This window comes from Oryx dammah, unplaced genomic scaffold (genome assembly GCF_014754425.2).
Source record: "Oryx dammah isolate SB20612 unplaced genomic scaffold, SCBI_Odam_1.1 HiC_scaffold_24, whole genome shotgun sequence".
Taxonomy (NCBI): domain Eukaryota; kingdom Metazoa; phylum Chordata; class Mammalia; order Artiodactyla; family Bovidae; genus Oryx; species Oryx dammah.
Window position 1 is genome coordinate 50,537,720 of NW_024070208.1, and position 288,358 is coordinate 50,826,077.

A 288,358-nucleotide genomic window follows, 5' to 3' on the forward strand; every position below is an offset into this window, starting at 1 on the left:
ACGATACCCTCAAGACACCACTAACAAAGCTGTGTATCCAACTTTGCTGAAGGTCTCCACACTTCAGAAGAGAATTAGAATATAAAAATGTTCACCACTGCCTTAAACGTATACTTTGAATACAACTATTTCTGGAACCTAAACACTTCTGGAAGTTAAACACTTTATAGGTTTATTCAGCTTCCCAGCCTTTCTGCCTTACCTCAAAGTCCACCCTGTTCTCATTTGTTGGAGAAATACTTTTCATAAATGTTAATATTTCCCAAGGCCAAATTCATGCCAGCTTAAGAATATTCCACTATTATTACCTATGGGTATTATTAGAATATTCCACTCATTATCTATGGGAGTTGGTTTCTCACTAGGACTCACTAGACATCCCTAGACACCAGAAGACACACAGAAATACATCTTCTAAGGTTTGGTTTATAGTGAAAGTAGTTGGGGTGGTGATAAATATTTAACAGAGCAATACAGGATGGCTGTTGGCATAACAAATTCTGTTTCTACTGAGGTTTCTGGGCCAGTAGGAAGTAAGCTAACTCCTCCTGATGTTTTTTTGATCTCCTTTCAGTCCCTTTTGGGTAAAACACACACTCACGCAAGATCTCTCAAGTTTGAACAATTATTCTCACAGATGAGACCATTTAAGTGCATATTTTAGAAAAGAAATACATCTCTAAAGCCATTACTTTGCTGACAAATGTCCATCTAGTCAAAGCTATGGTTTTTCCAGTAGTCATGTATGGATGTGAGAGTTGGACTATAAAGAAAGACGCATGCTGAAGAATTGATGCTTTTGAACTGAGGTGTTGCAGAAGACTCTTGAGAGTCTCTTGGACTGCAAGGAGATCAAACCAGTCCATCCTAAAGCAGATCAGTCCTGGGTATTCATTGGAAGGACTGATGTTAAAGCTGGAGCTTCAATACTTTGGCCACCTGATATGAAGAACTGACTCATTGGAGAAGACCCTGATGCTGGGAGGGATTGATGGCAGGAGGAGAAGGGGATGACAGAGGATGAGATGGTTGGATGGCATCACTGACTCAATGGACATGAGTTTGAGCAAGCTCAGGGAAGTCTGGCATGCTGCTGTCCATGGGGTTGCAAAGAGCTGGACACGACTGAGCGACTGAACTGAACTGAACTGAAAGCCAATACATCTCACGAAGAATTCTTCCTGATGGTAGAAACCAGCTTTCTACATTTTACACAGCAAAGTTGCAGAGACTTTCCCCCCCTATTTTTCTTACCTAGATCATGACCAGAGGTCTATCTCTGAAAAAATAAAATGGCACCTATTATAATACTTTTTCAAAAAACAGAGCCATAGACTCCTGATCACTATCTCTATTTATTCAAAGATCCAACAGTAGATATCTGATGTGTGTAATCTACGGGGATATGTGTGTGTCTGTGTTTGTGTGTGTATATATGTAAAGTTCTGTGTGTGCTAGGTGGCTCAGACTGTAGCCACCAGGCTCCTCTGTCCATGGGATTTCCCAGGCAAGAATACTGGAACGGGTTGCCATTTCCTCCTCCAGAGGATCTTTCCGTCCAGGGATGGAACCCACATCTCTTGTGTCTCCTGTACTGGCAGGCGGATTCTTTACCACTAGCACCACTTGGAAAGCCCATGTAAAGTCTTGTCTTCGTGTTTCCTGCCGCAGTACCCTCTACCCACCAATTATTGGTCTAAGCAGAAATGGAGCAGTGGATAGGTGACTTCTTTCCCTGTTTCTGGAAAACCCCAGTGTTATGGATATATGTATCTGTGTGTGTGTATATATATATATATGAAAGCTTCAATTACATAGGACTGAAATAGTTTGGCCTGACTGGTATATTTCTGTCCACAAGTGTCCATGGTAGAGTCATGGATGGACCATTCTTAATCCAAGAACTCCCGGTAGACTGACGATTTAACTCAGAGACCCTTGTAAGCATTCTAAATTGATGTCTACATTCAAATCCCTTTGCCTTCTTTCACAAAGGACCTTCTGAAGGAGCTGAGTCAAGGCTGGCCTCTTCCATGGCTATTTCCAGCCCTTGAGGGAACACCTGACTCTCCTCTGTGTAGACTGAGATTTCATGGCTGTGCTGGAACTCTGAAGAATAGCCAATGGCTTCCTTTTATAGCTGTTTATAACATCTCTTCACTCTGCATGGAGGTGAGAATGAGGTGTGCTGGAGATCATCTTTCTCCCCCCACTGACTCTCTGATGACTACTAAGGGAGAATCTGGGAGCACAACTTGGGTCTCTTGTTCCCCAGGCCAGTCTATTTTATACTTTTGGAATCCTTTCTTTCGTGAAGCTAACATATCCGTTGATATCTATGCACTATTCACAGAAATAGGAAGAATGAAAAATTTGGGGGCACTTCCCTGGTGGTACTGTGGGTGAGAATCTGCTTGCCAGTGTAGGGTACCTGGGTTGGATCACTGGTCCATGAACATTCCACATGCCACAGAGCAACTGAGCCCAAGCACCACAACTACTGAGCCCATGCTCTAGAGCCTGTGCTCTGGAACTAGAGAATCCACTGCAATGAGAAGCCCACACACTGCAATGAATAGCATCCCCCACTCACTGCAGCTAAAGACTGTCCATATGCAGCAACAAAGACCCAGTGCAGACGAAATAAACGTAAAAAAGACTTCTAAACATTTTTAAACAATTAAAGACACTTTTAAAAATAGAGTTTGAATTTTTATCAGTTTCCTATAATAGAGGGCTGTTCCCTCCCTGCAAAGATAAAATGAAATATTTTATATTTCAAAATATAAATGCAAATAGTTATTATAATTCTAAGTTAATAGTACAGTAAATGTCATGCTTAATTTTTTCCTGCTTTTTAGCAGAACAAGCTGAACAAACAAAAAGGCTGTTCCTCTGATCAAGTAAACTTAATGAGAGGTCAGGTAGAACTTTCGTACCAAAACATAAAAACAAAAAGGCAAAAAAATGTTTTCGAGAAAACAGGGCTTGACTATTTTTAACTTTGACTATCACTACTAAATATATCCCTTTAGGGAAAAACACAGAGTTCATTTCACTCATTCCACTAGGTTGCAGGAAAAGAAGTTTAGTAAACAGGCATTCTCTTCTTTTTTCCCAGAAGCCCCAATAGTTTATTTTAAAGCTAATTCTAGGGTAAGTCCTTTTGATCTTACTGCTATCACTTAGAGAATTATAGTGCAGTTTTGCAAATCTGGCTAGAATGCAGGACCTTAACAACAACAAAAAAAGAAGTCTTAGATTCTATGTTAAATACTTTGAGTTCAATGATAGGAAACTTTTGTAGATGCTGGAAAACAAAACAAAACAAAACAGAAAACCCCAAAGCCTTAAGATCTTTACAGTAGGAAGAAAATAACCAGCTACTTTTCAAATTATGGGGTTGGCCCCATGTTTTGAAAGCTACCATCTCTGCTGGTCTCCTAATGAGCTGTCTGTGCACACAGGGGAAAGTCAATAAGTACCAAGGGCTTCTCTCTGGTCTGTCCATCTCATCTAGCAGATTCAAAAGACATGTTTAGGGCCCCTGCCTTCATCTACTGGGCAGAAGACTCATCATCATCAACATCTTATGTGACGAGGGTCCAGCTCAGTCACCTTGATGACCTACAGGGGTAGGATGGAGGGGTGGGGGAGACTTAAGAGGGAGGAGATATATATATATTTACATAGAGCTGATTCACTTTGTTCTATAGTAGAAACTAACACAGCATTGTAAAACAATTACACTCCAATTAAAATAAAAACTGTACTCAAGCCTTCCTCAATGTTCGTCTGCCTTTTGGAGGAGTGATATGAGATTCACCTAGGGTTTTTTCCCTTTCTGCTGCCTGCACATCTATATTGCTTCCTCTTACCTTCATTTCTTAAACATTGTCTGTAGCACCGTGTCTACTTTTTTCTCACTGGCTCCCATTTCCAAATATAGAATGAAACCTACCTTCTGAATACTATTATGGAAGTACTGACATCTGTAATCCTTTAATTACTGACACTGAAAGATGTATTTTTATAGGTAAAGATGGGATACTTTATCATTGTATATGTATATTTTTTCTCTTTATGTGAACTTAATTTTTCCCAGGTTTAATGAGATATAATTGACATATAACATTGTATAAGCTTAAGGTGTACAACATAACGATATGATACACATGTAATCATGAAATGATTACCACCATAAGGTTAGTTAACACTTCCATCACTTTATGTAATTACCATTTCTTCCTTTTTTGTGGTTACAACACTTAAGTTATATCTTCGTAACATTCAAGCATATAATATTGCTAACTATAGTCACCATATGAAAGTATTACTTGCTCAGTCATGTCCGACTTTTTGCAGCCCCATGGGTTGTAGCCCACCTGACTCCTCTGTCTAGGGAATTCTCCAGGCAAGAATGCTGGAGTGGGTAGCCATTTCCTTCTCCAGGGGATCTTCCCGACCCAGGGATTGAATCTTGCATTGTAGGCAGATTCTTTACGGTCTGAACCACCAGGGAAGCCCCAGGCTGTACTTCAAATCCCCAGAACTCATTCATCTTAAATCTGGAAGTCTTTATCCTTTGACCAGTATCTGTCCATTTCCATCAGCCTCTACCCTGGCAGTCACCATTCTAGTCTCTATTTCTATGAGTTTGGCTTTTTAAGATTATATGTATATTTTTTCTTCACCCACTTAACCGCCAATAGACACTTCAGTTGTTTCCATGTCTTGGCTATTGGGAATGATGCTGCCAGGAACATGGGGTTACTCTTCAAAAGAATGATTTCATTTCCTGAAAATACACATTCAGAAGTGGAATTACTGGACTGTATGGTAGTTCTGTTTTGAATTTTTTGAGGAACCACCATACTATTTCCCACATGTAGCTGTATCAATTTACATTCCCGCCAACAGTGTACAGGGCTCCCTTTCCCCACATTCTTGCCAACACTTGTCTCGTCTTTTTGATAATGGCCATTTTAACAGGTGTAATGTCACTGTGATTTTGATATGCATTTCCTGAAGGTTAGTGATTATGAGTATCTTTTGTGTGTCTGTTGGCCATTTGTCTTCTTCAGAAAACTGTTTTTTCTTTAAATCAGATTTTTGTGTGTGTGCTGTATGAATTCCTTATATATTTTGGATAGTAACCCCTGATCAAATAGATGGTTTGTCACTATTTTCCCTATTCTGTAGCTTAACTTTTAATTTTGCTGATGGTTTCCTTTGCTGTGCCGAAGCTTTTTAGTTTGATGTAGTCCCACTTGCTTATTTTCGCTTTTGTTGCTTGTACTTCTGGTGTCATTCAAAAATCATTGCCAAGACCAATGTCAGGCAGCTTTCTCTCTATTTATTCTTCTAGGCATTTTATGGCTTCTGGTATTAAAATTCATTTATTTCCTGTTAATTTTTGTGAATAGTATAGAATAAGGGTCCGATTTCATTCTTTAACATGTGAATATCTAGTTTTTCTGACACAGTTTATTGAAGTGAGCCTACCTTCCCAATGAGTATTCTTGGCTCCCTTGTCAAATATTACTTGACTATATATTTATGAGTTTATTTCAGGGCTATTGATTCTCTTCCATTGGCCTATGTGTCTGTTTCTATGCTAGTATCATTCTATTTTAATGACTATAGCTTTGAAATAAAATTTGAAATCAGGAAGTGTGATACCTCCAGCTTTGCTCTTCTTTCTTGAGACTGCTTTGAGTATGAAGGATCTTTTGTGGTTCTGTAAATCCTGAAAGATGATGCTGTGAAAGTGCTGCACTCACTATGCCAGCAAATTTGGAAAACTCAGCAGTGGCCACTGGACTGGACAAGGTCAGTTTTCATTCCAATTCCGAAGAAAGGCAATGCCAAAGAATGTTCAAACTACCGCACAATTGCACTCATCTCACATGCTAGTAAAGTAATGCTCAAAATTCTCCAAGCCAGGCTTCAGCAATACGTGAACCGTGAACTCCCTGACGTTCAAGCTGGTTTTAGAAAAGGCAGAGGAACCAGAGATCAAATTACCAACATCCACTGGATCATGGAAAAAGCAAGAGAGTTCCAGAAAAACATCTATTTCTGCTTTATTGACTATGCCAAAGCCTTTGACTGTGTGGATCACAAGAAACTGTGGAAAACTCTGAAAGAGATGGGAATACCAGAGCACCTGACCTGCCTCTTGAGAAATCTGTATGCAGGTCTGGAAGCAACAGTTAGAACTGGACATGGAACAACAGACTGGTTCCAAATAGGAAAAGGAGTACATCAAGGCTGTATATTGTCACCCTGCTTATTTAACTTATATGCAGAGTACATCCTGAGAAACGCTGGACTGGAAGAAACACAAGCTGGAATCAAGATTGCCGGGAGAAATCTCAATAACCTCAGATATGCAGATGACACCACCCTTATGGCAGAAAGTGAAGAGGAGAGCGAAAAAGTTGGCCTAAAGCTCAACATTCAGAAAACAAAGTCTGATCTGGTCCCATCACTTCATAGCAAATAGATGGGGAAACAGTGGAAACAGTGTTAGACTTTATTTTTTTTTGGCTCCAGAATCACTGCTGATGGTGACTGTAGCCATGAAGTTAAAAGACACTTCCTCCTTGGAAGAAAAGTTATGAGCAACCTAGATAGCATATTCAAAAGCAGAGACATTACTTTGCTGACTAAGGTCCGTCTAGTCAAGGCTATGGTTTTTCCTGTGGTCATGTATGGATGTGAGAGTTGGACTGTGAAGAAGGCTGAGCGCCGAAGAATTGATGCTTTTGAACTGTGGTGTTGGAGAAGACTCTTGAGAGTCCGTTGGACTGCAAGGAGATCCAACCAGTCCATTCTGAAGGAGATCAACCCTGGGATTTCTTTGGAAGGAATGATGCTGAAGCTGAAACTCCAGTACTTTGGCCACCTCCTGAGAAGAGTTGACTCATTGGAAAAAAACCCTGATGCTGGGAGGGATTAGGGGAAGGAGGAGAAGGGGACGACAGAGGATGAGATGGCTGGATGGCATCACGGACTCGATGGACATGAGTCTGAGTGAACTCTGGGAGATGGTGATGAACAGGGAGGCCTGGCGTGCTATGATTCATGGGGTCGCAAAGAGTCGGACACGACTGAGCGACTGAACTAAACTAACAAATTTTAGGATTATTTTTTCTATTGCTGTGGAAAATGCCATTGGGATTTTAATAGGGATTGCACTGAATCTATATAGGTCACTTTGAGTAGTATTAACATTCAACAATATTAATTCTCTAATCCATGAGAAAGGCTATCCACTCCAATATTCTGGCCTAGAGAATTCCATGGACTGCATAGTCCATGGGGTTGCAAAGAGTCGGACATGACTGAGAGACTTTCACTTCAATCCATGATCACTGGATATCTTTTCATTTAGAATTTGTGTCTTCTCTAATTTCTTTCATCAGTCTCTTATAAATTTCAGTACAGAGATATTTTACCTCCTTGGCTAAATCTAAGTATTTTATTGTTTTATAAATAGGATTGTTTTCTTTCTTTTTCAGATAGTTGGTGGTTAGTGTATAGAAATGCAAATGATTTTTATATGTTGATTTTGTATCCAGCTTTACTGAATCATTTTATTAGGCCTGGCGTACTGTGATTCATGGGGTCGCAAAGAGTTGGCCACGACTGAGTGACTGAACTGAACTGAAGCTTTTTAGTGGATTTTTTAGAATTGTCTCTATGTAAGAACGTATCATCTGCAAACAGAGAAGATTTCATCATATTTAATATGTTTTTTTCATCTACCTTCCAGGACGGATTCTTCCTGTTAATAAAAGTGTTTTATAAGCATGAGAAATATACTTGAAATTCAGATGTTGGCTATCTGAACCTGTAAGGGCTGACATCTTTATGAACCTTATCCAACCAGGATACAAAGCTCAGTTATTTTATATGTGTTTCCACTGTACCTGTCTCTTCTTGCAATAATTTCCAGCCACAAGGTCCCTTCATTTTTATGATCTTTGCCCCAGGCATTGTTCAGTCCAGTGCTCCCCTGCCTCTTTTTCTTCCATAGTACAGAGTAACTCCCTTTTCTCCAGTTCATCTAAATCCTCTCTACTCTACCCCATCCACTTACTTCAAAACACTTGGATCTGAGTTACCCATCTACTGAACCAAAGCATTAACTGACAAAGTCATTCTCTCCCTGAGGAGCTGTGGTTCTCAGCTGGTGGTGGTTTCTCCCCAGGAGACATTTGACAATGTCTGGAGATGTTTTTGATGGTCACATCTATAGAGGCACTACTAGCACCTAGGGGGTGGAGGCCAGGGACGCTGCTAATATACTATCATACACAAGACAATCCCTTATGACAAAGAATTATCCAGCCCAGATTCTCAGTAGTACACCTGTTGAGAAATCCTACTGAAAAAAAAAAACTTAGATAAGCTTTAGTAATCATTGGTATTTTCTACTCTGCTCCTATTAATGTTTGATTACTTCTGTGCATTAAGAATTATATCTTTTATATGCCTCCCTCCAACACACACACCAGTCAATAAACAATTGTTGAAAACCAGATACATGTCAGGCAGGGTCAGGCACTCCTAAGTTACTCATGGTTCTATGAGGAAAACAGGTGACATTTTTATGAAACATACCCAGCTGGAATACAAAGCTCAGTTATTTTGTTAGAAGAGTTTCCACTGTACCTGTCTCTTCTTGCAAGAATTTCCAACCACAGAGTCCCTTCATTCTTACAATCTTTGCCCCAGGCATTGTTCAGCCCAGTGCTCTCCTGCTCCTCCCTTTTTCATAACACAGAGTTACTGTTCAACCTTGTGATTGAAGGGGGCTATGATGACGTAAAGAAGATGTACCTAATGTAGCCCAGGATGATCTGCAAGGATTTTTGGAAGGATTCTCAGAAGGAAGAGGTCTGAATTGAGCCTGGAAGAATACGTAGGAGAAAGGCAGGAAAAGGAAGGGAGAAAGGCACATTTCTCACAAAGAGAAAAACATGGGTCAGGACACATGGATAGAAAAGAGGGCAGTGGCAAGTCCTGAATGATGTTGACGTGATAGCAACCATCAAGATGGCCCCTAAGCTGGCAACTGGGAGTCCTAGAAGGAGGAGTTAATTGGGTGGCATGATAAGATTGACTTTTAGAAAAGTCATACAATTCCTGAAAGCTAGCTGAGAGCTAATGAACTAAAGTGGAAATGAGAATGGGGAAGAGGGGCCAAATGGAGTGATATTGAGGAGACAGCAAGGACGGGAATGGGGATGGGGCAGACATGGAGGTGAGAGGTGAGGAAGTCCAGCATGATCTCCAGATTTCAGATGTGGTACCAGTTATAAGTCAGGGAAAGCAAGGGGAAGCCTGTGGGATGAGACAGAAAATCAATTTTGGAAAATCTTTGTGTCAGACAAATGTTTTTGTTTATAAAAGTAGTTTACACGTCTCTGCTGCTGAAGAATTGATGCTTTTGAACTGTGGTGTTGGAGAAGGCTCTTGAGAGTTCCTTGGGCTGCAAGGAGATCTAACCAGTCAATCCTGAAGGAAATCAGTCCTGAATATTCATTGGAAGGACTAATGCTGAAGCTGAAGCTCCAATACTTTGGATGTGAAGAGTCGATTCATTAGGAAAGACCCTGATGAAGGCAGGAGGAGAAGGGGACAACAGAGTATAAGACGGTTGGATGGCATCACCAACGCAATGGACATGAGTTTGAGCAAGCTTCAGGAGCTGGTTAAGGACAGGGATGCCTGGTGTGCTGCAGTCCATGGGGTCACAAAGAGTCGGATATGACCGAGTGAGTGAGCAACAACATACATGAAGTGAAGTGAAGTGAGCTTGCTCAGTCGTGTCCGACTCTTTGCGACCCCATGGACTCTAGCCCACCAGGCTCTTCCATCCATGGGATTCTCCAGGCAAGGATACTGGAGTGGCTTGCTGGATCTCAGTTCACTGACCAAGGATTGAACCTGGGTCACATCACTGAAAGCTGGCAATCCTAACCACTAGGCCATCAGGAAACTCCTATTTTTTCGGGGGTGAGGTTTCTTCCAAATTGTTCTGTGTGGAAAAATTGCACACAGAATGCAATCACATAAGACAACAGAAAATCACAAAAGAAAATGCAATCACATAAGAAAACAGACTCTTATGTGAGTCATCTACAGGTATGATTTCACTACCTTCAGACCATGAAATTTTTGCACCTGGTCTTAATCCCTGGATATGTTCCGTTGTCTACTAGTTTACAGTGTATGGGAGCTTGAATAGAATTTGTACCCTACTGTTCTGAGTAAATTGTATTAATCTTGTGTGTTAGTCATTTAGTTGTATCCAACTCTTTGCGACCCTGTGGATTGTAGCTCACCAGGCTCCTCTGTCCATGGAATTCTTCAGGTAAGAATACTGGAGTGGGTTGCCATTTCCTTCTGCTGGGGATCTTCCCAACTCAGGGATCGAACCCGGGTCTCTTGCATTGCAGGCAGATTCTTTTAATTATATTGAATTAGTTCATAATGCTTTTCAGGTCTGCTATATCCTTCTACTTTTCTGTGTATTCATTCTAATATGTTTTGAGAGTTTGATAATGAAACTCCAACTAAAATTCTTAATTTCTCTACTTAAAAAATTGAAATTTATAGTGGAACTATATGTAATTTTCTTCTGTATTTTCCGAGTCTCCTATAAATGTGTTATCATATTTTCATAATTTAAAAAATAAAAAAGAGAAAAAAGAAAAATACAATCACAAATTTGACTACTTTATAGATGACTTTCCCCCCACTTTGTAATATATATATATTTCATAAGCATGTATTTCTTTTTTACTATTTATTTTATGCTGGAGTATAGCCAATTAACAATATTGTGATAGTTCCAGATGTACAGCAAAGTGACCCAGTCATACATATACATGTATCCTTTGTAATATATTTTTAAACATCTCTCTGTGTCATGGACTATCCTTTTACATTTTCACTGATTGCACAATATCTCATTCTATGGAAAAACCATAATTTATTCCACCATCCCTATTGTTTAGATTGCTTTGAGGATCTCATTTCTAACAAATCATGCATAATGCCATCACAGGTTGAGTCCTCCAGAGACGGACAGAAATGCCATTTGAAGCATAAGATAGTTATCAGGGACTGACGCCAGGGAAGTGAAGAGGGAAGGAACAGGAATGGGTGAGGGAGAAGTTGAACTCTGACACAGGCTGACAGCCTCAACAGACCTCACTTATATTGAAAGGGCCCATTAGAGTTGTCCCGAATTGGGTGGAAATGACCGGACTTTTTATAACTTCAAGTCCTGGGGCCACTTTCACTGGGCATGGCCTCAAGTAAGGCTGTGCTCTGCAGCCGAGGTGGACTTCTAGAGAGAGATTTGGCTAGTGCCTCTATGTGTCCCCTGAGGATGCTCCTTTTATGCATATATCTTCACCCATATCCTTAGTATAAATTCTCAGAAGTAGAATTGCTGCAGTAGAGCAAGGGCATTTAAAAACTTTTAATATTTATTGCCAAATTACTTTCCAAAAGGATGGTCACTTTCTCCTATCAACAGTTCATTTCACCACTAATATATAAGAAATGACAATTGTACTGTTTCATGTTTTTAAATATTAAAAGGTACTTCAAATTCTTTTGGAAAATAAATAATATTTATGATGTTTTGTCATTATGAATTTTAAGTCCTTTCTCTCTGCTGCTGCTAAGTCGCTTCAGTCGTGTCTGACTCTGTGCGACCCCATAGACAGCAAAGACTTGGATTTGACTGAGTTGCAAATTTGCAACACTAAAGAGACAGAAATGGCTGGTGCCTGAGCTGACTTGAAACAGAATTTGCAATACGCTATAGCTCTTTCCATGTGAGTATTTGAGCAAACAAATGAAATTCCCACTTATTAGGAAAAATTCATATTTGACACACTACTGATAGAGATGAATGGGAAATAATCATCATTTACTAAGTGCCTGCTTGATGCCAAGCAATGCCCTGGGATTTTACATATAACATCATAATTTTAATTCTCACAAGAAACATTTGAAGTAGTTATTCTCATCACATTTTTCAGGTGAGCAAATTGAAGCTCAGAGAATTTGGTTACTTGGTAACCTTAGTCATCCAGATTCCCAAGCCTCTGCACTTCTTGCCATCCTGGGCTGCTTCCCCCATCGCTGAAAGTCAACTGACATAGCAGTAGCTTTAAATGGCATTTTATATATATATATATATATATATATATATATATATACACACACACATATATGTATAATAACTGTAGTAATAGTAATTCTCATGAAGATTGCAGAATGTCTGCCTTTCTATTGGTTTAGAAGTCCACAGCATTCACCTTCTAAAATTTTTGTATCACTTATGATAAACAACACATTGCATATATAAGGTGCTTACTAAATATTTAATATTGGGTTGGCTAAAAGGTTCATTTGGGTTTTCCCATAAGATATTATGAAAAGCCCAAATGAAATTTTTGGTTAAGGTCTTAAGTAGATAGAAAGACATTTCTTCCTAGTTTCTTTAATCCTTTCATCTTCATTGGGTTTGTTCTGATCATGGTGTCCTCAGGAGGCAAGGGGATGATCCAGCCAACGGTTTTTCACTTTTGCAGAAACAACTGGTGAGGTCTTCTAAACAGATCCACTGATTACAGACAATGCCAGTGAAAAAAAAGGTTGGATGAAAATAAACATAAAAAACAAACCCCATCCTTTCGAAGTCACCTAAATCTGGAAGGATGCTGGTGAAATCTTTAGTCAGAAGAGTAAATGAGTTTAATCCTAGCTTTAGGTCTAATGTCTAGGTAACAGGAAATACTGAGGGAAGAGAAATATTGTGAAGACACCCGAAAAAGAGCCATCAGACAAAGCTAGAAGGCTGACTGGTTTCCTTAAGGCAATGTCCTTCTAAAACAGGGGGTGGATGGTGGAGTCGGAGAGAAGTAGAAAGCTATTCTAGGCTAAAAAAAAATAAAGAGGTAACCAAAGGCAATATGTGGTTATTGTTTGGGTTCTGGTCTAAGTCAGCGGTAAAAAGACATTTTGGAATCCATTGGAGGAATTTGAGTCTGGACTGCGTATAGATTAATACTAAGTGACTATGGTTAGCTTTAGTTAAGTGTGAAAATGATAATATGCAGAAAAGTATTCTTTAAAGAACGAGATGTCTATTATGCTATCTATGGGTGAAATATAGTTCTCTCTTTAAGTAGGAAATATATCTTCAGTAGAAAAGGTGATGAATAAGGCAAAAATAGATCCTAGTTATTCATTAAGCTAGTCTCTTTGCTCTTTGACGTCATTTTTCATCATATAGAGTAAACGATCCACCAGGAAGAAAAATAAAAGGATTGCTTCCTCTACTGGAGTAAGAACTCGATCGTCTTCCAACCGTGACACCATCAGTGTGTGGCCGGGATAGGGCAAGAGCTTGAAGCGAGGTTCCAGGGAGCCTAGACAGATAAGCAGGTTCCTTTCCGGAGATCTGATTTGAGTATGAAAAGAATCCACACACGCCAGCCTTTGAGCCTCCTATCTCCAGACCTACGCACCTAACCAGGGCCCCTGCGGATGGTGAATGACGCATCACCTTACTGCTCCGGGCATGTTTCCAAACCACGCAGGATGGCGGGTTTGACCTCAGGGTGGGGGCTGACTTTCTTTCTCCTCGGACCCTTATCGGAGGGCCGGGACTGGAGTGGCAGGTACCTTCCTCCTTGCCCACCTGGAAGCCGAGCGGAGCGGGGCGGGCCCGGGGGGGGGGTGCAATGGGCCGCACGTGCCTAGGGCCAGTACCCTCACCTGCCGCCAGGAGGGCCCGGGCCACGAAAGGGGGCGGAGACCTGGGAGAGGGGCTGTCGGCACTTGGCGGCGGGGCGGGGGCGCCGCGGGCTTGGCCGGAGCGGGAGCAGGTGAGGGCGGCTGGCCGGGCCGAGCTCCATCGCGGGGGACGTTCTTGGCCGGGGAAAGGTGCAATTGTGTGCAGCTATTCCTGGTATGTCAGGCGGGCCGGGCGGCCGCGAGCGGTGGGGGCTCCGCTTCCCGGGGCCCCGGGAGAGGGAAGGCGGCCAGGCGGACGGAGGCGACAAGGATGCGGACAGGATGCGGGCGCGGGGGCGCCTCCCCTCCGGGGAGAGGATGGGGGCCCGCGGTCCGGCGGGCGGCGCGGGAGCGGGAGCGTGGCCCGGGCCACGGCCTCTGGGAGGACGGTGGCATCCCCTAGCCCAGACGGGCCGACCACAAAGGCGGCTGCGGCCGGGAGCCCCGGGGCGCCGTGGGGGTTGGGGAGCGGAGGGGGTACGGAAGCGGCGACTGGGCGGCCGCGGGGTGGGCCTGGGCGGGGCATTCCGGGAGGGCGGCGGCCGCGCTGCGACTTTTGAAGTCGAAACAGCCCTCGGGTCTGGTGCCGCGCGCCTCCTCCGGTCGCCCTCCTCCGGTCCCCGCGGCGTTTTCGGGAGTTTGGAGAAAGCCACGTCTTCTAGTTCTTGTGGTTCGAAACTTTGCCGAAGTTTCAACAACTTCGCAACAAAGGGAAAGAGACAACGTGCCCCGGCGTCTTGTAGCCGGAGAGAGGCCGGGGCATCTGGCCCGTCGTGCGCGGCACTGCCGCCTTTCTGCGCACCCACCACCTCTCTCTCCCCCTAGTTCTGGAAGGGATGGAGGAGGCGGAGGCCGATTGCGCCCTGGCGTTCGCCGAGGCCCAGCGATGGGTGGAGGTGAGTGCCTTTTCTCCTCTCCTTCCCGCAAGAGTTGGCCGCTCTTGCCACTGAACTTTCAGCCGTCTCCCCGGACCTTCGCGGGCGCGGCGCGTCAGGCTGGTTCGCGCTGTAGTTCGGGGGACTTTCCGAGGTCCGTGTCTCACCATTTAATGTCCAGCGAAGCTTAGCGCTGCGCTCCCCGCAGCCGTTTCCCTGAGTTTCCCCGGAGCGCCTCTGCCAGGGCCCCGCGGGGTTTTGGGACCGCGCATCCCTGCGGACCATCCCACGTCCGCGCCAGGACGCCGGGGATGTCTCTGCAGGGCGGAGAAGGCTCAGGGTCTTCGGGTGCCTTTTTCTGGCGGTGGCTAGAAATGGAAAACACCCGCTTGGGCAGTACTGTGTGTCGGATGGGAGGGCGGATGGAGGACCGTAAGACACCTGTGGCGCCCCTGGAGCGATGCTTTCTCCGAGGTAGCTTCCGGGGCCCAGGTTGTGTAACTTAGGGCGCGTAGGCTTTCCTAAGTCGGCATTGCTAGACTAAGATCTCCTGAAATCACTCCCTCAAGGGTGGTTATTTACCCAGCTATGCCTCAAGGAGATCTTCCACTCCAGTCTTTGCCTTTAAAAGGAGACGGTCTCCTGGAATATCCAGGATCAGCGCCTTAGGGTTACTTCTGTCTGTGAAAAGTTAATACTAGGACTTCTAGCCGTTATCTTTTTGGATGTCAAAGATGACTTTTATAATGATGCTGAAGAACTTTTCCGAGCAGATGTAAATCAGGAACCACTGTTTGTTAGAGAAGTGTAGTCTTTACCAGTTTGGCAGTTATTTAGGGGTTATTGAACCCAGGTGCTGAGCTATTCAACGTATTTAAATATTCAAATTAGGATTAAAGATTTTTCCATGGGAAAGACAGCATATTCAAGAATCCCAAAGCAAACAGTACCTTAATTTAGTTCTTCCTAAAGAATTAAGTGTATGTGGGAAAAAAAAGAATAAGCTTTAAATGCTATGGTTTTCACACTAAAGGAAAGTGAAGGTCTCACTACCACCTAGCCAGTCTGTGGAGGACATCTAAGAAATTAGCTTTGCCATCATTTTGTACTGAAACTTTGAGCTGGTTTGAAGGTGACCTAAAGGTGTGAGGCGAGGGCATGGGGAGGTTGGTAGAAGAATAAACACTGTATTCTGAATTGAAATGAGAGTGGAAAAATTCCAGCAATGTAGTTAAGAGAAATAACTTGCCCCATTCATAAACCTTGACAAGTCAAGCCTTTCAAAGGTAATTTTCCATTAGCAGTATGTGTACTGCATAATTTTAGAAGTTAAACTTGCCCTTCTGTGTTTGAGTGTTAGGGGTGTAGAGAGGGAGAAGGGAAGAAATATGGGATCCATTTTTGGCCAGACAGGGCTCCAGTGCGGAGGTTGCACCTGCAAGTTCAGTGTTTGCTTAAGTGTGATTATTGATGATTTGACATCCTTTCCTTTTTTAGTGTACAGATTTCCAGATCTCAACATTCCTGTTTTGGTGATAACTTGCTTGTAATTGGATAAGATTTCTGGGAGAAATTTGTAATAAACTTTGGGGTGATGTGTTGTGATAGAAGGTATCTCAGGTACATGGTGAATGTGCTCATCTCCCCAACCCCCATCCCACTCCCCCAAAAGTGTTTGTCAGGAATGATTTGGTAACTTGGTAAAGTGTTTTGTGCCTCGTTAGCAGAAAACTGAATGTTTCTAAAGGCTTTGCCTTATAATTTGAATGTGGTTAACTCTTATGAAATTAAAATCGACTTCTTTTTCTAGGGCCCCACAAGCAAGGCAGTACAGTACATTCACTGAAGATAAGTGAATAATTTGAAGATATGAAGATAGGTGAATAATTTACATATTCACCTATACTTTTGGTATACTTGGGACATTGAAGTGACAGCTTAGTGTTCACTGCTAGGTTTATGTTATTTCTTCGGTTAGTGTCTGAATGTATCCCTCCTCTTAGCTTTGTCATTACAACCAGGGTACATATTTTAAAATATTGCTCTTGCCAAAAGAAGCAGGATGAATGACTGTCTCATTGCCATAACATCTTAACTCTGAGAACCCCTAATTTGAAAATAAAATATTGATTGCAAAGTATATAAAGTATTGTGGAAAGCGTGGACTTTTATAGTGTAAATCTTTTTCCTGCTGACTAATATTCTTGCTCCATTTTTCCATTTATGTTATACTTTACATACACTGAAGCATAAGTGTTTCATTCATATATATGCATGTTTATGTATATATTCATAATGCACATATATGAACATATGTATTATATTATGTAAATCATGTCATATATGTGCATTTATGAATAGTGAAGTGAAGTCGCTCAGTTGTATTGGACTCTTAGCGACCCCATGGACTGCAGCCTACCAGGCTCCTCCATCCATGGGATTTTCCAGGCAAGAGTACAGGAGTGGGGTATGTACATATAAAACACAAATAAATATATCCTTGATATATGCTATCATATATTGGGCTTCCCTGGTGGCTCCGTGGTAAAGAATCTGCTGGTGGTGCAGGAGACATGGGTTTGATCCTCTGGAGAAGGAAATGGCAACCCACTCCAGTATTCTTGCCTGGAGAATCCCATGGACAGAGGAGCCTGGCGGACTGCAGTCCATGGGAAGCAGACAAAAGAAGAGTCAGAAGCAGAGTAGAAGCAGAAGAGTCAGACATGACTTAGCAACTAAACAGCAACAACAGTACTATAATATACATATTATATGTACTGTACGTAATATGACCTAATCAGTTACCTTTATTTTCAGCTGCAGCTTTGACTAGCCCAAGGTCAAAAGACTCCAATAACCTTGTAAATCTTTGAAAGATAACCGGAGTCCATGCTGGTATGTCCTTGCCATTTCCATGCTCCATCAGCAATTTTAAATAACTAATGTATTACTCCCGCAACCAAAATTAAAATTGGTTTTTGTTTTGGGAGGAAGAAGAGAAAGGGTTAGGTGAGGACTAGTGCTTCTTATTCTGCCAGTTATTGTCATTTTATGACTCTTTATTTCAAATTGTTCTTTACTATTTAAAAGTGTATATATACTTCTGTTTAGTTTCATATTTGAAATAAAAACAAATGTAGGAACATAACCTTCTAAGATAATTCAGCATCATGATATTGGATTATTATCTGGTTGAAAATGCAGTTTGGAATATTAATAATGTAGCGAGCTAGTTTATGATTAAACAGTCATTGAAAGCCAAATAATGTAATGGTTTGGAGGTGATGGCAAAGGGGAAGCTTGATTCTAGCACAGTCATGGAGTGGGAGAGGAAGTGGCAGAAAACGCACTCCAGATCCTCTGATTTTAGTCCTTTTTTGCAGCACCTTTTAAATTTCTGTACCAAATAGTTGCCTCTGTCTTTCTGTTTAGGGGGGAGCATTACAAACCCTGTAATAAACAGACAAAATACCAATGAGATTGAAAACTGAACATTATTGCTCACTGCATTGGTTGGTTACCCATTTCCAGTATGTGACTCTCATGTTCCTATCTAGGTTGAGGTTTAAACACAGTAGTAATTTTTATGACTGGAGCAGAACAGGCTAGTTTAATTCCACACCTTCCCGCTCCCCTGCCAGTCCTGTTATCTCTAGGTTTGATATTTTCAGTATCACTGTCACCCTGTAGAAGGACCAAAGAGATGCCAATTGAGCTCATTGTCACGCCTGGCACCAGAATATGAATCCTTCCCCAGTTACTTCCAGCTGGTCTGTTTCTCCACCTGCCCATTTCTGTCCTTTAGGGATCGTGTGCTGGTCATCACTTTTGTTTGCATTTAGTGCTAAATTTTTAAAGACTGGCGCTCTGTGGGTCTCCCACTGATAGTTACATAATTCGCCTAAGTGATTTCCCTCTTTTTCTCTGTAAGCTGTTTCCCTTCTATTGGTGGTTTCCCGCCTGTAGTCTGGTGTGAAAGGATTTGCTGAGTGCACTTGAGTGAGTAGTAGTGTTGTCTGCAGACAAAACAAAGGTTCTCATGATTTGTACTGTTGCTTTTCAGATGGATGTAAAGTGATGTAAACATGCATTTGAAAATCTTAGCTGAATTCATAGAAGCATTTCTGGTAATAGTATATGGTTTCAATGGACAGATATTAAACTTGAAAAGACTCTGATGATAAAAATTTGTTTAAAATTTTAAATGTTAGAAAGCAGTTCTTATTGTAGCTGTTGAAACTGGAATTGGTTTTTCAGAACATAACTTGATTTTGATTTTTGTTTTCTGCAGAGGCATGAAAAGATTTTAAAGTCTGCATATGCATTAAGCTGTGAAATGTAGCTTCCACAGCCCTTTACAGTCTGGTCTGTGGCTTTATGTCTTTGTTTTTGCTCATTTTGTACGTTACTATTTATATAACCGCCAGATAGCATAGAGATTAAAAGCACAGATTTATACGTTTATCCCCAGAACTTATTTACCTCACAACTAGAAGTTTGTAACTTTTGACCGCTTTCATCCAATTCAGGATAACTATAATTAACATTGCTGTATAGCATATTTGAAAGTTGCTAAGAGAGAAAATCTTAATGTTTTTATCACAAGGAAAAGCTTTTCTGTAACTATTTGAAGAGATGGATGTTGACTAAGTTTACGGTGGTATTCATCTCACAATATATGTCAAATTGTTCGGGGATCCACCTTTCACCTATACAAAGCTGTATGTCAATTAAATCTCAATTGAAAAAAGAAAAAAAGCACGATTTTGAAATTAAATCTTTAAGTCGTGGCTCAGCTTCTCAAATCCTGTAGGCCTCGGTTTTCTTCTTTGAGCCTTCAGTGGTGATTATGCTAGCTGAATGAGGTGCTGACTGTATAGAAGTTGTGTGTTAGTTGTTCAGTCATGTCTGACTCTTTGTGACCCCGTGGACCATAGCCCCCAGGCTCCTCTCTTCATGGGATATTCCATGCAAGAATACTGAAGTGCGTAGCCTTTCCCTTTTCCAGGGGATTTTACTGGCCCAGGGATTGAACCTGGGTCTCCTTCCTGCATTGTAGGCAGATTCTTTACCATCTGAGCCAATAGGGAAGCCCATTAAAAGTGTTCCCTAATCCTTGATTGTGTTTCCCCTTGCTCAGGGTGCTGTTTTCCCACCTTCAGACTGCTGTGATTGGAGTACTCAGTACACTTCTTTAATCTCCCACACTTGAGGTCTACGGTTGACCTTTGTGGTAGGCCTTTTCTGGGTTACCAAGCCTCCACCCCACTCCGTTCTTCCTCATCTCTATTGCTCTATTGTATAGACATCTCTTTCTGTACTCTGTGGTATAATTACATCCATTTTTCCATGTTAGACTATATGTTAACTGAAGGCAGGAAAGATTGAAGATTTGGCTCAGTGCTGCATAAATGTTTGTTGAGTGAAAGTGCAGTCTTACGGCTGTGGCTTTAAATGTTTTTTTCTTTTTTTTGCCACTTTGCATGGCATGTGGAATCTTAGTTCCCTGACCAGGGATTGAACCTGTGCCCCCTGCCTTGGAAGTGCAGAATCTTAACCATTGGACTACCAGGGAATTCCCAAGGCTGTGGCTTTAACAAAACCTATGGACCAGACTTTATTGACTATGCCAAAGTCCACTATGTGGATCACAATAAACTGTGGAAAATTCTGAGAGAGATGGGAATACCAGAGCACCTGACCTGCCTCTTGAGAAACCTGTATGCAGGTCAGGAAGCAACAGTTAGAACTGGACATGGAACAACACATTGGTTCCAAATTGGGAAAGGAGTACGTCAAGGCTGTATATTGTCACCCTGCTTATTTAACTTCTATGCAGAGTATATCATGTGAAATGCCAGACTGGATGAAGCACAAGCTGGAATCAAGATTGCTGGGAGAAATATCAATAACCTCAGATATGCAGATGACACCACCTTTATGGCAGAAAGTGAAGAGGAACTAAACAGTCTCTTGATGAAAGTGAAAGAGGAGAGTGGAAAAGCTGGCTTAAAACTCAACATTCAGAAAACTAAGATCATGCATCTGGTCCCATCACTTCACTGCAAATAGATGGGGAAACAATGGAAACTGTGACTGTCTTTGTTTTCTTGGGCTCCAAAATCACTGCAGATGGTGATTGCAGTCATGAAATTAAAAGACGCTTGCTCCTTGGAAGAAAAGCTATGACCAACCTAGACAGTATATTACTTTGCCAACAAAGGTCCATCTAGTCAAAGCTATGGTTTTTCCATTACCCAAGTATGGATGTGAGAGTTGGACCATAAAGAAAGCTGAGCACCGAAGAATTGATGCTTTTTAGCTGTAGTGTTGGAGAACACTTTTGAGAGTCCCTTGGACTTCAAGGAGATCAAACCAGTCAATCCTAAAGGGAATCAACCCTGAATATTCATTGGAAGAACTGATGCTGAAGCTACAATACTTTGGTCACTTGATGCAAAGAACTGACTCATTGGAAAAGACCTTGATACTGAGAATATGGAAGGCAGGAGGAGAAGGGGATGACAGAGGATGATATAGTTGGATGGCATCACTAATTCAATGGACATGAGTTTGAGCAAGCTCCAGAAGTTGGTGATGGACAGGGAAGCCTGGTGTGCTGCAGTCCATGGAGTTGCAAAGAGTCGGACACAACTGAGCAACTGGACTGAGCTGAACTGAAGGACCGGGATGCTTCCTTCTCCCAGTGTCTGAAGCTGAGCTCTTTGCTTTGGCAGTTGGTTGGGCGCAGTTACACGATGTGCCTTCCTCTGGGTGCCAGGGTGTGCTTGCCTGTTTACTCACTATTTCCTTTTCTGCCCCAACCCTGTTCCTGAGTGAGGTCACTCTACTCCTGCCTTCTAGTTAATGGTTTCCCTCATGGGGACTTACATTCAGTCATTTTGTTATCCAAAAATACCCTTGATGTGCCTACTTTGTACCAGGTATTTGCTGGGCTGTGTATGTGTGTGCTACTCACTCAGTCGTGTCTGACTCTTTTCAAGCCTGGGAATGTAGCTTGCCACCAGGCCACCAGGCTCCTCTATCCTCTGGAATTCTCCAGGCAAGAGTACTGGAGTGGGTTGCCGTGCCCTCCTCCAAAGTCTTCTGCATTGCATGGCAGTCTCTTTACCACTAGCACCGCCTGGGAAGCCCAGAGTTGCAGAGTCTACCTTTGGTCAAACATATAGCTCCATGCCCAGCAACCTAATAATGTTATCAAGTATTTTTGTAGCTCAGGAAGGTTTCCTTGCAGAAGGGCTTTATCATTCCACTCTTCTGATTTCTAGCATCATCAGGGCAGTTGTGAGCAGCCAAGAGGTGTCTTGATGTCAATTTGTTTTTTTATTCTTTATGCAGCATTTTACTGTTTCTTGAACACACACCTTTATTTAGCAAATAAGGAGGAGTCTTAGGGCAGGAGGGGTGGAAGAGATGAGGGTGTTCACAAAATTCTCTTGGGAAGGAACTGATTCACACAAATAGGAACCAGGGTAGAGATGCTGTTAGAATCGCTTGATTCTGGAAAGTGTAAACACATATGACAAGGTATTTCCTGAGGAACTGGGAGGATTCTAGCAGTGTCAGTCATCCTGATTCCTTTCAAGGTACCGGTATACTGAAAACTAGAAATGGACCTCTTCTTAAAGTGGGGAAAAATACCAGGAACTTGCACCTTTCATAAAAAGAGTGCTCTTGAGCCAGCTAGAGAAATGAACTCGCTGGGCCAAAGGCAATGAATGATTTTTTGATTCTTGATAATGTGGGAGCCCTGGGTTTAATCCCTGGGTCAGGAAGATCCCTTGGAGAAGGGAATGGCAGTCCACTCCAGTATTCTTGCCTGGAAAATTCCATGGATAGAGGAGCCTGGTGGCCTATAGTCCACAGGGTCGCAAAGAGATGGACACGACCCTCTGAAAGCTTTGTGCTAATTTGCAGCCATGAGCAGGGGTAGGGGGCCCCAAACTCTCATTATTCTGACCAGAATTGAAGTGGTCATTTGCATTTTCTGTCTAAGTAAATAGATGAAAGATGTATGTTCTGCTTTTTCTCAGATCACTAATGATATTTATCTAACCAGTAATGAAAAAGTGAAGGCGTTAGTCACTCAGTCGTGTCCGACTCTTTTGTGACCCTATGGACTGTAGCCCACCAGGCTCCTCTGTCCATGGAATTCTCCAGGCAAGAATACTGAAGCGGGTTGCCATTCCCTTCTCCAGGGAAGCTTCCTGACCCAGGGATTGAACCCTGGTCTCCTGCATTGCATACAGATTTTTTTACCATCTAAGCTGCTAGGGAAGCCCCATCTAACAGATAACTCACTGGGTTTCTTCCAGTGAGGAAGGGTGAAGCTGAAGCAAGGAGGGTTCTGTCTTCTCTAAAGGTCACAAGAGGCTCATAGGGCCCCTGGCCTCCTGAGGTGAGTCTCTAGGGTCATGGGCATGGTAGGGCCATCGAGGAAGTATCTCCTGATGGTCGCACTTTGCTTTTGGTTGTTTGGAGAGACCTTTTGAGTTCTCCATCTCATCTCCAGTTATGAGATGAAAATTGGAACAGTTTGTCATTATGAGGAAGCAGGGCACCTTAATGTTGCTTCAGCCATTTGCAAAGCACAGAAACTCTTAAAGCTTCTCTGAGAATGAGAGAGGAGAATGTCCGGAGTGTGTGGCAGGGAGTATGCGATTCATTCAACTCACCGGGGCAGCACTCGCCCACTCGCTCTCTGGATGCCAGGGGTGCTTCGGGTGGTCAAGGGTTTCTCTTGAGACTAATTGATTCCTTTTACTGCCTCCTTCCTTGTAAAATCTCTCCTCATGTGGCAGCCTGGATGGGAGGGGAGAAAGGATACATAAGGATACATGTATATGTATGGCTGAGTCCCTTTGCTGTCCACTTGGAACTGTCACAACATTGTTAATCAGCTATACTCCAATACAAAATAAAAAGTGTTTTGTTTTTTTTTTTAAATCACTTCTCAACAGCATGTGAGTTTTAGAAAAGCACTGTTTTTGAGAATGTTAGTTAAGAAAAACCAAGCAACATCAACACAATTACCTTTTAGTTAGACTGTTTTAGTTCAGAGAAAATAGAGTGTAGGTTAACTATTTCATCTGTTACTGTCTGCAGACTGAATTTCCTGTATCGTTCCCATGGCCTCCACTCCCGGACAGAAAGCTCTCAAGTGCTTGTTGAACAAATGAAATTTTGCATCCAATCAAAGGGTTGACTGATTTAATTGATGTCTGGAGATCTCCTTAAACCTGTTAACTGTCAGTAATGTATTTGAGCTGAAGGAAATGATAAATTGTGTGTGTTTACTCTTGCTGAAGGTAATTGTTGGGTATGTTTCTTTAAAAACACTCTCGATGTACGCAAAGCTCTAAGGATAATAGCTGTCATCTCTGCACAGCTTTGAAACAGAGGTTGAGCACACTCACTCTGCCACTTACAGATGAATTGCCACATGGCCCCATTAACAGCTTTTTCAGAAAGTATAAAATCCTCCCCAGTTGGCTTCTCAAAACCTGGTTCTAATTCCTTCACCAGGGAATCTTCCCAACCCAGGGATCGAACTCAGGTCTCCTGCGTTGTAGGCAGATGCTTTACCGTCTGAGCTACCAGGGAAGCAAGTCCTGAGTACGGGATGCTCAATTTGATGCTTATGTGCGTTTAGATGGTGGTGCACAGCCATAGACATCACATCTGTCTCTAAGCACGTGGAGGATTGTCTTAAGGCGAGAGATTAGGAAAGTTTTCTCTGGGCTCAGAGGGCCAGGTGGTGCAATGGTAAAGAATCCGCCTGCCACTGAAAGAGACACAAGAGACGTGAGTTCAATCCCTGGGTTGGGAAGATCCTTTGGAGTAGGAAATGGCAACCCACTCCAGTATTTTTGCCCAGAAAATCCACTGGACGGAGGAGCCTGGTGGGCTACAGTCATGGGGTCGCAAAGAGTTGGATATGACTGAGCATGCACACAGAGGGCAGAACTGGTAATAACTAATTGGGCACAGTGACACTTTGAGTGCAAGTGTTTTGAAGACCTTCTATAAATAAAGAGCAGTCCTACACCAGAATGGACTGAACTGAATGGTGGGTTGCCTCCTAGTGAAGGTTTTACAAGAGTAGGTGAGTAACTGACCATTGAAGCAACCGCTATTTTTTCTTCTTTCTTTAATCTTGTGAAAGACTTGTGGCTAGAGCATTATACTTACATGGTCTTATAATGAAGGACTGTTATTTCCCAAAGGTGTGTGTGTGTTTTCAGATGAGGAGAAAGAAGGATGAAAGGTAAAATAATTTGCTCAAGGAAACATTAGAATTAGTAAATGGTGACTGGGGATTTGAAACCAGGCAGTCTGACTCTTAATCAGTATACAGTACTGTTCACGAGGCCACCGGTCAGTAAATCGTGGTGAAGGATTTAGAAATCAGGAAGGGAATGGGCTGTTGGTCTTCATTCCATCTAAAGCTGTGAGATTAGCTGCTTTCTGTTTCTGACAAGTCCTGCACACGCAGCAGGTTCTGTCTTGTGATGTCAGTGCCTGGAAAACTCATGATCAAATATTATTTAAGCCACAGCATTGCTGATAGACACTCTTGAGTAATTGCAGACTTTAGATTTGTATGTTCTAGTGTATGTTATTTTTTGTTCAATATTGTCCAACTCTTGCAATCCCATGAACTATAGCCTACCAGACTTCTCTGTCCATGGGATTTCCAGACAAGAACACTGGAGTGGGTTGCCATTTCCCTCTCCAGGGAATCTTCCTGGACCAGGGATTGAACCTGTGTCTCTTGTGTTGGCAGGTAGATTCTTTACCCCTGAGCCACCAGGGAAGCCCTCTGGTATATATAGATGCGTCATAAGCCCTTTAAAGTGTTAAAAAGGGATTTTTATGTCATGACATGAAGTTATACTTTAAATTAAAGTAGGAGATAAATGATCTCTAACTAGTTTCTTCTCTAAACAATTTACAAAAGTCTCAATTTTTTCTTTTATAATACCTGATTTTAAGTAGCCCATGGTATAGCAACAATTTTTCAGTTTAGTCGCTCAGTCACGTCTGACTCGTTGCGACCCCAGGAATCGCAGCACGCCAGGCCTCCCTGTCCATCACCAACTCCCCGAGTTCACTCAAACTCACGTCCATCGAGTCGGTGATGCCATCCAGCCATCTCATCCTCTGTTGTCCCCTTCTCCTCCTGCCCCCAATCCCTCCCAGCGTCAGAGTCTTTTCCAATGAGTCAACTCTTTGCATGAGATCGCCAAAGTACTGGAATTTCAGCTTTAGCATCATTCCTTCCAAAGAAATCCCAGAGCTGATCTCCTTCAGAATGGACTGGTTGGATCTGCTTGCAGTCCAAGGGACTCTCAAGAGTCTTCTCCAACACCACAGTTCAAAAGCATCAATTCTTCGGCACTCAGCCGTCTTCACAGTCCAACTCTCACATCCATACATGACCATTAGAAAAACCATAGCCTTGACTAGATGGACCTTAGTTGGCAAAGTAACGTCTCTGCTTTTGAATATGCTATCTAGGTTGGGCATAACTTTTCTTCCAAGGAGTAAGCGTCTTTTAATTTCATGGCTGCAGTCACCATCTGCAGTGATTTTGGAGCCCCCCAAAATCAAGTCTGACACTGTTTCCACTGTTTCCCTATCTATTTTCCATGAAGTGATGGGACTGGATGCCATGATCTTCGTTTTCTGAATGTTGAGCTTTAAGCCAACTTTTTCACTCTCCTCTTTCACTTTCATCAAGAGGCTTTTTAGTTCCTCTTCACTTTCTGCCATAAGGGTGGTGTCATCTGCATATCTGAGGTTACTGATACAGACTGTTACTATATAGTACTTTGAGATATATGTCATGGTTTTTGATGAGCATGTGTGTGTGCGTGCTCACTTGCTTCAGTTGTGTCTGACTCCTTGCGCTTCGAGGGACAGTAGCCCACCAGCCTCCTCTGTTCCTGGGATTCTTCAGGTAAGAATACTGAGTGGGTTGCTGTGCCCTCCTCCAGGGGCTCTTTCTGACCCAGGGATCAAACCTGTGTCTCCTGTGTCTGCTTCATTGCGGGCAGATTCTTGACCCACTGAGCTACCTGGGAAGCCCTTTGATGAGGGCACTTTCTAGTTAATGTTTTAGCCTTGTAAGGACTGAAGCACAGATCATGATAAAAAATTCCACATTTTTGACTAGATTTAAATTTGACTTAGGTGTCTGAGCTGGGAAGGGAATACCTGATTTATTTTATTAAAACACCATTTCATAATATTGAAAGGAAGGGCAGTTGTTACCAACCTTGTAACAAAGTTTGATTCTGGAATAATTCTTCGTTTTAAAGTCTCTCATTCTACCTGAGGAAGGAGAAAATAAGCATTTTTGCCTTTACTTCTTGAGTGCTGTTTTTTGATCAACTTGGAATTTTACCCTGTTGCCTGTAAAGATATCATCCATCTATCAGTAACATCAGACATAGTTGACCACACCTTGCTTCTTGCAACATTTTCTGCAATTGCCCTCTGGGTTTTTCTCCCATTTTACTTGATATTTCTGGTTTTCCTTTGTAGACTCCTAATTCGTCGAGTAAATATTAGACTATCCTGGGGTTCATTCATCTTTCCATGTCATCTCTTCTTTGTCTACAACCTCTCCTTTGCGGGTGTTATCGGATCCATAGCTTTGTACACCTTCTGTGTGCTGATAGCCTCCACATATATATTCTTGACCCTGACATTGTCTCTAACACCCATCTCATACATGTATGTGTATATATATACACACACACACACACACACTCAAGATTTCCAGTTTTAGGTCAAATAGGCACATCACGCTTGGTTCAAAACAAAATTCTCAATTTATCTCCCTCCCAACCACTGCCTTCTCATCCCCCCAGTGTTTCCCATTTTAGTAAATGACACCACTGCTCACCCACTTGCTAGGTTCCCAACTTCAGAGTCATTGTTGATGCTCATTTTGATCACACCCCATATCCAGGCTGACAAGAAATCCAAGTGGCTCATATCCTCAAATACACCCAGAGTCTGCCCACCTATTACTGTATCCATCATTCCCTGCTTTTTTTCCAAAGTAACAGCCAGGTTCCTCCTGAAAAATGTGAACCAGCGATTTCTTTTTTATTCAGCTCTTCCCTCTCTGCCCTCCATAGTGAATATTGTTATGTTGAGAACAAAATCTGAATTTTTAACCCGTGTTCTCCGGGGCCCCACAAGACCTATTCCCTTTGTGCCTATCTCATCTCTGCTCTCACTCTCCATCTTGCTTGCCATGCTCCAATCATCCTGGCTTTCCTGCTATTCCTCAGATGTGCAGAGGTTTTTTATTATAGGACATTTGCATTGCTGTTCTTTCTGCATGAGTATATTTCCCTCACCTAAATCTCAGTTTAAATGACACCGCCTCCTCCTTGTCTCCCTCTCTCTACAGTACACACTTGTGACTACATACTCTTGTACTTCATAGCACTTGTCATCACTTGCTGTTATATGATATGTATTTTTGACTTGACTGTTACTCCTATAAGAATATGAGTATTTTATTTAGTAGGCAGTCAATAAATGGAAAAATAAATGGATGAATGAACAAGTGTCTTAATTCCTTATGTATGATATTTTCTAACTCTGATATAACTGGCTTTCTGGCAGTTCTTCACTCAGTAAGACAGGTTGATTTTATATTAAGGTTGTTTTGGTTTTGTTTTTCTTTTTTAAGTTCAGTTCTGGATTGAGCAAGTTCAAAGCATCTTTTTAAAATGCAAGTTTCAACCATGAGAAATTGAGTTTGCTCAACCAATTGTAAAGATGCCCGAAGGTAAGCAAGTATCATAAGGTAATAAACATCCTAGAAAATTGTCAGGTGAGCCTCCTCAGCTGAATATCCTGCCCTGGGGACCATGCATCATCATGAAACTGTAGGTATTGGTCATGAAAAAGTCTTACAATTCCCTGACTGGTGTCCTCTCTCCTGGGCATGGACTGTCTGCAGGAACGAACTGGAGACAGGCTGAAAATAGCTTTACCTTGTTTGGAAACAAGGGAAAATAATTACAAATTTGAGAATGAGAACACTTCTCCTTTCGGCCCAGTTTCAAACGTCAATCTACTTCATACTTCCCAAGCGCTGCACTTAATACCAGTTTTTTAGGGATCACTCTGCAATGGCACATAAAGCTGAGGAGTGCAGGCTTCCAAAGAACTGCATTCAGACATGAGGGCAAAAGGGAAGCTGAAACTTTCTGTCTGTTGGATGCAAACTGACTTTCTCTTAATGTATTTAAAAAAATTATTCCTCCTAGGTGTCATGTGAATTCAATGATAGTGCTTTATTTTATAAATATGATTTTGATAATTGTTTCAAGTGGACAGCATAATAATTTGACCTTTGTATACACTACGATGAGATCACCACCACAAGTCTAGTGACCAGCTGTTAAATATAATTTTTTTTTTCAGATGAGAAAAGAGTGGCTCAAAGAAGTTTCTTTCCCAGCACGTCTGGCACTGATAGAACCAGTATTTGAAGTTAGATTTTTCTAACAGAAAAACCTAAGTGTTTCATTCATCTTCCTCTGTTTCTCTCCCTCTTTTGTAGTTGGACTTAATGTTATGGCATGTACATGCTGTTGTACTGTTCTGTATGTCTGCCTCTGTCTCGTGTTTTTCTTATTTCACAATTAAAAAGCCTAAGAAAGTGCTCAGACTTAATATAAATGCAGTGTGAATTAACACTAAGATGTGAATATGTACTGTTGAGTAACTTCCTGTGTTGAGATGAGATGGGCTTAGAGACAGTGTGTATGCATGCGCCTGTATGCATTGAGGAAGCGGGGTATGGGGCACTGACTTTAGTGGTACTTCTTGGAGCTCATCCTGGCTGGTAAGAGACAGTTCCAGGGCAGCCTGGAGATAAATGCCTGTGTGTTGTATAGCGTCTCTCTGGGGAGATGGGAGAACAATTTGGAAGCTCTTAGAGAATGTCCTTGAGTTAGGCCAGAGAGATGATGGGAGGAACATGGTGTACAGGGGAGTTAAGTTAGATTGCAGTGGCTCTGGAGAAGGCAATGGCACCCCACTCCAGTCCTCTTGCCTGGAGGATCCCATGGACGGGGGAGCCTGGTGGGCTGCAGTTCATGGGGTCGCACAGAGTTGGACACGACTGAAACGACTTAGCGGCAGCAGTGGCTCTGGCATGGGCAAGGTCCCCTTGGATTGTTCTGTTGGCAGGACAGTGAAGCTTCTAGTCTGCTTAGCGTGGAAGCTTATTTGAAGGTAGTGACAATGTCAAGCCCAAACTGTGGATAAAGAATTAACATTTTGTAATATAAATGCCACAGAATTGAATATAAATTCTGTCCCTTGGGTTCCAAATGATGTTGGAACCCAGGGGACAGAATGGGACCAGAAGAGGGAATGACCATATCACCTAGAAGATCAAGGTGTGTATCCTGGCAGTAAATGTCTTCTGTCCAGAGGAAAGGAAGAGGAAAGAGAGGTTGTGCTCAAAATGCTGGGCAGAAAACCAGGAGTGTGTTAGGCATCCTAAGGGAAGTGCGTTCCATGAAAGACAGAAGAGAATTAGCAGCAGGGTTCAGGACTAAAAGAAGTGATCAAGGGAAAAGAAAATGGAACAAGGCTGTTGAATTTGGCAAGAGAAATCTCTCACTTGTTGAAAATAGAGCTTCGGCGTGTTAGTGTGGGAGCCAAATGAAGCTTCAGGAAATCTTTCTGGAAAGTCTTGGTATGGGGGCAGGCATGCCTGGAAGCAGAGATAGGAAGAGCTATCCAGGAAATCTATATTCTCTTCATTCGTGTTAACAAAATTGTTCCCTACCCCCAGCTTACGTATACCAGAGGTACAAACCGTTCACACTTAAGGGAGTACACTGTAGGACAGCAGGTCGGAAGGCATCATCATGGTCTCCTCATAAAGTACCAAAGTTGAAGGACACAGCTGTCTTTTAGAAGTCTGTGCCCTTGATGTGCTGGAGATCATCTGGAAGCCATTTTAATCTTCTTCTGAATTTATTTCCTCTTTCCTAAACAGGGAAAGTATCTCTCTTCTCCCTCGGGTTTTGAGCTGATATTAATTTGGTGAAGATACTTTGTTTATAGTATTTAGAATAAATATATCTTAATAGTTTTGATTTAGTGACTCTAAGAAGTGATATTAATCAGAAACAGATGGTAGTAAAAGAAATAAAGCTTCTTTAAGCTTTTGGAGATGCACATTGTTGCCATGAAGGTGTACATTTGCGGCATGTTGGGTTTGTTCCTTTGTTGCGTTTAGCGTGCTGTAGTGAGTGGCGAGAGGGGCAGAGTGTGCGATAATACTGCCCAGGCACAGCTCATATGTGGCAGGTCCAGATAAAATGTGTGACCACGGACAGGATGCGTAGCATCCCTAGGGCTAAGTTCTCACTACTATAAAATGAGGATTGCAAGGTGGCATAAGATTTAGAAAAAAAAGGAAACAAAGATATGTAGGTACTCAACAGATAATAAGTGTCCTTGTTCTTATTTTTCTGAAACAATGGTAAAGAATCTGCCTGCTGATGCAGGAGACACAGGTTTGATCCTTGGGTTGGGAAGATCCCCTGGAGAAGGGAATGGCTACTTCCTCCAGTATTCTTGCTTGGAGAATTCCATGGACAGAGGAGCCTGGTGGGTTACAGTCCACGGAGTCACAAAGAGTCAGATGCAACTGAGTGGTTGTGCACACATACATGCGCATCTGTATATAGTTAAAAATTAGGTGATTAATTGATATCTTTTGTTGTTGTTTCCTAGAATGGCTAATTTTTACAGATATGTGTGTGTACCTGAGCACATGGATGCCTGTGTGTGTGAATCCCACAATGCATCTAGATAACTTGCTGTGTATTCTGACCTTTGATTCTCAAATTTGAGTCTTTATTAAGTCCCTTCTGTAGTGTTCTTAAGCTGTGATAAAAATCCTTTCGTTTATAAGGACTTGAAGTTAGAATGAACAAATGCCTTACAAGTAATGAGTTGTGTTTTTGTTTGTTTGTTTTACCTTTTATTTTGGGCTGTGCCGCTCAGCTTGTGGGATCCCAGTTCCTCACCCAGGGATTGAACCCAGGCCCTTGGTGGTGAAAGTGCAGAGTCCCAGCCACTGGACCACAGGGAATTTTCTAAATTCTGTTTCTTGATGATACTCTGTCATCTTTTTCTTTCTAGGGACTCTGTACATTTTAGCACTTGTTTGCTTCTGATTCTTTCCTGTCAGTGGACTTAGAGTATAAATCTAAGGCTAATCAACTTGCTTGAGACCTTTCAAGTTTAAGAAGAGATTCTATATTAATTGTGCTGTTGAAGACACTGCCCTGTGTTCTGTTCTCATTACTGTTTTCTGTTCAGCTTTTAGTTTCAGATCATAGAGTAGGTTATGTAGATTACTTGCATTAAGCTTCTTTTCATATAAATTATTTTTTCAAGTCTCTATACATTAAGTGGGAGTGGGGCAGGGGCCAGTGCATACTCACTTATGCCCGACTCTGTGACCCCATAGACTGTAGCGCTCCAGGCTCCTCTGTGCATGGAATTGTCCAGCCAAGGATACTGCAATGGTTGCTATTTCCTACTCCAAGGAATCTTCCCAACCCAAGAATAGAATGCATTTCTCTTGCATCTCCTTTATCATTGGCACCACCTCTATACGTCACTGTTATTTCAATTATTCTTTGTTCTTCATGCATCTTTTTAATCCTTCAAGTTACTTTTTACGTTTTGTGTTTGTGTCTTTGAGTCATGTCATTAATTTTTCTTTTCTGTTGTATTCAATTGTAAGATCCTTTCAATAAAGACATTTCTTTTGATGTCTTCCTAAAAAGGAGCCTAATGAGCTATTTTAGAAAAGAGAAGCTTTTATAGTTTCCATGAAGAAAGGAAATGCATTTTAGGTGTTATATTCAAATGATAACTTTATGCAACTAATTGTTTTTAAGCCAATTTGCGAACATTTTTAGACTTGGAAAATGCTTATAAGTCCTGAAAGGTATCACTTGCCAAATAGCTGATACTTTTGAAATTTGGCCTTAGTTCTGGTAAAAGAATGTGGTTGACAACCACACTGTAATTTACAGTAATCCTTTTTGTGTAAGGAAATGAATCTTCTTGGCTTAATAAACTCCAGATGAGTTTCTGGCTTCTTGATTATTACCAAGTCATTTAAAATTAAGGTTTTATGATTCACTTTAGGTACAGCCACCCTCTCTGTGCTTGTAATGGCTGATGTGATGTTAAATCCTTTGTGCAACTAGAGCATTTGGGGGAAAAATTACATTTGGGTGGGTCATTTTGGAGCACAAGTTTATGATGTGCCTTAAGGAGATCATGTGGATACCCATAGGAAGTTCTGCTAGTGTCATAAAACAGAATTTTCTTGGAAGGTCACCTAAATATTTCTACTTTTTATTAGTTACCTTTATCTGTTCAGTTCAGTTCAGTTGCTTAGTTGTGTCCGACTATTTGCGACCCCATGAATCACAGCACGCCAGGCCTCCCTGTCCATCACCAACTCCCTGAGTTCACTCAAACTCACGTCTATCGAGTTGGTGATGCCATCCAGCCATCTCATCCTCTGTCGTCCCCTTTTCCTCCTGCCCCCAACCCCGCCCAGCATCAGGGTCTTTTCCAATGAGTCAACTTTTCGCATGAGGTGGCCAAAGTACTGGAGTTTCAGCTTTAGCATCAGTCCTTTCAAAGAAATCCCAGGGCTGATCTCCTTTAGAATGGACTGGTTGGATCTCCTTGCAGTCCAAGGGACTCTCAAGAGTCGTCTCCAATACCACAGTTCAAAAGCATCAATTCTTCAGCGCTTAGCTTTCTTCACAGTCCAACTCTCACATCCATACATGACCATTAGAAAAACCATGGCCTTGACTAGACGGACCTTTGTTGGCAAAGTAATGTCTCTGCTTTTCAATATACTATCTAGGTTGGTCATAACTTTTCTTCCAAGGAGTAAGCGTCTTTTAATTTCATGGCTGCAGTCACCATCTGCAGTGATTTTGGAGCCCCCCAAAATAAAGTCTGACACGGTTTCCACTGTTTCCCCATCTATTTCCCATGAAGTGATGGGACCAGCTGTCTAACCTTTATCTGTAGAAGAGTCTAAAAATGTAGATGGACACATAACTGTTTCCAGCAGCTTGGGGGTTTCATTACTAAGGAAGAAGAGACTGACAGTGAAATCTCTGTCACATTTATTTTCTGATTGTTCCTTTCTTGTATTGTTTTGCTTTATTAATGACTGCAGTCTAGTGTCCTGAAGATGCTATATCATAGTTTTATTTCCCCTTACTCCCTGCATTATCTGTTTCTTGCAGTTTTGTGCTCAGATGCTCAGTCGTGTCTGACTCTGCGACCACATGGACTGTAACCTATCAGAATCCCAGTGTTCTTAAGGGATTCTCTTAGCAAGAATACTGGCGTGGGTTACCATTTCCTCCTCCAGGGGATCTTACCAACTCAGGGATCCAACCTGAGTCTCTTAAGTCTCCTGCATTGGGGATTCTTTAGCATTAGCACCTCCTTTGATCTCCTTTAAATTGAAAGTTTCTCACTGTCTAACTGCTGCCTAGATTTTCTGTCAATTTCTGTATGTGGACCCTCCCTACGCAAAGGACCTATTGCCTGCAGACTCTGAGTCTTTTTCTGGAGGAACTTGACTGCTTTGATTCTGCACTATGACCTTTGCATGTCCTGTAGTTGGAATCTCCTCCATTCTGTTTGGTCGATTTCGGCCCTTCCTACTTTCCATGTCCAAATGTTGATTCAAAGTTTCCCTCTGCTGTTGCCTCTTTTTGAATTCCCTTTGTTTTTGTGGGTTAATGCCTTATATTTCTCTGCTGTCATTTTGGTGAGGTTTTGGGAGCCAATGGAGAGAAATGTGTAACCACTTCACTGTGTTCAAGCAGAAGCTGTGTGCGTGTGTGTATCATAGAATAAAAAAGTAGAAAAACATGGATTGAATGAAGATTGCAATGATTGCCTAGGTGAATTTCCTCCATTCTTTTTCTGAGATCCTAGATCATCTTCACTATCACTATTCTGAATTCTTTTTTCTGGAAGATTTTCTGTCTCCACTTCATTTGCTAATTTTTTTTTCTGGGGTTTTATCTTGTCCCTTCATCTGGGGCAAAATCCTCTGCTTTTTCATCCTGGTTAACTTTTTGTGATGTGGTTTTGGTTCTAGCCTCTGAGATTGTGGCGGCTCTTGCTTCTTCTCTCTGCCCTCTGGTGGATGAGGCTGAGAAGCTTGTAAATAAGCTTCCTGATGGGAGGCACTGGTGGTGGGAAAAACTAGGTCTTGCTCTGGTGGGCAGGGCCATGCTCAGTAAAACTTTAATCCAATCCTCTGCTGTTGGATGGGGTTGCACTCCCTTCCTTAAATTGTTTGAAATGAGGGGACCCAGCCCTGGGGACTGTGGGCTCTATGGTAGGGTTGATGGTGATCTCCAAGTGGACTTGTGCCAAGTGGCCCCTTCCGGGACTGCTGCCGCCAGTGCCATCCTCCCCACGGTGAGCCACTGTTGACCCATACCTCCACAGGAGATCCTCCAACAGGCAAGTAGGTCTGGTTCAGTCTCCTGTAGGATCACTGCTCCTTCCCCCTGGGTCTTGGTATACACAAGGTTCTGTTTGAGCCCAGAGTGGAGTCTCTGTTTTCCCCAGTCCTATGGAAGTCCTGTAATCAAATCCCACTGACCTTCAAAGTCACATTCTCTGGGGATCCCCAGTTCTTTTGCTGAATCCCCAAGCTAGGAAGCCTGATATGAGGTTCAGAACCTTCACAACAGTGGGAGAACTTCTTTGGTATTATTATTCTCCAGATTTTGGGTTGCCCACCTGGTGGGTATGGGATTTGATTTTATCACGATTGCACCCCTCCTAACATCTCCTTGCAGCTTCTTCTTTGTCTTTGGACATGGGGTTTCTTTTTTTTGGTGGATTCCAGTGGGGATTCCCTTGTAGCTCAGTTGGTAAAGGATCTGCCTGCAGTGCAGGAGACCTGGGTTTGATCCCTGGGTTGGGAAGATCCCCTGGAGAAGGAAATGGTGACCCATTCCAGTATCCTTGCCTGGAAAATCTCATGGACAGAGGAGCCTAGTGGGCTGCAGTCCATGGGGTCGCAAAGAGTCAGACCCAACTGAGTGACTAACACTTACACTAGTGTCCTTCTGCTGATAGTTGTTCAACAGCTAGTTGTGAGTTTGATGTTCTTGCAGGAGGAGATGAACACATGTCCTTCTACACAACCATCCTGAATCGGAAACCTGCCTAGATGAATTTCATACCAGTAAAATAGATGTCACTTTACACTTTATATAAATTAAAAAAAAACTCTATACATACACTGTGATGAGACAAAATTTAAATCACAATTAAAGGGGTAGTGAATGTGGGGCAAGCAGAAAATGAGCGTAAGAAGGATAAACTAAAGCCACAGATGAGTTGCAGTTTCTGCTGTGTGTTCCATTATCTGCAGTAATAATAGTTTATAAGCTTCATCTTTCTAGCAGTCAGTTCAGAGACAGAATCATGGCCCCATCTGTGCCTTCCACAGCCCTAGCTTTTATGCACACTCTTTCATTCACCTCTGAAAAACTTTGGCCCTTCGAGGGAAAAAAAGGAAGTTGACATATATTGAGTACTAGATTCCAGTCACTTCAAACAACTGCATCCTACAAATAAGAGAACTGAAGATCAGAGAGCCCGAGTAACGTGCCCCGGGAGGAGCAAGGTTTCCTGGCTTCTGTCCTCCTGTCTGCAACATCACAATTTCTTCCAGTGACACCCATCATGTGAAGGTTTCCCAGAATGAGAACAGCCCTTCACTTGTTATGATTATTTGTCTGTCTTTGCTGCAAGCTAATATAGATTGAATATTTATTTTATTTTCCCCAGATTTATTGAGGTATAATTACCATAACTTTGTATTAAAGTATACAATGCAACAATTTTATATATGGGTATTTTATGAAATGATCAACACAGTAAGTTTAGTGAACATCCATCACCTCACATAGGTACAGATATTTTTTCTTGTGAGGAGAACTTTTAAGATCTACTCATTTAGGGATTTATTTCCCAGGCGGCAGAGTGGTTGGATAAGACTTCACCTTCCAGTGCAGGGGGTGTGGGTTTGATCCCTGGTCTGGGAGCTAAAATCCTACGTGCTTTGCGGCCAAAAAACCAAAATATAAAACAGAAGCAATATTGTAACAGATTCAATAAGGACTTTAAACACGGTCCTTGTAAAAAAAAATCTTTTTTAGAAAATCTACTCTGTTAGCAGCTTTCAAATATACAACACAGTGTCATTAATTATGGCCTCCATGCTGTGCACCATGGGGTAAGCTCTTGAGGAGTTGCCAAACCACGTAGGACCAAGCACAGTGGTTGGACCTATAATGATGGCTCAGTAGAATTTTTTTGAAAGAAGAAAATGTTGAACAAATTGAGTGTTTTACACACAATACTGTACTATAAATTCTTACTGAACGAGACCTGAGACTTGGCGACTTAGCCGGGTAACTTCTGGAGGAAAAAATGCTGAGTAAGAGCAGGAAAGCCATCAGTACAACTGGAAACAGTGTGTAATGGTGCTGGTATTTTGTGGTTAAAGGGAGTGTACTTCAAGTCTCTAATGACAGAGTCCAGTAAATAGTTTTCTGTTATTTCAGTGAATCTAGACCTGTAATTCTGGCATCATTAGTCAATAAATAATTCACAAGTTGACATTAGGAATGTTAGAGATGTTTATATTTTACTCAAATGTAAACTTTAGGTTAGATTTTACTAATCATATAATGCAGAATGATCTTAGTATGCATTTGTGCTTAAGTTGCTTCAGTCGTGTCCGACTCTTTGCCGCCCCATGGACTGTAGCCTGCCAGGCTCCTCTTATGGGATTCTCCAGCAAGAATACTGGAGTGGGTTGCTGTGCCCTTCTGCAGAGGATCTTTTCAACCCAGGGACTGAACCCTAGTCTCTTAAATCTCCTGAATTTGCAGATGGGTTCTTTACTACTAGTGTGACCTGAGAAGCCTTCTTAAAATGAGCAAATCATTAAAATTCATTTTGTACTTTTCCTTTTCTTTGCAACCATAGTGTTCTCTTTATGGTGAATGTAATGGAATCATAACACAACATTGGCTCTCGGGTTTTTTTTTAATATGAAAAATACCCCTTTCTTATTTTCATCATTGGTACACTATCCTACCCTTTCTCCAAATAAGAAATTTGGAATGTATATCAGGATTCTAGTAGGAAACAGATTACAATTCCCATGATTCAAATGAAGAGCTTTTAAAGTAGGCAAGTTCTTACAAATGTGTAGGAAGAGGTAGGGGAACCAATTAAAGATGTCAAGGAACAGAAGGTAGCAAAGGTGGATGAAAAGGTTAGAGAAGGAAATATTGCTGCTAGAAATCACTAAAACAAATCTGGGGCCATTGAGGAGGGAAGGCATGTTTGCATTTTAGTTGTGAAGCTTCTTGAGAGGCTGTAGGAGGGAATAGGGAAAAAAATAACCCTGATCTTTCTGTTATCATTTGTCTCCTTCATCTGATAATTCCATTGGACAAATGCAATCAGACCAGTTGGCTCAGTAGCCAAGATGATGCAGTTCTTGGGGACAGGAGGCAGATGTAATCAGACTGGGGGAAGCAGGAGAATAGATTGGGGTGGGAGTGAGAGCAAACAAACTAACCAGCATAGATTTCATTTACCCCCTCGTCCTCTGTCGTCCCCTTCTCTTCCTGCTTTCAGGCTTTCCCAGCATCAGTGTCTTTTCTAACTGAGTCAGCTGTTCGAATCAGGAGACCATAGTATTGGAGCTTCAGCTTCAGCATGAGTCCTTCCAGTGAATATTCAAGATTAATTTCCTTTAGGATTGACTGGTTTGACCTACCTGCAGGCCATGGGACTTTCAAGAGTCTTCTCCAGCAGCACAGTTTGAAAGCGTCAATTCTTGTATGGAAGCTGATTATATTTTTTTCTAGTAATATTTGATCAGAGAATATCATATTTTATTCACCTCAGTGAAACTTTATTCCTTATGTTTAATTATCACACTTATCTCTATGTATTTGATACGCTACCACCTCCACTCTATTTAAAACTGTCTTAGGCTTTCTGTAGATGCATTATTAATATTTATCAGGTTTTGGCCATCTATTAAGCAATTCCAAGCAGTTATTCCTCTGCACAGTAGGTTTAAAAGTTTTTAAACTTCAGCATTTTTCAGTGCATAAAGATGTTTTTGCATTTCAAAATCTGGACTGTAACATTTTCTCTCAAATTATGACTTTGGATTAAATGCAGGCAGATTTCATATACTAAGTGGTTGTCATAGTTATGGTTTCAGAGATGCCATGTTTAGCTTGCGGTTAGTAGACTATAGGACATTTATAATCAGTGGAGAGAAATCCTAGCCAACAGTTTTCATTTGGTTGTAAAATATGTGGCTCTTGGAAAGGTTACCTCAATTCTTTTGGCTGTGGGACAGCTTAGTTCAGGTCTGGCACACTGGCAGAATAAGGACTACCGTATGAAGAAGATTAGACTTCAGGATCCTTCTCTTTTTTTTCCCTTCTTGAGTCAATATTCCAAGGAGTCAGGCATCCCTCTTTAATATTACACTACTCTGTGTTGACTTGGGACCAGAATGATAATCCCATTCTTCCAGAGTTACTGATTTTCAGCTGGGGGGTGATTTTGCCCACAAGGTGACATTTGGGCATGTCTGGAGACAGTTTTGGCTGTCACTGGGGTGGGGATGCTACTGACTTCTAATGGGCTGAGGATAGATGCTGTTAAACATCCTTATTCCACAAGTCAGCCCCCACACCAGATGCTAGCAGTATGGGCGTCAAGAAATCCTGTTCTAGAGTATAGTCTCCCTCCCTCCCCCGCCAATGTTTTTTGTCATTGTGTAAGTTTTAAAACCTGTAATTACACTTAGTCCTTAAAAATTTATGCTTAGCTGTTATTTTTCTTATTTCTTTCCCTACAGAGAGCTGTGTATGGAAGTTAGAGTTGGGATAGTGTTATCGCAAATTGAGCAGCACATACTGCAAGCAGCTTGATGTTCTGGGCGCTGTTGGGGGAACAGAGTGAGGAGGGTATAGTCTATTTCAAAGGCAATACAGTGTGTCTGGTAGTATAATTACCTAGAAATATTCTCCAAGAGTCAAAGGAAAGAGTGAGACTGGCTCACATTTGAAATCCTGCTTGATTCCCTAGCCTTATCTTATTGTATAAACCAACTCCCTATTGATGACCCAGCATCTCTTTTTTTTTTTTTTTTGGTGTAAAGTATATTTGCATTCGACATTTTAATGATTTTTTTGGAAATTAAGCCACAGGAAACCAATGCTCCAAGTCTTGTCTTCAACCACCAAGTAGGGTAAACAGGGTAAATATTTTAGGCTTTGCAAACCATACAATCTCTGTCACAACTACTCAACTCAGATTGCAGAAACAGCTGTAAACGATATATATGTTTATAAATTGTATAAACATGTTTGTTGTAAACATTATATATGTTATGAAACAAATGTATGAGTATGACTGTGTTCCAATAAACCCTTACTTATGCACATGAAATTTTGAATTTTATATTATTTTTAAGTGGCATGAAGTATTCTTCTTTTGCTTTCTTCTCTTTTGTTTTTTGTAATTAATTTATTTTAATTAGAGGATAATTTCTTTACAGTATTGTGGTTTTTGCCATATATTGACATGAATCACCCATGGATGACCCAGCATCTCTATGGTGAGGTTAAGTGTATTATCAGGAGAGGGAAATGCATTAATTGATGATATGCATATTACACCAAAGAAATATATTAGGGAAATTTGATGTATTGTATCAAATACCTCTTCTATCACCTTTTGTGAGAAAAATAAACTTGTCCTCTGATGATTTAAAATAGTATTGGTAGGCAGGTATAATTACACACACACACACATAAAATTTAAAAAGAATTTTATATTTTAAGAAAAAGTAAAATTAACATCCAGTTCATAGGAGCTCATCATTGTTTGGGGATAGAAATTATTACTAAAGTTTTTGTCACCCACAGGTAACCTTGATTAGTGTTGTTTAAAAATAAGCTTTAGTGTGTTTCAATTTTGTCTTAAATTTTTCATGGTCATTATATTTTGTTCCTTTAATGCATTTTTCTGTCCTATTTTGGACCATTTAAGAAACAGTACATTTCAGGGAGGAACTGATTAAAAATCCATTTCTTGTATTTTATTTGGCATTTCATAAGATTTCAGGAAACTTATCAATTCTCTTTAGATTTTCACATTGTAATTAAGTTTCCAATTTATAATACTCATTAAAAAACTTTGTGTATTCCCTGAAAAAAAAAAAGTTTATTGAGCACTGACTATATTCCATCTGATATAATTAATGGGAAATAGCAACAAGCAGGTTGCTAGTCGTAAAGAACCTGTCTGACAGTACAGGAGACGCAAGAGACGCAGGTTTGATTCCTGGGGTCAGGAAGATCCTCTAGAGGAGGGCATGGCAACCCACTCCAGTATTCTTGCCTGGGGAATCCCATGGACAAAGGAACCTGGTGGGCTATAGTCGATAGAGTCTCAAAGAGTTGGATGTGACTGAAGTGACTTAGCATGCTTGGATGCACAGGAGTGTGAATGTGAATTCAGTTTATTCTTTTCAGCTTTCCTTATGGCTCAGTCAGTAAAGAATTTGCCTGCAATGCAGGAGACCATTTGCAATGCAGGAGACTAGAGTTTGATCCCTGGGTTGGGAAGATCCCCTGGAGAAGGAAATGGCAACCCACTCCAATGTTCTTGCCTGGAAAAGTCCATGGACATAGGAGCCTGGCAGGCTACAGTCCATTGAGTCCCAAGAGTCAGACACAACTTAGCGACTAAACCATCATAGCGACAAAAAAGTAGGTGTAAGTCATGAGCCCGTGGGGCTTACTGACATTTTGGTGGGGAGAGGTAAAAAGTGAACAAGCTGACATTATATTAGAATTTTGTTTATCGCTCCACTTTAGTCTATCTTTTGGTTATTGTAGTTTATCTTTTTAAAATAAAATGAAATATTCCACCACACTATCCAGTGGTATGTGTATCCTATTGGTCATTTCCAAGAACCAATTTTGGTTTTATTTACTTCTATTTTTGGTATGCTTGCAGGGGATAGGATTTCCATTTCATTGTTTCTGCCCTTCTCTTTAATAGCAGTCTTACTTCTTGTTTCTTGGCTTGTACTCTTGCTTTTCCCAACTTCTTAAATTGCCAGCTCTTGGGGCGCGGTGCCTTCAGTTGTTGCCCTGGGAGACTCGGTGTCTCTTGCTCCTTCTCTAGTCACTACTTTTGCTTTTATTCGGAGACCTTCGCTTGCCAGGGAAGGAGGGGCACTTGGGTCTTTGGAGGTTGTCGAACTGGCCACGTGCCATGAGGAGAAGGTACCTTGGTTTCCTAAATACTGTTCCATTAGTTTGTAATGACTTCCACCTTTAGAAACCCATTCCCTGGAGTTTTTGAGATTTTGTCTCCCTCCTGAGTGGTAAGAAGACATGCCTTGTCAGGAGTTGGAGGTGAGGAGCAAGGTCCGCTGATAACAGGTACTTTGTCAATGGAATTTAGAATGTCAGTAAGGGCGTGTGGTGTCCCCACCAGTGGAGTCAGGGTTGCAAACTTGTATTTCAACGTTTAATCTTCTTTTTCCTTCCGATTCCTTATTCTAAGAAGTATTGATTTTTTTTTTTCCAGCAGTAATTCTTCCTCCTACATGTTATTCTCCTGTGTGCCTGCTCCATTGGATTTCAGATTCTTTTCCCTTATAGTTTATTACAAAATGTTGAGTATAGTTCCCTGTGCTATAGCATGTCCTCCTTGGTTATCTCTTTTATATATAGTAGTGTGCATGTGTGCCAAGTCACTTCAGTCGTGTCTGACTCTGCAACCCCATAGACTGTAGCCCACCGGGCTCCTCTGTCCATGGGATTCTCCAGGCACGAATACTGGAATGGGTTGCCATATCCTCTTGCAGGGAATCTTTCCCACCCCAAAATCGAACCCACATCATCTCTTATGTCTCCTGCGTGATCTCAGTTTTTTGAATGTTGAGTTTGAAGCCAGCTTTTCCTCTCCCCTCTTTCATCCTCATCAAGAGGCTCTTTAGTTCCTCTTCACTTTCTGCAGTTAGGGGGATGTTATCTGCATATCTCAGGTTGTTGATATTTCTCTGTGCAGTCTTGATTCCAGCTTGTAATTCATCCAGCCCAGCATTTCACGTGATGTACTCTGCACATAAATAAACAGGGTGATGATATACAACCTTGTCTTACTCCTTTTCCAATTTTGAACCAATCTGTTGTTCCATGCATGTACGGTTCTAACTGTTGCTTCCTGACTTGCATACAGGTTTTTCAGGAGACAAGTAAAGTGGCCTGGTAGTCCCATCTCTTTAAGAATTTTCCACAGTTGTTGTGATCCACACAGTAAAAGGGTTCCATGTAGTCAATGAAACAAAAGTAGATGTTTCTTTGGAATTCCACTGCTTTTTCTATGATTCAATGAATGTTGGCAATTTGGTCTCTGGTTCCTCTACCTTTCTTGAACCCAGTTTGTACATCTGGAAGTTCTTTGTACATAAACTGCTGAAGCCTAGCTTGAAGGATTTTGAGCATAACCATACTAGCATGTGAAATGAGTGCAATTGTATTGTAATTTGAGCATTCTTTGGCATTGCTCTTCCTTGGGATTGAAAAGAAAACTGAACTCTCTCTTCTGTGGCCACTGAGTTTAACAAGTTTAGTGATGTATTAAGTGCAGCACTTTAACTGCATCATCTTTTAGGATTTTAAATAGCTCAACTGGAACCTCATCACTTCTACTAACTTTGTTTATAGTAAACTTCCTATGGTCCACTTGACCTCACAGTCCAGGATGCCTGGCTCTAGGTGAGTGACCACACCATCGTGATTATCTGGGTCATTCTCTTTTAAAATAGTGATTTTTGCTTGACTTCCACTCCCATCCTAATGTGGGAACTTGAAGGGCTGAGACCCTGGTTTTTCACCTTTGTATTTCCCATAGTACTGTATATATATATATGATATGTACCAAAAAAGTTTGAGATATTAAATATTGTGCTATGCTTAGTTGTGTCTGACTCTTTGCGACCCCATGGACTGTAGCCTGTCAGGCTCCTCTGTCCCTGGAATTCTCCAGGCAAGAATACTGGAGTGGGTTGCTATTTCCTCCTTCAGGGGATCTTCTCAACCCAGGGATTGAACCCAGGTCTTGTGCATTGCAGGCGGATTCTTTACCAGCTGAGCTACCAGGGAAGCCCTATTAAATATTGTCACATACTAATGTTAGACAAAAAAAGGTAGCTTCCTGACAGTGGATGGCCAAGAATAAAATTCACATGTATGAACTTTACATGTGCTTTAAAACTGCTTAAGTGAGACCATGAGAAAGTTACTGAACGTTGGGCTTTAGTTTTCTTGTAAAACAGTAGTCAGACCTGCTTCATAGGGTTTGGAGGATGAAATGATCCAAGCAGAGAGCTATTTCAACTGTAGTTTCTATGGAATGCGGAAGATGTGGACACTAGAAGTAAGGAAAAGGGCGAAATTCCAGAAAGGGTAACTATAGACGCTATAGTGAGTGACAGTGAAGTCACTCAGTCGTGTCCGACTCTTTGCGACCCTGTGGACTGTAGCCTACCAGGCTTCTCTGTCCATGGGATTCTCCAGGCAAGAATACTGGAGTGGGTTACCATTTCCTTCTCCAGGGGATCTTCCCCACCCAGGGATCGAACCCGGGTCTCCCGCATTGGAGGCAGACGCTTTAACCTCTGAGCCACCAGGGAAGCAGCACACAAATGGATAAGCAGTAACTCGGAACCTGGGCCGACTTCCAGTCACCACTTCCGGTCTCTCTTTTGTCTTCTTGTTTCGAAACTCAGGAGGCATAAAAGTTGCTATGCCAGGATGTCATGTTCAGAGTGCATCTGTGCCCTGTCTCTTTCTATGCTTTGCTCTATTTTATATATATTTTAGCAACTTTTATATGAGGTTTTAATTTTATATCCCATAAAATCCTGTGCTTTATTAAAGATTCTTAAGCATCCCCCCTACACTGTGAAATTGTCATAATTACATAGGGTTATACCTTACAGCTGAACAATCTTTCTTTTTTGACTGGGTGTGCTTTACTACTAGAAATTGTAAATTACAGACGTTCTGTATATGGAATTTATAGCCTCAGATTCTTATTTACCTGGCAGTTTAAGTTTTCTTCTTTGGGCTTTCAGCTTCTTTTTATGTGACAAGTGACGCTTGGAACTGAATGGCTACTTAAGCCCAACCTTGGCTCACCTTTAATCATGTGTTAAACTAAATTTCTTAATGTTCCCAGCATTCTTCTCTGTAGTACTAATGGTATTTTTAGAAACTGATCATTTCACAAGGACTGTAATTTTCGGCTGCTTTTTGTCTTTCTCATTTACCTTTACATTCTTCAAGTATTAGATAGTTTTTTTACAGTTACCCTGAGGAGATAATGATTAACTCCTAAAAGATGATGGTGAGAGCAAAAGTGTTGATTTAAGTGTCCCAGGCCCACATGTCTCATATTGATGCTAGTGCTCTGAAGCTTACCAGTCCTTATCTGATCCATCTGATCCTTTTAATCCTTCTGATCCTCATCTGATCCCTTTCTGTTAGGACTGGCAGATGAAGTTCCCATTTTACAGGTGAGGACACTGAAGCTCGCTTAAGAATTTATACATAGCTTCTGAAGGGTGGAGCTGAGGGCCTCTGACTTTAATCCTAATATCATTTATGGATTGAGAATATTTTCCTACGGGTTATTCTAGTCATTAATTAAAAGTTGAAGTAAAGTCAGTGAGTATTATTGATTTCCTGATGTGTACCTGGAAAAAAGAAGACATATATATATCCCTGTGAGGAAAGGCTCTGGCTTCAGGGACTAAAACCAAGCCCAGTTCATGAAGGAGAGGACCTCTTTTTAATTCCTTTTAATTATCCCTCTAATCTCCCCTCCTCCCCGATTTGGACATTTTTTTACTTTGTTTAATGCTGAGAGTTTAAAGGAGCACTTGTAGCATCCTTTAACTAAATAATGTCTTTCAGGGGACCAACACACGAGTTTTTCATTTGCTAATACTGATGATAGATGACTTGTTTTGTAGGGAGCAAGAGTGTTGACGATTGCTAATGAGCTTTTGAGATGTCCTTCATGACCCTGTATACAGGTTACCTGACCATAGCAAAGGCCTTAAACTGTCTTAATTGCTAAGCATTAGACTTCTGTATCTAAGGAGTTTCTCTGCAATATCCATCAGGGAAGCCCATCTATGGATTTTCTCTGAGGTATCTATATTTTAAATTTAGATTTATACAAAATATTTATTCATAATTTTTTCAAAATTCAGGCATAATTTTTATTCCTTTTCATATTACATGCTTCTTTAATCCAACATGATTTAGAATAGAGTTTTGAATTAAGATTTTGAAATTTTAATGTTTTAAACTATCAGCTTAAGAAATATGCATTTAAAATAGTATACATAATAATACTGAAGTTACTAAAATAAAGTGCCAATATTTTTTTATTTCCCTCTCTTGGTTAATGTTTTGGTAGAGCTAGTCCTACTAGTTTTAGCTCATTTGGGGTCAAATGCTAATTGTAAGCTCTGATAGGTTTAGATTTACCTTTAATTGTCTTTCAGCTAATTATTTACAAATTATTATGGTGAGGAACACAGAATAAGGACATTGTATTCTGTTGAAAGGTAAAAGCTACAACAAAACCTCTTCTTCTTGGCTGCTGCTACTGCTAAGTCGCTTCAGTCATGTCTGACTCTGTGCGACCCCATAGCCAGCAGCCCACCAGGCACCCCTGTCCCTGGGATTCTCTAGGCAAGAACACTGGAGTGGGTTGCCATTTCCTTCTCCAATGCACGAAAGTGAAAAGTGAAAGTGAATCCGATCAGTCGTGTCTGACTCTTAGTGACCCCATGGACTGCAGCCCACCAGGCTCCTCCGTCCATTGGATTTCCCAGGCAAGAGGACTGGAGTGGGGTACCACTGCCTTCTCTACTTCTTCTCTTCTTCTTGGAGTGTAATGCAAAAAAGTGACATAAAATTCAATGTACTACAGTTGTAACTATTGCTTTTGTCTTTAAGAATCAGAACAGGACTTACAAATGTTTAAGTAAAAACTTCTAAAGTTTCAAAATCAGCACTAATGGTGAATACTGGTATACTTTAGTTTGGGGATCATTTTTGGTTTTTATATCAAACGTTTAAGATCAAAATACTTATGTATCACTTCTCATAAAATTGGAAACATTTACATGAATTTTTTTACATCAAATCAAGTAATATAACTCAGAAATAATATCTTTTTCTTCATGTATTCAGTCTTGAACTTAACAGTTACCAAATGAAAAGCAAGGTACATGTGGAATCCAATGACAAGGTTGATTTTCACTTAGATAACTTCTGGTCCTTTAAAATATTTCTAAATATCTTTGGAAGGTAACAATAGATATATGTGTTTCTACTGATAGTGTTTTGGGAAAAATTTATGTTTCATGATTGAAATTGATAGCTGAAAAATATTGGTTTCAATAGAAGAACATTTATTTACCTGGTTTTAGTTATTATAAAAATCTGAAAGTAATTTATGACTTAATTCTTATTGAATTAGACACAACTAATTAGAGTAAAATGTGATTTATTTACTCTGAAAATATTTATTTTGGGGGGTTGACAATTCTCTACACATTTTTAGAGTTCTTTTTTTAACTTTTCATTTTGTATTGGGGTACAGCTGATGAACCATGTTGTGGTAGTTTCTGATAAACAGCAAGGAGGCCGAGCCATACACATATATGTGTCCATTTTCCCCCAAAGTCTCCTCCCATCCAGGCTGCCATAGAACACTGAGCAGAGTTCCATCTGCTATACAGTAGGTCCTTGTTGGTTATCCACTGTAAATATAGTGGTGTGTACACTTCCGTTCCAAATTCCCTAACTTTCCCTTCTCCACATCCTTCCCCCTGGGGAACCTTAAGTTTGTTCTCGGAGAGTCTCTTTCCGTTTTGTAAGTGAGTTCATTTGTATCATTTCTTTTAAGATTCCACATATAAAGGATGTCATATGACATTTTCCTTCTCTGTCTGACTGACTTCACTCAGTATGACCACCTCTGGGTCCATCCATGTTGCTACAAAGAGTATTATTCCATTCTTTTTTAATGGCTGAGTAATTGTCCATTGTATATATGTACCACATCTTAGAGATGTCGTATGACCCTGCAGTCTCACTCCTGGGCGTGTACCTGGAGGAAAACATGATGCAGAAGGATACGTGCACCCTAATGTTCATTGCAGCACTGTTTGCAGTAGCCAGGACATACAAGCAACCAGGATGTCCATCGACAGAAGAATGGATGAAAGCATGTAATATTGTTGATCACCTGGAATGGTGTTGATCACCTGGAATGGAATGGTTGCTGCATCCCTGGGGCCTCACTGTGTTCCTAAGATCACCCAGCCTTCCACAGGGATGGAGAGGCAGTGCACTGGTTCTTTCATTCTCTCCTCATATTCACGTCTATTCAGTTACGAATAGAAATTACTGAACAGTCCTAGGCTGTTAAGAGAGGACTCATATATAGGTCATTTAATTTACCAGGCCTGGGAACTGCACCCCTCTGCATCTGCCCTCCTTGACAAGCAAGGGTGTGTTACAGATTGGTTTTACTCCCTGCCCAAACCCTGGGTTTCTCCCCATCTACCACCGCACCTGCCCTTGCCCAAATCCACACACGCTTAAATGACTTGTGTAAAGTCTCCTGGTACAGTCCACCCTTCATGTTCTTGGGTTCCTTATCAGTGGATAAGGAGGACTGGCTATACTTGTAACTCTGTTGCTGGTCCCTCTCATATTTTCTTCCCTCTTCAACATTTCTCATTGTTTATTTTGTAAACTTTATGTGAAGAACATAGAGTGCTTTTTTATTTCTTTGTGACAGCTAGACTATCTTAGCTCTTCATCTGTCATCTTAGAATTTTTTCCTGGTGACCCAGTGTGATTAACTTGGCATTTTGAGGGTTGTTCCTCCACCATCAGAAATGATTCCTGTTACCCATCACATTTCTCCCCAAATTCTGAGGTATTGAAATATCAGTAACCTCAGATATGCAGGTGACATCACCCTTATGGCAGAAAGTGAAGAGGAACTAAAAAGCCTCTTGATGAAAGTGAAAGAGAAGAGTGAAAAAGTTGGCTTAAAACTCAACATTCAAAAAAATAATCAAACTGTAGGGGAGAGATTAGGAAATGCTTTAGAAACAGGCTGTACTTAATCCCAGTCCATGGGTAGGTGTTAGCTGGGAAATGTGGAACTCAAAGCCTTTTCTTCTAAGGAGAGGGAACAGGGTGAGCAGAACATGAGAGAGTGGTGTACTCAGGGAATACCTGGAAGGTTGGTTTAGCTGGAGCGTTCAGGGACATCTGGACACCAGAGGGAACCCTTTGGAGCAGCAGTTCTCAAGGTGTGAATTGAGACCCCCCTGCAGGTCCCTGAGACTCTCTTGTGGAGAATTTACAAGTACAAAACTATTAAAACATGAACTGTAAAAAATAAGCATAAACTATAAAACAGTAGTAAGATTTTATTTGCCCCTTTCACCCTAATTCTCTCAAGAGTATGCTAAGAATTTTCTAGATGCTACCCAGTGCAGGAGATGTAAGAGACATGGGTTTGATCCCTGGGTTGGGAAGATCCTCTGCAGGAGGGCATGGCAACCCACTCAGTACTCTTGCCTGGAAAACCCCATGGACGGAGGAGCCTGGTGGGCTGCAGTCCATGGGGTCGGGAATCGGACACGACTGGGCGACTTCACTTTCACTTTTCACTTTCATGCACTGGAGAAGGAAATGGCAACCCACTCCAGTGTTCTTGCCTAGAGAATCCCAGGGGCGGGGGTGCCTGATGGGCTGCCGTCTACGGGGTCACACAGAGTCGGACGTGACTGAAGCAGCTTAGCAGCAGCAGCAGCAAAGGAGGTAGAATCAGTGGTCCTGAGAGGGTTTGGGGATGAGGAAGAAAGTCCAGCTCATTCCTGGGTTTCTGATGTGGGGTGCTGGCAGCCAGGGATATTATTATCTGAGTGGACAGGCTTAAAAAATTTTTTTTTCTTCTTTCAGCATTCTATAGATCTGTTTCACTGTTTTCTGGCTTCTGTTGCCGTTGATGAGAAGTAAACTGTAATTCGAATCATTGTAGTCCTGGAAGCACTGTCTCACTTCTCTCAGCTTGGTTTTAGGATTTTCTAATTATACTTAGGTTTCAGCAGTTTGTTTCTGATGTGCCAAGGTATTGTGTTATTTGTATTTATCCTGCTTGGTATCTGCTTATCTTCTTGAATCACCAAACTTATTTCTTCATTTTTGAGGAAATTTTGGCCTTTTACCAGATATATATTTTTTCCTTGTTCCATTCGTTCTCTTTTTCTGGAGCATAGACTAATAATGCTCCTTAGGTTCCTAGAATCACTTTTTTCCAACCTTTTATCTTTCTGTTCTTCAGATTGAATCATTTACATTGCTTTGTCTTCAGCATATCTTCAGTAGGTTCACTGACTCTTCTGTCATCTTGCTTCTGCTCTTGATCTCCTCCAGTGAAGTTTTTCCTTCAGAAATTGTATTTTTCATTTCAATTTCTCTTTAATTGTCATGATTATTTGATTATATAGATTGTTGTTCATTATTATTAGCATTTTCCCTCTCTATTCCTGAGGATTGGCCCTAAAATATTTGCTTGCTCTTTAGCATATCTGAAGCATCTTAGAATCTCGCATGATTGTCTTTTCCTTTGGGAATGAGAGCCTCTTTCCTGGTGCTTTTCTTTTTTTAAATATTTATTTTTGGCTGTGCTGGGTCTTTGTTGCTGGGCAGGTTTTCTCTAGTTGCAGGTAGCGGGAGCTGCTCTCTCACTGCAGTACCTGGGCTTTTCACTGTGGTGGCTTCTTTTGTTGTAGAGCGTGGGCTCTAGGGTGTGCCGGCTTTGGTGTTTGTGGCTCCCAGGCTCTAGATCAAAGGCTTGGTATTTGTAGTGCACAGGCTTAGTTTCTCTGGGGCACTTGGGATGCTCCCGGACCAGGGATCGAACCCACGTCCCCTGCGTTGGCAGGTGGACTCCCCACCGCTGAGCCACCGGAGAAGCCCTCTTGGTGCTTTTCAGTCAACTAATTTGGATGGTATCCTGGATGTTATAAGTGATAAGCTGAGGGAATTCACAGTTCTCTGACATGTTTTCCAAGAAATGGTATTTTTATTTTATTCTATTCTACTTTTATGCTTAAAGCAGGTACTTCATTGGTCTTCCAGGTGGCTCAGTGGTAAAGAATCTGCCTGTCAATGCAGATGAAACAGGAGACTCGGGTTTTGATCCCTGGCTTGGGAAGAGCTCTTGGAATGGGAAATGGCAACACACTCCAGTATTCTTGCTTGGTAAACCCTATAGACAGAGGAGCCTGGTGGGTTACAGTCCATGGCGTTGCAAAGAGTCAGACATGACTAAGCATGAGCAAGCACTCAGGTGCTTCACTGGCCTGGACTCAGACTCTAAATTCTGTTTTACTTATGGTGGTGGAAACTTAAGTCTCAGTTTAGCTCTTTTCCCCTTAGTCTGTATGCTTGGGCTCTCCCTGCACATCTGTGGTTCAGGGTCCTCCAGGGCTTTGGGGGGTGGTATTTATGCTTCCTTTCTCTAGCTCTCCATGGCATGGAATTTTCCTCTCATCTTCTAGGGACTGCGGTTGTTCTGGGCTGTGTCCTCTATTCTGAAGCCCAGTGAGACTGTGGATTTTCTACCGGAATTTACGCGCTTGCATGGCACTTGGGCCTCTCCCCATCCAGTGTAGTTCATTCATTCTTTCACGTGTCAACTCACTGCCAGTAATTGCTTGTTTTCATTTCTTCTCCAGAACATTTAAAAAAATGTATCCGTCCTAGGTTTATAGTTCTTTTCTCTGGGAGAGTCGATCTGATAGGAGCTCCTGGGCTGTTTCAGAAATGGAATTGTGATAATGTATTGGTATTATTTACTGAGAAAGAGATTATAGAAAGACAGCCTAATTAAGTGGGAGGTGGGGAAGTGAGGGGAGGATGGTGAATTTGATTCTGGTCACACTGAGTCTGATGTTAACCAGAGGAGAGTTATTTACCAAGTGGTAGTTATGGAAATGTGACTCTTAGAGGAGTGGCTTGGGCTGGAGATACAGGTGTAGGACTTCTAAAGATGCCAGTGATGACTGAGATCGAGAGAGTGATTGAACAAGTAGGAGTGTTCTGAATGAGAAGATTGACCATAATTCATAACTCTGGGAAATAATCAGAAGATTCAAAGTGTAAGTGGAATACAGTGGACCCTTGAATGACCTGGGTTTGAATTGCACGGGTTCACTTATAAATGAATTTTTTCATTAAATTTTCACTAGACTACTAGATGACCCATGAGCCATTGGTTGCATCTGTGAATGTGGAACTGTGGATACAGAGGGTCAACTATAAAGTTACACTCAGATTTTCAGCGGCTGAGTTGTTCAAAAGTCAACTGTAATGTGTAAGGAAAAGTTGTTACAGAAACCAAGCTAGTGGTCACATGTTCTTAACCTGGGATCTCTTGACCCATTTGGTCCAAGATTAAGTTTTAGGTTGTTTCTGAACTCTCTGCAGTGTGTGTATGTGTAGGATTTTTCTGGGAAGAGGGGTCATAGCATTCATCAGATTTCCAGGAAGGTGTGTGACCTGCAAGTAGTAAAATGTTGAAATGAACAATATCAAAGCAAACAACTCAATCAGAAAAGGGGGAGAAGACCTAAAGAGACCCTTCTTCAAAGAAGATTTACAGGCGGCCAATAGGCATATGAAAGGATGCTCAACATCAGTAATTATTAGAGAAACGCAAATCAAAACTACAATGAGGTACCACCTCATACTGGTCAGAATGGCCATCATCAAAAAGTCTAAACAATAAGGGCTGGAGAGGGTGTGGAGAAAAGGGGACTGTTGGTGGGAGTTGGTAAGTTGGTGCAACTGCTATGGCAAACAGTATGGGGGTTCCAGAAAACTAAAATAGAATTACCATGTGATCCATCAGTCTCACTCCTGGGCATATATCCAGACAAGGCTATAATTCAAAAAGATACCTGCACCCCTATGTTCATAGCAGCACTGTCACAATAGCCAAGACATGGAGACAACCTCAATGTCCATTGACAGATGAATGGGTAAAGAAGGTGTGGTGCATAAATACAATGGAATGCTATTCAGCCATGAAAAGGATGACATAATGCCACTTGCAGCAACATGGATGGACCTAGAGATTATCATACTCAGTGAAGGAACTCAGAAAGAGAAAGCAAATACCACAATATCACCTGTACGTGGAATCTAAAATATATGACACAAATGGGCTTATCTATGAAGCAAACAGTCTCACAGACGTAGAGAAGAGTCTTGTGGTTGCCAGGGAGGAGGAGAGGTGGGGGAAGGATGGGCTGGGAGGTTGAGGTGAGTTGATGAAAACTATTACATATAGAATGGATAAAAACACAGTCCTGCTGATAGCACAGGCAACTATATTCAGTGTCCTGAGATAAACCGTAATAGGAAAGAATATAAAAATGAATGTGTATATGTACAACAGTGTCACCTTGCTGTGCAGCAGAAATGAACACAGCATTGTACATTAACTGTAGTTCAATAAAAGAGGAAGCAGTGTCAAATTAAAGTTCAGGGAAATGACTGAAGAATGTCTATTTAATCTACAAATTTGGAGCTCACTAGGATTTAGAGTGATTTCAGAGTGCAGGTGGAAGACACATCGGAGTTCACTGAGAAGTGAATCCGAGATGGAGAGGCAGAAGTAAGGATGGGAGTATAGAATTCTCTTGCTGGAAATCTTGATGATAAGGTGAGGAGAGATTGCCTGACAGAGGGGAGCAAGGTTAAGAAAAGCATAGCAATGCCCCACCTGGCCTCATCTGTTGCAGGCCCCTTGCCACACTATCCTCTGTGCTTATGTCCTGAGATTTTTCAGTTTGTAACAGCTGCTCTGCTGTCCAGCCTTTAAGACTGCTTGTGTGGGCTGGCATACATACGTTCATAGCTTTTGATCCCAAAGAGATTATGGGCTCCATGACAACCAGGATTTCCTTTTCTCTTTAGTTTGGTGTTCTTTCCCTGTCACCCCTTTTATTATGCTCTGCATATAGTTAATGGCACTGGCATCGATTTCAGGATATGGGATAGGACCACGATCCAGTGGAAACAGTGGTCAAATTGCCAAGGGTGTCGAGAGCATCTCTGCGCCCGGTTTCCCTTACAGCTCTCCTTGGATGCTCTCAGGTCCCTAGGGGGATTCCAGGTTGCTTGGTACCATAGGCTTGGCTTCCTAAGGTTTTCCCCTTTGTAAGCCCCTAGAATAGGGAAAGGCCCTCAAAAAATCTGTCCAGGAGAAAAACAGAAGTATGGAATAGATGCCCGCTGCCCACGCTCCCCTCCTCCCACTTTTGGGCTTCTTTTCTTAATCGGACAGAAGATTGATTAGATGGGAGGGACACCAGGCTGAACTCCTGTGGGAATCAGAAAAGTCAGCTGGGACTTCCCTGGTGGCCCAGTGGTTAAGAAACCCCCTACCAATGCCGGGGACACCGGTCCCATCCCTGGTCTGGGAAGATCCCACATGCCGCAGGGCAACTGAGCCTGGGTGATGCAACTGCGGAGCCTGCGCTCTAGAGCCCCTGTGCCGCAACAAGAGAAACCACTGCTGGCCGCATCTAGAGAAAGCCCTCACACGGCAACAAAGACCCGGTGTAACCAGTAATAAAGAAAGAAAGAAAGAGGTCAGCTGAAGTGTGGAAGTTAAGATTTTGCAGCCTTGTGAATTCATCTGGATAGCCTTCAATTAAAGGAAACCTGCAAAGTAGCTTTTGTGGTTCATTCCTACAGCTTCTTTTAATGTTCTGCCCTGAGAAGTAGAATATTTTCCTGCCTCCCAGGGTGCCCTCCTCACCCAGGACAGCTACCTTCACATGAATTCTTCCTGTTCCCTCCAGCCCTAATGAAGTCATCCAGTGTCAATGTACTTCTAATATCAGATAAGAGTGAAAAGAGTTGATCAAAGATTAAATGCGAGTTAATTCTCCGCCAGGGAAGCCCAGTGGGCTGCAGTCCATGGGGTCACCAAGAGTCAGACACGAATGAGCGACTGAACAACAAATTCTCCACCAATAATCAATTCTTATTAGAACATTTAATTCTTAACTAGAAACTTGTTAAGAAATGAATCTGCAGTTGGTTAAGTTTGGAGTAACAACATTTTGGACCCTTCCCTTCCCAGACTCTTTTAGCCAAGGAGTAACATAAATCAGCTTAGAAGCTTCAGGTCCAGAGCCAGCCCACCACCTTCCTCACCTCTGTGGAAACTGCATATCACCTTGAGTGGTCACTGCCTGGTGAGAAAGTGGAAAAAATATTCACATGACTTCTGAGAAGCCTGAATGTTTTGGATAATCTCTGTACATGCTTCATTCCTACAAGTTAAATGGAAGCATAGTATAAACAGACTTTGTTCCATGATTTTGGTGCTTAACGGAGTAGCCTGACTGCTCTTACATATTGGAACCTGTACATGTGTATGCTCGGTGGCTCATTTCTGTCCAACTCTTTGCCTCAACATGGACTGTAGTCTGCCAGACTCCTCTGTCCATGGGGTTTCCCAGGCAAGAATACTGGAGTGGGTTACCATGCCCTCCTCCAGGGGACCTTCCCGACCCAGGCATCCAACTTGCATCCCCTGCACTGGCAGGCAGATTTTTTTACTGCTGCGCCATTTGGGGAAGCCCATATTGGCACATAAAGGGCTTTAAAAACTTTTTTTTGATAGTTGCAAAATCTGATATTTTTAATTATAGTATTTTATTGACCAGAGGACTATTTATTTTCGTCTCCTTTTGATAGATACTTTTTTCCTGATTTTTTTATAATTATAAGCAGGGCCTCTGTGAATGATATTGGGCATATGTCACTTTGCATGTATGTGGTTATAACAGTAGGATGTTCCCAGCCATGAATTGTTGGTTTTCCTCTCTGGACGGGGCTGCCAATTTACACTTCCACCAGTCAGGCAGGAGAGGGTCAGTTTCCACTATTCTTATTCTTGTTAGTTAGAAAGATGAAGATGGTATCTTGCAGTTTTGATTTTGCATTAATCTGATGAGACCGACCATCTCTTCATATTAAGAGCAATTTGTAGCTTTTTAATTAAGTCTTTATAGTCCTTTTTGTAAGAACTCTTTATTCAGGAAATTGGCTCTCTGTAGGATGAGTTGCAGGTGTTTTTATTGTGTGTATGTGTGTATGCGCTCAGGCTGGCTTGTGTTTGGACTGTTTTTCTATGAATAAACTAAATCTGTACATAGTTGAGTTTATTAATCTTTTTTGGTTTTGTATCATAGGCACTTTTCTCATTCCTAGAGTACAAAAATCTCCTAGTTTCTTTAGGTTATTTTGTAGATCTTTTAGACTTTACAATCATTGATCTAGGCCTGAGCTAACTTTCTTTTTCCCTCAGATAGCTACCTAGGTGAATTCACTTTTTAAAATGTGATCTACCTATGGCAAATATTACAAGTTGTCTATCTGATATCCTTTCTTCTCTTGTCACCCTTTGAACGGTGGTATTTGTGAGAATGTTAGTAAATCCAGATGAAAGAGTGTCCATGTGTCACAGGTGACTTTAGGGTGGAGCAGGAGAGCTATGCCCTTGGAGGTAAAGAAGGACAGGCCGATAAACTAACCTTTTGGTTTTACTATTTCCCTCATTTCCTGCCTGGGTGAGGGTATAAAGTGCAGGTGTCCAGCATTTGTAGGCCATCAGGGAAATGATTGTGGATTATACTTTGAGGATGGATACTGTGGGTTGCCATTGCCTTCTCCGACTATGAACTTTACAGAGAAATACAACTGAAAGAAAACACTTGTTGAAAAAATTCCTATCTCTGGTAGCAGAGGTCAGAGTGCCTCTGTGTATGTTGGCAACCTTAAAGCAGAGCGTGAAATACAATGGAAGAAGGCAACTAAACAGAAGGGCTGAATTCTTAGTTTTTATTCCTAATATATTGGCCTTCCCCAAATTGGACATGGCAGTTGGGTATTCACAGATCTACACTGAAATATGAAGTCATCTCAAATCAATATTAATATGTCCATTTTCTCGCTAGGTTGTACCCTGGGTTTTGAAAGGCAGAGAAAATCCCCTCGAAGGATTGATCTATTTGGTTTCAGCTGACAAACAATATCCTGATTAGAGTAATGAAATAAGTAGTAGCCCATATTTAAAAAATAAATGTTGAATTATTAAGAAAATGCAAGTAATCATTTACCAAAATTACTGGATTGAATCTGCCAGCAGCAGCAAATAGTCGTGGTGAATATATGGTTTCAACTCCCTTTCTCTGCTGTTTATAATTTTATCTTCAGGTTAGATTATAACAGAAGAATGTTCAAACCTATTTGTGGACTTCCCTGGTGGCGCAGTGGATAGGAATCTACCTGCCAATGCAGGGAACACAGGATCGATCCCTGGTCTGGGAAGATTCTACATGTTATGGGGCAACTAAGCCCATGCCCCGCAACTACTGACCCTGCATTCTAGAGCCTGTGCTCTACACCAAGAGAAACCCAAGCATGGCAGCTAAGAGTAGCCCCCACTCACTACAACTAGAGAAAAGCCCAGTCGGCCAGCAAGGAAGACTCAGTGCAACCAAAAGTAAATACATAAGTAAAATTTTAAAAATCTGTATCCTGTGTTTTCTTTCAGTTAAAGTCTTTTGTAAACTGGTTTACCTTAGGTCCCATGGTTATAAAACACATGCTTTCATATAGCAATATTTAAATCAACTTGTTTATGAAATCAGGCCTTTTTTTACGTTAATATATCCTTTCCCCTCTCCTAATCTTAGCATTCATTTTAGTTCCAAAGATAAACACACTCTGGAATATATTCTCTCCTCTGTGGTATTGATGGAAGTCTGAACCAATGGGACAAATCCGAAGACATCTTTGTTGCTAGAGGCAAACTCAGGAGGTGGTGGGTGAGCTTTCTAAGAGAGAGAGCTCTGTGTCTAAATGTTACCCAACCATTCATTGCTGGAATGCTATTCTTCAAACAAAGAATGACTTATTTACTTAGTTGAAGAAAGCGGTCAATGAGACATGAGGCTTGTAACAGAAAATGGAAGAACATTTTATAAATTGGCCTCTCTATTCATCAATTTCTCCTTCTTGTGAAACACACACACACGGATGTCATTTATACCGTTTTTCTTGGAAGAAGCAAAGTAATAAACAAAATGCAGGGGAAAATTTAGGAAGTTTCCCCTAAAACTGCACATATTTTTCTCTCTGTTCACTTGTTCAGTTGTGTCTGACTCTTTGCAATCCCTTGGACTGTAGCCTACCAGGCTTCTCTGTCCATGGGATCTTTCAGACCAGAATGCCGGAGTGAGTTGCCATTTCCTCCTCTGGGGGTTCTTCTCAGCCCAGGGCTTGACTATGCATCTCTTGTGTCCCCTGCATTGGCAGGTGAATTCTTTTACCCTCTGAGCCATGGGGAAGTCCCCCCTCCACATGGTTTTAGAAGGTCGCATGTATAGAGTGTAGTCACATTTTTGTTAAAAGCATCCTACCTGGAACAGAGAAGACCATCTGTAAATATTAATGGAATGGATGAGTAATATTATGTTGTCAAGTACAGCATATTAATTTTTAAGTATGTGACTTACTCGAGACTGAATATTTGACTGACTAGGTGGAACAGTGATTGTTGCTAGTCATTGATCTCTCTGATGGCGAATGGAATTATAGTTAACAGAAATAGATTTTTCAGCACTTGCCCTGCTCTCTCTGAGTTTTACACAGAGGAGCCAAGCACTGGAAGCTGGTTTCCTTACATTAATATGGATACCTTCTCTGCATCTTTGACTGCAGGGGGAGAGTGTAGCAGGTAATGTAACACCAGGTCAGGGAGCAAGAATTTGTGAGGTGTTGATTCTCCTGAATTCCGTGAATGGCGCTCCCTTTTTATCAATCCACACCTGAAGATTAGGTTTTTCTCCTCTGGATAAAACATTCCTTATTTAATGCATTCCACAGCAGCTACCCACTGAATGTGAAACTTAAACCATGTTTCCCTAGCTAACAAAGATGAGAAGACTTTGCATTATTAAAGCTTTTAGCCGCCAAGAGGGGTGTTAGGTACAGAGGTTGAGGACAGCTCCTCCCCCACTATTGTTTTTAAAACAAAAAACAACTATTCAGGAGTAATAGTTTTTTGTAATAAGGTGGCCATTCTTTGTGATTACCCACAGGCCTTTTTCAAGGGCTTTTAACCTATTAGATGGCTAACACTGTAAATTGGACTTACTACCAATTGAAGATTTTGATATGCAAGCTATAAAGTTTTGCTTTTGGATCAAATCCTGGTTGTTCAGTATTTATTTTGTGTCCAAGATAAAAGCAACTTATCTTTCTTTTTAGAAAAGGCTTTTAAGGCCTTGTCTATGGTATAGAATGAACCCACCTGTTTTTTTTTCCTGGATTGTTTTCTGTGATTTTGTTTAATTCAGAAGTGACATGGCTAGTCACATATACCTTAAACACTAATAAAGACTTGTATGTTTGGAGTAATGGCATGGCCACTAGTGGGAGGTACAGACCTCAGAAAGTCCTTTCTACAAAAATCTACTCTAATACTTTTGGTTAATTAGAGATTCATTTAGTAAATGTTTCTTTAAAACTGAAGTTATATTCTGGGAGGATTAACCATTATCATTCAGTTTAAATCTGCAATTAAATTTTGACTACACTGGGGATATGGTTTGTATTGATATTTATAAGCTGCTTTTTGTTTAAACATTCAGTAAGTAGAAGTACCTACTATGGGCTAGTGACCTTTGTAGGTGCTTGGGATATGTTAGTGAATAAACCAAACAAACATACAGAATAACTGTAAATATTAAGTTTATTACTTAATGATATTAATACTTAATATTATCTGCTTACCTTATAATATTTATCAGTATTATCTCCTCCTATCTGTTTACACTTAATATTATTCAGCCAAATTTACTGAATTTGCTGAAACGCTTAAGTAGAAGTTACCTAGATTTGTGTGTCCTAATAGAAGTCCTAATTCCTTATTTTTTAAGGAATATTTTCTTTTTTCATATAAACTTATTTAATTTTGGCTGTGCTGGGTTTTATGGCTTTGTCATTTTGAGAATATCTCATAAATGGAATCATACTTCTCTCACTTAGCACAATGCATCGGAGACTCATTCATGTTGTTTGTATCAGTATTTCATTTCTTTTCATGGCTGAGTGGTTTTCCTGGGACACATGTACTGCAGTTTATCGATTCCCATTTGAAGGATATTTGGGTTGTTTCTAGTTTTTGGCAGTTATAAAACCATGGTGAACATTCATGACAGGCTTTTTGTTTTCCTTGAGTAAATGCTGAGGCATGGGATTGATGGGTCCTCTTGTAACTGTATGTTAACGTTATCAGAAATTGACAAACTGTTTTCCACAGTGACTCTTTCTCTTTATTACATTGATGATGTTGAGCATTTTTTGTGTGCTTAGTTGCCATCGATACATAACAAACACTTTGATAGGGTGTTCAGACTTGCCCATCTTTTAAATTGGGTTTGTCGGGGGAGTGTGTAATTTCCTCAGTTCTGTCCTGCTGCAGCAAAAATTTGAAGCAATGTATGGACCAGTGTTACAGCTTAGTGTTAAAGCTCAGTTTTGTTTGGCAAGCAAAGGAAAATACATCTTCGAGGCATGAGAGTGGGTTGACCCAAAAGAAGCGAAGAGAAGAGAAGAGAAGCAAGAGGCTCAATTTTGGCTCCTCTTTCACCTGAGGTTCCCACTCTAGTCCTTGGACCTTCCTTTGTTCTATTTTCTTGGGCTTTTTCCTTTCTTTATCTTTTAGCTGCTGCTATTTTGTACTCCTTTTTCCTATTCAAACTACGTAATAGATTGATTTCTAGCATTTTATAATCTGGGCTTCCCAGGTGGTACTAGTGGTAAAGAATCCTCCTGCCAATGCAGGAGATGCAAGCAACTCAGGTTCGATCCCTGGGTCAGGAAGATCCCCTGGAACAGGAAATGGCACCCCACTTTAGTATACTTGCCTGGAAAATTCCATGGGCAGAGGAGCCTGGCAGGCTGCTGTCTGTGGGGCTGCAAAGAGTTGGACATGACTGTGCATACATGCATTCTATATTTTAGATATAATTCCTTTATCAGTTGTGTCTTGTAAAAATTCTCCCAGTGATTTGATTTTTGGGGTGGGGGGGTATGTTTCCAAGAGTAGAATTTGTGTCACAACACTAATTATCGTCATCCTTTTATTTAATGTGATCATGTACTTCTATTTTTCTTAATAGATTCCTGTTCATCTATTCCATTCTTTTCCAGTTCTTTTAAATCCACTAATGTATCAAATATATCTATTAGTACTATGGAGTAGTGGAAAAGAATATTTTCTAGGTATCCAAATTTAGTCGCATTGAAAATTTGTAGTTATTTTTTTTTCTTTAAAAAATTTATACCATTGAAGGCAGAAAGTCTTATAGGAAGGATAGGAGTTGGCCATCCTTCTTATGAAAATTTGGTTCAGTAAGAGAAAAAATAGAGACTTATCTATTCCATAATTTAGCTAGAGAGTGGCAGAACCTGAATGGGACAACGGGCGTCTGACTGAAAGCCTGTGCTTATTACTATATACTGTCCATTCTTCACTAACCATTTTGCTTTTCTTTATCTCTTTCAGTGAAGAGCCTTAGTTTTATCCTCAAATATAGAGTGATTTATAATTTACAAAGAGCTTTGGTTGTCAGTTATTAGGAAATCTTAGCCACTCCTTCAAGGTTTGATCATCTGTGACATTGTGATTTATTGGATCAATTCTAGTAAATTCTACTTGTCTCAGCTATTTGTAAGTTATTGTGTAAAAGTAGTGATAATTGGAAAATTTAAGTGCACTTTGTGTAACTTTCCAATCTGTTATTCCACAGGTAATTTTCCTAGAATTTGTTAGATTACAGGAAAGATTTTTGCCTCTGAGTACCCTTTGGTTTAGATTTTCCAAGGAATTTGCCTCCATTTCATTTTTCATAGACTTAGTGAACATCCTATAAAGGCAAATTTGAACTTGGAGTAACCTGGGTATGCAGTTTCTGTGAACCCTGTTGGCCCCTGGGAACCAGGCTGTCACACCACAGATCTGAGTATTCTTATCCCTTCTGGCCAGGTGGCTCAGTGGTAAAAACCCAGCTACCAAGGCAGGAGATGGGAGTTCAGGAGGATTTGATCCCTGAGTTGGGAAGATCCCCTGGAGGAGGAAATGGCAACCCATTCCAGTATTCTTGCCTCGAAAATCTGATAGAGGAGCCTGGGAGGCTACAGTCTATGGGGTCCTGAAGAGTTGGTCGTGATTTAGCAACTAAGCTAGCAGGCACGCAGCCCTTATGGCTGTAGTTAACTCGTGTTTGTGTAAAGAGGAAGGAAACTAAAGCCTCATCCCACACTAGTGTCTTCCAAAAGCAAGGCAGAGAAAGAGACCAATTAAAAGATGAAAGCCTGGCAGTGCATTTTGATCTTCTTGTCTGCCCACTCTGAGCAGCCTCCAGGCCCTGTCAAGGACAGGAAGCAGCAGAGCCTTGGAATACTTACTGGATTTGTCCTGTGGAAACTCACTCAGAACTCAGCTGTTCATGGTTTGCACCAGAATGGCTCATGAAGCACATGTTGAAATGAAAGCCATGCTTTCTGGCTCACCTTTGAGCGCATAACTCTCTGTGGCCTGTGGTGGTAGCTGACAGACCCAAATGTTCAACAGCGAGAGAAATTGGAGGAAGCTTTTAATAGCCTGGATATAGAGGAGAAGTGTCTGTGAGTTGTGACAAATGACAATTTAGTATCAAGTTTGATATCTTTATTCAAGGGAAGGTAATCCATGGATTGGGGGAGTACAAGGCCCCACAAGGAGTAGAGCGCCGTTCCTGAGGCATTTGGGCAAGAGTTCCTGGTGGCTCAGACAGTAAAGAGTCTGCTTGCAAGGCAGGAGACCCGGGTTCAACCCGTGGGTCGGGAAGATCGCCTGGAGAGGAAATGGCAACTCACTCCAGTATTCCTGCCTGGAAAGTGCATTGGCAGAGGAGCCTGGCGGACTATAGTCTGTGGGGTTGCAAAGAGTCAGACATGACTGAGCGACTAACAGTTGCTGAGAACCTTACAGGCAGCAGCTTGGAGCGTGAGTGACCGGGTGGCCAGGGGTTTCCTGGGAAGGCTAACAGGTCCTGTTCTCCAGGGTGAGGTGAACCAACCGAGCCGAACTGGAGGATTGTGACTGGTGCATGTTAGGTGTCTCGGCAGTTTTCTGTAAGTGCAATCTGACTTGGATCTAGGTTTGTGATGTGCGTTGGGCCACTGGAGTGGCCTCCATTTTTTTTTAATCAGCTGTAATTATGTATATGAAATAAGGGGTAATAAATTGGAAGAGAGAGTGGCTACTCAGGTGTATTAATTCACTGAGAAAGGAGGCTCCAGCAGATCAAGATCTCCCTCATACTTGTTTTTTTTTTCCTTACACCCCTGGTGAGAGGTAAAATGCCTTGATATATTTTATATTTCATAGGACAGACAGACTAATGGAATGTGTACAGAAGGATCTAGGCAAAATTTGTGGACCTGAAAGTAAATTCTCACAGGGAAAGAACCAGAGGAATATTTAGGAGAAAGCAGGTTATGTGTGCAATTGATCAGCCCCTGAGGAATGAGGGACAGTCTACAGGTCCTGTCCTCATGAAGGCTCTTCTTCTCGTTCTGGACTTACTGTCAGTGACTTTCCAGGATATGTTTCTGTGAAGTGAATACTGGTTATAGGAGAGGGCTAAAACTTGGCTGTATTAGGATTTGTTTTGTCAAACATTAGGCTGTCATATGAGATTGAAATCTTAAGTGACTGGAATAAAGGATTTATAACTTTTGAAGGAAGAGAACTTGGAAATTTTTAGAACACAGTATTATAAAATTTGAGTAATTTGGGAGAAAGCGCTGATAGGGGATAGCACTTTTGGGCCACCAGAGGGCAGTATTTATTCAACAACTCTTTATTGAAGCCCTTATTATTATTTCTGATCAAGTTTTTTGATCAGAAGACTTTTGAATCATCTTTTCATTCCATATCATAGATTTAAATAGGAAAGTTTCTTCAATAGGAATATAGTCTAGTAAATTCTTCCTGAAAAATATAGCCTATAAATCATTTTTTGTATTACAACTCTATAAAATACAAAATTTTCAAAAAAATATAGTTATTCCAAACTATAAAACCCTACAAAGAGGTTGTTCTAGTAACAATGCCTAAGAAAAATGTTTACCTTGCAGAAAATAAAATGATTTTACAGGACAAAAAAAAAAAAGAAAATAAGGCTCAGACTGTAAAGAATCCACCTACAAGGCAGGAGACCTGGGTTCTACCCTGAGTTGGGAAGATCCCTTGGAGAAGGGAATGGCTACCCACTCCAGTATTCTGGCCTGGATGGACAGAGGAGCCTGGTGGGCTACAGTCCATGGGGTGACAAAGAGTTGGACTAGCACTTTCACTTTCATATTTTCAGATACTATCACTGAGGACTGTATGAAAGGGGAGTGGCCTCTGGAGTGAAGAAACAGTACTGCTTTATACTCGTCCCACTCTCTACCTTTTCTCTACCTGAATAGCTTCAACAAAATGTCATTTTTTGTCTCTCTGTTTTTTCCTTTCTCCCCAAGTGGAGTTATTCCAGTTTTTAGCACACATGTATATGTAGCGCTTATTATATTTTTATTTTTTTACTGAAATATTTTATTTGAAGGAACATGAAAATTAACTGCTTTTTACCATGTGATTGAAATATTAACTACACCTTTCCAATAAAAATTTGTTACTTTTTTTAACATTAATTAGTCATTTACAAAGACAGTATCAACTGAGATTCATCCAATTATGACTAATCCATTATAAACAAATGACAATACAGAATTTCAGAATAAGTACTATTAAACTGAGTTAGAGTATGGGAAGCTCATTGACTATGCCATAATAAATGGATGAAAACTAAAATGGATTTTACACTCTAGGGATATATAAGTGTATCATTTTCCCATATGTCTGCTTAAGTTTCTTAACAGCTTCATTTCATTCATTTCGTTTTTGTAAACTCCTTAGGGGAAAAATTGAAAAGATTCCATGATTAGGTCCCAAATTTTATGGTGGTTATTTTCCTACTTCAGTCAATTTCCTGACACATTTAATGCAAGCAGTGAAATCTTTTCAGTAAATTGAGCACATGGAGCTCACACATGTAGAGAAGGATGCGGGCCAAGTGACATATGTTTCATATTGTTTTAGTTTCCGCACCTCCCCATACAAGTTTATTCTTTAAAAAAAATTAAACATATTTTTTTTGACTCTGCTGGGTTTTTGTTGCTGCATGGGCTTTCTCTGGTTGTGGCGAGCGGCAGCTGCTTTCTAGTTGTGGCACACAGTCCTTTCATTGTGGTAACTTTTCCGGTTGCGGAGCGTGGGCTCTAGGTGCGGGGACTTCAGTAGTTGGCGCACATGAATTCAGTAGTTGCGGCTCTTGGGCTCTAGAGCACAGGCTCAGTAGTTGTGCCTCACGGTTTAGCTGCTTTGCGGCATGTGGGATCCTTCTGGACCAGAAATCAAACCTGTGTCTCCTGCACTGGCAGGAGGACTCTACCCCTGAGCCACCAGGGAAACCCCTACCAGTTTATTCTTTTTTCAAACAACCTGTGAATTTGCAGCATCGTTTTTGACTTTTACAGAATTATGCCTGACGTTGGCTCTGACAGTTTCACACTAAGCTCTCCTCTAGTTGTTTGGTTGCTGGAGTCTCAGCTTTTTCCATAGTCCAGTCATCCACAACCTGCTCATTGTTTTTGAAGGCCTTACTTATTATCATTTTTTTTTCTTGTCTTCAAACCTATCACTGTCTACAAAATGCTGAATGTGTTCCTTCCATTGGGTTTTATTTCAAGATGGTTCCCAACAAGATGCCTCTTCATTCTTCAGTTTATCTTTTCTGGAGAGTTTCTGTCTACTCCATCTTCTTCTTCCCAATCTTGAGGTTTGGGTTTTATGTTTGGAATGTTATTTATGCAATTCTTGAACTTTATTCCACCTATTAAAGAAAATTCCAAGAAGGCACACTTTGTGTGCATTTTTATGGAGCTCTGTTTCAGTTTTTGGTCCCTCTGAAGGAAAAATCTGAATTTGTTTTTCTAATTATCTGATCTTTCTCTTCCTGTGAGTTCAGGTTTCGTCTTTAGGGTCCAATAGAGCATCACTTAACTTGGGTCAGGAGGAAGCAGTCTTTAAGAGAGTAACTCTTGGAACAGACACACTTGCTGGCTGCTGCTGCTGCTGCTGCTGCTAAGTCGCTTCAGTTGTGTCCGACTCTGTGCGACCCCATAGATGGCAGCCCACCAGGCTCCACCATCCCTGGGACTTCAGGCAAGAACACTGGAGTGGGTTGCCATTTCCTTCTCCATCTCTTGCTGGCTGCATACCCAGAAGTCTGCAAGCTCTGGGGCAGAGCTTCCATCTCTTCCCAATATGGGAAGACTCCCTGCTGGGCACAGCTCTCAGTGGCCAGGTTCTCCAAGGATTTCTAGACTGTTGACATTTCCATGAACTGTTTTTTCCAGGGTTCACTGATTATAGATGTAGTCCATTTTCCCAGTGGGAACATCCTTACCTGCTCACTTGGGTGGGACAGAAAAACCCTTTCCTTAGAAGCTGCCTCTTCTAAGGACAGTATGGGCCTGGCTGGGGTCTTCTCTGGCCTAATCCACCCACGCTGGGCCTCCTGGCAGGCCCTCTGGAACTGTTACCAGGAGCCCAAGCTCATATTTAATTTCCTGTTAGGCTTCATGGGTAATAGAGTAACAGGTCTCTGTTAGGACTACTTGATTCTCTCTGCCCACCATAGTGAGAAATCTCATTGCAGTCAATTGAGGTTTGTGTTCTGTGTTCTAATAAAACTTTATTTATAAAAACAGTTGACAGCCTTGCGGTTGGCCCACAGACCCTAGTTTGTCCACCTCTGGTTTAAGGGTTTCCCTGGCTGCTTAGTTGGTAACGAATCCACCTGCAATGCAGGAGACCCCAGTTCGATTCCTGGGTCAGGAAGACCCACTGGAGAAGGGATAGGCTACCCATTCCAGTATTCTTGGGCTTCCCTTGTGGCTCAGTTGGTAAAGAAATCCACCTGCAGCGTGGGAGACCTGGCAACCCCTGGAGAAGAGAAAGACTGCCCACTCCAGTATTCTGGCCTGGAGAATTTCATAGTCCCATGGGGTCACAAAGAGTCAGACACAACTGAATGACTTTCTGGTGGCTCAGATGGTAAAGAATCTGTAATGGAGATGAACCCAGGTTCAATCCTTGGGTTGGGAAGATCCCCTGGAAAAGGGAATGGCTACCCACTCCAGTATTTTTGTCTGGAGAATTCCATGGGCAAGCAGTCTGGCAGGCTACAATCCAGGATTGCAAGAGTTGGACATGACTGAGCAGCTAACACTTTCACTTTTCAGTAAATTAAGTTAATAAGTTATCTTATCTCTCATGTTGTTTTAACATAGTACTAAGTAGATTCATAAAGTACATTGATTTTGTTGAATGTACTTTAAATGTTCTTTGTTCAGTGATGAACAGTTATTTCTAGTGGCTGAATAATAATTATAGCTAGTTTTTCTGATAATGCTTCAATGAAGTTCTCAGAATTTGTGAAGGATCATCTATATGTTGTATTTATAAATATTTAAAGTTAAAAACTGGAGATTTGATTTTAATAAATGAAAAGTTTTGACAAGTCCATTTGGAGTGTACATGTTAAAGAAAACTGGAAGGTTTTTCTAAACCAAACTGTGACTGAGAAGAATGTTTTTAAAAACCTTTAAAAAATTAGTTTTGCTTCAGGTAATGTGAATATAGCCAAAATAGCTCTCTGTTTATAGACCAGTGACTTCATGTTTGAAATATTATTCATCCCATCAATCTTCTGGGTGTGTGTTAAATAGAGGATGTTTGTTCAGTGTAGTTTCAAAATGCAGGATGGTTTATCATAAGAAAAAATTGCAGGATCTGTATGATCCTGGCCTGACTTAGTGTCACGAGTTACTTACTCTTAAATGTAACACGGGAATGTTTAGCATCACACTGAGGTCTTCCCTACAGCCAACTAAGCTCACGTGTCTTTCCTCAGCCTTCGTACGACCAAGATGAAGGGGCTTCGGTCATGGCACCCAACGCTTGTCTTCTTGGTCCAGTGCCCTGCTCCCTCCCAGACTTTTCCACTCTGTCCCCTGGAGCAATTTTATGGCAAACCTGCCAATGTTTACCCCACCCCTAAACCCTCCCTTTACCTCTGTACCATTAGAGGAACCCAGGCCTCTCTTTTTCAGTAGCTTTTCTCAGTGGAGTTTGCCATCTCTCCCACACCTCAGGGCTGGAAGAGGTGGCCACTTTCAGATGGTTAGGCTGAAATGCTCACATGAAATATCTGTACCTTAGACTGTCCCGTATCTTTCCTGCTCATTACTGGTTGACCTCTGACCTTTCACTTGCTCCTTTTTATTCAGTGGAGACTTGAGCACCTGACTCATGCTTCCCTCCTGTCCTGACCTGCCATCATGCTGGGTAAAACAATGTAGACTGGGAGGGCCCATCAGGTTCTCTCACTTGCCCAGCCCATGACTTCGATTTCTACTCCAGCCACTTTCTTTGATGTCCTCACCCTGGATCTCGTTATTTCCTGGGAGGGCTGCACTTTCGTGTTATTACATCCCCACATCTTACTCTACAGCTTGTCCAACATCTTGCCTTACAGCTGCAACTAAACCTGTTGATTTGAAAACAGGTTTTCAACTTCAAACCCCTTTCTTCCTTCTTACCAACTGCCTGTCTCTGCTTTCCTCCCCTGCTTAGTGTAGTTTGCATGGGAGATTGTCTTCAGACTTGCTTTCTTGTCCTCTCACATCTACATGGGAAAACCACAGCCTGCTCAAATAGTCTTGACCTGGACACACACCAGGTTGCCCAGCTAGTTTCTGAATCATTAGTTCTGTTAGTGTCTCTTTCTCTCTCTCTCTCTGCATGGCATGTGGGATCTTAGTTTCCTGACCAGGGGTCGAACCTGAATTGGAAGCACCGAGTCTTAACCACTGGACCCCCAGGGAAGTGCATTACTCAGTATCTCTTAATTAGAGGTTATTTACCCAGGACCTGCAGGAGGGTTGATTTTCCCTCAATTCTTTTCCAGTTACCTCTGGATCTTGCACACATGTATACCTACTCAGTGTTCCTTCTGGGTTTTCCAGTCAAGTTTTAGGTCTTTCAACCTGGAACATCACTTCACACCAGTTATCACACGGCTGTGCCTTTTTCCACAATGTCTTCCCAGAAAAAAACCTCTCCAGATTTAACTAACTTCATCAAGGCTTTTATCGACAGCAGGCAAGACCAGTGACCTCCAGCCTTATTTTGACTTTAGACTTTGACTGGATCCAATTCCGAAGCATCTTGCCTTGCTTAGACAAGCTAGACTTTGTCAGGCATTGTGCATACTCTTGTACGTTGGTCTGCTCACGTTGAGGATTCAGGTATGTCTTTACAGAAGCTGTAGCTTGGCTTGATTTCTCAGGTTGAGATGCTAGAAAGTGGCGTGGAGGAGTATGTGTGCTGTGCTATCTCTTCATTTGCATCCAACTCTTTGTGACCCCATGGACTGTAGGCCACTAGGTTCCTCTGTCCTTGGGATTCTCCAGGCAAGAATACTAGAGTGGGTTTCCATGCCCTCCTCCAGGGGATTGTCTCGACCCAGGGATCCAAGCCACATCTTTTACGTCTCCTGAATTGGCAGGAGGGTTCTTTACCACTAGCGCCAGCTGGGAAGCCCATGGGAGAGTATGGTTCTCCCTGATCCATGACTCTGGCTCTCATTTTGGGTTAAGTGAGTGGGTAGCTCTACGACTTTGTCTTTTGTGGTCATACAATCATCACAGTGGCCTGGAGCATCAGCTTAGGCTTCAAAAAAGAAGCAGGATTTGTGTCATAAGCAGTGACCATTCTCATATGTGAAAGCACTTATTAAACAACCACATTTTGAAAAATGTCCAAACATAGATGAGTAAATAATGCAGGCGATTTTAGTCTTTTTGTTCCATTCTGACATTTGTTTTATTCTTAGCCTCTTTATGGAATATGGGCTTTCGTGGTGTGGCCATGAAGGAATTCATCAAAATTTCATGCGGCCTGCGTGGGTCTCCATTGTCCTTGGCTGCCATCTGGCTCAGCCTCGGGCTGGGGTGATCATTATTTCATGCGCTCTCACGCCCCCGTCCCTGCCGACACTGAATCTGTTTTCCTTCTGCTCCAGCTTTTCCATCTTCCGATTCCGTTCTCTGTTCCAAGATGTATGATGACTGTCATTATTCTCTGTTAGGGGAGGAAGATCTTAGTGAACACTGGCTTTTGGCTTTTCCATTTCCCCTCCAGACATTAGGCTCTCGTGTGCTGCCAGAAGCTCTCAGGTGTTTTTCCCCAGTGTAGGTACCATCTGTCTGAACTGGGACTCTGGTTTCTGGATCATGGCCTGAGAGGCAGGGAGGCTCATCAGCTCTCCCGTCTCCTCCCACTTTCCACGGCTGCCGGGTAGTGAGTGCCCTCATCTTTCTCTCATCACACCTACTTTTTAAAATTTTTCCCAGAAAGTTAGAATCATTTTTGGCTGAGCTGTGATCTCTGAATCTGAACTAAACGTTCTCTGTGTACCTCACGCAGCAGTTTCTCTTTACTTTTCTCCTTTTGGCCCTTTGTTGTTGTGGTGGTTGTTTAGTCGCTCACTCGTGTCTGACTCTTCGAGACCCAGTGGACTGCAGCATGCCAGGCCTCCCTGTCCTTCACTATCTTCCAGAGTTTGCTTAGATTCATGTCCATTGAGTCAGTGATGCTATCTAACCATCTCATCCTCTGCCACTTCCTTCTCTTTTTGCCTTCAATCTTTCCCAGCATCAGGGTCTTTTCCGGTAAATTGGCTCTTCTTATCAGGTGGCCAAAGTGTTGGAGCTTCAGCATCTAGCCTTCCAACGAATATTCAGTTTGGACCTTTACAGAAATGAATTGAGATTTTTTTTTTTCTGTTGTGCACGTCACACAGTGCGGTCAGGCAGGAGAAGATGTGTAACCTGGATGGAGGTTCTTGACCTCCATAAAGTTTCAGTCTATGGCAGAAGAGCAGATGACCACGTGATGGTGACATGAGGCAGAACGGGGTAACTCCTGAATTAGTGGCTCAGATAATCGATCTCCCAGAAGAGTAGAGAGAAGGAAAATTTCTGGTGTAGTGGTGTTTGGAGAAGACAGTGGAGGAGCATGCTCTGAGTTGTTGAGATGGAGGGATGGAAGTATTAAAGGATGCTGATTGCTTGCATTTACATAGAATCAAGGATCAAACCAGTCAATCCTAAAGGAAATCAATCCTGAATATTCATTGAAATGATTGATGCTGAAGCTGAAACTCCAATACTTTGGCCACCTGATGCAAAGAGCTGACTCATTAGAAAAGACCCTGATGCTGGGAAAGATTGAGGGCAGGAGAAGGGGATGACAGAGGAAGAGATGGTTGGATGGCATCACCGACTCAATGGACATGAATTTGAGCATGCTCCATGGAGAAGGCAATGGCACCCCACTCCAGTACTCTTGCCTGGCAAATCCCATGGATGGAAGAGCCTGGTGGGCTGCAGTCCATGGGGTTGCTGAGGGTTGGACACGTCTGAGCGACTTCACTTTCACTTTTCACTTTCATGCATTGGAGAAAGAAATGGCAACCCACTCCAGTGTTCTTGCCTGGAGAATCCCAGGGACAGGGGAGCCTAGTGGGCTGCCGTCTATGGGGTTGCACAGAGTCAGACACGACTGAAGCGACTTAGCAGCAGCAGCAGGAGATGATGAAGGACAGGGAGGCCTGGCCTGCTGCAGTCCATGGAGTTGCAAAGAGTCAGACACGACTGAGTGAGTGAACAACAACAGAATCAAGGAATCGTGTGTGAGAATCCAGGGCTGAAAGACCTGGAGGGAGACAGGGTGGACTTAGTCTACAGGTCAAATGGACCTTTGGAAGATTCTGAGCAGTGGTTTTTTGGGTGATGAAGCCCTTTTTCATTTTTAAGGAATGATAGACAGGTAGCCTTTGAAGTACAGAGTAGAGAAGGGGCAGATTAAGTCAGGGTGATCAGTCGGTTGTTGAAATGCTACATCTGCCAGAGGAGAAGCCCAGAACTGGGGTGGAGAGAATGATGTGGGTTTGAGGGACAGGAAGGTTCATGCGAAGAGTTGACTCATTGGAAAAGACTCTGATGCTGGGAGAGATTGGGGGCAGGAGGAAGAGGGGATGACAGAGACTGAGATGGCTGGATGGCATCACTGACTCGATGGACGTGAGTTTGAGTGAACTCCAGGAGATGGTGATGGAAAGGGAGGCCTGGCGTGCTGCGATTCCTGGGGTCGCAAATAGTCGGACATGACTGAGCAACTGAACTGAACTGAAGGTTCATGCTCGTGTTTTGAGTCTGGGCATCCTGGTATCAGGATTCCAGTAGAAGTGGGGTGTGGCTGTTTAGTCCTGGGTGAAAGGGAGGTCTGCTTTCCACTCAGGCTGTGTGGTGGTGTGAGTAAGGGCTCTCAGGAGGAAAGGCACGGGAGATGTGAAAGTGAGGCTGGAGGTGTGCTTGGGGGAAGGACAGGGCTGCCTGCTTGGTGTTTGTAATTGAATGAGCAGAATTTAGGGGGTGGAGGAAGAACACTGAGCCGGTGACCTGAAGAATTTGGAGGGAGTGGTTGGCAGATCAGGCCTCACAGTTTCGAGGAGGTGAAGTAATCACGATGGAGAAGTTTTCCAGATTAATCGTCTCACATCCCACACATTCTGTCACACCCAGCTGCCCTCTGCCAGGAACCCTGCATGGTTTTGTCTAAACATTCAGGCATTTGGTTTTGCTTGAACATTCAAACATTTGGTTTTGCGTGAGCATTCAGGCACATCTTCAATTTGTTATGCCTGCTTTTTAAATGAGCAGGGTGACAATATATGGCCTTGGCATACTCCTTTCCCAGTTTTGAACCAGTCCTTTGTTTCATGTCCAGTTCTTGTTGCTTCTTGACCTGCACACAGGTTTCTCAGACATATTGAAGTACAATTGACAAATAAGATTGTGAGATATTTATCTTTTTTTGTTTTCACCAAATGTAGCTTGGTGTTATATTTTTAAGCTATTTTGTTGAATTTCTTTAAAAAATGTACCTGGATCTAGCCATTAAAAATAGAAAACGAATCCCCTAAGTGCAGTTTTGGAGAAGGAAATGGCAACCCACTCCAGTATTCTTGCCTGGAAAATCCCATGGACGGAGGAGCCTGGTGGGCTGCAAGAGACACCACTGAGAGACTTCACTTCTCAAGTGGTTTATGCCTCTGCAGTACCAGAAACTCGCCAGCAGGTGGTAGAAGAGAACAGGAACGGATTTTCCTGGTTGGTTTCCAAATTCTTTAAGCAAATCAAGACTCACAAGAACTCGAGATACCTAACGCTAAGAGGTATTTATTAGAGAGCATTCTTAGCAAGACTTAGTTATGGTGCTTCTGAAAGAGTTGGGCTGCTGGATGTCTGTCCAGACTGTTTGAATCAGGATCCCTGATGGCTGAATTGGTAAAGAATCTGACTGCAGTGCAGAAGACTGCCTGCAATGAAGGAAACTGTCTGCTATACAAGAGACCTGAGTTCGATCCCTGGGTCAGGAAGTTCCCCTGGAGAAGGAAATGGCTACCCACTCCAGTATTCTTGCCTGGAAAATTCCATGGGCAGAGGAGCTTGGTGGACTGCAGCCCATACAGTCCCAAAGAGTGGGACATCACCGAGCGACTGAACCATCACCCCTTAGAGAAAGTCCTAAGACCCCTATTGTTTTTCAGGCTGCAAGTGATTCTTCTACACACCAAATTGAGTCAGCAAATGAGAGTCCTTCCTACAGGGCAGGAGTTATGCTGGGCCTTGAGGACACAATGAATAAGCAAGCTCCATATATTTTCAAACTGACATGCCTGCGGGGCCAGCCAGGTGGTGAGTGGAGCGAGGAAGGGTGGGCATAACAGATGGGAGGGTAGGGGCTGTGGCTGTCTGCAGGGTGTTCCCTCCCAGGCTGCCTATCATTAATTCAGAGCAGCTAGCTGTGGCTATGAGTTAATGCATGCCCCGTGGGGCCAGATCATTTCTTTTTAGAGAGAAGCTGGTAAGGCAGATCTTTGCTTCCTGTTTCCCAACTTCAACATTCTGCGTGGGCCAAACAAAACACATGTTCAGGTTGGAGTCAGCCTTTCGGCTGTCATATCTGCTATAGGGACTTAGGCCAGTAGGGGAGGCACAAAGGCAAATACGCACTTGCTTGCAGTGGTGGGAACGTCATGGGCAGCCAGGAGGACAAGGTGAGGTGGGGAAAGGGGGAGTCTTCAGCACGGTGTGAGGGGGTCAGGCATGCTTCCTGACACTGAGCTCTCAATGTCAGACATATAGTTTTTGAGAAAGACAATCTTGTTCATTGGTGCAGGCAGAGTCTCTGTTATCCTATCTGGGGACATTCATATCAGTCTTCTTACATGTCATTAATACCAGAATACAGTTGTCCTTTGGTAACTGCGGGGGATTGGTTCTTGGATCCCTTGATGATACCGAAATACAGGGATGCTCAAGTCCCACATATATTGATAAAACGCCCTAGTACAGCCGGCCCTTTGTATTCGTACATTCCACATTCCCAACCCATGGTGCAGAGGGCCAGCTGTTGCCATTCGGTCGCTAAGTCATGTCAGACTCTGCGACCCCATGAATTGCAGCATGCCAGCCTTCCCTGTCCTTCACTGTCTCCCAGGGTTTCCTGGGCCAATTGTAGTGTTAAAGAAGTTATTCTCAGTGCTTCAATTTTTGTAGTCTTGAATGATTCCAATAAAAAATTAAAGTTATTACTCAGCCACGGATATGTTAAACTTATCATTAGACATGTTACAGAACCCTGAGCAATATCTAGTTTTGAGATAATCTGGGAGCTTTACTGGTATATTAGGGCCCTAAAGAGAATGCAAGAGAAGCTTTGTTCCTACCAGTTGTTTAAAGAAAACTGATTTCTTACCCATTCTGTTGTGGGGAGGGAGTAATTAATTCACAACAGGAGCCAGTATGGAGGTGCTGTGGCCCTCTTTGTCACACCTTACATATATTTTCTGTTTTGAAATCATTTAAGTAAAGTGAACTATATATATAAAAAAAGGCCATAAATGCACTTAAGAAAACTTAGTGTTGTGAAATTGTTTAGCGATACTGCAAAGATGACACATTTAAAAATAGAAAGGTGCAGATATATAAAATGAAATACCATAGTTAAAACATTTCTGTATGTGAGGTAGTAAGATGAAAATTTCCCTTTGCAAATTTACACCTATTCCTATGAAATTACGTATAACTATTTTTTAAGGTGGGTAAACATTTAGGAAGGTAGTAAACAATTTAATAGTTAACTTAGATTGAACTTTCTTTGTGTATGTGGTGTGAGATGGTGTTGAAGGCCTTTTAAAAAGCCATCTTTATTAAACTTCAATAAAATGCACTAATTTTTAAGTGTACAGTTCATTGTGCTTTTTAAGAACATGTTTATTGAGATATAATTCATGTACCATACAGTTCACTCTCTTGAAGTATACAGTTAATTGTTTTTTAATGTATTCAAGGAATTGTGCAACCCTCACCACTGCCTAATTTTAGAACATTTTCATCACCCCCTCCAAGGACACCCTATACCCGTTAGCACTCACCCCTATCCTTCCCTTCGCTTAATCCCTGGTAACCACTAATGTACTCTGTGTTTCCGTGGACTTGCCTACCCTGGACATGTCATGTAAATGGAATCTAACAATATGTGGTCTTTTGTGTCTGGTTTCTTTCAGTGAGCTTCATATGTTTTCCAGGTTTGTCCATGGTGCAGATATATCAGTTCTTCATTCTGTTTCATGGCTGAATGATATTTTATTGTATGGTTTATACCACGTTTCTGTTTATACATGCATCAATTAATGAACTGGGTTATTTTCATTTTGGGGGCTAACACGAATAATTCTGCTATGAACATTTATATACAAGTTCCTTGTGTGGACATGTGTTTTTATTTTCTCTCAGGTATGTATCTAAGAATTGGATTGTAATTATCTCTTTCCTCTTAGAAATTCATTGTTAAGTGGAAGGAAGGCTGACGATTGGGTACCAGAAGGCTGACGTTGTTAGCTTGCAGTAGGAATCCATTGAGAATCATCTAGACACTTCCTGTGTCACAGTCACCTCAAGCTCATCCCTTCATGCCAAACTTACACTGGAGAGTAAAGCATATCCTGGGTCCCAGGGGTGTAACTACCCATTTGAAGTTCATGTAAAATAAGCAGTGACTCTTACCTGTAATACAGACACACGGTTTCCCAGAATGAATGTTTCCCACAGTCATGACTCTCATAATAATTCACCAGGAGATAAGCAGGTAATTGTTGAGACTTGCTAATGTGTGTGAGACATTTCTACACAAAACAATGATGTCTCTTGACTCTTGAGAACCCATGATTATATTAAGCATTTGAACTCTTCTTAAAATATCCTGATAGTGGATATTCACATTTCCATGTATCTTGTGTGCTACTTATTCAAAAACTCCTTGATCTAGGAGAAAAAAATAATTCATGCCCCAGACTAGGCTTTTGGTTAACTTTCTTTCTCTTGCAGTATTTTCCCTATTGTTTGCCACAGCATAAATTTGGAGTATGAGCTGGTATTTATAGACAAAATGTACTTTATTCTCTAGAAGTAGTTTTTGTGATTGTTAACAGAACAAAGTATAGCTGTAAAACTTGAGCACATTTTTCTGTGTAAGGTTTTTGGTGACTTTAACTAGCTGCTAATAGGGCTCAGATTGTCTTGGATTTTGTATCTAGATGAAACCTGGCTCATAAATTGTCAGCCCTGGAGCAAACTTTCTTCCCTTGGTTTTATTTAGTTCTTTCCAGTTGTTTTCCGTTTGTGGTTTATTAATACTTCTGGCTTAGCAAAAATATTTGGAGACTGTAAGCTGTAAGTTGGTAATGGTATTGGTAAGTGGCCACTTCTCCTGGACCAGAAATTATGGTTAAACTCATTCTTTTTTTTTTGCCTTCCCCCCCAGAATCTGAGTGTAGTTGGCATTTGGCCTAATGATGATTGAGTGAGAATTTGGATTGTTTATGAAGATGGTTGGCTTTTAATTATCCAGGATCACACCAGGAGCTGTGTACTTGCTGTTCATCTTCCCTTTCTGACTGCTTGAAGACTTGGGGAGCTTCCCAGGAGAAGTGGGGTGGAGAGGTATAATTTATAGTAGCTGCTGAGACTGAGGGCTTACTGTGGGCAGTGGGGCAGAAAATGTTTAGATGTTTAGATTTTCTACCACTATGAGCCTTTTGGGTTCCATTTAGAATTCTGTGATCTGTGCAGTTCTCATACCAGTACCTTGGAAGATGGTGAGCTGGCTTTGGTTTTGCTATCAAGTAATATTAGCATTAGTAAAGAAGAGTCCTAGTATATGTCAGGATACTGTGTAGAACAATGCCAGATCTTAAGAGAGGCCAGTGACTTGTGAATTATGTCACTTAAAGCAATGCTGAATATACAGTATAAGCTAACCAAGAACTTGCTGTAATTCAAAGGGTTAACCACATTTTAGAGAGATGCCTAGGCTTAAAATACCACTTTCACCACATATTTCAAAACAGGGTTAGACTTTTAAAGAGGAATTTCCAAGAATTGCTTTATCTGTTTATATACCCAGTGCCAAGCACCAGGCCAGGTACGTGCATAGCCATGGTCATTACATGGTTTTTGAATGAGTGACTAACCAAATGCTTTCTTAGCATTTTAGTTAAAATTAAGAAAGATTACTTAAATGGAAAGCTGAATTCTAATGTACTCTTCAGTCTGGAAAAATTTTATGTAGCAAATCAGTGGTGAACAGCTCTCAACACTGAGGTTTTCATTTAAGAATATTCCTTTTTAAAAACGTGCATCACTAGTGATACGCTTCTAAAGACTCTTGCATGTGTTTGTTTGTTCTTGAGCTACTGCTGAAACTAGGGTGAGTGATTGTGGGAACTGAGGCAAGTTCTTCTAAAACACAGCCATTCCCTACCCCTCTACCCCGCAGACACTTGTTTAACCATCAGTTATACCTTTTGGGGAGTCTTGTTCTTCCTTGCCTAAAATATTTGTAGTGCGAATATTCACTGCAAGAGTAATTAGATTTAACATAAGTAACTAGTATGTGTAAGCTGTATTTCAACCAATGAGAAGTTGAAAGACAGTCCTACCCTTAAGAGTGTGCAGAGTAGGCTGGGTGGGCCTGGTAGGTTCCTAATTACATTGTGAAGTTCACTCAGTGCTTCCATAGACACTCAAAGGATGCTCCCTGCCTGTTAAGTAAGGACCAGCCTAGGTCCCAGCGTAAGCATTCGTGCTGTGTGCGTGATCGGTTGTGTCTAACTCTTCGCATCCCCACAAATTGTAGCCCGCCAGGCTCCTGTGTCCGTGGGATTTCCAGGCAAAGACACTGGAGTGGATTGCCGTTTCCTTCTCCAGGGGGTTTTCCAGACCCAGGGATCAAACCCGAGTCTTTTGCATGGGCAAGCAGACTGTTTACCACTAGAGCCACCTGGGAAGTCCCTACCGTAGTGTAACTCAACATATTCATGTCACGATGGGGTAAAAGCATTCACCACGTTGGGTTGCTGTGGAGACTAAGGGAGATTGTGCACAAAGTAAACAGAGTAAATGTTGACTGTTGTAATCCTAGCACCTGTTTGTAGCTGGGAAGACTGAGGCCTGAGGAAATTGGGAGACTTTATTTATTTACGTGCAGAGTCTGACTACCATCTCAGCTTCTCTGACTTCAAATTTTTATTCAGTCAGTTCAGTCGCTAAGTCATGTCCAATTCTTTGCAACCCCACGGACTGTAGCACGCTAGGCTTCCCTGTCCTTCACTATCTCCTGGAGTTTGCTCAAATTCACTTCCACTGAGTTGGTGATGCCATCCAACATCTCATCCTCTGTCGTGCCCCTTCTCCTCCTGCCTTCAATGTTTCCCAGCATCAGGGTCTTTTCCAATGAGTCGGCTCTTCTCATCACGTGGCCAAAGTATTGGAGCTTCAGCATCAGTCCTTCCAGTGAATATTCAGGGTTGATTTCCTTTAGGATTGACTGGTTTGGTCTTCTTGCAGTCCAAGGGCCTCTCAAGAGTCTTCTCCAACACCACAGTTTGAAGTCAGCTTCTCGGACTTCAAATTTTTATTAGGGTAGTTTAAAAAGGGCACAGCCCAGACTCACAAATACTGAAAACGAGTTTATGGTTACCAAAGGGGAAATGTGTGGCAGGGTAAGGGATAAAATTAGGAGTGTGGGATGAGCATACACATACTACTATATATAAAACAGGTAACCAACAAGGACCTACTGTATAGCACAGGAATCTCTACTCAATATTCTGTAGTAACCTGTATGGGAAAAATGTCTGAAAAAGAATGAATATATGCATGTGTATAACTGAATCACGCTGTACACTTGAATCAAACTAACATTGTAAGTCAGCTATACTCCAATAAAATAAAAAGAATAAAAAGGACAGAGCCCATTCTTTTGGGAAGAATTGGCTTCTCTAAAATTGTGAATAACCTGTTCAATAATTTTACTCTGGGCAAGGAAAGAGCTGGGAGGTAGACACTTTTATCTATTTAAATTATGTTTAGTTTTTTCCTAATATTTTCAACTGTGTGCCATAATCCTTGCACTTATAGGTTTTTAGCATGACAGTGAGGTTTGTCAAAGTTATTGAGTCATAAGTAATATGTACGTCTCATGGAATTCGTTGTAAAAATTGGACCTGTTTTGTGATGTCATGGGGATTATATAATGATTATATTATATTATGAATGACGTTTGATGGAAAAAGGAGGGAAGGGTGTTTTTATCTCTTTGGCAGCTTCTCAGACTGAAAACAGCAGCTTCCTGATGTGTGCTGGCCTGGGGTGTGTCTCTGGAAACCACACCCTGTAAGGGCGCTCTCACTGGAAGATAGATGCTAGATTCTGTCCCTAAACGCAACAATTAAGGCAGACCCATTGTTTGTGAACTGTTCCATAATGTGGTTCCTGTGATCCACAGTGGCTTCTGATGCTGTGTTCCTTGGGTTGTTGTTGTTGTTGTTTGTTTTTTGGCATGACTTACATGAATATGATTGGCTGATGATGATCATATGTGTATCTTAAATCTCTTGATCTAATAGATGACCAATTAATTAGTAAGTAACTTACCTTGGAATCAACTGTGAGCCCAGGTGAAGCTCATCAGCTAGTTTTTGTCAGCAAACATCCTTTCCCTTCTTTTAAAACAACCTCCAGTGGGCACTGTGTTTTTGCACTGTGATTCACACAAAAACGTGGTCTAGAGTGCTTTGGGGATTCTAAACATCTTTTAAATGGCTACTTAAAAGGAACTGAAAAATTTAAAAGAGGCGAGTGCCTGCTGAGTTGTGTTAATGGGTATTTTGCTGATAACCAATCTGGTATGAAGTAGTCTTTTAGGAGTTCCCAGAATGTTTGGGATTTAAGACATCTGGATTTCATGGCCAGAACCAGAACTGAGAAGTGAAGCTGTAGAGAAACTTGGTGCTTATATATTGGTGGGCAATCTCATCCAGCAAGAAGATTAAAATAAAGCCCCAAACAAAACAGTAAAGGGTATGAAGATCATTCTCATTGGTTTATCAAATATATTTCATAGCAAAAGAAATGGCTTTTTTGACATTTTCCAACTCGACACTTAGTGAGGATGTATTTGGTTGGTAGGTATTTTCTTCCACAACATATGCCCTTTAAAAATTTCCTATCAGGACTTCCCCTGGTGGCCCACTGGTTAAGAATCTTCCTTCCAATGCAAGGGACGCAGGTTTGATCTCTGGTCAGAGAACTAAGATCCCATGTGCCGTGACCAAGACCAATGCAGTCAAATAAATAAATACCTAAAAAACAAAAAGACTTCCTATCAAGGGTTTCTTTGGAGGCTACAGGTGGTAGGACAGGTTTGGCTGTGGTGTTTGTGCAGAGTGAGCTTTCTGCCACACTGTTCTGCCCTTAACATGCCCAGGGGGAGTAATTATAACTTCACAGGAAGCATCTCACCCGAGAACCTCAGACTTGGCCCTGTCACTTCTCAGCTTCTTTCCAGCAGGTTGGCCATTCAGCACACAGGGACACATGGCTCCAAGATGCACTGGCCTCGACTATAGTGTGTAGTCCTTTTTCTCCCCCTTTTCTTTTTGAAGGGGTCAAATATTTTCGCATATCATTTGTAGGCTCTAAAATAGGTATGGCAAATACATCTTTCCGTTTGAAAATTACAGGACTGAGCAATAACTTATTAGAAGTGTGTGGTGTGAGATGGATCCAGGATTGAACCTTAGATGAAATCTGCTATATGTTTTCACTTATTTCAAGTGGTAATGATTTTGTTTTAACTTCTTTAGGAAAATATGGAAAGGGACAAGGAAGAGGGAAGAAAACAAGTTTTTATAGAAGAGAAGGTGTGGCCGTTTGGTGACATAGTGATTACTCCTGTTTGTGTTGACTTTTGATAGCTCATTGGGAAACAGGTGGTCTCTATTTAGTCCTATGAATCACAGCCTTGTTACGTAAAATGTATCACACCTCAAATAGCTTGCTAATGAGTGTGGTTCAAAATTATTGAAAAACACAATGAGTAATTGTTGGATTAGAACTACCAGTTTCTCTTTCAAGGTTTTGTAACTGCCTTTAGCATACTGAATTCTTCAAATATAGATGGGTTCACATTTTTAAAGTATGATTTCAGTTTTTTTTGGGGGGGGGACCCAAAAACTGCCTTGACTCTATTTTGAGGTCCTTTCTAGATCTCTGTATTTTAGTTTCCAGGATATAGAAGGTAGTCTAGTGGAGGTTTATAATGCGGTAAGTCAGTTTCGTACTTTTAAGTAAAAGATGTTACTTCTGGCAACATGGACTTTTTCTTTGTTTGCTATGATGAAACTTTTTATCTTCATTCTACAGATGCATTGTAATAGCTAATTGTACTAACATTGGTGAATGCTCTTCCTGAATTGGGCAAGCGCTGAGGGCTGCATAACAGTAATCATAACAGTAATCCATTTAATTCTCTGTGCAACCCTGTGACCTAGGTACTTTGTACTGCATCTGTGAGAAAACAAAGAGGTTAAGCACCCTGATCCAGGGTTACAAGTAGGAAGTGGTGGTGGTGGGGCTTCACAAGCTCCAGGGCTCCACCCTGGCCTTAACCTGGCCAAGGTAGGGGCCTCTCTGTGTGTTTCTTAAGAAGCATGATCCAGGCAGCTGCTGTAGACGGAAAGTCCCTTCTATGAGTTTCTCTTTTCAGTTTAAAGCTCTTGGAAGAACATTTTGTTTTAATTTCGTAATTTCTTGATGTGTTTATATGGATATGTAAACTGCTAATGAAAAGTTTTACTTTACAGCATTCAGATATTTTTCATTGTTGAGGCTGAGGTAGATGATATGTACAGTATGAGCATTTTATCATGTTCATGAAAATGTCAGGAGAAATGCTGAAGCCATTTGCAGATAACTTTTCATTTTATTAACATGTAGAGTACATTTTCTCTCTCTCCCATACACGCATGCATGCACACACAAACATATGCACAATCGTTATGTGTTCAGACACAAGTCTCTTATTTTCAGGAACATTGAAAAAATTAATTCAACATTTTTTGTTTACTAAGTTAATTTTTTCATACCCTTAACAGTGGGGGATTATTTTTGAAGTCACACAGATGGAAGACAACTTAATTTGTTTTGGTTTAGGAATACTCTGTGTCTGATGCAGTTGAGACATTCTCTTACTGAGCACTTGTAAAATACTGTTGGTTTTTGGTGCCTGTTCCATGTGGATGATTCTGTAACTTTCTAGAAAGTTAAACTTTCTGAACCTCAACCTTCTTACTAGTGAAAGGGGAATGGTAAGGATTATTAAACTTCCAGATTGTATGCATTTCATAGATAATGAGAAAAATTACCTACCTGAAAGCTGGTGTCCTTTTCTTTATCCTTAAAATGTAGGAGACACAAGAAATGGACCTAAACCTGATGGAATCTGATTTCTTATGAATGTCATAAAAATTTAATTTGTGTATCTATTGCATAAGAAACACTGTGGTTACTACAGAATCAGTTCAGTTCAGTTCAGTCGCTCAGTCGTGTCTGACTCTTTGCGACTCCATGAATCGAAGCACGCCAGGCCCCCCTGTCCATCACCAACTCCTGGAGCTTACCCAAACTCATGTCCATCAAGTTGGTGATGCCATCCAGCCATCTCATCCTCTGTCGTCCCCTTCTCCTCCTGTCCTCGATCCCTACTAGCATCAGGGTCTTTTCCAATGAGCCGACTTTTCGCATGAGGTGGCCAAAGTATTGGAATTTCAGCTTCAACATCAGTCCTTCCAACGAACACCCAGGACTGATCTCCTTTAGGATGGACTGGTTGGATCTCCTTGCAGTCCAAGGGACTCTCAAGAGTCTTCTTCAACACCACACTTCAAAAGCATCAATTCTTTGGCGCTCAGCTTTCTTCATAGTCCAACTCTCACATCCATACATGACCACTGGAAAAACCATAGCCTTGACTAGAAGGACCTTTGTTGACAAAGTAATGTCTCTGCTTTTTAATACGCTATCTAGGTTGGTCATATATACATAAGCAAAAAAATACTATAATTAGCTATAATTCTACAACTTAGAAATCATTGCTATTAATATTTTCATTCTATATTTATTTATATAATGTATACATATTTACATAATGCATAGAATTATAGAAATTAGGATCATACTCTGTACTTTTTCACAAATTGCCATATAATTAATATGTTACGTATTCTTTTTTTTGTTTGTTTTCTGAATGTTGAGCTTTTTTTTTTTTTTTAATTTTATTTTTACTTTATTTTACTTTACAATACTGTATTGGTTTTGCCATACATTGACATGAATCCGCCACGGGTGTACACGAGCTCCCAATCCTGAATCCCCCTCCCACCTCGAACCCCATATCATCTCTCTGGATCATCCCCGTGCACCAGCCCCAAGCATCCTGTATCTTGTATCGAACATAGACTGGCACTTCGTTTCTTACATGATAGTATACATGTTTCAATGCCATTCTCCCAAGCCATCCCACCCTCTACCTCTCCCTCACAGTCCAAAAGTCCATTCTATACATCTGTGTCTCTCTTGCTGTCTCGCATACAGGGTCATCATTACCATCTTTCTAAATTCTATGTATATGTGTCAGTATACTGTATTGGTGTTTTTCTTTCTGGCTTAATTTCACTCTCTATAATCGGCTCCAGTTTCATCCATCTCATTAGAACTGATTCAAATTTATTCTTTTTAATGGCTGAGTAATGCTCCATTGTGTATATGTACCATAGCTTTCTTATCCATTCATCTGCTGATGGACATCTAGGTTGTTTCCATGTCCTGGCTATTATAAACAGTGCTGCGATGAACATTGGGGTACGTGTGTCTCTTTCAATTCTGGTTTCCTCAGTGTGTATGCCCAGCAGTGGGATTGCTGGGTCATAAGGCAGTTCTGTTTGCAATTTTTTAAGGAATCTCCACACTGTTTTCCCTAGTGGCTGTACTAGTTTGCATTCCCACCAACAGTGTAAGAGGGTTCCCTTTTTTTCACAAATTGCCTTATAATTAATATGTTATGTATTCTTTATAAGTGATAAATATACTTTTCTGACATGAGTTTAAGTTTCATGCAGTTTTGTTTTATGTTTATATTACAGTTTATCCAATTTCTTTTTATTGGGCATTCAGAGTGTTTTTAGTTGTTGCTATTATACAAAATGCTGTGAAGCAGTTCTGCAGATGTCTCTGAGTTCTTGTCCTTACCTGTCCTTACCTGTCTTAGTATAAATTCCTAGATCTGCACATAGTGTGCCCCAAAGTAGCCATGTTTAAGATGTCAGATACATTTCATACATTGCCTTTTAGAATAGTGGTGTCATTTTATATTATGTTCAGTAGTGTATAGAACATGCCAAATTCCCATGTCCTCAAAATATAAACTTTTAAGAATCTATTTAGTTTTGTAAATATAGTGTAAATGGAATCAGGTCTTATATCATTATTTAGATTTTGATTAAGTATCTATAAATGAGTGGGCTTCTGGAGTGGGACAGTGGTAAAGAACCCACCTGCAGAATGCAGAAAACGAAAGAAACATGGGTTCAATCCCTGGGTCGGGAAGATCCCCTGAAGTAGGAAATTGCAACCCACTCCAGTATTCTTGCCTGGAAAATTCCATAGACAGAGGAGCCTGGTGGACTATTGTCCACGGGTGGCGAAGAGTCTGACATAATTGAGCATGCATGCACATGTGCATGTAGAAAGAGGAGTACATTCATGTTTTGACATATGGAGGCAGATGCTCTTAAATCTGCTACATACTATGATTTTGCCTTTCTGTTGTCTTTTTGGAGAAACTTACTCTGATAGTTGGGTTTTCTGAATATCTCTGTATCCTATTATTTCTACTTTGTTAATATTCTGAATCTAACTCAGTGTTGTCTGTACAGTACAGAGGTATTCTTTTGAGGGTTAATTATTGCAGTGTGTTGCTGGGTGTTACTTGAAGGTTGATGCATGTAATGAGGTTAAGCATATACCACTGTGAGCCACCCTTAGGTACTTGATTGCACAGCATCTTGGCCATTATTAACAAATAGGTGATATTTATCCAGTTTCAGATGAGCAGATTAGGGTTCATGGAGGTGATTCAATTTGCTTAAGATCACACAGCTACACGATAATGAAAGTGGGATTTGAATATGCTTTTGTCTGGCTTGAGCCCTTTCTCTTTCCATTTCGTTACTCACTACACTGCCTCTCGACTGGCCCATCCAGTGCTGTTGACTGTCACTCTGCTCTCTGTGTGTCTGTGGGGTGCAACACTTTTCCCTTCTCCCTCACTGCCTTTAATCTACCTTGACTTAGGAACATAACCTACAGATAGTTTCAGTGGTGGATAATTAAGAATTTGTAGCTCTGAGGGGCTTTCCTGTGACTGACTAGAGAGAATGGACTTTGACATTGGCTTTGGTTATTCCTGGGATTTTTTTCATGTTTTTTAGCTTTGAGTAGGAGTTCCCAGGGCTTCACAGGTGGTGCTAATGGTAAAGAACCCAGCTGCTAATGCAGGAGATATAAGAGGCTGTGGGTTTGGTCCCTGGGTTAGGAAGATCCCCTGGAGGAGGGTATGGAAACCCACTCCAGTGTTCTTGCCTGGAGAATCCCATGGACAGAGGAGCCTGGCAGGACATAATCTATAGGGTCACAAAGAGTCGGACACGACTGAAGCGACTTAGCATGCACCCAGGAGTTCCCAGATAAATGAGATGTTACTGTGTTTTTACTAGCTGTGATCAGTACTCACTTAGAGTTTTTTGGATCTTTTTTGGGAAATTCAGAAGAGTTTGTGCCTCACAGGTTAGCTGGGATAGCCCATGAGACATTCAAGGTTACTCCTGAAGGAATATACCATTCCATTTGGATATGTTTTAATGCACTTTTAAACTCTGTGTTTTATTTCTGTGGCTGTGAGCTCCTTGCATTGTTTTTAAGGTCTCTACCCACTATCCAGGTAAGTGCATCTAACAGAGACACTCAGCAAATGTTTAATTCATGCAGCGATGTATCCCTTCTTAGAGAATGCCCTTTGTAGCAAAGGATCTGTTACTTCCTGCAGCTGAATGCATCACCTTCTGACCCAGGCTCCTGTCCTTATTTATAGAACCAGCTTATGAGAAACTACTGTTAATGTTAGACAGAACCATTGTTTTGTCAGTTACCCATTGTTATGAGTAGTGATGGCACTCCTGGGTGTTGTGGAAAAGATACAGAAGATATACAAGGACTAGAGGTAGACTGTAAAGCTGTCAGTGGTGAGTAAGGACAGCAGGAGCTTTATGGTTCACTGAGGGCTTAAGTGAGGAGAAGGGTATGGCAACCCACTCCAGTGTTCTTGCCTGGAGAATCTCATGGACAGAGGAGCCTCCAATCAGGCTTCAGAGATTGGGTTTCTTCCTGAAGTGGTGGTAGAGCAAGGCCTCTGCTTGTGGGTGGCGGGTCCATCTGTAGGGCCGCTGCTGTCCTAGCTGCTGGGGTGCATCTGCCAAAACCCTTCACTGGGGTCCCAGTCCTCGGAGGTCCTTGGAGCAGCCCTCCCTGGATGGCTTCCATTTTCTCTTCCATTTTCTCTTGCCTTGAGAATCCCATGGACAGAGGAGCCTGGCTGGCTGCAGTCCACAGGGTTGCAAAGAGTTGGACACTATTGAAGTGACTTAGCACGCACAGACTGATGATGAAGCTCCAATGCTTTAATCACCTGATGCCAAGACCTGACTCAGGGAAAAGACCCTGATGTTGGGAAAGATTGAAGGCAAAAGGGAAAAGGGCAGCAGAGAATGAAATGGTTAGATAGCACTGACTCTATGAACATGAATCTGAGCAAACTCCAGGAGATAGCGAAGGACAGGGAAGCCTGGCATGCTGCATCCATGGAGTCTCAAGAGTCAGACATGACTTAGCAACTGAACATTCTCTCTATGGGATCCCCTTTCCTCCCAACCACTCACCCTCAAAAGACAGAGGAAGATAGAATTGGTAGACGTTTTCTCAGCAGTTTTACTAGGAACATTGTTGGTAACCATAGGCATGGCCTGCTCATATATAAAAGCCCTAAGTGTGGACTTGTCTGTTTAAAGTATATACCATATTCCCTCTCTCTTTTGTCTGTCAGTGTCAGGATTTAATGATTTTCTTCTTAGGATATTATAGTAAATAGCTCTTTACACAAATCAGGGACATTTTATGAGGATGTTTAAGGATAGTCTTGCCCTCTGCTATACAGCTTTGTAATGAAACTTGAGGGATTTCAGAGTGGAATTGAAATTAATGATGTGTGTGTATAGTTGATATTTCAAGGTTATACCTTAATTTGGTTTTATTTACCCTTAGTAGAGTAGGTTGCTTTTAGGCTTTTTAAAAACAGAAAATATGCTGGAAATAAAGCTTCTAAGTTTTGTTTATTCTGCATAAAATGATAGTATTATAAAGAACACTTGCTGTGGTTTTTTCTGTTTATAATTGTTCATACTAAAGTGGTTAACCACTCTCTTTGTAACACAGAAATGCACGTACAATTTCCTATGTGGAACAACTTTTGATGATATCTGCACATTCTTTAAGTATGACTTTGGATGCCTATTAATCTGATACTGAGTTTGACTTGTGTATTATTCCTGATTAAGAGAAAATTAATCCCCAAATCTGTCTTTCAGGCAGTAACAGAGAAGAATTTTGAAACAAAGGATTTTCGAGCCTCTCTAGAGAATGGTGTTCTGTTGTGTGAGTAAGTATTTAAAGCATTTAAAAAATAATTCAAAAGCAAAGGTGTGTGTGTGTGTGTGCACATGTATGTTATCAGGTGTCTTATCCCCTGCTCCGTGGACACTATAGTCACTGACATGTTTTACTGGTAACAGATGAGATTTGATCCCTGCAAATTGACACCCTCACAGTACCAGGCAGTAGGAGGGGGTTATCGGTCTCTGTATCTAAAGATAGCATTAGTGAAATATATATTATTTTAAATTAGTAAACAAGAAAGATTCTATTATTGCTTGATGGGCCAGTAGTGGTGGGTGGTTGAGGAGAAAGCCTGATCACGTAGCACCAGCTCTCACTTGCTGTGAGTATTCTAATACATGGAGTTGCCTGGTTTAGAAGTTAATATGTAACTTGTTTCCATCAGTACATAGTGATGATTATAGAACAAATTTAGGCTGTAGCAGATTTCTTCTTTGAACTTTTAAGTGGAGTCATTACATTACCACAATCAATTTGAGTTATGGGCCAGCCATTCATTCAATTAATATGATATTATTAAGAATCACATCTGAAGCTTTGGTTATCCTAAGAGGCTTGTGCCATGATTGATGGTATGGAGCCTAAAGTATATGTTTAATGTAATATTTTGTTCCCCCGTGGAGGCAGAGCACAATTTGCCAGGTGGTGACCTTTGAGAGTGAGGGGCAGGCAGGCTGTGGAATGGAAGGACGAACTCCTGGGTGAGGGTGCAGATTGCAGATGTGAGCAAATAAAGTATAAGAATGTACTTAAAGTATGTACTCACATTTTTGAAAGCACTTAAGTATTCCAATCCAGACACTTATGACATAAGTATTTATGGAATCTGTCCACAAGCATGTACTGGGAGTGTATGTGCTCAGACTTAGATGATTTTGTTTATCCTTTTACAGGAAGGTTGTTTACAGCAAGGATCAGGAGTTACGTGGCCTAGGTTTGATTCCTTGCTTCATACTTTCAGACATTTGAGCAAGTGACAATATCTGAGCCTTATTTTCTTGTCTATAAAGTGGAGATCAGAGCATCTGATCTGCCTAATTCAAGTGACAATATCTGAGCCTTATTTTCTTATCTATAAAGTGGAGATCAGAGCATCTGATCTGCCTAATTCACAAAGTTCCCATAATATTGGGTTTGCCAAAATGTTTGTTTGGGTTTTCCATAACATCTTACAGAAAATCCAAACAAACTTTTAGGCCAACCCAATACATATATCAAGGTTTCTATAAACTATCAAACTTTATGTACATACAAGTTATTACTAGGTAGATGGCCATGAAGATAAAAGTCTCTCTGTCGTCTGCTGTGTTGGTAGGTGTTCAAACTTCATTGTCTTAGAGCAGTGTTGTGAAGTTGAACCTTATTAAGTGTTGATATTCAACCATCAATGCCCTACAGAAAATATCCATTTCATGTAATTCTACATAATAGAGAGTAGGACAGTTACATGAACAAGGGCCACAGGGAAAGCTTAAGGGAGGTTTCTTGTCCTTTTCTGATGCCACATTTAGAGTTGTTGTAGCCAGATAGTGTTTAATCTTGGTAGGCTATGTGATCAGCTCAGTTGATCATTCAAAGGAAATTACTTTATCTTGGTTTGAAAATTATATATATTTTAATGTGTTCAGAAGATGGAGGGGAAAAAATGACTGTTAGACACATGTGATCTGAAACCTTAGCTATGAGTATACACTATTTAGAAGCTTGCTGCAGCAATAACTTTGATGTCAATTGTAAGCCCTGTAAGACAGGATTGGTGTAGTTGGGTTTATGTAGGAGGCAGACCTAGGAGAAGGCAATGGCACCCCACTCCAGTACTCTTGCCTGGAAAATCCTATGGACAGAGGAGCCTGGTAGGCTGAAGTCCATGGGGTCGCTAAGAGTCGGACACGACTGAGCGACTTCACTTTCACCTTTCACTTAAGGAAATGGCAACCCACTCCAGTGTTCTTGCCTGGAGAATCCCAGGGACGGGGGAGCCTTGTGGGCTGCTGTCTATGGGGTTGCACAGGGTCAGACACGACTGAAGTGACTTAGCTTAGCAGGAGGCAGACCTATGGAGCACAGAGGTGATTTTAGACTTAGGAGTGCACGTCTAACAACCCAAATAGGTGATCTTTTCAAAGAGGTCACTTTGTGGTTTTATAGTTCCAGTGATGAGTTATTACTCAAACCTTTAAGGGATCTCCCTTTTGGGGGCATCACTTTCCAGAAGTAGGTCATTAAACATACTTGTAGTGACACTTGGGTGACACAAAATGCAATTTGTGTACCAGCCTGGGCTCTGATTTACTTAAGGTGATTTCCAGGGAATATATTCAATTTAAGTAGATTGTCACCAGTGAGGATATTCAAAGTTGATTTAAAGAAAAAAACAAATGTTTTGATGACAAGCAGCATTGTTAGGTTAAATACATAGTTCTATCTTCATGGCCACAGCAAACATTTAGATGCATGTTTAGAGACAGATAGATACATTGGTTTTTAAAAATGTCATTTAAATTCACAGCCTCCAGAAGCTCATTCTTTGTTTCCTAATTGAAGTAACATCATTTTTGGGTTTTGTACATTACCAAATAAGTAGTCAATCTGTTTAGGAGAAGGAAATGACAGCCCACTCCAGTATTCTTGCCTGGAAAATCCCATGGACGGTGGAACCTGGTAGGCTACAGTCCATGTGGTTGCAAAGAGTCGGACATGCCTGAATGACTTCACTCACTTCACTATTCCTTAAATGAATATTCCTAAAAGTAGTGTAAGTAAATATTTAACTGTGGTAATCAGAAATTTTAGTTTAAGATGAGATCCCAAAGTACTACATGATGTTTTTTAAAAAAACCCAAAACTCTTACTGGTGAATTTCATTGTTTATAACCCTGGTTAATGAACACATTTTAATCTAATAGATCCAGTGTAGATAAAAAGTCTAGGTAATTATATTCTGTATAAATTTATAACTAAAGAAAAGCCTAGCTGGTTGGTCTACAAAATGATTAAGCATCATTATTTGATCACGTCATCCTGAATAGTTGTAATTTCTAAGAGGAAAGTAAAACCTGCCACTCAGAAGCCTGGTATTATAAACCTTGACTTTTAAATTAGTGGTAAATATAGCAGGGGCTTCCCAGGTGGCTCAGTGGTAAAGAATCCCCTTTCCAGTCCAGGAGATGTGGGTTCAATTCCCAGGTCAAGAAGATCCCTTGGAGATGGAAATGGCAAGTTACTCCACTATTCTTGCCTGGACAGAGAAGCCTGGTGGGCTATAGTCCATGGGGTTGCAAAAGAGTAGGACACAACCAAGTGACTAAACAGCAACAAAATGTATTGGACTGTCTGTCTCTGCGAATATTTTACCCATCTGAGATATCAAGTTTTAGCTGAAATATGATTTTAAAAAATGAATTCAGATTTTTAAAATAGTCTATAGGAAAAGGCTGACTTCTGTTTAGTTCATTGCCAGAAAAATGACCAATTCTTGTGAAATATAGGGTCTGCATATTGCCTCTTTAAAAATCTCTAGACATCCTAGTTCATTATCACCATTAAAGAGTTTTCTTACATTTTATCTAGCAATGTCAGCAGCCGTTTATGCTTTAGTAGTAGTTTGAACTGGCATTCTGGAATATCAAAGTCAAGAGTTGGAGGAAATGAGCTCATTATATTTTTTTCCCGACTGGCAGTGTACTGACATTTCAGATAGTTTAAACTGGGTATAAACGCTGCCCTGAGGTTTCAGACAAGATACACATCTGAGTAATGAAGGTAGTCATGTGCGTTTATTGCTTTTTAATATGATTGGCTATTGAAGTTAGTGTCTTCTGTAAATCATTTTAGTATCATTTAATTTGATTGACTGTGGGATCCAATCAGTGGAGGGCTAAAGAATACTTCCCTGGTTAAAGTCTGTTGTAGTAATCATTTTACTGTATACCTTCGGCATGTAATCTCTCTTGGCTTTATTAAACAGTGAAATGGGAACAAAATCTAATTTGCGGGATTTTCTAATTAGTAAAAGGATTGACAGGGGTCTAAAAGGTGATTTCAGCTCCTTGTTATAATTTTCTATGAATTTTTTCATAGTATCCATTCATCTGTCTTCTCTCTTCAGTGTTTTTGAGAGTTCGTGAAGACTCCCTTACTATATACTTAAAAATATTCACAATCCGGTCTTACTCCATGGCTCTGCAGTATTATTTCTCTTCTCTAAATATATTTAGTTGGGGCATATCCAGCTAGTAATGTGAGTAATTTCATAGTTACTCATCCTGTGATAGCAATCTTGGAAATATTTAAATGAAAACATTCTTTATGATCCTTATGAAGTAAGAAGATGTATTTGAAGGTAATCTTACTGGGTGTGTCTCTGTTTAGTCAGTCTGTACTTCCCATCTCTGGAATTATGCCAAGTCTTTACTCCATCCCAAGTCAGCCACTCAGACATTGATGCCTTTTTGAACTCATGGCTCGCATTAGTGAGCAAACTCTTCTCGTACTCTCACCAGGCCTTCCTTTCCCTGACTTGCAGCTTGGAAAGAGTGGAGCAAATAAACTTTCACCTATTAGTTTGAGAAATCCTATTTCTGTTTATATCTGCTGTGTGAATACTATCCTGTCTTCCTGAAATAATCTAGGATTTTGTTGAAGATGCTTTCAAAAGGAGGAGAAAAATATGATTAAAAAATACTCCTGTGAATTTACTATGGGCTACACTGCAGATGGTGACTGCAGCCATGAAATTAAAAGACGCTTACTCCTTGGAAGAAAAGTTATGACCAACCTAGATAGCATATTCAAAAGCAGAGACATTACTTTGCTGACTAAGGTCCGTCTAGTCAAGGCTATGGTTTTTCCTGTGGTCATGTATGGATGTGAGAGTTGGACTGTGAAGAAGGCTGAGCACCGAAGAATTGATGCTTTTGAACTGTGGTGTTGGAGAAGACTCTTGAGAGTCCCTTGGACTGCAAGGAGATCCAACCAGTCCATTCTGAAGGAGATCAGCCCTGGGATTTCTTTGGAAGGAATGATGCTAAAGCTGAAACTCCAGTACTTTGGCCACCTCATGAGAAGAGTTGACTCATTGGAAAAGACTCTGATGCTTGGAGGGATTGGGGGCAGGAGGAGAAGGGGACGACAGAGGATGAAATGGCTGGATGGCATCACCAACTCAATGGACATGAGTCTGAGTGAACTCCGGGAGTTGGTGATGGACAGGGAGGCCTGGCGTGCTGCGATTCATGGGGTCGCAAAGAGTCGGACACGACTGAGTGACTGAACTGAACTGAACTCAGGTGATTGTTTTAAAACATCAGCCAAGAAGAGAACCTGGCCACTTCTCATTCATGTGAGAGAGCTCTTTCCTTTGTTAGAGTTGGAGACAGGCACATGTTGAGTTAAAATGACATCAGAGGGTTCTTGGGACTTCTACGTGGGGCTCCATATAATGCCCATCTGTAAGAGTGAAGGCTTTTATCCTTAGAGCTCTTTCTGTTTTGAATTTCCTGAGGACAATTGCATTCATACAACTCTCCAGCTCACCAACCTGTTGACCCTGATCTGTGTTATAGCCATTGAAAATTTAAGTAATAAGAACTATTTTTTTTCACTTAAAGTAATACAAGTTTTGAAGTGTCTATACTATTTGATAACCCAATAGTAAACAAACAAGGGTTTCCCAGTGGCATTAGTGGTAAAGAACCTGCCTGCACATGCTGGAGACATAAAGAAATGTGGGTTCTATCCCTGAGTTGGGAAGATCCTGTGGAGAAGGCCATGGCAACCTACTCCAATATTCTTGTCTGGAGAATCCCATGGACAGAGGAGCCTGGCAGGCTATGGTCCATGGGGTCACCAAGAGTTGAACATGACTGAAGCAACTTGGCATCCATATACAGGCAAACAGAGATGCAAGTATTGGGAATCCCTCAAGGTCATAAAGATAATTAAATAATTTTAAACTGCCTTCTCTTCATGGTGGTGTTTTACAGTTGCCATCTGTTGCTCTCTTTTTAAGCTTCACAGTTATTTTTTACTATAACTTATTTCCACATATAGCAAAACATATTTTTTTAAAAAAAGAATTAGTTTTTACAGTTGAAGGTAAACTTGGTAAATGTCAATTAAAAACTTGACTTCTGTAATGGTAGTCAATTTTTCTGTGGAAAATTCTTTAAGAGATGGGAATACGAGACCACCTTACCTGCCTCCTGCGAAACCTGTATGCAGGTCAAGAAGCAATAGTTAGAACTGGAAATGGAATAGCAGACTGGTTCCAAATAGGGAAAGGAGTACGTCAGGGGTGTATACTGTCACCCTGCTTATTTAACTTCTATGCAGAGTACATCATGTGAAATGCTGGGCTGGATGATGCACAAGCTGGAGTCAAGATTGCCGGGAGAAATATCAATAACCTTAGGTATACAGATGACACCACCTTTATGACAAAAGGCAAAGAGGAACTAAAGAGCCTCTTGATGAAAGTGAAAGAGGAGAGTGAAAAAGCTGGCTTAAAACTCAGCATTCAAAAAGCTAAGATCAGGGCATCTGGTCCCATCACTTCATGTCAAATAGATGAGGAAACAATGGAGACAGTGACAGACTTTTATTTTCTTGAGCTCCAAAATCACGGCAGATGGTGACTGCAGCCATAAAATTAAAAGACGCTTGCTCCTTGGGAAAGAAGCTATGACCAACCTAGACAGCATATTAAAAAGCAGAGACATTACTTGGCTGACAAAAGTCTGTCTAGGCAAAGCTATGATTTTTCCAGTAGTCATGTGTGGATATGAGACTTGGACTATAAAGAAAGCTGAGCACTGAAGAATTGATGCTTTTGAACTGTGGTGTTGGAGAAGACTCTTGAGAGTCCCTTGGACTTTACAGAGATCAAACCAGTTAATCCTAAAGGAAATCAATCCTGGATATTCATTGGAAGGACTGATGCTGAAGCTGAAACTCCAATACTTTGGCCACCTGATGCGAAGAACCAATTCATTGGAAAAGACTCATCCTGGGAAAGATTGAAGGCAGGACAAGAAGGGAGTGACAAAGGACGAGAAGGTTGGATGGCATCACTGACTCAGTGGACATGAGTTTGAGCAAGCTCCAGTAGTTGGTGAAGGACAGGGAAGCCTGGTGTGCTGCAGTCCGTGGGGTCTCAAACAGTCGGACCTGACTGAGTGACTGAATAGTAGTTGTATTATACAGATGGACTGCAAATTTTTCAGGAGTTTTTAAAACATTGTGGCCTCAAACTTGAAGGTTGAAAGCTTTGGTCCTGTTTCATGAGCTTGCATGTACCATCTACAGTGCTTTCTCACCCTAAATATAAATCACTAAGGGGAGGGCACATAACATGTCAGTGCAGGGCCTCTGAGGTAAAAAATGAGACTGCTGTTCTACTGAAAATAAGTGGGAGTAATGTATGTGCCAAATGTATGTGATATAAACAGTTTATATTAGATTTGATCAGAGAGAGGTTATTTTTGAAGTAGTTTTTTGATACATTGAAGGCTCTCAGGTAGATAAATGAAAAAACACGTGTTGGCTAGTAAATGTTCAAAGTACAGGAATTCTGGTCTGTGCAATGAGAAGTGTTAAGAAAGGGAATTGAATGTTGCAGAAAGGGCAAGTATATAATGATATCACATCAGTTAAAAAGTAGAGTCATTGCCTTATATGAGAGACTTGATCTCTAAAATTTTTACATACTGACAATCATCAGTCAGAAAGTCAGATAAGAACTATGGGATAAAGCAGTAGTGAAAAAGTTTAGAACATGGTTTATTGTTTAGAGAAGTGCGTGAGACTTTCATTTTATATGGTGAAAATGTAATGGTAAACTCTATGATTTGAGAAACCCTTGTGTACTGTTGGTGGGCATGGGAAAGAAGATATGCATAAAGACTCTTCATAGTGGAAAATATTAAAAAGAGCTTCAGTATCTAAAACGTGGTACATAAAACATTGGTACAACTTCTTCCATCGCTGACAGGCAGTGCTTATAAAAGCCACAGCATTTGGGGAGATGATGCAGTAAGCCGCCGACAGGCACCGGGAACCTGTGCGGCTGTTCCTTCATGCCATGGGGTGGGCACAGGAGTGCTGCCTGCTGATGTCAACGTAAATTGGTTCATATTACCAGATTCCTTTCTAGACCGTTCCTGCTGGCTTCTGTGGTGGCTCAGACGGTAAGGAATCAGCTTGTAATGCGGGAGACCTGGGTTTGATCCCTGGGTGGGGAAGATCCCCTGGAGCAGGGCATGGCAACCCACTCCAGCATTCTTGCCTGAAGAATCCTCATGGACAGAGGAGCCTGGTGGGCTACAGTTCATGGAGTCACAAAGAGTCAGACACAGCTGAGCGACTAAGCACGCACACACAGACAATACCAAGAGCTTGACACTGATGATTTCATCTCAAAATAGAATGTGAGGAACGATAAGCAGCATGGAGAAAGATATACATACAGACACACATCCAAGCATTTTTACAGAGGCAAACACTGGAAGGAACCCAAGTTTGACTATGAGAATCCTCTGATTGACATAAAGGGATGAGCAGAATTTGTGATGTTACTTAATACAAAACCAGTACGGGAACCCAGAGTCCTCCTGCTAGACACCTGTTGCTATCACTGTGTTATTGGCAAATGTCCTGTCACTCAGTGAGATCCATTAGTGCTCTGTTGAGTTTGCCAAAAATAAGAGGACTCTGCTCTTGGAACTCTCAAGCTTTGCCAGACTCACTTGAGGATGCTTCAGGCATCACAGTGAGGCTGAAAAGAAAGTCCTGTCACCCGGAAATGATCAGTTGCATTGGTGCTCACTTCTTGCTGCTCCATGCACTTTGCCATCTTAGCGTATATTGTTAACCATTTATTTGTACTCTATCCTGACTCAGCAGTTTTCAAAATTACTACCATAGGAATTCTAGAAATTAAAGTTGCTTAATAGTTACTGGTAGTAAATTAACTTTACTACCAGTCTTTGAAAATACTAAAGTGATCATAGAATTTTGTATTGAATGCCTTTTAACTTAAAAATGTTAAATTGCATACACTTTGCCACGAATGTGTGATTACTCCTCAAGGTGGTTTTTATTTTTAAAATATTACAATTTTTTAATTTAGCTGGAGATAATTAATTAAAAATCTTGGTAAGAAATTTACTCAAGGTAGCCACTCTAAATTAATATATAACTGATAGCTTACGCTCTTGAACAGCATTTGACAATTGGGAGAGAACAATGTGGTTTAACTCATCCGGGAACAGAAGAAAATAATAAAGGGGAGGTGTCATCTTTGGAAAAAGCACAAAATCAGTTTTAGTATTTGAGTGAAACTTAAAAAAAGTTTTTCTAAGTTCATTTCTACAAAGAAGATAGAAGTTTTGAATCATTCACAGAAAAATTTCTATGTTTGAAGTTAGACTGTGGATTTATAAAATATTTGATGATGCCAGCTCCCTCGACAAGTCCTAGGAGATGTGTTGGGAATGAGAGGACATCTTTATGTCCTCTTAGCAACTTCACCGCTTGGTTGCTCTGTCTTTAGTTGACTCTGTCTTTTGTTGAGCACAGTCTGCATCTAGAAGAAACCTAGGCAAATGATTAAGTGATGTGTAACACATAAAACAAGGCATTGCTCCTTAATTTGTCAAGAAATATGTAATAGTTTTATCCTATCTTTTAAACAAATATTTTGCATACTGATAGGAAAAGTTTGACTCATATGGGGATATATAGTTAGAAAATGTAGCCAACAGAAAGGTTAGAAATATGTATGTGTGGACAACTAACCAAATACTTGAAGATTAAGAAGTTCATTCTCATTGCATTGATATGCTCTTTGATGTAAGTCTTTCTAATACATTTGGAAAAATCTTCGGAAATAGAAAGTCAAAAGATGCCTCTTGATTTTCTACTTCTGCCCAAGAAAAATGTCTACCTCTGCCCAAGAGCTTTCCAATAAAAGGGAAATGAGGTTTGGCATTTGGAACTAGTTCCTGGAGTCCAAGAGACAGGGCATCACGTTCTAGTTCACTTGAAAGCCTTTAATAACTGAGCCAGACGCCAAGTTGAGCTCTATGTGCAGTTTTCTTGGGAGTGTCACCAATGACTTATATTTAAAGTCAGGCCACATTCACTGGTGGCGAGGTTTCTGAACAGAGGCAACTTCCTCACATCTGTTCTGTAAGTCAGCTCCTTTGGAGGGAGGGAGCGGTGCATTTTGGGAAGGAGGAGGAAAGGCAGTAGCTAAAACTAGAGGAAAGAGCTGAGTCACGCCTTCTTGTGGGAGTGTTGTCTTGGGAAATAGAAAGTGAATAGGTGTTTCCTGGTTTTACCTCTAGATGTTCTGATTTTCATCCTCTGAAAAGAGCAAATCTGTGGTATGCTAGCAAAGCACATGGCCATATTTATGCCATGGCTTGATGAAAGCTTGGGGAGTTGTATGATTTTTCATAGGATTAGAGGGCTGGGATAAGAGGGGTGCAGGCAAATACAGTGATCCCTTGACTGCCTGTTGTTCTTGTGCACAGAGGTAGCTTGAAGGTTAGCATGTTATTTGGTTCCTGAATAGAGTCAGTGACCTGAAGTCAGTGTTGCCTTTAGGAATTCCACATGTATAATTAAAGAATGCTTATTACGCAGAGGGGCTTCCCTGCTGGCTCAGTCAGTAAAGAATCTGCTTGCAATGCAGGAGACCCAGGTTCTATCCCTTGGTCGGGAAGATCCCCTGGAGAAGGGAATGGCTACCCACTCCAGTATTCTTGCCTGGAGAATTCCATGGGCAAAGGAGCCTGGTGGGCTCCAATCCATCAGGTCACAAAGAGTCAGACATGACTGAGCAACTAACGCTGTTATGCAAAGAAGTTCTATCTGTGAAAGAGAGTAATATCCTCTCCTATGGCATGTGTGTTTTATTTGATTGTAAGACTATGCCCTCCCTATTCATTTAGATAGACTTAAATTTCACAGAAGTTTAAATTTCATGAAGCCAATTTTTCACCCCAGAAGAAATATCCTAGAAGTTCTTCCTTTAGTTGTATATGAAAATAATTGCAAACAATTCATAATCAGATTGGATGTTTGCTTTTTACCGAAACTGTATGAGAATTATCTCCCTACTCTAGTGCTTAGAACTGACACTTAATATTTTAACAATTGACAAAGTCAAACTGCATTTCCTCTAGTGACACCATATTTTAGAGGGTAGTTTGCAGGGTATCCAGAGTGGTGTTTTTACTTGTGGTTTCATCCATGTTTGTACACATATGCGGATGCTCAGGAATGGAAGACGCCAATCCACTGGGTGTATGTTATTGCTGAGTAATAGCTCTGAAACTTGCTGAGGGAGGAGTCCATTAACTCATTATTGGGCGACATCGTTTATCTGTGCTATTTTCCTTGACTTCTATTCCTTTCTTCCTTCCATTGACTTAACTGAGAATAGGTTGTGTTATCATCCATTCTAGAAACTGTCTTAAAAAATTCTCTTGATATTACTAACAGTAATACAAAAATGGTAAGTGACGTAAACAGGTAAATTGGCTATTCTGGCCAATGTCACCGGTGACTCAAGTGGGTGGAGGAGGAAGTTATGATTCTGTTCCTTTAATAAGGACAACTGATGTCAGACTTCTCTGACATTTTATAAGTTGCCCCAGCTCATATTGGTGTCTAACTTTTTATATCTCAGAAAGGTTACATTTTAAGAGTCAAGTTCCTGTATGAAAGTCAGTGCCAAACCAGCCATCAACAACTACTGTGACTCTCTTGATTGACACTATGCTAGAATTATGTTTCTGTTAAGTGATGTTTCAGTGTTAGTACTGTGCATTGCAAAAAGCCACCAGTCATAGAATTCAAGAAATACTTGCTTTGTAGGGAACAACTACAAGAATTAAATTGGAGTTGTCATTTCTTATAAACTTGCTCAATTCTTTTCTAGCTTTTCGGCTAGTGATTAAAGAAAAATACTGTGACCATGAAGGGAGGAAGCCTTCCTTCCTACATGGTTTTCAGTGCACAAATAAGAAATGAGGAGTCAAAGAGGAACAGTTCTAGGAAATGCTTATCGTCGAAGGGTGGCTCTGTCATCTGTGTTAAGTTGTCTAAAGATCTTTGTGTGAACAAAGTATGAAAACAGAAAAACAGCTTTTGTTCACCAGACTAAGTCTTCATAAGCCACTGTTTTGTAATTTTGAATCCTGTCGAACAACATTCTGAAGGTCATTAAATTGAGACTTTTGTCTTTTTTTATTTTTAGCACACTCAAGTGTATATATAAATCTCTGGAATGTTGAAGGAGTGACATTCCACAAGTGTCAGATTTTTTTTTTTTCTGTTGCCCATTGTGAAGGGGAGACCAGTAAATGCAGAATGTTTGATTCTTTCTCCTATATTTGCTTTCATTTTGGAGCTCTGTTACAGAATAAAGAAATTTTTTTTTTTTTTGGTGGCAGCATTATTGAATAGAAAAATCACTGTTTCAAATTATAGTTTCCTGGCAATGATTAATGATTGATTAAACAGGCTAGCCATAGTAGAAAAGCACTATTATTTAAATTTCTACATGGCTTGACACTGTTATCAGAGCACTGCAACAAAAAAATAGAAGTCACAAAAATCTAGATTTAGAACCCAAAATTGCACTCTTAAATTTCAGGTGTCAAAGCTGAGTTCTAAAAATGTTTCAGAATCTAGAGACTTACAGATATCTTTGCAGATTCTGTAACAACAGAAACCTTTTCAATGTTAGATTCTGAGGTAACTATTATCCTATTTGGGTGCATTCTGATGCATTTAATTTTTACTCAGTCAATCTGTGGTGATAATAAAGCAATCATAGGAGAAGGCAATGGCACCCCACTCCAGTACTCTTGCCTGGAAAATCCCATGGACGGAGGAGCCTGGTAGGCTGCAGTCCATGGGGTCGCTAGGAGTCAGGCACGACTGAATGACTTCACTTTCACTTTTCACTTTCATGCATTGGAGAAGGAAAAGGCAACCCACCCCAGTGTTCTTGCCTGGAGAATCCCAGGGACAGAGGAGCCTAGTGGGCTGTGATCTGTGGGATCTCACAGAGTTGGACACGACTGAAGCGACTTAGCAGCAGCAGCAGCCGCCTTGAATGAATTACCAGTGGCCACTAGTTGGTTGTTTGCTTAAATGAATTCCATTGCACCCTTTAAATCTGGCAAAACAAACAAAAAATCCCAGACATGGTTTTTAAGCTACTTTTTACTTAAGTTATTTTTTAAATTTATTTTTTAATAATAAAAATATTAATATTTTTATATTCTAGAATATTCTTTCATTAGAGATAGTGTATACTCAAGAAAAATATATGTGAAATATAGCTTAACAAAATACCTATAAACTGTAATTATCAGGCTCAGATATGAAAACACCATACAGAATTGGCAGTTGCCTGGCACATGTTAGAATTAACAGTGATGAAAGCAACATAACATATTTTGACTTGTTAATGTTTCATTAGTGTTTTGGAAACAGATAACAACTGAATTTGTTCATCAGTATCATAATTAGCAGTTGAAATTGAGCTCTGTATGGGAAATTCCTGTGAATTTTCCATATGTAAAAATTATACAGCAACTGTATTTTAAATAAAATATATAACTAAGAAGGCGATTCATGTCAATGTATGCCAAAACCAATACAGAATTGTAAAGTAAAAAAAAAAATTATATATATAAAAAAAGATATTAGTGAATATGCCCATTTAGGGTTGAAATTTATCCTTTATTTAGTTGTCGACTGGTAGCTTCCATTTACTTTAGGCAACTTCCCCCCACCCATTTTTTAAAGTTTGTATTTTATATTGAGGTAGAGCCAGTTAACAATGTGACAGTTTCAGGTGAACAACAAAGGGACCCAGCCATATATACACACATATCCATCTGTCCCAATGTTATCTGATGGCCTGGATGGAAGGGTAGTTTGGGGGAAAATGGATGCATGGATAAGTCTGAGAAAAAAATCAGTACAAATGATTAATAGAAAAAGGTATTCTTAGGTTGAAGAGAACTAAGCTATAATGGAAGGGATTCATAAACTGTTGAAACAGAATCAAAGATTACCTTTCTTTAACAAATGTGGAACTATTTTTAAGGACATGTCCTTCAATGCAGAAGTCTGTTTATATGCTCAGCCTGGTAGGCTGCAGTCCATGGGGTCTCGAAGAGTCAGACACGACTGAGTGACTTCACTTTCACTTTTCACTTTCATGCATTGGAGAAGGAAATGGCAGCCCACTCCAGTGTTCTTGCCTGGAGAATCCCAGGGATGGGGGAGCCTGGTGGGCTACCGTCTATGGGGTCGCACAGAGTCGGATACGACTGAAGTGACTTAGCAGCAGAGACCTATTCACTATTGCTGACAGTGCTGGTTTTTGTTTCTTGGTGTATTTTCTTGGTTGGTTGTTTTTTCTTGGGCCTGAAGAAAATATTGGAAATGGATGAGTGACATGTATGTTTTTTGAAAATGTTAAAACTGTTGGCTTTCTTGTAACCACATATGTTGTTTGTTTCTTTATTTCCAGTTTGATTAATAAGCTGAAACCTGGGGTCATTAAGAAGATCAACAGACTGTCCACACCTATAGCAGGCTTGGTAAGTAATAAATTTTCTTCAAAACTAGATTTGTCTCTGTAAGAAAATGGGCATAAACAGATTCTCTTATCTGGAATTATCATTGAAATCAGGTTTGGAGTCTTTTGCTCAAGAAAAGTATTTTTCGTGATCTTCTTATAGCTTTAGTTTCTCTTCTGTTTCTATTCTTCCTGCGAAGCTTTTATTCTATTTATTTAGTTTTTTCTTATTTAGTTTTACGTTTTGTGCCCTTGGACTTCCTGTGTCCTCTTTCTTGGCCCATTTGTTCCACAGATTGCATTTGCTGAGGATCATGTTCTTTTCAAATCTCAGCTTCCATACATTGGTTGCTAGGTGACCATAGTTTATGGAAACTGTCCAAAACTGATGCATTGTTACATTTCAGGGGCTTTATGCTTAGGCATTGCACTCACTTGGCACACAAGTCTTGGAGGGTATTTGGACCTATCCGCTCTTTTGGTTTCCTACCAACATCCTGTGTGGTGGTGGGTGAGTCACCGTCTTCCGCTTCACGTCAGTAATATTTTCCATAAGATAACTATTCATGATTCTCTAGGTTCCTTCTAGCTTTAAATTCAGAATTTTGTGTATGAATTCTCTACTGGATCAGGACCCTTGAGAGATCAATAGTAAGGTGGGTCTATATCTCTGGAGATAAATAATTTATAATGACAGATGAGGGATATTTCTCAAAATGTTAGCAATCCCAAAGAATCAAGGCTAATGATAGGAGTCTGGTTAAAAAAAATTAATTTTACAAAACACTGAAGTTTAAGACAGCTATTAACTGGAAGTAAATAATATATATGTTATCTTTGGAGTAGTCAAGTTTCTTTATAATATATTCAGGCACCTTCTGTTTGGCCGTCCATGTATTTACAGATGTTAAAGGCATTATAGATTAAAGGTAGCAGTACTAAAATGTCTGGGTTTGCAGTTGGCTTGAGGAGCTCATCAGAATTTTGATAGGAATAAGTTGGTGGCAGAAAATATCTGTCTAGGAGAGAAAGAAAGAAGAGTTGTACAGTTCTTTTCTTTGAAAAAAATCACCAAATTACAATTTTCTTTTGAAATATAGGATGCAGTTGACCCTTGAGCAATTCAAGGGTTAGGAGTGCTGACACCCCATGCAGTTGAAAATCTGCATGTAACTTTACTCTGCCAAAACTTCACTGCTAATAGCTTACTATTGACCAGAAGCCTTACTGATAGCACAAATAGTTGATTAGCAAATATTTTTTGTGTTATATTATACACTATATTCTTATAATAAAGGAAGTTAGAAAAGAAAATGTTAAAATTATGAGGAGGAGAAAAATACATTTACAGTACTGTACTGTATTTATTGATACCATAAGTTTACATCATCCATTTACAAGATGGATCATCTGTCTATCAGTACGTACATCAATATTATCTCACATGATACAAACCACCATGGATAGTATACATATTACTAAGGCTAGACATCAAATTCAGAAGGTAATGTGAAAAAGAGATTCATATTTATTTAGATATAGTCATGCCTTGGGTTTCCCTGGTGGCTTGGTAAAGAATCTGCCTGCAATGCAGGAGACCTGGGTTCAATCCCTCGGTTGGGAAGATCCCCTGGAGAAGGGAATGGCAACCCACTCCAGTATTCTTGCCTGGAAAACCCCATGGACAGAGGAGTCTGGTGGGCTACAGTCTGTGGGATTGAAAAGAGTCGGACACAGCTGAGAGATTTAACCCTTTCATATTCATGCATTGATAACAAAAAATTGCACTATGATTGCTTTACAGTTGCCAAGCCTCAACACTAGTGAATAAATCATTATACAATTTTATGACATACAGTATTACAGTCATATTCATGATATAGTGTTAGAAACATTGTTACATTAAAAAAATCCACTTACTTGTTGTGATAGTCTGATATGCAGTTCTCCAGTCATAAGAGAGAGAGAGAGAGAGAGCCATATTGTACTGTAATGTAATTCCTTGAAAGCAAAGTTATAAAACAGTAAGAAAACTAACAGATAATTTTATGTTAAATACCACTCACCTTATGCCTATGTAAGGACAGTGTCTATGTATACTTTACGCACTCTTGATATGCTTTTCTCTTTTTCTTTTGATATTTGTAGGCTACATGGTTTGTCTGAGTTTTTCCAAATTGTCACAAATCTCCAAACAATTTTCTAATATACTGAAAAAATCCAGGTGTAAGTGGACCTCTGCAGTTCAAACCTGGGTTGTTCAAGTGTCAGCTGTCTGTATATAAAGTTCCCAGAGCAGTTGGGCTAAATATTAATTCCTTTCTTCTTACCAAGTTGTAGCTATTCTACTTCTGTCATGACTAGGCAATTGATAGGGTATTTTTATTGGTTTCAAGTTTGGTTAGGTATAATACTGTAATATATATGCATATATTGTAATATACATATATGCATGAATTACTTCTAGTAATATAGCAAGTCAGAGATGTTATTTAAGGGAAAAAAGAGCTTTGATTTCTGAAGTCTTTCCAGAAAGAAAGATTGTTTAATAAAATGTTTTATATGGAAATAACGTTTATGAAATAACTTCTATGAAAATTTAAAGTGTGAATTATATTGAAAGTACTCTTTCTTTTCAGATGGCTTGAGTTCTTCTCAGATGGTTTAATGCTTAGATTTTTAAATTGTCATTTCTGGGATTAATTACATGCATTTTCAATAAAATTAACCTTTGATTCCAAACACCCCAAATATTTGGAACGCTTGAATTGCGGTGGTGGTTTATTATGGTTGGCCACTAGAAGTTTTATTCCGTCTTCTGAGTCTATGGTTAGATGAAAGCACCAATGTATTTTATATTTAAATCCGAAGATCTCACCAAGTATTTCTATTTCAAGTATGAGAAATTCTATCTAGTTTGGATTTTATCTCTAGGAACTAAAGCAAAATGTATTTCTGGTACACTTAATAGAGTAATTTCACAACTACAGGACACTGAGTATTTTTAATTGGATTTAGGAGCATAAAGAGTGACCAGAGCCATAGAACTGAGCTAAGCACATTTGGTTTGAAGTCATTATCATGCATCATTTAACTCTTTCTCATGCTTATGTGTCAGGATGCTTTTTTCCTATCACAGCTTCTTAAAGCCTTAATTTCCAGTGTGGATTAGAGTCCCTGCATCTACCTACTAGGGTTGTTATGAGGATGGGAAGGGATGATATATAGATAGTCTGGTCTGTGAATGTTCTTTAGTACCGCATTCATTCTTTTAGTAAATACTTGGGTGCCTATTTGGTAAGAATTTTTCTAGTGTATAGGGATATATATTGGCTTCCCTGGTAGCTCCGCTGGCAAAGAATCCACCTGCAAAGCGGGAGACCTGGGTTCAATTCCTGGATTGGGAAGCTCCCCTAGAGAACAGAACGGCTACCCACTCCTGTATTCTGGCCTGGAGAATTCCATGGACTGTATAGTCTATGGGGTTGCAAAGAGTTGGACACAACTGAGCAACTTTCACTTTCATAGGGATATATGGGAGAAACAAAGACAAAGACATTACTCCCAAAGAGCTTATGTTCTGGTGTGGGAGTTGGGATTGGGCAAATGAGTTAACAAATGAGCAAGGAAGCACCAGATAATGAATATGCTGCAGAGAATTATAGTAGAGTGACATTTACTAAACACCTATGAGCAATTGTATTTGGACTAGGAGGCTTGACCTCTAATAATTCCTCAAAAATAGTATGTCAGAAGCCTTAGTTTTGGACACTTATAGAAGAAAGGTATAAAATTTGAGCCAGACTCTACATACTAGTAATTTTAGTACATACAGCAGATCAACAATTCTTTTGAATGAGTGAATGAACAAGATATCCATTGTGAGAAGTAATAGGCTCTAGAATTAGGTCTTTCTCAAAAACAATGTATTTGGCTGCAACAGGTCTCAGTTGCATCATGTGGGATCTTTGTCGTCTCATGTGGGACCTTCTGTTACGGTGCCTGGACATTCTAGCTGTGGTGCACGGGCTCCAGGGCACACGGGCTCGGTAGCTGTGGCATGCAGGCTTAGTTGCTCCGTGCATGTGGGGACTTTGTTCCTCGACCAGGTATCGAGCCCATGTTCCTTGCATTGCAAGGTGGTTTCTTAACCACTGGACCATCAAGGAAGTCCCTAGAATTAGGTCTTTGATGGAATAGTGTTATAGGTTGAATTGTGTCCTCCAAAGAAAGACACATTACAGGGATACTTCATTTTACTGTGCTTTGCTTTAGTGCACTTTGCAGATACTGCAGTTTTTTTTTTTTTTTTTTTAACAAATTGAAGGCTTATGGCAACCCTGAATAGTACAAGTTTTATCAGCACCGTTTTTTAACAGCATTTGTTCATTCCATGTTTCTAAGTCATGTTTGGGTAATTTCTTGCAGTATTTCAAACTCTTTTGTTACTATTATTATATTTGTTCTGGTGATCTGTGACCTGTGATCTCTGATGTTACTTCTATGACCCTGAAGGCTCAAATAATGGGTAGCATGCTTTAGCGATATGACACTTGTTAATTAAGGTATGTGGGCTGTTTTATTAGACATATTGCTATTGCACACTGAATAGACTACATAAACATAACTTTTATATGCACTGAGAAACAAAACAATTCATATGACTTGCTTTATTGTGGTGGTCTGGAACCTGACCCACAATATCTCTCTGGTATGTTTATATATTGAAGTCCTAAGCTGCAGTAACTCAGAATGTGACCTGATTTGAGAATAGAGTTGTTACATGGAGTATGGGGACAGAGGTCATAGTGAATCAGGGTAGGCATTACCCTAACCTAATATGACTGGCATCCTTATATGAAGATGACCTTATGTAGGCAGATACATACAGGAAGAAAGCCGTGTGACAACTGAGGATTGGAGTGAAGGAGGAGCAGATATTGTCAGCAAACCACCAGAAGCTGCAGGAGGCAAAGGAGGATTCTCCTACAGGTTTCATGGGATCATGTCTTTGTGAATACCTCGATTTTCCACTTCTAGTCTCCAGAACCCGAGAAGGCAATGGCACCCCACTCCAGTACTCTTGCCTGGCAAATCCCACGGACGGAGGAGCCTGGTAGGCTGCAGTCCGTGGGATTGCGAAGAGTCAGACACGACTGAGCGACTTCACTTTCACTTTTCACTTTCATGCATTGGAGAAGGAAATGACAACCCACTCCAGTGTTCTTGCCTGGAGAATCCCAGGGACGGGGGAGCCTGGTGGGCTGCCGTCTATGGAGTCGCACAGGGTCAGACACAACTGAAGCGACTTAGCAGTGGTCTCCAGAACTGTGAGACAGTAAATCTCTTTTTTTAAGTCACTTGGTTTGTGGTAGTTCGTTATGACAGCCTTAGGAAACTAATACAGATAGATAAATGTTTTAGTCAATACTTGCTTTTTTAAACAAATTTTGAGATCTTTATTATTTTTTTTTAATTAGAAATTCAAAGGAAGTTGCCAGAAAAGCAGTACAGGAAAGTCCTCTGTGCCTTTCACCCGGTTTCCCCCCATGGTGACATCTTGTATAAGTGGTATAATATTGAAACCAGGAATTCACAGTGATACATCCCAAGACTTCAATCAGATTCACCCGTTTTATATGTAGCTAATGCTTCTTTTAGTAACTAAGAGCAGAGATGCTTTCAAGCTAAGTGAGGTGAAGAGTGTTTTATTTTAAGGATTTTCCAAAGGACTCTTATTAATCTAGTGCTCAGGCATAACCACGGCAGCTGCATTCCACGTGATTACTTTTTCTGTCCCTTTTCTGACAGCAAATGGCATCCCTTAGTTGCATTTCCTAAGAGAAGAATCTGAATGGATCAGATTACCTTTTGTTTTCTTTTCATTGGAGTAGAGTGGATGTACACCGTTGATTCGTTTCAGGTGCATAGCGAAGTGACTCAGTTATACTCTTTTCCCATTATAGGTTATTACAGAGTATCGAGTGGAGCTCCCTGTGCTATACAGTAGGTTCTTACTCATTTTCTGTTACATAATAGTGTTGTATGTTTCTCAGTCTCATAATTTATCCCTTCCCCTCACACTTTGCCTTTGGTAACCTTAAGTTTTATTTTGAGATCTGTGAGTCTACAATTACCTTTTCTTTCCTGGCTACAGATAACATGGGTTAGTGGCTGACTGGTAGATGAGTTCCTTGAGTGAGAGAGTGGTCTTGGCTAACTAGGCTGTGGTCAAGAGTATTCATTTCCTTTATTTTTTTTCAGTTCAGATGTATGGGTTGAGGTGATTTCTGTAAATGAGATTTGTGTGGGGTAAATACCAAGTTAAGTCAAATACAGAAATAATTACACAATTTCTATGTAAGGGTTTGTTAAGCTGTGTGAGTATGGTGTTCAAGCCCCCTCCTTCCATGACTTCTTTTTCACTCTCCTTTCTTCAGCTATGACTTTTATCCGTTCCATGTCCACTGCCATATGTATTTAGCTATGAAGCTCAGGCAGTGGATTCGTTCATGGCAGATGGACCTGTGCAAAACACACGGAATATCGCCTCAGTAATGACAACAGAGGGAGATGTTAGGGTGATTTAGAAATATATTGACTGCTTTGCTTAAAACAGTCATATGATTAGATGATTATTTTTTTTCTTGAGGAAGGCAGTAATTATATTCTCATAGATCTTCTAGAGATAACGGCTTTTCTTGCTTGACTGAGTTTTGTAAAGAAATTTCCCCCTATCATTTAAATTCTCTTTGTTCTTTACAAAGCCATGCTAAAAATTCTAACCTCAGAGTTTCAGCCTTCCAAAAAGTTAGCTGGTGTTAAATGTGAGTGTGTGCATGAAATACAATATGTGTAGAAAACATCAAGCAAGTAATTAACCATAAGACTTCTAGTCATCTTGGACTCCTAATGATTTGTTAGTATTTTCTAAAGCAAGGTTTCTCAGCCTCAGCATTATTGACATTTGGGGCTGGGCAGTTCTTTGTTGTAGGCACCTGTCCTGTGCGTTGTAGAATGTTGAGCAGCATTACTGTGCCCTCCACCCCCCAATTATGACAATTAAAAATGACTCCTGACATTGCCAGTAACCCCTATAGGGTAAATTTATCCTGGTTGAGAATCACTTAAGTAAAGAATCAAGAAAGTAAACTCTACCCTTTTTACATGGGCTAGTTTGCTGGCTGACTGTAGATTGAATTGATCTTGCACTTGCCATTTCAGTTGAGGTTTCCCTTTGAAAGCAATAGTATCCTAGAAAATTTTACTATGAATCATTTGTTAGTTTGAATGTTTCTGTCCATCAGTGGACTTAGTAGAGAAATGCTCAGTATATCTAGGCTTGCATGAAAAATATGGGCTCAGTTTGAACATCTTTGCTCTAAAGGGTTATTCTTTTAGGTTTCTTGAAGAGTAGAAATCTGTAAGGTTGATTATAGAGGCTGGGGAAAATTGTCTCCTCATTTAGGAATGCCATAGAATACAGCACATGAGCAAAGATGCCAGCTGCTGCTGCTGCTGTCGCTTCAGTCGTGTCCGACTCTGTGCGACCTCATAGACAGCAGCCCACCAGGCTCCCCTGTCCCTGGGATTCTCCAGGCAAGAACACTGGAGTGGGTTGCCATTTCCTTCTCCAATGCATGAAAGTGAAAGTGAAGTCACTCAGTTGTGTCTGACTCTTAGTGACCCCATGGACTGCAGCCTTCCAGGCTCCTCTGTTCATGGGATTTTCCAGTCAAGAGTACTGGAGTGGGGTGCCACAGCACATGAGCAAAGATGCCAGCTAGCTTAAGCTATTAGATGTGTCATTTTCTCCTGCCTTCATAATGGTTATTTTAAGAAATAAGACAAATCTTTGGGTCTGTTCTTACCGCCATGTATTGGAAGGTTATTACTGGTTATTGTTCTTATACCTGTGTAACATTAGTTCTGATTCATTCATCTTCACTCACCTGTACCTGGGTGTCAGCAAAGTAGTACAGCTTAGTCTATGCCAAAGTCACTATTGAAACATCTAGTTATTCTCTTCCAGGTATAATATAAAATTCATCTGAGGAATCAGCTATAAAATTAAAATATTCTTATCCAGGTTTTATCATGTACTTTTCTAAAAACTACTCTCAAGCAATGACTACTATATTTATCCCATTTAAAATAATTTTTAGTAAAATAAACCCAAGAATTGGGAGAGAGGAGGCTTGGGAAACTCTGAGTTTGTGAGCTCCTTCTACAAATAAGACCAAAATGTAAGACCTCAAGACAGAGTATTTTCAGGAGAAAAAAAGCTTTTTTCTGTTTCTTTTCCAAGTTGAAATAATGTAAAAAGTACAAATATAATTACTATTTTCATTCAAGTGTGGTACTTTTCTGGGTAAGAGGGAAGAATACATTTTGTATGGTTGAAGAGAAAGTACTCAAGGAATATTAGAATGTGACTTGGATGAGTAGCCAGTATAAATATATGCCTTGCTTGAAAGATGGTTATTGCCGGTTGCTCTGTACTAGGTCAAACCCAATTTGCATCTCCGAGGGAATATCTCTCTAGTTGGTAATAAGGACCATTGGTGAAAATATTTGGATGTTGATATGCAAAACACTGATAACAAGCTGTAGCATGGGAAGAGGAGAAGATGGTGTGAAAGGGAAAGTTTCTCAGTAGTGTCCAACTCTTTTCGACCCCATGGACTGTAGCTTGCCAGGCTCCTCTGTCCTTGGAATTCTCCAGACTAGAGTACTGGAGTGGGTAGCTGTTCCTTTCTCCAGGGGATATTCCCAACCCAGGGATTGAACCCAGGTCTCCGGAGAGGCAGGCGGATTCTTTACTGTCTGAGCCACCAGGGAAGCCAGTATAAAATAACTATTTCATGGTAACATCTGTCATGTCTATTTTCTGGTCTTGAATTGTATTGCTGATTTTGTAGATTTGTTGAAGGAGATCTTCCACCCAGTGAATTTCTTTTTGATTCACTCATCCTTGCCAGTTTGATGATTTAGCCAATAAGAGCAGCATTCATGCTGAGCTGATTCTAATTGCCATGATCCCCATCTTTAAGTGGATAAGGGTAAACAAGAGGGTCCCCTCCTGTAACCCTAACTCTTCCCTCCACTCTTAGTTTTTACACAGTTGATAAATAACGAAGGCTAGATGTTTCTGTGAATTGCCGTTTCTTGCCTATTACTGTTTTGGAACAACTGCATATATGTTGGATCAGACCTTGGGGTTTTATTGAGTTAAAAGATTTTTTACTTTCATTTCCTAATAGGGACAGTGAAGGTTAAACTATATCAATAAACTTGACTACATTAGTCTCCTGATTAAATCTACTTTAAAAATTTGTTTTCATTTCAAAGGGAATTTGAACTGCTGTTCCAAGCTGTGTGATTATGTCTCAAACACCAATATTTAAACTGTTCTTATTTTACTAGCATGCCAGCCTCACTATTTTCTTTAAAAACAAAGCACCAATAACACAAAGTACTTTTTCTTACTTAAGAAAGATGTAAAAGCGTACCATAGTGTTACCATTTTTATTTTACTGTTACACTTGTGTAAGAAATCATAGCATAAATGTTAGCTATTTACTGAAAATAAGATCACTTTGTGCCTTTAAAATGATCTTTCCTGTGGCTGTATTTTAATATAAATATTTTTTTCTAATGTATCTTTTACTGGAATTTCTCTGTATCACCATTGGTATTTTGAAATGGTTTATCCAATTATCAGGTCTGAGGAAACTGTATTGGGTGTCTTCAAGGTAACAAATACTAGATATTAAATATCCAAATGCTTCCTGGGCTTCCTGGGTGGCTCAAGCATCTCCCTGCAATGAAGGAGACCTGGGTTAGATCCCTGGATCAGGAAGATCCCCTGGAGAAAGGAATGGCTACCCATCCAGTATTCTTGCCTGTAGAATCCCATGGACAGAGGAGCCTGGTGAGCTACGCAGCCCATGGGGTTGCAAAGAGTCGGACATGACTGAGAGACTAACACTTTCACATTTTTCACTTTTTATCCAGATGCCTTAATACCTCCTTGTAAATGGCATGTAATTAAGTCAGTGATGATATTAAGTTCGTTATAAAGTATTTTTAGGAGATTTCCTTAAGTTCCCTTGTCACCCTACTTCTCTCTAACTCCTAGTTGAAGATATGTATCACCAAGAGTAGAAGCGTAGTGTCAACATTGAAGTTGGTTACAAGGCCCTCATGATGATGCAGCTCTGTAAGTCAGGAAACTCCGGTTTTCTTTCTAGCTATAATCTCTTAGTCACAGCATTGGCACAAGTTTAGGAGCACTTCCCTAGAGTTCCAAAACTTTCTTGTTTTTAAGTCTAAGATGAACATTTATGTGCCAACTTTCAGCCTTGAGGGCAACTTTTTTCAAAACATTAATGAATTAGAATTCCTAAAGCAGCACTGTAATTAACTTGTAGAGTTAAAAAAAAATTGATTCAGAGTAAGATTATGTCATACATGACAGTTTTAATCAGACACAAAACACTTCAAACATTTCTCTTTAGGCACTGTTTAAATATAGAAATTGGAAAGGGAAGAGCCAATGATGACGATAAGAACTGGAACCCAGGTGTAAGACTGGTATCAGGGCATTGGTTACTTGATGGGGTTTGGGCCCATGACTATCCCTCCTTTCCTAAAAATGCTTAGTGAACACCTACTCTGTGCCAGGTACTGTTCTAGGAACTTGGGACACAGCTACAAATATTCCCTAGCAACATCATAGAAAAGATAACTAAAGGGATGGTTTGTGATTATTTAATAAGAAGGAAGATCATCACTAGAAGCCAGCCTTGTCCACCATAAACAAATGTTCTAAAGCAACAGGTCACTGAACTGGTCCCATGGGAGGGGCTCCAGGAGACTCACTAGAGGTCATACAGTAGCCCATGATGGGTGCTGTTTGACTTTCACAGTTTCTGCTTGTTTTAAAAATTTAAACCAACATTTGCGTACCTTCAGATTTTAGATAAAACCCTCAGTCTCTGGTTTTTCAATGAATCTGGTAACAGGCTTGCATTTCCCCAAGGCAACCTTTATATGGGGTATCCTGTAGACAGGATACGGAGAAGGCAATGGCACCCCACTCCAGTACACTTGGCTGGAAAATCCCATGGATGGAGGAGCCTGGAAGGCTGCAGTCCATGAGGTCGCTGAGGGTCGGACACGACTGAGCAACTTCACTTTCACTTTTCACTTTCATGCATTGGAGAAGGCAATGGCAACCCACTCCAGTGTTCTTGCCTGGAGAATCCCAGGGACGGGGGAGCCTGGTGGGCTACCATCTATGGGGTTGCACAGAGTCGGACACGACTGAATCAACTTAGCAGCAGCAGTAGACAGGATAAGAGTCTCTGGTTTCTTTCTTCTCTTTTGCCATCTCCTTGACATTATGCCTATTTTAGTCATTTATATTTTGCTTATTCATACTTTCATGCATTGGAGAAGGAGGTGGCAGCCCACTCCAGTGTTCTTGCCTGGAGAATCCCAGGGACGGGGGAGCCTGGTGGGCTGCTGTCTATGGGGTTGCACAGAGTCGGACACGACTGAAGCGACTTAGCAGCAGCATACCATCCTTTTCCTTTCAGATATCTGTCTCAATTCCTGCAATGTGTCTGTTTTTGTGGCCTCGGTAGAGTTGATGGAAAAGCAGACAAGATCATAATATCTGTAGGCAAAATCTTAAGTAGTTGAGAAAAAAAATGCTCAATTTTCAGGACCAGGATGTAAATCCATGTAAACTTGGAAAGAGGTTTTTAGCAGCTTGCCTTAGAGCTTATACTTGCCCCATTTTTATTTTTTAAAAAAATGTGGGATGAAAACATGGGAAATTTATTTAGTCTAGTTTATAGATGTTGTAGCAATAACACATAGATCATGTACTGGGTATCAAAATCTAAATCTAAAAACAATTCAGAGGAGTTTCAGTCTCCAAAAGGATATTTTATCAGGAATACATTTCAACTATTTTAGTTGAAGAAAATCAATCATAAATCCAGTGATTTCATTTTATCTACAAATAGAATCATCCTTTTTATGCTTTTATCCATGACTAATAATGTCACATGATTTTCAATTCAGATTCTTTATATCCACCTCATTTTTATTCTAAATTAGACTAGCCTCCTGACCTGTTAAAATTCACGGATCATCTTCCTGTGAACTGTGATGTCATGGTCAACTGGCTGTGGCCATTGTATTGGGTTGGCCAGAAAGTTTGTTTGGGTCTTTCTGTAAGATCGTTTGGAAAAACCTGAATGAACTTCTTGGCCAACACAGCGTGATCTCAGCTTTGTTCCTGTCATTCAGTCACTAAGTCGTGTCTGACTCTTTTGCCACCCTGTGGACTCTAACCTGCCAGACTCCTCTGTCCCTGGAGTTCTTTAGGCAAGAATTCTGGAGTGGCTTGCCATTTCCTTCTCCAGGGGATCTTCACTGAACTCCCATGATCTCGGTTAGCTGACAGTATACTATAGATGCCACAATACAAAGTAGCCACGGCCTGTATGTAGCAAGAGAAATTGGATAATTTCTCTCTATTCACTGAGCACTTCCTCAGTGCTAGGAACTGTGACAATCCATGTCTACTTCCTCACTCCGTCCTCACAATCACTCTGTTATCCTCATTTTACCAGATGACCATTATTAATGACCTTTCAAGTGATGGCTTCTGGTCCTAATTAACCACACTTGGAGTCTCGTTTTGAGTTGCAGATACTTCACGCTGAGAAGGGAGGCCAGAGCACGCAGGAACCTGTCTTTAGGGAGGCATGGTGGTTGTAGGCAGACCAGCTCCCAAAGGTGTTCACAGTCTAGTCCATTGCATCTGTGAATACACTGCAAGACGAGGGGAGATTAGGGTGAAATTAGGGTTACAGGAGAGGAACCCGGATTAGCCAGGGTTGAGGGGAGCAACGTAGTCACCAGGGTCCTTTAAGTGGAACGTGGAGTGAGAAGCAGATAGATGGTCACGGAAGAGAGCCTTAGCCCAGTGCTTCTGGTTTTGAAGATGGAGGAAGTGGGCTTCAGAAAGGAAAAGAAAATAATTTTCTCCCAGAGCTTCTAGAAGGAACACAGCCCTGCTGACACCTTGATTTTTGTCCAGTGAGACGGATTTTGAATTTCTAGCCTTTGCTATTGTTAAATCATAGACTTGTCTTGTTTTAAGCCATTAAATTATGGTAATTTGTCACAGCATTAATGGGAACTTAATACAGTGGTTAAGAGCATGGACTTAAGTTGAACTGCTTGGTTTGAATCTCAACTCTACCACTTACTGGATGACCTAGGTAAGTCACATACCTCTTAAGCCTCAGTTTTACCATGTGTAAAATGGGAACAATAAGATGTTGTAAGCTTCTTTTCATGAGAAGCTGAGGTTGTTGGGGAAATAAGCTATTAGTGAAGGGCCACTTGGGATAGTAAGAGAACTGAAAAATGTCATGTGAGGGACCAGAGATCTTGGGGAAACCAGGGATATTTAATAAGAAGATGTGAGTTGGGGGGAGCATGTGGAGTTATGAGGCAGGAGAGCTCAAGGGCTCTTGTGGGGAAGAAAGATGGAAAGATGAAATTTATATTGCATTATGTAGGCAGAGTTAGGATCAATATTTTACAATTACAGCAAGGAAGTCTTTGGGCTTTTTTGACATAGAAATGACTAAAAGTGAGTCAGCCTAATAAAGCAGGGAGTCCCTGAGGCTGGAGAGACTTCAACAAGGGCTGATGATCCAGACGCATCCCCTGTAAGAGAGTCCATGAAGGGGGTGGGGCAGCTGCAGTGAAGGACACCAATTCTTCCCCAGCAGCCTCTAAAGTGTTACTGTGTAATTTTCCTCCATTAAATGTGCTTTATTGATTTATAAAATCTGTGTTTTGGCATCATTATGACAGGGTTCTATAAGCAATTACTTGGTTTGCTAGAAACATACAACATGGACAACTTGCACACAAAACTGGTTTCTTCTATCCTCATTTTGTCCCTCTTATCTCCACCAGTCTGTTCTCTGACAGAGCTTTTTTTTTTTTTTGAATAAATCTGAATGTCTTTATTTTTTAATTGAAGGATACTTGCTATACAGAATTGTGTTGGTTTCTGCCAAACATAAGCATGAATCAGCCATAGGTACACATATGTCTTCTCCCTCTTGAGCCTCCCTCCCACCTTCCTCCCCATCCCACCCTTCTAGGTTGTTACAGAGCCCTGGTTTGAGTTCGCTGAGTCATACAGCAAATTCCCACTGGCTACCTCTTTTATATAAAGTAATATAAGTTTCCATACATCCTACCCTCTCCTTCCTCCCCTCCCAACCCATGTCCATAAGTCTGTTCTCCGTTTCTGTGTCTCCCTTAATACCCTGCAAGTAATTTCATCAGTACCATCTTTCTAGATTCCATACATATGTGTTCAGTTCAGTTCAGTCGCTCAGTCATGTCTGACTCTTTGCGACCCCATGAATCGCAGCACGCCAGGTCTCCCTGTCCATCACCAACTCCCAGAGTTCATTCAGATTCACGTCCATCGAGTCTGTGATGCCATCCAGCCATCTCATCCTCTGTCATCCCCTTCTCCTCCTGCCTCCAATCCCTCTCAGCATCAGAGTCTTTTCCAGTGAGTCCACTCTTCACATGAGGTGGCCAAAGTATTGGAGTTTCAGCTTTAGCATCATTCCTTCCAAAGAAATCCCAGGACTGATCTCCTTCAGAATGGACTGGTTGGATCTGCTTGCAGTCCAAGGGACTCTCAAGAATCTTCTCCAACACCACAGTTCAAAAGCATCAGTTCTTCGGCGCTCAGCCTTCTTCACAGTCCAACTCTCATATCCATACATGACCACTGGAAAAACCATAGCCTCGACTAGACGGACCTTTGTTGGCAAAGTAATGTCTCTGCTTTTGAATATGCTATCTAGGTTGGTCATAACTTTCCTTCCAAGGAGTAAGCGTCTTTTAATTTAGTATATGTTATTTGTTTTTCTCTTTCTGACTTTCTTCATTCTGTATAATGGGCTTTAGGTTCATCCACCTCCTTAGAACTGACTCCACTGTGTTTCGTTTTATAACTGAGTAATATTCCATTGTATATACATACCACACCTTCCTTATCCATTCATCTGTTGATGGACATCTAGGTTGCTTCCATGTTCTATTGTAAATAGTGCTGCAGTGAACATTGAGGTACATGTGTCTTTTCCAATTTTGGTTTCCTCAGGGTATATGCCTAGGAGTGGGATTGCTGGGTCACATGGTGGTTTTATTCCTAGACTTCTAAGGACTCTCCATACTCTGTTCCATAGTGGCTGTATCAATTTACATTCCCATCAATAGTGCAAGAGGGTTCCCTTTTCTCCACACCCTCTCCAGCATTTTTTGTTTGTAGACTCTGTGATGATGGCCTTTCTGACCATTGTGAGTTGATATCTCATTGTAGTTTTGATTTGCATTGTTCTGATAATGAGTGATGTTGAGCATCTTTTCATGTGTTTGTTATCCACCTGCATGTCTTCTTTGGAGAAACGTCTGTTTAGGTCTGTAGCAAAAGAGCAAATTAGCCAAGATGGCGTGGTCAGGCTCTCTTGCCTCATGGTCTCTTCGCTCTCGCTCCCCGTTTTGTAAATAATTTTGTAAACAGTTATGTAGCAGCTGGGATCACTTACAGCACTGCATATGTGTATCACAAGGTGCTTGCTTGGCTACCGGCTACTGTTGGTCTGTAAGCATATATAAGCTTCACCTGAAGGCCCTGGTGAGCTGCGTTGTGGTTAGGTTGCATTCTGGCCGCACTGAGGCTGCATGTGGCTGCGTCGTAGCTGCGTCCACTGGGTCAACCATGAGAGGAGAGAATACAGTGTGTCTGCGCTACGGCTGCTGCGCCAGCCAGGAGAGAATAAATGTGTCTGCAGTTCCTATGACTCCCTGAATTTTCTTCCAGCCTCTTACCTCTTGCCTTACCTACCCTAGCTTCTGCGAACAGTGGGCACAGTGTGAACAGCGAGACAGGTGGTGCTGTGAGCAGGATGAACAATAATACAAGGTTTTCTTCCCACTTTTTAAGTTTTTTTTTCTGGTATTGACTGGTATGAGCTGCTGACAGAACTTCTTAAGCATCCATGTACTGAACTGAATCATGATCAAAATTATTTTAAAGCAACTCCTAAGAAGCACAGTAACAACAGTATGTCCAAATTTGCATTTTAAGTATGGTTTCCATTAAGAAAGTAGTTTAGTCAAAATTTTGATCAGCTGGCCCGAGCTTTTTTACGTTGTTATGGAAAACTCATCGTGTAGTTTATGGCTTTGTTAATAAACGTAAGCAGTGAAGTAGCACATCTACAATTTCTGTCTTTAACATGTAGGTAAATACACAGAGATCCAGCTTCCAAACTTATTTGTAAAGAAAGTATGCAGCTGGTCTTTTAAGTTCTTGGGTCTTTACTTCTCTACAATGAAAAAGGCTCAGTCCTTTGCTGATAAGAAAGGAATTGAGGACAAGGAGAGCAGTAGTTTTGTCACATGTGAAAATAGGACCCAACCAGGAAATAGGAACTGCCGAGGGACACTGAAGGCCCAGGAGATGATTTATGATAACTATGTCAGCAGCTTGGTGAATTGATTTTGCTCCAGCACTGCTTGGAGGAACAGAGCAAAGCCAGACTGAGAGAAATAGAACTAAGAGATGGTAAGTTAGGGCTGCACCAGGTTAGAGGGATAGAGGGATAGAGGGCTGAGTGCTTTAGGAAAATACTATTTATTGAAAAGCTTAATCTACTCGGGATATGATTAACTACATAGGAGCAATAATAGGCTTTGTCAAACTGCAGCATGAATTAAGATATAGTCCTGCATATTATCCAAACTAAATTTTACACCAAAAATGAAGTAATTCTAAGACTTACCTACATTAAAAAAAAAAAAAAGATGCTTTTGAATATGCTATCTAGGTTAGTCATAACTTTCCTTCCAAGGAGGAAGCGTCTTTTAATTTCATGGCTACAATCACCATCTGCAGTGATTTTGGAGCCCCCCAAAATAAAGTCTGACACTGTTTCCACTGTTTCCCCATCTATTTCCCATGAAGTGATGGGACTGGATGCCATGATCTTCGTTTTCTGAATGTTGAGCTTTAAGCCAACTTTTTCACTCTCCTCTTTCACTTTCATTAAGAGGCTTTTTAGTTCCTCTTCACTTTCTGCCATAAGGGTGGCATCATCTGCATATCTGAGGTGATTAATATTTCTCCCGGCAATCTTGATTCCAGCTTGTGCTTCTTCCAGTCCAGCATTTCTCATGATGTACTCCGCATAGAAGTTAAATAAGCAGGGTGACAATATACAGCCTTGACGTACTCCTTTTCCTATTTGGAACCAGTCTGTTGTTCCATGTCCAGTTCTAACTGTTGCTTTCTGACCTGCCTACAGGTTTCTCAAGAGGCAGGTCAGGTGGTCTGGTATTCCCATCTCTTTCAGAATTTTCCACAGTTTATTATGATCCACACAATCAAAGGCTTTGGCATAGTCAATAAAGCAGAAATAGATGTTTTCTGGAACTCTCTTCCTTTTTCCATGATCCAGCGGATATTGGCAATTTGATCTCTGGTTCCTCTGCCTTTTCTAAAACCAGCTTGAACATCAGGGAGTTCATGGTTCACGTATTGCTGAAGCCTGGCTTGGAGAATTTTGAGCATTACTTTACTAGCATGTGAGATGATTAGAGTATCATAAAAATGGAATTCAGGCACTTTGGTGGCGGTTTAATGGTGATCTCTATAATCACTAAGAGATTCGTGTCCACACTAAGGAAAAACTCTGTTTTAGATCATATTTGGAAGTTGCTTCCTTGTTATTTGCCAGAAAACTTGTCTACAAAGGCTCTAATCACCTGGAGGAGTATCTTAGAACATGGAATCTGATTCAGAGCTAGGGTGGAGATACAGCATTTCTGCATTTCTAACAGGTTCCCAAGTGATGCCAAGGCTTATGGTTTGTGGACTTCATATTGAGTATCTACAGTCTAGGTCAGCTCTTCTTCAATTGTTGGTGCCTCAGCATCACTTGACTTCCCTGGTGCCTCAGACAGTAAAGACTCTGCCTGCAATGCAGGAGACCCGGGTTTGATCCCTGGGTTGGGAAGATCCCCTGGAGAAGGAAATGGCAACCCCCTCCAGTATTCGTGCCTGGAGAATCCCATGGACAGAGGAGCCTGTTGGGCTATGGTTCATAGGGTTGCAAAGAGTCAGACATGACTGTAGGTGACTTAGCACAGCATAACTTGAGGGATTACTTTCTGCCTGCCTCTCTGGTGATTCTGACGTGAGTGATAGGAGACTGTTATTCTAAAGCATAGACTTTAGAATGAATAAATTTCAATTTCCAGCAATGGTTACAACTTCTTCTTGGCACATACCTGATAACATTCTGGCATTGTTAACAAGTGTCAGAAATTAACAAGGTGATTCTAAAATTCAGATATAAATGCTAATACACCTTTTTATTTTATTTTTATATTTTTATTGGTGGATAGTTGGATTACAGTGTTGCGTTAGTTTCAGGTGTACAGCAAAGTGAATCAGTTAATACGTTTACACATATCCACATTTTTTAAGATTCTTCTCTCATATAGGCCATTGCAGAGTATTGGGTAGAGTTTGCAGAAGCACCTTTTACACCATGATTTATGGTGGTGAAATTCCCATGATATAAAATTAGTCATTTTAACGTTACCAATTCAGTGGCATTTAGTACATTCACAGTGTTGCACAACCACCAAAACTTTCCATTACTCTCTTACTTTTTAATTGTTTTTTCTCCATTTCGCCCTCCCTCCTCTCTACCCCCAGAAACCAATAATCTACATTCTATCTCTGTTCTGTTTGGCTCTATCAATTCTGGATACCTCATATAAATGGACCGATCTTTGTGTGTCTAGCTTCTTTGGTTTATGTACTGCAGTATTCTGGAGGTTCACCCACCCTATAGCATGTGTAAGTACTTTATTTTTTTTTAATGTCTGAATAATCCATTGTATGGATGTATCACAATTTGTTTATCCATCTATTTGTTAATTGACATTTTAGCTGTTTCCACCTTTTGACTGTTGTGACTAGTGGTTCTATCAATGTGTATGTACGTATACTGTACTTGTTTGAAAATCAGTTAGTTAGGGTATGTACCTAGGGAGAAATTATCTTTTAATGGGGAGGACTGGGAGTGAGGAGTGGAGGTGTGGGATGAAGAGGAAAACAGTAAAATAGCGAAATATTGTCTGATAAGAACTTGATAAAATATGATTAATTCAACTCTGGGCTCCTGACATGCTCCCCAGCTGCCATTATCTCTGATAAAAGAACACAAGAACCTCCTTAGATGACATGAGAATATGTTACTGGATAAGTGCTTTTTGAAGGAAAATGAGATGAAAGGTTCTAAGGGGAAGTGTTACAAAGTCCTGTGTTCCTTTGGATCCGCTGTTAGAAAATTCATGTTGGCCTCATGTTACTTTCTCATAACTCTCTTTTCAGGATTTATAATGGAGTTAGAAAAGAATTTGATCTCCTTTGATTTGATCTGATCTATAGACTCTACAGAAATGTCTAATTGTGTTCATGTTTAAGCATGGAAAATGCTGGGAGGAAGTAGAACATGGTCCTACATTTGGGTCCAGGAGAAGGAGCGTGAGAACTGCTTTTCCCACTCATCTCCTTTCAGAAACAGAGCACTGGAGGGTCCTAAATTGGAGGGTTAGGAGATGAGGGGTGATGGGAAACTTGAATCAAAGACAAGACTGTCTGCTAGCACTGAGAAGGGGAGATTTTGGATGATTCTTGCTCTATAGTAAATGGATAATCTTCAGTTCAGTTGCTCAGTCATGTCCGACTCTTTGCAACCCCATGGACTGAAGCACACCAGGCCTCCCTGTCCATCACCAAACCCCAGAGTTTACTCACACTCATGTCCATTGAGTTGGTGATGCCATCCAACCATCTCATCCTCTGTTGTCCCCTTCTGCTCCCACCTTAAATCTTTCCCAGCATTAGAGTCTTTTCAAATGAGACCGTTCTTTGCATCAGGCTAATCTTCAGTTTCACTTATTTACTCCTTAAACGTCTGGAGTTTATGTTGACTGAGGATCCTCCCTTTGATGGTCAAAGTCTTTGGATAGTTTCCATTCTTGCCTTGTTGAAACTTTTCGTAGCTCCATTTGACCATATGACTCTTTCATCTTGAAACTCTCTCTTCCTTTCTTTTTTTGGCTGCACTGTGTATAGCATGTGGGATCTTAGTTCCCTGGCCAAGGATTGAACCCATGCCCCGTGCAGTGGAAGCACAGAATTTTAACCACTGGATGGCTAGGGAAATCCTTTCTTCCCTTCTTTTCCATGATGCTGTTTACTTCTGCTTTTCCTCTGATTTCTCTCATTGCTATCTTTTTTTCCTTTTTTAAACTGTCTTAAAAATATTGGTGTCTGACTGTGAATCGTTCATTTGCTTTGCTTTTCCTAAGACGGCTCATTCATATCCTTAATTGCAGCTACTACTACTGTGTGCTTGATTTCCCCAAGCCATGTTTTAAGCTCAAACGTCCCATGACCTCCAAACCCAATTTACTATTAGCTGGGAATCTTGATATGGATATCTCAAACTTACCATCTTTAAAACAGTTTATCTTTCTACTCCAGATTAATGTCTAGTCTGTGTGCTTTATTGTACGAGTATTGTAGCCAGCTTCTAACGTGGTTCTAATGATTCTTACCTGATAGTCCCTTATATCTGTAAATTGTGCCTAATTAACTAGGTCCTTCAGCTGAAATGATTTCCGAGTGTTAAGGTGCTGCCTGGCCTTCTCTTCCTGATTATAGTAAAATGTGAGAGAGAAAGTGAGGGTAGAATGATAAACATTAGGGGCTACAGGAATTGCTGGTTTTGAGAATTATCAGGCTTTTTATGTTATAAATCATGATTTTTTTCAGAAAAAATTGAGAAATTAATTTCAGCAAAGATCAAATTCAGAACACTGGTGGGAAAATAAGGTAATCTAAAAGTGAATATGAGAGAGTGTGGCTGTTAAATCCTTTAAGATAAAAAAAAAAAAATCCTTTAAGATCTTAGAAAGATCCCACATGGAGCCTTGGAAATCTATTCAGTCTAGCAGTAGGACTTCTAAGAAGCTTAAGGGGTGGTGTCCCTTAGTCATCTCAGCAGACTAAGATACAAAAGGGCTTGTCTTGTAAGGATTTGTGGTTGTGTGCTTTTGACTAATGGAGTGAAGTCCAATAAGATTCACAGAAGACATATAGTATTTTTGATGGAATTGTATTTGCAGGAACTTTACAAACTTAGAAAGGGATAAAAGGTTACAAAATACAGGGACATTTGATCCCCCAAACTTCTATAGTCAGGGAGCAGACTGAGAAAATTCCTATTTGCAAACATGAGCTACTTTCCAAGGAAAGGGAAAGATAATTTTTAAGATGGAACAAAGTGTGCAGAGAGTGAAGCAAAAAACCATGAAGGAAATATTCCACAGCCTTGAATTCTAAGGAAGGACCGCCAACCTATGCTTTGCAGGATTTCAGAATTTCTGTGGATCAGTGTGCCTTTCATTTTGGCACACATTGAACTAGAGAGTTTACTGGTTATCCTACACCTGTCCCACCATTGTGTGTTGGGTGTATGGGGCAGTAACTTTGTTGCTTTAGTTTCCTGGAACTACACCTGAGGAGCCTCCTTCATACCTGGATCTGACTTGTATGATGAGATTCTGGACTCTGAGGTCACCTTATCAAAGGATGAGAATTTTTAGGTCCTTGAGAGAGATTTGGTGTATTTGCATGTGAGAGGAACATGAATCTTGGGGCCAGAACGTGAGCTGTGTTATCAAATCCACAAGGTGGTCTCTTGTGATTCTCACCACCTGCTATTGATGTCCTTGTATAGTCCTTCCTACCTTGAATAGGGCTGACCTATGTAACCTAGACAGCATATTAAAAAGCAGAGACATTACTTTGCCCACAAAGGTCCATCTAGTCTAAGCTATGGTTTTTCTAGTAGTCATGTATGGATGTGAGAGTTGGACCATAAGGAAAGCTGAGCACTGAAGAATTGATGCTTTTGAACTGTGGTGTTGGAGAAGACTCTTGAGAGTCCCTTGGACTGCAAGGAGATCCAACCAATCCATCCTAAAGGCAGTCAGTCCTGGATATTCATTGGAAGGACTGATGCTGAAGGTGAAACTCCAATACGTTGGCCACCTGATGCGAAGAACTGACTCATTAGGAAAGATCCTGATGCTGGGGATGATTGAAGGCAGAAAGAGATGGGGATGACAGAGAATGAGATGGTTGGATGGCATCACCGACTTGATGGACATGAGTTTAAGTAAGCTCCAGGAGTTGGTGATGGACAGGGAAGCCTGGTGCATTGTAGTCCATGGAAAGAGTTGGAAATGACTGAGCAACTGAATTGAACTGATGTAACCTGATCTGAAATCCTGAAAACCTACAGCTTCCGTCTTGCTCTCTCTGGGATCACTCAGTCATGCAGCTCTGTGGAGCTTTCCGTTTGGCTAAGAGCTGAGGCTTCCTGCCAGCAGCCAGCCTTGATTTACTGCCTTGTAAGTGGCTCCTCAAGCCCCAGAAGGCCTTCAGTTTGTAGCCCCAGCTGACCTTATTGTCAACCTGATGACAGACCTCCAAGCCAGAACCATGCAACTTAGTGTTAGTCGCTCAGTTGTGTTGACTCTTTGTGACCCTGTGGACTGGAGCCCACCAGTGTCCTCTGTCCTTGCTGGGATTCTCCAGGCAAGAACACTGAAGTGGGTTGCCATGCCCTCCTCCAGGGGATCTTTCCAAGCCAGGGATAGAACCCATGTCTCTTGTGTCTCCAGCATTGGCAGGTGGATTCTTTACCTTTTGAACCATCAGGGAAGCAACTTAAGCCACCCCCAAATTCCTGAGCTTCAGAAACTATGTGAAATCATAAATATCTGTGATTTTAAGCTGCTAAGTTTTAGGATAATCTGCCGTGAAGCAGTAGATAACCAACAGAGGTATTACACTGGACTCATAGAAACCTAGGAATCTTGGTAAATTTTTGTAGCTTCATCATCTTGCCTGCCTCAGGCTTCCCGGGTGGCTCAGTGGGTTAGGAACCTTTGTGCAATGCAGGAGATGCAGGAGATACAGGTTCGATTCCTGGTTCAGGAAGATCCCCTGCAGGAGGGCAGGGCAACCCACTCCAGGATTCTGGCCTGGAGAATTCCATGGACAGAGGAGCCTATTGGGCTACAGTCTATAGCTTGCAGAGTCAGACACAACTGAAGTGACTGAGTACGCCTCCTGCCTCAGTTGTTAGTGAGTACCATTCCTAATTTATTAATCTCCCATTTGCCTGGACTCCCTTCACCCGACATCTGTTATGACTGCCCCTATAATTTATTCAAGACTAAGGGGGTGGAAGAGGGATTGAAGAGAATATGAAAATCTTCAGAAAAATAACCTTTTCTGTTTATATACTGTCTGGTTTTATTTATGTCATAGAAAAATTTTAAACTAAGATGAGCTATTGCAGATTTTCAGGGATCATTTATTTGTTTCTATTTTTGTGAAGCTACTTAGGGTCCTCATAGGGTAGGAATTGCAGTTATTTAGTTCAGGCTTTTGACTTGAGGTTTTTATGCAAGTTAGACTGTGAGATATTTGCACGCACGATTGGGCTAGGGGAGAGTTGGGCTTCCCTCCCCTTGCAAGAGAGGTGTTTTCCTTGGTAGTGGGTTGGATGTATGCTCAGTGGTTCAGTCATGCCTGTCTTTGTGACCCCATGAACTGTGGCCCACCAGGCTTCTCTGTCAGTGAGGTTTACCAGGCAAGAATATGGAGTGGGTTGCCATGCTCTTCTCCAGGGGATCTTCCTAACCCAGGGATTGAACTCATCTCTCCTGTATCTCCTGCAGTGGCAGGAAGATTTTTTACCACTGAGCCACCTGGGAAGCCTTTGGTGTAGTCGGTTACAGATCCACAACTCACTCATTTCACCGATGAAGTGAATGGGGCCAGAAAGACTGACTAAGGTTTCTGAAAGCCACACAGTTGGTGAGTGGCAGAGCTAACTTGTGCTGGCCACCAGTTCAATGAGATAAGATTCATTTTAGGCTTGCCCTTTGTTTTAACTTGCATTTATCTTTACTAGTTTCAAGGGAAAATGATTCCACTAAATAATGACTAAATCCTTCTCTTTTGATATGTTGAGCTAGGTGTGGCTTCTTGATATTTCAACAGACATGAAAATTTTATTTAATAATTTTGTCTCTCCCCTTAGGCAACTCTCTGCCTAGGTCCTTTGAAATTACAAAAACTAAATTACCAGCGGGCTCAAGTCCAGCAAGCACAATTTAGGTTACAGTTCTGATCTTCGTACAACCTGTTCCTGCTGCATAGGCCATTTGACACTTTGTTCATAAAAAAAATTTTTTTTTAAACGTGAGCATCACTGAACTGTTTAAAAGATTCTGCTTTTTAATGTAAAGGCTTTACTTAGAACCAGAATTTGATCATATTTATTTTATGTTTTTTCTTTGTCTCCAACAAAATATAGTCCCTTTTGTTTTTAAGTGGTTTCTTTCTAAATACTTGGATGGGTTTTGAGGTATGTTTGACTTTATCTGTTTTTTACCACTCTGTACATATTTGTCAACTGGATGAATGCTATTATGTTTTTATAAAACATGTGAAGAATTGTTTTGGCTGTCAGCTCAATGCATTTACTTCCAATTTAACTTATTTTTTTTTATAACATTCAGAAACAAATTGAATTTGTGGGAGGACTCCTAATGAATTATTTTTCCTTTTTGAAGTGAGATTTACTTCTGTAGGGGCTTCCCTGTGTGACTCAGATGGTAAAGAATCTGCCTGCAATGCAGAAGACCTGGGTTTGATCCCTGGGTTGGGACGTTCCCCTGGAGAAGGGAATGGCTACCCACTCTAGTATTCTTGTCTGGGGAATTCCATGGATAGAGGAGCCTGGCAGGCTACAGTTCATAGAGTCACAAAGAGTCAGACACGACTGAGACACTAACACCCGCCCACCCCCAATCATTTGTTCTTGTCTGCTTCTCTGAGGATCAGTTTTAGAACCATTAATTTGAATTGTTTGGTAATTAGATTGTATAGATTTTAAAAGTTATGTGAATGTAACGTAATAATCACTTTTGCCCCCTTGGTATGTTGCCAATACATTACTATTAACAACCTCCCCCACCCCCCTGCCCCGGCCAAAGTCAGATTGAATGCCTTCCATTGAGCTGTTCAACTTTTGAATTAAGTCCTTTAATCTTTGACCTTTTATTTAAAATGAATCATGGATTGCAGCCTTCAGCTAGGTCATTCACGCTGCCTTTTACTGATAATACACTAGAATAATTTCCTGCCATTACAAACAGGTTTTTTTTTTTTTTTTTATACTGTCCCTGAGTTCCCTAACAGCACTGCCTTCCTCTGCCATACGTTTGTTCCCCTTTCCCTAAATCCCCTCACTCTTCAAGAATCCAAGCTATTGGATTTAGCGTCTTCACTGTTCTCCATTTCCCTGTCTATGATTCCCCCCTGCTCTACCATCCTGGCCTGCCTTCCCAACATGGGAAAGGGTAACTGCCTGTCTCCACGTCGCAGCTCCTGTTGGGAGCTGCCTCCCTTACAGTTCCCTCATGACCACCTGTCAGGGAGGGCAGAGAGGTCTTAGGAGGCCAATCTCTTGCTGCCTGAGAACCTAACAAATCCGAGGTGGAGAGTCCCATGGCCGCAGCCCAAGTTCAGCCCCATCAAGGGTTTTCTTTCTCGATGCAGAGTACAGACAGAAGCTCCAGCCAGTTCTGCTCGACCAGCGTGTGTCCCTGTTGTTAGTGTGGGTGCGGCCGTTGACGTGAACCAGAAGCCTGGGTCTGTGAATGGAGGATTTGAGTTTTGAAATTAGATAGGAGGGCCACCGAGATTTTCAGGTTGCGGAGGCAACTCCTGAGGCAGGTGCAGGGCGTGAGGAAGGACCACACCTCGACCCTGCGGCTCAGCCAATGAGCACTGGGCTTCTCCCAGGTCCTAGAGTGCGGTTTCCCTGTATGTCAAGAGCCGGCTCAGCAACCAAACCCAGATTCCAGGTGTGGTATTCCACAGTCGTTCTGTAATTTGTAATCATAGAAACAGAATGTTCCTCCTCTCCCTTCCTCCCTGCCAACAGTTTCTGGGTGGGTGAATGTCAGTAGCTGGAGTTATTTTTAAAGAGGAGAGGTGAAGCTTGTCGTGCAGAGCTGGGAAGAGGGCGTTTGTTTGCAGAGCAGACCTGACATCAAAGTGTAGGTTACTGCTCGGTGGCCAGGCACTTGTCCTCTAACAGGTAATGTTTAACGTGCCAGTCACAAAGATCACAGGAACGGCATATGCCTGGCATCAGAGAACACTGCCGTTTATGCTCCGGAAAACTGAAAGGCTGTACATGCCCACAGATTAGTATAATTTTTTTAAATACGTGAATGCGTTGGCCTTTCTTCCTCCTTTTTTTTTTTTTTTTTTTTTGCCGGCTATAATTGGACTTTGACGCTGGGAAGTTATATCATAAAAATTGGTAACCTTTGTCTGAGAGAGAGCTCAGCTAAGCAGTCACTTTCCACTTCTTTTCACAGGATAATATAAACGTTTTTTTGAAAGCTTGTGAACAGATTGGATTGAAAGAAGCCCAGCTTTTCCATCCTGGGGATCTACAGGATTTATCAAATCGAGTCACTGTTAAGTAAGTTTCACTGGTTTATTATATGTTTTTTTTTTTTTTTTCCTTTAAACTTAGGGCTTGTAGCTGGTGTGAATAATTTCTGAGAGTTCTTCTTACTGAAAAATCACCTCCTTGTCTTCCTCTGTTTGTATTCCAAAACTATTTAAGAAATAGCTTTGTGAGTGTGAAGCTGTCTGTAATTGAGACCATGATATGTTATTATTTTAAATCTCTATATTAACCGAAATGGTGGTTTGTATTTTAATGCCTGTCTAACATGGTTGTGTTTGGTTGCTAATGGTGAGGAGGCTTATTATATTTATAAAGAAAATGGAGAGGTTATAGTCTAGCTTACAGAGTGAAAATAATTATTTGAAATTAAGACATAATTGCTAACATAAAAATGAGAGTGGGATAGTTAGAAAAGAGACAATATTTGGAAAGCAGCAGTGCCCGGGACCAACATGCAACTAAAGAATTTTGTCAATTGTGTCTGATTTCTAAAAATGAACTTTTTTTCCCCACTCTTAATAGTATGGGTGAGAAAGTGAAAGTGGGAATGTGTGTGAAAACGTGCGCAGGTGTTTGTGTTGTGTTTTAGATGGAAAATGCTGTTGATGTGTGAGTATATGGTTTCAGGAATCTGGTTTTAAACTCTTGTAAGATTTTTTTCTTATAAATCTAAATTTGCTTTCAGTGAATCAGAATAAGCTTGTGTTACTAGATAAGTGTGACAGCAAAATGATTTAATTCTGTAATAATGACTTCCTCCTTATTGTGGCTCTTAAACCTCATTAGCATTTTTTCCAAGGGGAAAAACAAACACCTTTATTCTATTTATAGAAATCATAGAAATGGAAAAATGAGCTTTTACCAATTCACAGTTGAGTTTGAATGGTTAGTAGCCCTGTTGTGAGAGCTTTAAAGTTATTAAAAAACTGTCTATAAAATATTAAATATGACCAATTTTTTTCCTAAAGAAGAATAACCCCATCTATAAGTATCTTTTATAGTATATATTGTCTCTTAGCAGTATAAGCTAAAAATCCGGGTAGGATTAATCTTTTAAAAGCAACCATATAGTTTTAAAATGAACAGGCCATTTTGCATCTATGTGCTTCTAGTTCTGTTGATTAAGCATTTCTAAACGGCACAGCAGTGATAATGTACATAGCAGGGAAGTCTGTCAGGATTTCTCACTAACTCGAAGACTGTGGAGAGATCCTAAGTTTCATCGTCAAACTGGCACATTTACTTCTGCAGTATTTGAGGTCATGTTTAATTTCCGTGAACAATAACTATATAGATGAATTTATTTTTCCTAATCGCCTTTCTGTCATAACACCTATCAGATGGGCAGAGACGTTTTTGATTCTGAAAGTGTTTTTCTTCCGTTGTTGCTGTCCATGAAGAAGAAATGTCTTTCCCTCTCAAAATCACACTGTTTTGAACCTCTGTAGCCAATGTTCAAGTAGGCTGTGGGACTAAGTCAAACACGTTTGTTGGCTTCTAATTTCAAAAGTGCCCTGAGCAAGACTTGCCTGCAGCCTGTCTCATGAGACGCCACCTCTAAAGTGTTAAGGCAAAATCAGTATCTGGGCTCAGCCTTCAATGAAATTAAATTACTGACAAACTGAAACCGAGAGGTCACATAGTTACAGCCGTAGTAGGAAGTATGCAGCACAACTTGTTTCAGTGGAAACCGCAAGTCCATAAAAGCAAGAGGTGTCCAAGGAGTCCTAGTGAGAAGGCCTGTGTGAGGAGCTCGACTCTGAATTAAGAGCACAGCCCCTGACAGTGCCGTGTTGTTGGACCGAAGAGCACAAGGGTCAACCGCGGGGCTGCTGCAAAGGAAGCGAAGGGTGGAGACCTGAGGAAGCTGGCGAATGGCTCATCTAAACGTGTTGGTCAGAGCTCCTATGCCCTGAGATAGCATTTGTATAAAAGGAAGCAGGTGTGTAGGAAAGCAAATAATTCCTTACGAAACAGTAATTAATGCGTTTCTCTTTAGTTTCAGTTCTTATGTAACGTGGCAGCTTCTGTAGGTCAAAGATCTTGTCCTATACTGACTGTAGATTAAAGGACTTGGTGTTGGTTAGACTAGTGGTGCTCAACTGGGGGCATTTTTGCTCCCCAGGGGACTTTTGATGATGTTTGGGCTTCCCTGATGGTTCACATGGTAAAGAAGCCGCCTGCAGTGCAGGAGACCTGGGTTCGATCCCAGGTTTGGGAAGATCCCCTGGAAGGGGGCATGGCAACCCACTTCAGGATTCTTGTCTGGAGAATCCCATGGACAGAGGAGCCTGGCGGGCTATAGTCCGTAAGGTCACAGAGTAGGACACGACTGAACGACTAAGCATGGCACAGGGGATACTTCTGGTTGTTATAGCTGTGAGGGGGGTGCTACTGCCACCTAGGGGGTCAGAGATGCTGCTAAATACCCTTTAGTTAACAAGACAGCCCCCATAACAAAGAATTTCTGATCCCAAATATCAGTAGTGCTGAGGCTGAGAGGCCTTGATTTAGAATTTGTAGATTTCCACTCTGCCAGTAAGGTAATTGTACGTCAGGAAGGATAAACTTTCAATTCAGCTGAAATATTACTTTACTTATGAATATAATGACAGGTATTTCTGTGTTAGTACATTTGTTTATTTAAAGGAAAGATTTGTTGTAATTGGACGATGCAGTACTTGGACATTATCTTGCTCTTCTGCATACATTAAAATTAACAAAAATGTGGCAAACTATTTATTATTTTAAATGCTCTATCAAAATTCAACTCCTAAGTAACTGCATTCACAGTTCACAGACCTGTTGTCGGTCTTGCTGCAAGTATAATCTAAGATGCATGTTTGCAGGACATACTGAGAGCAGACAGGAAAGGACAGTCCATACCTACATGTTGGCAAAGGTGAGGGTTTTTTTGTCTGTGTGTTAGTGGACAATAGTGATTAACAGCATAGATGATGTACAGAGCCTAGGAGAGCTGTGTGTGGTAAGAATGAGTGGCAGGAACAGAAGCAATTAAAGACTCATTGCTGTTAAATAACTTCACTTCAATAATCTGAACCTAACTACAAATCTTATTTTCCCATAATTTGAGATTTACTGTTTAATTTGTAATAATTCTCACTAGTCAAACAAGCTAGGGTACTCTATATTTCTTTAATCATACTCATTATTTTCCTAATTGAATTACCTTATTTGAAGGAGATAATAGTTTGAATTTTCCAAATATGTTTGAATTACTCCACTTATTTTGGGGCAACATATATGCAAAAGTCAGTTGATACTTTTAATTTTGATGTTTCTGACTTGGATGGATAGGGTCTGTCTTCACTTCTTTTTCTTCCCAAATGTATAGTAGGCAAACTGATGACTTATCCGTGATGGTAGATGGAGGTTGAACCTATCCTAGCTGAGATCTGTGTAGTGAGGCCATGAAATTTAGCTTCTCCACCAATGATTAACTGCGTTGTGTTGTTAACCATTCCCAAGCTATCCATACTGAGCTTAGAAACACACATAATCTGCAGAGAAGAGAGGGTATGACCCCCACAGAGCCATCTCTGCACACTTTCTATAAAAGTCCTCTTGGAGGGCAAGCACGGTGACGGGAGGCATGCCGCACCCACGGGAGAGCGCCTGCAGCTGATGTCATGGGCTGTATGGTAGCATCTGGACATTAAGAGCCAAAGAGAGATCACTCGTGGAAAGCGCCTCAGCACCGTAGCCCCGACATCCTAGATTGTAGGAGCTGAAGCTGTCAGAAAGGTAGGGTTGAACGTTAAAGGTTTTAATTTTGTGTCTAGCAGTTTGACTCAAACTAAGTCCTGTATCTAAACCATTGGTCTAACCAAATTCCATATTGAAATTTTTAAAACTGAGGATTGGAACAGATTATAAATGGGTTTTTTTTTCCCTTTCTGCCCCCCTTACCATTCCAACCCAGTTTTTCACACTTCCTTAGATACATTCTGTTCATAATACAGTGAGAAGATGGCGAAGCTTTAGAACATACTGTTTTAGTCATGCAAAAAAAAAGTATATTTTAGTATACACTCTTATTTAGGACATTGATATGTTAGATCTAAAATGTGACTTGAAATGTTACTGAGTTTTTTTTTTTTTTTAAAGACCTGTTTATCAAGTGGAGGGTGGAGAAATCAAGAATCTGTTATTTTTACATGTGCTAGTTGCCAAAGGAACAGTAGCTGGAAGCAAGATTAGTGTTAGCATATTTCCCTTGTGAAAATAGAGGAGGCTCAGAATGATATTTTAGGGATTTAACTGTTCTCTAAAGCTTCAAAAGGGTGCTTGGTTTTGCAGCAATACTGTAAAGTCATGTCTTAGGAATCAAGTTCCCAGATGTCTCTCTTTTATAGTCTGCCAAATTGGACTTGAGATGAATGTGTATGTGTATTTATTTAAAGTCTTTATTCATGTAAGTAAAAATATACCTACTTTGAATTGTAAAATTCTCAACTTTTTCTGATTTAAACCTGGTTTTACTACTTTTTTGGGGCTGTGTCTTTCAAATGAGTGTCTCAATATCTTAATCTATTAAAAAAAAAAGGAAAAAAGCAACCTTAATGGTATCCAAACTTGGATCTGTAACTTGAGCATGGAGACTTCCACCTGTTGATTCATGTCACTATTTAAAAGTGTTCCCTCTCTTCCTACCAAGTAGTTAGAATAAAACAGAAAGGAAGTTTACTGCAGTGTACACATCTCTATCCCATTTATTCTCTGGTGTTAGGTAGTTTCTGAAAGGGGGACACTAATTCTTTTGTATTGCCAAGGTCCTGTTTAAGGCTAACAGCAAAAATACATAGTCACATTTTCAGATGATCTTTGATTGCAAAGTTTGAATATCTAATATTCTGCTTAGTCACAGAGATGGTGAGGGAATATGAGTTGCAGGGGCAAACTGTAGAATAACAAGTTTTATCTGGTATTTGTTTCTCTCCATTTCTGGTTCTTAATTTATTCCTTTGATAGATCGGCATGTCTTCTGGATTTCAACTCTCCTTCCTCAGCTCCTCACTCCCTCAAATCCAGAAAGCCATGGAGCTTGATTCTGTCTTGGCTTGCTGTATGAGACTTCCTGTTATAGAATTTTATGGCTAGGATCTTTATCTTCAAAAGTCACCCAACCTAAATTCATGGTGCCAAAGAATCTCACTTGGTAGCTCATCTTGATTAGCAGTTGTCTTGAGTCAGTTCATGGGAGGATGGTCAAATTTGCTTCCGCAATCAGATCACATTTGTTTTATAACCTGGTCCTCCAAAGGGTTAGACCAAAGATATATTTTTGTTGAAGAGATTCTTCTTTCACCTAATTATCTGTAGGACTGCCTGTATTGAATTAATCAAATGTTTACAGCTACATGCATTGTAATATCTGTAGTCCTGTCAGTCATTTTTGAAAATGAGAGCTTCACCAGTCACTAGAGATGTTAAGCGCGTGTTTCCCCCAGTTTTCATGCTATAACCTGGTCTGATTTAACTGATTATTGGAGTGAAGCATGTACATGAAAGGTACATATGCTTATACACTTTTCTGGAGCTACAGAGGAGAAAGCAGCAGTTAATCCAGTAAGGGGAAATTTTGGTTTCATTCACTTGCCAGTCCTACAACAAGCATTGATTCAGTATCTTCTCTGTGGCTGGTACTTGTGTACATGCTCAGTTGCTCAGTCCTATCTGAGTCTTTGTGGCTCCATGGGTTGTAGCCCGCCAGGCTCCTCTGTCCATGGGAGTCTCTGGGCAAGAATACTGGAGCAGGTTACCGTGCCTTCCTCCAGGGAACCTTCCGACCCAGGGATTGAACCTGCATCTCCTACGTCTCCTACATTGCAGGTAAGTCACCTGGGAAGCCTGGCCGGTACTTATACAGACATAAATAAAGTGGAGACATGCCGTTAGAGGGGTTCACATTATAAGCAAGGGAATGTCCTCATGAGTTCGGTTAGAATACATTGTGTTGAATGCACAGGGCTCCCTGGAACTATAGAGATGAATAGTTATTTCCATTTTTCAATCAAGAAACACATCTCATTGAAGGTGATGTTGATTTCTAATCTGGGCTTTCAAAGTATTTTTTGTTTTTACCTATATCTAGTTTTCCTTAGACTTGAGACTATTTGAGGGCAGAGATAATGCCTTACTTACTCCCTTTAATCTCCTTAGTTCCTTCAGGTTCTTATTTGAATGCTTAATGCTTATTTGAGAATCAGATTTTAATTATAAACATGTCCTGGAAATCTTAAAACCAGGCTTTGATGATGAGAACTGAATTTTTCTTAGCTAAGTCTTCCTCATCTTTCAAAATTGCAAAGCATATCTGGCAAAGCAGTCACTAAACTTTTGAGATGAATTGCCTTTTATTTATCATTCCAGAATATTACAACATAATTTCAAACTTATATAGTTTAAAAGAAGAATATGTGTTTCCTCTCAGTTGTGTGAGTAAAACTAAAATTGGGATTTTGGACCATGTGCTTTCCAAAGTATTTGGTGGAATTTTAATTCTTATGCTGATGTCAAATGATAAATACTAATATTGTTTTTCCTGACTTTTGAGAGCTGTTCTATGCTTATATTTATATAAAGGTTTAGAAACATTTCAATGTTTTCATATCATCACCACTCTAAATGCATGCTTAAGACTTGGTGGAAAAAGATAGTGGTTACATAGGTAGTTTTGATATCTTATAGAAGTTCAAGGGACAGGAATAGAAATTTTTAAAAGCAGAAATCAATAGTGGAGGTAACTTACGAGAAGTCATTGAAGTTACTTTAATGAGAAGCTTTACCACCGAGTTTGCAATAAGCCTTGTTTCTTCCAAAGTCAAGCTATCTGCCTTGGTACCTCTTACCTTTGCCTAGCATTTAACGTCAAAGCCAATGTGAAAAAACGTCACAAATTACCTTTGACTCTGGCATAATAAAAAGCCATCTGAAGAATAGGAGCACACAGAAACATGAAGACTTCTTGGCAGTTCATTTGATTTGTTTCTAATATACCCCAGGCTAAGTTTCTTTCTTCCCCAGGATGGAACAGAAGTTCAGTTGATGTGCATCAGTTCTCATGAATAGATAGTCATCTTAGACAAAAGCAGGAATTTAGGTGCCTGCCATGGTTTTAATCCCATCCCATTCAGTCACCAGGGCTTCCCTGGCGGCTCAGATGGTAAAGAATCCACCTGCAGTGCGGGAGACCTGGGTTGGGAAGATCCCCTGGAGGAGGGCATGGAAACCTACTCCAGTATTCTTGCCTGGAGAATCCCCATGGACAGAGGAGCCTGGCGGGCTGCAGTCCCTGGGGTTGCAAAGAGTCAGATGCGACTAAGCACACAGCACATTTAGTCACCTGGTGGCTGAATGACCTTAGACAGGTTACTTTTCCTCCCTGTGATCACTTTGCTTTTTAGTGAACAAGACAAATGAAATTGCTAATATCCTGGAGCTTACCAAATATTACTGTTTGGGAAATAGTCCTATCCTGCAAGGACACTGTAGTGATTTTCATAAATCACGTATGTAAAGTGTATAGTGCTTCACACATAGTAGTAGTCAGTAAACGGTATTGAATTATCAATTATGGTCATTTTCATAATTTGCAATCTTGATCCGATGAAGATATGTGTGCCTTGTAAAAGAACATAGAGGGAAGAATCAGGTCTTCAGGTACTTAAATTGTGATGACTAGCTATAGGTTCTTTGCTTTTTTAATGAGAGTTTTGGCCATTTTAGACTTAGCTCTTTCAATTAGTAGATGTTAAAACAGATGTTTTTCTGACATTTATGTTTAATCTACTTTGTACAGTCTGTTTTGTTAGAATAGCAAAGCTGGAAACCAGAGAACAATATATCTAAGTTATTTACTCTTGCTCCTGTTTATATGGAATCGACATAATTTTATTAACTTTCTAAGACTTCAAAAAGTTTTCTGTGTATATTTTGAAATATTAAAATGTTTTAGTTTGATTTGGATTTTTCTTTAAAAGTTTGTGTTTTCATATTTAAGCAAAAAAATGATAAAACCACAAGCTGTCTACAACACAAATCCCAGTCCAAAATTTTACTTTATTTACTAGTTTTTTTCATCCCATTTTTCCTTTTTTTCTGTGAAAATTCTGTTTTGGTCATTGGGAGAAGAGAGGTGGTTATCGTTTGGATAGGCAAGATCAGATGCTATTCTCTAAAAGAGATTTTGTGTAAATCTCTTTAATTCTCTAAATTTTTAAAATTCTCTAATTCTCTAAAATGTTGTTGGGTTTATGAAATTTTTAGGGGGAAAGATAAGTGTTTATACTGTTTACAGAACTCAAATGCACCCTGCAATCATGTTTTCACTCAGAAATCTTGGTCGCTCCTTTTGGGCCTCTCCCATCTGTCCATGAAAAGGCTACTGTACTGATAGCTAAAGGTCTTGATTATATTATCTAAAATATTTATAGTTTTAACCCTGGGCACAAAAAAGTCATAAATAGCAATAGCCACTATTTGTGAGGTCATGAAGTGAAGTGAAGTGAAAGTCGCTTAGTCGTGTCTGACTGTTTGCCACCCCATGGACTGTAGCCTGCCAGGCTCCTCTGTCCGTGGAATTCTCCAGGCCAGAATACTGGAATGGGTTGCCCATCCCTTCTCCAGTGTATCTTCCCAACCCAGGAATCGAACTGGGGTCTGCTCTTTTGCAGGTGGATTCTTTACCAACTGAGCTATCAGGGAAGCCCTGTGAGGTTAAACCTTGGTTACTATTTACTTCCAGTCATACATGGTGAAATGTGTCAAGAAAGTAGGAAGTATACTTTCATGTTGAGGCTTTAACATAAATGTTATAATTTGATTTTTTAAAAATGAAGACTTGCTATCAAATGTTGTATAAAAGTTGTATATTGACCACTTACTGGTTATTTTAAAGAGTTTAGGTAAATGGAGTAGTTACATTTTAGGGGTAATTGCCCTGGTATAATTTGTCATGCTGAACAGACATCTCAGGTAGGATTGGCTACTGAGGGACTGTGTTTCCGTTTTTCAGAGATACACCTTCTGAGGATCCCTACTGAACTGGGAGGCAGGGTGACGGTCACTTTCTCTTAAGAGCTTAATAGCATCACTTTAGACACTATTGACCAAATATTTGCAGTAAACTTAACATATTCCCAAACTGTTGCTGCTGTTATTCAGTTGCTCAACTGTGTCTGACTCTGAGACTCCATGGACTGCACCAGGCTTCCCTGCCTTCCCATGCCAGGCTTCCCTGTTTTTCACGATATCCCAGTTTGCTCAAACTCATGTCCATTGAGTCAGTGATGCCATCCAACCATGTTATTCTCGGTCGACCCATTCTCCTCCTGCCCTCAATCTGTCCTTTCCAGTGAGTTGGGTCTTAACATCAAGTGGCCAAAGTATTGGAGCTTCAGCATCAGCATCAGTCCTCCCAGTGAATATTCAGGGTTAATTTCCTTTAAGATTGATTGGCTTGATCTCCTTGCAGTCCAAGGGACTCTCAAGAGTCTTCTTCAGCACCACAAGTCAAAGGCATCAGTTCTTTGGCTCTCAGCCTTCTTTATGGTCCAGCTCTCACATCTGTCCCTGACTACTGGGAAAACCATAGCTTTAACTATATGGATCTTTGCTGACAAAGTGGTGTCTCTGCTTTTTAATGTGCCATCCATGTTTATCATAGCTTTTCTTTCAAGGAGCAATTGTCTTTTAATTTCATGGCTGCAGTCACCGTCCGCAGTGATTTTGGAGCCCAAGAAAATAAAGTCTGTCACTGTTTCCATTTTTTCCCTATTTGCCATGAAGTGTTACTGAGAAACCTTTAAGGAAACAGCACACACCTGCTGTGTAAATTTAAGTACACCTGCCATTTTCAATGCATATGATAGTGTAATAATATTCCATTCAAAGAGAAGTAGATTAAAAAAATAGTTTGAATGAACACAACTTCAGGTAAACCAGTTTTTCTTAAGTTAAAAATGTAAAAAGTGGGAGATCTGGGTGGCCTGGGGAAAGCAGCTGCTTTGAATTAGCTGTTTGCATCAGCCACCATTAGTTTAACTAGGGTTTGTGCTGTGTATTTTGAGCAATTTGGGGAGAAATCTCTAAATATCAAGTATCCCTGTTATTACATTTCACCATTTCATTACTTTATAATAATATTGATGGCTGCTAGACTTTGAAATGCTTTTATTCTGTACTTTTTATTACATTTATTGAGATATGGAAATAATCTTCAAGAGAATCTTTGGGTAGACAATTTGGTTGACATATTACTAGACTTCTTTTGACTGAATATTGAGAAGAAAAATTCTCTACTAGGTGGGTAGCTTTAGTTTGTGTATAATGTGTATTCTGGCCCCTCATGCGAAGAGTTGACTCATTGGAAAAGACTCTGATGCTGGGAGGGATTGGGGGTGGGAGGAGAAGGGGACGACAGAGGATGAGATGGCTGGATGGCATCAGGGACTCAATGGACATGAGTCTGAGTGAACTCTGGGAGTTGGTGATGGACAGGAAGGCCTGGCATGCTGCGATTCATGGGGTCACAAAGAGTCAGACACAACTGAGCTGAAAGTGTATTCATCTCAAAAGTGTACGATAGAGCACACATGTACACACACACTAAGAACATATGTGAACATTTGTAAAAGGCTCTGAAGAGTGAGGCACCAGACCACGAGGGTCCCTAGACCCTTGTTTATTTTGGTGAAGAATTCCTTTCATCAGAAGGGCTTGGTCCCTGTCTTGGAGGAGAAATAAGAATAGTATGATTAAATACAGGTGTCCAATTGTCCATGGTCATGCCAATCCCAGATTAAAAGATAGAACTCTGTGTCCTTTCTCATATTTTCCATTCTCTTTCATTCTGCTTATCAGAAAGAGACATGGGGGAAACATTCCATTAAAGATTGACACCCCTTGAGGTAAGCCTTGAATCAGACTTGTCTGCTGCTGGGTAGCTAGAAGAAGCGCCATCCTGATGGGCTGAAGGTGGTGGGTGGGCAGGTGTATGAGGCTTAGCCTAGGGGTTTTGAGGCCTCATCTGTATGCCTTGTATCTGTGGCTTGTCAGCAGCATCCGTTGGCTATTTAATAGGCACTGTGTATGAACCCTGAGTCCTGGGTAGCTAGAAGAGAAGCAGGACCTACTACCTCATTCTTAAAACCATAAATGGGGACGATGACAAAAGCCTCATTCAGTCTTAATGTTTGCTTTTGTGTGTTAAGGAGCATTGCAATGATCTACAGTGTACAACTAACTCTAAGGGAACAATGGATTTGGACTGATGAATATCACCTAAGTGGGAGTATCACTCTACTGGAGTATCCAGAATATTTCCAGATCACTCCATTAGGTCTAGGTTTAGACACACTGGAGGATGATATCTGTCTGTCAGGTGTTTTACATTAGTTATTTCTAACCTAGTAACAGCCTAGCCAGCTATTTCCATTTTGCTTCAGGTACATGAAATGAAGAGTCAGGAGAGTAAGTTGCTCAGCTTATCCTGGACAAATAACAGGGCTAGGATTTAAATTCAGGGAATGTCTTAGCCTACAATGCTTGGACTGCTTCCTCTCTATTGTCTAAACAGACTTCAACAGCCTTTAAAAACTTACTGATATTCTTTCTAGTGTTATGGGACTGGAATTGAGTTGCTGTTTAACCAGGGGGGCTATACCCCAGATGGATTTGTGTGTATGATTGATATTATCTTGTTTGATACATGGCAAATATATTTATGTTATAATTTTAAAATTCCCCCAAGTTTGTAATCTAAGTAACTTCAAATAAATATATTGCTATATGCCATCAAATCTAAAATCAGTGATACTTAGGAATTCATATAATTTAGGAATGTTAAATTGACTCACGTGTGCTTTAGAAAAGAAGAAATATGCTACATGTGTGGTCTTTACACCCTGGCTAATCAGAGAAGGCAATGGCACCCCACTCCAGTACTCTTGCCTGGAAAATCCCATGGACGGAAGAGCCTGGTAGGCTGCAGTCCATGAAGTCGCGAAGAGTTGGACACGACTGAGTGACTTGACTTTCACTTTTCACATTCATGCATTGGAGAAGGAATGGCAACCCACTCCAGTGTTCTTGCCTGGAGAATCGCAGGGACAGAGGAGCCTGGTAGGAGGTCGTCTGTGGGGTCGCACAGAGTCGGACACGACTAAAGTGACTTAGCAGCAGCAGTAGAGAAATAATGGAGTATTTGGATTTTATTGATAGGTACACATAAATGCCTTTATAGGCTTTATGACTGTCACACAGGTAGTTGTTGTTCAGTCGCTCAGTCGTGTCCAACTCTTGTGACCTCATGGACTGCAGCACGCCAGGTTTTCATGTCCTTCACTGTCTTCCAAAGTCTGCTCAAACTCATGTCCATTGAGTCGGTGATGTTATCTAACCATCTCATCTTGTGTTGCCCTCTTCTCCTCCTGCCCTCAATCTTTCCCAGCATCACGGTGTTTTCCAGTGAATTAATTCTTTGCATCAGGTGGCCAAAGTTTTGGAATTTCAGTTTCAGCATCAGTCTCCTTCCAGTGAATATTCAGGGTTGATTTCCTTTAGGATTGATTGGTTTGATCTCCTTGCAGTCCAAGGGACTCTTGAGAGTCTTATCCAGCACATAATTCAAAAGCATCAATTCTTGGGCACTCAGCCTTCTTTATGATCCAGCTCTCACATTCATACATGACTACTTGAAAAACCATAGATTTGATAAAGTAATGTCTTTGCTTTTTAAATATACTTTCTAGGTTTGTCCTAGCTTTCCTTCCAAGGACACAAATAGTTATAAATGTTCAATTGTATTTGCCATGGTAGTGGAACATTCTTGTCAAAGATTGTGGATTGTAAGACCTTACTAATCTCAATTGCTCAGTATCATGCTACCACACTTTGACCTTTATAGCAGTGGCATGAGACCTATCTTTAAAATAGAATTGGCAGGAAATTATTCTAAATAATTTATTCACCAGTTTTTGATACTTCATTTTACTTGTTAAAACCAAACTAAGCCACAACTCCCTCATCCAAACATCCTTGGCTGGGAATAAGTGCTTATAAATTATTTATATATATGTGTGTGTGTGTGTGTGTGTGTGTGTTTACATATACATTTTTCGTTAGGGCTTAGGTCATTGTATATTAAATCTCATACAAAACCTTAGGGATTGATCATTGAAACTCTTGTTTGAAAGCTCAAACTGTAAGCAAAAAAGATCAACCACAGTCATATTACCTAGCTTACTGAATTAAAGAAGAATTACTTGAGTACATTGCCAAAAGTCATGCTATCAGTGTGGTGATTGGAGGGTTTGAAACAGGTGGTAGACAGAGCACCAAGTGTTACAATAAATAGCACAGTCTAATTCCAGTAAGATGAAACTCCTGGAGGATCAGATAGTGACTCAAAAAAGTAAAGTCCAAGAAATGACTCAAACACAGAGACACTTTCAGAATTCCTTTACTAAGACTTCCAACAAATGGAGGGGTCACTTCTCGTACCAAGTCATTAGAGGTTATTTGTTGCTAGTTGTTGAATGTAAACCTTTCATTCATAAGAAGAAATATTTATTAAACTTTTATATTGTGATGTTTTAGAGGGCCAAAGATAGATGAAAGTCATAGTAACCCGAGATAGAGATACAGGAGTAGAATGAAAACAAGGATACATTTCCTTTTTTAAAAAAAATATTTATTTTATTTGAAGGATAATTGCTTTACAGTATTGTGTTGGTATCTGCCAAACATCAGTATGAATCAGCCATAGGTTTACCCATGTTTCCTCCCTCTTGAACCTCCCTCCCACCCTCTAGGTTGTTAGTGAGCTCTGGTTTGAGTTCCCTGAATCATACAGCAAATTCCAGTTAGCTGTCTGTTTTACATATGGTAATATAGGAGTATTTCCTTTTAAATAACTAGTGGAATGAGTTAGTTGCAATAATAGAAAGCACTTGTTTTAAGACTACTGACTATGTGAAAGGAGATAAAGTACTGCTTTTAAGAGAGGGAGTGGAGGAGAGTGGAAAGAAAATAGCACCTGAATGCTTGGCTTAATGCCTTGTGTATAATCTAAACCTCTTTATAAACAAGAGTCGTTGCCTGAGTTTACAGAATGGAATCTGAGAGGTTTGGTGGCTCATTCAAGGTCACATCCTTAGCACGAGTAGGAAACTTCATTAGGATTCAAACCCAGAATTGTAATAATTCTACCTCTAAATGTTGGAGAAGGAAATGGCAACCCACTCCAGTATTCTTGCCTGGGAAATCTCATGAACAGAGGAGCCTGATGGCTACAGTCCATGGGGTCACAAAGAGTCAGACGCGACTAAGCGACTAACACACACACCTCTAAATGTGTCCTAATGAAATACAGAGGATGATCACACAAGGGAATTTTAAATGTGTTAATATGTATCTGTCAGACACCAGGTCTATTAAGTTGGTTGGGTAGGAAGGAAGTTCAGTGGATACAGAAGAATTTGTAATTTTTAGAAGATATGCGTGAAAAATTACCTAGACTTGAATGAGTTACATACAGTGCTTTAAAATGGTGCTTCTCAAATTTCAGTGTGTGTATAAAACACGTTGGAGTCAAATGCAGATTCTGATTCAGATTGGGACAGGGCTGGGATTCTGCATTTTTAGCAAACTCCCAGGCCATGCCAATGAAGACCACACTCTGAGTAACAAGGATTTATGCGATGAATGATAGTGATAGTATATTGGAGCGAGGGTTTAATAAAGATAACAGGGGAGATATAAGGCTTGACTGTGGATCTGGAAGATAAGAGAGGTGGGAGAAGGCTGCAGGAAGGTTTGTTAACCCAAAGGCAGAGAGGAGTTCTAATCCGTCATTTCAGAGAGCCTTTTAAATGCAAAGGAATGAGTAAAGTTTAGTAAGACCTCCACTCTTGAGGCCTATACTTGTTTAGGGGGAGAGTTTGGGAGTGTGAGGCATGAATTTCTAATCTAGGTTGGCTGATTGGAGGCAGGATGACAAGTCCATGGGGACTAGCTTGAGTGGTACTTCGAGTATTGTGGCTGGGAAAGCTTGAACTCTTAGTGGGATTATTAACAAAAGCTTGGTGCAGAAGGTTACGATGTCAGAAGCAGAGATTTATTTATTTAATTAAAAAATTGGGGCATGCCACTTGATATGTGGGACCCTATTAATATTTTCCCAATCAAGGATTGAATCCACGCCCCCTGTGTTGGAATCATGAAGGCTTAACCACTGGACCACCAAGGAAGCCCCAGAAGCAGAGATTTAGAAAGATGGGTAATGAAGTAGAATGTAAAGTGGACTGACTATGAACTGACTAGCATGGAGGTTGGGGGGGATGTCAGGACATTGTTGCAGAACACCCATGAACTGCAATAGTTTCCTGACATCTCTCCCAGCCTCCAAGCTAGTCAGTTCTCAGGCAGTCCATTTTATCTGTACACCATTACCCCATCTTTCTGAATCTCTGCTTCTGGGACTTTCCTGGTAGTTCAGTGGTTATGGGTATTTTGGGGCTTCCCCGGGTGGCGCTAGTTTTAAAGAACCCGCCTGCCAATGCAGGAGACTTAAGAGGCACAGGTTGGGTCGGGAAGATCCCATGGAGAAGGGCACGGCAACCCACTCCAGTATTCTTGCCTGGAGAATCCCATGGACAGAGGAGCTGGCGGGCTGCAGTCCATAGGGTGACGAAGAGGCAGACATGATTGAAGCGACTTAGCTTACGTGGCCGTATCATAAGGAGGCCAACTGCTGAAAATAGTGAAAATGTAAATGAGGAGATATTTGAAGTAGACATGATGGGGGCTGATTAGAGCGAAAGAAAAAGAAGGACCAGCTTTTGAGCTTGTGCAGCTATTAGCAGAAAGGCAGGTGGTTTGGGGACAAGATGAAAGTGAAGTTTTAACACATTGCGTTGGGCGTGATAGTGGAGCATCCAAATGGAAATGTAGGCGTTGTTAATGCATTTAATCAGAAATTATGGTCTTTTTTCCTTATTTTAAACTCCAACAAGAAGAGGGAATTTTGTTTGAATTCCAAAATCTCTTTTCTGTAGGGTCTTCCAGAAATGTCAGGCTGATTTTTTGCCTTAGGAACTACTTTGGAGTAAGGGCAGTGGGAATGTCATGCCCGCAAGATAAACATCATGGGCTTGGCCTCTGGACCCAGTTGCATATTCAAATCAGTTTAGACAGTCGAGCATCACTGTGTGTCCTGAGCTTTGGATAAATCGTAAATAACCCTGTTTGTGTGGTAGTCACAGTCTGGGCCCAGTGTTGGCCACAGCTAACTCCACTCACTTGTTCTGTACATTCTCCTACAACATGAGCAAAAGTTGTCCCTTTTCTATCTGTTCAATATCTTTAAAATCTAAGCTCTGCATCTCTCATAAGCCACCCTTCCAGAAAAAGATATCTGCAGCCCCCTTAGAATAGCTTATTTCAGGTACACTGCAAATTCATATAACAAAATGTACTTATCTCCCTGTTTTTTCCCCCACCAATGCAAACCCTATTCCCAAACAACAGCATTGGAAAACAAACCCACAGAGTCTACAAAACATCTGATTCAGCTTGACAAGATTTTATAACCAAACTGTTCTCACTTCTCTTCAAGGTTGGAAAATTATCAGTATTTTAGGACAGGTTCAACACCAGGGAGTTGATTCAGTAAATGGATGGATAAATGAATGAGTTTAACAAGTATTTATTGAGTTCTTACTATGGGCATGGCACTGTTCTAGGGATTCAGGATCTAGTTTTGTGGTTAAAAGGACAAAGTCTTGCCCACCTTAGGCATAAATTCTAATAGAGAGGACAGTAATGCATAGAAATGTAAGGTAATGGGAGATGTGATAGGATTATCAGACAAAATAAGTCAGGGTGTAGAGAGATCATCTTTGGAAGGTTCTCTTTGATACGGTATTTTAAGCATATTTTGAGATAAAATTCTACGATTGGTAGATTTTAAATCTACTAATAAAACTAGCTGTTGGGATTAATGTTACATTCTATTAGACTCATAAACTGTTTTGGTAAGCTTATCTCCTGAAACACGTTCAGTGATTTGAAGCTTTAGTGTATTTCATAGTAAGGTGTCAGAAGGGAGAGGCATATTGACCTTTGAAGGTTGGGGTGCTTCTGTGTCTATGCATGTGAGGCCTCCCCTCTTCTGCATCTGCCCCCCATCTGACAGGCTGCTGGCTGGCACAGCTTGTGTCTTTGCATTTAGATTTCATCCTCACAAATGAATTGATGGTTTAGTTTTTGTTCTTAAGGTTTTATATGGTTTTGAATTCAAAGTAGGTTGCTTTGATCAGATGATTAAATGCTTCCATGCATGTGTGTGTGTTCAGTTGCAGTCATGTCCAACCCTTTGTGAACATATGGACTGTAGGATGCCAGGCTCTTCTGTCCATGGGATTTCCCAGGCAAGATTACTAGAGTGGGTTTTCATGATTCCTCCAGGCAATCTTCCCAACCCAGGGATTGAACCTACGCCTTGTGCATCGACAGGAGGATTCTTTACCACTGAGCCACCAAGGAATCCCTAAGACAGTGTTAACTATAGGCATGGACAGAGGAACCTGGAGGGCTACAGTTCATGGGGTCTCAAAGAGTTTGACACAACTGAGTGACTCAGTCATCACCATAGGCATAATGTACCAGCAGATCTCTAGACTTATTCATTTTTTATAACTGACATTTTTAATAACTGAGCTATCCTATACTCCAGTATAAAATAAAAAGTTAAAAAAAACATTTAATTTCACCTAGCTTTAACCTTTTCTTATTTCAGTGAGTTATTTTCTTTATTAAATTGATACTTTATCTATATTTTAGCTTATTATTCTACTTCAGAATTAGTAACTTGAATAAAATAAGAGATATACTTACATTTTTAAGGACAACTACCTTCTTTTAATTAGCAGACCCAAATATGTTCACATTATTTCACATTTAGAATAGAATTCATATTTGGAATCAGACTTTCACATTTAGAAATAAAGAAGGAAATTTACCAGTGGCAGTTTGTCTGTGCAGCCTTTCCACATTTTTAATCCATATTTTGTGCCTATTTTCAACAAATTGGTCGGTGTTGATGTTTGCTGGTGGTGTGTTACAAGTCTAATATACATAGCTATTTTTATGGAAGCTATTTTGGTATTATAATTTTGTGTGTAGGATTTTCTAATAAGGTGACTTTAGAGTCATGCTCATTTAATCTTTCACCAGATGAATTATTCCAATGATACTTAATCCAGACCTCCTTGTTAACTGGGGAAAACAAATTAGAGATTAGGTGATTAAAAAAAATAACATTTAGGCTAGTTTCTCATCAATTACCCTTCTTCAGAGACTACAACAGAAATGCATGAAACTATGAGGAAATTATAAGATGACTGTAACAAAGTTAACTTATTTTAACTTTCTGAATAACATTCATTCCTTTAAAGTGGCGGTGGCTGACTTTTCAGAAAACTTACAGAAGAAATCACTTCTGTGCTTCTTGAAACATTCCGTTCTGTGGACATGATGTGTTTTTATGTTTGGGTGTTTTCTTCTGGATCGCATGGAATGTTTGTGCTCACGAAGTGTTAAGTAGTGAACTCGGGATCTTGCCTGTTCTTTAGATCCCTGGACCAAGACATCCTAAGACCCAAACTTAGTGAGCAGTGACAGCAGGAAATTGAATGCCTTTTCATGGTGCTCTCTTAAGCCCACCCAAGCCCAGTGAAGCACACTGAGGTTTTTCAGTCAACACTTGAAAATCATTGGCAGTAGTTTCAGGCTTTTCACTTAACTCTGAGTTTCTTTGTGCTTTTGTTTGTCTTTAATTCTAGTTGGGTGAGGCTAGAGGAATTATGTTTCCATTGAACTTCTTTTTTCAGAGAAGTAGCTTAACTAGTTGAAGCTATAGTTTCAGTTAAGCTGTAGTTTTAACTTTGGTATATTTCTAGGGCAGTGACTCTCAATCACTTGCATGCATCGGAATCACCTGCAGAACTCAGATTCCTGGACTCCTAACCCCAGAGTTGCTGAGTCATTAGGTATGGAGTAGGGTTGGAGGACTTTTATTTCTAGCAAGTTCTATGGTAATGTAGATACTGATGGTGTGGAGACTCTGGTTTGAGAATCTCTATCCTAGGGGATAAATCAATGGGAACCTTTCAAAGAGAAGGTATTATTATTCTTAGCATTATTATCCTAAGAAGATAGGATATTTTTACTTCATCTTATATGGATATTCAGCAAAATCCCCAGTATAGCTGACCTTTGAGCAGCATAAGTTCAAACTATGAGGGTCCATTTACATGTGGAGTTGTTTCACTAAATGCATCCTATTACCATACAGGATGCACTGTTATTTTTAAAATGGTTATTATTCTCTGACTTATGTGAATCTTAGGTATAAATCTGTCTTCCTCATGAAATTCTACTATATTACTATATTATTCTCTCCATCTAAATTAATAGCAATAGAATAAATTTACCATGTAACAAAAAGAATCTTTTAGTATACAATCAACAAATTTTCCAAAATGTAGATAATACAGATGAGCATGGGGAAAATATAACATGTGATACCAGCCCTGGACAAAAAACACTTTTTCTTCAACCCACTCCTACTGATTCTCACAACTACCTCTGGGTATATACCTGTTGTCTTCGAAACCCTCCAGGTCCATCAGAGAACTAGACACTGTCAGCTTTATTCTAAATCAGCTGTCAGGCTCATTACTAAATTAGTAAATAGGCATCTCGATTTATTATTCCTTCTGAAGTACTTACATTTTAAGAGACTTCGCTTGTTAATCTAAAAAAATGTATCATAAAGGGGAGATATAGGGAATGACTAGAAAAATATCAATTTTTGGAGCAACTTTTCCCATGCATCAAAACCAAAATGGCATAGATATACCTCAGAATGCAACTTCTGTACCATCCAAGGATTTTGTATACCAAAGGAAAGTAATATATAGTTATTGTGTTTTAATATGGTAACTGCCATGTTCATTTTGACACTTAGATTATAAAAAAAAGAGAGGTAGATAATGATTATAATACAAAGGAAAAATAAAATTATATAAGAAATAAGTTATGAGTGATTAAAAAAATAAAATTAAATGAGGCTTGAAACATCTAATCCAATTCTGAGTATATAAAGAAATTTTATGTTGTAAAAAAACAAACAAACAGGAAATTAACATGTGATACTTTGGCCACCTTATGCAAACAGCTGACTAGTTTGAAAAGACCGTGATGCTGGAAAGGATTAAAGGCAGGAGGAGAAGGGGATGACAGAGGATGAGATGGTTGGATGGCATCATTGACTCAATGGACATGAGTTTGTAAACTCTGGGAGTTGGTGATGGACAGTCAGGCCTGGTGTGCTGCAGTCCATGGGGTCACAAAGAGTCCGACACGACTGAGCAACTGAATTGAACAGTACTACATGTTCAGTGTTGTTCAAGGGTCAGCTGTATATGAATAATGTTTATGAAGGGAAAATAGTCCTCAAAGGTAACTTTGAAGGCAGTGAGACAAATACACAAAGTATATTAATGTCAATAATGGATATAAGTGGATGAATAATGGTATGGCTCTATATTTATAGGAGCTATTGGATCTCTAAAGTGTTTCAGAGACATGGCATTGTCCTATGGGAGTTTCCTGGAATTTGACATTTAAGAGTTAAATATGTAACAATTTCTGGGCATTTGAGGCTGAAGGAATAGAATATATTTAGCTCTGGAGTGAGGGTAAACTGGTCCTGTTGTGTTAGACTTGTTTGACTAAAGTCAGAACAGGATGCAATAGGAAATGACTAAAAGATGGAAATGGAGATGTAACTAAAATTAATTCAAGATAAAGCCTGGAGAGCCCTAGGATTTAGTGGGAATGAGAGGGAGTAAACGTTGTGGTAAAAAATGGCCCCTTAGATAGGATTCTAGGTGATGGTAGGATAGATTTTTAGAAGAGGCTGAAATTAGTCTTTTCTTCCTAGTGGTATTTTAGTGCCTGTATTTTAAGTACTTAGCCAGAGATGAACAGAATTCTGTCTCTGAATTCATGAAGTTCACAGTCCATGAAGATCACAGTCTTGTGGGAGAGACTGGGAAGAGAATTTAATGGAGTGCTTTAAGAGCTTCCCTGGTGGTTCAGATGGTAAAGTATCTGCCTTCAATGCAGGAGGCTTGGTTCAATCTCTTGGTCAGGAAGATCCCCTGGAAAAGAGACTGGCTACCCACTCCAGTATTCTTGATTGGAGGATTCCCTGGACAGAGGAGGCTTGTGGGCTACAGTCCATGGGGCTGCATAGAATCAAACTCGACTGATCGACTAGCACTTTTACTTGGGGCTTCCCCGGTGGCTCAGATGGTAAAGAATCTACCTGCATTCTTGGATAAAGAACCCTGGGTTTGATCCCTGGGTCAGGAAGATCTCTGGGAGAAGGGAATGGCAACCCCTATCCCTCCCCGTCCCTCCCCCCACCCCCCCCAGTATTCTTGCCTGGAAAATTCCATGGACAGAGGAGACTAGTAGGCTATTGTCCATGGGGTCGCAAAGAGTTAGACCAGACTGAGCAACAGACACTTTTAGAGCCATGGAAGTACCCACAGGCTCACATGAGAGAAGCCTCTAGAAGATAGGAAGGCTTCTGAGGCTGGTGACATTTGAGTTTAATCTGAAAGAACAATCAGTTCAAAAATGGAGAACAGTCAAGGGCCTTCCAGGTAGCGAAAACCTCCTATTATCTCTTATGTGGAGGTGGGAGAGTTCATGGCTATTGAGAGTGCCAGGGTCGTTTTATAGAAAGAGTGTTGGGCTTGTGCTGGGGCAGGCCAATAAATGTGGTGGCTGAGAGAGGGCAGACGATGAATGTGAACGCCATATTTTGACCTTTACTTGAGAAAATAAACCATAAGAAAAAAGAATTTCACGATAGGAGACAGAGAGAGGATTCTATTTTAAGAGGGTTTTCGGGAATCTCTGGGGAGGAGGAGGAGCGGTGGGTGAAGACCAAAGAGAAATACACCTGAGTGAGAAAAGGTGACTTCCAGAGGGGTTCCCTCCTGGCTCAGTCGGTAAAGACTCTGCCTGAAATGCAGGAGACCTGGGTCCGATCCCTGGGTTGGGAAGATCTCCTACAGAAGGAAATGGCAACCAACTCCAGTATTCTTGCCTGGAGAATCCCATGGATAGTGGAGCTTGGCAGGCTACAGTCCATGGGGGTCTCAAGAATCAGACACGACTTAGCGACTCAACCACCACAGAGAGGTTTAGGAGCTAGAATTGATAGGATTTGGTTGGTGGGGAAGTGAGAGTTTGAGGGAGATGTTGTTTGGCTTAGGTCTTAGGTTTCTGGCTCTGAAATTTGGTACCCTTCATCAGTGCAGAGCATGTGAAAAGATGAATAGGCTTGGGGATTAATGATACATGCACTCAAAAAGACATTAAATTTAAATTCTGGGCTGAGATAATGCCAGTGAGAATATAAAGGGCATATCTGAGAAAATTTGCCTGGGAAGTATTATTTGAATTCGGTTCAGACTGAATGTAGTGGAAGGCAGAGAGAACAAGAAAAAACTCATTAGATTCATTCATCTTGGAAGTTTCGAAAGGTATTCACAAATAAAGTGGGAAAATTGAAACTGATTGTAAGAAATGTAAACTGCTCTGAAGGACATCGGGATTGAATGTGTATCGAACTTAAAAGTTAATTGAAGAAGGCAGCGTTATATTAATCTGAATTTGGAAGTAATTATAGTATTCCTTTGAAGCATGTCCATTCTTTCTCAGTGACTTATACAGAGTGATTGGTGATAGTTTGATAATCTGAAATTTGAAGTGTTATATGGAAGACTAAGAAGGAAATGGCACATCAATGGAAGGTGTAAATGGAAAATTTGAAATAATGCATGGTATTAACTCTCTAATGAAAGGGAGCTTTATACAAATTGCAAGGAAGATAAATCATAATATGTTTTCAATTTAATATTTTATCTTTCTCAGACAATTAGTCCATTCCTTATACTTCATTTACATCTACCAGTGAGATAGATTGGTTTTGGTTTCAGCTAATTTAAGGCCCATGGAACCTTAAGGATACTTTATGAAGAGGAATTCATTAAATTCTTAGATCCTCTGAAACTGTGGATCTGTGGAACTGTGGTTCTCAACTGTGGGCAGTTTTGCTTCCTCCCTCCCCTGGGGGGAGTATTTGGTAACATCTTAGACATTTCCGATTGTACTGACTAGGGTGAGGGGAGGTATCTAGTGAATAAAGCCAAAAATGTTGTTTAACATCTTACAATGCCCAGGATAATCCCCCACAAAGAAGAATTGTAAGGTTCAAAAGGGTAATATTGTCAAGAAACTGTTTTAAATTTATGTTGCCCCTATGAACCTTTGGGTTAGATAAAATTGTGAGAAATTTGGTGATTTTTTTAAAAACACTAAGATAAAAGAGGCTTATCTAGGACAAGCAAAATTTAGTTCAAAAGAGATTTATGGTACGGGGAGGGAGGTGGAAGGGTGGTTCAGGATGGGGAACACGTGTACACCCGTGGCGGATTCATGTTGATGTATGGCAAAACCAATACAATATTGTAAAGTAATTAGCCTCCGATTAAAATAAATAAACTTATATTTTTAAAAAAGTGATTTATGATGAACTTGGGCTAGAGATTTTTTTGAGGGGGGGCCTGGTACTGATTTTTCCCATGGTGGAAATTAAAGTTTTGAAACAAGTCTCACCTATAGGCAAGGGAGAATAATGTACATATAAGCAACATGGAGACTTTTGAATGTGTAGTTGAATCAGTAGTTTGGAATACACTTCCTTGACAATGTGGGTTTGTATTATATATATATAGCACATTTAATATAAACTACAGCTAAGGAATTGGTGTAATGATGTAATAACTTACTAATAAGAATTTACACCTTATGCTTTTATGTTCATCAGAAAGAAAATAAGTATTTGCATGTTAAGCACTTTAAATATTTTTGTTTAATTTTCACAAATTTGAAGGTAGATATAGTTCTCTTTTTTGCTTTTTTTTTTTTTTTAGGTCAGAAAATATACCTCAGGAAATTAACCAAAATGTTTTCCCACTTAATCTTGTTTATGCTTAATTTATAATCTTTTTATTTATATTTGATGGATACTTGCCTTCTAGAAACCATACTCATGAAGGCTTAGCTGTGGTAAGAACAGGTAATCTCTGCCTTGCATTTCTCTGAGAATTATTGTGATATATTTCATTAACTTAGAAGAATTTTAGAAAATGCTTTGACAATTTTCTATCTGCAGAATCCATAGTGGGTTGTATGTTCAAGATAGTACAATACCTATCTAGATTTTGCCAGAAAAAGTGGGGAGCTTTTGCCATTGTCTTTGAGGGACAGATTTAGGCAAGAAAGTGTTAATGCAATAGATAGATTTTGAGCCAACACTTGGAGAGAATATCGAGAGACATTTATATTTCAGGGTATTACAGAGAGACTTATTTTTTAGGATTAAGAAAGAAGTAAGCTATTAAAAATATATTAAGGTAGAAAGGGTGACTATACTAACGCTAAGTCAGGGATCTTAGTTCATGGCTCTCAGTCTATGAAAACTATGGATCACATCAAGTCTTAAATAGCTTTGTGACTTTAGGAAAATCTTTAAGCCTTTGGAGTCCAAGTTTTCTACTCTGTAAATCATCAGAGTATTGTGTGGATTAAAGGAGATAATGCAGTATGGTCAACATAATGATTAATATAAAGTGTTTAATAAGGCAATTATTATTAATATACATTATATAATTAAGCATGAAGTAGAGTTAAAGAGAACACAATTGGGAAATACTTCGTTGATATCAGAGTCCCTTAAGATTTGTGCCAAAAAATGTGACAAAGTAAATTTTTCTTAGTGTAAGTAAAATGGATCTCCTGTTAACTTCAGTTTTCTATTATGTACATTTAAGAAGAGAATATGCAACACTTGGCAAAAAGTTTTGACCTTATGCTCCATTCAGTCTGCTAGTTTCTCCTGCTTCATGGTACACAGTTTGAGAAATACTGACTTGAAAAGTTCTTCACTTGGCACATTATTGTTCTAGTATGGAAGATTTATAACAATAGTGAACTTTTCTTATTGGCTCTACTGAGCATGAACTCAAAAGTCTGCAAGGGCACCTGAGCCATGTAGCTCAGTATTCTCTTAAATTGTCTCATTAGAAACATTAGTGGTTTTGATGCGATTTTTGTTGATGTTAATACTTCATTCTTTTTCTTCCTTTGGAAAGAAATAATAATTTCATAATTGTGTATATGTGTGTAAGATATAAGGGTTAAGAAAATAATATAGCAGTAATTCCCTAGCACTCATCCTCATTTCCCTCTCAATAACATTTTGGACTATTCCCTCTGTCTGTCTGTCCTTCCTCTGGCATTCGCTCCCATCACATTGGCTAGTCCTTCTCTTTGCTTTGCTGGTTTCTCCTCTACCTCTAGCCCTTATGCATTGGGTTTCTCAGACCTCAATCAATCCTAGACCTCTTGTCTAGCTATACTTGTCTCATTGTAGCTTTATGACTTTACACTTTATACTGATAACTCCCCAGATTATATTAATATCTCCAACTTGAGATTTCTAGCTTGAGCATCCTCCTTGTATGTCTAATTACCAGTTGCTTCACATTTCTGTTTTGTCTGTAATGTGTCTCAGACCTCCCATGTCTAAAAACCAAACCCACTGTTTCCATTACTGCTGCTACCTGGCACTGTTACCTACAAAAGTAAAATGATGGGTAGATCTGTAGTTGATACCCAGCTCTAGCCTCTGCTATAATTGATAAGTATTAATATTGATATATATTTGGTATAATTGAATGCATTTGATCTAATTATTTGATCTAATTGAAGGTCATAACTCCATTTAGTAAAAAGAGCGTGCATCATGGACACTAAATTCTGTATTCAGGAATTGTCTATTTCTGGGTTACCATCTAACTGGAGATATGCATGTGTGAGTCTCAATTGTGAAATCATTTTATATAATAGCAAACATATTCCAAAAAAGTAGAAATGAAGATTTGCAAACAGTCTGTGGTTGAGAGAGAAACAAACCCCCACCTTCAGTTCCTGCAGCACCACTGTTCAGGTGCATTTTCTCAGGGGGAATGTGTGCCGGTGTCTTCGAATGCATGTTTTTTTCTTTTCCCCCCTTTCTCTTTAAGTGAAACTTAGCTATTCTTAGTAGCGTGTGGGAGGGGTATGATATTTAATAACAAATTATTTTTAACGAGCTGGTACTTACTCATTTGTCATGTTTGGAATAAGCGTTACAGTTGCTAGGGCAAAAACTGTCGAATTTCCAAGAGTTTGTTCTCACATAGGTAAGTACAGAAATCATCAAGTTTATTCGTGCTCACTAATTATCTCCAGATTTGGTGTTATTTTCTCAAGTGCCGTTTCTACAGTTGCCACAGTCAGGTAGAGCTCATTCTGTAGCCATGGCAGGTCAAAAGCTACGAGTCACGTGTGTGTCACGTTACTGGAAGAATGTCAAATGGAATACAGTTTCAGTTTTAGGGATGAAGGTGGGAGGAAAGGAAGAGTTTCAACTTCACTTTTAAAAATGCAGCTTACTTTCAGAGAGAAGGAAAGAATACAGTATTCTAAGAATTCATCTTTAACTTTTGTCCACACATATCTTCCTCCTTGTATTTGCCAGTCACTAGAGAAAGATTTTATGGGATGCAGTGGATGAGCTCCCATAAATAAAAATGTCTGTTAATAGAAAAAGGAGCCATTACCTGGTACATTCCGAAAAGCCTTCATTTGGAATAAAAACAGGCTCTTCCCTCAGATACAGCTGTGTTAGAAATTGCTCTTTGCGACCCCATGGACTGTAGCCCACCAGGCTTCTCTGTCCATGGAATTCTCCAGGTAAGAATAATGGAGTGGGTTGCTATTTCCTTCTTCAGGGGATCTTCCTGACCCAGGGATCGAATCCAGGTCTCCCTCATTGAGGCAGGTTCTTTAGTATCTAAGCCACCCGGGAAGCCCATTTTCTCACTATGCTTCTTCAGATTTCATGCAGTATCCTGAACAACCCGAAGAATTCCTCCTTTCCCCTCCATTTGGAGGCAGCCTGTCCTGTTATAGAAAATGATGCCACTGCGATTATGAGAAGAGCGTCTGCTCTGAATGGTCTCAGCCGTCTCCCCCAGCCACACACATGCTTGCTGCCTCACCGCACACATATCTGACAGATTGAAAGCAGATACAGCCCACACACTCTTTCTACTGGTGACCACTTAGGAAATCATGATTCAGGGCCTCATTTCTTGCCATTTTTAAAAACGTTGTGAACAGGTGGCCAGACTTCATAAGCAACAGCTGGAGGGCACGGATAACTTGGTGGCTTGGAGGAGGACCAAGTATCATGCGAGGCCAGCTTCTCTCTGTCAGCCCCGTTTCCCTAGCAGCATACCGGGTCAGCTAGTGCTGCCCAGGGCAGGGCAGGGCAGGGCAGGGCTAGCGCTGACTCTAAGGGTTGGGTCCACGCCCTTCTCTGGGAAGTGGCCTCAGGAAGTGGATGCCTGCGGGCATAATCACCCCAGTGAGTTGCAGTTGTTCTGAGGAACAAAGGTAGAGGCTTATCTGAGGCCTAGAAAAGGGGATCATCAGGACTGTAGGATTAGGGACAGAAAGAGCGGGGAGTGTGTGTGGCAGAGAGGAGACCTGGTCGGGTAGGAAATTATACATGTGTCTCCCGTTGAATCCTTGTGATCAGAGAAGCTGGAGGTAGTGGACGGTGGTACCACTGCTCATCTCTCCTGTCAGGATGTAGGGAAATCTCCCATCGTACCAGAAGCAAAGATCTTCTATCAGAAATTCCAGCACGAGGTTTCAATCACACGCTTCCGTGTGTGATGGTTCAGTAAGACAGCTGTGTTTGAGGTTGAGGTGGGCAGGGAGGGGGCTGGGATTTGAGAGGAGGGATGGTTTTGGGGCACAGAGAATTCAGGGCTTAGGGGGTTTTGAGATTGAGATTGGGGCAGAATATGAGAAGAGTGAGTCTTGCAGTGCTACCAGTGAGAAGTTAGTACCTTGAAGAAAAGATGCATCAAAATATGGAAGATGAACATGAAAAGAGAGTGGGATTTGGTTGTAAGCTCTGTGAAGCTTTTATCTCATTGAGGGTGACGGTTTCTTCCAACTCTTTGTCCTTAATCTGCTGGACTGGCTTTGTGAGTGGCTTTAGGTGACTTTTTGTTGTTGTTTAATTGCTCAGTTGTGTCTGACTCTGCAGAGTCATGGGCTGTAGCCCACTCCTCTGTTCATGGGATTTCCCAGGCAAGAATACTGGAGTGGGTTACCATTTCCTTCTCCAGGGGATCTTCCTAATCCAGGGATTGAACCAGTGTATCCTGTATTGCAGGTGGATTCTTTACCACTGAGTCACCAAGGAAGCTTAGGTGACTTATATGTGAATATTTGAATGCTGGGCGGCTCTCAGCCAGGCCTGTGGTTGACCCCTCCGGGGTACAGCCATGAGTCAGGTATGGTCCTAGCTCTCTACAGTCCCGCAGGAGAGATGTCTGGAGAGGTTGAGGTGGGTGCATGCTTGTGGGCTTGTTGGGGAAACAGAACATATTGGAAATATTTTTAATGAAGTCCTAGAGTATAGCTGGCTGTACCAAATTATAATAAAAGGAGAATCTCACCTTTTAACACTCTGTCCCCAAACTTTGGTATCAGATATGAGGGAGATATATTTTGGCCACATACACACATTTTTCCCCCTCAGATTTTTGACCTTTTGGAAAATGGAAGGGTGTTGGCCTGGGCAGTCCCTGGTAGATAGAGGGCGGGTGAGTAGGGCTGGCTTGGGGCCAGTGTGGGTGTTTGGCCAACAGCAGTAGTACCACGCTAGTTTGCCTTGCTCTTTATTTGACCTTATACTTGAAATACTTTCTTGTCAAAGCTTTCAGAGAAACAGGGAAAGGAAAGCAGATCATGAAAGAGTGTCTTGAATTGTGCTTCACAGAAATGTCTCTTCTAGGGGAAAAACGTGTGGGGAACGTGCCTGTCCCCTAGTCACTTCCCCCCACCACACTGTGTGGTTGAGATGGATGACTAGAGGGTAGGCTTGAAGTGTCTTCTTTCCTTGATCTGCTCGAGTTAAATACTTTCCAGATGTCTCTTTTCAGCCTAGTGAGACGGGTGTGTGGTTTCCAGGTGAGGTTATGGAGATGCAGTGTTAAATACCTTGACCACATTCTCATAGCTCCTACAAGTGGAGCCAAAAATCACACCAGGAGGTCTGACCCCAGAGCCTGCCCTCCTAGGTGAGCTGCCTGGCATGGGCTCTTCCTGATGGAAGCCAGAGCATCCAAATGAGTTTATTTCCTTGGTCTTTTCCTTAGATAGGGTACTTCTTCCTTTTTTAAAAAATGTATTAATTTTTGGCTGTGCTGGGTCTTTGTTGCTATGCATGGGCTTTTCTCCAGTTGTGGCGCGTGGGGACCACGCTTTTGTTGCAGTGAGCAGGCTTCTCATTGCAGTGGTTTCTCTTGTTGCAGCGCTTGGGTTCTAGGGCACACAGGCTGCAGTAGCTGCACCATGAGGGCTCAATAGGTGTGGCACACAGGCTTAGCTGGTCCATGCGTATGGGATCCTCCCAGATATGGGATCGAACCCGTGTCCCCTGCATTGGCAGGCGGACTCTTTACCACTGAGCCACCAGGGAAGCCCCAGATACGGTACTTCTTGATTGATGATTTGTGCTGCTGCTGCTAAGTCACTTCAGTCGTGTCCAACTCTGTGCGACCCCAGAGACGGCAGCCCACCAGGCTCCCCCATCCCTGGGATTCTCCAGGCAAGAACACTGGAGTGGGTTGCCATTTCCTTCTCCAACGCATGAAAGTGAAAAGTGAAAGTGAAGTCTCTCAGTCGTGTCCAACTCCTAGCAACACCATGGACTGTAGCCTACCAGGCTCCTCCGTCTTAAAATAGCCTTGAATAAAGAAAAGTTCAGACCTAGAGCTTCCTAGTTCTATATTTACCTTGAAACTGTTAGGATAAGGTGGTTACTGATGGATCTTGTTCATAGATGGGCATTCTTGAGCTTTTGTGGCTCTTTTCTTCCTGGCCTCTGGCAGAAAGTTCAGAGCTCTGTGATTAGCACATGTCTTCTGGTCGTTTGCTGGGTAGTGAGGCGATGATGAGAGCTGTTCCATTAACAGGGTGGAAGATGATATCTATGTTATACTTGGCCATTTCTTGAGTATTAAACACAATATTTAAATTAGTATATGATACACAGAGAAGTATTCAACATAGTAATTTTTCAAACTATTCATGTTTCATCTCTGTCCCTTTTTATGGTAAATTTGGGTGCCAGGGAAGATTTAGGTTCTTTGGCCTTTGTCTTTCAGAACTTTGCTGGGAAGCTTTTACATCACAGAGATTAGCGCTTAATCTCTGTACTCAGCACTTTGCAGCTCCTCTTTGTTTTTGAATCTGTGCCTTTTTAAGGTTATTGATCTATTATTATAAATAATTCCTTTTATTGAAGTTTTAAAGAAAGTAACTTTACAAAGAAGCACAGTTATGAACATCAGGGCAATTGGAGTCAAAATTGGGTGTTGTAAGTAAGCTAATGCAATTTAACTGTTAACATCACACAGGAATTTTCCTGAGCTTTTATCATTTCAGGCTTTCTCTTGCTAACTTACATTTCTGTAACCTCAAAAGATGAGTTCAGTTTAGTGCTGCTAAGCACTGTGTGCCATGCACCATGCTAGACATTTTTAATAAAAGTATTTTAATGTCCTTGTCAGGTGGTAGACCCTGTCTTAAGACACTTGGGGTATGATGATAAATAAAATCACAAAAAATCCTTTCGGATGATAAAGAGATAATAAATGAATGCATGCAGTTGATGGTTATAATACAAAAATTAAGCAGGGATGAGAGATGGGGAATCTCAGGCAGGCTGGTTGCAACTTAAATGTTGCAGTCCAGCATGGCTTCATTAGGAAGCCTTTGTGGGTAACTTGGTAAGTAAGATGATCCCTGCCCTCACACAGCTTATAGTCTGGTGATAACTGGTGTTCAGTGAGCACTTAGCATACGGCTAGGGACTCTGCTAAGTACCCGGGTACTTTTCTGATGATTTCCTGAAATACTGGCCATTATTTCCAGATTCTCCAGAAAGAGACTGAAGCATCGATAGTTAAATTGCCAAGATGAACATAGCTCTTGGGACTTAAATCTGACCCAAAGACCATCCTCCTTTTTTTTTTTTTTATTGGAATATAATTGCTTCACATTGCTTTGTTACTTTCTGCTATGAAAGTAACACAATGTGTTCACTTCAGTGAAATGAATCAGCTCTTTGTACACATATATCCCCTCCCTCTTGGACCTCCCTCCTGCCCCCTCATCCATCTCACCCCTGTACATCACAGCACTGAGCTGAGCTCCTTGTGCCTTACAGCAGGTTCCCACTAGCTACCTGGAAGTGTATATATGTCAATCATAATCTCCCAATTTGTCCCACTCTCCCTTCCCACCCTGTGTCTACCTGTCTATTCTCTATGTCTTCATCTCTAGTCCTGCCCTGCAAATAGGTCATCTCTACTGTGCTTCTAGATTCCACATATATGCGTTCATATATGACATTTTTCTCTTTCTGACTTGCTTCACTGTGTATGACAGACTCTAGATCTATCCATGTTATATATATACTGTCTCAACAGTTGAAATATCTGTTATAAGGGATTAATCTATTTGTAGATCGGATTTGTCTAATTTTTGGTTCTGTTGGGCTGGCAGCATCTTGGATGGTGCATGGAGAGTCTGATACCATGAGCTTCCCCTCAGCTCTCATGCTTGTTCTCTTTGAAAGGCTTTGGGGTTGTACCCTGTGGCCACAGCAGGCAAAAGGAGCTGCCTAGTTTTCGACTTCCAAGCAGTGGGATGTGTTTGTTGTGTATCAGAAGCTGGCCTCTATTGACTCCTGCAAATCATTGACTACTTGAATTCCTGGCATTACATTTCAGTGATAGAACAGCAATTTGGCCGGCCTGTGTGTCACCGTGTTCAAGAGCATGTTATAAACGCTCATGTTCAGACAGGAATGTGAAATGAGGGAAAGGTTGTAGTGCCAAGGTCACGGTTTATTGTGAGTGTTTATTCCCAAATAGGCCATACCCTGTGTTTACAATTATTGCTTTATCATAATAAAAAGCCAATGAGTGTGTTGGATTAGAAAGCTGAAGGCTGTGTGGAAAGGAGGTCAGGGGTTCGAGAGAGCTCTGTTGTTCCTTCTGCCCTCAGGGTGCTTATGAGAAAAGTGGGATGCTTTGCAATGAATGTTAATAGTGTGGTGGTTTTCAGCCTAGTATATGCTTTGTGCTGAGTATTGATGGTTCTTTGTTCTTTGATTAATGTCTGAGGTGTGTATGTTGGCCATTAATATCAAAGGAGGCTATATATTTTATACCTTTGTTATTTTTTATTATTGCTTTCTAGTGATTTTTTTTTACCCCTACTTCTTTGGAAATGTTGGTTTTTTTTTTTTTTTACAGTATAATTTTCTTTTTACTGAAGAGATAAGCCCTGGTTTAAGTACTTGGGCTGTGAAATTTATTTGCTTTTTTGAAATATGTATCTGTTTCTATATGTGTATTTTGAGTGTACAGTTTCCAAACTTTAGAGATGGAATGCACATAGGTAGGCAGTGTGTTAAAAATATAAGAACTAGACAAACAGATCAAAATATAAGAAATAATTGGCTCCCAGATGTGCATCACCTTTTCCAGTCGCTTCCATCCTCCCTACTGGAGTGAACACTATTCTGAATCTTAACATCTTATCTTTGTTTTGCCCGTTTTTGTACTTGACGTGAATGGATAATACAGCCTGTGCTCTGTCTGGCTTCATTTGATTCCCAGTTGTTTGTGAGATTGAACCGTATGGCTGCAGGTTGTTTGTTCTCATTGCTACAGAATATTTCATTGTGCGAATATTCCATAATCGATCCATTCGGCTCTTAAAGATGTTAAGTGTAGCTCCAGCTCATTCTATTATGAATGGTGCTTCTACAAAGGTTCTCATGTGTGACTTTTGCTGAATATCTGTAAGTATTTCTGCTGGATATATACTGAGGAGTGGAATTACTAGATCATAGAATATGCATATATATTCAGCTTGAATAGATGCTACCACGTGTATTCAAGTAGTTGTATGAATTTACGTTTCCACAGTAGGGTGAGAGCTCATGAGTTTTATTTTTGTGACGCTGTTCTGGTGGTAGACGGGAGTTGCATGTTGTTCTTAGGTTCACTTCAGTTCATGTTTGTTGTATGGGAAGGAATGGTCGTAGTTGTCTTCATGGATTCTTTGAAAGCTAAGTTAAATATTTGTCTCTACTGATGAGCTCATTCTCTTCCCCTTTGTTTCCCTGTGTATATATGTTATGTGTGTATGTTTTCTATGTCTTACACACACACTGTGTGTGTGTATGCTCAGTCCTTCAGTTATGTCCAACTCTTTGCAGCCCATGGACTGCAGCCCCCCAGGTTCTTCTCTTCATGAGATTTTTCTGGGCAAGAATACTAGAGTGGGTTGCCATTTCCTCCTCCAGTGGATCTTCCCAACCCAGGGATTGAACCCACATTTCCATGTCTCCTGCATTGCAGGCAGAATCTTTACCTCTGAGACACCAAGAAACCCAGTGTGTGTGTGTGTATATATATATATATGTTTTTTTTTTTTCTTGTAAGTATACTACTATGACTCTTAGACTGGAAAGCGACATTGAAGGGTATCTAGCTCAGGGTCTTGTATCTCTCCTGAACCAGCAATGATTCTGCTTAAATCTCTGGAAAGCACCAGTAGTTTAGAGTGACCTGTTTTTAATGAACTCATGTGTGTTTGTCTTCCACACTGTGCTGACATCTGTTTCTTTAACTTTTCCCATAAATATCATGCCTTTTTATAGGGGCGGGGTGGGGGAGGACTCATGATGCTTATGAAAAGTGAAAGTGAAGTCGCGCAGTCGTTTCCGACTCTTTGCGACCCCATGGACTGTAGCCCACCAGGCTTCTCCGTCCATGGCATTTTCCAGGCAAGAGTACTGGAGTGGGTTGCCATTTCCTTCTCCAGGGGATCTTCCTGACCCAGGGATCAAACCTGGGTCTCCCGAATTGCAGGCAGATGCTTTACCCTCTGAGCCACCAGGTAAGCTCATGATGCTTATAATACAGGCAGAGATTTATGGCATTTAAAAAATTGCACTTTTTAGCATCTGCAGGGGTTTGGTCTCTGAGCAATTTTCTCTGGGGAACTTCAGTGAAAAACCACCAGGCACAATGGAAAAGAAAACTCTGTGCAAAATTACTTCTGTTTTTTCCTATTTACATGTTTTGCCTTTCCTGATTGTTTTCTGCCATGACCATATGTTGATGTTTTTCCCCTTTTGGTTGAATTTAAACATTGTTTAAAATGAAAATTTTAAAAATGCAAATAGCACATTTTATGAATCAAGCTGTCATAAATGAAAAAAGACAACCTTGCTTTTAATAGAAAACTGACCATTATATTTCGTGAAATAAATGAATATGGAAAAATCCTCTGATGGATAATACACTCTATAAAGTTTCTGAACTTCCAGGTGGTATTAATATTCATAGAACTTTATAATGCAAATGAGTTTTTTCTAGTTAATAATTAACAATTTCAGGTTCATAGATATTACTTAATGAATATTTTCTTTTTTCTTCTTTACAGGCAAGAAGAGACTGATAGGAGAGTGAAAAATGTAAGATACATATTTAATGGAACATTATAAATGGTTTCTTACATGTTCTGTAATAAGGTAGTGAGAACTAAAAATATCTGATATATTCTCTATCCTTTTTCTAATGGAATTTTTGTTAGAAACAAATTCTAAATATGCTTAAATATGATTGAAACGTGTATTCTCTGACCTCATAGTATAAGAATGTGGGTTAAATTTAAGAAGTGAGTCCTAACTTGTTAGTAATGTGGTAAAGGCAGATAAGAGCTTCCCAGGTGGCGCTAGTAGCAAAGAACTTGCCTGTGAAATCAGGAGATGCAAGAGATGTGGGTTTGATTCCTGAGACAGGAAGATCCACTGGAGGAGGGCATGGGGACCCACTCCCAGTATTCTCGCCTAGAAAATCCTGTGTAGAAAGGAGCCTGGCAGGCTATGGTCCATAGGGTTGCAAAGAGTTGGACATTACTGAAGTGACTTAGCATGCACGCAAAGGCAGATAAACAGGCTATAGGATTTTTAGGAGAGTAAATTAGAAGACACCAAAATCAGACTTTAAGGAAAAACACTAAATGTTTAAGAACTCTGAGGAATTAGCCAGTGTAGACATGTCTATAGTATGCTGCATATTAGAATTTCTAAAATTGTGACAGCTTTATTTAAAAATGTGAAGCTGAGAATTAGTGATTTTAAATGTTTAGTCTGTAAGTTTGATGGACAAATAATTGTCTGAAAAGTTTAATTTATGTTTCCTTCCTGTGAATTTTTTCCTGCTTCATGTGTACCGGTAGAATGTACAGATACCTGTTGGAGGGTCTAAGCTTTTGGTGTGAGAATGTGCTCAGAGAAGAATAACATTTTTGATGACCCTTCTCCTTCATGTAATTTAAAAGGAAATCTACTTTTCAATGATAGATATATATGGTCTTTTATCTAGTGCTCACTTGCATTTGAGCTTGCTGTTAATTACTAAATTGACTCATCTGTTGTTTCATGGCATTTTTTTTTTTTTTTAAGGTTTTGATAACTTTGTACTGGCTGGGAAGGAAAGCACAAAGTAACCCCTACTATAATGGTCCCTGTCTTAATTTGAAAGCATTTGAGAATCTTTTAGGACAAGCTCTGACTAAGGTAAGGAAACTCTTATTTATATGAGACACTTACTCTAACTAATAGTTCTTATCTTCCCCTTCTTCTCTTGTTTTCTTTTTTTTTTCTTCTTCTCTTGTTTTCATGCCCTCTGCCTTCTTTTACTTTTTCTACAAAATATGGTGGCTCTGATGCCTAGAGAGGATTGTTACTTATCTGCTGACTTCATAAGTCACCACCAAGGAGTGAGTATTTCAGACCAGTTTCCAGGATATATAATATAGGTATAGGTATTTATTTCTTAATTTTAGGTAACTCAGTGAGATACTCATTAACTTTCTTTCTTCAACACTTTATATAACCCAACTGTTTCTATATTAATTATGAACTTGACCTGTAACTGCTTCAGGCTATTAAAATGTGTGTATGTTACTCAGTTTCTTTATCTTATTGTCTTGCCATGGGTCACTATATCTCTAATGTCCTTATTCCAATATCTTCACAATTCTACCATGCTACGTCTGTTTTCTAAAGAGTAGTAAGTGCTGTTACATGAAACTTGATAAGATTTTTAAGTTAGAATCTTTGCTTTTAAACACATTTCTAGTCCTTCATATTTTGGAATCAGTGTTGCAGATATTGAGTGTTTAAAGACTGAAGAGAGTCAAGTGCCAAGGCTAACCAGAGTTGGCCAGATCTTCATTCATAAGATCAAATGGGAGAACTAATTGCCATGGGGGTATTTCTGTAGGAGAATCTTCAGTATTCAGAAGAAAATATGTCATCAAAATAATTTGTCACCATCTAATTAGTAGTAGTTGCTTGATGGGTCTTTATGATCAGTAAATGATTCTGTAACCATAAGGCATTTAGCATTAATCTCTGGTACATTTGTAAGGATATAATAAATGCTAGTTACTATGATTGGAAAATAGACGTTCTAGGCCAGGATGAAAATGATCTCTTTGCCTTATAACTACTCTCATCTTTAGTTTTGTCTGAGGCCAGCCATATATATTATAGAGAGATGAAATTATGGTCTTGAAGATTAGCATATTCCTTCTGGATTTTTATTTTTAAATCATAAGGAGTTGATAATATCCTATTTAAAATTCTTAAAACAGTTAATTCAGATAATTATTGAGATAATACCATGCCTGATATGAGGTGTTGAGAAAACACTCACACAAGGGAGATGAACCATCCTTAGAGCACAATTGTTTGATGCAGACAGATGAACAAGTAGGTCAGTGCAATGGTGGAGGGCAGGGCTCAGAAGGATGAATGTGGCGGGCTTTGAGCATGAGCAGAGTCTGCCTTACAGTTATTTCAGCTAAGAAAACATCCAGTTAAAAATAACATGAGACTTTGGCCCTTGCATTAGTGTTCTCTTTACAGCCTTTGGTTCTTTTTATGGCAGTGTGACTCAGGTTCAGTAACCTTCGTAGAGTGTGCTGGGAATGCTTTACTTGAGTTTGTTTCCTGCCACCAGTGTCAAAACCAGAGTAGATATACAAAGAATTTTTCATAGGTAAAGCTAAAGCTGTGGTTCCATTCCATTATTATGGTGGGTGGAGAGCCCTAAGAGATATGTCAGTATATGTTTTGCATCTGTTCTGTTAAAATCAAAATCGTTGTGTTCATCAAACTTTTCTCCCTTAACTAGTTATGGTTAATGGCCAATCTAAAATATAAATAAAGAAAAATACTTGCAGAGACTTCCGTGGTGGTCCAGTGGTTAAGAATCCACTGCCAATGCAGGGGACACAAGTTCGATCCCTGGTCTGGGAAGATTCTACGTGCCATGGAGCACGTAAGCCCATGTGCCATAATTACTGAGCCCCTGTGCCCTGGAGCCCATGCTCCATAACAGAAGAAGCCACCACATTGAGAAGCCTGTGCACTGCAACTAGAGAATAGCTCCTACTCGCCACAACTAGGGAAAGCCTGAGTACAGCAATGAAGACCCAGTGCAGCCAAAAAAAATTATATTGTGTTTTTGTTTTTTTTTTAATTCTTGCAGTAAACTGTTGACCTTGAGTCATCCTATAAGTTGTAGGTGACTCACTTTAGGTGACTTGTCAGAGAAAAGTCCTTGGTGTGGGGATAGGGGTAGGAACCAGGCAACAGGGCCAAACTCCAGTTCTTTTACAACTATGGTGGCACGTCATCATTAACTTTTAACACTTACTAGGTCAAAAATCATTTCCTGTGTGTTGCACTCTAAGGCTTCAACAAATATGTGTTTAAGAAACCTGATGAATCTAAAGATTTACTTAGAATTTTAAATTTTATATTTTTTGAAAAGTATTACGGTGACACCAACACTGGTCCCAGCTTCTTCATCTGTTTGGAGATAGAGTACAAGGTAGGCGCTTGCATTTGCATGACAAGATGTCAAGTCTAATTCCAGGGTGTGTGTGGCAGATAAAATATATAAAATCTCAAATAAATCTATTGGACCTTATTGGCACTTAAACACTTGTCACACAATTCAGCCACAAATTGACATTCAGTCTTAGCCAAAAGTATGCCTGAGACAGCTGCTAATTATTCATTATAAACCTTTTCTCTTCAACTTTTTCCACATGTTGAAAATTTTCATAATTCAAAATTGAAAGAGTCGTGTAACAAATACCCACCTATTTTCCATCAGATTTAATCATTAAGCATGTCCCACATTGGCTTTATTTAGGTATCTATCCATTATTTCATGTAGATTTCAGGTTGCTTACTCCTAAATACTCAGTATGCTGTTCTTAACAGTAAGAATATTTTTCTGTATATCTACAGTGTCTCCTAGACCAAAGAACAATCATGAATATTCCCCATTATTTAATATCTAGTCTATATTCAAAACATCCCAATTGTTTCCCAACTCTGTTTCATAGCTTCTTGTCTATATAATGATTTAATGAAAGGTTCATGTATTACATTTGATTGTTAAAGAACCTAGGAATTCTTATCTCTGTATTAGTATCATTATCTGAAAATAATAATTAAAATAAAAATAATTATTATTTAAAATAATAATAATAAATAAAAAATAATTTTGTTACTGTAGTAACAAAATTACCTCTACTGTATTAAAAAATTATAGAGTTGCTAACTATTCACTGATATATATGTATATGTTTATTAAGACTTTACTATGCTAAAGGCTTTATAAATTCTACTGAAATGCTAATTTTTAAAAGTCCAATTGCATTTTGCTATTAACTTTCTTAGAGGAAAGTTAGTTAAAAATGCTTATTTAGTAAGTTCTATATGATTTACAAACCTATGGTTAATAACATTTACTTTATTTCTATATAACTGATATAGGAGCCAAACAAATATTTCATCTAGATACAGGGGAAATGTTTATATATCAACAAACAAGTCTGCTTTCTTCAGATCTAGTTTTGTAACCAGTGAGCTTTTCTTGGTTCAAATCTAGTTTTATAATCTGTGAAAATAGACAAGTTTGTGAAGTGTATAGCTGTTATTCTTACCCCTCTCTCTTTTAAAACTTTTTGTTGAAGAACTTTGTTATGTATTTTTTATTTGTTCAATAGAAATGACCCCTAATGTTTCCTGGAGGTAGGCTGAATACAATCTTATTCTTTTCTCCTTTTGGATACCAAAATTAAGGTTGACTTTTCTCTTTGCCTCCTTTTATGTTTATTGCCAGAAAACTAAACAGGAATTGATTTTAGCTCTTGAATGTTACTCTACTTATTAGCTGTTCTTTGATTGAAAATTTCCTCATTATTAAATAGATTCTATTACCTTACTAAATAATACTGGGTACCTCCATGTTGTCACATGAGTGCTAAAGTATTAAGTCATGGGAAAACATTCACAGATTTATATTTTGATTTCTATCAAATTTTTTTCTGACATTTCACTGGGAAATCTCATTGCCTCATCTAATCAGAGATAGCATGACTTGAGCTATGCAAACAAAGACTCCATAACTGATGACATTTTTGGAAGTTTTGCTCACTTACTATTCCTGAACAAATGCCCTGTAGGCACTTGAAGAGTCCAGCTGCCTGAAGAGGAGTGGCAGGGACAGTGGTTACAGCGACATCTGGGGCCCTGAGCGCGGGGAGCTTCTGGCTTCTCCAGGCAACTGTAAGAGGGAGGACTCGTTTGAGAGCTTGGACTCTTTGGGATCAAGGTCATTCACAAGCTGCTTCTCTGATATCACGTTGAGGGGGGCACGTGAAGGTGAGTTGCATTTTGGACTGGACAGTTTATTTTTATTTCTTAGTGTATTGAGGTAAAAATGGGAATGGGAGAGACTAGAAAAATGGAGGGAAAATTATTGAGACAATCACTTCACCAGGAAGTATATCGTGGAGACTGGAATAGAATTGAGGGCGTCTTTTCTTTCCTTTCTTCCTTAGGTCTCTCCTTCCTTCCTTTTTTCTCTCTCTTTCTCTCTTGTTCCTTCCTCACTATATTGCCACTTGAGGGGTGATAGTTTCATTTTTTCAAAATCTGTTTTTGGAGAAGTTAGGGCAGCAGTAAAGAATCTGCCTGCCAATTCAGGAGACGTGGGTTCAATCCCTGGAACAGGAAGATCCCTGGAGAAGAAATGGCAACCCACTCCAGGATTCTTGCCTGGAAAATCCCATGGACAGAGGAGCCTGGAGGGCTCCAGTCCATGGGTCCCAAAGGAGTCAGACACAATTGAGCGACTAAACAAAAGGGAAGAGACAGTTAACTATGACCTGTTTTATAAGTGACAGTCTATCTTAATTCTTTTTCCTCCATATTCAGGGTAACAGTCTCTGCCTCTGAAGCCTAATAACTGATATATCTAGACATAGAAAAGAAAGTAAATAAGATTCTGTAAAAGTGTGTTTTAGTTCCTGAATAACCTTCTTTCTTCCCTTTTCTTTTTGGCAAATGATAAAAAGAAAAAGCTTCTAAGAAAAAACAGGAAACTATTTTGATAATTATTGCTACCCAAGAAAAGAAGTGATTGATGTCTGTCTTGATAGAATATTATGCTAAACTTTGGTTGATTAGGGAGCAACACTGGCATTGTGTTAGAAAGCACCCTTTGCTTCTGTCATGGTCAAAGTCAACCCAGAACAAGTATGAAAGGAACATGTTAATTGAAAGTCGTTCTGTTGTGGGAAGGAGTTTTCTTTCAAAATCCCAATGTAAAACCTATTATTTAAATACAAGTCTTTTTCCTATGGCTGTTGGGTGGCATCAGAAATTTCTGACTGTAAACCTTTTGTGATTCAGATTTGACTAGATTGAAACCAAAAGTGAAGTTTCTTGAACTATTTCTGTGCTCTCACCAGCAACATGAAAATATTGAGAGTTCTGGTTGTGAGTTTGTGCTGGATTGTTAGAGATTTCACTTTGCTTGTTTATTTTGATTATATTTTTATTTTAAATGTTTTCCTGCTTTTATTATGGAACATTTTCAAACATCAGCAAAGTTGGAAGAATTTTACATGCCTACCTATGTACCTGCCAGGCTTCCCCAGTGGCACTAGTGGTAAAGAACCTGCCTGCCAATGCAGGAAACCTAGAGACATGGATTTAATCCCTGGTTCAAGAAGATCCCTTGGAGGAGGGCATGGCAATGCCTGGAGAATCCCATGGACAGAGCAGCCTAGTAGGCTACAGTCCATAGGGTCCCAAAGAGTTGGACAGGACTGAAGTGACTTAGCATGCTCATACCTGCCACCTAGTTCTATCATAACATTTACCATGCTTGCCTTTATTACACACCAAGCTCCTGTTCTCTAGGCATTAATTATCCATTTTATTTTTCAAGGCACTTCGGAATACATTACACTTGTTTCTAAATGCTTTAGCATGCAATCATGATCTAGAATTCACCTTTTATTACCACTGTTTACTTAATTTAAATTTACATAAAAGCAGTATACACTGAATTTGTTTTTCCAAAGTCAAATGAATCATCAAATATTATAACTCCAAATTATTTACCTTTTTGAATAGTGATAGCTTTTAAAAATTTGAAAAGTGAATGAGATGGAGGAAGGAGAGGGTGGGACAAACTGAGAGAGTAACATTAACATAGATACTCTCCCATGTGTAAAATAAATAGCTAGTGGGAAGCTTCTGAATAGCACAGGGAACTCAGCTCCATGTTCTGTGATGACCTAGAGGGGTGGAATGGGGGGTAGGAGGGATGCTCAAGAGGGAGGGGATATCTATATATGTACACACACACACACACACACACACACACACTCCCTCTCTCTTATGGGCTTCCCACATGATTGAAGTGACTTCACATGCATGGGCTCAAGAGGGAGGGGATATCTATGTATGTTCTTTCTCTCTCTCTCTCTCTCTCTCTCATGGGCTTCCCACATGACTGAAGCGACTTCCCATGCATGGGCTTCCCAGGGGCGCTGGTGGTAAAGAGCCCACCTGGCAATGCAGGAGATGCATCCCACTCCAGTATTCTTGCCTGGAGAAGTCCATGGAAAGAGGAGCCTGGCGGGCTGCAGTCCATGGGGTCTCAAAGTGTCAGGCACAACTGATAGGACTGAGCATGCACGCATGTATACTTATAGTTGATTCCTGTTGTTCTACAGCAGAAACTAACAGAACACTATAAAGCAATTATCTTTCTATTAAAAATAAATAATAAAATATATTAAAATTCAAAAAAATGTTAACAAAGAAAAGTGAATAGCTATTTAAGTTAACCTTTTTAATTCCTGCTGTATTTGTTGGCTGTTTGTGATCTCGGTGTAACATTTTCGTAGCCCAGATGATTCTTAAGATAGTTTTAAGGAAATAAATCTGAGTTCATAATTCATCTGAGTGAGTAAAGCTGTGAATACAGAGGTTGAAATTATCAACCTACTATATTACTTTGTCTGGACTGAAGAACCTAACACATGCTTTGTTTGGATTTATATCTGGCCAACAATAATAAACCCTGGAGAAGGGAAAGGCTACCCACTCCAGTATTCTGGCCTGGAGAAGTCCATGGACTGTGTATATGTAGTCCATGCGGTCACAAAGAGTGGGACACAACTGAGCGACTTTCACTTCACAACAATAATAAAAGGGACATGCATCGAAGGTGTGGGAGTTTATAGCCTCTGGTCAGTTCACATGTGGTGGTTCAGTGGTGTGAGCCTTCTCCTCAGACACTTGTTGGGCTGGGTGCCTGGTCCCTGTGATGAAAAGCAGAGTACTGTCACACTGCTTCCTGATCATGGGAAAGGAGTTGCAGACCTTGTTTGAAGAGGGTGGAAGTGAAGACTTGGTAATTACAACTAAGGAAGGAAAAAAACAAATCCTGTGAGCCCTCCAGGATGATAAAAGTTTTTTTTTTTTTTTTGATCAGTCTGTTGAAATTCTGCTACCCACACCAGATTGTAGTCCCAAATTGATGATCAATAATATTGATGATAAGACTGATATTTTTAGGTTAATGAATTACAAAGTCATATTCCTAAGTTATAGGAAGCCTCTGTTGACAGATAAAAAAAGGGCAATCTAAAGGTTGAGAATTATGTTTTATTTAGCAGACTTGCTTGAGGACTTAGCCCTGAAGACAGCTTCTCAGATAGCTCTGAGGGACTGCTCTGAAGAGGTAAGGGAAGAGCCAGGATATATAGGAGTTTCTGCTAAGAGTCGGACACAACTGAGCAACTTTACTTTGACTTTTCACTTTCATGCATTGGAGAAAGAAATGGCAACCCACTCCAGTATTCTTGCCTGGAGAGTCCCAGGGATGGAGGAGCCTGGTGGGCTGCCATCTATGGGATCGCACAGAGTCGGTCATGACTGAAGCGAGTTAGCAGCGGCAGCAATCAAAAAACAAAAAAGCCCCCAAACACCCAGGTAGTCAGAACATCAAAGGATTACTATTAATTAAAGAAAAACCAGACATCTCAGGTTAATGAATTTCAAGCTTTTCTATGTATAGGAAGATGCTGGAGACTAAGCTCATTGAAATCATTCCTTTTACATGCACTTTCCCTAGTGGCTAAGATGGCAAAGAGTCCACCTGCAATGCAGGAGACCCAGGTTCAATCCCTGGTTCTGGAAGATCCCCAGGAGAAGAAAATGCCTACTCACTCCAGTATTTTTGTCTGGAGAATTCAATGGACAGAGGAACCTGGCGGGCTACAGTCCATGGAGTCACAAAGAGTCAGACACAATAGAGTGACTAACACCTTCAACACTAGCACTTAACTACCTAGGGCTGCTGCTGCTGCTGCTGCTGCTGCTAAGTTGCTTCAGTCGTGTCTGACTCTGTGCGACCCCAGAGATGGCAGCCCACCAGGCTCCCCCGTCCCTGGGATTCTCCAGGCAAGAACCCTGGAGTGGGTTGCCATTTCCTTCTCCAATGCATGAATGTGAAAAGTGAAAGTGAAGTCGTTCAGCTGTGTCAGACTGTTTGCGACCCCATGGACTGCAGCCCACCAGGCTCCTCCGCCCTCGGGATTTTCCAGGCAAGAGTACTGGAGTGGGGTACTTCTCCGACCTAGGGCTAGTATCCTGTTTTTATCCACCCTGAAGCCCCTCAGGGCACACAGTCCTGGATGGGTGCAGTGGCTGAGAGCTTGATGGCTGAAACATCCTTTGTTTATTGATGGGGCAGGTGATAGTTTTCATCCATATCTCTTACCATATCAAGAATATTTGCCTACTCTCCAGCATACTGTAGTGGACTAAAAAAAAATTAACTTAAATTTCCAAAGTAGAACTATATATTTAAAATTTTACATGTTCAAAATTTTAGTAAGAATCTTGACATTTCTCTCTTACTTAGAAAAAAATGTATTCATTTCGGAGGCAGTAAAAACAAAGCACCAGATTATTGACTGTTAATCTTTCTGGTGATACCTGGTTATACTTCCTCCCTTTTTGCCATGATTCTCCTTTCCCTGTCCTGGTCTCAAGGTCTCCTAGCTGTGTTTTCAACTGCTTTCTGTAGGGTTCTCCCAGTGTTACTCGCTGTAGACTCCTGCCAGCCAGGGAAGAGAGGACAGACTGCCTTTGGCTCAGGTTAACCTGGAAGTGTTCTTTCGCTAAGAGCAGGTGGCTCCCAGGTACTCAGCTACCAATCTACCGAAGACCATAGCATTTGCAAATTTCCTTCACAAAACACACAGAGGCAGGAAAAAAAGGGCAGGAAGGGAGACAGTTCAGCTGTATCTATAATGTTTTGTACCTTCATTTCTTCCCATGTATTTAAAAGGACAGACTGGCTTTTTTTTTTTTTTTTTTTGAGAACAGAGTAGTGTTTGTAGTTATCTGACCTTGAGGTGTATCAAACTATTCTTTCAGATATGTGCATAAATGATACTGAGTCAAAATAGAAGGTTCCCAATATTTTGGTGACCACTGTCAGAAAATGCCTTGAGTTCTGTGGTTGGTCTCTTAATATTCCTTTAGGACTTCAGGAGTCATTTGGTCCAACCACATATGTTATGTGTGATTCTTGCTCATAAGAGTCTCATATGTATCTGTCAATCTTCTTTGTGATCATGTGCTTTTTGCATCTTTTCTTTGTCTTTGCTGGTCTCTTGCCTCACAGAAATTTTGGATGATGGCACAATTTATTTTAAATGACTGAGGTTCCCTTGAATTCTGTTCAGATCTCATGTTAGGCATCTTTGATTCTGTGGCTACACTATGTCTACGTATATTCCATCAACAAATTTTACAAAAAATCATGAGAAGATTGAGTAGAAAAGGGGTTCAGCTGTAAACTGGAACTTTTTCTACTTAGAATGTGTACCGGTGGAAGAATGTACTGTGCGTACCTCCAGTATGCAAAGCAAGTTCCTTCTAATGGGTCTTATCACAACTTCGTGACAAATTTCTAAAAATATTCCCCACAGTGAGCAGTAGAGCCCTGGGTTTCCAAGGGAAAGACAAAGCAGGCAGGCTGTGTGGGTTTCAGTTAGATGAAAAATCTGGAGACTAAAGCAAATTCCTGTGCCTTTTTTTTTTTTGTTGTTGTTGTTAATAGGTTGTGAAAGTGACACAGATTCTGAATTTACATTCAAAATGCAGGACCATAATAAAGATGATATGTCCTATAGAAGGATTTCGGCTATTGAACCCAAGTCTGCCTTACCCTTCAATCGCTTTTTACCCAACAAGAGTAGACAGCCGTCGTACGTGCCGGCACCTTTGAGGAAGAAAAAGCTGGACAAAAATGAGGATAACAGACGAAGCTGGGCAAGTGCCGTCTACACAGAAGCAGATGGAACATTTCCAAGGTACTGGGATGTGAGCTGATTACTGAGTTTTAAAATTCATTTGGCTTGGGGAATTTGCTGGGATATTTAAATTTGGTAAAAGGAATAATCCTTAAAATGTATTTCATAGATAACATAAAACTTCATTAATGAAAATCTTTCTTTTTCTTACCTGTGTTTTTAGTCATCCATATCTTGAAGAGATTTCTTCTGTTTTAGAATGTCAGTGTATGATTTGCCAGTTCTTTTTTTAGATGCTTGCCTTTGACTCACTGGTTATCTTTCAGCTTCCTGGATGACTTACATTGTTCATTGTGAACTCTGCTGTGTTGCTTGTTTCCATTTTTTAAAAATCTGTGTTGATGGAGCTCAGTGAACACAAAAAGTATTCTTTAATTTCCCATCAAATCAGCAGAGCAGAGCGTGATTTTTCGAATCCAGCTTCCTATCCGAAGGAGGTGTATGGTTCTGGAAGTGGATCGGACTCGGAGGAGGAACGGAGGCTGCCGGATGTAGTTTGGGATGACTTAGCCAACCGTAGATTCCAAGTGAAAAAGAGGCCTGAGAGTTTCATCTCTCCTAAATCTTGTTCACCCATCTTTTCTCCTCCTGACCCATTAACCACTGGGCTGTACAAACTGACGAGGTCAGAAAAATTTCTCCTGGATCGGAATGCCTGTTGTGCTATTGATTTTTAATACATAAAGTAACACCCCAGATGGTTTGCGATTTCTCTCTCTCTTTTAACACATTTTATAAGTGTCTCTGGCCCTTCTATATCAAGCTCTTCTCTAATTAAAATGAGATGCTGTTATAATGCCTTAACTTTGTTGTAGGGGCTGGAATGATGAGAATGATGAGAATGGAAAAGAATTGGCTGCATTCACAGTGTGAACTTTGTGAGACAGAAAGCATGCCTCTTGTGTTCTGTGTCACAAATTGCTCATGCAGTGTCTTAACTGGTTGGATGTTTTGAACAGTAACGAGAGGAGAACTTGGGGCACGAACGTGGAGAACTGGCCAACAGTACAAGAAACTTCAGACTCCTCTTGTTATTTGGAAGAGAACGAAAACAAGACAAGCATTCCCAACACTGTAAAGGATGATCTTTATGTGCGAAAGCTAAGCCCAGTCATGCCAAGCCCAGGGAATGCTTTTGATCAGTTTCTTCCCAAATGCTGGATCCCAGAGGATGTGAACTGGAAACGGATAAAAAGGGAAACTTACAAACCGTGGTATAAAGAATTTCAGGGATTCAGGTTTGTCTTTGTGCATGTTTCTTTCATTCCAGTGTCCATTCAGTACCCTGACAGGGTACGTTCTATGTGCGCATTTTACGAGAGATTAATTTCCCTCCAGTGGCACCCCACTCCAGTACTCTTGCCTGGAAAATCCTATGGATTGAGGAGCCTGGTAGGCTGCAGTCCATGGGGTCGCTAAGAGTGTGACACGACTGAGCGACTTCACTTTCACTTTTCACTTTAATGCATTGGAAAAGGAAATGGCAAGCCACTCCAGTGTTCTTGCCTGGAGAATCCCAGGGACGGGGGAGCCTAATGGGCTGCCGTCTATGGGGTCACACAGAGTTGGACACGACTGAAGTGACTTAGCAGCAACATCTATAAACGTGCTCACTGTGGTGGGGGGGGGGACATGGTTTAAATTTAGACTTAAGGATCTAGATTTTAAAAAGTCTTCTAAACAGCCAGAGCTGGACAGTATTTTTAGTTACATCATTTTCTGTTGTCTTTTCTCTTTCCTTTCTCTCTGTTACTCCAAGTTAGAAGGAATTCAGACTCTGACGATGAGGACTCAGGCTCTGACAGAAGCTCCACCATTTTTAGTAGAATACAAAAAGCAGATCATAGGCTAGACAGCAACTGTCAAAGACCTTCACCCTTGCTGGAACTGGCTACCAAACGGGCCAGAAACTCCTGGGACCCCCAGGCAGCCAGGAGAACCCGTGGTGTTTCAGATGAGCCCAGGTGTACCTGCCTGCATGAGCCCGCCTGCTTAGAGTCCAGCCTGTGACACTTATGCCAACTTCCGCTGCCCCATTAACTGCTGACCATGATGAGCTGAATCATGGACGCTCACTCACTCAATACTGAGTTATGAAAGCGTAACATATAACATCATGCTTTCTGTGCAAGTGTGTGAGCTTGAAAGCCTAATAGAATTAAATGTTCTTTAGCACAATCATGTTAATAGTACAGAGTTACATGTGGCATCATCAGTTCTTGTTGAAAACCATTTAAAAAGGCTTTTTAGACTGCTGACCTAATTATACAGCTATGCTATGTGTGAAGTTGTGGAGAAAGGAAATAACCTGTAGACAGACACTGGGACAGGCAAGACTGATGAGAAAACGCAAAGAAGAAATTCAACAGAGTTTTTTAAACAAAGCTTCAGAGCATTGAATTTAATTTCTGCTGACCACCTGTGCCTCTTGCATAAAGCGTTCATTGCTCAGCTCTGGAAACCTTTCAGGATCGTTGCTGCTTCTCTGGGAAGGGAGTCAGACCATTGTGGCTGATGGGATGAGGAAGGGGTGGATGGAGCACTGTGTGTGTCAATCTCTCTTCCCATTCTAGCGCCATCCCTTGGCCTCAATGATATCCACCTTTTCTGAGAAGTAGACTCTGCTCTAATTTCATTAAATGGTATCATGGGTGATGGCATTAAATGCTGGTCTTACTTCACAGCTAGAATCCCTCCCATGGCCCCCTTGAATAATTCACCCACAGGGACTGGCTAGTTAGTTGGTTTGCTGATAATTACCTTTTCTCTCCAAACTTAATAAGATTCTCCCTTCCTTTTTCTTTCCTATGCTTCAGTCAGTTTTTATTACTTCAGGCCCTCCAGACATATTCTGATGACATCTTGTCCTCTGAAACAAATATCAAAATCGACCCCACGGCTGGCCCCCGGCTCATAACACGCAGAAGGAACCTCTCTTACGCACCAGGGTGTGGACCGGGAGATGCCCTGGAGATGCCAGTCCTGGATCCCGACTTAGAGAATGACGACTTCTTTGTCAGAAAGACTAGGGCTTTCCATGCAAACCCATGTGTTCTCCGGGCTTTCGAAGACTTAAGAAGTCTGTCTGGGCAAGACGATCCTGTAGAGCGAGATATAATCCTGCAGTGTAGGGAAGGGGAACTTGTCCTTCCGGACCTCGAAAAAGATGATATGATTGTTCGCCGCATTCCAGCACAGAAGAGAGAGGTGCCTCTGTCAGGAGGCCCTGATAGATACCAGCCAGTCCCATTGCCTGAACCCTGGATGCTTCCTCCAGAAATTCAAGCAAAATTTCTCTGTGTGCTTGAAAGGACATGCCCCTCGAAAGAAAAAAGTACTAGCTGTAGAGTGTTAGTTCCTTCCTGTAGGCAGAAGAAAGACGACATGTTGGCTCGTAAGATCCAGTCTTGGAAGCTGGGAACCACTGTCCCTCCCGTCAGTTTCACCCCTGGTCCTTGCAGCGAGGCGGACTTACAGAAATGGGAGTCCATCCGAGAGGCCAGCAGGCTTAGGCACAGGAAGCGGCTGATGGTGGAGAGGTCAGAGTGTGTTTCTGCAAGGATTATGCTTGTCGTGGATGGTCTTGTGTGACTTTCCTTGTGTGAGAAAGTAGCATCAGATTGCCCAACTCTGCATGTCATGAGCTGTTTTGAAGCATCCTGTTAAAGCATTGATTTTGCTTTGAGAAAAATCAGATCTAGTTGTTGTGTGGAAAAAGTGCAATTCCATATTTGCACGTCTCAAAATCACTTCTCTGAGACCTGTTTAAGAAGGTGTGTATCCGCAAACAGTGCCCTTGGCCTTGAGGGAAGACTATGATATGCTTCTGCCATATGACATTTCACAAAGCTGTTTTCTGATTACGTTTACAAGACTTTTATTCTGATGTCCGGGCATTTCTGAAACACTCTGGTTGTAGTTTGCTTTTATCTGTTTCTTGTATTTCAGAGTACATGATTTTTGGTGTAAAAATTTCCCTTAAAATATGGCATTGCAAGTTTCATTTAACTTGATTTTGATGTCTGATTTTGACCCAGGCTTCTTAGACTATTGACGTGCGACTTTTTACATTGATGGTTTAAAGTTCAGTGCAAATTTTATTACAGTGCATGAATGTCATTTGCTGTCTGCTACACTTTACATGTATGTAATTATGGCCATTTTGATAATGAGTCTGCATTTATATGTTATGCAACTTGCCGTTTCGATGAATGTTCAGTTTGTGGAACTTTGGGATGGACAAATAATGGGTTAAATGAAATTAGTAGACCTAAATCTAACTTCTTATTAGTTCCTGGCACAGGAAGTTTGTTTGTTTCCTAAATGAATTTGTTCATTTGGTTCAAAGGAAAACAGGAAATTCTTTACCTTGATCTGAATTCCTTGAGATATGAGATCAATGAGAATTTGAGGCATGATCAAGAATGTGACTGAAGAAGCAACCTTTTGAGATTTGTCCATCTCTAATTAGACTCTTGAAGATGTTGAATATTTAGAAACTAACACAACTAGAAAAACATGACTTAATTTTTGGTTTTCTGATTTCTTAGACTCTTTCAAAAGATTTATGGTGAGAACGGGTAAGTTTTGTGGTTCACAGTAAAAAAATCTACATATTGTTTGTCCTTTGTGTGGTATGTCATTTCACTTCTATCCTGGCATGACACTAAATGGGAATGTCTGTGCTGTGCATGAGACCTAAAACAGGGAAATTTTTCCTAATTCTGCAACTGAATGGTCATATTTCTGCCTGAGTACCCAGTGCATGCAATGCTGTATGCCAGCAATATTTTGTTTATGAGAAGTTGAAAATTCAAATCCTGTTTTTTTTTTTTTCTCCTCTAAGGAATTGATTAAAAGTCACAAAAACACATACCTGAGATTAGGTTTATTTATTTTGGTATCTGATAGCTACATAGGCCAAACCTCTTATTTCTGGATGTTGAAGCCCAAATAACTATATTTTAGAAAATCTTCAATGGAAAAAATATATTGGTATTCACTTTGAGTTTCGAAGGCATGTGGTTGGCATTATCTGTGTACTTTTAATTCAAGGAGAGCTTCCTTAGTTGGGATGCTGAGTGGCATTATTTTCTAGGATTTGCAAACATTTTCAAAATTCCTGACTAGGATAAAATTTTATAACATAGCTGTGTTATAAAGCCAAATAAGACTTCCAGAGCTGCAAAAGTTAAAATATTGGTAGTTTCCATGTAAGCTACAAGGATGATACTTAAAACTGTTCCCAGTTTTTTCCTATAGTTGACCCTCTATATCTGGGAATGCAGCTCCCAGAACCAGTCCTCTTGGATATAAAGGGGTTGACTGTTGTATCATTTGACTCTGTCACCTGGCAGACATAAAATATTATACAAACAAGCTTCTGAAAATATTTCCCATTTTTCGAATAGCAGAATTAAAACAAATACTTTTTAACTTTTCACCTGCACTAGCAATGTAGACTCATTCACTGTTAGGGCAGAATACTCAGGTGACTATATCTTAATATTTTATATCAACTTTCTGTAACTTTGTGAACCCAACTACTAATAGTTTTTGATCAAGAAGAAAATTGAAGTATGACAAATATTTTAATCTGCCTAAGCCATAGGAGCTAAGTATCTTCCCCTACTGGAACTTACTTCATCGCAAAGGTTCTCTAATTTTGATAGTTTTGGATAATTTTGATAGTGTTGGATAATTTTGATAGTGTGGAGATCTTAGAAGCTACCAAAATCACTTGTTGAGTAGCTCAGTTGTGTCTGACTCTTTGTGACCCCATGGACTGCAGCATGCCAGGCCTCTCTGTCCCTCAACATCTCCCAGAGTTTGCTCAAACTCATGTCCAACTATCTCATCCTCTGTCATCCCCTTCTCTTCCTGTCCTCAATCTTTCCAGCATTAGGGTCTTTTCCAAGAGTCAGCTCTTTGCATCAGGTGGCCAAGTTATTGGAGCTTCAGCTTTAGCATCAGTCCTTCCAATGAATATTTGGGGTTGATTTCCTTTATGATAAGGAACTAAAATCAACTAAATCAACTAAAATCACTATACAAAGCAGTATAGCCATTCTAGATGTCAAGGACGTAATGGAGCAATGAGCAGCTAATTGCCAATAATTCTCAGCCACTGATGTTGAAAATCAGGCTCCAAGCATGTTTTCAGTATGCCTTGCAAAGATATGTTATCTCCTATCTGGTTCCTCGTGTGTGCTTAAAACATCTTCATCAGGAGGGTGTAGGAGGCAATTTTTAGCATGACACTTAAGCATCTGCTAATCTCGATTCGTCATGGGAAAGCTGTAACAGATAAAAAATCTTTACAGCATCAAGCACTTTGAGTGATAACTTTCAGAAGAATTTTCATTGGTAAATAAGACTTTATAATGTAAGCAGGTTGTTTTTTTTTTTTTAAGGAAATGTGAATACACTGAGTTCAAGTACTTGATGGAAATGTAAACCTGTACAGCTATTCCAGTGACTGTACATGCTCCCTGTTAGGGACACATTGTGCGACTGGTTTAAGAAAAGAAGAGAGAAATCCAAATGCCGAAGCTCAGCAAGCTATAAGGATTTTTCTGGGCCCTAGCCAGCAGCAGCAAATGCCTTCTGTAGACTGTTTCAAGACTGCTGCTTGCATAGTACACTATTTGTTTTAAATGCTGTTCCCCATGCAGCTAACTGCCAGGATAACACAGATAAAGTGAGGTTGTCTATAAATGGAGACCAATGAATAATGCATGACTTGTTGAATAATGGAAAGTAATACAGATAGGTCTTCAGAAAACGCAGGTGCATTTTAAACCACTTGCAATAAAAAATCTATTATTTGGGATTAAAAAGTTTTCTCTGTTACAAGTTTTTTCTTAAGTTGATCTGTGATGAAAACAAAAATTTTAATTGAACTGAACTGGACATGGAACAACAGACTGGTTCCAAATAGGAAAAGGAGTACGTCAAGGCTGTATATTGTCACCCTGCTTATTTAACGTATATGCAGAGTACATCATGAGAAACGCTGGGCTGGAAGAAGCACAAGCTGGAATCAAGATTGCCAGGAGAAATATCAATAACCTCAGATATGCAGATGACACCACCGTTATGGCAGAAAGTGAAGAGGAACTAAAAAGCCTCTTGATGAAAGTGAAAGAGGAGAGTGAAAAAGTTGGCTTAAAGCTCAACATACAGAAAATGAAGATCATGGCATCTGGTCCCATCACTTCATGGGAAGTAGATGGGGAAACAGTGTCAGACTTTATTTTCTGGGGCTCCAAAATCACTGCAGATGGTGATCGCAGCCATGAAATTAAAAGACACTTACTCCCTGGAAGGAAAGTTATGACCAACCTAGATAGCATATTCAAAAGCAGAGACATTACTTTGTCAACAAAGGTCTGTCTAGTCAAGGCTATGGTTTTCCCAGTGGTCATGTATGGATGTGAGAGTTGGACTGTGAAGAAAGCTGAGTACTGAAGAATTGATGCATTTGAACTGTGGTGTTGGAGAAGACTCTTGAAAGTCCCTTGAACTGCAAGCAGATCCAACCAGTCCATTCTGAAGGAGATCAGCCCTGGGATTTCATTGGAAGGAATGATGCTAAAGCAGAAACTCCAGTACTTTGGCCATCTCATGCGAAGAGCTGACTCATTGGAAAAGACTCTGATGCTGAGAGGGATTGGAGGCAGGAGGAGAAGGGGATGACAGAGGATGAGATTGCTGGATGGCATCACTGACTCGATGGATGTGAGTTTGAGTGAACTCCAGGAGATGGTGATGGACAGGGAGGCCTGGCGTGCTGTGATTCATGGGGTCGCAAAGAGTCGGACACGACTGAGTGACTGAACTCAACCGAACCGATAGAATTTAGCCTAGAATTTGTCTCATGTTTATAAATATATTTGTAAATGATTATAAACATGAAACAAGTGATATTTCTGGGTGATATTTCTCTGGACACCTTGCGTATTTTCCAGTGTGGAATACTTACCTGGAAAAATCATTATTGCTCCATATCCTGTGATGGAAAATAGCTGCCTGTAACATGAACGCTTGCTTTCTGGTGAGAACCAAAGAGTTAAAGAGAAATGTGCATCACCCTTTCCAGCCTTAGATTGTTTATTTCTGGCTTGCTTTTTGATTTGGCATTGAACACTTGTCACTTTATTTTTAGTAAGATGCTTTGTATGTGGCTGTCATTTTCTCACGTATGCTTTTGTGTTGCATGACTTGTCATATGGTTCCATGACATTTGGAAATTTGGTTATGATGCCTCTTGGCAGAAGCTGTTAACGACAAAGAAATTTGTAGTGGTATATAGCTGTAATTTTGTAATGTGATTAATTAAGCCATGGCATCTACTGCCAGTATCAACAGGAAATGAACAGTGATTCAAGGTGAAGTTATAATCAAAGACAACTAAGACATGTGTATTTTACTTATGGGTTTTGGCCAAAAAAAATTTCTGGAGAACTATCAGGGCCCTTGGACTTCCCTGATGGCTCAGCAGTGAAAGAATCTGCCCGCAATGCAGGGGACCTGGGTTCGACCCCTGCGTTGGGCAGATCCCCTGGAGAAGGGCATGGCAGTCTGCTCCAGTATTCTTGCCTGGGAAATCCCATGGACAGAGAAGCCTGGTAGGCTACAGTCCATGGGCTTGCAGAGAGTCAGACACGACTGAGCAGCTAAACAGTGATAAGGGCACTTAAGACAACAAACAGGAAGGAAAAACCTCGTCAATATGAGTTACTTTCTGAAGATTTTGCCACCAGGAGACATTCAGCAATGTTTGGATGGGTTGAGGCAACGTTGCTACTAATATTCTGCTATATGTCTACAATACACAAGACTGCCCCCTATGATAAATAATTTTCTGGCCCCAAAATGTCAGCAGTGCTGCTGTAGAGAAACACTGATAATAGACTCTAAACCTATAAAGGAAAAGTCTTGTATGATGTCTTATCAGTATTAAAATTTGGGGGCTCAAAGTCATAAAAGACCCCTTTGTAAGCCCTTGTATGTTCACACTCCCTACAACAACAATAAAGAAAAAAATAGAAAAAAAAATTAATGATAATTCTAAAGTCTCTTTCCCAGGTTTTAGTATTGATTTGTGTTCAGAGAATTCCTGCAACAGTTAATGGAAATATATTTACAGGTGCATAAATAGATATATTCATATCTTTGCTTGAAAGTGGAAGACCCGAAACTAAGTATCATGGAATTGCTGTTTGCCATATAAGATTATCAGTGATTTTATATTTAGGAAATTTTGTTACATGTCAGTCCTTTTTGATCCTTTAGTTCTTAGATATTCATCTGTAAATTTCCTGAGACTTCTTTACAAAAATGCTCATTGTAACACTAGTTCCAGCATTGTGGGAAAAAAGAGTAAGGTTTTAGTGACCTTGTTTTATAATCTACTCCTCTTTTTTGTAAACTTCCCCTTCTTTCTCTCTTCACCCTATGCTATTTCTTTAAAAAAATTATTCACCTGAAAATGCAGCATGTTAGACCTGTATTTTTTGGAAGAAGTCCAAATGCAGTTCTAAGTCAGAGTCTTTCCAAAAAAGGAAATACAGAGGTAAATGAATTGCAAGAGAATTGTGATTTGCCAGTGAATAGTAATTCATTCTAGTGATACAAAACGTACTAGGGCTGTGTAGTCCTTTATAGTTTTCCCAAACAATCTTCCTGGGAATATCCATGGGACTTATTTTGGGGAGGTAGTCAGGTAGGTATTAGGTTGCATTTTAGAGACGTGGAGAAAGAGAAATAGACTCTCTAGTTTTCCCAAGGATCTGCAGCTCCTGAGTTGGTAAAACCAGACTAGGGCTTTGTATAATGAGGTGATCGATGGAGACTGCTGGGCAGTCTTGTTGGCATATAGTAAGCCCTCAGAAGTTTGCTATTATGCTGTTAACTCTGATAAGGAAGGAAAGAATTCTTCATGATCTGGCTGAAAGGCTCCTACACTCAAAACGTTCTCGATTTTATCAGTGGGGCCTGGGGTGACCTCTCTAATTTGAAACTGCTTTGGGAATCAGTTTTCAGTAGATCTCTCATGATTATATTTGCCTTAATAAGAACAGTTGGTGTGTAGCACCAGATGGGTTTTTGAAATGCCATCAACATAAACTGAACCGTTTTTCCCAGCAACTCCTTCCTGGTTTAGCCAGATGAGGAACTGAGAGTGAGAAGAGTTAAATGATGTTCAGGGGGTGGTAGGGTTGGGGGAGAGGGAGTGGTGAAAATTGGATCCCTCTGCTGGGTCTCACCTCCTCTCTCATTCTGGTGCCTGCCACAACCTGTTTGGAATGTGCCAGGCTTTCTTGAGGTAACTTGATCCCAGGGAACACAGGGGGCTCACATTCCTGCCTTCCACAGGGACCTGTCTACTCCAGCCAATGTTTGGCTCGTTTATTTATATTGGGGACCCCTGAGGGCTTTCCTGGTGGCTCAGATGGTAAAGAATCTGCCTGCAATGCAGAAAGGTTCCATCTCTGGGTCAAGAAGATCCCTGGAGAGGGAGATGGCAATCCACGCCAGTATTCTTGCCTGGAAAATGCCGTGGACAGAGGAGCCTGGCGGGCTACAGTTCATGGGATGGCAAAGAATCAGACACAACTGAGCAGCTAACACTTTCTATGTGCCAGGCTGTGCTGTGGGCTCCCCAGGAGGGTGATGAGCCTCTACCCCATAATGACGGTGTTTTCTGAAAAGACACATGTTAAAGTTTCCCAGTGAAGAAGAGTGAGGACTGAAAGGGTCTGGACCTGCTGAGACTGGTGGGCCTTCCTCCCACCAAAATATTACTTAAAATACTGATGTTTCTAATTTTGTTCTGGAATTTCTGTAACCTCATGTGTTGGGCATCCAGATTCCCCTCATATCTTAGAGCTGAAAAAAATCTTTTTAGTGTCTTGTCTTGTATTAGCTCATATAGCCTGATTCTTTGCAGTTACAACTTAAGTGAATTTATAGTCTCAAATCAGGTTTTTATATAGTCATACCCCGTTAAGTAGGCTTCCCTGGTGACTCAGTGATAAAGAATCCACCTGCCATGCAGAAGATGCAGGTTTGATCCCTAAGTTGGGAAGATCCCCTGGAGGAGGGAATGGCAACCCACTCCAGTATTCTTGCCTGGAGAATCCCATGGACAGAGGAGCTGTGTTGAGAATACACCCTGGTGGAAGCAAGGAGGCTGATGATTCTAATAATGCAGGCAGGAGATAGAGTGATTTGGATCAGAGTAGTGAAGATGGAGGTGGTGAGAAGTGGTCATCCCCTAGATATATTTAGAAGGTAGAGGGGCAGAATTTCCCAATGGGATCAGTTACACGTGAGAGAAAAGGAATCTGGGAAGGCTCCAAGATTTCTGACCTGTGTACAGGAAGGATGGAGTTGGCTTTTATTGAAATGAGGAAGATGGGAAATGAATGGATTATGGGATGAATGTGGATTGTAGGATAAGCAGTCATGGTCTTGATCTATTCAGTGAAGTTTGAGTTGCCCATTAGACTTGCAGGCAGAGAATGAATAGTTGCATACATCCAACCAGACTATGGTAAAAAAATCTGCCGGCAATGCTGGAATCCCAGGTTCGATCCCTGAGATGGGAAGATCTCCTGAAGAAGGGAATGGCAACCCACTCCAGTATTCTGGCCTGGAGAATCCTGTGGACAGAGGAGCCTGATGGGCTACAGTCCATGGAAGTGCAAAGAGCTAGATGCAACTGAGCACGCACACACACACACAACCAGACTATAGTCTCACAGGGATCCTGAAGAATGAGTGGCATTTAAAAAGGAATATATACTGTTGAAAGGGCTTTTAAGTTGAAGGGAAGAGTTCAGGAAAGACCTTCACTGCATCTGGAGGCTGAGTGATAATTTAAGAAGCTTTTTTAAAAGTCTGAGTAAGAGTTGATTGTGCTCTGATCTAGGGTATTGGCAACAGAAATGGAAAGAAAAAGACACTGAGTAAGAGGACCTGGGAACTAATTGAACATTTAAAGAAGGGAGAGACAAAAATGAAAAATGGCTCTCTGATTTTAAATGTGAATGACTGGAGGGCAAGTAACACTATTAGCAAGAGGAAAAGCAGGTTTGGAGACAAAATTTTTGGCTATATCATGTAGCCAAATAACCATGTGTTTATAGTCATATGACTTATCACTTAACAAAATTCTTTCTAGATACTGTTTCTATTGATCCTTTGACAGTGAAGATTCCTAGGGGACATCCGTGCAGAGATGTTTATTTAACAAGCAATTGGGATTGATTCAGAGAGACTGGTCCTAGGCTATGGATTTGGGAGTCCTGGCATAGAGATTGTTATTGAATTCCTGAGCTAGCTGGGCAAGTGTGTTATTAAAAAAGAGTGGTGATGGCAAAATCTTGGGGAAGGCACATTTAGAGGCCCAAGAAAGAGATGCAAAGCTATTTCAACAACTAAGAGGGGAGTCAGTTACAATGAAATAAAAGCAGAAGTGGCAGGAAAGAACATTTTGGGTACCTCACACTCAAAAGCTTCGAGTCTCTTCACTCCTCAATATGCAGATCTGACCTCTCTTTCCAGGTCTGCCTTAGTTGCCCCTCCTCTGATGTGTGTAAAGCACACATTCCTGGGCAACACCCTGCTCTACTCAAAGTACTCTAGTTTGAGCTCTTTGAGACCTAATCCACATTACATCCTCATGGCAGACGTGGACAAAACAAAAACTGCCTTAATACAAAAGAGGATTATAATAGAGGTTATATAGTAACTGGCTGTTGGAAACCACTGTGGTCTTTGAGACTGGGCACGGTGCAGTGGTGGGGCAGGTCTTTATAGAACTCTTGAGAAGCAGCCGCAGCAGCACATGTCTTCATGACATTGAACTTGAGGAGAAAATATCAGGTAATCTTTAAATAATTTAATAAGTACTCAGAAAAGGCAGCCAAACCTTAAGAGATTATCTCTGGAGGAGATAAAGACAGGTGATTCTAGGGACTAATAATTTTTTTTCTAATGTAATATTTTTCTGCATCGACTCCCCTAAATATGAATATCAGATTATTTTTTTCAGCATGGTTCAGGGTTCATTTAGCCATTCTGTGAAAGAATTCACATTTGGCTGAAGTGCTAGGCTCTTGTTTCTGCGTTTTGGAAAAACACCATTTATCTCTGTAGTGCTATTTCTGTGATATCATGAAAGCATCTAGGTAGTACCGCAGAATTGTAGATGGAATTTCCAAATATAAGCCCAACCTTCCAGTTTTAACCTTGAATCTGTTCCCACGAACCTTGGTTACTATGAGTATTTTTGTCGTAGGAGTAAGTCCTTGAGTGATGTCAGCGCAGAGGATATTCAGAACTTGCGTCAGCTACGTTACGAGGAGATGCAGAGAATCAAGTCCCAGTTAAAAGAACAGGACCAGAAATGGCAGGATGTGAGTATGCTGCTTATTGGGAGATGGGGAGGATGTGTTTATTGGACTCTTCTTTCTTCTCCAAGAAGACAGTCAGTATACTCAAGGGACGATTTTTCTTGATGGCGGATTACAGTTCCATAGAAAATATGAGCAACTCCTTTAAAGATGAGTTTTAAACCCTTCTGCTCTATTTGTTGTATCTTAAAGGCCATTGTGAAACACAGAAGCTCCTTATCTTCTGATATTTTCTGTGGGTTCTCAAAAATGAGAAGCTGCTTCCTTGCTGTGTAGGTCTTGTTTACTTGCTCTGGTGGTTGCATTTGGGGTATGACTGTTGGTGATGCTCACGAAAGGGAAGACTTTGCTTAAGGCTTAGGGGGAGCAGGGGACCAGCACAGAGACTGGGCATCAGCAGGGAGAGATGGAAGTGCTCTTAGAGTTAATAGAGAAGGTTTGGGGAGAAATGTGAATGATAAGTCAGTACTATTTTGGTTAACAAAGGAGTTATTGAATGTGAATCAAAATAAGATGTTTTCACAGAGCTGATGTAGATCCAGATGTCTGTTTGGATAAAGATTTAATCTTTAGTTTGTCCCTGGCAGAAGAGAGCTGTGCCTTTTTTAAAAGGGTCAGTTGTTGCAGGCCAAAGGAGTGTAGGACTTCCTTGGTAGCTCAGCTGGTAAAGAATCTGCCTGCAATACAGGAAACCTCAGTTTGATTCCTGGGTCAGGAAGATCCCCTGGGAGAAGGGATAGGCTGCCCACTCCAGTATTCTTGGGCTTACCTGGTATCTCAGATGGTAAAGAATGTGCCTGCAATGTGGAAGACCTGGGTTCGATCCCTGGGTTGGGAAGATCCCCTGGAGGAGGGCATGGTACTCCAGGATTCTGGCCTGAAGAATTCCATGGACAGAGAAGCCTGGTGGGCTACAGTCCATGGGGTCACAAAAAGTCAGACATGACTGAGTGACTTTCACTTTCACTGACACATATACACTGTGTATATTTATGGGCTTCCCTGCTGGCGCTGGTGGTAAAGAACCTCCCTGCCAGTGCAGGAGACATGTCCAACGCCAGTATTCTTGCCTGGAGAATCCCATGGTCAGAGGAGCCTGGTGGGCCACAGTCCATGGGGTCGCAGAGTTGGACACGACTGAGTGATTTTCACTTTCACAATTCACTCTCAAAGGAGTCTAAGGGGCTTCCTAGGTGGTGCTAGTAGTAACGAATCTGCCTGCTAATGCACGAGTCACAGGAGACACAAAGACTGGGTTCAATCTCCCAAGTCAGGGAGATCCCACGGAGTAAGAAATGGCACCCCACTCCAGTATTCTTCCCTGGAAAGTTCTGTGGGTGGAGGAGCCTGGCAGGCTACAGTCCATGGGCCACAAAGAGTCGGACATGACTGAGCGACTGAGCACAGCACCCAGCAAAGGAGTGTAAACAATTACGATAGATAAATTACATATAGCAGACCCAAAGAAATCTGAGCACAACTTTATGGTAAGAGGGTTGAGTGGTAGTATGAACAGAAGGGTCAGAGATAGTAAATCTTAATTTTCAAAGGAATTAAATATTAAGTAACAGAGATGAAACCCCTGCCTTAGCTATGTTTCTAAATTCCACTTCTTTTATTTGGGATCTCAATGTCATTGTCAAGAAACAGAAATTCAGTGCCAGTTTGCCAAAATACATGGTAACTGGAGATGAAAGTGAGCGATATGGAGGGGTTATCCCTTAGGTTAAGTCAGATGAAAATTCCTGCTAGTTCTGCTTCAGTCCTTCAGGACCGATGTGCACTGCTTTTGTTCTTTCTGGAAATAGTTCATATTGATTTCAGGCTTTTTTTTTTTTTAAAAGCAGGAATGGCCCTGCCTGCTCCCAAAGGATGTAAACCAAACCTATTTTATGTGCCTGGGGTGGGGGGTGAGGTTTTTTTTTCTTTTAGTCTGGAACTTTGCATAAGGCTGCAATGCCACTAGAAGTTCTCAGCGTGGGACTTCTCTGGGTGGCACAGTGAAGTTGGTGCTAACCCAACTGTCCTAACCCCCTGAATGTCAGAACCAGCTTGGGCCGCCGGGACTAATTTTAAAGATGAATCAGGTTGAGTGTCCCGGGGGTCACTCCCAGGATGCGTCCTGGATGGATGTATGGGAAAAGATGGCCACTGCTTCCTGTGTGATCTTCCTTATCGCCCTGTTCTTACGGGGAGTTGAACTGCTTCAAAATCATATTCTTGAGTCTTTGTTGTTCAATTGCTCAGTCGTGTCCCACTCTTTGTGACCCCATAGACTGCAGCACGCCAGGCTTCCCTGTTCTTCAGTATCTCCTAGAGTTTGCTCAAACTCATGTCTTTTGAGTCAGTGATGCCTTCCAGCCATATCATCCTCTGTCTGGCTTCCCCCTTAAAGCCTTTCCACACCTGGCCCTCCCTTCCCAGGGTAGAATTGACCACTCCCTCCATACACCCCTGACTCTCTCATGCAATCTCTTCACGTTCGTTGTTGAACTTTATTTACCTGTCTGTCTTTCCCTTCTGGACTGAGGGTTCCTCTAGAGGAAGCACATTTTATTCGTCTGTGTGTTTGTGGCCCTGTTGCCTCCAAGTAGGGACCGACCTCTGTATTTGTTGCATGTGTGTCTCTATACTTAGCCATGTTACAGTCATGTTTCTGTTCTAGTTTGACTAATGAAACATGTCATTTCACGTAAGAACCAGATGATTGGAGTGAGATGAAAATAAATTTGCAACAGTTCCCGACCTTTCTGACCTGGCATCTAATTACAGGCGTTTAGCATTCTTCGTGAAATGGGCAACAAGGCAGGCACTACCTGGGAAAACAAAAACGGGGTCTATCTTATTAGGTCAGGGCTTTCAGACAGAAGCATGAGATAAAGGCTCAGTACAGAAACGCTGGCTATAAAAAGCAAAATTAGGGCACCTTGGCATCAAGTTGGAGTGAATAGTTTTAGGGACGTAATGGGATCCTCTGGTGCGCGCTCACTGCTGGAAAGGGTGTGTATAAATTCAGGTGTGCCTGGGCTGACGTGATTTTCCTCTGTCAGGACCTTGCAAAATGGAAAGATCGTCGGAAAAGCTACACTTCGGATCTGCAGAAGAAAAAAGAGGAGAGGGAGGAGATTGAGAAGCAGGCTCTTGAGAAGTCGGAGAGAAGATCTAAGACATTTAACGAAATGCTGCAGGACAGGTAATGAGACCGAATGCATCTCAGGGTTGGGGAAACCAGTGTTAGGTATTTTGTGTAAGTGTTGTGAGCTGTACTTATGCACCAATATTAGACTGTCATCAAATATGCATAAACCTTTGAGTGTTTTGCTCTGCAGTGAAAAAGCAAAGTACTGCTGTAATAAGTAGTGATTTGAATTAATGAAAGAAAGGTGTACTTAAAAGTGGTATTCCTTGTTCCTTCCTTATACATTGTATATTCACATGCAGAATTGGCTGGTATTGGCTATCTTTGCAAAAATAAACAACTTTTTCCTCCTTTTAAAGTAAATTTAAGAATGGAATGGTGAAAAAAAATGGCTCTCATTCTTAACTAAATTGTGTAAAATGTAACAAAGTTCTTTTTCATGTTGGCATGGTGCAATTAAAATTGTATTTTTAAAAGGAAGACTATATAAACATCACTGTAGGGGTTTATCTTTTGCTTTGCAACATAACAGGATAAAGGTCCAGTTAAACTTGCCTGTGGAGCAGTTGCTCTATGAAACCTTGAGAAATTTATGGGTCAGGGAGAAGGCAAATATGCTTTAAGGAGGATGTCAAAAAGGAAAGGTGCTGTCAGGTGGAATTAAACAAAGCTCCTTTGTCCCTAGAAGACAATGGTAAACACAGTTTCATTCACTTGAATGCAATGCAGTTGGCTTGAGATGTACTCCTTACTGAATAATAGCCAAGAGACTGTTTCATCAATTTCTCTGAAAATAGGAATGGTGACTTTTAGTCTGCCATAACTGTCCATGCAGTTCTACCAAGCTGTATGAAATCAGCTTGATTTCTAACTTGATATTATTGAAAGTCTGAATCTTTTGTGGCCTTCTATTTTTACAAAACTATTGTAAATTGTATACAGGAACACTCGGAACCCTGTTAAGAAATCTGCATCTTTGGAGGGTTCCAGTTGGTTGTCAGTTATCTTTAAAGTGTGTTATGGAACTTTGAATAATCTCTTATTTAAAATTTTCTTATTTTCCTGTGAAAATCCTTTTACAATTGCAAATACTTCAGAGATTTTTCTTAGCCTCTTTAAGGAAAAAAAAAATCAAGCTCTTAATCCTTCTTTGTCTGATGTTGAAAAATTCACGTGTATTTATTCTCACATTCTGTTTATTACATTATTATACTAAGTCAGCCATCTTTTTATTCCTATCCTTTTTTATGTTAATGACCAAAATAACATGTCTCTCCACCTCTGGGTGTCAAAAGCATAATTTTGCGGTTATGGTGTTTCTTTCTGCTAAGGGAATCCCAAAATCAGATGTCTACAGTTACGTCGAGAAGGAGGCTATATTCTTTTGATGATGGATTGAATGAAGAAAAGCTTCCCCCTGTGCTGCCTATGCCAGAAGCCTATTCCCAGAGTGAGAGAGTAGAAGAGAAAGGAACGACTTATCCGACAGAAATTCCTAAGCAGGATCCTACAACTTTTGCAAAAAGGGAGGCTACTGTCACAGCTGAAGTTCGGTTTCCTTCTAGAAGCCCTGTGGAAGAACAGCGCCCAGCCTCTTTGTCATCTCAGCATTCACTGAATACACAGATGGAGTTGACTCGAGTTTCAGCAACTCTCCCCAGAAGTTACCAGAAAACCGATGCGGCCAGGCTAACCTCAGTGGTCACACCGAGACCTTTTGGCTCTCAGTCAAGGGGAATCTCATCACTCCCGAGATCGTACACGGTAAACGTGTTCCCCGTTCCCTTGGTCTGTTCTCCAGCGCAAAACACTGGTGAATTTGTGCAGAGGTTTCTGTTAGAGATATTAGATATGTAAATGTCTAATCTACTGTTTTAGATTCAGTAGACATTTAATACTTAAAATACAGCAACAATTCAGAACTGATTAAATTTCAAATTCAGTGAAAGGAGAGCTGACACATTAAAAAAAAAAAACTACATCCTAAGGCAGAGCATTTACTTAAAAAATTTTTTTCTTAGTTTTTAGAATTTATTTTAATTGGAGGATAATGACAATATTGTGATGGTTTTTTTCATACATCAACATGAATTGGCCACGGTGTACAGGTGTCCTCCCATCCTGAACTCCACTCCCACCTCCTTCCCCATCCTCCCAGAGCACTGACTTTGAGTGCCTTGCTTCATGCATCGAACTTGCCTTGTTCATCTGTTTTACATATGGTAATATATGTGTTTCAATGCTATTTTCTCAAATCATCACACCCTCACCTTGTCCCACAGAATCCAAAAATTTGTTCTTTACATCTCTGTCTCTTTTGCTGCCTTGCATATAGAATCATTGTTATCGTCTTTCTGAATCCCATATATATCCATTAACATATATTGAAACAGTATTGGAGTTTCTCTGTCTGACTTACTTCATTCTGTAAATAGGCTCCAGTTCCATCCACCTGTGGTACACACACAATGGAATATTACTCAGCTATAAAAAGGAATGCATTGGAGCATTTACTTTTTAGTGTCATATTTTCTCAGATGTATCTATTTTGAGTAGTGTGTGTGTGCTCAGTTGCTTCCAGTTCTTTGTGATCCCATGGGCTGTAGCCCGTCCGTAAAATTCTCCAGGCAAGAATACTGGAGCGGGTTGCCAATTCTTTCTCTAGGGGATCTTCCCCACCCAGAGTCTCTTGTACCCCCTGCATTGGCAGGCAGATTCTTTACCACTGCACCACCTGGGAAGCCCCATTGTGAAGTGTTAGGTTGTACTATATGAAGTTGCCAGTAGTTAGTTCTTTTTGACCTATAAAACAGCAATTTCACGTGGTTTAACCTAAATATTTTTAGGTGATTATGCCCAAATTTTCTGTGTATCCTCATTTCCCACTTCATTAGAACTTGATACACTTGAATGTATTTATTAAAATGTATCTCATGGTTCAAAAAAATACATATTTTATTGGAGTTTTAAAGAAATATAGAATCATTTACTCTGAGAATGAAGCAGTCCCATGTACCTGAAAGTGACTGTATTAATTTGAATTATGTGAAAGGAAGCAGGACGGTCTTGAGCGCTTTGGTATTCAAATTCCTTTTACCTCTGCCAAGTAGAATCCTAAAAATCTAAGAGAAAAGATTTGATTAAAAAAATTCAAAGTGAGCAAAGCCTGCCTAAACTAACCAGGAAAACCCCTGACCATTATATTAAGTAAACACAGACATATTTGACAATATAAAAATTAAATTTATATGATAGACACCGTTAATGTAGTCAAAAGACTACACTTATATAGGCTCAGAAAAATATTAGTAAAATGTATTTTATATATAGGTTTAATATCCCTAAGATTTAAAATGCTCCTACAAATTGATAAGGAAAAGATAAATAGTAGAAAAGTGGATATATAAATGAATGGCCAGTTCAAGGGAGAGGGACTTTGAAAGGTTGGTTACATAAAGCACACAGAAGCATGTGTAGTCTTATTAGAGCAAGCATGAACTGTACAGCTTTTTACCCATGAGATGACAAAGATTTAAAACGTTCAGAATGTGTGGTGTTGACAAGGATGCAGAGATACTGACATTCTTACACGTTAATTTGGGAGTGCATCGTTACAGTTTTAAAAGATATATATGTGTGTGTGTGTGTGTATACAAAAGTTATATTACACATATATTCTTTGGTTAAGTTTACCTTTAGGAATTTATGCTATAAAAATAAACATGCTGGTATGTGTAATATCTTGGGCACACTTTAAATGGCATTGAAGCATAATCAAGTGAATAAATTATAGATATCCATAGTGTGGAGTATTCAACTGAACTAGTTTAGATTTCTGTCTGTTGACCTGGAGTAATATAAATGAGCAAAGCATGTTTTAAAGGTCTGTTTATAATAGAAACACTTCCATAAAATCAACTGTTCCTCCCACTTCATATGCGCATATCTGTTAGTGTCAAAGAACATGCTCCTGCAGGCTTTTAGTAGTAGCTGCTTTGCTGTGGGAGCTATATGTTACTTTTGTTACTTTAAAATATTAATCTAATGTATATACTTTAAAATAGAAATCTAACAGAACAGCAAGTTTACAATGATGTTTCTTATTTAGATGGATGATGCTTGGAAGTATAATGGAGACATAGAAGGCGTTAAGAGAACCCAGAGCAGTTCGATCAGCATCTCTGTGCAAAGACCTGACACAAGCCAGCTTGCGTCTGGCTCATCCAGTGAAAGAGAGGCCGAAGCGCCCAGAGAAAGTGTGATGCGATTGCCCTCTCCTACACCCCGCTACTCATCTCTTTCCCAGGATCAGGCTGCCACTTCTAAAGACACATTGTCTTCAAAATCTAGCCCTGATTTAACATCTGAGCTTGGAGAAGGGAGAAGCTCACCACAGGCAGAGGTCCCCAGATCACAGGTGAGTTTGGAAAGGCTTTTTAATAACCTGCTGCTTAAAAACTAAAGGATTTAAATCAGGAAACCATATTTCTCACCTCTGGGCATGACAGCCTTGACTGATAATGTAGAAATCGATGTTGCATTTTATTTTCAACAGATCTTGGAGGAGGTAGATCTCTTCCAGCTCTGTGATAGATCCAGGTGACCCTTCTGATATGGGTGTATGGAGACTTTTGGGACCAATCTCCCTCTGGTTAGGCTGGGTTCGCTCCCTACTCCCCACTCCAGCAGCTGTTGACTTGCACTGCTGGTGCTCATCAGTCCAGGTTCACGTGCAAGGGTTCCTCAGGGGGTTTTAGATGCAGGTCTAGTAGTTAAATGGGTAATAAAAGCCGCTTCTCAGGAAAGTGAACTTAACCACAAGGAGAAATTGATACGTATGAGAGGGACTGGCCTGTAAGGACATGGCACTTCTTTTTCTACCATATGAAAAGTGTGGTGGTGGTGGTTTAGTTGCTAAGTCGTGTCTGACTCTTGTGACCCCATGGACTGTAGCCCGCCAGGCTCCTCTGTCCATGGGATTCTCCAGGCAAGAATACTGGAGTGGATTGCCTCCTCCAGGGGATCTTCCTGACCCAGGGATCCAACCCAATTCTCTTAGGTCTCCTGCATTGGTAGGCAGGTTCTTACCAGTAGCGCCACCTGGGAGGCCCTGTTGCTTGTCTAGAGAACCGAAAGAAACTTTTCTCTTTTGGAAAAAGCCTTCATTAAGCAATTTGAGAGTTGTATGAAGCCTTTAGTGTGGAGGTGCTTTTATGGCTCTGTGACTTAGTCTAGCCTAAAGATACCTTACTAGAGTGTATATTTTCCAGGGCACATCATCAAGTATATAATGTGGCCTAAGTTATAGTAATGAAATGCCTTTGTGTAAAATATGACATAGTGTATTTTAGTATCATTCATTTTTATCACTATAGCAAAGCTTTACAAGTTTAGAGTAAGCTTTATCTCTTCATGATTATAAAAGACTCTGTGCTTGAGAAAATTTGGAAATGTAGGAAAATATACACAAGAAAAATGGTTTGGTAAGCCCATCATTTAGAGAGATTCTTTGACGCTTAGGTATATCTCTTCCAGTTTTTCTATCTGTATTTACAAATGTATCTAAAGCAATTTCTTCAGGTTGCTAAAAAATCACTGGTTGTAAATTATGTTTTAACTTCCATTTTAAAGAACTGGCAATATGTAATTAACATCATAAGTCTCAATGGATGAGAAGAATAGCCTCTGTTATACTTGGGGATCATAAGGTGCCAGTGGATGAATAATAGAGAGAGAGCAAGGTGCCTTTTGTTTTATGGACTTGCCTGTTTGCCGTCCTCTTTTCAAATAGCAAATCCCACGAAGCAGCCTGATTATTGTCCTGTGTGCTCAGGGATGGCAGCTCCCTTAGGGTGACAGGTGACTAGCTGCATCCATGGATTAAGAAGAAGCCTAAGTGTGGGTGTGTGTTCTAGGTCAGAGCAGTTCAGAGGAACCTGAGTTACCATGGCATGGTTTCAGGTTTCATCATTAGCGCGTTTATGCCTTTTAGTCACCCAACTTGAAGTGGAATGCTACCAGGCAAAATTAGGCTTGAATTAATAAGTGGAGCAGTTGGAATTCTTGACCAGACGTCTATGTTATATGATCCCTTGCCTGTTCTGGAGATGCTTGATGTGTCCACTTCCACACTCTGAGGAAAGTGACTTGTGTAGCATTGTCCTGCTCTTATCACTCAGAGGGCACTTGCTGATCTGGGAAAAGGGTGGGGAATGCACAGAACAGCCTAGGACCAGTATGGCATGGGCGTATGCAACACGCCTGCAAATTATCCAATTCTAGGAGTTCAGAGTAGAGAAAAATAAAAAGTAGTGTCTGGCTGAACACTGAGATGTCTTTCTCTTTTAACTGAAGTGTAGTTAATTTGCAGTATTCTGTTGGTTTCAGGTAGACACCTTGGTAGCTTTGTAAAAGAGTGTTCTTCAGGTCTTCTTCCTTTACTACATGTGTGCGGGCAGTATCCTTTCCTGTCTTTCTGCAGCATCTCTCTTGATGTTGTTACCCTTTTCTATCCTTGCTTCTGCTACCCTAGTTCCGGCCCTTTCCCTCATTAATGCAAACACTTTGTAAAATAGTCACAGATCTTTATGCCTCCTACACAAGGCTGGCCCCAGATTAATTTGCATGGTGCCAGGCTGGACTGGCTAATTTCTCTGCTTCAAAGCCCCCAGTGGCCCGCTATGATTCCTTCAGTGAAGTTCAGAGCACTCGGGAACACTGAGGTCCCTCCTGACTGGTCCCAAATTCTCTTTGTAGCCCTGGCACAGCTCATGTTTACTGAATGCTTGTCATGTCAGTAGGCTTAGCACGGAATGATTTTTTGAATCTTCACAGTGAACCTCTTATTGCTGTTTTGTCGCTGTGGAAATTGAGGCATGAAGTGGTCGTGATACTTGTCCACCTCCACACAGGGTATGGAGTGATGGAGTCAGGATTTGAACTTAGGCCATTGACTCAAGGTTGCCTACACCACCTTGTGTTGTGAGAAAGAGAGGGGAAGTAGCTGAAAGCTCTTCACATGAGACTGCTTGACTTCTCTGAAACACACCATTTACTTTCATGAGCACATCACACGTATTTTTGTTCTTATTGTTGCCCTATTTTAAAATGTTCATTTCAGTCATCTCCGTGTTTTAAAGTCTCCTGTTCCTTCAAAGCCCAGAGGGTTGGTTCCTTCGCAGGTCAAGATGTCTGTTTCCTCCCCCTTGTTGGAACTGAATTTTTCACCCTTGAAAGTTTCATTCACTGAATTTTTTCCCTTGAAAGTTTCATTCACTGAATTTTTTTCTTGTCCATATGTTTGTTTCTTCTTCACTGGTATTCTTCCCCGCTGGCTCAGACTGCCTGCAATGCAGGAGACCCTGGTTTGATCCCTGGGTTGGGAAGATTCCTTGAAGAAGAGAATGGTTACCCACTCCAGTATTCTTGGCTGGAGAATTCCATGGACACAGAGCCTGGCGGGCTACAGTCCATAGGATCGCAAAGAGTCAGACATGACTAAGCGACTAACACTTTCATTTTTTTCACTTTTTGGCTTTTACCCATAGTTGTCACTTAAGTGTTTACTGAGTTGAATTGCATTCAAGGCCTTGATGACTAGACTGAAGTATGAATTTGATCCAGCAGATAATTTAGGTCCTTATAGGTTCTTTAATGTGGGAATTTTAGGGTTAAGGGGTATTATAGGAATGTGAGCACTGTGATGTTCTAGAATATTATTTTAAGGAGGTGAAATCTAAGGGCAGAAATGGGCTAGTAGCCTGTCACAGAATTATGGTAAGAAGGGAGTTCATAGCATAAAGAGCAAAGACTTAACAAAGGAAGAACGTAATGACCTTTTTAAAAATCTGCTCAGGAATTTCTTTCTCATCTCCATTGCTGATCTGGAGTTTTATTTCGCTCTCTTTCCCTTTCTCCTCTACTTCTGTTATGGGTTGCTTCTTTTTCCTTCTCCCTTGCCAATCCAGGCTGCCAGGGCAATTCTCAGGGGAACCCAGGGCAAGAGGAAGCAGTGTGGCTCTGAGTCCTCCAGCCTGCTCCGACTGCCTTGCATATGTGCCTTTCCCCTGCAGAAGGGTGTTGCCCGGGTTTTTGTCTTGTTTTCTGTCTTGTCCGAGCCCTCTGCTCTCAAATCTCAACCAAATCCTTGTTCCAGGACCTTTGCTCCAGATTATTAGATCAGAACCCAGAATCAGGATGATAAATACATGTGGAGGGAAGGAAGCTTTTTACACTTCTGATGCCCAAGTCTACAATAGTGCCTCTTTTAAGAGTACCCAGGGTTTAACCTTCTCACAGCTTCCTCCTGTTCATCTTACCTGTTTGTCACCTTCACTGGACCCTAATCTATCTAAAGGTGGGAAGCAAGTCTATTTTGCTCGCTGGTAGTGCAGTGCCTGCATCTGTAAGTGTTTGCTGAACGCTGACCGAGTTCTAGTATAGTAGCTTTAGGGCCATGTGTGCGGGAATTAAATAGGGATTTCTTTTGTTGTTCTGGAAATGGTCTAAGCAGCATATATTACCATGTATAACATTGTTTCCATGGGAAAAAGAAGATAATTAATAGGCATCACCTATGTGCCTTAGCACCTTTTAAATGTTTCATTTAATCCCCTCAATAATTTAGCAAAGTATGTGGTATTATCCTCACTTTTACCAGTGAAATACTTGAGATTTGAAAGTTATGTAACATGCCCCAGGCTGGTTAGATTCTTAGGCCACAGTTGCAATTTCTCTGACCCTAATTTATTTTTTTGAAATGTGACATGCTTAAATTGGAAAAGAACCTTGTTTCTAGTTAAAACACCAAATGTTGACTTATTTTAACATCGCCATGTGTTTAGAATTTAGAGCCAGTGTGGACTGAAATATCTTCTGGTTCATAAAGAGAAAATCATCCTTAAAATTATTTTGAAAGAAGGTAGATATTTATTAAAACTTAGCCCAGTTGAATATAATTCTGAGATGCAGACTTTGAAATCTACGCAGTAGGTTATAAGGACCTATCAGAAACTTTTAAATAGAGTGTGATATAATAATTGGCATTTTCTGTAACTAAAGTTCAGGCAGCTGTGGGGAAGACGGGAGGAAGGAAAAGCTGGAGGCAGGAGAGCCAATTAGAAGGTTACCCACGGCAGTTTAGAGGGAAACTATGACCTGAGTTAAGATGAGCTTAAAGGAGGATGGAAGGATGGGATATTCAAGGTAGATTTATGGCTTGTGGCCTTGCTAACACTTTATTAAGTGCATGTGTGTGATGGATTGTGGGGGGCCCATTGTGTAGAGGTAGCCTGGGGAGCAGTTAGGGGGAGGAAGGAGGAAGAGGCCCAGAAAGAACCTGATGTTTCTAACTTGGGCATCTGGCTAAATAGTGATATAATTAACCCATATGTGAAAAACAAGAGGTAGAAGAGCAGGTTTAGGGAGGAATAATTTTGAATGTGTTGGACTTAGGTAATAATTGATGACAACGCATGAGGTTTACTCAGGAAAACAAGTGGTCAGGAAAGTGGGAGACTGCCTGGGGAAGAGGAGCAGCAGCCAAAGGAAACTAGAAAGAAGAGGGACATACGAATGAAAGCAGGAGGTGGCCAGAGGGATGGAGGAGAGAGGCAAGAGGAAGGAGAATAGTGGGAGACATGGAAGGTTGCTTCCTGAAAGCAAGAGGAGCTGGTAGTGCCTGATGGGATGAGGGCCGAGAATGGATTTGGTAGGTAATAAGAGAGAAGCTTGGGAATGGGTTGAGTCAAGTGGGAGAGCTGGCAGGATCACCTGCTTCCGTGGAGTGGATCATGGAGAAGGGGAGAAGGTAGATATAGACTCATCTTCGGTGAAGGATGAGCTGCGCCATGATTTGAGGGCTACTCACTATGGCTTTCCTGTGGCTCAGCTGGTAAGGAATCTGCCTGCAATGTGGGGGACCTGGGTTGGGAAGATTCCCTGGAGAAGGGAAAGGCTACTCACTCCAATATTCTAGCTTGGAGAATTCCATGGACTGTATAGTCCATGGCGTGGCAAAGAATCGGACACGACTGAGCGACTTTCACAACGTTCTCATCCACTAAGACCATGAAAAAAGACATGAAAGAACTGTGTAGCCAACATCAAAGATTGTTTATTTCCTTTGTCATTTATGATTTTACAGCCTAAATCTACTTTTAGTGTATTTTTGTTTTATTGATTTAAGTAGGCTTTCTTTAAGTGAACATGTTTATCTGATCAAGAAAGTTTGAGAATGCCCATCTGACTTGTTAGTATATAAGGCTGACCCTGCTGTTCATTACTTTCCATCTGTGGTGATACTAGAATCCAACCCAGGGATCGAATCCAGGTCTCCCGTGTTGCAGGTGGGTTCTGTACTACCTGAGCCTCAAGGGAAGCCCAAGAATAGTAGAGTACGTAGCCTACCCCTTCTCCAGCAGATCTTCCCAACCCAGGAGTCGAACCAGGGTCTCCTGCATTGCAGGTGGATTCTTTACCAACTGAGCTATCAGGGAAGCCCTGTTAATTCATTAGATCTCATAAAAATCTGCTCATGGCTATGCCAGATAATCATATTTTTGTTTAAAAATCTCCGCTTGAAGTCTGTATTTCTGGGCGTCGCTGGTGGCTCCTGCCAGTGCAGGAAACATGGGTTCGATCTCTGATCCAGGAAGATCCCACATGTCCCAGAGCAACCCGTGCACCACAACTGTTGAGCCTGTGCTCTAGAGCTTGCAAGCTGCAACTGCTGAGCCCATGTGACAAAACTAATGAAATCCGGGAACCCTAGAGCCCATGCTCCACAATAAGAGAAGCTCAAGCAGCCCCTGCTTACAGCAACTAGAGCAAAGCCCACACAGCAAGGGAGACCCAGCACAGGCAAAAATAAAAATAACGAATAAAAATGTCTAGAGAATGTCAGACGACTAAGAGGTTGAGAAGAATGAGGAGAAATTAGAAAGTGTATATTTCTGTTTAAATTGAGGAAAGTTATTTTTATTTTAGATGCTGATATGTTGGTAATTGTACTCTATCTTTACCAAAATGGGCAACTCTCACCACTTGGCATGGTTCTTTTTCAGTCATCGAGACTCTAGATTTCCCCCAATAATGTATATTCCTGGTTCCATCCAGTTCAAAAGGAAATTCCCACATCATCTTGCGAAACTTGGACCCTTTGTAGAATCCTCACATGGCATATTTCTCATGAGAAAAACCAGGAGGCACAAATCCTAAGTGAAATCAGAGTTGAATGGATTATGCTTGACTGTAATTATAGAGGTATGTTAGTTGCACAATCATGTCTGACTTTTTGCAACTCCATGGACTGTAACCCTCCAGGCCCCTATGTCCATGGGATTTTCCAGGCAAGAAGAGAGAGTAGGTAGCCATTCCTTTCTCCAGTGGATCTTCCTGACCCAAGGATCAAAGCCGGGTCTCCCACATTGCAGGCGTATTCTTTACCATCTGAGCCACCAGGGAAAGCCACCTTACTTACAAAAAGTCTCAAGGATAATCTAATTCAAGAACCCAGGATTCCACAGACATGCCACAGTGACTATCATAGGAGGAAGCCACGCAAGAGGGGACTATGGGGCCCTTTCCTCGAACCGCGACCACCCACTTTAATCCTTTCTGTATAGGTTTTGAGAGGAAGATGGTCTGCATGGGAAAATAGGGTTTTGGAAACAGAAAGCTTAAAAATCAATGCCATTGTGAGAGGAAAGTCTCTGCCAGACTCAGTGAAATGCCTGAGGCTACCTGGCTGTTGACAGAAATAAACCTGTAATTGGTTCTCTCTCCTTTGTCTGTGTGTATGCCCAGGACCCACAGAACAGGCTGCCAGACTGTGGCCACAATGAGGCTGACCTCCTCTGTTAACTGTTTCAGAGAGGTGGTCATCTGCCCTTTTATTATGCTCAAGTAGAGATTTAGCTCCAGGGTAAGAGCAGTCCTTTAGAAGACAATTCTTCTGGTCGAATACAATTGTGAGGCTCTTCCATCTATGGCTTAAGCTCATTCTCTTTTATCCTGTTCCACCAAACAGGATACTATTCACTTACTCTTGCCCACAAAGAATTCTTTATTGTAGTTTGGAACTATTTATTAAAACTCTGTCCTGGCTTTTATTCTTCAAGATATAAAAAACCTGAGTTAGTATCTTGGAATTTCTAATCCATGGTTTGTCTCTGTGGCCTTATATAGCAATAGATTCTGCACTCTAATTGGCTTTAGGTCAGAATATGGAGGAGTGGAATGGGGTAAGAGTGGTGAAGATGACCACTTATTTTCATTGAGTCATCTCTAATTTAAGTGTGTGTTGGTTTTGGTTAAGGAGTAGAACTAACCAGTAATTTTTTCTATTCATAGCAGAGTTTTATTATATTCCAGAGATTGGTATCCATCAGGCTGATAATTAATGAGTATTCTCACTACCTACATCTCAGTTCCCATATTTCAACCGCTTTATATGATGTCTGATGAAAAAAAAGTTTCTATATTATTAGCTACACTGGTTTTTTTTTTTTTTTTTCTTAAAAAATTCTGTACCCACTCTTGAAAAGTCAGTAATTATTTCTTGAGACCTAGGACTACGCCTCGGAGAAGGCAATGGCACCCTACTCCAGTACTCTTGCCTGGAAAATCCCATGGACAGAGGAGCCTGGAAGGCTGCAGTCCATGGGGTCGCTGAGGGTTGGACACGACTGAAGTAACTTAGCAGCAGCAGCAGCAGGACTATGCCTAATTCATCTTTATTTCCTCAGTGTTTTAATCAGAATAGATGCACAATAAATGTATGTTGAACAAATGAGTAAGTGTATATTGTTATAGCACTTCTCATGTCCATATAATACAGTAAATTCTCGAGCCTTTATTCAGTGCCTCTCTTGTCTTCCTTCTTATTCATATGTAATATCACAGTTTTTCTTAGAATATAGTCACCTGACTTTTAAACTTATTTTAAAGGTACAAAAATTTGTGAATTGCCCACTGGTCCTAGGTCTGGATTTAACTGCCAAATTAAAATTGAGAAGTTGCGGGGGGGGGCACTCCGCAGAAAGAGAGAGGCAGTGGAACTTCCCTAGGCAAAGACGAGGGGTCCCGAGGAGAGGTGAGCCTGCTGTCCGCCAACCCAGCCCCTCGGAGAGCGAGAGACAATCAGATGCGACAGGGGTTCCCTCGAAGCAGTTCCGCTTTATTGCCGCAAGCTCCAGACTTATAAAGGCAAGCAGGGGGGGTTTGCGAGGGACTATCCATAGTCGCACCAATCACGTTAAAGGTCAAATCGTCATGTGCCATCATTATAACAGGAGTCTCTGGTGATCACGCGCTGTCTACCTGCATGGAAATCAAGAGAGCCACTCAAAAGTTTTGACAAACAACTTAGGCCGCGCCCCCCTCTCTTCCTCCAGGTGCCGTCTTAGCTCTAAACTGCAAAGCTAGCCCTTCTTTTTAAAGATTTCCCATTTAGGCCCCCACAAGAAGTTATAGGTTTTTCCTGGAAAATAAAGCGACTTTAAGAGGAATTTTTCTTTTTAAACAATTAAGTCTAAGTTCTTGATAATTGTGAATCAAACCTGGAAACACTGATCTGGGAAACAAACGCTCAAATTTATGTCTGGTTTTACCCCAAACAAAAAATATAAATTATGGAAGTTAATTAAATTTTTCACAAACATAGTATACTGTAAAACTGAAAACATTTCTTTTGGAGAATGGCTTACTGAGAATTTGTTGCCATGGACTGTACTGGAGATGGGAATAAAGGTCTACCAGCTGTCCAAGAGGCTCTTGTGCTTGTGAGCTGCTGTTACTTCAAGGAGGTTGTGGCCTGGAGCTCATGCTGTCTCGGGGGCCCTCTTGGCATCTTACTAGTGGTTCCTCGGGGTTGACCTAGTTCTGCATTTTGCAGCATAAGTAGCTTTTACCACTACCTCTTCATGAAGCAGTAGGAGAAGCAAAAATGTCTTGGCAGACTTAGAGATTCCTATTAGGGAACAGTACCACTCCTAGAAAAGTGATTCTGATTGCTGAATTTGTGTCTACAAACCCTCAAAATTTTTCAGCTAAATATGTTAAATGCTCGAGGTAGTTTTTTAAAGTATGGTGAAATTTTAAAAATAAGTGATTTAAATCTTTTTTGCATTTTCAAAGATGGCATTTTGTTGCCATGTATCTAAAGCAGAACTGCTTAGATAGAATAGGTAAATTTTGAAAGAACAGCATGTTAATTTGATACATTTATATATTGTAATGTGATTGCCATTGTAGTGATAATTAACATCTCTCACATTACATAATTATCTTTTCTCTTTATGGTTGGAAATTCTAGTCTCTTAGCAAGTTTGATTATAATAAGATATTATTTATAGTCACAGTACTGTGTATTAGATCTCTAGGGCTCATTTTACTGTTCATTACAAGTTTGTACCCTTAAACACCATCTGTTCTTTCCTCTCACCCCCATCCCCTTGTAACTACCACTTTACTCCCTGTTTTATGAGTTTGGCTTTGAGATTCAACATATAAGTGATATCACATGTACTTGTCTTCCTTTGTCTGACTTACTTCACTTTAGCATAATGTCCTCAAGTTTCTTCCATATTGTTCCAGATGGCAGGATATCCTTTTCCTCATGGCTGAATAATATTCCATTGTGTGTATATGTGTGTGTGTGTGTAGTGTATATATGTGTGTATATATATATATATATATATATATGCTATATCTTCTCAGTCAACTCCATTCCTGGGTAACAACAAATGGTCTATAACTGAGGCTTAAGTGTATGATGAGCAAAAGTCTAAGCTTTATCATATAAATCGACTGATTTATAGTATTCATGCAAAGAACAATAGCCATAGATATGAAGATTTCCCTTATTTTAGCAGAAAATAATAAACTGAGAAATATTTATGTAAATGAAAGTTTTACCAAACCCAAGGGGGAGAAGAATGGTGTTTCTGGTTTATCATGAAATAATTCCAGTGTGCCCTGCACACAGCCTCCCTTCTTTGGCAGATAGACTTTCCTCCATGTGGGTGCCAGGGACACTTGATCCCACCGTTTCATGTTTGTTTTCAGGATCAGTTCAGTGATATGAGAATCAGCATAAACCAGACGCCTGGGAGCAGTCTTGACTTTGGGTTTACAGTAAAATGGGCTTTTTCCAGGATCTTCATAGCATCAGTTGAAGCAGGTAAATCATAGATTTTGCTCTACTGTAGTGTTTTCTTGTTTGTTGTCTTTTGCTGTTCAATGTCCCCCTCCCACCCCCTCCCCCTGCCCAGAAATGTGCTTATTTGAAAGAGGAGGAGAAAACACACGTGAAAAATACAGCAGTAAAGTGAAGAGATATGTCTTCTTCCTGGAGACTAATGGAGTTATGAATTACATATTATTTGATCTTGCCTAGTTAATTTTAGTTTTGAAGAGTCGTAATTTTGTGAGTGTTACAGAATTCATTTATCAAAATTTTAGACTTAATATTTGGAAATACTAGCAAACTACCAAATTGAAGATCCAGAAAGAACTGTCCTTGTGTTTCTGGTGGGTATATAAGTACTATATATCATCAATATTTTCTGAGCATCTAATGGATCTGTTGTCCATGGACCCCAGAGGATGTTTCAGGACTTTTACAAAAAGGATTGCCCCTCCTCCAACCAGGATTATTCCAAATTAGGCCCAGGAACTCTTGGCAAAATATTACAAGACCTGAAATTAAAATGAAAGCTATTGTATATACAATATGTTCCTCAATACAAAAGTTCCTCATTTGCAAGTTTTAGCTATATAAAAATGCATACTCACTCTGGTTATTTCTTTGAGATTCCAAGGGTGATTTAATTAGATAATGATAGGTAGTAATTTTTAAGGCATTTTAAGTGACCTTTTTTTTCTCCTCCCTATTCCAGAGCCCATCTGACTTTGGAAGCTCAGCTCAAGTACAATATATACTTAATGTTTTTAATTTAAACATAATTAAAATTTTTCTTCTTAGGTTAATAAAGCAATTTTATTGAACAGATGACTTTATCATTTCTCCTTTAAATGCTTAGAAACATACATACCATAGAATTTTAAAAAATGCCTTTGGTTGCCTTGTAATTTTGTAGCTACTCAAATATTTGATACTTTAAGAAATTCTGTGACTCTTCTGCAACTGAAAGATATGAGAAATGCTTAGATGAGGTTAAGAAGTCATTGTTTTCCTTAATTTAAATGAGCAGTGACTAGTAGAACATGTTTTTATTTTTCATTGGTGGTTTCATTTATTTTGCTTTGTTTAGGTAGCCCAGCAGAATTTTCTCAGCTACAGGTAGATGATGAAATTATTGCTATCAACAACACCAGGTTTTCATATAAGGACACAAAAGAGTGGGAGGAAACCATGGCTAAGGCCCAGGAAACTGGGAGCCTAGTTATGGATATCAGGCGCTATGGAAAGTCTGGTGAGTTGGTTATCCCACTGTGTTTGGCTTTCTAAACTGGGAGCTGGTCTTTGGCAAGTGGTTATAACAGCTTGCTTCAATAACATTTTTTTCTCTCTCCATTTCACTTTTTTGTTTTTTGGCTGAAAAATGTTTGTGGTTATGTTGAAACGTCTTGAATGATATTTCTTTGGATGTTCTGTCTGAAAACTTTTCACTAGCAAATTTACTGAATTCTACATGATTTATTGACTGACTGATGTGCTGAACTGGCTTTGAATGCAGATAGCAACTGAAAGGTCTTGTAATTGTGTCTGCATTTGGGAGTTATATGCTGATGTTGAATATTAAGAATTATACCGTGGTTTCACTTCCTCTACAGCATCCTGACTGTAACTGGTATAAGAAAGAACACAGTAGGTCAGTATCCCAGTTGTTGACTCTCAAGGAACTTTCCATGTACATTTCATCATTGTGTTTCTTAATTGTCGAAGTTAGATGGGGAAGGGCATTAAGCTTTCCCAGACCTACCAACTTAGGATATCAAAATATAATATCCAGTCCTGGTTTACAGAAAGATTCAGCAAATTTGCCAGTCTTTTCATTATTAACATGCTCTAACCCTCTGGTTTTGGAAGGCTATCTGGTGGTAAAAGGCCTAAAACTCTTCATTTCTTTCACATACTGTCTGATTTATTTGTCTTGTGTGTGTGTGTGTTTTATGTGTACATTTCAGTAACTTTGTTCTCTCCACTTCTACATTTATGTGTACTCATTTCTTGATCTTCATGTGACAATCAGATTGGGGCAAAGACCAGACTTCCCTGCCATTTACACGGCATAAAACCCTCAATCTCACCAGTATGGCTACCAAAATTATAGGTTCACCTGAAACAAAGTGGATTGATGCCACTTCCGGAATTTACAGCTCAGACAAAGCTTCAAATCTGTCAATAACAACCGATTTCTCAGAAAGCCTCCAGAGTTCTGTAAGTATTTTGAGAAGCGTTAGTATTGGGTAGAGCAAAGCAACTATACGAAGTGTGTTGGAGGTGGGGGAGGAGTTTTTCTTTGAACAATTTTGATGCTATTTTAAAAAATAGATAATTAATAAGGTAATTTATAGTCATGAGAGTAAAATATATCTTTGAAAATCATAAGGCATTACTCATGAATAATTATGAGTAATAGTGAGTTATATAATGAAAATAATCTAAAGATCCCACAGTGATCTTTTGTAGGTGTTTCTTACCAACCGTTCATCATTATACCCATCCCTCAGATCGTTGTGAATGTGAAGAAGTTAATTATGTAGAATTATATGCTATAACTTTCCTATGCTTTCCTTAGTCTTCATTGGTAAAATAAGTATAGTAAGTGTGTGCAATTTAAAAACCTCATGAAGCAGTTTTAGTTCTTGTGTGCGTGAATTTGATGGGTAGAATTACATATGTAGTTAAGAGATGTGTAGTTACATTAATTGATTAAAATTGATTAATTAGAATGTAAGCATTTTTCTAAGTATCAAAGTAATAATTTAAATTTTCAAATAAATGTGTTTACATTGACTCCCTAGATATAATTGTTGTCATCCCAAGATGCTTCCCTTTGTCTAATAAGGAGATTCTGCAACCTTGTATAAGAAAGGTTTAAATGTTAGAGGGTTCTATATGACTGTGTTGCTTATTTACAAACATAAAGCAAATGGACAAATGGTTATTTAGCCCATCATGTTTCTTGGAAAATTAATGACTGGTCGAACTTAAAGCCATTCATGCTTGCAGTTAGTCATTAATTTTCCACAGCTCCTAAAAAACAATGAAAAAATTACATTTCTATTATATGTAAAAGGCTATAAGGAATATATTAATATCCTGAAAAGCTCATCTTGTTAGCAGATATGTTTACTGATGAGAAATGGATTATTTAAGCCTAATGTCCAACTGGAGAGAATGTTAACTGCCATTTTTATCCTTTCTAGAATACTGAATCAAAAGAAATCAATGGAATTCGTGATGAAAGCAGTACTTTTGAATCAAAAGGTAAACATTACCATTATAACTTACATTTAAAATATAGGAAAAGTCACTACACTCAAGTCCTGCTATTATAAAACTTAATATCTGTGAGTGAAAGCAAAACTGATCCAGTGCAAGTTGAAACTCAAAGGTTGGCATACAGATCCAATTGCAGCCAGGTGGGAGGGCGTTCAGTTCCAATGTTGAATAGTCCAGGAACTGCAAACAAAGCTTTGGCAGCCTCTGCAGGAGCTCTGAGCGTGTATGTGTCTAATCCAAATAAGAAAGACTGGTTTTCTGGAGGCCATCAACCTTCTTGCTATGGTGTGCTGGCAAGGGGAGTCTTAGTTAACTATGAAATAATGCATGAGGTTTCCTTTCCCCCTTAATTGTTGTCAAGAGGTCAAACTTGGAAGCTCCTAGAAATAGGGAAATGCCAGTGGAAATAACGATTGTTAGGAAAAAAAATACCCATTTGTAATGAAAAAGCAGACATACAGCATCTAGGGAAACTTTGTAGTATGGAGTTACCACTCCTTTCCTTCTCCTGTCCTGTTCAGTTATCTGCAGATAGCTGAGCCACCACATTCTGTGTGCTGTGCCTTAGGCAGACAAAGGAAATAAGAAAGATCTGGTCCATATAGGCAGGGAGAAACTCAAAGAAGTCGAAGCTTCTCTTAGCATGAAACTAGGCTGCCAGGCACAGGGCTGGACTTTCTCAGTGGTTTGGTGATTTAGAGTCTGCATTTGTCAATGCATACTATCTGATGTCAAAGTCAAACCAAGTTTATAAATTTCCCTTCCTTTATTGATTATTTATCTTTGTATTTAATTTATGATAGCTGGAAGTGACTCCATTTGCTTTTTTTCCTTTTTAAAGTTAATGGCTATAAGATCTTGGAAACTAGAGCAAAATAGTCTGTTGCTCAGTTGTGTCCAACTCTTTGCACCCGGCGGACTTAGCCCACCAGGCTTTTCTGTCCATAGAATTCTCCTGGCAAGAATACTGGAGTGAGTTTCCATTCCCTTCTCCAGGAGATCTTGACGCGGGGACTGAACTCAGGTCTTCCACTCTGCAGGCAGATTCTTTACCATCTGAGCCACCAGAGAAGCCTAGTTAAGAAGAATGTTTTAATTATAGCTTTAAAAACAGATTGTTCTCTGGATATTTTTTATTTTCTTGTTCTATCCATTTTTTTAGTTCCTTTTTAAAAACTTCTATGTATTATGAAACTCTTAGTTACAAGCAGTTCTTCTTGTACTTGAGAATTTGAAATGATAAGCCTAAGCAAAAAAATTTAATTTCCATTTCCCTAAAGCTGTGTGATCTAGCATGGAAGATAGTACTTTGGCTTCTATGAAACTATGATGCTAGCTGCTAAAATTTATTAATCAAAATATTAGTTCCTGTTACTAATTTGAACGTAGTTATAGACTACTAAAACTATGTATGTCTTTGTGCATTGAAATAACCCCTATCTTCTATAGCTATCAGTTTTGTCACTTGAAAAATAATATTGCTACAGATTGGAAAAATGTATCAAGTATCATTTAGTTTTCCAGTGGTGAGAGATTAAAATGAATGACATGATATTGATATACTTTTTTGTTTTTTGTATTTTTCAACTAGCCTCTGAACCTATTTCTTTGAAAAACTTAAAAAGGCGATCACAGTTTTTTGAACAAGGTAAACTGCCAAGCTAACAATTCATGTACTTTCATGGAATTGTTCCCACTTTCCACTCTCTCCTGATAGCCTGTGGTGCTCGGCACTGAGCCTCTTCAATTCGGCCATCATTATGACCAAGCAACATAACCCATTTCCATTCTTTCCCTAGGATCATCAGGCTTTTCTTACAGTTCATGGGTCTACCTCTGTGGTAATGGGTCTTTGCGTGTCCTTTGTATACCTCTTAAGTTTGTTTTTTGTTTTTCTTTTTTTTTAATTAAAAAAAAATTGAGATGCTGTTTAAACACACACTTCTTGCCACTGGGTGACAGTGAGAAATGAGAAATTTCATGTATGCTTTACTGCTTCCTACAAATTGCGTACTACTGGATTACACCAACATGCAATTGGCCAACTCCTAAAACATCAAATTTGGGGTTATGGAGAATGCTCTGAATAAAGAGCAGAATCGTTGAGTGCCATTAGGATGATGGCTTTGGAGTGTTACTAGGACTGCTATGTTGACGTTGAAGTAAATTAAAAGTAAATTTTGGACACACCTGTCAGCGAGTGTGCTTTGACATTCCCTGTGTTGGTGTAGTCGGGCAGTGCTGCTTCACAGGGTGCTTTGCATGTGGCTTTTCCTCCCCGTTCACGTTTCTCTCATGCTCTGTCTCATGGGTGCAGTTTGAACTCTGCGTTTTGCAATCAAGAACTTAAAAGTAATATCCAATATTTGAGATACAATGGCACAGTCAATAGGGAGTGTGCTGTTGGTGTCTAAAATGTCATTGTTTCTTACTTTTAAGATTATCCATAATATTTACAAACTTGCCTTATAACATGATACTTACGGGATCTGTGTATTTTGTGTTAATCTCCTTCTAGGCACTTTTGATGAATTAAGATCTCTTTTCAATCATAAATAGAACTAGCTTACCAGCTATGCATGTGCAAGGGTCTATTTGTGTCAGTATCCTTAGTGGGTTTGACATTTTTTGTTCAACTCTGATTTTTCTGTGGTAATTTAATTGAAAACATATGATACTCCTAGTTCAAATTGGCTAAAATAAAGCAATTCCTTTTCTTTCTCTATGGTAATTTTCACTCCCTTTTCTTCAACAGACTATTTTAGGGAAGAATACTTTCCTAAATCTCAAAGCAGTTTTCTGTAAAATTTTGTTGTGTAAGTGAATAATCTGAGAGCTGAGGTTTCAGGAAAAATGAAAAAATACAATACGAGACTGTATTTTATGAAATTTGCTTACATGTTTATAATCATTGTACTATATTCAGGCAAACACAGTTATGTAGGTCCCCTAAGAATAAAAAGAATGACCTTCTGCCCATAAGTTTACACGTGAAGTCTGAATCTTTGTGTTTCGAATAATAGGCAAGGAAAGGGAAATATTTCATGAACATGTTTGTTGGTGACTTATTTCAGAAAAGTAGCTCATTGGCAATAAGTCCTGAAAAATGTGACTTACACCTGTCACAGTGTAATTAATAGCAACAAGTAAAAAAATTGGGTTCTATAGATGTTGTAATATTTGAAATTTAATTTTTTCTATTAGGCTATGAGGTATTATTCACCCTATTAATAAAAGAACCCTGAAACCCCTTAGAAATATACCAGTATCTCTGCCCTAGCACCTCGAGCTGGGCTGTAACTTGGGCATTCACTGTGATCTTTTTCACTGGCTTTGAATTCTGAAGATAAGTAACAAGCAGATGGAACTAAAGAGAGAAGCTTACTGTTGTTTGAAAACAACTGATGTCACTTAGTATACTGGCATAGAACCAGCTTAGTGATATGATTTTCTGAAGGGAATTATTTCATAGAAATGAAGACTTACATTGTTTTTTTTATTCTTTCCTTGCTCACACACTGTAACACAGGAAGCTCCGATTCTGTGGTTCCTGATGTAAGTAGTCTTCGTTTGGTTTTGGAATAAACTAGGAGGCTTGGGTGGGACTGAACTAGTGCACAGTAGCATCACTTATTGTTACTTTAAGCTGCGTGAGAGTTCATCCAGGAATGACTTTTCCAACATGAAAAGACCTTTTTTTAAATTGAAGTTTGCTGCTGCTAAGTCGTTTCAGTCATGTCCAACTCTGTGCAACCCCATAGACAGCAGCCCATCACGCTCCCCAATCCCTGGGATTCTCCAGGCAAGAACACTGGGGTGGGTTGCCATTTCCTTCCTTTCCAGTGCATGAAAGTGAAAAGTGAAAGTGAAGTCGCTCAGTCGTGTCCAACTCTTAGCAATACCATGGACTGCAGCCTACCAGGCTCCTCCGTCCGTGGGATTTTCCAGGCAAGAGTACTGGAGTGGGGTGCCATTGCCTTCTCTGTAATTGAAGTATAGTTGACTTATAATATTGTGTTGATTTCCAGTGTACAGCAAAGTGATTCAGTTATATGAATATATGTTCTTTTTTATATTTTGTCCATTATGATTTATTACAGGATATTGAATATAGTTCTCTGTGCTATACAATGAAACCTTTTTGTTTATCCATTCTATATAAAACACTTTGCATCTTCTAATCCCAAACTCCCAATCCAGTACTCACCCATTTCCCCATCCCCCTCCCCGCTGGCAGCCAGGAGTCTGTTGTCTATGTTTGTGAATCTCTTTCTGTTTCTTAGGTGAGTTCCATTTATGGTAAGAGACCTACTTTGAAATATAAAGCCCATTCTCCTTTGGTACAGCGTAGGCCAAGGGTGATCTGAATAATTCATGTATGCAAAAGTACTTCAGTAGATGACTTCATGAAATAACATATTCTTCTTGGTTTGCACTTCTTCTCTTATAACCTGGCAGCTTCCAGTCCCAACCATCAGTGCCCCAAGTCGCTGGGCCTGGGATCCAGAGGAGGAACGGAAGCGGCAGGAGAGATGGCAGAAGGAGCAGGACCGACTGCTGCAGGTAGAGCGAAGTAGAGTGGATCAGCAGGAACTACATTTGCTCTAAGAGCTTCTCCTGCTCAGTGGCAACTGGTATTAAGCAGCTGGAAAAATGAAAAGCCAATAACCTCGTAATTAACAAATGTTTTGATATGTAGCATGTTTTGTATGAAATACTTTTCTGTTTTTGAAAAGTTCTAGAGTCATCTTTTTTAAATTATTTATTAGTCCCTGGGTATATTTTTAGCCACCTTCATGGATCACCGTGCCTGAAGAGGCTTGCATAACTCAATGAAGCTATGAGCCATGCTGCGTAGGGCCACCCAAGGTGGATGGGTCACAGTGAAGAGTTCTGACAAAATCTCGTCCACTGGAGAACAAAATGGCAACCCACTCCACTGTTCTTGCCTGGAGAATCCCATGGACAGTATGAAAAGGCAAAAAGATATGATGGCAGAAGATGAGCTCCCCAGGTTGGAAGGTGTTCAATATGCTACTGGGGAAGAGCTGAGGACAGTTACTAGGCTGTATATTGTCACCCTGCTTATTTAACTTATATGCAGAGTACATCATGAGAAACGCTGGACTGGAAGAAATACTAGCTGGAATTAAGATTGCCGGGAGAAATATCAATAACCTCAGATATGCAGATGACACCACCCTTAGGGCAGAAAGTGAAGAGGAACCAAAAAGCCTCTTGATGAAAATGAAAGAGAAGAGTGAAAAAGTTGGCTTAAAGCTCAACATTCAGAAAACGAAGATCATGCCATCTGGTCCCATCACTTCATGGGAAATAGGTGGGCAAACAGTGGCAACAGTATCAGACTTTATTTTTTTGGGCTCCAGAAACACTGCAGATTGTGATTGCAGCCATGAAATTAAAAAACGCTTCCTCCTTGGAAGAAAAGTTATGACCAATCTACATAGCATATTCAAAAGCAGAGATGTTACTTTGCCAACTAAGGTCCGTCTAGTCAAGGCTATGGTTTTTCCTGTGGTCATGTATGGATGTGAGAGTTGGACTGTGAAGAAGGCTGAAAGGGAAAGGGAAGTCACTCAGTCGTGTCCGACTCTTCGCGACCCCATGGACTGCAGCCTACCAGGCTCCTCTGTCCATGGGATTTTCCAGGCAAGAGTACTGGAGTGGGGTGCCATCACCTTCTCCAATGAATGAGTCTACCTATTTGTAAAAATGTGACTGATGAAAACAGTGCAATCACAGGTTATCACACTGTACGAGTTCAGTTGTCAAGAGTGAGCAACTCGAAGGACATCACACAATCTATAAACCAGCTGGAAGGAGCCATCCAGACTTTGCCCTGTGAAGAAGGCTGAGTGCCAAAGAATTGATGCTTTTGAACTGTGGTGTTGGAGAAGCCTCTTGAGAGTCCCTTGGACTGCAAGGAGATCCAACCAGTCCATTCTGAAGGAGATCAGCCCTGGGATTTCTTTGGAAGGAATGATGCTAAAGCTGAAACTCCAGTACTTTGGCCACCTCATGCGAAGAGTTGACTCATTGGAAAAGACTCTGATGCTGGGAGGGATTAGGGGCAGGAGGAGAAGGGGACGACAGAGGATGAGATGGCTGGATGGCATCACTGACTTGATGGACGTGAGTCTGAGTGAACTCCGGGAGTTGGTGATGGACAGGGAGGCCTGGCGTGCTGTGATTCATGGGGTCGCAAAGAGTCGGACATGACTGAGCGACTGAACTGAACTGAACTGAACTGGAAAGAATGATGCGGATGGGCCAAAGTGGAAGCAGTGCTCAGTTGTGGATATGTTTGGTGGTGAAAGTAAAGTCCAATGCTGTAAAGAACAATATTGCATAGGAACTTGGAATGTTAGATTCATGAATCAAATTAAGTTGGATGTGGTCAAATAAGAGACAGTAAGAGTGAACTTTGACATCTTAAGAATCAGCGAACTGAAATGGATGGGAATGAGTGAGTTTAATTCAGATGAGCATTATATCTACTACTGTGAGCAAGAATCCCTTAGAAGAAATGGAGTAGCTCTCATAGTCAACAAAAGAGTCTAAAATGCAGTGCTTGGAGGCAACCTCAAAAATGACAGAATAATCTTGATTCGTCTCTAAGGCACACCATTCAACATTATAGTATTTCAAGTCTGTGCCCCAACCATTGAGGCCAAAGAAGCTGAAGTTGACCATTTCTATGAAGACCTACAAGACCTTTTACAACTAACACAAAAAAACAGATGTCCTTTTCATCATAGGGGATTATAATGCAAAAGTAGGAAGTCAAGAGATACCTGGAGTAACAGGCAAGTTTGGAATACAAAATGAAGCAGGGCAAAGGATTACAGAGTTTTGTCAAGAGAACACACTGGTCATAGCAAACATCCTCTTCCAATAAACCAAGAGATGACTCTACACATGGACATCAGATTGGTTATATTCTTTGCAGCCAAAGATGGAGAAGCTCTATACAGTCAGAAAAAACAAGACTGGGAGATGAGTGTGGCTCACAGATCATAAGCTCTTTATTGCAAAATTCAGACTTAAGTTGAAGAAAGTAGGGAAAACCACTGGGCCATTCAGGTATGGCCTTAATCAAATCCCCTAAGATGATATAGTGGAGATGACAAATAGATTCAAGGGATTAGATCTGACAGACAGAGTGCCTGAAGAACTATGAACAGAGGTTCATAACATTGTGGAGGAGGCAGTGACCAAAACCATCCCAAAGAAAAAAAAATGTAAGAAGGCAAACAGGTTGTCTGAGGAGATTTCACAAATAGCTGAGAAAAGAAAAGTGAAAGGCAAGGGAGAAAGAGAAAGATACATCCAACTGGATGCAGAGTTCCATAGAATAGCAGGGAGAGATAAGAAGGCCTTCATTAGTGAACAATGCAGAGAAATAGAGGAAACAATGGAATGGGAAAGACTAGAGATCTTTTCAAGAAAATTGAAGATACCAAGGGAACATTTCATGCAAAGATGGGCATATTAAAGGGCAGAAACGATATGGACCTAACAGAAGCAGAACAGAACTATACAAAAAAGATCTTAATGACCAGATGACCATGATGGTGTTACTCACCTAGAGCCAGACATTCTAGAGTGTGAAGTTAGGTGGGCCTTAGGAAACATTACTACAAGCAAAGCTAGTGGAGGTGACAGAATTCCAGCTGAGCTTTCAAATCCTAAAAGATGATGCTGTAAAAGTGCTGCAGTCAGTAGGCCAGCAAATTTGGAAAATTCAGCAGCACCACAGAACTGGAAAACATCAGTTTTCATTCCAATCTCAAATAAGGGCAATGCCAAAGAATGTTCAAACTACTGTACAATTGTGCTTATTTGACATTCTAGCAAGGTTATGCTCAAAATCCATCAAGATAGGCTTCAGCAGTATGTGAACCAAGAACTTTCCAATGTACAAGCTCAGTTTCAAAGAGGCAGAGGAACCAGAGATCAAATTGCCAACATTCATTGGATCATGGAGAAAGCAAGGGAGTCCCACAAAAACATCTACTGCTTCATCTACTACATGAAAGCCTTTGATTACATGGATCACAACAAACTGTGGAAAATTCTTAGAGATGGGGATACTAAACCACCATACCTGTCTCCTGAGAAACCTGTGTGCAGACCAAGAAGCAACATTTAGAACCATACATGGAACAATGGACTGGTTCAAAATTGGGAAAGGAGCACAAAAAGGCTGTATATTGTCACCTTTCTTATTTCACTTATATGTAGAGTATATCATGCAAAATGCTGGGCTGGATAAATCACAAGTTGGAATCAAGATTGCCGGGAGAAATATCAGTAACCTCAGATATGCAGATGATACTACTCTAATGGCAGAAAGTGAAGAGGAACTAAAAAGCCTCTTGATGAAAGTGAAAGAGGAAAAAAAAAATAAAGTGAAAGAGGACAGTGAAAAAGCTGGCTTGATACTCAGCATTTAAAAAACTAAGATCATGGCATGCAATTCCATCACTTCATGGCAAATAGAAGGAGAAAAAGTGGAAGCAGTGACTTCCCTCGCAGGGGTCTTCCCTTATAGCTCAGTCAGTAAGGAATCTGCCTGCAATGCAGGACGCCCAGGTTCAATTTCTGGGTCAGGAAGATCCCCTGGAGAAGGAAATGGCAACCCACTCCAGTATTCTTGCCAGAAGACTCGCATGGACAGAAGAGCCTGACAGGCAGGCTACAGCCCATGGGGTCTCTAGAGTCGGATGGACACGAGTTAGCGACTAAACCACCACCACCACGAGAGACAGATTTTATTTTCTTGGGCTCCAAAATCACTGTGGATGGTGACTGCAGCCATGAAATTAAAAGATGCTTGCTCCTTGGAAGGAAGGCTATGACAAACCTAGGCAGCATATTAAAAAGCAGAGACATCACTTGGCTGACAAAGGTCTGTATAGTCAAAGCTATTGTTTTTCCAGTAATCATGTACGGATGTGAAAGTTGGAACATAAAGAAGGCTGAGCGCAGAAGAATTGATGCTTTGAATTGTGGTGCTGCAGAAGACTCTTGAGAAACTTTTGTACTACAAGATCAAACCAGACAATCCTAAAGGAAATCAACCCTGAATATCTATTGGAAGGACTGATGCTGAAGCTGAAGTTCCGATATTTTGGTCATCTAATGCAAAGAGCTTACTCATTGGAAAAGACCCTGATGCTGGGAAAGACTGCAGGCAAAAAGTGAAGTGGATGGCAGAGGATGAGATAGTTATATAACATTACCAACTCAATGAACATGAACTTCAGCAAACTCTGGGAGATAGTGGAGGACAGAGGAGCCTGGAGACCCCTGTCTGTGGGGTTGCAAAGAGTCAAACATGACTAGTGATTGAACAACAACAAATAATTTTAGATAATGTAGCATCATCATTTCATGGCTTTTCTTATTCATGAGAGGTCTGTAGATTTGTAAGGACCTACCCACATATTGTCACCCTACTTATTTAATTTATATGCAGAGCACATCATGCAAAACACTGGGCTGGAAGAAGCACAAGCTGGAATCAAGGTTGCTGGGAGAAATATCAATGACCTCAGATATGCAGATGACACCACCCTTATGGCAGAAAGTGAAGAGGAACCAAAAAGCCTCTTGATGAAAGTGAAAGAAGAGAGTGAAAAAGTTGGCTTAAAGCTCAACATTCAGAAAATGAAGATCATGGCATCTGGTCCCATCACTTCATGGGAAATAGATGGGGAAACAGCGTCAGACTTTATTTGTTTGGCTCCAAAATCACTGCAGATGGTGATTGCCATGGAATTAAAAGACGCTTACTCCTTGGAAGGAAAGTTATGACCAACCTAGATAGCCTATTCAAAAGCAGAGACATTACTTTGCCAACAAAGGTCCATCTAGTCAAGGCTATGGTTTTTCCAGTGGTCATGTATGGATGTGAGAGTTGGACTGTGAAGAAAGCTGAGCACTGAAGAATTGATGCTTTTGAACTGTGGTGTTGGAGAAGACTCTTGAGAATCCCTTGGGCTGCAAGGAGATCCAACCAGTCCTTTCTAAAGGAGATCAATCCTAGGTGTTCATTGGAAGGACTGATGCTGAAGCTGAAACTCCAATCCTTTGGCCACCTGATGCGAAGAGTTGACTCATTGGAAAAGACCCTGATGCTGGGAGGGATTGGGGGCAGGAGGAGAAGGGGACGACAGAGGAGGAGATGGCGGGATGGCATCACGGACTCGATGGACATGAGTCTGAGTGAACTCCGGGAGTTGGTGATGGACAGGGAGGCCTAGCGTGATGCAATTCATGGGGTCGCAGAGTCGGACACGACTGAGCGACTGAACTGAACTGAACCGACATACACTGTACGCTCGGTCTATTGCAAAGTAATTCAGTGCCCCTTCCAATTAGCTGGGGGCTTCCATGAATTACAGCCATGGGGAAAGGTGGATATGAGTTCAGTTCTCCATGTCTACTCTTTCCTATCTGCATTTTAGCTCAATATGAGCTATTTTCTACTTTAGTGATGCAAATCTGATTGGTTAAATCAATGTCTCTGTCTTTAAATATGGAGGTAGAGGGTAGAACTGGCCAAAATCCAAATAAGGGATTGTTTAATATCATTAGCATATTAATGGATTAATATGCCATCTCATCTTATAGGAAAAATATCAACGAGAACAGGAAAAACTGAGGGAAGAGTGGCAGAGGGCTAAGCAGGAGGCTGAGAGAGAGAATTCCAAGTACTTGAATGAGGTAGTGTTGGATCATGTCATCTTCTTTCTTCCCTACCTTGTTGCTGAAAGTGGCTGTAAAATGGAACTACCCCGTTTCACATGGCTTTGGCCACACATTCACTTATGTCGCTCTCTCAATGTACCAGGCTGTGATTTGTCACAATGTTGCTTTGATGTTTCAGCCTTTCTCCTAGTTGCTCTGCTGTGTCACTAAGCAATCCTATCAGAAGGCTTTAAGTGTGTCTTCCTTTTCTGTGTTACAATTCCACTCTCCACATGTGATTTTGTCTGTGATAAAACTTTTTTTTTTAAATCTTTTTAGAACATTTTTAATTAGAGCATATTATCGGCCTTGGTTTCTTCCATACAACAATGTGAATGAGCTATACAACTATGTATATTATTTCAAGTGGAATTCTGGGCCAACTACAATAAGTATCATTTAAAACTGAATATAGACATGTCTTTGTGGAATGATAGAAACGCACAGATTTAGAAGGGTTTCTCTTCTCCCTGGTCATGTAGGAACTGATGGTTCTGAACTCAAATAGCATTTCTCTGATGGCCCGGGAGTCTGCCCTGGCCACCAGGGGTGAGGAGTCCAAGTCTTCTGACAAGGAAGGAACCCGGGCAGAGGAACAGATGAGGCACCAGCAGCAGGAGGAAGATGCGAATGAGGACCAAGGGAGGAAGCTGCAGGAACAGCTCACTCTTGAGAGAGAGAGGAAGTTGAAGGAGCAGCAGTATCAGGAAGACCAGCAACAGAAGCGGCGTGAAGCGGAGGAGCAGAAGCACCAGGCAGAGAAAGAGAGGGAAACTTCCATCAAAATATACCAGTACAGAAGGTCTGTCTCCGGCCAGAGGGCACGTGTAGTTTTTCACTTGTCTGGGCTTAGCTGAATGGATACAGCCATATCCATTCCCTACTTCAGAGGCACCTACTTGGTCCTCTTGCTCCCCACCGTCCATCCTCTAGGCAGGGGAACCCAGCAGAACGAACCCTTTCCACTGTCAGTCTGAGCTTATCACCTGACTTCCTGCTCTGAGTTCCCCTGTTGCTCCCTGTCATATTACAACATCATACAAAGTCCTTGCCAAAGCCCGGGTAGCTTGGGTGAGCTGCATCTTGGCTTTCTGGTCTACCCAGCTTCCTACCACTCTTCACCTCACTTGGTCGCTTCCAGTCACAGTGGCCTCCTATTCCTTCCATAAAAATGTCCAATTTATTCTGCCCTGAGACTTTCACATTTTCTAGTCCCTGTATCTGGAGAAGGCTTCCCTTACATGCTTGTGTGGCTCCGTCATTTTCTTTAAGTCTCTGTTCCTATGTCACCTTGTCAGACTTTGCAAAATACCTCACCCCAATACATGCCTCTTTCCTCACCCCTTCTCTCCAGTATGCACTTGCCTGCTTTACATTATGCATTTATTTACTCGTCTGTTAACCTGGCCCATCCCACTAAAATGTATTAAGAGGCCAATAAGTATGTTTTGTTTACCAGCCCAGTCCTGGAATAGTACTGAAACATAGCAGGCAATCAGTGTATGTTTGCAGGATGAATGAATTGCAAATGTCTATTGATGGTAGTGGGTCTCTGTTTTTTGTAGAGATGGATTAAAATACTTCTGTTTGTTTAGTTTTCAACTCAGAGACCATTCTGAGAATGGTCTATTCTGAGAAAGAGGCTGCTGCTGCTGCTAGGTCGCTTCAGTTGTGTCCGACTCTGTGTGACCCCGTAGATGGCAGCCCACCAGGCTCCCCCATCTCTGGGATTCTCTAGGCAAGAATAGTGGAGTGGGTTGCCATTTCCTTCTCCAATGCATGAAAGTGAAAAGTGAAAGTGAAGTTGCTCAGTCGTATCCGACTCTTAGTGACCCCATGGACTGCAGCCCACCAGGCTCCTCCGTCCATGGGATTTTCCAGGCAAGAATACTGGAGTGGGGTGCCATTGCCTTTTCCAAGAAAGAGGCTATAATAACATTATTTTGATATTCATTTCTTAAACTCTGAGACGGCATTAAATTCTAACATTTTGACTATAAACTCCTTTTCCATCTTTTAGGCCTATTGATTCCTATGACATACCAAAGAGAGAAGAATCTTCAGGTTTGCTTCCTAGTGACAGGTGTGTAGAACTTCAATTATAATTTGGTGGGAGTAATTAATTGGCTTCAGATGAATATCTGAGGGCTTGTGTAAGAGTTTTGTAGGACTAAGTTAACACTTGCTCTTTTATGGGATACAGAGATATCCTGCTGATTGATCTTTGTATCAGTTAGCTTTTGCTGTGTAACCAAGTACCCCTAAACTTAATGACATGATTATGATTTTGTGGGTCAGCATTTTGGACTAGTCTCAGTTGCTAGTTTTTAGTTGACTGGATTCCTAGTGTATCTACCACCAGTTTACTAAGCAATTCTGCTTTGAGAGTTGACTGGCTGTCAGCAGGGGCAATGAGAGGAACTGGGCCATGTGTCTTTCAACATCCAGCAAGCCAGTGCAGTCTCCTCCACATGTGGCTGAGAAAAGAGAGAGAATTAAAGAGAAGAAGTGTTCAAGGCAGTTTGTAGTCTAAGATCTGACCTGGCACACCATTGCTGTGCCACGTTTTGTTACTTAAAGTCACAAGCCCAACCCAAGTTCACGGAGAGGAGAAGAACCCTACTTCTTTGTGGGAGGAGCCATAATGCTAGCGAAAGGGACACAGAAAAAGTGTGTTCATTTTTGCAATCTACCTGGAGCTTTATTTTAAAGGAATTATAAGTAATAGTGTGAGTTTACTGAACGTTCCATTCAGACATCTGAAATGAACCTTGTAGACTTTTTCTTAGTTTGATGAGAACTACTGGTCAGTTTCAGGGAATGGAGATCGGATTTCAGATACCTGAAAAGTTATACATTTCCTAAAACATTAAATCTGATATTTTAAAGTAATTTTAAAAATGCTTTGCACTCTTGAGATCACTTAGGACTTCTGAAAAGTCTGTATTTATCCATTATATGACTATTAATTAGTGTTTTCACAGCTAAAATTTCTTTAGCAAGTTTATGTTAGAGATAGGGGAAGACTCATCTCTATAGGCAATCAGGATGACTGAACAGGACTCAAAACTAGAAAGGGAAAAGAAAAGGAATATACATAAAGGTAGTAATGAGCTGACATTAAGCTAGAAAAAATTTCTAGTGGCGGATGACCTTATTTACAGTCATTGTTTCTGAATAACTTTAGATCATTAAAATGTGTATCTTTTTTTAAAGATATGATTTATTTATATATTTAAATAAACCTCATGTATATGGCTCATTATGTTGAGAAAATAATTAAGTTGCTGAGAAAGGAAACTTAAGGAATCCCAGAAAATATGAAATATTCTAGGCAGTTGTGATAAAGCATGCCCTAGAGTCATTAAGGAGTATAGCTAGACACCATGCATTAAAAGCATTTTCTCCTATGTTAATACAAATGAAACCATTCATGAATGTTGGTAACAGTTATGATACATTTTGTGTTGCATGTAATTATATGCTGTATTAATATGTTATAAATGTGCATATATATATGATAATGCACATTATATATTATTATCTGTTATTATTACTAGTATTTGAAATTATGCCCAGAAAGGGAGAATGAGATGAGCATGTATGGATATATAGACCCACGTTTACCATCACAGAATAAGGCCATTTCAGAAGTTGCCTATTCCAGTGTGCTCCAGCACCTCTTTGGAATGCTAGGATGGCATTTGGTGAGATACTGTGTCAGAGTAGGACCCTAAGGCCCCTAAGTTGACTTCTTAACCCTTGGGAGCATGGAGGAAGCATTAGCAGTCTGATGTTAGGCTGTCTGATAATAGATGCTTCATATAGCTTGGTAAGATTGCTATCTGGTAGAGAAGAGGGTCAGAGTATTCAAGTCATTCCAAAAAGTCATAGGATTTCACTGTCATCAAACTGAGAGGATTGTCACATGCTTCTGTCTGTTTCTAGCATCACGCTCTTTTCTCTTTAGAGATGTCACCATTTTCTGCTAGTATGTACAACAGGAAAAATTCCTTGGTATGAAAATAAATATGGCTCTCAACAGACATGGAAAATAAATCAACTGCTTTAAAAATAATCTTTTTGGTATTCTTACTTCATAAATATGAAAAGACTGTTCCTCATGAGATATATGTAATGTGTTCTATGTTTTAGGAATAAATCCAGATCAACTGCTGAATTGGATGATTCCCCCACAAATAAAACTGGTAAATGTGAATTTTTTCAAAATTCTTCAGCACAATTGCTTAGCTATGCTATCACACCCTATGATTACTGTTTTTAAGGTCAAGACATTTCAGCTTCATTAAGATTACATATTTGAAATACTACGGATTTTTAGTGTTTACATATCAGAGCAGAATTATCTTGTGCTTATTTTGGCTTTGCTTTATAATGGAGGGAGTACTGCAAGATTAAAATGATTATAGATAGCTTAGAAATTATGTGAATAATTTGCAAAGTGATGCTAATACCTTGTGGTATAGTGGATTTTATTTTGCCGCCAAAGACTTGGGACAGTAGTTTTCTGCAGAGGACCAGGGAAATTGTATATAAACGTGAAACTGGATGTGTAAATGACAAGATAGCAAAAAATTCAAAATGATGATTTCGCTAACATGGCAAAAGCAATTTGGAACCTGATATTTTTAGTATAAAGTGAATTTCTGGACCGTAGATAACTGAGGTTATGTAACTAAGGGAAGAAAACTAATCAGAAATACCGTTTTAAGCAGAGTTTGCATACCAGGTTTTGAGTTAGGAAGGTGTTGGTCGGTTATGTAAACGACTGAAGATCCAGCTGAAGACTGAGGTGGACTTGGTGGACATGCCCATTTAAGTGGAAGACTACTCCCCAGTTCCAATTTGTCACTGCCGTGGGGGAAGATACAAACTTGTGATTGCCAACTCTTTCTATTGAAACACAGAAGTTAAAATAAAAAGTCTGAATTTTTATTTTAAGGAAGTTTGACCAGGAATTTAAAAAATTGTGTAACCCTCTGTGAGCCAAACAATATCCACAGGTCCCAGTGTTCTGATGGCAGCTAGTTTACAACCTCGAGTTAAAGCTTGTAGAATTTATAGTTTCTAGTAGGTTTCATTATCGCCTCCTTTCCCTTAACACAGAGAACCTTTCATTATCTGGTCCTAGTTTAACTCTTCGGCCTATTTTGTTGTTTTCCCCATAAGGGTCCCTTAACTATAACCAAACTATTCTCTCATTTTCCATCTTATCAGATGCTTTCTGATCTGGTTCCTCTGGTCTTACCTGTTTGGATTTTCAGTTTCTTCTCCCCAGTTGTGCCCCGAGCTCACCATTAAAATAAAAGTTTAAGTACTTCCATCTGCCATGAAACATGAAACAGTGATCATATTCTCATTTGAAAGTAAACACATGACCTGTTAGTAACAACAAGTGTGACTCTCGGAAATAGTCTTCTTAATATTGTGACTTGTGTTATTGATCTGGCTATTTTTGCACATATATTTTCTCTCCTGAATAGCACACAGTAGATGTTATCAAATATTTTGTTGGAAAACTTGGTTATTCCAGTAAGGCATCTTTAAAATAGAAAACATTTTATTTTAAATCTGACCAAATTGATAAGATGTGTGTATGTACCAATGTAAACATAGATGTGTATAAGAAATTTTGGGGGGCCTTGCTCATTACTTCCTAGAAGATAAACTATGGCGGAGTGAATTTTGAAAGAAAGACAATAGCCATGAATCTGGAGAGTAAATGAAAAATCCTTAGGTGAAATTTCCTAATCCAAGTTAAAATGGGGAGATTCCCTCAAAATTATGGATGTTTTATGCAAATCAGAAATTCATCAGCAAATCTAAGGAGACAAAACCTTTAGGATAAAACCTGACTTAATTGTCATTCATAAATTCAACATCCAAACTACCAGTCGGTTCTCTTAAAAGAGATAAAAGTCTGATAACATTCCTCAGCCATCATTTGGATTACTTGGCTATTTTTCAGTTTTCACAAAAGCCATTTCAGTGATTGAGTATGCTGTCATTCCTATGGTCTGGTCATGACTTATTCTGTGACTTAACACCATGAAGACGTGCACCATGTCAGCTGGAAAGAAAAGAAAGTGAAAGTTGCTCGGTCGTGTCTGACTCTTTGCAACTCTATAGACTATATAGTCCATGGAGTTCTCCAGGCCAGAATAATGGAGTGGGTAGCCGTTCCCTTCTCCAGGAGATCTTTTCAACCCAGGGATTGAACCCAGGTCTCCCACATTGCAGTTGGATTCTTTACCATCTGAGTCACCAGGGAAGCCCCTTGTCAGCTGGAGGTATATGCCTTTATGTCTGGCTCTCTCCCCAGGGTGAGTGTATATTTTTTGAAGGAATAGAAAGCCCTGTTTCCTTGCAGAGTTATCACAGCAAGCATTCAATGAGCAGGTGCTTGACTAATTTTAATTTAGGAAGGAAGGAAATAATGGAAGAGAAACTTTCTGGATGAGCAGTTTGTCATTTAATACTGCTGAAATCAAGGCCAGTTGTCTCCTTTTTAGGCAGCTCCTTAGTTTTCCCGAGTGTCCCCCTGGTATGCCTCTGGGACTGGAATTGGAATTTCCAGGGACAGGACAGACTGTTGCTTTATCTTCTGATGCAGCAGTCTCGTTGAGAATTGATAACGTGAGCCTGTGTGCCCACTATCACTTTCCTCTTTTGGCTCCACTGTACTTGGAGATTTAATGACTATCCCTGTTTTTAATGCACTAATCCTGCAGCTTTTGATATTTTTAATTTAGGAAGCAATAGATACGCAGACCGAAGTGGGAGCGGTAGCTCATCACAGAAGAGCTCAAAGAAGGAACCAGCCCCATCAGGAGCAGAGTTGGAGAGACAGCAAATCCTCCAAGAAATGAGGAAGAGAACCTCCCTTTATGACGACAACAGCTGGATCCGACAGCGCAGTTCCAGTGTCAACAAAGAGCCTGTTTGTCTGCCTGGGATTATGAGAAGGTGTGAGACGTCTTTGGAATGATTTCCCTTTCTGTAGTGAGGTGCAGATAGTTAATTTCTAGGCGTGCTGGCTACTTTGGCTGAAAGAGATGTCATCGCTTCTTCTCTTATGTAAGCTTTTGTGAGAGAAGGAGAAGCAGAGCCAGCGTCATTGGGCACTTGTCACGGAGCACCGATTAGTGGCAGACACACGGCAGCCACTTTGTCTACATCACCTCACTTCATCTGGGAAGAATGTCTTGAGGCAGGAATGGTAATTCTGCTTTTCCACAAAGAAGCTGTGGCTTGAGTGAGGAATGCACGTGGACAAAACCACGTGGCTAGTAGGTTGCAAGGCTTTATGTGGAGTTCTGATGTGTGATTCAGGCGTTTAAGTAATTGACGTGCTTAGTGCTTCCTTGAATGACGAATTTTTTAAAAAATGAAGCCTCTGTTTATAATAAGATAATGGTTAGTTTGGAATTATGAAAATGGTGTTCACAAAGTGTGGAAACCTGGTATTTGCAACTTTAAGGAAAATATATCGATAGAAATTAATTGCAGATGAGAGGATGAACTAAGCAGAGGTATCTGGGGTAAATGAATACTGAAGCTACTTTTGTTTCGTATTTCTACCGCTGATAAACTGGTGAATCCTTTCTGTGTTTCAGAGGTGAATCTCTAGATAACCTGGATTCCCCAAGAACCAATTCTTGGCGACAGTCCCCGTGGTTCAGTCAGCCGTCAGGAGTCTATGCCTCTTCCTCTGTCCAAGACTTCAGTCGCCCCCCACCTCAGCTGCTGTCCACATCAAACCGTGCCTACATGCGGAACCCCTCCTCCAGCATCCCCCCTCCCTCAGCTGGTTCTGTGAAGACCACCACCCCGTCCCCCATGCCGCGTAGCCATTCCCCTGCGGCTCCGCAGCCAGGCTCCCAGCCACGCAACAGGTGAGGGTTTTCCTTTTTCTTTCTTTAGACTCAAGGGGTAGTTTTCATTAAAAATTTCCCCAGATCTTGTCCAAGCTTTCCAGTGAAAAAAAAAAAAACAAGACTTTTTGAATGTGTCAAATTTTAGTGTTCCTTTCCCAGATCAATTCAGAAGGCTTCCTTAATGTCTTTCCATGGCAACCCAAGGGTATTTATGGATGTCGTATGAAGCCATGGAGGCCTTTAAAATGTTACGACTCTGCCGCTGTCTCATTTACTTGGGCCTGTGGTCAGTGTCTCAAATCATAAAAATGTACAGTAGCTCGTGAATGCATGGCAAAGTGATGAGTAAAAGCAGTACTGTAAAATGTTGGACTATTTTAATGAGACTGTGATATACACTCATTTTATAGGGACTGAGTGTAAAGGACATTGTAACCCAGCCTCATCATCCGTGGAACTTTGAGCAAGCTGGCTTTAAAAATTCTCAAGTTATTTATTGCATTTGGGGCTTTTGATTTCCAAAACCATTGCTTGTCTCTCATCTGGCTGGTCAGCATTTTGCTGAGATCACATCAACTGAATTCTGCAGGTCATATGCTGTGGGAAATGTGAGAGTTAGAGTGGTGGGTCTTGTTTTTTGATACGGAGTAGAGCTCAGACATGAACACGTGTTGGGGTTTTAGGTCTGTGTAGCTTCTCCACAGTTCCCATAGGCTTCATGTAACGGCATCTAGCAGTGTTTTTGCTGAGACCTGAAGGGAGTTCTCCCAGCCTGTAATGCTGATGAAATACTGAAAAGTAGAAACACAATGATTAATATTGAGATTTTTTTAAAGCTATCGACTAAAGGATTTCATTCAGAGAAGATATTTTTATTCCAGCTAAAATGTGTCTCGGAGTTTGAATTGAGGGAATGAACGATGAGGATTCATGGTAAATTTGGAGTTAAGAATAGAATCAGGGGAAGGCAGAGGAGAGAGGGAGAACCTGTTTACTTACTGAGAATCCTGCCCTTGGAAAGCAGAAAGGAGACAGGGCTATGGGCTTCTCTGCCCTGAAAATGTCTCTCTCTAGAGCACGAGGTGCTCTAACGTGGGACATTAATAGCAGTGCCCTTTGCAGTGACACTGAAGTGCTGTGCCCATCCTGCAGGATGCAAAGATAAGAAGTAGCCTTCACCTTCCCACCTCGGAGAGGAGATAAGACTTGTAAACAAAGCAAAGTAGAGACTTGCCATGCCTATCGGAATGCTAGCTGTAGTAGTTTTCATGTCATTCTTCTCAGAAGCAGTCCAGTAAGCCAGAGGCATTAAGGAAAGCACTAAGGAAATGCTTCTGTTTAACTAGATTATTGGGTGAATGAGAAGGAGGTTGACAAAATAAGGGTGAGATGATAGGTTTAATAGACTTGCAGTGCCTCTTGGAAGTAGCTGGGGATGCTTTTTTAGTGGCAATAAGCAAAGAACATGTTAAGGGATGTGCTTGGGTGGCTTTACCTGGCAAGAAGATGTTGGCTGGATTAGAAGGGCATGAGAACCTTGCCGAGTACAGATATGGCCTATGGGCGATAGCAGAACGGACCGATGACACAGAAATCGTTCATTTCTGTAACTGTCAGGGGTACCAGAACCATTGTGGAGATCCTTCAAGGTACAGTATAAATCAAGCCATAACTGGTTGGCTGGTGAAAGTTTTCCTCCCATGGATATATAAAGATTTTCATAAAGGATGGTTTGTGTTAATACCAATGTGATTTTTAGATGAGAGGTTTGAAATGGATGAAAGCCTCCCTTCCATTCTTGTCCTGCGTCTAGGTCGGTCAGTGGGAAGCGTGTGTGCTCCTACTGTCATAACATTCTGGGCAAAGGAGCCGCCATGATCATCGAGTCCCTGGGTCTTTGTTATCATTTGCATTGTTTTAAGGTGAGACTAAGCCAAACAGCCTGCAGGCCTGCAACGCTTTGCTTGGAGAGCGCATGGCTTCTTTGAGCGCTGGGTATGGACCCGCCACTAACAAGCTAGGTGCTGCCTCCGTGGGTCTGCGCTGCATTTGGCATCACAAATGGCCTCCTACTGCTGCTGCCTTCTCAAACCTTGACCCTGGAGGCACCATGCGCTTCCTATCTCCAATCTAAGATTCTATAAATAAAGTTTACAGTGCATAAATGCTTCCTCTAACATGCTGCTATGGTTATTAACAGCATGGGGATATAAATTATAAGTATCCAGAAACCTAGCTTTGAATAGGGAGAGTGTGAAAGAAATTACATTGTAAATATTTTTACAGTTGCAACTAAGGTGTTCTTACACATAAGAAAGAAGTAAGGCTATATTGCCTTATTTTGCAGTATCTGTCTTTAGAGACACTGCTATTTGATTCTTGAACTTATGTTGGGCCAGAGAGAGAACTTCTGGTTGTTGATCCTGGAGTCCTGCAGAGCTCAACTTGTTTTAAGCTTGTCTGACTCTGGCTCGGGTTGTTTCCTGGCATAACAGAATGAGTCAAAATCATTAGTGTTTGAGCATGTGGAGCCAAAATGCCCAGCCATAGGTATTTTGGGAAAGCACCATGTGTGAACACTCCTGGGGATGCCCGGATGACCCACTCCAGGGCAGAGAGCCAGAAACCTCATCTTCTTGCCCTTGGCCAGTTCCTTCCCATGGTGCTTTAGTCTGTCCATCCCCTAGGAGAAAGGAAGCGTTAGCTTCTTTAAGCCAATCAATGAATCATTTTTACTCTTTTGGTATAGTTAGAATGAAATCTTGGCTCTTAAAATTGGCTTTATGAATTCTTTAATGTCTCATCCAGCAGGCTTCATTTTAACCTCATTATCTTTTGGCCTTTTTTTTCTCCCCCTTTGCTGAAATGTCTCTAAGAGCTTAGAAACTGCATTTTATTTTGCTCATTTTTTTTTTTCCTCCTGGGAGTGTCCCAGGGGTTCTTGAGCTAAGTGTGGGTGTTTCCTGTTGTTTTCCTTTGTCTCTCAGTGTGTGGCCTGCGAGCGTGACCTCGGAGGCTCTTCCTCAGGAGCCGAAGTCAGAATCCGAAACAACCAACTCTACTGCAACGACTGCTATCTCAGATTCAAATGTAAGAGAGCAAATCAGGGAGAAAATTTCTTGTCTTTTACAGAGAGCACGGGTTCCTATGTACTGCCCTGAACCTACGACCTGCTCCCCTTCCAGCTCACCTTCAAGCTCTCTGCCCTAGAGCTCCAGGCTTTAGGAATCTCACTATGTCGCCCTCAAAGAGGGTCCAGTGAATGGGTCAGTGGGTCAGTTCTCTAGTTCCAGCTCCACAGGGTTGGGTGTGGGGCCAAGGACCTGGAGACGGATGTGAACTGGGGAGTCAGGACAATGTTCAGTGCAGTTTAGTCTGCTCAGAGTCTAGAGAAGCTTCTAATGACTCAAGAATACAAATCAAGTCAGTTAAAATGAACCTTCTGTACAGCCTCTCATCTGATACTTGGCCCCTCATAGTTTTAGCTGATTTCTATTATTTACCAATGTGGGTCTGATTATGTGATTTAGAATATGACCAACTTAAAGACTGTGGTTTAAAAGGATAATAAAGAATAGTCAGTGTATGTTTGTTACTATATAATCATATCCTATCAACATATAAAATAGTTTAAAAAGAGCATTAATTCTGATTGCATAGTCTTTCAGTGTCATTTTTTTAAAAACTGGGTTTTTAAAAAACTTCAGATGCTATTTTGTGTTGAAGCATGTTTTTGCCTGTAAGTGTGCTATAAAATACAGGATAGTGTAATTGGATCACCTGTTGTTTATAGCTACATAAAGACAACCATTCCTCCTTTTTATATTTTGAGCCTTGATGCTGGTAACATGTGTTTCTTCCTTATTGTGAAAGGGTCTTGGTTACAAGTGGTATCAGCAAAACCATATGCTTTTGAGCTCTGAGGTATTTATGTGGCCTTTCTGTGAAGAGTGCTTTGGAAATGACGTCAGCTCAGTCAACTCTCTCTTATCTGTCAGCGTGTTTTGAGCCTTCTTTTGCCATTGGTCCAGGCCATTCCTGGATGCCAGCACTGAGGCTGGAGACTGTCAAGGCTGGGCATGAAATGGGGGGAGTGTGTGTATGTGTGTCAGCTTTTCTCTCTTTAGTCCAAATTCCAAAGCCAAATATAATTGATTTTTGGAATCAACATGGAAAAACTGCCCATGCCTTTTCTCTCCTCCAGGACAAATAACAGAGTTGAGTGTAACTTGTTTCTGTATCAGCAGTTAATTTTTACTCTCATTTTTGCAAAGAAAAGACTTGCTAACCCAGACTTCGTGGGTTTGCCTAGCTTTATCCTAAGTGAGTAACAGAGTTATTCTTTCTACCTCATGGGGTCATTCTCTGAGCCATCCCTACTATGAATCCCAGAAGCAATATTCGAGTGTTTCTGAATCTAAGTGCTTTTCTTTCTTCTCTCCTTGCCTGATCAGCTGGACGGCCAACCGCCATGTGATGTCAGCCTCCACCCGAAAGCCCTGTTGCAGATAGAAGAAGAGGTGGTTGCCGCTGATATAGATATATAAATACATGTTGTAACATCCTTTCACTCTGTTTTTTAAAAAAGAATAACACTTTTTCTGACCTCTTTAGATTACATCAGAGCATTATAGTCTTGGTAGAACCTGTATTTTTGTTGTTTATTTATAAGATGGTAATGATGTGTGGCAAAAAGTGCAGTATTTCCTTTTTAAATTCAGCATCATAAAAGCACAGGAAAAAACAAGAACTTCAAAAAAAATTTTTTTTGAGACTGATAATGATCTGATTGACTTTTCTAGTGGTGTTTTGAAGAGGGTTATTTTATTGTTTTTTTTTAAAAACTCTGAAACATTATTTGAAATAGTTAATATAAATATGTAATTGCATTTGCTCTGTTTATTATAAAATATACTAAATTAATGCAGAGCCATATGGAAAATTTCACTGAAATCCACTCCCAGATTTGCTTTGCATATCCTTCTTTTCATTTATGTAATATTATGGTTAATTTTTTTTTTGTAGCTTATGTAACATTTTATTTGCTTGATGAGGAGAGCTCTATTTTCTTCACCAGAATTGTTGCTAAGCAGTTCTCAGTAGAAAGCTGCTTCTTTTCATTCATGAAAATTATCATGGTTTGTATGCCAGAAGTTTTCTTCAGAAACTAGTGAGCCTTTCTGTACAACTGCATTTGTAAATAAACTTGCTTGATGCATTTAAGGAGTGTTTCCTTTTCTTCTGTGTGTATCTGTGTTTGTCTGCCTTCCAAGACTTTTAATTATGTTTCAGTGTGTGGGTTTTCTGATACTAAGTTTTCTTTTTAGCATCTTTGCTGCTGCTGCTGCTAAGTCGCTTCATTAGTGTCCGACTCTGTGCGACCCCATAGATGGCAGCCCACCACGTTCCCCTGTTTCTGGGATTCTCCAGGCAAGAATACTGGAGTGGGTTGCCATTTCCTTCTCCAATGCATGCATACATGTTAAGTCACTTCAGTCGTGTCTGACTCTGTGTGACCCTATGGACAGCAGCCCTCTAGGCTTCTCTATCCACAGGATTCTCCAGGCAAGAATACTGGAGTGGTTTGCCGTATCCTTCTCCCTTTAGCATCTTTACTGAGGTATAAATTGATTACAATAAAATGCACAAATGTAAACTGTACAATGACAAGTTTGACATGTGTATACCTGTGAAACTATAACTGTAATTGTGATATTGTTTTTCCTAAAAAATTTTAACAAGAAACTTTGTTTTTGATGGAAAGTTGCTTTTGAATGCAATATGTTTTTGTGATAAGAGGTGAAGTGAATGATGAATTGTTGAATGATTTGCAATGAATCTTTACCTATTCTTTTGCTCCTTTGGTAATAAGAGGAGATTATAATTTTTGAACATATATAGGGCAAAAAATATATATAGACTAATGTTTTAGAAATGTGGCATGAGCGTGCAAGAATATTGAACTTTAGCATGTTTCAAGCAAAAATATAAACTTACTTGAATCCTTCATAGTAATGAAACTGGTGTTGATAATTCTAGGATATGAGAACTGTACTGAGATACATTAGAAATATATAACCTCAAGGAGGGGAAAGGTATGCACCCAAAGAATTCTAGCACCTGATAGAAATGACCAGGGCTAAGAGAGAAATCCAATGTGTAAGACTCCATGAGACATTTGCACTAAGGGAGTTGAAGCAGCTTTGCAGCAGAGTTGATATTTGAACTTCATTTTTAAGAGTCAATATAACCTTAGCAGATAGAGCATGATGAAGGAACAAAATACCATTTCTCAGTTTGGGTCAAACTCCCAGAGTCTCCCTTTGTTTTCCAATCAAAACCATACACACTTTGGCCTATTTCGCCAGAAGAATGAGGAGATCCTTGGATATACCGTGTGGGATCATGTCTCCATGGAGTGGTAACAATCTGCCATAGGGTGATGAGACTGCAAAAAGGAATAAATCAGTAGATGAGAGACTGTGACTCAGAAACATTACAGGACCTAAAGAGAAGCAAAATAGTAACTGTGGGACCCAAAGCCTGGGCAGTGTAGAGACAGATATTGTAGAGAGAGATGTGTTCTGTTTGGGGCATACTGAAGTGTTGACATACAAGGAAAAGAAGGAGGTGAAGGTAGTTTGCAATAGGAGTTTGGGTTTAAATAGAAATGACATCTGTTAAAATTTGTTCATTTGCATGCTCAAATTGACTTAAATATAAGTCCATTTCTTCACCTGAGAGAAAGTCAAGAAGGTCAGTTTATCCAGAAGTCTAATATCATCAAGACCCACCATCATTCACCTCAGGTTGTTTGGCCACACAATGCTGGCTGATCCTCAGGCTACTTACTACCATCCTTGCAAGATGGTGGACAGGCTTCATGCTTCTTTGTTCACATTCACAGGAAGAGACGCTGATCCCTCAGGGCTGTTAAGTGTATAGGGCAGCTTTTCCAGAAGCCATTAATAAAAGTGCATTCTTCTCATAGGCCAGGCTTGGGTTGTTGGTCCATTTTTAAACCAGGGGACCCCCTTAAAGTGAGAATCAATTTCTCAGTCATGGTACTGCTAACTAATGGGAGTTTGGTGGAGTAATGTTGGGGGTCAAAAAACATTTACCATAGTCTTTGTAAGTTCTCTTAAAAATTGAGTGCTTGCATTGAGTGAGACCTTCTCTTTCAATAAAATTTTGTTAATCAGTGAGTTTCTTAACACTATCAGAACAGGGGAGGAGATGAGAATATTTCCTTGGATGATACCCACCAAGGATCATGTGAGTGAGTACTCATATGAGGAAATGTAATCTCTTCAAGCAAATAGAAAATATCAGCTCATGGTGGTGATGAAGCAAACAATTGGTAACCTGGATAATTTGTGAGTACTTCTGAATACTTTGTGAATACAAAATGTGAAAAACAGACCCATACTTCTTCCAATTTCTTATATAAGAATTCATGAAAGGGAATAGTGGGTAAAATGCTCATCTTCTTATGATTGAATTTTAAAGTTTAAGATTGTGGATTTTATAAACTTCATTATAGGGGACTGGAATGCAAAAGTAGGAAGTAAAGAAACACCTGGAGTAACAGGCAAATTTGGCCTTGGAATGCAGAATGAAGCAGGGCAAAGAGTTTTGCCAAGAAAATGAACTGGTCATAGCAAACACCCTCTTCCAACAACACAAGAGAAGACTCTACACATGGATATCACCAGGTGATCAACACCGAAATCAGATTGATTATATTCTATGCAGCCAAAGATGGAGAAGCTCTAAACATTCAACAAAAATAAGACCAGGAGCTGACTGTGGCTCAGATCATGAACTCCTTATTACCAAATTCAGACTGAAATGGAAGAAAGTAGGGAAAACCACTAGACCATTGAGATATGACCTAAATCAAATCCCTTATGATTATACAGTGGAAGTGAGAAATAGATTTAAGGGCCTAGATCTGATAGATAGAGTGCCTGATGAACTATGGAATGAGGTTCATGACATTGTATAGGAGACAGGGATCCAGACCATCCCCATGGAAAAGAAATGCAAAAAAGCAAAATGGCTGTCTGGGGAGGCCTTACAAATAGCTGTGAAAAGAAGAGAGGCAAAAAGCAAAAGAGAAAAGGAAAGATATAAGCATCTGAATGCAGAGTTCCAAAGAACAGCAAGAAGAGATAAGAAAGCCTTCTTCAGCGATCAGTGCAAAGAAATAGAGGAAAAGAACAGAATGGGAAAGACTAGAGATCTCTTGAAGAAAATTAGAGATACCAAGGGAACATTTCATACAAGGGTGGGCTCGATAAAGGACAGAAATGGTATGAACCTAACAGAAGCAGAAGATACTAAGAAGAGGTGGCAAGAATACATGGAAGAACTGTACAAAAAGGATCTTCATGACCCAGATAATCATGAGGATGTGATCACTTCTAGAGCCAGACATCTTGGAAAGTGAAGTCAAGTGGGCCTTAGAAAGCATCACTATGAAGAAAGCTAGTGGAGGTGATGGAATTCCAGTTGAGCTGTTTCAAATCCTGAAAGATGATGCTGTGAAAGTGCTGCACTCAATATGCCAGCAAATTTGGAAAACTCAGCAGTGGCCATAGGACTGGAAAAGGTCAGTTTTCATTCCAATTCCAAGGAAAGGCAATGCCAAAGAATGCTCAAACTACCGCACAATTGCACTTATCTCACATGCTAGTAAAGTAATGCTCAAAATTCTCCAAGCCAGGCTTCAGCAATACGTGAACCATTAGAAAAGGCAGAGGAACCAGAGATCAAATTGCCAACATCTGCTGGATCATGGAAAAAGCAAGAGAGTTCCAGAAAAACATCTATTTCTGCTTTATTGACTATGCCAAATCCTTTGACTGTGTGGATCACAATAAACTGTGAAAATTCTGAAAGAGATGGGAATACCAGACCACTTAACCTGCCTCTTGAGAAATCTGTATGCAGGTCAGGAAGCAACAGTTAGAACTGGACATGGAACAACAGACTGATTCCAAATAGGAAAAGGAGTACGTCAAGGCTGTAAATTGTCACCCTGCTTATTTAACTTCTATGCAGAGTACATCATGAGAAACGCTGGACTGGAAGAAACACAAGCTGGAATCAAGATTGCCGGGAGAAAGATCAGTAACCTCAGATATGCAGATGACACCACCCTTATGGCAGAAAGTGAAGAGGAGCTAAAAAGCCTCTTGGTGAAAGTGAAAGAGGAGAGTGAAAAAGTTGGCTTAAAGCTCAACATTCAGAAAACAAAGATCATGGCATCCGGTCCCATCACTTCATGTGAAATAGATGGGGGAAACAGTGGAAACAGTGTTAGACTTTATTTTTCTGGGGCTCCAAAATCACTGCAGATTTTGATTGCAGCCATGAAATTAAAAGACGCTTCCTCCTTGGAAGGAAAGTTATGACCTACCTAGATAGTATATTCAAAAGCAGAGACATTACTTTGCCAACTAAGGTCCATCTAGTCAAGGCTATGGTTTTTCCTGTGGTCATGTATGGATGTGAGAGTTGGACTGGGAAGAAGGCTGAGCACCGAAGAATTGATGCGTTTGAACTGTGGTGTTGGAGAAGACTTGAGAGTCCCTTGGACTGCAAGGAGATCCAACCAGTCCATTCTGAAGGAGATCAACCCTGTGATTTCTTTGGAAGGAATGATGCTAAAGCTGAAACTCCAGTACTTTGGCCACCTCATGTGAAGAGTTGACTCATTGGAAAAGACTCTGATGCTGGGAGGGATTGGGGGCAGGAGGAGAAAGGGACGACCCAGGATGAGATGGCTGGATGGCATCACGGACTCGATGGACATGAGTCTGAGTGAACTCCGGGAGATGGTGATGAACAGGGAGGCCTGGAGTGCTGCGATTCATGGGGTCGCAAAGAGTTGGACATGACTGAGTGACTGAACTGAACTGAACTGAATCCCATGATATATTGTTTAATACATATAATTGACCCAGTCAGTTTCTTGGTGATTGTATATAAAGCTTCTTAATACATATACTGTAAAGATCCTCAAAGCTCATCCTGGAGAGCATTTTCCAATACCAATTTTATAGCACTGTCCTGTGAAAGATTATCAAAACTCCTTGCTATTAAAATGAGACTGGAATAAAAGGAATTATTTAAAATTCCATAGGAGAGACCTATTAAAGCCAGGCAAAGGGTGCAGCAGTGCTAAAGTTACACTCAGGTTTTAATTTACATATTTTTGCATGCTGTTTGAGTTAAAGTTTTTTTTTGATAGCTAAAGTGCTTTATTAGATCTATGATGAATTCAGTGTCACAGACCTACATGGGAGGCACTGATCTGCCTGCTGCCATTTCACGCTAAATAGAAAGTTCCTCTTACATGTATCAGAAGCTCACTTGCCCTTTCAGCCTGTCCTGTGGCAGTAGGAAGAGGTTCATCAAAGATGGCCAAGAGAACTTCTGAGTCAAACTTCAAGTCCTGTGTGTTCTTAAATCCATTTCTACCTTCAAATTAGACTAGCTTCCTGGGATCTGTTAGTTGTAAAATGCTAGGTTTGTGTCAGTTTCAAGTTCGGATGTATCATGAGGTATACAATGTCCGTGTTGCCTTCATTCTGGATACTTATAAGTTCTGGTGTTAGGAATATAGTACGATGTCCGTGTTGCCTTCATTCTGGATACTTTTAAGTTCTGGTGTTAGGAATATAGCTCACAGCTGAAGAGGAGGCCAATGAAAGTGCAGAGAGAAGCCAGGAAAGAGCCTCACCGGTGACCTGAGTTCACCTTAACAGGCTTTTATCCAGCATTCACTAGGTGCCAGATTTATTAGGGACATGGTAGGTACCACTCCAGTGCTCTTGCCTGGAAAATCCCATGGATGGAGGACCCTGGTTGGCTGCAGTCCATGGGGTCGCTAAGAGTCGGACACGACTGAGCAACTTCACTTTCACTTTTCACTTTCATGCACTGGAAAGGAAGAAAATGGCAACCCACTCCAGTGTTCTTGCCTGGAGAATCCCAGGGACAGGGGAGCCTGGTGGGCTGCCATCTATGGGGTCGCACAAAGTTGGACACGACTGAAGCGACTTAGCAGCAGCAGCAGCAGCAGGTACCAAGTGTGGTATTTTCATACTATTAAATAACTATGAAATCTGTTATGAAAATTAACATTTTTATAATTTAAATTATTTATGATTTTATAGTCCATAACGTGGCTTCCCTAGTGGCTCAGTTGGTAAAGAATCCACCTGCAATGTAGGAGACCCATGTTCGATCTCTGGGAAGGTCCTCTGGGAACAAAATGACAACCTACTCCAGTATCCATGCCTGGAAAATCCCATGGACAGAGGAGTCTGGTGGGTTACAGTCCATGGGGAGTACAAATTGATATCTACTTAGAGTCCCATTCCACCTAAAGGCGAAAAAGCTCAATTCTAGTCTCATCTGTTTCTTCTCTCTAGCTTTTTCAGATTTTGTTGTTGTTGTTGAGTTGCTAAGTTGTATCACTGAAATCAAGAAGAAACAAGAATGAAAAATAATCTGAGGTTAGGAATTTGCTACATAATACAGGTGTCTTCATTATATCTCAGTTTATAGTATTTGCAAAATTCTGTTTCAATGATGAAATATGAAAAACTGAGCCATTTGTTAAAAATATTTTAGAAGACTGATACTCAACAGTAAATTACTTCTTTATTAAAAATAATGATTTATGGTAAAACTCAGTACATTTACCCATTGTTTGAATAGCTATCTTGGAATAAAGATTTCAAAATGTAGTTCCAAAGTCTCATATTATTATTACTGTACTATTTTTACTGCATTGATTATTGCAAATTTTAGTCTCAAATTGTAGTCAGAAGTTAGCAAGTGTGGTTCATTTTATAAAAACGGAATCTTTTTTTCCAGCTGTATTGAGGCATAATTGACAAAATTGCCAGATATTTAAAGTACACAATGGAATGATTTGCTATACACATTGTGAAAGGATTTCCCTCTTGAAGTCAATTAACACCTCCATCACCACACATATTTATCCTTTTTCTTTTATTTTTTGGTGAGAACACTTAAGTTCTATTCTCGTAGCAGATTTCAACTATACAATACAGTGTTATCTGTTATAGTCATCATGATCTGCATTAGGTATGTTAGAGGAACCACTGACTGAAACCGCCTGCCCTGGCCAGGCAGGATAGTAACCTCTTGCCTGAGTTACCTTACAACAGGAGGTCCTGGTAAGCAACGTGGAACTAACAGGCTACCACCAACCGGAAGTATTCAGGAAAGGTCAAAAGGAGAGAGGAGACACCAGTCCATGCGTCCTGCCAACCTCCCGGAATCATCCTCTCTGGCATCCATCTTGGCTGACCGAAGCTCTTGCCACCAGGAAAGACTCTAATAAAGCCTGAGACTGTGAGCCATGTGGCAGAGTAGTTCTCCTGGGTTCCCTCACCCTACTTCTCTTCTCTGGAGCCCCTTCCCAATAAAGCCTCTTGGTTTGTCAGCACGTGTGTCTCCTCGGACAATTCATTTCCAAATGTTAGACAAGAGCCCACTCTCAGGCCCTGGAAGGGGTCCCCCTTCCTGCAACAACAACTCAGACCTTATTCTCTGATAACTGACAGTTTATACCGTTTTAACAGTTCAGTTTAGTCACTCAGTTGCGTCCAACTCTTTGCAACCCCATGGACTGCAGCACTCCAGGCTTTCCTGTCCATCACAAACTCCCAGAGCTTACTCAAACTCAATGTCCATCGAGTCAGTGATGCCGTCCAACCATCTCATCCTCTGTGATTCCTTTCTCCTCCTGCCTTCAGTCTTTCTTAGCATCAGGGTCTTTTCCAATGAGTCAGTTCTTCTCATCAAAGTATTGGAGTTTCAGCTTCAGCTTCAGTCATTCCTTCCAATGAATATTCAGGATTGATTTCCTTTAGGATTGACTGGTTTGATCTCCTTGCAGTCCAAGGGACTCTCAAAGAGTCTTCTCCAACACCAACCTCTCCCTAGTTCCTTCACCCAGAGCCTCTGTGCAATCACTTTTCAACTCTCTAAAAGCAAGATCTTTACTAACGTAAAACAATATTTTGTAATGAGAAAGGGAATGACCATGAAATATTTTTTTGCTACCCTTGATGGCAAACATGTTTGATGGCTTTGTTTTCATTACTTCGTTTGGCAGTAGTTGGAGACAGTCTGCATTTTTCCCTTTGCAGAAAAAATGTTCCAAATTTGTTGACCTTTTCCCTAAGTGACTGCCTGTCTTTTTCCTAGCAGATATTTAAAATACAAAAACAAGCTTAATAATCTTGTACAGTACAGGTGATAATTTAAAAGCAAATAAAATACGTAACTCCTTTTGAAAAAAACATGTGCCATGACAGAATATTTTGAAAATGAATGTTTAAAAAGTTTCCATTGTTACATGGCTTTGTTGCAAAATCTAAATATCACATACACAACAATTCTCATTTAAAAGGTTTAACAATATTTTCAAGTGATACACTTCAAGCAGAATTTGAACCAGTTTGTTTAAATATACACAAAAGGCAGAGTCAGTGAGTGACAGTAGTGGGATGGGAATTAGCTCATCTTTAACAAATTTCTTCCTAAATGGGAGATGGCATTGAGCAATGAGTAGTTGCTTAGTAAATTGCTAAGTGTGACTTTGTAATCCAGCCAAGGACACACTCCTTTCACCTGCCTGTTTGTGCCAGCCATCAAACCAAGGATGCTCGTACAATAGTCCACAACCAAATCTTCCAATCTTTTTCATCACCAACTGAGATATTTTGTAAAATCAGAATATTCATATTGTGTTCACAAAACATCTAGGAAAATAAACATTTTGAGGGATGAAAGTCTTTTGTTAAATACCAGTAAGCAATAGTTTAAATACTGTTTTTATAGTTACCTTTTTTACCTTCTGTTTTTAGCACATTTTGATGTACAAATCCTATTGCAGGGCTCATAAAGGATTTATACATAAATATTAATATTGGAAGCAATGTGCTTTTAATTTTTTTTTCTAAACTGAGGTGGTGTTTTGTTATAAAGTTAGGATTAAAGGTGTTTACAGTTATGGCAACTAAAACCAAAAAAGTAAATTGATGAACGAGTTTCAGACCAGAACTTGAGCTTAGATTTTGTTCTGTTTGGAATTTTCCCATCGTAAATCTTTTTAATGTATTTTAAACATTAGTCTAGGTGAAAGGAATTGCAGTAAAACACATTCACATTTGTTGGAGAATTGGAGCATTAGCATCAGGATTTACTCTCTTGTTTGGTTATAATACACCTGGGGTAGAAACTTGAACTTTCAGAGACACAAATCTCCATGTGAAAGCCTTTAGTGACTAAATAAAGTGCTAGGTCTTATCCTGACTTTTGCGTTTTTCCATTAATAACTGTATTTGTCCCCCAACTCCTTGATGGATGGATCCAAATTTTCTAAATGTTTTGTATCACCTTCATGGCAATTAGCACTTAGGATGAGGGCAGGATGATGTGATGCTTAGGACAAGCAGGGCTCAGCAGCAGGGTCTGTGGCTCCCTGCTCACTAGACCTGTAACTTTGAGTGACTTAACTTCCCCTCTCCGTGCCTCACTTAAGTGCAAAACAAAAATAATAAGGAAATTGCAAATAGTCTATATTTCAAGATCTTGTGACCAAGAACAGCCTCAAGTCAATTCATGTGAAGCTCTTAGGATAGTGGTTGGCAAAAAAGAAACAAAGTGCATGTTAACTACTCAGCTGCAGGGCAAACAGTGTTGGAAGAAAGAATACATAATCTATCTACTAAAAACTTTATTTCAGCTTTTGCGTTGATACAGGGTTGACACAATTTTAAAAAATCAACAATAAATAACAGAGCAGCTATGTTCCTAATTCCCCATTTCTTTGCAAGGATTTACTCGCAGTGTTCCTTTTATGTATTTCTAACACGAGGTGGCAGTATTGGCACGAGGAGGGAAAAACAATTTTTTCTCCTCCCTTTCCCCATCCTGTTTGATAACTTTCTGGTTAGTTTTCGAATCACCAATCTGTCTCGTATTTTTAGTCTGAGCACAGCCCAGGGCTGAGTCCTACAGGAGAGCGGCTGAAGGATTAAGAGGAAATTTAAATGCTCATTACTTCAGGAAATCCTGGCTGATGCAATGTGGAGAAGTGAGGTCCTTATTTCTCTATATACGATGGTTACACCCGATTTTAGGGCTTTTTTTTTTCTGCGTAGGAATAGACCTAGAGAGGCTTCAGCCCACTGAGCAGCAGCCTGGAGGCTGGCCCAGAGCACGCTGCCAGCTTGGAGAGGTTGCCCTGTTTTAGGAATTTCCAGGCTTCCTCAGCTAATGAGCCATCTACACTCTGTGCAGGTGGGTGTTGCTGCAGCCATAACGGACTTTGTGGGAGAGGCAAGGGATTGCCAGGACATCTGGGCCTTAATTTTAAAAACGACTAGTTTTTTAAATACATTTTTTTTTACTGTTTTAAGATTTTTCACCTGGAGCTTCTCTGAGAAGGGTGAAGGTTGACTATCCCAGGTTAAAATGAAAACATGCCACAGACACAACTGGCCAAAATCACGGGGCCCGCAGAAGGATGAAGAGGACTCCTATTCCTTTGGATTGGATTCCCGCCCCCGCACCCACCCCCCCCCCCACCCATCCATTCAGCTAACAAGTATATCTTGAGTGCCCACTATAAGGTCGGCATTGTCGACTGAAAAACAATATACAACCTAAAAGTTGAGAATTATGTTTTATTTGGTGGACAAAATTGAGGACTTAACCCTAGAAGGCAGCCTCTCAGATAGTTTTGAGGGATTTCTCTGAAGAGGTAAGGGAGGAGGCAGGATATATAGAAATTCGTAACAAAGACCAGGTAGTTAGAACATAAGACTGTGAATCCCCTGGTTGCCTAGTGGTTAGGGTTCTGAGCTTTCTTGTGGCCTGGGTTCTATCCTTGGTCAGGGAACTGAGATCTGCGATATGGCAAAAAAAAAAAAAAAAAAAACATTCGTTAAAGGAAAGCCAGACATCTCAAGTTAAGGAGTTTAGCACTTTTCTCTTATGAGAAGATGGCGAGTCTGGGCTCATTGAGACCGTTCCTTTGATATCCACCTGATCTATATAGGGCCCATATCCTGCTTTTCTCCCCCTCAAATCCCCTGAAGCTGCATAGCTGGGGGTGACTGCGTGGCTGATGGCTTGATAACTGAAACACCCTTTGTTTACTGATATGGCAGGCAACACTTTTCACTCACAGCATTAATATCAACAAGGCAGATAAAGCGATGAATGAAACACATAAGTCACCCCTCTATGGTGCTTATGTTGTAGTACACAAAGATGGCAGGTGGTAAGTGAAATTACGGGGTAAAGGAGAGAGGTGGGAAGTGAAGGGATTCTCTTTTAGAGAGGGTGGCCAGGAAAGGAGTCCTGAATGTGGTGATGTCTGAGGAGACACCCGAATTACCATGGCTTGTTCCTGTCTCCCCTGTGGAACCCTATACCAAGGTCACAGGTGTGGAGGCCTGTACTAAGGTCACAGGATAAAAATCTCTGGAACTGACCAAGCCCCATAGCAACTGTTGCCATGAGCCTAAACCAGCCAGTTACCTGGCCTCATATTCTGGAAAATACCCACCCTACCATCTACCCTATAGCATCCTAATGCCACCATCCCAGTAGGAATTTTCTCTGTCTTGAGGCTATATAAATTGGCTGCAAGCTGGCGAAAGCGTTTGGCTTTCCCTTGAGCCGGCCCGCAGTTCTAACAATGTCTCCCACTAATAAACTTTATTTTCCTCTCATTCTGTCTCATGTCTGGAAATTCTTTTCCAACCCATGCAGGACCATGACATCCCCCAAATTCATCTGTTAAATCCTAACACCCAATGTGATGATATCTGGAGATGGGGCCTTTAGGAGATAATTAGGCCATGAGAGTGGAGCCCCTGTGAGTGAGATTAGCGCGCTTATAAAGGAGACTCCGTATATCTCCTGCCTTCTCTACCATGTAAAGACACAGCGAACAGACGGCCTTGTGAGAACCAGGAAGCGAGTCCTCACCAGACACTAAATCCACTGGTGCCTTGATCTTGGAACCCCCACTTCCAGAACTATGAGAATACATTTCTGTTGTTTAGGAGCCACCAGCCGATGTCATTCTGTTACAGCAGCTTGAGCCGTACGACATGAATGAAGTGAGGGCGTGAAACAGGCAACTTCCTAGGATAAGACTATTCCAGAGGAAAGGACATGTAAATGCTCTGAGGAAACTGGGTCAGGAGGCACTGAGGTCTTTGGGGGCAGACATGGATTGAGAGGGTCTTATGAAAACCAGTCACACTCTCACTGACTTAATGGATGTAAGTGTGAACAAACTCCAGGAGATAGTGAAGGATGGGAAAGCCTGGAGTGCTGTGGTCCATGCGGTCGCAAAGAGTTGGACATGACTAATCAACTGAACAGCAACAAGAGAGAACACAAAATTACATACAAAATTGAATACATAAATAAAAATCCCAAGAAACTGAAATTATAAAAGCTGATAAACTGTGCAAGCGTCAAAGTCCAATAAAGACATTATAGTCATGAACTGCCCCACACATCTATGATACAATTATTGTTTGCTATAGTTTTGGCTACATACACTTTGATCACTTCTTCATATGACTAGGATGGTGTAATACATTTTTACAGAAATAATAGATTTTGTCTTTAACATGGTTGAGCAAAATCTTATTGATGGTTTGTAAATTTCTTTCAGCTTCATGTTTCTTTTTGGTTATGCCAGGTAAATCTCAAAGATTCTCAACATTGAAAAATCCCTGAAATTTCTTTGAAATATGAGCTGTAAGATTTGGAAGAATTTTCCACAGAGAAAATTCTTTTTTTTTTTTCATTTCCAGCCTTGTTTTTTTTTTTTTTTTTCTACTACTGTATATTCTAAAATGGGGGCTGTGGAACCACAATCATATCTCATTTGACTTTTGCTCTCTTATCTTCACATCCTGACATGGTAGGGTAAGTCAGCATGGAGAGGGTGGGCATTTTCTGGAAGCCCTTCCTGAACAAAGACAGCTGTAACACACAGAAGTAACCACAAACCATAGGGGTGCATCTCACACAAATTACAGGTCCTTGAATCTACCTCCCCTTAGACCCCAAAATGCCATGACTATGCCCCTGCCTTCTGACCAGAGAGGAGATGTATCAGAGGGAAAATAGGCCTGGAAAGAGACAGAGGTCTTACTTGATTGTGGTTAAACTATTGGTCTTCTGCAAGCTTGACAAATCTTATGACTATGTTGACACATTACTGTACAAGTAAGGGTCACAAAGAATCAGACACGCCTGACCACATGAACTGGGGTCCTGAGACTTAAGCTTTGAAAACTCCATGAAAAACCCAGCTCTTCTAGAATGGAAAGATATTTCTTCCCTCCCCTTAGGTCATTGAAAGGAAAGGAGGTCCAGCAGTGTGGGATTTGTTTGGGAGAATCACTTAATATAACCACCTTCCAAAACATACTTGATTGGCCACGGCAGACAGATAATCCGTCTTGTGCAGTTGTGTGTCACCAACAGGGATGACACGAGGCCGTGCGGTGAACACAGCCATTCTGGGGATGGTTACTCTAATGGATGTATGGTGGAAGGTGCAGGGGAGTAGGATTAGGTAGCTTCAGTGAGGTTACTAGGCATTTTAATTTCAAAGTATTTTTAAAAATACGTAAATTCCATTTATAAAGTATGTGGATCATATGTGAATTTTTAGGCTAAAACAAGCTTTCAGAAGAACTTCTCCCTCGCAGTGGCCTGCCATAGGGACAGTATCACAGCCTTTGGACATTTAGGGCTTCCTCCATAGGAAATTGAGGTAAGTCTATTCTGTCTAAAGGTTCTATCCTGTAGTAGGTGAGGGCTTATGATCCCTTGTCTGGGTTTTCCAGGTGGCTCCGTGGTAAAGAATCCTCCTGCCCATGCAGGAGATGCTGGAGATTCCGTTTCAATCTCTGGGTCGGGAAGATCCCCTGGAGGAGGAAATGGCAACCCACTCCAGTATTCTTGCCTGGAGAATCCCATTGACAAAGGAGCCTGGTGGGTTACAGTCCATAGGGTCACAAAGAATTGGACATGACTTATTGACTGAGCTCACATGATCCCTTGTCTACCAGTGTGGACCGTCCTAACAACGCTGGGGGTGCTGGTTTGCACCTTTGATTATTCACATGATCTATTTGTATGCATAAGCAATGAAGCTCAGAGGTTAGGTGTGCAGATTTTTGGTGCCAAAAGTCAGGCAATGGTTACGAGCATCGACCGAATTAGTTTTGGACATCAGCCATTGCTTGGCACAAAGCCGTGCGGTGCATGTCAGCTGCTAACTGATTTCTCTGGAAGATTCCTGCTCAGGCTCTTCCTTAGACTCATCAGTTCTCCTTGATTGGAACAGTCATTGGCATTTACAGTGGCACTTCTGCACATGTCAGAAGGCCCAACTAATCAGGATGGGAGCTGCTGCCAGGCCTCATGAGGGTTGTGGTCTAGCCTGGTCATATTTTCAAAAAATTATCTTATAGCAGAAACTTTCTGTTCAAAATAAAATAATAAAATGCAGCTGTTCAGGTTGAACCAGAGATGGTGGGGGTGGAGGGTGGGGAGAGCCTAGTAGCCCAGCTGAAAGTGAAAGTCGCTCAGTCATGTCCGACTCTTTGAGACCCCATGGACTGCAGCCTGCCAGGCTCCTCTGTCCATGGGATTCTCCAGGCAAGAATACTGGAGTGGGTTTCCATATCCTTCTCCAGGGGATCTTCCTAACCCAGGGATTGAATCCAGATCTCCTGCATTGCAGGTGGATTCTTTACCATCTGAGCCACCAGAAAAGACCAGCTATTTGCCCTCTATTATTATCCTTCTCTTTTAGAGTTCTGGGAACCCTCCAAAATCTTATTGTTTCATAGAACACAGTTTGCAGACCCTGAAGATCCACAAATTTCAAAGAAAATGCAGATATTTTTTATAAATACAGCCATAACTCCTTATCATGTTAACAGGGCCAGGCTTACAGAAATCCATAGTTGTAATTTCATGTGTCAAGTTTCTAGCCAAACTATGGAGTAGACTGACTTGAGTTCCTTCTCTGGTTCCTGCTCTTTGTATTTTACGGCATGAGAGGGACAATGACAGGAAGAAAATTGAGGGTTAGCTGTTTTCATTTTAGATTCAACTAACGTTTATTGAACATCTAGACATCATGCCATGAACTCTCATTATTAACCTGTAAAGTGAGTATCTTTTCAGATGAATAAAGTGAGCTCAGAGAGGTTAAGTGCCTTGCTCACCTCAGAACCTTAATGATTTAGAAATATTGCTTAAAATGATGTAGATGTTATACCCACCTTCTAGTGTGATGTGAAAATGATAACAATTTGTATTTGTGGGAAGCTCTATTATGTGCAAAATATTAATACTTTAACCTTTGAAACTTTTGGCATTTGGCACTCAAATATAGACGCCCCCTCCCACCCCCTGCAACTTTTGGTCTCAAACTAGGATTAGATTAGTTTAAGATTGAAACCACACAACTCATATTGGGACTTGAGCCATGGGCCAGGACTCAGACCCAGCCAAAATTCAGACTGGGCCTTAACCTCACTGTCTTTAATTAAAATCCTCCATCTGGTGTCAAGACTTACTGAAGCTCAGGTTCCTCATGCCTCAGCGCAGAAGGAATTCAGTGAGAGGCAAAGTGATAGGTAGGAAGTAGATTTATCGAGGGAAATGTACGTTCCATAAACAGAATGCAGTCTGAATCAAAAGGTAAGAGAGCGGCTTCAAAACGGGGCAGTTAGTTTTTATGGGTGGGCTAATTTCATGAACTAATGAATGGGAGGATTATTCCAACTGTTTTGGGGAAAGGATGGGGATTTCCGGGACTTGGACAACTGCCCAGCTTGGGGCCTTTTATGGTTGGCCTCTGAACTGTCGCGGCACCAGGGGTTGTCATTTAGCATATGCTAATATGTTCCAATGAGCACATAATGATACTCAAAATCTCCTGGAAGTTGAATCTTCAGCCATCTCAGACCTAGCTGATTCTAGCCAGTTTATGTCGTGTCCTCAACCACTGTTACTTTTTAAAGGTTGTGCCCTCCCATTTCAAGATGCAAGATGACACAGTCTGGATTCCAACCAAATCATCTGGTTATGAGTCTTCTCTATCTCAGCACACTATCACCCAAGTGAGAGGGCTTTCATCTCTTCTATCCCACCCCGATCAGTTTACTCATAGAAAGTGTTTTTGGTGATTCCTAAATCAGTATTTTCTTAATATGGATTGACTTGGCTCCTTCTACCTCTGGGAGTTTAAGTCCCATCGAAGCATCATAGACTTATTATTTTTTTCCCAACTACCATTGTGATGGAGTCTATGGAAGGTTAGCCAAGTGGCCAAGGGCCTGGCCACTTAAACACCTTTATTGTTATTCAGTTGCTCAGCTCTCTCTGACTCTTTGTGACCCTATGGACTGCAGCTCACCAAGCTTTCCTGTCCATCACAAACTCCTGGAGCTTGCTCAAACTCTTGACCATTAAGTCAGGGTTGCCATCCAACCATCTCATTTTCTGTCATTCCCTTCTCCTCCTGTCTTCAATATTTACCAGCATCAGGGTCTTTTCCAATGAGTCGGCTCTTTGCATCAGGAGCTTCAACTTCAGGATCAGTCCTTAAAATGAATATTCAGGGTTGATTTCCTTTAAGATTGACTGGGCTGTCTCCTTGCTGTCCAAGGGATTCTCAAGAGTCTTTTCTAACTCCACAGTTCGAAAGCATCAATTCTTCAGTGCTCAGCATTCTTTATGGTCCAACTCTCACATCCGTACATGACTACTGGAAAACCCATAGTTTTGACTTTACGGACCGTTGTTGACAAAGTAATATCTCAGCTTTTCAATATGCTGTCTAGGTTTGTCATAGCTTTTCTTTCAAGGAGCAAGTGACTTTTAATTTCATGGCTGCAGTCACCCTCTACAGTGATTTTGGAGCCCTCCAAAATAAAGTCTGTCACTGTTTCCACTGTTTCCCCATCTTTCCCCAGGAAGAGATGGGACCAGGTGCCATGATCTTAGTTTTCTGAATGTTGAGTTTTAAGCCAGCTTTTTCACTTTCCTCTTTCACCTTGATCAAGAGGCTCTTCAGTTCCTCTTCCTTTTCCGCTGCAAGGGTGGTGTCATCTGCATATCTGAGGTTATTGATGTTTCTCCCGGCCATCTTGATTCCAGCTTGAGAATCATGCAGCCCAGTGCTTTGCACGATGTACTCTGCATATAGGGCTTCCCTGGTGGCTCAAATGTAAAAGAATTCACCTGCAATGTGGGAGACTTGGGTTCAATCTCTGGGTGGGAAGATCCCCTGGAGGAGGGCATGGCAACCCAAGTGGCCAAGGGCCAAGGGCCTGTATTGGGGCCCTGTATTCTCCAGTATTCTTGCCTGGAGAATCCCTGTGGACAGAGGAGCCTGGTGGGCTATAATCCATGGGGTCACAAAGAGTTGGACACGACTGAACAACTAACCACACATACATACTCTGCATATAAGTTAAATAAGCAGGGTGACGATATACAGCCTTGACGAACTCCTTTCCCAATTTTGAACCAGTCTGTTGTTCCATGCCCAGTTCTAACTGCTGCTTCTTGACCTGTATACAGGTTTCTCAGGAGGCAGGTAAGGTGGTCTGGTATTCCCATCTCTTTAAGAATTTTCCACAGTTTGTTGTGATCCACACAGTCAAAGGCTTTAACATAGTCAGTGAAGCAGAAGTAGATGTTTTTCTAGAATTCTTTTGCTTTTTCTATAATCCAATAGATGTTGGTAATTTGCTCTCTGGTCCTCTGCCTTTTCTAAATTCAGCTGTATATCTAGAAGTTCTCAGTTCACATACTGTTGAAGACTAGCTTGAAGGATTTTGAGCATTACCTTGCTAGCATGTGAAATGGGTGCAATGGTGTGGTAGTTTGAACATTCTTTGGCATTGCCTTTCTTTGGGATTGGAATGAAAACGGACCTTTTCCAGTCCTGTGGCCACTGCTGAGTTTCCCAAATTTGCTGGCATATTGAGTGCAGCACTTTCATAGCTTCATCTTTTAGAGTTTGAAATAGCTCAGCTGGAATTCCATCCCCTCCACTAGTTTTGACTTGTCTGTGAGCATTTGAGAGTCTCTGGTGGGCACATGGGTTGACAGTGACCTCCTTCAGGGTTGGTGACACTGAATACAACAGTCCTGGGAAGCGGGGCATGCTGGCATAAGTCCTTTTGGAGGAGGTTGCCATTATCCCTACCATAGTTTGGCCTGAAGCCAAAATTGGCCAGCAGAAAATTGTATTAAAGATTTACTGAACATAACTTTGTCCAGCAGAGCAAGACCCAGTTTTCCTCACAGCCAGTCCCTCCCATCAGGAATCTTCCACAAGACTCTTATCCTAACCCTTCAGAGGGCAGACAGAACGAAAACCACAATCACAGTGAAGTAACCAGTCTAATCACATGGACCACAGACTTGTCTAACTCAGTGAAATTATGAGCCATGCCATGTAGTGCCAGCTAAGACGGATGGATCATGGTGGAGAGTTCTGACAAAATGTGGTCCACTGGAGAAGGGAATGGCAAACTACTTCAGCATTCTTGCCTTGAAAACCCCATGAACAGTATGAAAAGGCAAAACCCCTTCATTACCAGAGGAAAATAGCCTTCATATCTTAAGAGAGGTGAAGCACAGGGAGACCAGTACTTTGTATTCATTAAACACCCAGTTTAAACTTTCCCTTCAGGGCTTCCCATATGGTTCAGATGGTAAAGCGTTTGCCTGTAATGCAGGAAACCAGGGTTTGATCCCTGGGTCAGGAAGATCCCCTGGAGAAGGAAATGGCAATCCACTCCAGTACTCTTGCCTGGAGAATCCCATGGACAGAGGAGCCTGGTAGGCTAAGTCCTTGGGGTGGCAAAGAGTTGGGCATGACTAAGTGACTTCATTTCTCTTTAAACTTCCCTCAGCCCTCTCCAGCCCAGTAGTGGATAGAAAAAAAACAACAAGAAGAGTGATGAGACCTGGATTCCAATTCTGCCTTTTAATAGTGATCTTGGGGAGATGGCTTTATCTCTCTAGCCTCTAATTTCTAGATAAAAATGAACTATTTTGCCTCATAGCTGAAGTGGACTTGTCATACCACTAGGGGGCAGGCAAATACAACCCCTGAGGTGCTTACATCTCACACGCAGGAGTAAACAAAGAAAAGTTTTAATATAAATAAGTTTTTAGAAGTTTTAAAAATATGGTACAATAACACGTTGGTCTTCCCAGTTGGCGCTAGTAGTAAAGGACCCACCTGCCAATGCAGGAGATGCCAGAGGTGCAGGTTCGATTCCTGGGTGGGGAAGATCCTCTGGAGGAGGGCGTGGCAACCCACTCCAGGATTCTTGCCTGGAAAATACCATGGACAGAGGAGCCTGGAGGACTAGGGTCCATGGGATTGCAAAGAGTCTGACACGACTGAAGTGACTTAGTACGCAGGCATGCACAATAATACATGAGTTTTCTGATGGGGTGTTTGAAGACTCTCAACTGTAAATTACACCCTTCCTATTGTTTGGGTTTAGTTTTCTGTATTGTACGTTGCAACAATGGCTAGCATTTATTGAGTACTTGCTGTGTGCAAGGTGCTGTGTTGTATATATTACCTGTCACCTGCACAATGAACTTTGCAAGTGAGTCTTATTTAGGCTCTACCCGGAAGGACCATAAATCTCAGCCAGGTTAGATGGCTTGCCCGAAGTCACACAGCTGGCAACTGGCAAAGCTGGGATTTGGATGTAGGTCTGATTGCCCCTGGCCAGACCCTGCTTTATTCCCACAGTTAACCTCCTTCCACAGCTGCATGAATCCGTGCACGTGATCTAATCTGCCCATGCGCCCCTGCGGTCATCCTGAGCACAGTTACGTCATGGAAACACTTCTCTGTCTCTCTTTAAATAATTTTATTTATTTATTTTCAGCTGTTCTGAGGCTTCATTGCTGTGCTGACTTTTCTCTAGCTGCGGTGAGCTGGGGCTACTCTTCCTTGGTGCGCAGGCTTCTCCTTGTGACAGCTTCTCTTGCTGGGCACCGGCTCTAGGGGGTGAGGGCTTCGGTCGGTGGCTTCCGGGCTCTAGATCTTAGGCTCAGTAGTTGCATGGTGCATGGACTTAGTTGCTCAGCGGCATGTGGGATCTTCCTCGCCCAGGGATCCAACCCATTTTTCCTGCACTGGCAGACGGATTCTTTACCAGTGAGTTACCAGAGAAGCCCCCCTTATCTCTTTCTATGAGTGACTCTGACCTCATAAAACTAGAAGTTGCCAGTGCAGAAAAGGTTAAGTTAGGACCTTATTTCCAGAACATCACTGGTTCACCTTTACTGTGTCCATTGGTCCCTCAGAGCTCTGAAGCCCACACCCCACTCTGAAGCCCACACCCCGCTCTGAAGCCACACTCCGGCAGACTCCCACCTGGTCTGCTGCCTCTTGGAGGCCTTCCTTCTTCAGATCCTCTCCTGTTCTCTCTCCACCTGGTGCCCAACGGTGGGTGATAGCTTGTGGTTCTGTACTCTTTCTGTTGGGTGCCCGCAGCTGTCAATGCTGTAGGATTCATGACACAATCTTCCATTGGCCGTCACAGTTATCCCTCCGCCCCGGCCGCATCTCACCTGAGCTTAGGACCTGCTGCTTCCAAGGACTGCAAATCAACGTACGTTTCCTAACAACATCCAGCATTTCAGATTAACTTCTCTCTTGCTCGCCACCTATCAGGGCCTCTTTTTTTTTTTTTTTTTTTTTAATATATAATGTATTTTAACATCAAGTTCAAAATATCTCCTTCAAAATGCTTTCCTAGAATATCACTACTCAACACTGAACATGACTTTGCTTAGTTTTCAGTTTCTATTTTATTAATTTCGGCACCTTGTATATTGCTTCTCAGATCTCCCCTTTCGTGTGCTTGTTATATGTATATTCCTAACTGAATGATAAGTTCCTTGAAATGATTGGTGTTTGATATCTCTCCAGATTTAACTTAGTGCTAATAAAAATCAATGCTGAATTAGATTCCATTTCTGTTCCTCATGTATGAGGCAGGGATCAGATAGAGTGCATTATTTCAGTACCTCAGAAGATCATCAACATGCCCACTGGGGATATTTAGGATCACCTGTAATGTTTTGTGCTTTAAGGCATGGTCTGGTATCATTTGCTCAAAAACCCAGCGAGGCAGCCACCATTATCATTCGTGGTTAACACATGACTTCTCTCTTGGTCAGTAGTCTTGTCCAAAGGCAGAGTGCTGAGCAGAGCAGGATTTGAATCCAGTCAGTCTGACTCCAGAATTCTTGCCTTTAATTCTTAGGGCGTGGAAACCCACTCCAGCATTCTTGCCTGGAGAATCCCATGGACACAGGATCCTGGTGGGCTACAGTCCATAGGGTAGCAAAAAGTCAGTCAGGACTGAAATGACCCAGCAGGCATGCTCAGACTATCTGCCTTATATCTGAGACTTTGGTACTGTCTGGCCTTGAAGTTTCAGAGCTGGGGTGTGGAAGGGAGGACAGCAGTGATGATGGCAAGAATGATGAAAGTGGAATGGTGAAAGTCTTATTATTTCACAATGTGTTTCCCTGTGACCCCATATGTCTTGAATAAACTCTACTAACATTCATGAAATGTTTGAGATCAGAGTTCTTGCAGAAATCCTGGGAAGAGGCAAAGTAGCTTGATGAGAGTCAGACATCATGGTGAGAATGCCGATTTTATCTAGATCTCGAAAGGAGTGGGCCCCTCAGCTGAACAGAAGCTACTGTTTTGGCCATTAGTCTCTAAAACAGAAAAGATATGTGTCACCGTAACCAAAAGGACTCAGCTAGAGGACCCATCTCTCTCATGTACATAGGTTCCCAGCTGAAAATCACTAGGCTTCTCTCATGCTTTGTGGTCACTTTGGGTGCAGATAAGAGGAGAAAAGCAAAATCTCCCTTAACTTTTCAATTTACTTATTTATTTTTGGCTGTGCTGGGTCTTCGTTGCCTCACACAGAGGAATTCTCTAGTTGCGGCAAGTGGAGGCTACTCACTAGCTGTGCTGCTTGGGCTCCTCATTGCAGTGTATTCTCTTGTTACACAGCATGGGCTCCAGCTTCATGGCTTCAGTAGTTGGGGTGTATGGGCTTAGTTGCCTCGGCATGTGGAATCTTCCTGGACCAGGAATCAAACCCATGTCCCCTGCATTGGTAGGCAGATCCTTAACAACTGGACCACCAGGGAGGTCCCTCTCTTATCTTTTCTTTTGTTTCTCTACATCCATTATAGTTGCTGCAAAAATAGCAAACGCACCACTCAAAATGGCCCTGAGTCTCTTACTCCCTGGTTAGTATTGGTGCTAACATTGAAAATATTGAACAACTGGTCTGGCCCAGGCAGTGAGCCTCAAAACAGATGATAATTGTAAATGACTCATGCAGCCCGGAAGTGTCCATTAAATATTAGATAGGATTAGTCCAATCATTTGTTTTACCATCTCTCTGATTGGTAGCAAACAAAGGGGAGGCAAAATTAGCTCTTGCCTGGACCTCGGTGGCAGAGAAGCTGGGATCAGCTGTCACCTTTGGCAACTCTGGTGGGTATCCAGGAAAACATTAAGGAGGTGATGAAATTGTATGTGACATCTCAAGACAGAAGGTCAGGTGAGTGGTTCCCAAACTTGTCTGATAATAGGAGTTACTTTGTGGGTTAGAAAATATATAGCTCCCAGGTTGTGCCTGAGGCCAACTGAACTTTTAGCCGCAGGGCTACACTTATAAAAATTCCCAAGGTGATTTTTGATAATAGATTTGATCACTAACTTACTGGAGAGAACATTCCATTGTTGTTATTTATTTTTTCTTGAGAAGTCTCCCTTATTTCCTGATTGAGATCCGGAACTCTTTCCCTGGTTATGAAGGTCAATTATCTGAGCAAAGTGATATGTAGATAGGGCATTTAGAAGGATTTACACCATGCTTGTGTGTGTGCATAAAATGCATTTGAAATATGACCTTTATTCTATAATTAAGCCCAATGAAAATGTGGTATTTTAAGCCTTGGTTTCATTACATGTAGAATAATAATGATTATAACAAAAATGATGATCCATGTAAACCAACTCAGTAGCATTGACTGTGTATCACTGACAAGTTCATGGCTGTTGCAGGTAGACTTTTGCCTAATCCCACAATTCAGGGGCTTTCTAGGTGGTGCTAGTTATAAAGAATCTGCCTGCCAATGCAGGAGACTTAAGATATGTGGGTTTGATCTCTGGGTGGGAAAGATCTGCTGGAAGAGGGCACAGCAGCCCAGTCCAGTATTCTTGCCTGGAGAATCCCATGGACAGAGGAGCTTGGAGGACAACAGTCCATGGGGTCACAAAAGAGCTGGACACAACTGAGGTAGCACGGACAGTCAACCTCAGAGTTTTGTTTTGATTTTTTTCCTCTAGGTTAAGACAATTCCAATTTCTTCTCTTCCCAAACTTTTAATCTCTCATAGACTCCAACAATAGAAAGAGACCAGTACAATTCCCTTGATGACAATTGCCCTTTTCTCAGATTTTCCAACATAAGGCAGCAGTTTTTGAGTCAATACAGTGGTCAGTGGGAAGTCTACACTGAAATCAGTATCATGCCTGCAAGTTTGCTTGGGGATTGTTTCAATAAACTCTGGGAAATAAAACTCTTTCTGCAGAAGAATCAATCATACTTATCTGGCTTGGAGCCAGTTCTGAAACAAAGGACTATCTCACTGGATGTAGTACTATTTCTAAACTAAGTGATGCAGAATGTTCTTGATTGTCAGAAAGTGATAAAAATAAATGTGGTGATTAGATACCCATTGTGTTTATCAGGGACTCCAAAGCAGAGAAACTAGTGATAGAAATTCTGTGATCACTATAAAAATAAACTCAAATAAAAAAATTCAAAGCTGCAATTCCCAATCAGTTGTCTCTAAACTAAATAGTGAATGGAAAAAGAGACTTTTAATTTAAAAATTCTAATAGAAAGCATATATCTACTATGAAATGACCAAATAATAAATTATTTGATGGCTATTCATCCAGAAACAAAACTTGATTGGGCACATGGATAAATGGAAATATTAAATGTAAAGAGTTTAAACATGCTGAAATTTTTGTTTCAAAAGTATCCATTATTCAAAAATAAACTGAGTTCCTTGGATGTAATTGTATTTTATAGGATAGACTTGAGCATGTCTTTGAGGATAGTGGATCCCAGCTTTTTAAATGCCCCAGCTCATTTTTTCTCCCTCATACACTCAAAGAAATACTATTTGTACATTTATCTTATCAGTAACCTCAGATATGCAGATGACACCACCCTTAGGGCAGAAAGTGAAGAGGAACTAAAAAGCTTCTTGATGAAAGTGAAAGAGGAGAGTGAAAAAGTTGGCTTAAAGCTCAACATTCAGAAAACGAAGATCATGGCATCTGGTCCCATCACTCATGGGAAATAGATGAGGAAACAGTGGAAACAGTGTCAGACTTTATTTTTGTGGGCTCCAAAATCACTGCAGATGTTGATTGCAGCCATGAAATTAAAAGACGCTTACTCCTTGGAAGAAAAGTTATGACCAACCTAGACAGCATATTCAAAAGATGAGACATTACTTTGCCAACAAAGGTCCACCTAGTCAAGGCTATGGTTTTTCCATAGCAGTCATGTATGGATGTGAGAGTTGGACTGTAAAGAAAGCTGAGTGCCGAAGAATTGATGCTTTTGAACTATGGTGTTGGAGGAGACTCTTGAGAGTCCCTTGGACTGCAAGGAAATCCAACCAGTCCATTCTAAAGGAAATCAGTCCTCGGTGTTCCTTGGAAGGAATGATGGTAAAGCTGAAACTCCAGTACTTTGGACACCTCATGTGAAGAGCTGACTCATTGGAAAAGACTCTGATGCTGGGAGGGATTGGGGGCAGGAGGAGAAGGGGACGACCGAGGATGAAATGGCTGGATGGCATCACCGACTCGATGGATGTGAGTCTGAGTGAACTCCAGGAGTTGGTGATGGACAGGGAGGCCTGGCGTGCTGCGATTCATGGGGTCTCGAGGAGTCGGACATGACTGAGCAACTGAACTGAACTGATCTTATAGTAATTGTGGTGATGCACTGAACTGAACTGACTGAACTGATAATTACAAAACCACAATAAATTTAATAGCACTTCAAAGAAGTAATGTTTTATAAATCAGAGGAGCACATATAAACTATACAAGATTAAAAATAGAAGCTCTATGTGCAAGAAATTTATGTCAACTACAGACAATGTTTGAGGACATATGCTTTGAAAATATAGATTCTTCCACCCCTCCTTGTATTAGCTCTCCCAATCTCTAGGTGATCGATGGCCCACCTTTGTAGGATTACTACTTTATCAAGTGAAAACAAGAACACTGGATAGCTTAAACAATTTTTTAAAAATCTCTTTACATTTATTTGTCTGTGTCCGGTCATAGTTGTGATGCATGAACTCAGTAGTCGTGGCCTGCGGGCTTAGTTGCTTGGCAGCATGTGGGATCATAGTTCCCCGACCAGGGATCAAACCCACATCCCTTGCATTGCAAGGGGACCACCACAGGACCACCAGGGAAGTCCCTTGAATGATTTATTAAACTCTCTCTCAGATACACTGTCTTGAAAGTCTTTGTCTTGATTATGCATTCTTCCCTATTTCTGTCTGTGTTGACCACCACTTACATCTGGTGGCACCCATCTTGCCAACTGTGATCCTTGTCAACTTTCGCCATTGTCTCAATAATATGGTGTGGGACTAGAAAAAAGAGCTAGGGAAAGCATCCAGTTTCTAGCCCCGAGTTGGGACTCGGGGTTAATCATTTTGACTCCCATTTTATGTGCAACATAAAGACTCCAGTACTGCTGTTATTAACCCAGCTCATAGGGGACCAAGAGGAATAAAGTTAATAAGAAGGAACAATCTGAAAGCTTTGGTTGAAAGGTATTATTTAAGCCACTGGAGAAAACTGTCCTATTATGGATAAGGAAGTAGTACTGATGTGTACTTTTTTTCCATTTATGTAAATTAATGGGGAGAGGTACAATTTTCTTATGTCTATTTTATTCTTTCACTAGTAGATAAGAATAAAGGCACTCAGCCTGCAAGAGAAAGTTGGGAATCATGGGGCCGAAATGGCTATTTTTGTTAATTTCCTTTCCCTGTAGCTGGCTTCATGCAATTCATGCTTCGGGTTCTGGCTGAGCCCCTCAGGGCATTTCAATGTGTAATTCTCAGTGGCATATAAAGATTCTTTGAAGTTACTTAGGTGAATACATAATAACTTTTCATACATTCAAAATACTTGTGAATTCCTTGAATTCTCACAAGGGAGAAACACTAATCATGGCAATATTAAGTACTGTAATGAACCACAGGGTAGCAGATGGGGCTTCGGGTAAACAGTTTCTGTTCTATTGATTTACTTATTTGATTTCCTTGTAAAAGTCCATGACCTGAACCATTGCTGCAGAATACAAATACATGTTGTCAATCTAAGCCACACATTAAGATTCTTTCTTTAAAAGAATCTCTGGAAAGAGAAAGGAGAGCTTCTTAGTGTCCTGGACCCTGGAAACCAGTGTTTTGCAGTTTGAGTGAGTTTGTGAGGATGAATCCTCTATAGCGAATGTCACAACTTCTGTCAAGATACCACCAACATGATTTCATTTCCAGAAGCTTCTATTTAGAGTTCAATATCTCCCTGGCATTCTGTTGTATATTATCATGTCATGAGGGCATTGAGGTATGATTTATTTACAATACTCACGGTTTCTGAGAGTTATGGAAGACATGTAAACATATACAAACTTAAATGCCTCAGGAGCCAGACAGATGTAGGGTTTGGAGGGGACCGTGGCCAACTGGGAGAGGCGTTAACCCCAAGTTCAAATTCACATTTAAGAAAATGGCTCTATTCACATGAAACATTTACGTGGGCTGCATTCACTGCATTTATGTGGGCAGTTGTTGACTTCTTTTCGGATACTCATAATCTCATTTGAGCTTCTAGCAACTGTTCCAAGTTGACAATTGACACCATTTTGCAGAAGAGACAGAGGCCCTGTAAGGTAAAAGTCTTGGGCAAAGTAATTCAGCTAGTAACTGGGAAAGCAAGAATAAGAAACTGAAATTCTATGGACCTGAGCCCAGTTATTCTTATAAACAACTAGCAATGTAGAAAGGAGCTGCTGCTGCTGCTGCTAAGTTGCTTCAATCATGTCCAACTCTGTGCGACCCCATAGACGGCAGCCCACCAGGCTCTGCCATCCCTGAGATTCTCTAGGGAAGAACAATGGAGTGGGTTGCCATTTCCTTCTCCAATTCATGAAAGTGAAAAGTGAAAGTGAAGTCGCTCAGTTATGTCCAACTCTTTGGGACCCCATGGACTGCAGCCTGCCAGGCTCCTCCGTCCATGGGATTTTCCAGGCAAGAGTACTGGAGTGGGGTGCCATTGCCTTCTCCAGTAGGAAGGAGCAGAAATTGCCATTTATTTTCAGATTTACTCACTCTTCTCATATCTAACCCATCATCTAAGGGCTCCTCCGCTGATTTTTGTTGCTTTTTCCCACATATTTTTGTACACCATTTAAGAACACAGCATGTGTGTGTAATATCCTATAGTCAACAGGCTTCTGATATGTCAGAAGTCTCTGGGCTAGTTTTAATACACTGATTTGCTCTCCAAAGACAAGAAGTTGTTGAGTAAAATAGCTTGATGCATAAGGATGCTGCTGTCATCTGAGATGGCTGGTTAGTTCAGGGTGGACTAAATGCAGAGCTATAGACCTCACTAAGACTGACCATGTAGGATGCCTCAGAGCATGGGTATGCGCCAGACACCTGAAGAACTCTTCTTACACCAATTTCAGAGAGTAAAATATAGGCTTCAGAGTCAGAAGGAGTTGGGTGCAAAACATCTGGTCGTGTGTGACCAGTGCAATCAAACTAGACATTCAATATCGGTTTTTTTCCTTTTTTGGTTTGAAAATGGAGGAAACAATGATCATGAGGGCTACATAGTGAATGTGTTCAGAACAGGAGTTGGGCAATTGTTACTGAATATAGTAGGTGCACGGCAAATGCTGGCTCTCCTCTCCCCCTTTCCCTTTCCTCCATCTTCACATCCAATGGAGGAGGCCTTGGGCCATGCTGGTAAAATGAGAAGTTGTGAGAAGCTATGCTTTAGAAACTGGAAGACCCAAGTCCTCATTGTCACAACCCATACAGTGTCGACAGGGACCCTGTCTGCCTTGGGATGCTCCAAATAGTTTGTTACTCTTTTTAAAAAAGATATTTATTCATTTATTTGACTGTGCTGGATTTTCACTGAGGTCCATAGACTCTCTAGTTATGGTGTATGGGTCAGCAGTTGTGGCCCATGGACTGCAGGGTATGCAGGCATCAAACCACATGGGCTTCAGAAGTTGTGGCATGCAGGCTCTCTAATTATGGAGTGCAGGCTCAGTGTTGCTCCATGGCATGTGGGATTTGAGTTTAGTTCCCTGACCAGGGATCGAACCAATGCCCTTGGATTGCCAGGTAGATCCTTAACCACTGGACCAGCAGGGAAGTACCTTCATTGTCACTCTTAAGGGGCAGTGAGTAGGAAGTAAGTTATGGAAAGCAAAGTAGAATTTCTGTAAACTGCTAGCATAAAAGATCTGAAAGGGTCACGTGCAGATTAGCATAATTTTTATTACACGTTCTATTTTTGTCCTATGAGACACTTGAATTTCATTGTGCCCATTGTGCAGCTTTTGTTCTGAGGCTGTGAGTTTAATTATTTAGTTATTTATGAGTGCATCTGGGCATAAATGCCATAGTTTTATCTCAGTGAGAAATTTATGGTCAGTGAATTTTGGTAATTAATGAATAAATTATTTCTTCTCCATAAATACATCTACAATTTGTGATTTCCATAACAATCCATTATACTTAAGAAAGGTTCTTTATTAGTTGAGAAAGCCAGTGCTAATGGATTTGGGAAAGGGGAGATTTTAAATTGCTTTAATTAACTGTGTTAATACCCAACGTGTGTAAGATATTGAATTGGCTTTGGTTGGTTCCATTTGAGTTTAGTTGCCTAAAATCCGTCTAATATGTGAATAGTCTTTGTTAAGGAAATTCTAATTCTTTTGTGAAATAAATGGCAGGAATAAAAGGATTTCCTCTTTTGTAATCTTTGATTCATGGTATATTATTGAATCCCTGAAATGTGCCAAAAGAAAAAACAACAACAACAAACAAACAGAAAATCAGCACAGGCAAGCAAATCCACATATTGGCTTTCTAGCAAAGAAACCCTTAAAGCACCATTGTGTTGTGATTTGAAGGAATTAGAGAAGCTTATGACTGATTGCATGTTTCAAATCTTTTTCAAGAAGAATCAACACAAACAAAGAAATTTAAGTAAACCCTATTCTCCGCAAATCACTGCACTAAGTGAACTGGGCAAAAAAAGGCAAAGAAGACTAGTTCCTGCTTCTATGGAGCACACAGTTGAGTGAAGATGGGAGACGCACAATTATTTCCATGAGGAGTTGGAAAGAGTGGAGAAGAAGGAGGTGTTGAGAATGGCCTCTGTGCCAAAGAACAGACTGTTTTCTTGAGGATAGTGAATGCCTTATTTTAGATCCTCCTAGGCTTAGCATATGTTTCCTCAATGGAAAAGAAAATCAACTCATTCTTGATGTTTCCTTTTCTTCACACTCAAATCCATTTCATCAACGATTCCTACCAGCTTTCCTTTCAAACTATGTGTTGAATCTGCACACTTCCTTTCACTTCTACTGATACCCCATAGTCCAAACCCCTGTGCAGGTTTCCCGCTCCATCTGGCTCTTCCCAGGGCCTGGACTGCGTTAGCAAGTCAGAGTCCAGGGCCATTGCACTTGCTAGTTCCTCGGCCGGAACAATTTCCCTTCAGATATTCTCAGGACTCATTTGCTGTCTCATTCAGATTTCAACTCGAATGGTACCTTCTCAGAGAGACTTACCTGACTACTTTGTCTAGAATAACCGTTTCCTATATACTGGTTTGACTCTAAAAACATTGTCGTACCTGTATCAGGTCAGGGTTTAGGCACGGAAATTATATATGGATATATATATTATCCCTGGAGAAGGAAGTGGCAACCCCCTCCAATACCCTTGCCTGGGAAATTCCATGGGCAGAGGAGCCTGGCAGGCTATATAGCCCATGGGACTGCAAAAGTCAGACACTTCTAAGCCAACCAACAAAGCAAACTAATACTATACATATTATATTCAGTATATTATCTTTATATAGATATCATACATTATATAAATGTATATTTAATGCTATGGTTTTTCCAGTGGTCATGTATGGATGTGAGAGTTGGACTGTGAAGAAAGCTGAGCACCAAAGAATTGATGTATGGATGTGAGAGTCCCTTGGACTGCAAGGAGATCCAACCAGTCCTTTCTAAAGGAAATCAGTCCTCGGTGTTCATTGGAAGGACTGATTCTAAACCTGAAACTCCAATCCTTTGGCCACCTGATGAGTTGACTCATTGGAGAAGACTCTGATGCTGGGAGGGATTAGGGGCAGGAGGAGAAGGGGACGACAGAGGATGAGATGTCTGGATGGCATCACCAACTCGATGGACGTGAGTCTGAGTGAACTCCGGGAGTTGGTGATGGACAGGGAGGCCTGGTGTGCTGCAATTCATGGGGTCTCAAAGAGTCGGACACGACTGAGTGACTGAACTGAACTGAACTGAACTGATATATTTATATATATATTTATATATTAATTATATATAATATGTATATATTAATTTCACATATAAATTTATATATATTAATTCATATAAATTTATATATAAGTATATATAATGTGCTTTTTATGATATTTCATAATATGAATACATAATATAATAAATATGTATATTATATATATTATATGAAGTTTTATATATACATACTATTTGCATCTGGCACTTGGTGTCCCTAGGGTGATGGTCAGGAGGGGGAGATGGTTGTAGAGTGGGGAGATAAAGGGTTGACTGGAACCTACAAGCATGACCTGGAACCCCATGAGGATAGACTAAAATCTGTATCCATTTTTTTGTCACTGGTCTTACTGACAAGAGTAACTTGTAGAAGCTAAGGCACTTTATCAGAGAGCTAAACACACACACCAGGTATTGAAGAAGCAGCGGGAGGAAGGAGAATGAAGGTCTCAGCCAGAGCTGTATGCCTCTGGGTAACTCGGCAGGTCAGCAGTTACCTCTGGCTCTCCCAACAATCTTCCTGTGGTCTCACCAGAAAGACACAGAAATGGAATTCTATAAAATATAATTCATCCCAGCCAAACTGACACATTATAAAGCTATCACAGGGACTGTAGTACCTAAATTTGCTGTGTGTTTATTTGTTCCATGAAAGCAGATATTTTTTTTCTTGTTCTCAGCAAAGCAGATTCAGATATGCGATTTGTAAGAGAATCTTCCTAGATTGTTACCTGATTTCCATACATCTCCCCCATTAGTCTGTTGCTATTGCCTGAATAATATTACTGATTCTTCCCTTGATGTTATTAAGAATTTGGCACCACTTTGACAACACCCAGATGACCTCCTCAGGGCTTCCCTGGTGGCTCAGTGGTAAAGAATCTGTCTGCCGATGCAGGAGACGCAGGTTTGATCCCTGAGTTGGGAAGATCCCCTGAAGAATGGCATGGCAACCCACTTCAGTATTTTTGCAGGGAAAATCACATGAGGAGCCTGGTGGGCTATGGTCCGTGGGGTCGCAAAGAGCTAGACACGACTGAAGTGACAGCACACACACAGATGACCTCCTAATGTGACAATTATGTGCTAAGTGTAGAACAAATATTTCATTTGATCCTCACAACAACTCTGAAAGGTGTTACTACCTCCACTTTACAGATAAGGAAACTGAAGCTTACAGATGTTAATAGCTCAGTGGGGTCACATAGTAGCAAGCCCTGAATGATTTGAATCCGGGTCCTCTCACTGATTGCAGTCAGTTTTATTAACTCTCTATGTGGGTAATTATAGTATGAATATTGCTCTAATTGAGATTACTGTTATTCTTTCAAGAAGCAGGGATCAAATACCAGTGTCTGGGTCTCATGTTCTACAAAGTAAGAGCAGGATGAGAACGTGGTCTCTGTAGCCATCTAAAACTACAGTAGTCAAAACCAAACAGAGGTGGCAAAATTCAGAAGATGGAATAATGTAACACATGTGATCAAATAGCATGAATAAAAATGGTTCAAAGGATTGGTCCCTGACAGGAATTAGGAGATGTAAGTGGGAACGTGTAAATATGGATTTGACATCAAATCTAAGAATAGGTTTTAGACAGCTCTTAGTGAGTGGACCCTTGGATGGATAGAAAGAACCATCTTCAATATCTGTGTTTTTCCTCTCTTTTCCAGGCACATAGCTGAACTGTGTTTTCCAGATCTTCACAGTTACTCTTGGGCCATTTGACCAACTTTTGCCTAATGGAATATGGGTAAAGTGAAGTCTGTTACTTCCCTGCCTGACTCACAAAAAGCTCTTAGGCATGACCCTTACCTCTTCTCTCCTGGACTGCCACATCCTCAGAAGTCACGTTAAAAAGTACATGAATTTTAAGGGAATCTGGGAGGCTGGGTCCCCCTATTATTCACTGCTCTTCACTTTCCATACCTCAACCTGCCTCAGTGACTTATTTTGGACTGTGGCATGAGTGGTAAATACATCTTCGTTGAGTTAAGTCACTGAGAATGTGGACTTCTGGTTATATAAGCCACTGTTATTTATTCTGTAAGCAAAGCATCCTCAATGGCTCAAACTAAATTCTGCTCAAAGTTATCAGTGCTGCATTGGATTTGCTGCCTGTTGTCTCCTATGACTTTCAGTACCAGACCTCAAAGGTGTCCAAACATCTAATGGTGAGGTGAGGTGAGGTGAGGTGAGGTGAATTCGCTCAGTCGTGTCCGACTCTTTGCGACCCCATGGACTGTAACCTACTAGGCTTCTCCGTCCATGGGATTCTCCAGGCAAGAATACTGGAGTGGATTGCCATTTCCTTCTCCAAGGGATCTTCCCAACCCAGGGATCGAACCAGGGTCTCCCGCATTGGAGGCAGACGCTTTAACCTCTGAGCCACCAGGGAAGGATGCTGCCTGTTTTCTCCTATTACTTTCAGTACCAGAACTCAAAGGTGTCCAAACACCTAATGGTAATCAGACCTTAATTGCCAGAACCAAGACCTAAAGAATGGGCTCCCTGAGTCTAGGTCAAAGCATCGTTCATATTTAGCATTTGTGTCTGTCTGTGTCCTTGAAAACAAAGAACATGCCTTTGATAGGAAAGAGGATCATACATTCTAAGAGGTTTGATATTGACAGGAGAAAAGAGGAGAGAACTGAAGTGGCAAATCACAACATGTAAGTTTTCATATCTTGTATTGAACTATGCTGGTGGGTGGAGAATTGATGAGACAGAAAGGAGGGAACTTTTTTTTAGTTTTGGATAAGAACTGCTGCAATAAATGTGTTTAAAATAAGTGGACACTGAGAGGCAAGTACAGACAATGTTTGAGTTAAATGTAAATGTTAAGTGTGATCTGAAAGATCAAAAAAAGCACTGAACGCAGAGAAGGGAATAGATGAAGAAGAGATGCTTTGAAGGCAGTGAGTTGATGGCAATAAACATTAGAGATGGAAGGGTGATGACTTAAATGTTTCCAGGCTTGAAGATTTGGGAAAATAAATGTTAGTGCCGTTGGCAGTGACAGCAAATAATTGCAAGAGGCATTTCTTTATTGATATTTAGTTGACATACAGTTGGTTTCAGGTGTACAACAGAGTGGTTCAATATTTCTATACATTACAAAATGATCACAATAAGTCTAGAAACCATCTGTCGAGATACAAAGTTACTACAATATTGTGACTATATTCCCTGTCCTGTATGTTACATCTCCATGACAGTTATTGTATGAATGAGTGTTGAGACCTCTTAACCCCCTTCACTTATTTTGTCCATCCCCCACCCCTTTCTCCTCTGGCAACCACCAGTTTGTTTGTTCTCTGGATGTTCTCTATTTTGTTTGTCTTGATTTTTAGATTCCCCATAAAAATGAAGTCGTATGATAATTTGTCTTCCTCTGACTTATGTCACTTAGCATAATAATTTCTAAATCCGTCCATATTGTTGGCAAGATTTCATTGTTTTAATGACTGAGTAATATTCTACTGCATAGATTTATCATATCTTCTTTATCCATTAATCTATCATTGGACACTAGGTTGCTTCCATATCTTGGCTATAACAAATAATGTTGCAATGAACATATGAGTTCATATATCTTTTCATAGTAGTGTTTTTGTTTTCTTCAGGAAAATACCTAGGAGTGAAATTTCTGGATTGTATGATAGTTCTGGGGCTTCCCTGGTAGCTCAGTGGTAAAGAATTCACCTGCCAGTGCAGGAGACACAAGTTCGATCTCTGGGTGGGGAAGATCCCCTGGAGAAAGAATTGGCAACCCATTCCAGTATTCTTGCCTAGGAACTCCTCTGGACAGAGGAGCCTGGTGGGTTACAGTCCATGGGGTCACAAAAGAGTTGGACACAACTTAGTGACTAAATAACAATAGTTTTTGTTTTAATTTTTTATTTTAAAGATTTTATTTTAAGATTGTTCTATTTTTAATTTTTTGAGGAACCTTTATACTCTTCCACAATGGCTAGACCAACTTACTCTCCCATCAAGAGTGCATGAGGGCTCCCCTTTATTTATCTTTTTTGATGATGGCCATTCTGACCGGTGTGAGGTAATACTGCATTGCTTTTGGTTTGCATTTTCCTGAAGATCAGTGATGTCAGAGCATATTTTCATGTGTCTGTTGGTCATCTGTGTGTCTTCTTTGCCAAAATGTATATGCAGGTCCTCGGCCCATTTTTTTTAACTGGATTTAAACCCTGCTGGTTTTCAAAGCCAGACATTTGCAGGCTCATCTTCCCTGTGCTGGACCCCCAGGCTGGGGAGTTCCCTGTGGGAATAGGATTTCTGGCTCCTCTGGGAGAACTCTGCAGTTGTGAGTTTTCTCTTGCTGGTGGGTCACCTTGCTCGGGGTGGGGATCCAGACTAGACCTCCATCTGCTTCTCCTCCCCTTTCTGTTGTTCCTCCTTCTTTACATCTTTAGTTATGAAAAATCTCTTCTGCTAGTCTTCAGGTCATTCTCAAATATAGTTGTTCTGTAAGCAGCTGTAATTTTGCTATTTCTGTGGGAAGAGATGAGCTCAGGACATTTCTATTCCACTGTCTTGTTTCAGATCCTAGGAGAAGACTTTGTGATGGAAATGTGTTGCCCTTTATTATGTTTATGTAGAGTTTCAGTGATTTTGAGACATTCAGAAATGGCCAGCAAGCAGTTGATTAAAGTACTTTCTATTCAGGCTGACTTTTTCTTTCACTTATATTAAGAACTATGCTTCTGATTATTGGATTCTCTCTCTCTCTCTTTCTCTCTCTTTTTTTTTTTTTTCGCAAAACTGAAGTTAAACCAATACTTTCCAGGCATTTGATATACACTTTATAATGGTGACACTGCTTAATACCTCCACCGTTTTGCTGCTGTCTCTTGTTCTATTTCCCTTCTCACTACAATAATTAAAGAGTCTACACTTTGCCCAACTGCTCATAAATTTATAAATCATGGCCATGCTGCTCTTTCCGGCCCTTGCTAGCTGCAATTTATTTTGTGATGTGGCCTTTTTGACTTGGCCTATGCATGTGTCAAATTGTCTTATACATGTCCTTGATCTTTTGCCCTGCTAACATTTCGCATACGATTACATTTCAGAGTTTGGAATCTTCAATCACGCAGTAAACAGTGATGCTGAATTAATTTTAAATTCCAGAGATTGAAAAGGAGGTCAACTTAGGGCTAGAGACTGACTGAATTTCTGTGGGAGGCAGAGCCCCTGAAAAGCTTGTATTTCAGCCATGTGATTTGTGAGTGACCCTTGTGGCTGTTATTCAAAGAGAGAAAATTACTGCTTGGGAGGTGAGAGCCAAGAGAGTGCCTCACTGCTGGTCAGGTTCTCATCATCTTTGGAGAATAAAGGTAGAGACCATCAAGAATGGTTTGAACCAGAAAAACCTGGTTGGTTAGGACCATGTTGGAGCTCCAGGTTGTGCCAGGAAAATGGGAATCTGTGCTGGAAAGAGCCAGGTAGTGCTTCTTCATCCCCCTACCCAGAGCAGAAACACTGGAAAACAGCTCTATGCTCTCCCCGAACCCATCCTGTCAAACAATCAATTTCACTGGCCTTATCGCTCAATGATTCCTTTTCTTCAATGCCTTTCACATACACAGTGCAGATCCAACAGTGCTATCTGTCACGGAGTTTGGTGATTGTCAGGAAGGCATAAATGTCTCTTTGATGGGTGTTTTTTGTGCCTATTTAAATATGGCCTCTGTCGCCTGATGCTTGTGGAATGACCTCTTGCCTCAAAGGCTGGCCTCTCTGTTTCTGCATGGGAGGCAGAAGTGTGCTTTTCCTCCCACCCATTTAAAATCTTGTCAAGATTTAAAATGATGCAGACATCAAGATGAATGTTTGCCCTTTTCTCCCTTTTCAGGCCAACTCTGCACTCTAGTAATGGTATTGCCATGGATTGTACAGATACAAAAACAAAGAGATAAAATGATAATTAGTACTAATGGATATAGCGTAAAATATTAAATGTCTGCAATATGACCTGGTCTGTTCACAGACAAATGCACACAGATTTTTTTCAGTTTGTCTCAGTGGAGATAGATTAGAATAAACTGGGGATCTTGTCTTCAAATAGACGACCTAGGATACTGCAGTGTTCTTGCCTGGAAAATCCCAGGGACAGGGGAGCCTGGTGGGCTGCCGTCTATGGGGTCGCACAGAGTCGGACACGACTGAAGTGACTTAGCAGCAGCAGGATACATTTTCCCCATGAGAAGCAATGGCAGATAATACAGCTAGAAATGCACTGTGTATATGACCAGCAAAGAGGAGAACAAACATTGAGCATCAAATCCTGTGATTGATTAGAATAAGATAAGTAAATCACTATTTTGAGGGAAGTCTTTACTGGTAGCAGATCAGATCAGAAGCATCCGATCAATTCACATGAGTATGAAAATCAAACGAAACATATTCCTGGAATTCAACATTACCAAGTATATCAACTTAGATTAAGCTTCTTTATGCTTCATGTTTAATAAGATTAGAAAATCATGTTGTAGTCTGCATGTTTAGTTGAAAAGGGATAGTAATACTTTCTGCATGATTCAAAATCCTCATTTCATGGTAGAGAGTTCTAAGGTTTAGAGAAAAGATGACTGTCCATGGTCAATGTGGTGTCATGGCAAGAACATAGGCTTTGTAGACACAGGAATCTGAGCTTGACTTCTCAACTTGCCATTTTACCTTGAGCCAGTTTCTTACGTTTGCTTAGTCTTAGTTCCCCAATCTGTAAAATCAAGATGTTAATCCTTGTCATTCAAGTTTATTGGAGGAAATAAATAACTTAAAACCTCTGAAATGATGTCAGGCACGTAGTAGGCTCTGAACTCAGGGGCACTGCTAGTATTACTATGTATGTTCAGAAAAGACAGATTTGGAAATAGAATCTATATCCACATTCTAGCATTCAGCTTTTGTTTTTCTATTTTATACAGCTCCTAAATCAAGTTTCTATCAGTGAAAACTAGTATTTATGGAAAGTTTGCCAACAGTTTCACATCTGCTACTCATGACTAAATGGAAGGGGCAGTATTAAAATCCAGCTGAAGTGGTAGGCGGCACTGACTTTGAGAGGTTACATATCTTGCTCAATAATGCTAATAGAGTTGAAACTGGGTCCAAACTCAGATCTCCCTCTGCTCTGAACCACTCCAGATTCACTCCTTTATAATTAATGTTTTCCTGGTCACCATTTTCTCTATTCCCTACCTGAGGTACAGTGTCAGTGCTCCACAAATACATTCTATTTCTTATTCTACGTATAGAAATTTTGAAATGATAACATATCTGGTATACTGAATTATTTGAAACTATAGGGTACAAGTTGGAGAAGGAAATCGCATCCCACTCCAGTGTTCTTGCCTGGAGAATCCCAGGGACGGGGGAGCCTGGTGGGCTGCCGTCTATGGGGTTGCACAGAGTTGGACATGATTGATGCGACTTAGCAGCAGCAGCATAGGGTACAAGTAGAGAACCAATTTATCACAGTATCTCAAACACTATAGGTATTTCACTTCTGTAACTAGGATAAAATCTCAGCTATCCACTGAGATTTTAGACAATCTTCAGTTCAGTTCAGTTCAGTTGCTCAGTCATGTCCGACTCTTTGTGACCTCATGAATTACAGCACGCCAGGCCTCCTTGTCCATCACCAACTCCCGGAGTTTACCCAAATTCATGCTGATCGAGTCGGTGATGCCATCCAGCCATCTCATCCTCTGTCGTCCCCTTCTCCTCTTGCCCCCAACCCCTCCCAGCATCAGAGTCTTTTCCAATGAGTCAACTCTTCTCATGAGGTGGCCAAAGTATTGGAGCTTCAGCTTTAGCATCAGTCCTTCCAATGAACACCCAGGACTGATCTCCTTTAGAATGGACTGGTTGGATCTCCTTGCAATCTTAGATGGGAGAATATCAACTGACCTTCCAGCCATGATGGTAACTGGTATTTGACTAGCTCTTGCAATATAAACAACTATAAAACTAGACAAATAGATATAGAGCAACTGTTTTCAGATGACGGATGGCAGACAACAATGGACTGTAATCCATGAGAAGAAAAATACATCATCCTTGTGATCACTGCAGATTTTTGACTGAAGGCACTTTTAGGCCATGGTAGAGGAATTTGAAACCCTAGCAAAGTATGGCAGTCTCACTGAACTAAGGACAAACTTTGGGGCTGCTGAGGCTAGAACCTGTAGGGATGGATATCTGAAAGGAGGCAGCTGGTCAGAAAATAAGCTTCAGAAATCTGCTTGGGGAATCTCCTGAAATCTTTAGCCAAATACTAAGATAAATGTACAGGGAGAGACTTGGCAAGGCTGGGGATTCTTTAGGCAAGAATACTGGAGTGGGTTGCCATGCCCTCCTCCAGGGGATCTTTCCAACCCAGGGATCGAACCCAGGTCTCCTGCATTGCAGGCAGATTCTTTACTGTCTGAGACACCAGAGAAGCTGATGAATACTGGAGTGGGGATCCTTCTCCAGGGGATCTTCCCAATCCAGTCATTGAACACGGGTCTCTGGGATTACAGGCGGATTCTATACAAAATACCAAAAACATTGCAAAAAGGTATAAAAGACCTAAATTTATGAAGAAATATACCATATATAGACCACAAGATTTAATATTAAGAAATCAATTGTCCTATAGATTCATACAATGACAATCTGATTCCAAGCAGTTTAAAAAATAGAAACCAATAAGCTGGTTTGTATAGAAATGCAAAAGACTTAGAATAGCCCCCCAAATTTTAAAACTGAAGAACTTACACTAGTTGATTTCAAGATTTGCTTTAAATTATTATGTGATGTGTGATTAGTCACACAGTCATGTCTGACTCTTTGCGACCCCATGGACTGTAGCCTACCAGGCTCCTCTGTCCATGGGATTTTCCAGGCAATAGTACTGGAGTGGATTGCCATTTCCTTCTCCAGGGGGTCTTCCTCACCCAGGGATCGAACCTGGGTCTCCCGCATTGTAGACAGACGCTTTACCGTCTGAGCCACCAGGGAAGTCCTTAAATTATTATAATCAAATATTATTATTGATATAAGGGTAGACAAGGGACTTCCCAGACAGCACTCGTGGTAAAGAACTTGTTCTCCAGTGCAGGAGAGGTGAGAGTCTCTGGTTCAGTCTCTGGGTCAGGAAGATCCCATGGAGGAGGGCATGGTAACCCATTTCAGGATTCTTGCCTGGAGAATCCCATGGAGAGAGGAACCTAGAGGGCCACAGTCCATAGGGTGGCAAAGAGTCGGACACGACTGAAGTGACTTAGCACGCACACAAGGATAGACAAATAGGTCAATAGAATGGAGGGAAAGAGTCCATAAATAGACCCACACATGCATGATGTTATTGTTTTAAAGATGATTGCAGATTCTTAGATATACGTCCCATCAGGATATGGGGTTCTCTTGAACCTGGTTGGAATTGACACTATGATTTCTGACAGTAAGAGGCAACACATTTTTTTTTTTTTTTTTTGCCAGGTTCTCTTTGGACACGCCTTCTGTGGGAAGCCACTCCTTATGTAAGAAGTTTGCCTCCCTGTGGTTGCCATGCTGGAGAGGTCATGTGTAAACATTTTGGTTGGCACTCTCAGCTGAGCCTCTACAGCCAACCAGCTTGCCAGTCACGGGAGTGAGCCATATTTGAGCACAGCAGAATTAAGCCTTCAGATTTCTGCAACCCGATGCAACATCTAAGTGTATCCACATGAGAAACTCCACAAATAAACTGTCCAGCAGAGCCTTTCTCAGATTGCTGACCCATAAAGTAGCAAAGTAAAAGCTTTGTTCTAAGCCAGTCACTCCTGTGGTAGTTTATTATGGTGAAAAAGTGATTGGATAATTTAATGGGTAAATGAGTCTTTTCCAGAAATGATGCAAGAACAGCTGGATGTCTATATGGAAAAAAATAAGCCTCAATCCATACTTTGCACTATATATAAAACAGCTCAAATTGGAAGATAGAATCAAATGTAAGAACAAAATAGTTAGAACATCTACATAAGCACATTAAATATCACATTATTCATGTAATGAACAAACACATCATTACATTATTTATGTAATGGACTACACTCAACAATCAAGCCAGTCAATCCTAAAGGAAATCAACTCTGAATATTCATTGGAAGGACTGATGCTGAAGCTGAAACTCCAATACTTTGGCCACCTGATATGAAGAGCCAACTCATTGGGAAAGACCCTGATGCTGGGAAAGATTGAGGGCAGGAGGTGAAGGGGGTGACAGAGGATGAGATGGTTGGATGGCATCACCAACTCAATGGACATGAGTTTGAGCAAACTCCAAGAGATAGTGAAAGACAGGGAAGCCTGGTGTGCTGCAGTCCTTGGGTCGCAAAGAGTTGGACACGACTTAGTGATTGAATAACAACATTCTCAACAATAAGGAAGAAAAATAACCCACTGATAATATGTAACATCAGGGATGTATTTCAAACACAATCCTGAACAAAATAAGCCAGACATGAAAGAAGACATACTATATGAATTTACTTATATAAAGTTCTAGAAAAGTGAAACTAATCTATGATGATATTGGACAGTAGTTGCCTCTGCACAGAGGATGAAATTCTATCACTGATTCCCTTTGTTTATGCAAGTCCCTAACCCTGATCTGACTTCTCTGGCGGGGAAGTGCACAATTGCACTCATTTCACACTCTAGTATAGTAATGCTCAAAATTCTCCAAGCCAGGCTTCAGCAATACGTGAACCATGAACTTCCAGATGTTCAAGTTGGTTTTAGAAAAGGCAGAGGAACTAGAGATCAAATTGCCAACATCCTCTGGATCAAGGAAAAGCAAGAAAGTTCCAGAAAAACATATATTTCTGCTTTATTGACTATGCCAAAGCCTTTGACTGTGTGGATCACAATAAACTGTGGAAAATTATGAGAGAGATGGGAATACCAGACCACCTGACCTGCCTCTTGAGAAACCTGTATGCAGATCAGGAAGCAACAGTTAGAACTGGACATGGAACAACAGACTGGTTCCAAATAGGAAAAGGAGTGTGTCAAGGCTGTATATTGTCACCCTGCTTATTTAACTTCTATGCAGAGTACATCATGAGAAACGCTGGACTGGAGGAAGCACAAGCTGAAATCAAGATTGCCAGGAGAAATATCAATAACCTGAGATATGCAGATGACACCACCCTTATGGCAGAAAGTGAAGAGGAGCTAAAAAGCCTCTTGATGAAAGTGAAAGAGGAGAGCGAAAAAGTTGGCTTAAAGCTCAACATTCAGAAAACGAAGATCATGGCATCTGGTCCCATCACTTCATGGGAAGTAGATGGGGAAACAGTGGAAACAGTGTCAGACTTTATTTTCTGGGGCTCCAAAATCACTGCAGATGTTGATTGCAGCCATGAAATTAAAAGACGCTTACTCCTTGGAAGGAAAGTTATGACCAACCTAGATAGCATATTGAGAAGCAGAGACATTACTTTGCCGACTAAGGTCCATCTAGTCAAGGCTATGGTTTTTCCTGTGGTCATGTATGGATGTGAGAGTTGGACTGTGAAGAAGGCAGAGTGCCGAAGAATTGATGCTTTTGAATTGTGGTGTTGGAGAAGACTCTTGAGAGTCCCTTGGACTACAAGGAGATCCAACCAGTCCATTCTAAAGGAGATCAGTCCTGGGTGTTCATTGGAAGGACTGATGCTGAAGCTGAAACTCCAGTACTTTGGCCACCTCATGCGAAGAGTTGACTCTTTGGAAAAGACTCTGATGCTGGGAGGGATTGGGGGCAGGAGGAGAAGGGGACGACAGAAGATGAGATGGCTGGATGGCATCACCGACTTGATGGACATGAGTTTGGGTGAACTCCGGGAGTTGATGATGGACAGGGAGGCCTGGCGTGCTGCGATTCATGGGGTCGCAAAGAGTTGGACACGACTGAGTGACTGAACTGAACTGAACTAACACTGAATATTTTTCTTTTAGGTACTTTTCTTTAGGCTGCCGCAGAAATACTCCTGAAGGGGCTCTCTAATTGTCTTTGTCATGATTTCAGCCTCAAGCTTTGTATATCCAGTGGACCCTTCCATGCCAAGTCTCTCTTTCAGGGTTCCATCATACACTCAGGGACTCACCTGAGCAAAGTTTACTTTAAGATAGCTTGAGGTCAGTTTCTTCCCCACGTGGACCACATCTCACCACTGAAAATGCTCACAAATCTTTGTCCCACCAAGAATTTTAGTTTGTTCCCAGGGTAGGGTTTTACTCTATAGCTATGGGCTTCAGCTTTGTGCCTCAGTCTTTTTCAAGCATGGTTCTGACATCAGTCTTGGACTCCAGGTATGCCAGGCAATCAAGGTCACCCATTCTCAGCCATTCACTTGATGCTTCTCTTATTTGCCCTCTTCCCTCCTCTATGATGGGAAGAGAAAATATTACGGTCTTCCAAACTGGCTTCAGTAGTTTTGGTTTGCAATCCCTTTAAACTTCAATCCTTTTATACCCTCAAGAGAGTGGATGAGCAAATCTTGGCAGATGCCCTATTTCAGTACTGATTTCCTATCATTTGCTTTGCAACTTCTACACAGGTGGTCTCATCCTGCACTTTGTAATGTAGGGGTACTTAGTACCTATTGTTTGCTTTCTCCAATTTTAGACTGAGGCAGAAATAGTCCAATTTTAACATCTTGTTGCAGAAAGGGGGCATTTCAAAGCCCTGGTGGTTGACCTTTAGCTGACATTCTTGGCTTTCCAAAGCAGAGCACTTTTACTAAATTACTGGCTGCAGAAAACCTGTCAGAGGTTCAGTTTGTCCACAATTAACATTAATGTCAAATGTGACAGCTATTTTTGTGATGCTTTCAGTGATGAAAATTCTCTTGTTTCAGCAGTGTTTGTGCCACCCACAAGTGCAAAAAGCTGACTGTCAATGGGTGTCAGGTAGTTCTTCTGCCCTGTTGAATGATTCTATGTTTTCCCTTTATAATTTTGTTTTCAAATAAAAGTCAATATATTCAGTACTATAGTGTGATATATCATAGTCTCATTGATATTAAGAGAAAGCTTTATTTTACTTTTTGTGTGCTTTTTAGTTTACTGAGGTGTAATTGACATACCAAAACCCCCACACATTTACTGTCTATATCTTGATAAATCTGGATATATGCATATACCTGTGATGCCATCACAAGCAAGATACTAAACATATCCTTCATCTCTGAAGATGTCCTTGTGTTCTCATGTATATGTGTGTGTTTTGTGGTAAGAACAATTAACATGAAATCCATCCTCATTTAATGATGCATAGTACCCTATAGTTAACTATAGATACTATTGTACAGTAGCTCTCCATAACTTACTCATTTCTTATAATTGAAATTTTATACAAGGGAGGAAACTTTATACAAGGAAGGAAACTTTATACAAGGAAGGAAATGGCAACCCACTCCAGTGTTCTTGCCTGGAGAATCCCAGGGATGGGGAAGCCTGGTGGGCGGTCATCTATGGGGTCGCACAGAGTCGGACAAGACTGAAGCGGCTTAGCTTAGCACATATTAATCAATAATAATTTCCCATTTCCCCTTACCTCCAGCCCCTGGCAACCACCATTCTAGTCTCTGCTTCTATGAGTTAAAACTTATGGCAATTGCTATTAAATCAGCAGTATCTTTTGCAATGACAGTTATCTGGGACTGAAGTAACATAAACTTCTTGTTAACAAAAACTGTCAAACAACTTGACATGGTCATGCATTTCCCTGATAGAAATAGTAACCAATGTAAAAAACAAACCAGAACCTAAGAGTGTGTAGTGACTACTATGATTTTGTTGAGAAAGAACAGATCTTCTACTGGGAAGTTGAATTTCCTTCTTCTCCCTTTCTATTGATTGCTCTCTAAGTGTCATTTTAGGTATAGAATTGTTTCTTTTGTAAGAAGATCCAGTGGCTTCCATTTAAAGTTGGCATTTCCCTCTTCTCCTTTTGTCTTTTGCAAATGCAAGAAAAATGAAAACAACATATGTCTTCAGGAAAAGTGGGAGACAGCATAAATTTGGAGCAACAAAGTAGATGAAGTGGTATAATGATGGTGGTGATCAGACAGAGGGATGAGAAGAATTAGAAGGTGTTTCTCTAGATAGATCCCAGAAATCAGTGTGCTTTTCTAAGGCAGGGGCCTTGGAGGTGCAAAACTAAGACCTTTGCCAGGAAATTGGGAACAAGGTTCACTGACTGGCATGGAAGTTTTCCCTCTGCTTGGCTTTTTTTTTTCCTGAGAATTGAAGAATGAGATGAAAGGAGGAATTGCATAAGTAAAACAATTTGCAAAAAGCAGCCCACCTTTGTGGTGATGGGTGGAACTGCATGGGTCTTCATATTATAAACAATTGACAGTCTCTACAGCTAGGGAATGCTTCCCAAGTGGCACAGTGTTAAAGAATCCACCTGCCAATGCAGGAGACACAAGAGATTCTGGGTTTGATGCCTGGATTGAGAAGGTCCCCTGGAGTAGGAAATGACACCTGCTCCAGTATACTTGCCTGGAAAATTCCATGGACAGACAAGCCTGGTGGGCTATAGTCCATGGAACATACACACATAGCTAGGGAAAAGTAAATTCCCAAAGAGCTCTTAGATCATACTATGGGATACTAGGAGCCAGGACATGGCTCCTAGCCGATATGACCTTCATTCATATAATTGGTTCAGGAAAATTTTACCTCTTTCAAAAGATGAAAAATTAAAAAAAATTAGCATACATATAAAGTTATTACTAGAAAAAAGAAGAAATGGAAACAAGAAACAAACCATTGATAAAGAATATTCAGTAGAAATACAGGGCAGGTGGAAACTGTAACCAGATATTTCACCATTCATTAAAAAATTAAAAAGGCAATTGCTCTAATATAGAAAAGAGACAAAGCAGAAATATGAGGGGAGGGACAGGTGGTGGTTAGATATTATGAGGAGATAAAGCGTGAGCTGGCAGTGTTCAGGAGGGTCAAAGCAAAAAATAAAATAAAATATAGACAAAACTACTCTGAACTAAAGGCAAAATAGCCCAACAGAGATTAGAGGTTGATGAAGTAAATAAGGGACCTGATAAAAATGGGACACATTAAAGCAGAAGCAAAGAGTTTAAAAGGTTAGAGAAAAAATAATGAACAGACAAGGGTGATATGCATAACCGGTGTCCTAAGGAGGAAAAAAGGAGATAATTATTTAGGAAAATATTTAGAATTTTTAATGGGTGAAAGAATCTACAGTTTGAAAGAGCATGCTATTTCCCAAGAACATTTGACCTAGAATGATAAATACAAGCCTCAAGTATTAAGACAAACATTTGGAACATGTTACAATGCAGGGAATTTTGATTCCAAGTGTACTGAAAATTACTTAAGTATAAACTTCAGCCAGTCAGAAGATAAGTGGCAAAATATAGAAAAGGGTGGTATGTTCTGAATCTATATAAACAAACATGGGGAATATGGCCTAGAATCCAACACAAATGTTACAAAGCCTGACAGATATTGGAAAGAGATAATAAGAGAGGAGAGTGGAAATGTTAAAAGATATTAATGTTAAATTGACAAAACAACTGATGGAGACACACAAATGGGATAGGTGGTGGTGGAGTGGTCTCTTCTTATAAGAAAAAAATATTTTATCAGTGATACTGTTTTGTTAGAGCATTGTGGTAATAATGACCAGACTGACTTGCAATTGGTTTTATTATGCTTAAATATTTTCTAAAGAGCAATGCATGTTCTTCTTGTTGGCATCTGGCATGAACTGCTTCCATAGAGTCATCCTTGGTAATCCACTGGATAAACGTACAGTTACACTTACCATTACAAAGGAAAATGCTAAAAAAGATAATATCATCCAGCTAAACCAGGCAGAGGAGTAGAGGGAGGCAATGAGAAAGCAAAAATACATGTGCTAATTTCTCTTTGGTCAAAATGTGGAGTTAATTGGTACTGCAAAAAATATGCCCCTGTGACTGAGTAGGCAAGAATTTATTAAATAAGGATCCCACACAACAAACCATAAAAGAAGGATTTATAATCTGTGATAATTCAAAGAAACTGCTATTCTATTCTAAACTTCAAAGAAACAGAGGATTAAATATATTATGTAAAGTCATAAATATGAACATTATCACTAGGGAGAAAACACTTCCAAATTTTCAGAAAGAAATGAGATAGTAATATAATACAAAATGGAAAAAAATAGACTGTATAGGGATTTTTTTTTTTTTTAAAGAATAAAATATAGGGCACTTTTTCTCAAGAAAATGAGAAGTTTCTTTCTCCAAAAGCTGTCATGGGCTCTTTACCCCTGTTTCTTTTTTTGTTGTTTTTTTCTGCATGTCTTGAATGCAGAAGCCATGACAAAAAAATATACCTTTCTCTCTTGGGAAAGCTTATGGTAGGGCTGGGAGGTGGGGGTTGTGCTGACACTACAGCAGAGAATCACAGGCTTTTATAACCATAACTGTTATCAACCATGGTTGATTGACTATTACTTTGCATACTTTTAATTATGCCCCGGGGCGGGGGGGTCCCAAACTCCATCGATCTATTTAGTTGGCTTCAGTCAGAGGTAAAAACCTTATTGATCCGTCCATGCGGATGCTTCCTTCTCTCTGTGTGAACTCTGTCTTTCAAAGAGAGCTAGAGATGGTCATGCATGAAGTAAATCTAAAAGAGAAAAACGAATATCGTATATTAACACATATAAGTGGAATCTGAAAAAATTGGTGACTGTATAGATGATCTTATTTAAAAAGCAGAAATAGAGACACAGACATAGAGAACAAATGTATGGACACCAAGGGAGGCAAAGAAGGGGGTGGGAGTAATTGGGAGATTCATGTATACACTACTATGTATAGAGTAGATACTACACTTGATCTTAGCCAGAAGGCCGAGAGGCAACGCATAAAATAGATACTATGAGAACCTATTGTATAACACAGGGAACTCTGCTCAGTGCTCTGTCGTAACCGAATTGGGAAGGAAACCCCCAAAAAAGCAGGGATATATGTACATACATAGCTGATTCACTTTGCTATATGGCGGAAACTAACAACATTGTAAAACAAATATACCGCAGTGAAAATGAAAAGATCACGAGAAGCTTTTGCAAATTTCTGCAAGGATCTTGGGAGCTGATTTGAAATGCAAGGCAAACATTTAGAAGAAATGAAGTTGCCTAAGCTTGTTAGTGATAGTGATAATGAAGTCGCTCAGCCACGCCTGACTCTTTGTGACCCTGTGGTCTGTAGGCCACCAGGCTCCTCCATCCATGGGATTTCCCAGGCAAGAATACTGGATTGGGTTGCCATTTCCTTTTCCCGGGGATCTTCCCAACCCAGGGATCAAACCCAGGTCTCCCTCATTGCAGGCAGATGGTTTAACCTCTAAGCCAAATGATATAAAGGCCTATACGGGGATTTGGACGTGGAGGCTTTTCATCCCCTCCCTCTGCCTCAGCCTGGGCCTGGGGGCAGCAATATTCTACCTGGCTGTGGCCAGACAGCAAAGACCTTGACCTTCCTGTGGTTCCACCTCTTCAAAGCTTCCCTGGAGGTACAGAACTTTATTCAGTTCTTTAAAAGATGACACTTGAGCTCACCTCATTCACTGTGTCTGTCCATCCTCACAAGATCAGACCAGCCTCTTTGCAGTTAGGACTCTTGATTTTCCAAGTCCCTGTAATTTATGCGTGTTGCTCAAGCACTACTGTCTCCCTCCATGGAAACAGCAGTTGTTAGATTGTTTGCCAGTATATTTATCTCCAGTCTTGCTGCCATGCTGAGCTGGCGAAACAGATGCATTCATAATGTCCGTTTTCTGCAGGCGAGGCTCTTTGCTCTTTGTCTCCCATAGCGACAGCCGGGCAGGGTTGCAAGGCCAGAGCGGCTGAAGGAAACCTCCGGGTCCCTTCCCCAGCTGGCTCCCCAAATGGTGCAGGCGGACGGTGTGCAAAGCCACTCCTGAGCTCTGAGGGCAGGCTCCAGCCGCATCCACTTGGCCCTTGTTTCTCTGTCTCTCTCAGGACAGTGTGTGTGAGATGACTTGTTAAAAACCATGCTGGCTTCCAGAACCCTTAGGAAGCTGCTGCCTTTCACTATAATTACCCTTCACACTATTGTGCTGTTTAGCAGGGCCAATTGACTCTTAGGATAAAATTAGATTCTGAATATAAAGTCACATGGGTGTGTGATTATGTTCTAACTGGGCCATGCGATTGCAGATAATCCAGGCCATCTCTGCACCCCAACTACCTCCCCCACCCCCAACCAAGATGCCATTGTTTTTCCCAATCTCTTGCTGAACTCTGAGTTTGAACACCCCTAAGGGATAAGGCCACAGGAGTGAAACCAAAAACCTTCCTAAAATGAGGCCGGTGGGTACCTGCCTGGCTTGAATGCTTTCAAATACTTCTCTGCAATGCACAATATTTCTTTTCAAATGACACTGAATGTATTGTAAGCTTGGGTGAGGTAGATGTATGCTGTTTTCTAATAGCTGTGTTAAAAATAAACCAAAAATTAAAAAATAATCTAGATTAAGCAAATTTTAAAAAATCAATTAGATGAGAGTAGGTGTATTCAACCAATCTGATCACACAGACCACAGCCTTGTCTAACTCAATGAAACTAAGCCATGCCTTGTGGGTGTTCATTGGAAGGACTGATGCTAAAGCTGAAACTCCAATACTTTGGCCACCTCATGTGAAGAGTTGACTCATTGGAAAAGACTCTGATGCTGCGAGGGATTGGGGGCAGGAGGAGAAGGGGATGACAGAGGATGAGATGGCTGGATGGCATCATTGACTCGATGGATATAAGTTTGGGTAAACTCCAGGAGTTGATGATGGACAGGAAGGCCCGGCGTGCTGCGATTCATGGGGTCGCAAAGAGTTGGACACAACTGAGTGAATGAAATGAACTGAACTGAGTGAGGTGTGTTCAGGGTGGTGTCTACTCCATGATTCTACTTACATGATGTGCATAAACTAGTCAAATTCATAGAGTCAAAGTGGAGTGCTGGTTGCCAGGGGCTGGCAGTTTAGAAATCTGCTGTACAATACTGTGCCTATAGTCAACAATACACTTAAAAATTGAAGACAGCACATTTCATATGTTCTTACTGCAACAAAATAAATACAAACCATCCAAGGGAACATTAAGAGAGAGGACTTGAAATCAAAGATGACGTTGGCCCTGCTGCTCTTTGGTGAGTGAGGCCCAGATGTCAGGGCCCCACGGGCTCATGGTGCTTGTCATGTGTCAGTTCAAGGAAAGTAAGGACAATGCTGTCCTTTCCGACATTGTTGCCCCCGACTTAGAGGTGTTCAGTGAATGTTTGTTTAAGGAATACATCAGCAGAATTGCCTTCTACTGAAGATAAAGAGAAGTGGATTATCTTCCCTCAAAGATCCACGTGATCCTCATGGATTTCTGAGTCACAAGGGGACCAGGGCTCTTTGTGTCAGGGAGAAGCAATTGCTGTAGCCCATTGATTTTCTGGCTCCCCACCCATGTGTGCAGAAGTTGGGTTGACCTCGACCCTCTAGACTGCCCAGAGGAGGGGGGAACCCTAAGAAGATACTAGCTTTGCTAATAAGAAGAGGCTTGGGCCAACTTCACTATGAACTGTTAATAGCAGAGATGCCCTCATATTTATACCCAAGACTCTGCAGCACTTCATTATATTCATATATGGAAATCAACTCATGAACTCGGTACTCTGAGTCAAGGGTTATTCAAAAATGTGGATTTAGTAATAAGGCTATGGATTAAAAAGCAGAATTCCCAACATAGATGCATGGGGCAACAACCATCTGACACCTAGATAAAAATTCATCTAAACCAGATGGAAAAACTAAAAAAATTGTTGTCAGTTTCATAATAAAACAAAATTGTTAACTGGAATTAGCTTTCTATGTCTTATGAAATTCACATTTTTAAACTATGAATAGTAGAATATACATGTGAAAGATATGGACTCAGTTATTCTCAAGTTGATCCTGAGAAATCTGAGGTTTTTTTTTTTTTTTTTTTAAGTATTTAAACCTGTCCAGGTTTTGTTACAAAGGCAGAGGAAACAGGGATCAAATTGCCAACATCTGCTGGATCATCAACAAAGCAAGAATTCCAGAAAAACATTTACTTCTACTTTATTGACTATACCAAAGCCTTTCACTGTGTGGATCAAAATACATTGTGGAAAATTCTGAAAGAGAAGGGAATACCAGACCACCTGACCTGCCTCCTGAGAAATCTGTATGCAGGTCAAGAAGCAACAGCTAGAACTGGACATGGAACAACAGACTGGTTCCAAATCAGGAAAAGAGTACATCGAGGTTGTATATTGTCACCCTGCTTATTTAACTTCTATGCAGAGTGCATCACTAGAAATGCTGGGCTGGATGAAGCACAAGCTGGAATCAAGATTGCCGGGAGCAATATCAATAACCTCAGATACGAAGATGACACCACCCTTATGGCAGAAAGTAAAGAGGAACTAAAGAGCCTCTTGATGAAAGTGAAAGAGGAGAGTGAAAAAATTGGCTTAAAACACAACATTCAGAAAATGAAGATCATGGCATCTGGTCCCATCACTTCATGGGAAATAGATGGAGAAACAGTGGAAACAGTGGCTGACTTTAATTTTTCAGGCTCCAGAATCACTGCAGATGGTGACTGCAGCCATGAAATTAAAAGAAGCTTGCTCCTTGGAGGAAAAGCTATGACCAACCTAGACAGCATACTAAAAAGCAGAGACATTACTTTGCCAACAAAGGTCCATCTAGTCAAAGATATGGTTTTTCCAGTAGTCATGTATGGATGTGACAGTTGGACTATAAAGAAAGCTGAGTGCCAAAGAATTGATGCTTTTGAACTGTGGTGTTGGAGAAGACTCTTGAGAGTCCCTTGGACTACAAGGAGATCCAACCAGTCAATCTTAAAGGATATCAGTCCTGAATATTCATTGGAAGGACTGATGCTGAAGCTGAAACTCCAATATTTAGGCCACCTGATACAAAGAACTGGCTCATTGGAAAAGACCCTGATGTTGGGAAAGATTGAAGGCAGAAGGAGAAGGGGAAGACAGATGGTTGGAAGACAGGGAAGATGAGATGTTTGGATGGCATCACCAATGTGATGAACATAAGTTTGAATAGGCTCCGCGAGCGAGTTGGTGATGGACGGGGAAGCCTGGCGTGCCTCAGTCCATGAGGTCGCAAAGAATTGGACATGACTGAGTGACTGAACTGAACTGAACTGAACAGATACTTGAGTTTCATCTGGCCTACAAGGTTGAGTGTGCTAAGCTACGTTAGCTGGTTTCCATATAGAATTTTGTCTTGAAACAGCTTCTTTCTGGTTTGGTGTACCCACTGGTTTCTGGTTGGATGAGGGGAAGGAGAAGTAAAGGCAGTTTGTAATGTTCAGGTGTTCAGTTCAGTTCAGTTGCTCAGTCGTGTCCGACTGTTTGCAATCCATGAGTGGCAGCACACCAGGCCTCCCTGTCCATCACCAACTCCTGGAGTTCACTCAGACTCACGTCCATTGAATCAGTGATGCCATCCAGCCATCTCATCCTCTGTCATCCCCTTCTCTTCCTGCCCCCCAATCCCTCCCAGCATCACAGTCTTTTCCAATGAGTCAACTCTTCGCATGAGGTGGCCAAAGTACTGGAGTTTCAGCTTTAGCATCATTCCTTCCAAAGAAATCCCAGGGTTGATCTCCTTCAGAATGGACTGGTTGGATCTCCTTGCAGTCCAAGGGACTCTCAAGAGTTTTCTCCAACACCACAGTTCAAAAGCATCAATTCTTCAGCACTCCGCCTTCTTCACAGTCCAACTCTCACATCCATACATGACCACAGGAAAAACCATAGCCTTGACTAGACGGACCTTAGTCGGCAAAGTAATGTCTCTGCTTTTGAATATGCTATCTAGGTTGGTCATAACTTTCCTTCCAAGGAGTAAACGTCTTTTAATTTCATGGCTGCAATCAACATCTGCTGTGATTTTGGAGCCCCCCCAAAATAAAGTCTGACACTGTTCCACTGTTTCCCCATCTATTTCCCATGAAGTGATGGGACCAGATGCCATGATCTTCATTTTCTGAATGTTGAGCTTTAAACCAACTTTTTCACTCTCCTCTTTCACTTTCACCAAGAGGCTCTTTAGTTCCTCTTCACTTTCTGCCATAACGGTGGTGTCATCTGCATATCTGACGTTATTGATATTTCTCCCAGCAATCTTGATTCCAGCTTGTGTTTCTTCCAGTCCAGCGTTTCTCATGATGTTCTCTGCATAGAAGTTAAATAAGCAGGGTGACAATATACAGCCTTGACGTACTCCTTTTCCTATTTGGAACCAGTCTGTTGTTCCATGTCCAGTTCTAACTGTTGCTTCCTGATCTGCATACAGATTTCTCAAGAGGCAGGTCAAGTGGTCTGGTATTCCCATCTCTTTCAGAATTTTCCACAGTTTCTTGTGATCCACACAGTCAAACGCTTTGGCATAGTCAATAAAGCAGAAATAGATGTTTTTCTGGAACTCTCTTGCTTTTCCATG

General features: G+C 40.7%; 1 protein-coding gene, 1 non-coding gene and 1 pseudogene across 15 annotated transcripts; 1 reads left to right on the forward strand and 2 right to left on the reverse strand.

The window, feature by feature from the left end:
• The first annotated feature begins 13,894 nt into the window (after nt 1–13,894).
• On the forward strand, nt 13,895–235,084 carry LMO7 (LIM domain 7). 14 transcript variants are annotated; one of them, XM_040266881.1, is made up of 35 exons: nt 14,291–14,729; nt 88,522–88,592; nt 103,170–103,239; nt 129,897–130,003; nt 164,819–164,849; nt 165,843–165,956; nt 168,223–168,282; nt 169,931–170,129; nt 175,900–176,152; nt 176,544–176,777; nt 177,112–177,390; nt 177,916–178,116; nt 178,969–179,691; nt 180,703–180,732; nt 189,462–189,579; nt 192,627–192,769; nt 194,047–194,479; nt 196,824–197,132; nt 207,782–207,896; nt 208,990–209,151; nt 209,932–210,119; nt 211,112–211,172; nt 212,779–212,835; nt 212,987–213,028; nt 214,717–214,742; nt 215,646–215,750; nt 221,847–221,939; nt 222,446–222,765; nt 223,984–224,046; nt 226,119–226,171; nt 228,737–228,950; nt 229,601–229,879; nt 231,675–231,783; nt 232,849–232,951; nt 234,316–235,084. In XM_040266881.1, the coding sequence occupies exons 1-35, from the start codon at nt 14,670–14,672 to the stop codon at nt 234,336–234,338; spliced, it is 5,448 nt and encodes a 1,815-aa protein (XP_040122815.1). In that variant the 5' UTR covers nt 14,291–14,669; the 3' UTR covers nt 234,339–235,084. The 14 variants fall into 14 exon arrangements, with proteins under 14 accessions (XP_040122828.1, XP_040122815.1, XP_040122817.1 ...); XM_040266886.1 differs by lacking the exons at nt 14,291–14,729; nt 168,223–168,282 and having other exon boundaries at nt 175,944–176,152; nt 234,316–235,077; XM_040266882.1 differs by lacking the exons at nt 14,291–14,729; nt 88,522–88,592; nt 103,170–103,239 and adding an exon at nt 129,253–129,374 and having other exon boundaries at nt 234,316–235,077.
• On the reverse strand, nt 44,557–44,628 carry TRNAW-CCA. The gene has a single exon. It is a non-coding gene; the product is annotated as a tRNA-Trp (tRNA).
• A 47,521-nt stretch (nt 235,085–282,605) lies between the features above and the next one.
• On the reverse strand, nt 282,606–282,697 carry LOC120883407 (annotated as a pseudogene).
• Nucleotides 282,698–288,358: the final 5,661 nt, after the last annotated feature.

Bases quoted from the DNA above. Each gene is read 5' to 3' on its own strand.
- LMO7 (XM_040266881.1), top strand. From the start codon at position 14,670: ATGGAGGAGGCGGAGGCCGATTGCGCCCTGGCGTTCGCCGAGGCCCAG. The intron at 178,117-178,968 runs GTGTACCTGCCT...CCTATGCTTCAG, and splicing joins GGTGTTTCAGATGAGCCCAG to TCAGTTTTTATTACTTCAGG. The intron at 215,751-221,846 runs GTAGAGCGAAGT...CTCATCTTATAG, and splicing joins AGCAGGACCGACTGCTGCAG to GAAAAATATCAACGAGAACA.